Source organism: Prionailurus viverrinus, chromosome F1 (assembly GCF_022837055.1).
Source record: "Prionailurus viverrinus isolate Anna chromosome F1, UM_Priviv_1.0, whole genome shotgun sequence".
In the NCBI taxonomy this organism is placed as follows: domain Eukaryota; kingdom Metazoa; phylum Chordata; class Mammalia; order Carnivora; family Felidae; genus Prionailurus; species Prionailurus viverrinus.
In genome coordinates this window covers 35,027,546-35,315,903 of record NC_062577.1, presented here as the reverse complement: position 1 = coordinate 35,315,903, position 288,358 = coordinate 35,027,546, and the positions used below count along the sequence as shown (strand labels likewise).

Genomic DNA, 288,358 nt, shown 5'->3' with positions numbered 1-288,358 from the left:
TGTATCACTGTCAAAACTTCTGAGATGCATAAAAAAAGTAAATTCAAAGCAGAAGCTAATAATATTACTTCTGAGTTCCTTTAGCATGAAAAAACAGCACTTGTTCTTACAGTTCTGAATTAAGATGTTCATAATAGAAAAATAAAAGGGGAACATATCTTAATTCTTCTTTACTAAGGTCTTTTGAGTGAGGTCAAAGAAATATCCGATTTAAATTTATGCTCTTTTCAAATGTAATTTTCAGGATGATAAGAATGTGAAGAAAGCAATGAATGATAAGAATGGAGAAGAAAGTATAGTTTGGAAAAAATGACTATTGTTCATTGGACTTTTCAGCTCAAAGACTAGCTTATTAGTTCTGTTAAAATACAACTTGAGTTTTAAAAATTCCCCAATTGTATGTCATTGTACAAGATAGGTTTTTTATTTGCTTGGGCCAAAAGGGGACTCTGGAGGCCTGGATTAGAGGCTGGCTCTGTTTCTAACAGAATAGGCAAGTCAAGGATGCACCATATCTTCGGTTTCCATAGGATTCAGCAGTAGGGTGTTTAACAAAAGTTAAAGTTAAACTTTACAAATGGAGGAGAACATATTTTTTAATGTTTAACCTTTAAATCTAATTACATAATTTCTTTCAAAAGCAGTAAGTCAATTTAGGTCTCAGACTTTATGATTTGAAAATCTTGATCAAATAACTCCGTTACCTTCCCACTTCTACATAAATGAAATCCATAGGTAGTTTCTAAGCCATCAAATTGTTTCTTTTTAAAAAAATTTTTTTGACGTTTATTTATTTTTGAGACAGAGAGAGACAGAGCATGAATGGGGGAAGGTCAGAGAGAGAGGGAGACCCAGAATCTGAAACAGCTCCATCTCTGAGCTGTCAGCGCAGAGTCGACACAGGGCTTAAACTCACGGACCACGAGATCATGACCAGAGCCCTAGTCGGGCGCTCAACCGACTGAGCCACCCAGGCGCCCCTAGCATTGAATTATTTCTTAGAGAATCAGAGAAGTTAATTTTTTTCCAAGCATATAACAGCTTCTGGTTATGGTTAAAAACAAATGTGATATCATTTTCTCTGTGAGCACACATACCCACAAGCAATGGGCATCTTCACGAACTAAGAGCAATTCATTTAACAATTCGCTAGATGTATTATTGAAGACTTATGAAAGTGAAGAATGAAGACATGCAAGGCGTCTTAAAAACCTAGTTTTATGAGTCCACAGCCGAGTAGGTAGTAGCAAGCAAGAAAGGCAGAAAAGCATAAAAGGAGGATGTTGGGTGCAGGTGGGTGGGTGTGAGCGCCAGAAAAAGCTGGCAGGCAGCCAATGCGAGCATGACCCGTCAGAGATAAAGAACCTTACATAGGAATCTGGCGGCAGAGGAAACAACGCTAAGAATTAGTCATTTCCAAACATACTCTAAAATCTACCACAATTTGAATTCTGAAAATAAGCATGTTCATTTTGTGCGTGTGTGTGGTTACTATGCAAACACTTAGCTATTTCTTTGTAATTTTTCCCAATGTGATAGTTGTGGGTACTATTTCAACCATGTTATTTGTACAGAAGTCATTCCTTTGAAACTATTCCCATTAGGCTGAACCATATAAAATGGTTTCTTTGTAGGTCACCAACAATGACCACACATCATCATTTCCACATGTTTCAGACTCTGTCACATGTCACCCAATGAACATTTGAAAATACCTTCTAGCTAAATGTTTCATAGCCTTCCTGTGGTCTTGTTGCCACTCTCATTCTGAATGAATGGCAGGGTTTTGTTAAGTTCTCTTCATCTCCCTTCAGTATAAATCTGTTCACCATAAGGCTCCAATTCTTCCATTAGGAGAAATGGATTCCTCAGTTCTGAAAGGCTAGGACACCTACCTTTGCCCTTTGGACCCTGATATCTCTATGACTCCATGTGTATCCAATTTACAGTCTTAGTTTTCTCTGCTCCTCTACTTCTGCTCTTAAATGTATACTTCCCACCTAATCTGGAAGAATCTTTGATTTTTCCTAGAGTACATTTTAGTGCTGCTATGGTGCTCTTTCTTCCCTTTGAGAATCACTTTTCCTGTTACAGAATCTGCCTAATGCCTTCTCACCCATTCTCATCTTAACCTTGATCATTTGTCTTTCCTCCAAACCATGCAATTGGGATTATTATCCTCACTTGGTACTTGCTTACCAAAAGCAAGGGCCCTTTTCTAAGTCCTTAGGTCCCCTTACTTCCTTTTTTCTAAATACTGCCCATTCTTAGTAGTGGTATGGAAGGTGCTTGGCAAAATTGAAGCACTCAGTTTGTATACAAGTTCATACTTCAGATGCCTCAATGACTTCTATTTCTTCAGTGTGTTATGTCCTCCCTCGTCTTCTTTATCTAGCTAACTCCTATATGGTCTTTAAGTTCCTAAGTAAAATAAAATAAATAAAATAAAATAAAATAAAATAAAATAAAATAAAATAAAATCCAAAGTTAGATGACACTGTATTATGCTACCACGTCACTCTATGGATATGTTTATATAAAACTCATCACATTGTGTTTTTACATTTGATTTGGGTACCGGGAATGCTCTTCCCCCAGGTAGTCATATGGCTGCACTCTCTCCATTTCTGTTCTTTGTCCTGTGTCTGCTTCTGTAAGGCCGTGCTGACCATGCCACAATTAATATTTCACTGTTATGAGAGCCCATTTTAATTCTGTTGTCCGGGTCTAGAGTTATCTCCAAGCTAAATCCCTGAGTAATCTTCTAACATTTCTTCCTTTACTCTGCAAGCAAATATAGTACCAGCTCACTCACTCTGCCTTGTGTTTGTTTTTATTACCATATTTTCTTATCCTGTGTACTGCCTAGAATTCTTGTGACACAGCGACTATTTATCCAAATCTTAGGATTTAAATTCCATCAATTACTTGAATATTTCTCTGAACATTCCAGTTTTCATTGATATCTTTCTTCTGTATTTCTATGGCATGTTGTGAATTGTTGGTTGGCATACCTGCTGTGTGTGTGTGTGTGTGTGTGTGTGTGTGTTGTCCAACAAATAGAGGAAACATACTTTCAAGGCAGATACTGTGACTTTTCTTCTCTGTCCTCTTCCCAGTGTCGAGCTAACTGCTTTGCGATTAGTAAGAATTCAATACCACATCCGGAATGACTGAATGAATGGATAAATGCCCCCACCTTCTGTTGTGCATCCGTTATTATTGACGGACTCAGTAATGACTGATGACTGACAGAGTCATTACAAGCAAACCAAAATCTTGGCTTTCCAAATTCATTTGGCCGAAGAAGTTGGGATCTTACCTCACCACTAATTGTAAGATAGAACTGTTCCCATCTGAGGCAAGCTTACTGTTGTTCTTTGATCTTTGGGCATTACGAAGCTTGCCTAATAAAATGGCCCTACTATAGATTCAATCACATGCAGTGACCACTAGCTGTGGCAACTAACAGACAACGAGAAATACTCAAAAGCTATTCATAAGCCCATTCTTTTTTGTCTAGTTCTACAACAGAGTCTGGGAAGCTAACATTTTCTTTCTCAATGCTTTGTTCTCACCCTTTATAGCAACGGATGGCCAAAAGATGTATTTCTGGCCAATAAGAGTACACAAAGTCTCTGGAAGAAGGTTTTCATCCCTGAATAAAGAGGCAGAAGCTCATTAGGAAAGATCTCTTGCCACCTAGTCCTTCTCTTTCTTCTTGCCTGGAATGTAGATGAAAGGTGTGGATGCACAGCAGCCATCAAGAGACACGAGATGGCAAGCATGAGGACAAAAGCCTATACAACAGGATGGTAGAAAAGAAACACGGCGAGAGATGGGGTTGCTTAAGTCTTCCTAATACCTTTCTGCCAGCCAGGGATTAAATTCTTCTAGGTCTCTAGTTGTGTATCTCCTCTTTGTTTAAACCACTAGTAATTATATTTTATTCTGTTTGTAAAATGAATACAAAGTTGACTGATGCAGTAACCTACAAGATTATGAATGAGTTTTCTTGTAGTCATCTGTTTTTGAGCAACACTGTATTTAACTTTTAAGATAAATAAAAATAAATCTACTATTTTTAAAAGTAGAAATGTTTAGAGTCTACCTTGAAAATAGTATTATGTTAATTGAGATCACTTTTGCTCTTAGAATTTATCATGGTGTTAACTTCTGTGTCTGATCTTGCTAAGACTGGATAAAATCTGTCCACTCCCATCTCTGGTACAGACCTCTGCATATGTAAAACCTGCTCTTATATCATCTCTCAAACTAAGTTTCTTAGATTAGAATAACTTTTACTTTTACATTTACTTCAGCATCTAGACATGTTTAGCAAATGCTTTAATTATTTCCTTTTCTTTATAAGATAGAACAGTCTTACTAACAGTTTTGTTAAAAAAATTGGCTCTGAAAAGATCTGCTACATCCAAAGAATCTGTTTTGGGGCCACCATGATCACCAAAAGAGTCTTTTCCCTGTTCCTGACCTCCCCTTCTTACTCAAGCGAAAAAACATACTACTCCAAACACACGTTTGCCTCCTATTGTTCAAACGTCTGTGAGTAGATGTCCACAACTCTCCCTACATCTTTCAGTGTGAATATTTGAACAGACTGAGGGATAAGGAGCTGCCCTTTGTAGATAAACTAATGGCGATAGAAACAGTGCATGTACTGGAGCTTTCTTCCCAGGGCTAGGAAGAGATTCACTCATATGTCTCCATATTCTCACTTTATCCTTCATGTGCCAATCAGAATGCATTTTCCAACACTTCAACACTTTGCCAAATAGGCTTCTCAGTCTGTGCCATGGTATTTATTGCCATGCACTATATTGAACATACTTGAACGTTTCTACTGTGTTTATTGATCAGAGGATAAGGAACCAAGGAAGAGGGACACATGAACCAGGTTCAGAGTTTTCTTTTTCTTGGAGACACATAAGTTCTCAGAGAGATGATGAAAGTATCTTGGAAACTTTGTTTTGCATTTGTCTTTATCGATATAAGGACTTTTAAAAAATATTGTAAATTTTCAATCATTTGTGCCATTTGTTCAATTGAAACATGGAGGACAAAGTATTTGCTGGTTTGCAGCAATAAGCAGATTGATCACTTATAAATATATAGATGAGATTTTTCAAAAAACAAAAACTTCAAAAAAATCAAATAGAAAATACATATTGAGGCAGGGCAAATATAAGGAAATATGAAAACAATGACAATGACAATCCCAAAGTCTCCATTTTGGGATCCATTTCATTTCAACACTGAGGAAGTCCATAGCAGGGTATAGGTTTTTGTTTTCTTCACACTTGTAATTCCCAATGTGGTTGAAATCTCATTCCAGACTAATTGAGAAAAGAGGAATGATTCAGATTCCTGATTTCAAACACAGGCATCCAATCTGGCTTACAATCCTTTTATTACTAACTAATATCCTACCAAGGGCACCCCCAATGCAATTAAACATGCCAAATAATTATACATGTAAACTATCGAGAAGCACATTTCTTTGTTAAATATTTATTTGATCTTGTATGGTATTTGCATGGGTACCCAAGCTCTCCCTGGGTAATAGAAACACTACGGGTCTTCTATTCTATTTGACTCAGGGCCATCAAAAGGAAATGTCAGGCACTGGGGAAAAAATTGGCCTTTGATTCCAAAAGAATAACTTGCTCCCCTTGCAAATCTTTACTGAAATGTCCAAAAGAAACTAAGAGTAGAGCACAATTGAAAAAAGAGGAAATAGGAAATTTTCATACTCCAAAATTTTTGAAAAATTCTTTCATTAAATTAGTAATATAGGCCAATGAGTTTAGACTGACAGAAAGATTGACACCCTCATGTTTTACAGATGGGAGGGAATGCAAAATACTGCAACCCCAATGAAACAATTTGCCAACGCCTAATAGAATGATATATGCATTAAATATAATTAAAATATTTAAGAAAGTTTATAAAATTAAAAGTGAACTGAAATGGATGAAGCTAACTGCATATCCAATTGGTATAAAAATAATTATTTCTTACTGACTTTACATAATGCATGATACTTGGATGGTACCACCTTTGTGGAATATGTTCCATACAGAGTTACAGAGCTCTAAAAAGGTGTTAAATTTCACCCAATAGTTTAATTTTTTTATTATTTCATATTAGAAAACTATTTTATATAAATTATAGAATAATATAAGTAATTTACAATAATACATAATGTTATTACAACCAAGATTTCCAGTGTAAAAGGAAAGAGATACAAATATAAAATCAAAGAATTTAATTAAAATTATTTAATGCTATATTTTAATTGGAACTATTGATATAAAAAAGTCTTAAGAGCCAAACATATTCTTTCAAATTTTATCCACAGCAAAACCTAGAAGCAACAACAATCTTGATAAATTGCATTATTCGTTCAAACCGTTATCTGTCCTTTTCTACTAAATCTATTCCCGCAGGACACCCTCAGGCACCCCTTCCTATTGGAGAAGCAGACTTTCAAGGAAGAGCACAACCACAGCTTGGAGAAATGCCTACATAATGTGCAAGGTATTCAACTGAAAAGCAGTAGGCAAAGTCAGTAGACTACCCCCAACAAATTAGGGACCTAATTTACATGTGAAGGGATAGTTTGGGGTTCAAATATGTAAAGGAGAAAAGAAGAACTAGGAAAGACATTTTAAATTTTTCAAGGAAAAACTGTTTTTTTTTTTTTCTCTATAGTTTCCGAGGAAAGAGTGCGTACGTAGAACGGGCTTGCTCTCAAGGTGTGGGAAAGATGAGAATCATCTCATCATCATCCCTTGATCAGAGTTTTTCTGGCTGAGTTTATGATTGTAGCTGGTAAACTCTGATCAAAAGACATTGATTTTCTCTTTTCTCAGTTTCCTCTTCCTTCCCATTTATTTGTATATAACACTAGTTCTCCTCAGGGACTATGACTAGATTTAAGTTGTACTGAATTGTGTACTGGTATGTGTAGCATAACAAAGCATATTCACTTGATCCGTGGGCATATAGCATGTTTACTTGATAAATATTACTGAGGGAATTGGTAGTTAAATTTTCGATAGTTGCCATGGCATCTTTGTTACAAAGATTTGAATGTGTTTTCTAAATGTTGGGCAAACAGGAAGGGTTCCATGGATCTTTGGAGGCTCTGGAGCACAAGGGATACCTGAGAGATGAAAAGATGCTGAAGGAACAACTCCTATCCCAGTGGAAGGTAATTGTGGCTGTAGCTGCTGAAGAAGATACCAGAAATCACTTAGGCACCTCAAATAAGATTTTTTTGATGAAGACAAAGTGACAGTAAGAATAAATTAATGAGAGATGATTTTACACATATTATTGTATTTTCACATCTTGGCTATAAAAATAAAGATAAATTAGTTTATTCAGATATTTAGACTTTATTAAAATAAGAAATACATCCCCAATATAAGTTGATCCTGAACTCCTTTTTGTCAGCAAAACAATCCTCAAGATGTCTTTGAACTACATTAAATATTAAAAGAATTTTTAAGTGACTAAAAAAAATGTCACTATGTCACCTATGAAAAATATGTAAGTTATTTTTTTAATCGCATATCCTATGTTTTCGCAAAACATTTATTGACATTCTAAGACACAGGTGTCCTGAAGACAAGTTTAGGAAATGTCTTTCTAGAGGAATTTCTTCTGCCTGGGGTGGACTATGGGTCTCTAGTGAGCTGTTAGCATTCAAAGACACACCAGCCTGGCACCTTCGCATGTCATGTTATTAAACTTCATAATTTGCAAACTAAAGGATGATCATGGTGAAGGCTTGCAAGAAGACAATCCCTGCTTGGTAATTATTTTTAACTATATTGAAACATTCCATATTTTAAATTAGGGTAAGATTTCGATAAAGTAGACTGAGCACAGACCTTAAATGGTATTGAAACAACCAGAGCCACATGCAAAGCAGTGAATCCAGACATAGACCTGACATCCTTCACAAAAATTAACTTAAAATGCAACACAGGTCTAAATGTAAAATGAAAAACTATTACACTCCTAGCAGATAACATGGGAGATAATCTGATGATCTGATAATCTTGGGTAATCTGATAATCTTGGATAATGACCTTGGGTTTGGTAATGACATTTGAGATACAACACCAAAAGCATGATCCATGAAAGAAACAATTAATAAGCTGCACTTCGTGACAATTAAAAATTTCATAAAAATTAAAGATTTCTGCTTTGCAAAATTTGCTGTCAAGGAATGGAAAGATAAGCCACAGGCTGGGAGAAAATAGTTGCAAAAAAAACCCATATCTGATAAGAACTGTTATCCAAAATAAAGAACTTAAAACTCAATTGTAAGAAAAAAGACAGACATTAAAAAATAGGCCTCACCGAAGACACATATGGGTAACAAATAAGCATTTGGAAAGATGCTCCACGACATATGTCATCAGGAAAATGTAAATTAAAACAATAATGACATGTCACATCATACCTATCAGAACGGCAGAAGTCCAGAACACTGACAGTACCAAATGCTGGCAAGGATATGGAGCAGTAGGAACTCTAACTTACTGCTGATGGAAATGCAAACTGGTGCAGCTACTTTGGAAGACAATTTGGCAGTTTCTTATCGTAACATACTTTTCCCATACAATCCAGCAATCAAGCTCCTTGGTATCACCCAAAGAAGATAAAACTGTATAACCACACAAAACCCTACACATGGACGTTCATTTATGTGAATGAAGTTTGGCACATGCAGACAATGGAATATTAGAACTGAAAATGAATGAGCTATCAAGCCATGAAAATCCATATAAGTAAAAGAAACCAATCTGAAAGGCCGGCATACCATACGATCCAACTATATGACATTCTGGAAAAGGCAAAACTATGGACACAGTAAAAAGTTCAGTGAAGAGGGCATCTTTTGGGATGAGCACTGGGTGTTGTATGGAAACCAATTTGACAATAAATTTCATATATTAAAAAAAAAGTTCATTGATAGCCAGGGGTTAGGGGTTGAAAGGGTGAATAGGTAGAGCACGGAGGATTTTTAGGGCAGTGAAAATGCTCTGTATTATAATTATGGATACGTATCATTACACATTTGTCCAAACCTATAGAATGTATAACACCAAGAGTGAACTGTAATGTAAACTATGGTCTTTGGGTGGTAATGATTATCAACGTACGTTCATCAATTGAACAACTGCACTATTCTGGTGGAGGATGTTGGTAATGAGGGAGGCTGTGCATGTGTGTGAGCAGGGATTACATGGGATAGCTCTGTGCCTACCTTTCATTTTTGCTTTGAACATAAAACTTATCTAAAAAAAAATCTTAAAGAAAAAGCATAATAATCTATCATTCAATTTCTTATCAATACAAGATCCTAAAAAAGAATGGGAACAAAACTTCCATGACATGAGAGGGAAAATACAATTTTCAGTCTTACTCTCCAAGCCCAGACAAATATATCAACAATAATTTAATTATGAGACTACATAAAAGACATTTTCAAAATCTGAGGACCAGAAAGCTACCTCCCACATATTTTCTAAAATGATCTACAGAAATCATGTAATCCAAAACAGAACAACTATTCTCGATGGAGAAGGCAGATAGGGACTATAGGGAGAAGGAGGATCTGAAGAATAACAACAAAAATGTGTTGTTGGAGAGAATTCTGAGTCTTATACTTTTTTTATTGAAATCTGAGGGTACAATCTGAATTTGTAAAAACACAGAATACAGAAAAGAAAGACATTATAAAGGAGAAACTCAAGTGAGGTTTTTTAAAATTATTTTCTTAAAGTGTTTATTTTTGAGAGTCAGAGAGACAGAGCACAAGCGGGGGAGGGGCAGAAAGAGAAGGAGACACAGAATCTGAAGCAGGCTCCAGGCTCTGAGCTGTCAGCACAGAGCCTGACGTGGGGCTCGAATTCATGAGCCACAAGATCATGACCTGAGCTGAAGTCGGACACTCAACTGTCTGAACTACCCAGGAGCCCCTCAAGTGAGTTTTTTTTATGTTTATTTATTTACTTTTGAGAGCATGAGAGAGTTTGCATGCACGCACAAGAGTGTGTTTGAGCTGGGAAGGGGAGAGAGAGAATCTCAAGCATGCCCTGTGCTGTCAGTGCAGAGCCTGATGTGGGACTTGATTCCACAAACCTTGAGATCATAACCTGAGTTGAAACCAAGAATCAGACTGAGCCAAACCAACTGATTGAGCCACCGAGGTGCCCCACCAAGTGAATTTTTTTTGATGCTCTAAATATGATATAAACAGCTCAGGATGGAGCAAGCATTCAAAGGTCTTCAGAACAAGAATGGAAAGCATCCCATTAAGTAGGTCGAATTAGCAAGATACTGGAAAATAATAGGGATGTGATAAAATGTATAAACTCATACAAACTCTTCCAGCCTAAGAAGAAACAAGAAGACAAAGAAGGATGGTGATCAGATTTTGTAGGAATAACAGAACCTGCAAAAGAAAGATCTGCTGAAAAATTAAGCATTCATCATGGTTTTGAGCAATCGGTAGACTGCAAGAGTAGAGAACCCATATGGTTGTTTTCCTTAAAGAACACGTTAGGGCAGTAATGAAGGATCCTTACAGTCTATTATACTACTGTCTCCCAACACACATAATACTAATAGATTCATAGTAAGGTGAAAGTTATTTTCAGCTTTGAGACGATGCACGAAAGATTCAGTTTGGGTTTCCAGAGCTTTCAAAGATGTGTGTTACCATCCTTGATGATTTGAAAGTAGCAGTGAACCTGCCAGAATGTGGGAGGCATAAGAAAAGTTAGAGAATAGAAGTTTGGAGGCATTTATATCTTCATTTGAAGAAGTAGAATGTTACAATACTCTGTCAGTGATGATGGAAAAAAGAAACAGCAGTTTAAGCATATTATTTAAAGCCATAAAATTACCAGTCGAGGAGCCATATACTAAAAGGGTGGAGAGGAAGGAGTTAGAATCACAGCACGGAATCAATAAATTATGCTAACAGTAGACAAATCAATAAGTAGTTGCATAAAGATATCATTTAAAAATATAGGAAAGGCAATAGAAACTCAAAAAACAATTATTTCTGAGAAGTGAAACTTGGGAAATTTAATTTTGTTTTCTTTATGAACCCTTCTATACAAGTCAACTTTTTAAAACCATGATTTATATCATTTGATGAAAAAATATTTTTAAAAATATAAAATGAAATTATACTGGTATAATCTGTGTTTTACTGTTCTCAGTGAAAACAAATGTGTCATATTAATTTTAATAACTCATGTTTGCATGACATTGTTCACATTAACTAAAGGAGCTCTTCCACACCCCTCCCCCATTACCCTCCTTTCCAAAACTTCACAAAATTATTTCTGGGAACCTCTAAGATATTTCACATGATTCCAATAACAATTACGTTCTCATTCTTTCTGACCCCCGCTGTCAATATCAACTATGAAGGTTCTGGTGTCCTTTCCAATGGTGCTATTGCCAAAGCCACTAATGACTTGACCCTGACTTGACAAATTAGTGCTAAACAGACACCATATGGTCCTCAGGAGTAACTGGGGTGGCCACCCCTCTTTCCTACCTCCTCACACTCATACCTCAAGGTTTCAGAATTTTCCTTGTAAAAAGGAACTTCTTTCAGCTTCTGGCTGCAGCTTTTCTCCACATAAAACTCAGGGAGAGACAGATCTAAGGGGTCCAGCAGGGGACTCTGCTGGGCAGGCATCGTTTTGGCTGCCCTGCTTCTTGCTTTCAACTTGCAGGATGACAAGGGTGTAGCTGGCCTCAGTCCTTTGGAAGATGCCAGAATCTACCAGGTCCTTCATTTCAGATTCTCTTTTCAGATTGGCTTTATTTTTTCAGACACAAGTTCTCTACACAGTAGGTGTTATGACCTCATAGTTACCAAAACATACCTCTCCCAGCTTTGCAAACAGAATGGGCCTAAGAGTGACTCATAATATAGTTAAATTCAAAAATCTTAGGATGGGATTCTTGCTGAATCAGGCAATCTAGGCCAATCAATGATCACAATCTACATGACTGAGAAGGCAGTCATGTAAATCCATTAGAGTTCCAACTGTAATCAACAGTGGGGAAGAGATCATTTTCCAGAAGAATGGCAGGGAAGGGGCCATGTTACTTCTCTGCAGAAGAGAAGATATACCCAGGTACAGGAAACATCCCAATTGCAAGGTCTTGGAATGAAAAATTAAGGAATATAAGTTGAGTGGTTTATACATTGAGTGCTTTTAGGATACAAGATTCCTCATAGATAGCAGATATGTGTGTTCAGATGGTATAATTTGAGATAAGCAAAGTCAGAACGATACTTATTTTCGATCTTATTCTGGAGCCTAAATTTTCCACAGCTATTTAGTGTTTGGTTTAAGTAAAGGTTCTTTTCAAATGTAATAAAGGGCAAGTACAAAGTAGAAGGATATTACATTATTCTGTTATAAATATTAATAACGTTCCTCATATTGGTTTCTTAGATTAGCTATATAGTCAAGGAAAGGCTTGGATGGAACGTGTATAAAACTCTTGCTATATAAGCAAGATTTTTAATGCCTATTTTTGTGATGCAATGCTTAGAGAAAATATCAAAGTATTAAGTCTTATAAAAAATAAAAATTTAGCCTTAGAAAGAAGCAACTCAGAAAACATGAAGCATGTGGTAGGGCTCAGGAGGAACAGGACTGCTCCCATATGCACATACTGGTTAAATGTCAGTCTTTGGAATTAGAATATCAGATTTGAATTCCAGTGACGTAAGCCTGAGCAAGTTCCTTCACAATCTGCTTCAGTTTCCTCACTTCTAAGCTACAAGGGCTTTTAAAAGTAACCTCATGAGGCTATGGTGAATTTAAATAAGGAATATATATAAAACACAAAGTGGTGCCTAGCATATGAGACTTAAAAAAGTATTAGCTATTACTATTAGCAGGAATCAGGTCCTCTAAAGTGCAGTGGAGAAACTAAAAGGGAAGGGAAGAATTCAAGAGTCTGAGAGGCACCCATGGTGATGTTTTCTTACAGTATTCCATTTCTGCGGGGGCTCAAGTGACTATAGAATTGGCCTGGGTTCTATGGTGCCCAGAGCTTCCCATACAGATTGTGAGATGGACTTTGGAGGTTTTTGCCATGCTGAGGGAGTAATGCCTTATTAGACAGTTTATTGCAGAAGTCATACTTTCATGTAAACTGGATACTTTCTCTCCTGAATTTACTCAATAGCTGCTTTTAACTAAAATCTAAACATGGATGTTATTTAGCCAATCAGTGAGAATTTTGCAAATGTCTTTTAAAAGAAAAAAAAGTGTAGGGTAGGGTTTCCCCACTTCTCCACGTGATAAGAAAGCACACACACACACACACTGCATTTGGGATCCTAAGATTGAGCTGAATTTCAGCTGAACTATTAGTAGCCATGATATTGCACAAGTCACAGGCCTTTTGGGCCCCCTGTTTTATTTTGTTGGGAAAATAACAAATTGTATTAGTAAAAATTGTTTGTAAGCATCTTTAGAGGGAAAAAAATCTTTCCAGGAGGCCCTGTGTATAAAACAGATATGAGTGATGCTTCTTTGGTTACAATGGGAAAGGTCATGGAGGCCTGAAAATTCAGATCTCTTCAAGCCCTTTCTGTTTCTAGTCAAGTATTTCAACTAGAGTGCCCACTTCTCTGAAGTCGAGTTCAATTAAGGTGCTATAGAAGTTCCTTACCACATCTTGCCTTTTCTGTTCTAGTCTGTATATTTTGTCTCTTCTGCACTTTAAGCCTTCTTAAAATATATTTTTAAATGTGTCTTAGTCAATTTTAAATAGAATAGTCAGTAAACCATGATAAGAAACCATTTTAAAATATGATAAAAATACAAAAATGTTCATATTAAGCAATCTTAAGTGGGTCACTCTCAATAATCGGATTGTTCTCAGTTTTCTGGCCGAAGGTGGCTTGATTTTCTTTTTGCAGATAAGAAAACACTTTTCTCTTGTAACTCATGTTTGTAGCTTTTTTTAAAACTTTTATAACAAGTATGGCTTATCCTCTAGGCTTCTAGAGTTTGGAAGAGACCATTTGGATTTAAAATCAAAGAGCTAATTTTAAATCCAATTTATATTAGCTATTAGTTCTACAAAATTTAATACAATTGTTAAACTTAAAAAAAGTTTATTTATTTTTTAATGTTTATTTTTGAGAGAGAGAGCGAGAGAGCATGAGGGGGAGGGGGTGGCAGAGAGAGAGACACACACAGAATCTGAAGCAGGCTCCAGACTCTGAGTTGTCAGCACAGAACCCAATGAGATCATGACTTGAGCCAAGGCAGACGCTTAACAAACTGAGCCACCCAGGAGCCCCATAATTGTTAAACTTTTTGAGCCACATCTATCCATAGTGTTCTTCTCTGCATTCAGGTTCCTTTGAGAACACCATACTCCTGGTCATTCTCATGATTTATCCTCCTACCTGCTTTGTCACTCCCTCTAGCCCTCTTTAATGGTTCTTCTTTTTCCTCACCTCTTGTCCTTGCATGTCCTGGGTGGGGTGGGGGAGTAGATCTTGGCCATATGCTTTATTTGTGGGAATCACTTGATGATCTCAATCAGACTGAAGGCTTTGAATAATATTTATATCTTGGCAATTCCCAGAGTTCACCCCTAGCCCAGTCCTTTTCCTCACTCCAGACTTGTATATCCAACTGCTTCCATGGAACTTGCAATGAATACCATATTTTTGCCATGTTCAAAACAAAAGCCCTTGATTTTCACCTCTAAATCTTTTCCTTGTACAACCTTTCCCATCTTAATTCAAACAACTATGCCGTGATAGTGGTTTAGGTCAAAACATTACAATCAGTCTTAATGCCACTTTTTCACCCTTGAAATCAACTCAGTCATGGAATTCTACTGGCTATTCCTTACAAAGGCTACCACTGTAGTCAGGGCCACCCTCAGCTCTGCATGAATTGTTGTGACAGCTTCTTTTTTTAAAAAAATTAATTTTTATATATTTTTGAGAGACAGAGTGCAAATGGGGCAGGGACAGAGAGAGAGAGAGAGACAAAGAATCTGAAGCAGGCTCCAGGCCCTGAGCTGTCAGCACAGAGCCTGATGCGGGACTCCAACTCAGGAACCGTGAGATCATGACCTGAGCCGAAGTCGGATGCCTAACAGACAGCCACCCAGGTGCCCCTATTGTGATAGTTTCCAACCTCTTCTTTCTGTCTCTGTTTCCTTTGGCTACCTATCTATAGTCTCCTCTTCATAAGGCAAAGAGAAAAATATTTTTGAAATGTAAATTATTATGTCACTCCTCTCCTTAAAAGCCAGCAACAGTGCCTTATTTTAGCCAGAGAAAAAGTCCCTCTAATGGCTGACAAGACCCTACATGGCATTCTGACTTCTATTGCTCTACACCTTGTTTCACCTCCAACCACACTGGCCATCTTGCTGTTAGGCTTACAGGACAGTTATCCTTTTGATTTAAGATCTTTTGTGAGCTATGCCTTGTACCTGTAGCACCTTCCCACAGATACTCTTATAGCCCATTTCCTTGTCTTTTTCAAAATACCACCTTGTGGGGGCGCCTAGGTGGCTGCGTCGGTTAAGCGTCCGACTTCGCCTCAGGTCATGATCTCACAGTTCGTGAGTTCAAGCCCCGCATCGGGCTCTGTGCTGACAGCTCAGAGCCCAGAGACTGCTTCACATTCTGTGTCTCCCTCTCTCTTTGCCCCTTCCCTGCTCATGCCCTGTCTCTCTCTGTCTCCAAAATAAATAAACATTAAAAAAAATTAAAAAAACAAAACAAAACAAAATACCACCTTGTCAATGAGACCTATTCTGATCATGCTATTTTATTGGGCAGGCTATTCCCCACTCTACCCTCCAAATCCCCCTTACTTATATTTATTGTTCTTTGTTTCATATATTTAGCCATCCTTAATATATTCCATAATTTATGTGTTTATTAGACATACTTATGAATATTTTCTCTTCCACCGCTAGAATGTAAGCTCCTTGAGTGCAGAGATGTTTGCTTTATTCACTGATACATACTAACTTGAGTAGTGTCTGGTCCATAGTAGGAAATGAATAAAATCTTGGTTGACTGACTGAACAAATGAATGAATCATTAAATAAATATATTCTTTGAGTTGATTTTGTGAGGCTTAAATAAATTAATGTCTCTTACAGTATCTACCACAGTGCCTGGCACAAAGAAAACACTAACAAATATTTTTGTTCTTAAGCAATTTCCTCAGAATAAGTTCTGGGGTCATTGAAATTACCATCTTCATCGTGTAGAATACTTCCCCTCTATAAAGCTTTATACAAATCCTGAAAATGATTGGCTTTCTTTTTTAAATTTTTTTCAACGTTTATTTATTTTTTGGGGGGACAGAGAGAGACAAGCATGAACGGGGGAGGGGCAGAGAGAGAGGGAGACACAGAATCAGAAACAGGCTCCAGGCTCTGAGCCATCAGCCCAGAGCCCGACGCGGGGCTCGAACTCACGGACTTCGAGATCGTGACCTGGCTGAAGTCGTACGCTTAACCGACTGGGCCACCCAGGCGCCCCAAAATGATTGGCTTTCAATGGAGAAATTCTCTTTTTAATTTTTTTTAATGTTTATTTATTTTTGAGACAGAGAGAGACAGAGCATGAACGGGGGAGGGTCAGAGAGAGAGGGAGACACTGAATCCGAAGCAGGCTCCAGGCTCTGAGTGGTCAGCACAGAGCCCGACGCCGGGCTCGAACGCAGGGGCAGTGAGATCGTGACCTGAGCCAAAGTCGGACGCTCAACCAACTGAGCCACCCAGGCGCCCCTCAATGGAGAAATTTAATTTGAGGGATTTTTGTTTATCAAATCTTGTTTGATACCACCATGCTTGTTTACGTGACGATAAAACTTTTGTTGTAAAAAAGATTTTTCATGAGCATTTTCTCAGAGCAAGATTGGTTGTACTATAATTTTTCTGCCTGGGAGTGAATAGTACATCATTTTGGCTATCTTGCAGGCTGTCTTTATCTGAACTTATGTAAAAGACAATGTCTCAAAAAAAATTACCACATTTTATTTTGAAGATTTTGAAGAAGTAACTGTCAATATTTTGAAGATTTTGAAGAAGTAACTGTCAACATTTCTTACACGTACTTCATGAGGAGACTAACAAAGGAAAGAATTTCACATTTTCCTGATTTGAAAAAGAAAAGGTTTTCTTGGGTCGCCTGGGTGGCTCAGTCGGTTAAGCGTCCGACTTCGGCTCAGGTCATCATCTCACCGTTTGTGGGTTCGAGCCCTGCATCGGGCTCTGTGCTGACAGCTAAGCCTGGAGCCTGCTTCTGATTCTGTGTCTCCCTCTCTCTCTACCTTTCCCCCACTCATGCTCTGTCTTTCTTTCTCTCTTTCAAAAAGAAAATTTAAAAAAATTTTAAAAAAAAGAAAATATTTTCTTAACGTCAAGCCACCTATTCAATTCCTCACTGCTTGTGACAGGCAATGCTTGTCAGATCATAGGAATCACAATCGTCAGCACTTTTGGGGTTTGCAGGCCTTTGGTCTCTCACTTGGAAACCAAAGTCTAGGTACATAGGATAAAGAACAATTTGGAAACTCCCCTGTGGAGGTGATCCTAGGAAGCGTGCTGTTGGTATTACTTGCAACATTTCAGGCGTGTTTGTAAGTATTTGGCAGGCTGCCAGGTGCCCCTCCGCCAAGAGCTGGTTTCCAAGAGGGACTCGGGGAACCTCATGGGTAGAAAAATTTGGTAAGGGAAAGACCACTCTACCAGAGCCTCTGTTGTGGGAGGAGGGTAAAATCTCACATCTGTCAGTTTCCTTCTCTTCCCTGGCATATGCTAGACTTTTAAGAACGAATCAAATTCCCATGTTTATTCTAGGTATTAACATAATATGGACAGGGAAGATAAAAGATGTGGATCTTTGCAGCTACAATAAAAAGACACATGCAAAAGGCAACTCACTGTCACTTTTTCTATTGTTATAGATACTTAGAGCAGATAGCACAGATGGAATCAACATGTGGACAAGAAGATTCTGATCTAAAACACCTTATGAAAAAAAAGAGCATTTATCATCAGTTTAAAGGGTAGTGAGTTAACAAGGCTCTAGTGTGAACACCACCTGACCGTGGGGTGGAAGGTTTATGGCAGTGTCACTTCCAGCTGCCACCAGGTGCTGCTCTGGATGTCAGTCTCAAGACCTGATTCATTAAGTTCTGCCACTCCAGTACTGTACTCTTTATGACAAGAAAAACAAGAAGGAACAGTGAGTCTCTTATATTTAACCCATAAAACTTAACACTCTGACCTCAACCATATAAACCAGAAGTGAAAGAGGCAATTGCAAATCTGACCAATAAAACTGGTAAAGCACTTACATGCTGGGATTAAAAGACTGTATGTCTAGGTACATGGGGAAAAGAACAATTTGCAAATTCCTCTGTGTAGGTGATCCCAGAACCAACATAGTCTGTATTCTTTACAGCATTTCAGGCATGTTTGTGAATTCTTGGTTGGCTGCCATGTGGCACCCCCAGGAACTGGTTTACATGAGGGACAGGGGAAACCTCTTGGATAGAGACATGGTAAGGGAGAGGCCAGCCCACCAAGCTTCTGTTGTAGGGAGAAGGTAAGACACCAAGTCTGTCGGTTTCTTTCTCCACGTCAGGAGACCCCTGTGTGTTCTAGAAAGAGGAAATCCTCCAAGTAGAAATGAGAGAACTATTGTATAGTAAAATGCCGACACAGGTTACATGGCAATACTACAGGGGACATGACAGAGCACAAGGGTATAGAGAGGAATTTTCCAGGCCTCTCACAAACATGAAGTTTTGGTGCACGAGAGCTTTAGCTTGCACTATTCCACTTGAACACCGGTAGGGCTGATCATGAGTCTCTTTACCTGGAAGAAAACTAGCAAACAAAGAAAACTTACTGTTCCTAGTGCTTTGCTGTATACAGGGCTAAAATAAATATTTTTGAAAAACCCCTTTCCATAGTCTACTGGAGGTGAGGGAAGTGAAAGAGACCATTGCTGAGAATGAGGACCTGGCTGATGCCTCTTTTGCTCAAGAAAATTCCAGAATGTGTGCTTGGGTAACTGGATAATTTGGGTGGGTGGTAAACTGTGACCTGGTCTTCTAAAGAAGTCATAGATAGCTAGAGCATGGAAGAAGGAAGAAAAAGTCTCTAAGAAGAAGAACTTACCCTGAGAAGATGGTCATGAAACAAGTACTAGGATCTGACCAGGAAGAAAGTTCAGTAATTTCTTATGTTTATTTCATTTTTGGGTATTTATTATGCTCTGATATAATCTCATACTAATACCCCAACTGATCGTAAAGTGCAAAACATGTAATAGGGTTTTGTTGGCTATAATACTGATGAATTTAGAAAAAAGGGACAAAGCAATGTGAGGAAGAGGGGAGTGGAGCCCCTAGGCTCCTAAGAGAAGCAGGCAGTGAGAGCTGAAGTAAGCCTCCTCAAAATACCTGTGTACTAAAGTAAGCAGCATTTTAAAATGACTCCCTATGGATTTAATACAGTGTCACTGTCATGATTATGTTACATGGCAAAGTAATTTTAACAATATAAACAAGGTTATTAATAAGTTGATCTTAAGATAGGGAGATTCTCCAGGTTGGCCCAGTACATGAGCCTTTTAAAAATAGAAAGTTTTCTCCAGCTGATGGTAAAAGAGGGAGTCAGAGAGATTTGAAGTTTAAGAGATTGGATTTGACGTAAGGTTGATTCATTGCTGAGCTGGGTTGGTGGGGAGACTGATGGAAGGATCTAAATCTAGACTTTAAGGAGTTAAAGTGACTCGTAGCTGACAGGTAGAAAAAAGCCTGGAATCTCAGTCCTACAGCCACAAGGAACTAAATTCTGCCAACAACCTGAAAGAACTTGGAAGTGGATTCTTCTCCAGAGCTTCCAAATAAGAGTCTAATCTGGCCAATATTTTGATTTCAACACTGTGGGACTGAGAGCCCCATTGAGCCTTCCTAGGCATCTGACCTACAAAACTGTGAACAATAAATGGATATTGTTTTAATGTGTTAAGGTGGTAGTAATTTGTTATGCAGCAGTAGAAAACTAACACACCTGAGTAGACTTGAGGGTGGAAGTGCTGGTTTCCTTTAACAAGCGGCAGATTTTACCACTGCAATGGTAGGACAGGTCGAATCAAAGCATCCCCACTAATACTAGAAGAGCAGGAGTCAAAGAGAAAGACCAAAAGCAAGTATCTGCCCTCCCGCCTAGAGCTCAGTTGGTAGTAACTCTGCTCTGGATGCCAAATGGGTTAAAATGGCAGCGTCTTGGGAGAGAGAGAATGACTGACTCTTTGTCTAGGCTACCTCAGCTAGTCTGGTTGGATGGAAAGAGGAAAGAAATTATGATGAGGAGGAGGGTTTATATTTTTATTTTCTTTAAAATATCATCCCATAGAAAATGTAACCCAATTCATGGGTTGAAACTGACCAATCTATCAAGATTTCTCCTTGGGGAGGAAGTCAGTAGAGACAGGAGCATAGAAAAGTCTTGAGATCTTTTCCCCTGGGAGTCATTGTGTAGCTTGAGACTTCCAATGCATCAGCAGTGCCAGCATGGGTATTTCTGGTAGTGACATCAGAAGACAAGTCTCTTTGAGAAAACTCAGTCTTTTATCCTCTGACCAACAGTAGTATTAGGGTGAGAAGTTCTCACCCTAGCAAGCATTAGGGTGTTAAGAAGATACCTCCCCATCTCAGGGACCCTGGTCAGGAGAGGAAGAAATTGGTAAATATGTGAGGATAAGGTAGAATTGTACACACGCATCTCACCCTAGGAACACTTCAACAAAATCGAATGACAAATTAAAGGAAAACCAACATCCTGAAGCAGCAGACATGGGTTGAAACCAGAGTTACATGAATTATACTTATTTTGAATAATCCTTGGTAGACATAAATGTATTTATCTGCTCATAAATATATTTGAATTTCATGAATCTCACACTTTAAAACAAACTCAGTAAATACACTTTCAAGTACCCACCCCTCAGTTCAACATAGGCGTATTAATCAAGACATTATCCTTGGATGAGAAATGCAGCACAAACTGGATGCTTCCTTCATCCCTCAGACTTAGTTGGGATTCAGTCCTCCTCCCTAAGATGGTAATTCCTATGTTTTCCAATAATATATATGCATTCAAAACTCATTTGGCAACTGCTTTCATTTTATCAGTCCCAACTACATTTTATACAAATATTTCCAAATGGTAAATGTTTTTGAAAGATGAGATTTTTAACTGAAATTGATGCCCAAGTTTGAGACAAATGTGCCACACTGAACCTTTTTATTTAGTAGGATTTTTCTCTCTTGGCCACTGGCCCTAATTTCCTTGTCTTGAGGAAAGAGTAAGAGTCAGAGAGATATAGTAGAGAGGAACCTATGCCAAGATACAGAATTGAGAACTGGTACCATCCATTATGTGCTCTGTGAACTTAGAGTTTTATAATCCTTCTCAGCTTCATTTTCCCCATTTGTAATTATGAAGATTAAATATTATAATTTAAATGATAGCTTACTACTACACAAATGCTAATTTCTATTATCTGAAAAAACAAAACAAACCTCTAGGGGCACCTGGTGGCTCGGTCAGGTAAGTTTCTGACTCTTGATTTCGACTCCGGTCATGATCTAATGGTTGGGGATTGAGCCCTGTTTTGGATTGTGCTCCATGCTGGGTGTGGAGCCTGCTTAAGATTCTCTCTCTCTCTCTCTCTCTCTCTCTCTCCCTCTCCCTCCTCTGCTTGCACAAATGCATGTGCACATGTTCATGCTCTCTCAACAAAAATAAATAAATAAAAATTTAAAAAAAACCACAGCTCTATAGTTAAATGATTATTTCATTATTCAACTACTATTTTCTGGGAACCTACAATATTCTATTTAATTCTTTTCATAAAAAAATAGTATTATTTGAATTCACAATCTATAAAAGACTTTAATCAAAGGAAATACGAATATGTCAACTTTATCCTATAATTCATTTCTGAATATCACTTGCCTGAAAACTATGGACATCTCTAAAAATGTCTTAATTTTAACTTTAAAACAATAAATGATGTTGACATGTCATTATAAAAAAAAGTCAAATTTTAGTAAGTGTCAACCAACTTTTAGCATCGTGTCTTTGTATAAAAATGCGATTTCTCTTTATTCCAGGGGAAGGGAGGGGGGTTCACATAGTACAGTTGGAAAAATAGTAAATTATAAATTAATAGGAGAACTATTGAAAATATACTTTTGATGAGAGACCCAAATTCACCCTTTAAACTCAAGCTAGAAGGCACCTCATCTTTCAGAAACTCTTCTGCATATTATCTGAGTAAGCCCACTGAGGGGAAGTATATTATTTGGACAATAAGAGTTCACTATCAAAGACTGTTTTCTAGTATATTCTTATCAACATTCATTTTAAACAATATATGAAAACACAATTATAACAATGGGGAAAAATAAACTTTGATTCAGAGACTAGATCAAGGCTTCAGAATCTGAAAGATCAACAAAACCAACTTGATATAAATAGACACCTTCAGATGAATTGTTAAACCTGACTTAATATTTACTGCTACTGTTGTTCATTCTCGCAAGGAATCAGCCTAGAGGCAAGGAAAGGATGCAGGCTTGCAATAGGGTACAAATCACAAGTCTGCCATTTTCCTTGGCTTCCCCTCTGGAATTTGGTGTTGCTATGTTTCACTTTGGAAGCAAAGGACGTAACACATATGAGGACGTCTGACATAGAATTAAGGGTAACTAGTCCCATGTTTCAAGTAATGCTATTTTTTCTGATGCTATTTCTCCAGTTCCTCAGTCAACTCTCATTCATAGCAATGGGGCTAGTTTTGGAGGCCAAGAATGTGGAGGGAAGTCGGAAAACCTGAGTAACTGATGGAAACGTCAAGATTCTTAGAGCCTGTTTTAACCTAGACTTTAATAATAATAATAAAAAAACTACCAAAATCTGTTTTGTGTTTTATTTGTTTTGGTTTCAAGTTTATTTATTGAGAAAGAGAGAGAGAGAGAGAGAGAGAGAGAATAGGGGAAGGACAGAGAGGGAGAGAGAGAATCCCAAGCAGGCTCCACACTGACAGTGCAGCTTAAACTCATGAACCGATCATGACCTGAGCAGAAATCAGAAGTCAGAGGCTTAACTGACTGAGCCACCCCATCGTATTTGTTTTCACTCCATTTCTGGAGACACCAAAGCACAGTCAAGCCAACAAACAAAAACAGAAACAAAACAACAAAAATTAAGAGACAGGGATGGTATGAAAGGAAAAAAAGCAAACTGCAGTGTATATAATTCACAAACTGATTATCAATATTAGACATTTGACAGTTGACTACATTTATGTGATTAAAAGTTGCCAGAAGGCTAAGAGAGTCCCCTTAGTGTAAAGCAAGTTGTATACATTTTGCCAATTTTTATGGTGACCCAAGAGAGATAATTCAACTAAATTTCCCTCCATAGGCATGTGATTGAATTGTTTAATCATAAAACGATAAAATCATTTTATGAGGTTCAACTTCATGTTTGCAGAAAAGCCAGTGTGCTAAGTAGCAGTGGCCAGGTATTATATATTCTATTACAGAAGACACTATAAAGAATTTAATCTCTTCTTATTATTTCTTTCTGAAGCATGAAAAGATATTTACTTTGAACTGAATGTGTTTTTGTTTTAGGTTTTTCTAATAGAGTTATGATAAAAGACGCCTTGTTCCTTCCTTTCAGGTATTTGTAAATGTTTTTATTTACTGTCTGAGCAATTCCAGGAACTATTCACCTGTGGTTCATGGTATTGGCAGGGCTTTATAACACAGCACAATTTTCAGGACAATTCTGAAGCTTTTGTAATTTTCTGAAAAATCTGTGCTCTTGTGGTAGGAATAGGAAGTTGCCCTGCTCTGTTTGATACTCATAAAAGGAACCTGCCAATTGCAATATAACAGCAAGTACTCAAAAAGTCCTGTGCAAATAGGAAGGAAAATATTCAAGCTAATGGGTTTTGCATGGAGATGATGTATACGACAGTTTAATGGGATGAGTGGTTAGGTGCTGCCTGCCCTGAGGCTGCTTTTGATCCAGGCTGAGCCTGTATGGCTCAGCTCAGAGGAGGAACATCTTTGCACAAGAGAGGTCTTTCTCCCTCGCACAACTGTGGGAGACCTGATAATCATTGAACTCACTACTTTTGTCAGTGAACTCAAACGAGGATTAACGAAATTTTCTTCAAATGGAGTTCTAGCAAACCACTATCAATCAATGACAATTGGAACTTTCAATAAATGAAGATTCAATGTCCTTCTGAGATTAGGATAATCTTTATAATACAATAATATTTGGGGAATTAAAAGCAGATTTGGAGCTAATTTGGGGACTAGATTTTGAAAAGAACAGTGGTAGGTCTTTCTCCCACAGTTTACCTTATATCTGCCCAAGCCATCAGGCAGACTGAAACTGGTATTGTTGAATCTTAATTTGCTGATTTGTTAGGGTGTGAACTATACATGTGCTGATTTATCTGCATCCATCTACTTGGTCTCTCTGGGCTTCCAAAATTCACAAAACTCATTGGGTGCTGTCAGGGAATCAATGGACTGTGATTTTTTAAATTGAAGTATAATCGACATATAACATTATATTAGTTCCAGATATACAATACAGTGATACAATATTTGTATGTAGTACAAAATGATCGCCACCAGAGACCTCGTTTCCCCTGTCATAATTCCTCTGTATCATTAACTAGAGTCACCATGCTCTATATTACCTCCCCATGACTTCTCTACTTTATGACTTGGAATTTGTACATCTTGACCACCTTCTCCCATTTCGCCTGCTCACAACATTCTTCCCCTCTGGCAACCACTAATCTGTTTTCTGCATTTGTAAGTTTTGCCTGTTTTGCTTTGTTTTTTAGATTCCACATATAAGTGAAATCATACGGTATTTGTCTTTTCTCTGTCTGATTTACTTAGCATAATACTATCTATGCTATCGCATATGCCAAGATTTCATTCTTTTTTTAAATTTTTTTTAACATTTATTCATTTTGTTCATTCAGCTCATGAACCATGAGATCATGACCTGAGCCAAAGTCAGGTGCTTAACAGACTGAGCCACCCAGACACCCAAAGATTTAATTCTTTTTTGTGACTGAGTAGTATTCTAATTTACACACACACACACACACGACATTCATTCCTGCATTGATGGACACATTAGTTATTTCCATATCTTGGTTATTGTAAGTAATACTGCAATGAACATAAGAGTGCACATATCTTTTCAAATCAATGTTTTTATGGTTTTTTTGGATAAATACCCAGAAGTAGAGTTGCTGGATCATACAATAGTTCCATTTTTAGCTTTTGGGGAACCTTCATGCTGCTTTCCATGGTGAGGCATCTAGTATAAAAACCTCAGGGTTGTCTCTGACACTCTTTTTCCTCTTTTTTTTTAATGTTTATTTGTTCTTAGAGAGAGACAGAGAGAGAGAATGGGGGAGGGACAGATGGGGGGAGAGAGAGAATCCCAAGTAGGTTCCACACAGAGCCTGACATAGGGTTCAATCCCACAAACTGTGAGATCATGACCTAAGCTGAAATCAAGAGTCAGATGCTTATCCAACTGAGCCACCCAGGCAAGCCAGGTGACAGAATAAATGATAATAAGTACTAGTTTTTGAATGCCAACATTGTACCAGGTTTTGTAAGATCAGTTTCACATCTTATTAGTCACATTTCCAGATTACTAAATAAAAACCCAAAGAGATTAAGAAACTGTCTAAATCCATCCACTCCAGAACCTTTATATGCCTACAGACAAGTACTACGGAAGGAAGGAGAAGGTGCCATAAATAAAAAAGTAAGAAAGTCTTGATGATAAGCTTCGTTTGCTTTAAGTTTTGCCCAGACACCCAATCTGTCCACTACACTCCATAAGGTACACTATGAAAACTCATTTTTAACATAAGAATTATATTTGGGTGAGCAATAAAAGAGTGCCAAGTAAGACTCTCCCTAGATATTTACATATAAAATTACTTTCTTTTTGTATTTAAAAAAAATTAATGTTCATTTATTTTTGAGAGAGAGAAAGAGTGTGAGTGGGGGAGGGGCAGAGAGACAGGGAGACACAGACTCTGAAACAGGTTCCAGGCTCTAAGCTGTCAGCACAGAGCCCAACATGGGGCTTGAACTCGTGGAGTACAAGATCATGACCTGAGCTGAAGTTGGATGCTTAACCAACTGAGCCACCCAGGTTCACCATATCAAATCACTTTCTGATTGTAGAGCTGCCATTTCAGTTTGGATGTACATAAGTGTGTGTGCGAGCATGTGCGTGTGTTTTAATGTTTGGAGACCCCACATTTGGACTTCTTCAACTGATTTTAAAAAATTAACATTTATTTATTATTGAGAGACAGAGAGATACAGAGCATGAGCAGGGAGGGGGTAGAGAGAGGGGGAGACACAGAATCCAAAGCAGGATCCAGGCTCTGAGCTGTCAGCACAGAGGCCAACGCGGGGCTCAAACTCACAAACTGTGAGATCATGACCTGAGCTGAAGTTGGACACTTAACCAACTGAGCCACCCAGGCGCCCCTTCTTCAACTGATTTAACTGAAAAGTCCCTTGACAGAGAAAAAGCAGTACTATACATATGAGAATAACTAAAACTTAGTGCAGTTTGCTTATTGCATTTTGAGAATGCTGTGAATTCTTTCTTTCTACTCTTGACTTGATCCATGACACGGGTGCCTAAAGTTGATTACATGGTACATTCTAAAATATTTAAAATAACTTATTTGTATCTCATCGGGTGTGGTAAATGTTGAAAGTGACAATTTGAGATTCTTTCTCAGTTTGGGAATTCCTTTCATAATCAAATCATAAACTCTCAGACACAACATGTGCTTGAAGAAGTTTTGATCAAGTTGTATTGTATCACTATCACATATTTTGGAAAAGTGTTAATGGCTATAATATTTGCTCTGTTAGAATTTATTTTAAAAACAGAGTTTAATTCAGTAGGCATCCCCTTGTTGTATATTGGTGGTTCTGTTTTTACTTGCTTGGCTAACAAGAAAAAAATCCTAACACAATCAACTTGACAACACTAGTTGGGGTAGAATCACCCCATTTCCACAGAGGAGTTTGCTATAATTCATCCAACACTCCTTAAGAGCTTTCAGTATAGTAGGAACTGTTTGGTATGTTTTTATCTCATCTAATCCCCAACAATCCCGTAAGTTGAGTATCATTATTTCTATTTTATAGGTAAGGAAGCTGAGACCCAGGAAACTTAAGGGATCGGACAAGGTCGAGCATTTAGTAATGATATGAATCCTACCCTAGGCTTTTGAGAACAAAACAGAATTGTATAGATTGTTTCCATAAACCTCAGGGCCTATTAGCTGTTACATATCTATTTTAGCAGTTTCTTGTGGTCTCTGAAGTGTAAAGGACATAATATCCAAAACACTTTGGGACCTAATCCAAACCAGATTCCTAGCCAGCTAAATAGACCAGAAATTTGAAAAACATAGCATTGTAAGTACAGATTCAGGAACCTGAAGAAATACAAAGCATGTTTAATATGCTTCCTCAATCAGTGATTAATATTAAACCTTATCTTCCAGTAATATAAAAGAAATATTTTGGGACGCCTGGGTGGCTCAATCGGTTGAATGTCTGACTTCGGCTCATGTCATGATCTCGCGGTCCGTGAATTCGAGCCCCGCGTCGGACTCAGTGCTGACAGCTCAGAGCCTGGAGCCTGCTTCAGATTCTGTGTCTCCCTCTCTCTGACCCTTCCCTATTCACGCTCTGTCTTTCTCTGTCTCAAAAATAAATTTAAAAAAATTAAAAAAAAAGAAATATTTTAACTGTGTAGTTCTCACTGATAAAAAGCTCGAGCTGTAGGGCTAGAAGTTTAAGAGATCATCTTGCCTTCCATACTTTTTAGCTTTGTGACTTTATGCAAGTTTCTTAACCTCTCTGTTTCAATTTCCTTTTGTGTAATATGAAGATAATAACAGTGCTTATGCCATAGAATTGCTATAATTATTAACTAAATCATCACTGAGAATTCTTTATGATGGTTATTAACATTCCTTTAAAAGTTGGAAAACATAAGTTAGGTGATAAAGTTTTTCCAATGGCTATTGTTATATTTCAATATACATGGCAGTAACTGAAGTATAAATAGTCTATGCAATGTATTACTTTCCCCCCTGCAATTTACATTGCCTAAGAGATTGAATTACTCCTTTACTTTCTGTTTCTAACAATAAAACATTTATGGGGACGTTAATGCAAAGTACTCTTCTTATCTCTAAGAAGCATTTCATAAACTATTCTGAGAGGTCAATAAGTTCCAATAATTTACATAGACTTTAAAATTTCTTGATGTGTTTTTACGCACTTTACCTTATAATTACAACTCAGTGATGTCGGAAAGCTAAATATTATGTCTTATTTACAAAAGTAGAAAGCGAGTTTAAAAGAGAAGTTTCAGCAGAAGGAAGGATACTCTGTCTTCTGATTCCTAGTCCTTGGCGTCTCCTTCTGAGAGGAGAAACAAAATGACAATGCTTTGTTTATCAGTAAACTGGAGTATCCTCTCTTAGCCCATCTCAGTGAAACATTTCTCCTAATGAGGAAAAGAGGACACCGGAAGAAAAGACCTTAAAATCACCTAGAATCACCTTTAAAAGTAGTGGAATTTTTTTTTCTCTTTGATGTTAAAGCCTTCTGAAAGCTTCTCAAGGAAACACAGAATTAATTATAAGGGTGAGGACCCAATTCATTAACTATAGATAAATTCTTTTCTCCTCAAAATCATCATTCATAATTCCTTCTCTTACTGACTAAAGATCACAGGAGAAACCAAGCTTACAAAGGAATTCTATAATAATTCTTCCCAAGGAACATCATTCTAGAGTTATCTTAACTCGCATTTTATATCTTTGCATTATGCTTCAGTGTCAAAATAAAAAGGTAAAATACTATAGAGTAAAGCAATTTTGCAGATGGCTAGCTTGAGAGATTGCTACATTCTCCTGTGGAGACTGAATGCTTCAGGGTAATGTGTTCAACTTCAAGCGTACAAATTAATGTACAGATTTTAAGAAAGTAAATAATGTAAACATTGAATATAATAAGTCATGGGGATTAAGGAGTGTACTTGCCGTGATGAGCACCAGGTGTTGCATGGATATGTTGAATCACTATATTGATTCTATATTGATAGACTATATTGTCTATCTGAAATTCATATGACACTATATGTTAACTAACTGAATTAAAAAAAAGACTTAAAGAAAAAATGTAAAATAAAAAAAAAATAAACACACAACCAAAAAGAAAAAAAAACATTAACAGAAACAATTCACAAAATGTTTCTTGCTTCCTTTGAAGCTAAAGGAAGCCATTATAGTCTCACCAATAAGATATAAACGGAAGAATCTGGATAGGTGTGCCAAGATATTTTCTTATTTATTTATGGCAAGAAACATTTTAAAAGAGATCCAACTGATGTCTTTTGTTTTCCCTTTCTATTTGTCTGAAATTTTGACAGGATGAGGTGCAGCAGAAACGAGGGAGAAGTCAATAGAATACAAACATGTTCAGTCAGGATATCACTATGCTACTGCCAAAGCCTTGAATTGCCTGCCTCTCAGTTTCTTATTATCACAAAATGAATGAATTAATGCGTAAATGAGTGGGAGAATACATAAATTCTGATTTTTATTAAGGTCATTATCACCTGGGATTTCCATTCTATAAGGCCACGCCATTTTTAAGTGATATTACACCCCTAGACGAAAGTGAGCTCTAACAGTAGCTTAAAGTCAGTGAGTCTATCCCCCCAACACACACTCACCATCTGTGCAAAGACACAACGCAAATCAAGCTCTCTCATCTGCGGGCAATTCTCAAAGACTTGCACAAATGTAGTTTCCCATTTAAGAAAAAAAAAGATCTTTTTAAACATGTGTTTTCTATTCTTAAGAAAATTAGCTCTGTAATGACTGTTCGGACTAAAACATAGCAATTAATATTTGTTTTTGTTGACTTTAAATAGGATATGGCAGGAAAATGGTACAAAAAGCCTTTTTATTATATTAAAGTGGTACAAAGACAGTATGTTTGAGAAACTCAGCCCAGAAGCCTGGATTCACTTTTAGTGTTTGGTAAAAGCAAAGGCTGGCTGGGCCTGTGAGTGGTGAACACTTTGTTGGGGACCCAGATGCTGACATCTCTCAGGCCAGCCCTTGTTCAGTGCGCTACTCCACAACCCATTCTGTAACTGGAGGTCCATCTCATTTCCCTCGGAGATAGAAAAACTTAAAAGCCTTCCTTAATTTTATGATAGCAAACCCTGGGTATTTTTTTGTCTCTTTTGAAATATTTCTTTAGAAACAGATTCTATCCTCAAGATTTTAAAATAATATTAAGCTGTATCATAGATAAATAAACTCTGTAATTAATGAAACAGACTGAATTCCCTGTCATGATTTCAGTTTAAATGGATGTTACAAACGACCTATTCTTCATATATGATAGTTGTAGAGTATAGGTCTGTAGGTGTCAAATTATAAAATGAATTTTGGGAGCTGCTTGATAATGAAGAAGAGGATAGGAAGATTAGCTGGGTGGATCCAATGTAACCCCAAGGATTCTAATAAGTAGAATACGGAGGTCAGAGTTAGAGAGTTTTGAAGATGTCATGCTTCTGGCTTTGAAGATGGAAAAAGGAATTCATCTACTCCACGAGTCAAGGAACGCAAGTGACCTCTAGAAGCCGGAAAAGCAAAGGAAATACATTTTTCTCCTGGGGCCTTCAGAAGGAAGATAGCCCAATCGATACCTTGATTTCAGCTCAGTAAATCCATTTCCCACTTCTTTCAGAATTCTAAGATAATACATTGGTATTGTTTAATAAAACTAATTTAAGGAATTTTGTTACGGCAAAAATAGGAAATGAATATAGGGCTTATGTTTGATTTGAATTTTGAAGTTTGAATTCAGTATTAAGACCAGAGAGCATGTAATCCCATCCAATGGAGCAATAAGTTTTAAAGCATTGAAGCTAAGTTTACTGGAATGAAATGGAGATACACATGAAAAAGAAATATATATGTGCAGGAGGTTAAATTAGGCTACAGGAGGTGCTCACATCTCCTAAGAATTTATCTGACATTATAAGGAGTTTGAACAATAGGGAACCATGGAGAATGACTTAATTAGGTTTACATTTGGGCAGATCTACAAAAATAGCAGTCAAATGAAGTGAAACTAAAAGCAATAATACCAGTTAAAACCCAAGGTGCATCATACCTAATGAAAACCATGCATAGGAACCCCAGGATACACCAAGGGTAGAGCTAAGGTGATGGTTAGGCACTAAAGGAAAACTCGCTTCTAGCTCTTATTTGTATCCATAATAAATGAGAAGAACTGGCAAGATCAAAAGAACATCTGTGTCCAAGGACCTTAAGAAGCAATCTCATCACTCCACCACTGCCAAAGAGGACACACAAGAAGAATGTTCAATAAGCTGGAGACTTAGCTTTGCAAAATCAGTCTTAAAAGTACACAGTTTGGGGACACCTGGGTGGCTTGGCTGAACATCCAACTCTTGGTTTCGGCTCAGGTTGTGATCTCACAGGTTTGTGAGACTGAGCCCTGCATTGGGCTCTGCACTGTCCGTTCAGAGCCTGCTTGAGAGTCTCTCCCCACACAAACCCCTCCTCCCATAGTCTGTCCCCCTCTCTCTATTTCTCTCTGTATCAAAATAAATGAATAAACATTTTTTTAAAAAGTTTAAAGTTACACAGTTTAATTACAATGTACCAAGAAAAACAGTAGTATTTGTGATTAGAATTCATGAACATCTACAGGCAAAACTTTAATTTTCTAATTATCCTAAACTTTTAACTTGTTGAAATGGATAGGTGGTGAATTGTATCAATTTTTTAACTAACATCAATAAATAAAATGTAATTTTGACAAGTTTTTAAGTACTAAGTAGTCAACATAGCCACCACAACAACCCACCCCAGGAGAGCTTTCTGTCTTATGTACATCACATACATGATAATGGTAAGTCATTTATTTTGACATACAACAGAAGGTGAATCTTGATTTTCTTCAGTTGAAGAAATTCACATGAACACATGACACTAAACCATGCCTTATATTTATTCTTTGTTAAAAGAGAATTTCAAAATATTTTACCAACCTTTCTTTTCCTGCAACTGAAGCCAAATCCTTATTTTCAGGCTTTTGCTAATTTCCAAAAATGTCTTTACATAGAGCAAACATGTACTCAACTTCCCCCTCAGGACACATCTTCATGAGTATATGTATTTGTGACAATCTATGTGAATCTTTAACCTGCATTTCAAAAATTACTTATCAAAGCAACATATTATCTGAATAATTTTAACCTTCTGTCCTCTCTACCTCACTCATCAACCTATCTTTTCACTCAGTAAAAGTGTGGGGCAGTAATTTGATAGACCTCAGTTGGTTTGACATGCTTCTAATACTTATGAAGAATGTGTCAGTGAAAATGCTGTTTACTATATTGAAAATTTTTTTTCTTCTCCACAGATTTCTGTAAACTATCAATAAAGTTAATCCTTTAAGCATACTCATTTACTAAAAGAAATTGCCATTATGTCCACTTTGCATAATGACAGAACTATAATAAGATGAATTAAGACTTATTATGATGATTTTAACCTCATGATAATGATATAAAAATGATTAGACAGAACAGAAAATTGAAATTAGAAACATGTGGAGACCATCTTTCTGGTCCTTGGATTAACTTCAAATTTTCTAGGAGTATTACTCAGCTGGTTGCCCTAGTTTCTACCGTCCTATTAAATTGTTAAAATCAACAAACACATTTCCCCAAGGAATCAGGCCAGGCTTAATTCAGTCCTCCACTCAGAGGATTTGCAGAATGGAAAAGAGCAGAGATATGCTTGAATTTGACATATCAGAGCTTTCTATGTGGTTTTAATAAAAATGAGCAGCTGGACTAGGCAGTGAGTTAAGGCAGGATATGATGTAATACATGATGATGATTATAGATAGATAGATCGATAGATAGATAGATAATAGTAGACAGATAGATGATTGATCGATCAGTAGTAGATAGATGATAGGTAGATAGACAAATATATAGATGATAGATGATAGATAGATAGATAATACATATGTAACTGATAGGTGATAGATATGTAGACAAATCTAACAATAATCAGTCAGGGCCTGGATAATGCTCTGAGTTGATAAGGATAGGAGAACCCACAAAGAATGAAGGCAAGCTGAGGTCACCAATTCCACTATGATGAGAGATATGACCTTGGAGTTATTATGGCTCTCATTACTGTCCTGTCTGTATTATTCTGTTTGTCCCTCTCACTAGACAATGATCTCTTAAGATAATATATAAGAAAACAGATTTTAAAGTCTAACTTACCTGACTTTGAGTCCTGACCCCACCTCTTTTTAGCTCAGCAACTTTGGCCAGATTATTCTGCATTTTTACATCTCATTTTTCTCATCTGTACTGGAATGGAATAATACCCTCCTCAGGACTCACTGTGAGCTAAAATTAGAGGACATGTTGAACAAGAGAATTTGGGGCCCAAATTTCCATTCAGCTTCAGCCTCAGTCTGTGGAGGACTTCATAGCCCAAGAACATGTACAGTTTTCTCATTGGAGGCTCATTGCTGTGCTTGTGTATGATCAAGGATTGTGTGATCACAGAGGCTGCCATAATAACTGCTAGTCATCTCAACAGCAGTAAGATGAGGCATGCCTTACGATTTGTCACTAATATCTACTCTCTTTCAAATGTAAATAGATGAGGAATCTATAAAGCTATAAATCTAAAAATCTATTTCTTTGAATTGACAAAAAAATCTCTTTATGCATTAAATACATTGAAATTCTATTGATCGATAGAAAAATATATACTATTGATTAGTAGAATGATGTAGAAATTAATAATGGTGAAAGCTATTAATCTCATATGCAAAACAATTAAAGACTTCTGATTGGTTTAATAAACAGAGAATAAACCAATGGTTAATACAAATCTTAAGAAATTTGTTGGTAGATAACTTTATAAGGTACATTATATTCTTTAAGCCAAAAATTGTTGTAAATATTCTTTTTTTTAAATCTTTTTTTTTAACGTTTATTTATTTTTGAGACAGAGAGAGACAGAGCATGAATGGGGGAGGAGCAGAGAGAGAGAGGGAGACACAGAATCCAAAGCAGGCTCCAGGCTCTAAGCTGTCAGCACAGAGCCTGACGCGGGGCTCGAACTCATGGACCATGAGATCGTGACCTGAGCCAAAGTCAGACGCTTAACCGACTGAGCCACTCAGGCGCCCCTGTAAAGATTCTTATAAAATAATAATCAAAGCAGAATAATAGAGAGCAGATTATATTAAATTCTAAATATTGTAGAATTTTCTGATGTAATAGCATTCATAAATAAAGCAAAATGCTTTGAAGAACTCTATTTAATTTTATTAAAATCAACTTAGGCCCTGCCTCCTTTAAAGGAAAAAAAAGTGGGGGTGCCTGGGTGGCTCACCCACCCAGGTGAGTTAACCCACTGACTCTTGATTTCTACTCAGGTCATGATCTCACAGTTCCATGAGATCAAGCCCCACATTGGGCTCCATGCTGACAGTGCAGAACCTACTTGGGATTCTCTCTACCTCTCTTTCTCTCCCCCTCCCCCGCATTCTCTCTTTTTCTCTCTCTCTCTCTGTGTCTCTCAAAATAAATAAACATACATTTAACACAAATTAAAAAAAAACTATTTGGGAATTTTACACATCTAAGGATCTATAAAAGAAAAATATGTGCTTTGCTATTTCAAAACTTCATAAAGAACAAAGTTCCAAATTTGTTCAACATCTATGATAAATAATCTTTACTGAAGCATAAAGCAGAATATAAAGAAATATAATACCAAGTAGTTATTATAAATAATACTTTATTAATTATATTAATCTATTATTTTATACTCATTAATATAATAAATTAAAAGCAGAATGTATGCTTTGCTATTTTAGAATTTTATAAGGAGAAGAAAGATTTCAAAATTATGTAACATCTATAATACATAATCCTTTATTGAAACAAACACAAAATACAGAATATGAAGAAAAGGGAAAAGGTGGGTTTATGACTCTAGAGAGCATGAGAAGTTGACATAGTAAAGGATATAGAAGCTGGATGTGGAAGGGACAGGAGAAAGGTGACATCTATATCTGTGGCTTAAAGAGTTGAAGACATGGTGGTGTCATCCATAGAGAGAGTGCTAGAAGGACATCAAATTCAATGGGAAAGATCATGAGTATAGCTTGGGTCAAGCTAAGATAAATGCACCTGTAACGTACTAAGATGGCTGGAATGGATGTATGTATTTTGCATTTCTGTGTAGACATAATGAATTAAGCCATGAGTATACATGACATTACTGAGAAGATTAGGCAGAGCCTGGAGGAACTGCAACATTTTCAGAGGGTGCCCATGGGTTGTGTCTACACCTGCACAAAATATTAATAAGCCATAAACTCTCAGATGATTTGAGGTGCCTTTCAGCTCTCCCTAGGAGCTGCCTAAAAGCCCCAGCTGCTACAACCTAAATCTCTTGAGTATAACAGCTTTATCAGTCCATGCTTTTGCCTGAAGTTTCCATCAATTCATTCATTCATTTGTTCGTTCATTCATTCATTCATTCAGCAATACTATTTTTTGAGTACTTGTTATGTACCAGGTAATCTTCTAGCATTAGAGCTATAACAATTAAAAAAAATACATTATTACCACACTCAAGGAGCTTACTTTTTTTTAGAAGGGGTTGTGCTATAAAAATAAACAAATAAATATATAATGTATCAGGTAAGTCCAAAGGAAAAGACAGTAGGATTGGAGGTATAGGCTATGATGGGGATGATATTTTATGTAGGGTCAGAGAAGGTATCTCTGAAAAAGTGATTTTTTAATAGAAACCTGAAGTGAGACAATGAACCACCTGGGGGAAAAACATTCTGAACAGAAGACATCTCAAGCACGAAGCAGCTGAGGTGAAATCTTAGCCTATTCTATTCAGGGAAAGGCACAGAGACTGGCATGATAGTGGGACAGCAAACAAGGATGAGAAAAATGGGAGAGGACCTCAGAGAGAAGAGAGAGGGCCAGACTTGTAGGACTTGTAGGCAACTGTAGACAACTTGATTTCACTGTGCCTAGAATGAAAGATTTATTTCAAAATTTTAATCTGGTCAGTGGTATGATCTGACTTCATATTCAGATTTGAAAAACATGATCTGACCAATGCAGGAAGAGTAGATAATAGAAAGTCAAGGGCAAAAGAAAGTGACTTGAGTGTAAGTAGTAAAGGGAGTGAACGGTGAGAAGTGAATGGATTCCAGTTATATTTTGAAGGAAGAGTCAATAGGATCTTCCCATTGGGATTTGTATATGGAATTCAGAGGAAATGAGGAGAGTTGTGGTAAACTGGTCGCAAAATTGACCAAAATTCTTTGCCTATGACTTTATATGTGCCTGTAGCAATACTGTTGTGGTCTATTTCCTCTTCAATCTGGGCTAGCCTTATGACTTTATTGGGCAGATAGAGTGAGGCAAAATTGACAGTTCGTAGCTTGGCCTCAAAAGGACATGTGTACTTCCATTCAATCTTTTTGAACTCAAAGAGTGCCATGGAACCAGCCAAGGATAACCTGCTGAAGGATGAGAGTCCCAAGTGGATCAGCTTGCTGACCATAGATACATAAGTGGCTTATCAGACAAGACCAGCCCAGAGAAGTAGACTTCTGAATCAAATAAATTCTTGGCAGCTAGGCCATTGTGCTTGGGATCTTACTGTGGCTTATTGTGGCAATAATTAATTTATACAGAAAATTTTACCTGAAAGGAATGATGCCGTAACAAAAACTTAAAATATATGGCACTGGCTATGGAACAGGTGGCAGGAAAAAGCTGGCAAAATGAAAAAACAAAAAAAAAGTTAGCAAAACCTAGGGGGGGGAAGGTAAGAAACAGTGTTACAAAGCTGGGGCACCTGGGTGGCTCAGTCATTGAAACATCTGACTCGATATTATCTCTGGTTGTGATCTCTCAGTCATGGGATTGAGCTCCATGTCAGGTTCTGTGCTGACAGTTCAGAGCCTGCCTGGGATTCTCTCTCTCCCTCTCTCTCTCTGCACCTCCCCATCTGTGCACTCTCTCTCTCTCTCAAAATAAATAAGCTGGAAAAAAAGCAAAAAACTTTATAAAAATGTATTATAAACCTGGGAGGAAAAGGAGACCTAGGTTTTATAGTGGTAGCAGAAAAATCTGTGTTCACTTGGCAAAAAAAAAATAAAATAAAATAAAATAAAATAAAATAAAATAGAAACCTAATGAACTTTCAGATGTAGTTAAGAAGACCTTCTGGTAGAATATTGAAAGTGTCAACTTGTTTCAGATATCCAGTAGTGAGTTGTAATCTGAATATACAATACCCAGTGTGTAGTTAAAAATAGAATCAATATCTAATCAAAGATATGTAATTCACATTGGGAAAAATAGTACTTGATACTTTCTCTGTAAATATGACAATGCTTAGCACACTGACAGTTACATAATATTCATATAATAAATGTCAACTCCCATTTAATTGTACTTTCTTTTCACACACAAGATAATATTCTATAGTATAGGACAGATTTTGGCAGCTATTGAATATTTTGTGTGTATAGACTTTAGATGATGAGATTTTCTATCTTCCAATGCAGTAAATAGGTATAACAGTTAATGAAAGATTCGAGATCACAAAGTTAAAACATGAGAATCTTAGCAATACATGGTGAGAACTTAAATCATCTGGTCTGGATGGACGGTACCCCATGGAATAGTGCAAGGGCCAGATATCCACAGTGCTGACTGAGCTAGGAATGATAATATCTGACAAGCTGGACGGCTTTGCTTGTTGATATGAAGATCCCAAGAGAGCTGTCAGGCATTTTATGCCTGATGAACTGTAGAGCAGCCTGTGTTCCTCTGACTGTGTTTTTCCAGTCTGGGATGTGGGGAAATAACAGACACATAAACCCTGGAAGCTCTGTTTAGTGGCCTGGAACATGGAGTTTCTTTCTAGGCTGATTTCTGGGTATTGCTCAAATTTCTTAGAGAAAGTAGGAACCACTAAAATCAATTAACTCTGTCTAAGGGCTTTTCTTGTTCTTCACAGTCCTTTTTTTATCCCCGCTTTGTTGGTTCATATCCATCCCTGATTTGTATTTTCTTCTTTTTCTTTAAGGTTTACTTACCATAAGTACATCTTTCATTGGACTTTGTTGTGTTCCTCCTCTCGATCTTTATCACTACAAATACCCTGGCCCTCCATTTTTCCTTCCCATTTCCACCCCACCCCAGCTAAATGTCTTCTTTTTGCAAAGGCTTCCTGAAAAAGAATATTTATAATGAAACCTGAGGAAGATGGTGACAATTTTATAAAATAGCCACACATAAAATGTGCTTTTAAGTAGCTATTCTAGGCATTTTGCTAGCTGTTGGAGACACATCTACAGACAGGATGGATACCTCCCTTTCTGCACTATTAAACATATATATACATGTAATAAATACTGTGAAATGTATAGGATTCTACTGGGTGAAGCACTTGGCCAGAGATGCCTAGAGGAAATTGAGACCTGAAGGACAAATAAGGGGAAGATGATGGAAGAAACACTCCAGCCAAAGAAAATAATGTATGAAAACCCTGGAGTGAGAGAAAACACAGTCTGTTTGAAGACCTGAGAGAAATCCAGTATGGCTGGAACTTTGAAGAGAGAAGGAAGATGAAGCTGTGTTTTGGGAAGGAGTTACATGAAATCAGTACTTGGAGACCACTTGTAGGATTTTACCCTAATGTCTAGGGGATGAATGGCAGTTTATCCAGAAGGCTGACATGACAGGAGTTATATTTTCAAAAGATGAGTCTATGGCTTGTGGATGGATTGGAAAGGGGCAAGATTTGGTGTGGTTGGGAGGCTATTTCTCAAGTCTAGAGGAGAAATGACATAATGTGTATGTGTCATGCAAGTGAATATAAAGGAAAAGGAATACATTCCTTAACTCCAGAGATCGCAACGGCTAATATAGGGGTTGTGGGAGGAGAAGGTGTGTGGGTGTGGGAGAATAACACATCAATTCTAGTCTGAGAAAGTAGGAGCATATAAAAATCAGATATGCCATGCTCTGGAGATTCCAGAATGCCAGAATAAGAAGGGTGTGCTTATTAGCATAGGCAGTTGGGGTCATTAACAGTTTGGGGTATGTGAAATGGCATGACTGGAATAATACTTTATAAAAGGAAAGCACACACTTTAAAACATTCTTGAATATTAAAGTCTGTTGCGTTTAAGCTTTTGCTCACTTAGAAATATTTTTTCCTGCCTTACCTCATCTTATACTGGACTTCAATAAAATGGACCTTTCATTTGGGTAATAAAACTCAGTCTGCGTTACTTGTAAAATTTGAGGATGTATCCCCACAAAGCATAGACTGAGGAAGGAGACAGCATGAGCCAGGGTCCTTGAAGAGAATCAGAAGATTGGGCAGCCTCTGAAAAATACATTAATTTCTATTTTTACTCCAACGGGACCTTGGAAGAGACGGCAATGAGACCAGGGATGAGCCAGAGCAGTGCCCTTTACTGGCAGAACTTGGAAGTCCTGGCCATGGACTCCCAATAAACCTGTCATGGTGATTCTCATATTTGATTCTCTGGAAGAAGGCACAAAATTTAAGGGCAGGTCCATGTCATTTCATATAAAATAGTATAAAAGAAATGAGGGAGAAGAGAAGGATAGAAAAATAATGGTGCCAACACATTTATTGTCACAATCAGAGAAAGAAGTTTAATTTTCCCAAGCAAAGTGAAACTAGCAAATGGGTCGTCGTTGTCCATTTGTGTTGCCTCCTTCCTCGTTTGCGGTACAGAAATAACCGTAGAGGGAGATTCATACGTTCGTGTGATCTACAGAGTTTGTTTTGATGAGCTCTACTATTTGATCCAGTAAGGGTAGGTAGCCAATAATGCTGGCCTTCCTGCCTCTCCAGTGTCTCCTCTCAATTCCTGGAAACAGACTGAGAAGTTATAATTTTGTTCCCTAAATCCTTCATGTCTGTTTTCCTGCTGTGTCTGTTATATATATGAGTCATTTTCCAAATGTTTAAAAGACAAAAATATTGTGTCAGAGCTCATTGCAGCATCTTGAAATTCCTTGAGGAGGCTGAAGCCTCTAATGGAAACAGTCCTGGACCAGGAGCCTTGATATTAGCCTTCTAGTTTACTTTGTCACTCCCTTGCTGCAGGAACTTGGACAAACCAATGTGTCTCTGGGCTTCAGCTTACAGTTCTATGTGCAGTGAGGGCGTCAAATCGAATTAACGCTGGTCATGTTTTTATAGTGGTTTGTGTGTGTGCGCATGTGTGAAGGCCCCTCTGAATTCCACTAGATGTACTCAGGGACTATAAACATACTAACACAGAGGTTATCACTCCAGAACTATTCATAGAAAGCAATTGAGAGGGAAAGAAAGAAGGAAAAGAGGAGGGACAGAAAGAGCTGGACTTCAGGTCATGTGACTCATTTCAGTATCTGAACTATATTTAGACTAAATTAGATACTTCATTTGGGAAGTTGTATCGATCAGCTTAAATCTGATTATGCTCAGTAATAAATGACCTCCAAATTACCAGTGGCATATAATAGCAACAAAAAGTTTTCTTCAAATTTACATTACACAGCCAGCAGATTTGGTTGTGTCTGCTTCAAATTTTCTTCATTCCTGGGCCCAGACTGAAGGAACAGTCTCTATCAATGACATGCCATCCCCCCCCCTCTTTTAAAGAATAAAACTCATTTTATTTTTTAAGTGTTTATTTCTGAGAGAGAGAGTGCACATGTGCAGGGAAGGGACAGAGAGAAAGGGAGACAAAGAATGCCAAGTAGGCTCCATGTTATCAGTGCAGTGGACACAGGTCTCGAACTCACTAACTGTGAGATCATGACACGAGCCCATGACCTGTGCCGAAATCAAGAGTCTGAGGCTTAGCCCACTGAGCCACACAGGCTCCACAAGGATATGCCATTCTTAAAGGAAAAGAGCAAATGGTGATACCACGTGAAAGTTCTTTAAGCTGAAAGGAGAGCTCTTTCCTTCCACTCCCATTTTATTTGCCAAGTCTGAATTTGATGGGACAAGAATCCCCTCACAGGGAAAGCATCAGATAATTAGTCACAAAAATGCAATAAACTACAGTAACATTTTTATGAACACCAAACAAAATGTAGCGGTACCACAAGAAAAGTTAGGGCCACTGACCATTGACATTTGATAAAAGTCAGGTTGTGTCCTACACAAGTGTCATTGACTGTCTTTATATTGAGTGAAGAAAGTAATGTTAAAGGTCTTTCTAGTCCATGGGGCTCCTGGGTGGCTCAGTTGGTTAAGCTTCTGACTTTGGCTCAGGTCATCATCTCGCGGTTCGTGGGTTCGAGCCCCACGTCGGGCTCTGTGCTGACCGCTCGGAGCCTGGAGCCTGCTTCAGATTCTGTTTCACCCTCTCTCTTCTCTGCCTTTCCTCATTCTCTTTCTCTCAAAAATAAATAAACATTAAAAATAAAGTCTTCCTTGGGTGCCTGGGTGGCCCAGTCGGTTAAGCGTCCGACTTCGGCTCAGGTCATGATCTCGCGGTCTGTGAGTTCGAGCCCCGCGTCGGGCTCTGTGCTGACAGCTCAGAGCCTGGAGCCTGTTTTGGATTCTGTGTCTCCCTCTCTCTCTGACCCTCCCCCATTCATGCTCTGTCTCTGTCTCAAAAATAAATAAACGTTAAAAAAAATTTAAAAAAAAATAAATAAAGTCTTCCTAGTCCAGCTTTCTCACAAACTCTGGCTAAATTATACACCAATCAAAGCAACAAATGAAAATGGAAACAACATACCAGAATTTGAGCCGCAGCAAAAGCAGTTCTAAGAAGAAAGTTTATAGCAATAAACACACTAAGAAACAAAAAAGATCTCAAATAAACAGCCTAACTGTTCATTGGATTGTTCTCAACTGTTCAAAAACCCCTGCCATGGCTGTCCCTCATTTCTTCCCAATACACATGGCAACTATTCTTACTTCTTTCTTATCTGTAGTACCTATTTGGATTATATGTACAATTTTTTAACATGCTTTTATTTTCTTTTGAGACAGAGAGAGACAGAGCATGAGCAGGGGAGGGGCAGAGAGAGAGAGCGAGACACAGAATCCGAAGCAGGCTCCAGGCTCCGAACCGTCAGCACAGAGCCCAACACAGGGCTCAAACTCACGGACCGTGAGGTCACGACCTGAGCTGAAGTCGGACGCTCAACCAACTGAGCCACCCAGGCGCCCCGTGTGTACAATTTTTAGACTCGATGTTTCACAGTTTTTCAGAGGTTGATAAAGCACGGTACGTGTTCAATACATGTGCATAGACTTGGCTTCCTGCAAACTAATAACAAACCAGCCTTCATAGGAAAGCTAGCACGTCCATAAATGGAAAATGTGGAATTTATTTTGCATATCATTATTTTAGTTTTGCAATATTTGAGTCTTTTAATCATTGATATCATAGCTACACTACTTAAAAGATTAAAATAATTTAGGACCGGGGCGCCTGGGTGGCGCAGTCGGTTAAGCGTCCGACTTCAGCCAGGTCACGATCTCACAGTCCGTGAGTTCGAGCCCCGCGTCGGGCTCTGGGCTGATGGCTCAGAGCCTGGAGCCTGTTTCCGATTCTGTGTCTCCCTCTCTCTCTGCCCCTCCCCCGTTCATGCTCTGTCTCTCTCTGTCCCAAAAATAAATAAACGTTGAAAAAAAAAAAAAAGAAAAAATTAAAATAATTTAGGGCCCTTTAGCTTTATAGCCTTCAAAGCCAGTCAATAATGGTCTTTCAGTGTTTGCTGTTGTTTTGTTCTGTTTTTTAAACAGGAAGGAACTTATACATAAACACACACAAATGTACTCCAGAAAACATTCTTAGCAGGGCTGTTTAATATCGTCTTACTTAGAGACGTAAACTCTAAATCTTCTACTTAATCCATATTAAACTATGATATACTTTCATTAGCCAATTTAAAACTGAGAATGATCAGAAATTAGCCATTTTTACAAAACAGTTCTCTAGAAGAAGCAGGATTGGAGACCATTAGATATTCTTGCTCCTTCCTCTCTGTCACCTGATATTAAAAAAGCCCCATTAACAAGGTTCTGGGAGTGGGTGGGTATATGCCCCAGTGTGCTAAACTTTCTGATGATTAGATGACTATATTGTAATCTTTCCTTTACTCCCTCATTTCTTATCCTCTTTATGCTTCAACTCCTGCAGATGTATTTGAAATTTGAAAAATTATCAGCAGACAAACTATATCTCACCCTTTCCCCACTTTTGTCATATTCTTTTCATTTACCATGTTTTTGGTATTTGAAGTATGCTGCCCATGGGGCCAAGGTCAGAGATTGGCTCATTGGAAGACTTCCTCCAGTGAAACATTTCCAACTGTTATTTCCAACAACTCTGTATTACTTGCTGGCTTTATTGTGTTACGATTTTGTTTTCAGCTTCCACATATTGATTTGTTACTTGCTGCTATTTTTAGCTGTGTGATCTTGGGCCAGCTATTTAAATTCCCTTTGTCCCACTCTTCCTATCTGTATAATGAGGGAAGTATGAGTATCTACCCATTTGTGTTGTTATGAAAATAAAAAATAAACACTAAGAAAGTATTTGAAGTAGTAAGTGCTCAATAAATGCTACTACTGTGCAGACAAGTAGATGTAATAATCTCAAGTTTTAACATTTGACAGCCCTTTCCATTAATGATTTTGAAAATAAGAATATTTTCAATAATATAATAAATGTTTTTAGCAATTTTATTTATAAAGTACTTTGCATGTGATATTTGGGCAAGCTCTATGAGGATAGGAATCCCTGGCTTCTTGTCTTGGTTACTGTGATAAGATGTACCTTGGTATCTGTTTGTTGACTGCATGAATAATAGCATAATATTATTTTATCCTTGCGATTCTGAGTCTTGTTAAAACAATGATGATACATTAAGCCAGTTATGATTAATTTATATAATTTGGTAGGGCTGCTTAACCGAGTATACCTACTGGATGGTTAAGACAAGAGAAATTTATTTTCTCACAATTCCAGAGGCTGAAAGTCAAGATCAAGGTGTGAGAAGTGTTGGTTTCTTTTGATGCCTTTCTCCTTGGCTTAGAGATGGCTGCCTTCTCCCTGTGTCTGTATATAGTCTTTCCTCTGTGCACGTCTGTGTCCTAATCTCTTCTTACAAGGACACCAGTCATGTTGGATTAGGGTCCACACTAAACACCTCATTTTTAATTTAATCACCACTTAGAAGTCCTTATCTCCAAATACAGTTACACTTTGAGGTACTGGAGTAGGGGATAAGGGTTAGGACTTCAGTGAATGAATTTGGGGAGAGAGGACAGCTTTCAGCCCATAATAACCATGTGACTCTCTCATTAAAGTCTCATGTGGAACCAGATCTCTTTAGTCAACAGGTTTATTTTTTCCTCCATCCAAATGTGCTTTATCCTGGTAGCAGGGGGCATGGGTGGGCAGACAATTAGCAAAATAAGGCACAGGAATAGAGATAAAGAAATCAAAATCACAATAAAGACACACAGGAAGAAAGATAATAGAAAAAGCATAAAGTGAAAGGAAGGAAGTAAAGGAAAAAGGAAGGGAAAAAAAGAAAAAGACTGGCTAGAAAAGTAACTTATCTTATGTTTTAAGAGTATTCTTTTTCTTTTTTTTTCCTAAAGGCTAGCATGATGCAACATGAAAAGGAAGATTATTTATTATGTGCCAGTAATCTGAGAATCAGGGGAAAAGGTAACTTTGGCCATGAATGTTCCCCATCTCTCCCCATGATTAATTCAAAACCTCGCTTGCTACTTTAGAATCCCATTTATACCATTTTTGTCGTTATTGCAGATCTTAGCCTGAAAGAATTGAAGAAATTCATTTAGAAAATCTTATGTACAGCAAACTATTAACAAGCAAGCAAAACTAGTTTGTAGGGTTTCTGTTAGCTGCTCTGCAACGGGCTCTGTTCCCTTCGGCCGGCACCCTGTCACAACCGCCACCACGACGATGTTCAAATCGTCCAGCTGAAAGCCTCAGCCCATGAACCAGCGGTCTACACACGGTTTCTGCATTAATCCGTGAACTTAATAAGCATGTGTCTCCCCGGTGGTGCCTCGCTGTCTAACTGAACTACTTATATCCTGTAAATTTGCAGTCTGTTTGACTTCTAGAAAACAAAGCAGTCAGGCTTGCCTGATCTCATCAGTTTAATCTCAGAATATCTAAGCTATTCAACAACCCGTGTATCTTTATGTAAAAAAAGAAAGAAAGAAAGAAAAATTGGCACAATGAGAGCTGTTATTAGAGACATGTGTTCCAGGCTGTGATCAGAAACTGTTAGTCTTTCTTGATGAACGCGAAAATACGAAATTAATATATTAAAAATGAACGTGGCTGGCAAATTACTGTGTGCTGAAATTACCACAGTCATCTACAGTGTGACATTATTGTTGGGGTCTTGAGGATCGGGCAGAAAATGCATTTTGCAAGGAAAATGGTTAGCCAGGAGGTCTGCCAGGTAAGCCGAGAGAATGAGTACACGTGAGTGCTTCTGATATATTAATTATACTTCCATCTGAAAGTGTCTTAGCCTTGGTAAGTTCAGTCCGAGAAGGCAAGAAATAGTATACACTAAGCAAGGAGGCTTGCTCCCAGAGATATCTGTGAACTAACTTGTACCTTTTCCTGAACTGCGTCCTTAGCGGCTTGTACCTTCTTGGTACCAAGCTAATGGTACGGCTGTCATATAACATTACAGGAAAGTAGAACACTGCAAAGAAGGAGTATCATTCATTATAAAAAGGAAAACCTTATAAGTAGGCCATCTTCCTGTTTTACCATTTGGGAAGTACATCACAGAACCTTTCCCTGTGTTGTGCTTGATGCAGGGACATACTAAAAATGGCTAGCATTGATCAAAAATTCTGTTCCAATCACTTCCAGTCACAGGAATCATCAAATTGAATAGTACCACCCTCGCTTAAAATCAGAAAAGGGGAGATTAAGTAACTTTCCAAAGGTGGCATACTCAGTGAGTGATAGATCCTGGACTTGAACTCAGGCATTGAATACAAGAGCATTGTCTTAACCACCATGCTGGGTAGCAGTTTGGGGCATAAACTTCCGGTTAATGAAGACTTGGCTTAAGACAGAAAAATGCTGAAATGGGAATTTGAAATGTCCTGCCTATACCACTTTCCATATACAGTAAGACATGTGTGAAGCGATCTGAATAAGAGAGAGGTCAGTTTCTTTCAGAGAAATAACAGTAGGGTTCACTCCATATGGGTCACTTCTGGGAACACTCCAAATACCTTTTATTTTATTATATTAAAAATGTTTTTAATGTTTATCTATTTTGAGAGTGAGAGCATGGGCACCCATGGGCGCACATGGAAAAGGGGCAGAGAAAGAGGAAAGAGAATCCCAAGCAGGATCCACACTCAGTGCAGAGCCGGATGCAGGGCTCTGTGAGATCATGACCTGAGCTGAAATCAAGAGTCAGACACTTAACTGACTGAGCCACCAAGGCATCCCTCCAAGTACCTTTTAAACATCCATGATAGTAAGGGCTCAGGGGATCACAGGATAACAGCTCTGCCTCTCTACCTGTGGGACACTGAGCAATTCTTTTACCTCCTCTGAACTTCATTTTCTTCACTGGTTTCTAAAAATAGTATTTCTCTGCTACATTTGAAAAAGTAATAAAAACTTCCTCATTTCATCTTCTCATAAATAGTGCAGATAATATCAAGAGGCACACTTTGTAAAATTTGTTTGACTGGTGAGAAAACTAGGAAGTAACGAAATTTAAATTAAACTCTGTAATTTCTATATTTCATGCTTTTCCTCCAAAATCATGTAGCCTACCATAAGGCACTTTTTTTTCCTAAATTTCTAAAAACTTCAATGGGCTGGGAACCATCTGGCAAGAAGCTAGCATTTAGTTGAAACAGGAGATATGTGAATCTCTTCTGAACCTGAGATGACTTGATTTTATGACCACCCAAGGTCTGACCATCTATGGTCCTGACTTCTTGGAAATTTCCTGATTCTACTGTCAAAGTTCTTTCATGTAAGCAGAAACCGGTTGTTACAGTGTCTCTCTGTAGCTGGTTAACTGGTTATTTCATGCTTCTAATTATACTGAATTATTGAGTCCAGGAAAATATATTTATTGTACTAGGATCCAGGAAGTTTTGTATTCCATGACTCTAGGTGAAATCCTTAAACTCATCAGGAATCCTTGAAACACAAGTGTGAATGGATTAACTCCAATCCATTTCAAATTCTGGGAAACAAGCAAAGATATATGCACTACTAAAGGCAACTTGGGAGCCTTATATGATTTCCTTATACAAAGGATGTTATTAACCCTTGAGTAGAAACAACTCACTGTCAAAAAGCTACATTTTATGGAAAGTTGTTTCAGTTTTATCAGTCCCAATGTGGGATTCGCTTTCCTAAAATCTGAAATACACCTGCACGCCTATGAGTTTATACTCAAGCTACACCTACCATCCTAAGGGAGTTTATTTTTAAATAGAACTTGTGACTAAATAAATAAACATGATACTCACATCGGAACACAAATTTTAATGTAATTTACCATTCTAATACCATCTGTTACCTTTTGCGGGCATTGTGAACATGTCAGGCTGAAGGTTAATTCAAGAAGAAACCAGAATTCTCTCTGAACTATTTTATTGCAAGTATGTCTTCTGCTTCCTTTATGTACAGTTTATATAATTTTGTTTTTGAAGAGTCAAGCCTTTCACGAGAGCTCTATTTTCTTTAATTAGTATTTATTTTTATGCCTTGTCCTTGCCATTCTTATGCTCGGAGGCCATACTCCATTACCGTCTCAAATAAACAAGAAAAGATCAACTTGTGTGAATTGGAGCAAAGAAGAAATGCGTGCATACATAGCACTCGCCACTTGCCAAGATATGGTGGCATCAATTTTGCTCTAATTTTTAAGAGATGAAAGTAAAAGTCTTACCTAAAAAGAGAAGCAGATTCTTTAAACTCCAACAAGGTACATGTTCGACTTCCACTTCCAGACATGATGGAGGGCTGCTACTGGACTTGACCACCCACTTACTCCTAGTCACAGAAAACAATTTTGGGACTGAATACAATGTGCAAAGCAACACTGTAAACTATTGGACAACAGAAAACAGAAGGATGTGATCCTTGAGAGAAGAAAATACACAAAAGAAACTCCATGCTCCACTCAGGTTTTGCATGGAGGACCTTACCAGACGGCAGTGCAGGAAGGTGGAAACATGGTTCTGTTCTAGTAAAGTGGCTGGGGTTGGAATTTGTGGGGTAAGGTATCAGAAAGGAGGAAATTATCCAGAGTGAGAGGTCCCTGAAGTTTTAATGCGATTCCTTCTCAGGCTCTCAAGTGAGAGCCAGTTTATGCCCTCACAAGCAAGACTCCACAGGCTTAGCAGAGTGTGGTGCTGACTGGAGACACCAGATGTTGTGCAGTGTTGAGAGATGCCAGATTTCTGGCCCAGCCATGGAGAATAAGGCTTGCTGAGCACATGGGCATTGAGGTGAGACTCTGGAAAGATCACACCTTAAAAATAAAGACCTGTCTCTGGAGTAAGGGATGAAACCCAGAACCAAAGTCAAAACCAAGATTCTGATTTTTTTTAATTAATTTATTTTGAGAGAAACAGAGAGAGAGAGAGAGAACAACAGAGTGCACCTGCAAGTTGAGGATGGGGGGCCGGGCAGATAGAGGGAGAGACAGAGAATCCCAAGCAGGCTCCACACCGTCAGTGAGGAGCCCAATGTGGGGCTCGAACTCACAGACTATGAGATCATGACCTGAGCTGAAGTGGACGCTTAACAGACTGAGCCACTCAGGGGCCCCAAGATTCTGAGTTTTACCATAACCTATCACTTACTTATATTTCTACAGTTCTGGTCATTTTGCATACATATTCTTTACTTTTGATTCATTTGATAAATCAACAAATATTCACTAAGCTCCTATTACATACACCAAGGCACCACCATAAGTGTGTTTCTTTTTAGCACTATATGTAAGACATATAAACAGATATATAAATATAGTATATATATATACAGCATGTATTATTTATATGTTATATATTTATATATGCATTTATACAAATATAATTTTAATGTAAAATCTGCATAAATATAAACTATACTTTATATAAATATATATAATATTAAGTGTATAAAATATCTCCCTAGTATTGCCTTCTTCTCATCCATTTATTCACTATCTGCCCACAAAAACCCAAAAGAATTCATCTGAACCTTTTCACATTCCAATTTGAACGTGATTAGTCCGAGAGTACTTTTCCCAAACTGGAATGATGGAACCATCGCAAAGGCAAGAGGGAAGCAGTCATCATAAGTGAGCATATCATGCATTGTTTATTACGCAAATATAACCTGTACCTGATTTCACTGTTACTGTTCCAGACCACAAAAAAAAAAAAAAAAGCAAGCCTTTCCACCCAATCTGAAATTACAAAATGGGAAATATAAACTTGTATTTTAACATGCCGGCTTCATAGTAACCCAAATGTGATAACATTTTTAATTAATTAATATTCTCACAGTCATTATAAGACATTTATTAAGCAGATAATTCAGCAGTTTAAAATTACTTGGTATGTTCTCTCTCTGTGTACAAACATTAAAAGGATACAATGACTATTGCTTCTTTTTGGGAGAGTTGAAAGCAAAGCTCACACATCATAATGATCACATTATGCTCCTTTAACATTTTCAAAGCAGATATTTTTACCATTTTACAGAAGGAAAAACTGAGATTAATTTTGCATTAAGTAATAAAATCCAGATTTCTCAAATCCTGCTCAGAATGCACTGGCTTCCAGCAAAACAGCTGCTTGACTTTAGACTTTCAAAAGAACTGTTTTTCATTCGAGGCTTATATGCATCTGTTGTTGGAGAAATTCAAAAAGGCAAAAGGCTCTTTGTGTACAAGCTCCATTCTGGCAAATGTATCCAGTGGATTTTGCCTTAATGTGAGATGTAACCAGAGAAATATTGGGGTTTATTGATTTTTTATTTAATGCAATGATAAGACTTGGGTGAGTCACCTCTTACAATCCTATAAACTGTAGTGATATATTTTGATAGAAATAATAAAACTAAAACTGCGTAGAAAACAAATGAATTAGAAGTCATTGGCTATCAGGAAAAAATGTTGGTCTACTTTATTATAAAATTTCCCTGAATTTACCAAACTTTTATAATTTGGTGTTTTTAACTGAGATTTGCAAATTATAAGGTTTCCAGTATATACACATGTTAAATCACAAGAAATCCTAACTTCTGGAAGCTATTGTGTATTACTTTAGCATTCAGCTCTATAATTTAACAAACAAACAAGAATCCCTGAGGCTTAAGCCTGATTGCCTAAAACCAATCAGTGTTTGTTTCTAGAGCAATTTATCTACGATGACATTTGGGAACAACTGTTGCTTGGGATTAGTGTTATAAGGACTGAGACTAAAGTCTTATATTTCACTTTGGAAAACCATGCACCCATTGAACCAGTGGTCACGAAGCACCCTGACAATGTAGATGCCATATATTAAGGGAGGATACCAACAATGAGCACTGAAAACAGAAATTTACATATTAGACCAGTGATTATCAGCCTGGGGTGAATCTGTTCCAGTGGGACTTTTGGCAAAGTCTTGAGACAGTTCTGATGCTGCAACTTGGGAGTTGTTAAACAAACAAACAAACAAAACCCACAAAACAACTGTCCCAAAAGGGAGTCACTTATGCTAAACTCTACCTCACCAGTGATTTAATCTAATTGCAGTTCTGACTTTCCGAGAAATGGAGTCTTAAACCAGGAATCACCTGATGGGTACTGCAGGGTAATCTACCTGATACCCTTGCCAACCCCTAAAGGAAACTAACCTTGCAATAACCAACTCAATTTTTTTTTTTTTTGCCTCATACAACTTTCTTGTTCCTGCTCCCTTGTGCTTATGAAAATATTTCACTTTGTACTTGGAACTCTTGCCTGTTAGCTTGGATGTTGCCAAATTTCAATTAATTTTTGCTCAAATAAACTCGTACAATTTTGAACATGCCTATTTATCTTTTAACCATGTGTACCTAGCATCTAGTGGATAGAGAGAGTTCAGGGAAGCTGTTAAGTAACCTTTCTTGTTCTTTCTTTTCTTTCTTACTTTCTTTCTTTGGAGAGAGAACTCAGGTGAGCAGGCTCTTCTCTCCAGTGAGCCAAGAGGAGGAGGAAGAGGAGGAGGAGAGACAGAGAGAGAGAGAGAGAGAGAATCTGAAGCAGGCTCCATGTTGAGTGTGGAGCCCAACTCAGAACTCATCTCACCACCCTGGGATTATAACCTGAACCAAAATCAAGAGTTGAATGTTCAACTGACTTTGAGTCATATTATCAAAGGCACCACATTTTTTAGAAACTTCTATAAACAGGAAAAAACTCCACAACCAATTCAGCCCTGAGTGTCAATATTGCTGAAGTGGACAAGTTCTGAATTAAACTAGTTTTAGTACCAGTCACAAGTTTTAGCTTTAGCATTGAAATAAACCTATTAAATGTAAATAGAGTTGTTTGTGGAAAAAGGGGATTTGCAAAAAGGCTTCTTTGCTGGTAATTAAAACCATTATCAGCTATGGTGCAGAGGTGAATTAATTTGGATTCTTCCTTGATTGAAATCAAAGGAGTCTTAGAATAGGAACAATGAAATAGTGGATCAGCTAGAGTCAAAGTGTTGCAGTTTAGGATTGTATTTAAATTAAATTCAGTGAAAATTGCAGAAGAAAAATCAAATGTTGGTACTCTTTAGTACGATCTTTAAATATAAATCATATTCTTAAGCATTTGATTTCCCAGCTAACATGCTTTAAGAGGCCACAACCTCACTAAAAGTGCCAGGAAATTGATGCAGATTAACCAATGCTCAAAATAATGTATACTCATTGATCAGGTTGGAAATGGTTTCTTGCAAAATGCAGACTTGGCTTAGATGCCCCTCTGAGCACATTCTTTGATAATACAACTCGAATAGCGTCTTACTCCATCAACGTTTGTTGGTGAAAGTGGTGTTATTGACGATTACTGGTCCTTCTATTCTTGAGAGCAACAATAAGTTATTAGTCCCAGACCAAATATTGCAATTGTCAAAACAAAACCAGTAGACATAAAAAGGTTGTGGAAATTTTTGAAAACTGCTCTAAATTCATGCAGACTGAATGAAAACTAATTTTGATGCTGAGGATAATAGTAATGACATGAGTAGAGACGTGAAATCCGTGTAAATTACACACAGCTTATGAATGCTGATGAGGAAGAAGAAAGAAGTGCTGATTTTCCCCCACAGTTGAATGTGTACATTTTTGCTTTTCCTTTGAGAAGTTGCTTTTTAAGGACTGAGATACATTGATAACTTGCTTTTCAATAATATATTTTTATTCACAGTAAACTTAAATTATTCAGTCACTTTGATAAATTACTGTTTCACTCTCTGTATATGAAGTAGGAATGATATTGTGACTTTCCCCAGATAATTCAAGGGTGAAGGGTACTACATAAATGCACAGTATTTATCGTGAGACTAGGCCTTATAGCTTTCATGGTGATTTCATCTGGGTTTAGCTAATGGCTTTTCCATTCTGGTTGGCTAACCAGTAGAAGGTAGCAGCATACCATAGGCCCACCCAAACTGAAATAATCTAAGGTTGCAACCACCACGGTAAATGTGCTGTCTTAGAATCGTGTGGGCCCTGTGGTTTATGTTGATTAATCACCTTTCACTCCTAAGCCTTTACATTTAATATCAAGTGTTTTAAATATTCTTTCTGAAGTCATTTCCAAAGCTCTTTGCAGTTCTGACATGCTGTGATTCCCTATACGTAAAATTGTTTCTGTTTCTCCCTGGCATAATTTCTTCCCTCTAGTAGGTATTGCCAGATGAATCAGTTCCTGAGATATCATCAACATCATGTTAGAAGTCACCCTGCTGTCATAAATTCAGGCACAAGAACTTCAGGATAGAATCCACAAGATCAGGATTAGGGTTAACAAAGTCTGAATGTGTGAAAGCCATTAAAACACAGTGGTGTTGAATGTTCAAAAAGTATTCAGTGTGATGCATTTGTCATGCCTTTTAAATATTTCTCTAAGATGAGGCTTCATTTGTGAAAGAGTATGTTAAGGAAACCATAACAGGGAAAACTGGTGTTATTTAGACCTATGGTTTCTAATTAACATATATTCTATTCAAGGGCAATTTAGGCCATCTAGAAACTCCCCAGCTGGAGCCATACATGGTTGCTGGATTCCACTGGATCTGTGTTCTTAGTCAGAACCTAAACACATTGTCTTAAAAAGGAATTTATAAAACTCTTCATCACCAAAAATGGATTTTATTCCAGTACTTGTTTGGGATGATGAAGGGCATTGCATATATTTCTAAATAACTCGCTGTATTAAAACTATTTCTGCTTGACAATACAAAGAAAAAGAAGGATAAGACAAGAAGAAGAGAGACGAAAAAGAAGAAAAAGTTGAGTGGAGAAGAGAGAACGAAAGCAGCAGCCATTCAAAAATATTCATGGACTACAGAGAAATCTGAAGGGCTCTGCTTTTAATACTCCACATCTGTCTTTAAAAACATATCAATCACATGATCACTAGCAGCTGTTGCATTAGACTTCTAATCAGCCATGATTTTCAAAAGGGAGAAAGAATGCCGTTGGATCAGTTGATGGAAAGTTATTGCTTCGAATGTATCAGCTTGGTACCAGCAACCAATGCAAAATTAAAAAGATAAAACTTTACTAAGCACCGTAAACACTATTCATGTGTAAAGTGCTATGCTATGAACAGCATAAACGGTCCCACATGTTTGGAAGCCTGAAGAAAACAATGCAGGTTGCACCATGTATTCAAACTGATACATTTAATGGGATACGAAGTGTGTTAAAAAAGGGGGAGTGGGGAGAAAACAGTCTCTACATTCATAAGTCAGGAAAACACAAAAGCACCACATATTTTAATCACTGAACAGAATGGGCCCCCCATGTTTGGGGACCCTATTCCCTCCTAGGTCTGTGTGACTAGCACCCGTGCTGTTGGAAATTAATAATCCATGTGGGAGTGAGAACATCAGGGATTTCGGCAATTTCACATTTAGTGGGGAAGAGATTACTCCTGTTTTGAATTAACTTCAAGCTTTCTTGGAGACAACTTGTCAGGTCTATAACATTTACCTTTTCATGCTAAGATATAATGGCAACACGCGAAAAATTCTTGCACTGAAGTAGGGCATGTTGTTCCAAATTAAGGGGAAAAAAGTATTCACTTCCAGCACAGGATATTTCTTAATTCATCAATCATTTGCTGCTAGAGCTGGTCACAGTGGAATCACTGGTGTCCAGTAAGTTGGAAAGAGAATTAAATGGACATGTGACTCTCTCTGGAAAAATAACTCTATTTATCACACCCCAGGAATATGTAGAATGGACCGTTTTCCTCCACTGTCATATTCATTGAGACCGTGGCGGTGATAATGTTTCACGTGTGATGGCTAAAATAAGTTGCAACCGATATCCCTTTAAAGATAGATTTCCAGTCAGAAAGAATTTCCTTTCAATGGCCAAAAGTACTAATTTATCTTTCCCCTTATTTATTATAAATAAGAGGCTTAGAATAATTATAGACATGAATATTGCATGGTACTTAATTTCTTTGTTATAATACAAAATTATTTATTGTAATGACTAAATTATCCTACAATATTTATGAGGATAATCATGATTGTTAACCATCATATTCTGCTCTAGAGCACAGCAAATATTTATTGCTGTTGGATGTGCCTGTGTTCTATATTCAAAAATGATGATAGACAAAAGTATGCAAGGACATGGGCTTCGCTTTTCTGGAGTTCAGGCATAAAACAAACCAACAATTGCAACCAGGCTGCCAATGGAAATGAAGAGAAAATAAGAGCTTCTGCCTTGGAGTGGCGGGAAAATAGTGGGATAAGAACCTGAAAGAGTTTTACTAGATATTTGTGCTAGACTCAGTGCTGGGTGCATGAGGGTGCCCTAGAGATAGGAGAGCGTGCAACCAGTGGCAAGGTAGACAACTGTGAGCATCCAGCGTGGCTCCAGTGTGGCATTCATATCCACAGAAGGAAAGAGAAAGGACATGAAGGTGAACACCTACATTGGAGATGGATTATATACAGTCATCAGTGTCATGCTCTCATAGTTTAACTTTTTTAAACAGATACTAAGACTCCATCTGAACAAATCGTTTTCAAACTCTGCTTTGAGTTTGAGAGTTCGTAGGATTTATCAGGGGACTCACCCAAGACTCCGAAGTAGGTGAGATAAGAAGAGAAATGAGGTCTGAGGATCCCAATCCCCATTCAAGTTTCAGCCAGAGACAGATGAGCCACATTCACCCACAAAATGTTATTGAAGAAAGGGTTCGGCTGTGTAAGAAAAGTAAGTAAGAGAAGGAAGAAGTTGAGAAATCATTATATTCAATATTTTGAAGTGGGAAAACCACAAATATACAAAGTTTCGGTTTGTGGTCAGGTTAGTTGGTTAGTCTTTAAAGCCATTCTGACAGCTGTGTGAACAATGGATTTGAGGAAGACAGACCACTTGTGAAGTCAAGGCAACAATTAATGTGAGAGGTAACAGAAGCTGAAAATAGGCCAAGTGAAAATGGATAGAAGACAGATTTTAGGGATAAATCAGAGACACACTACTTAGCACTCAGCAAATTGGAAGGTGAGATGGTTTGGTGTTACATGTAGGGCTATTCAAAGTGTGGTCTGTGGGCTCAGTGAGCTCACTGAGTCTCAATCCCCACCCCAGACTCTGAACCAGAATCACTGGGGCCGGGGAGGGGTTGGGAGAGCCCTAAACCGGTGTTAGAGTAAGCCTGCCAGCTGATTTGTATGCGTGCTACAGTTGCAGAAGCACTGGGAGAGAGGGTGAGCCAAAATTCCTAGGTTGGTATGCGGAGCGAAGAGTGATTGAAAATGAGAAGGATATGTTTGGAGACCAAGATGATTGTTTCAGTTTGGGATATGTTGTACTTGACTTAGTAAAGAGTAGCCAAGTAAATATTTAGAACTATGGGTCTGGAGCTCAAGACAGGAGTTGGGATGGACAATTGGTTAAGGTAGTGCGTGTTATTTTAAGAGATAAACTCTAAAATTTCAGTGACTTCACTTTCAGGCATTTTTTTTTTCCTCAGGTAAAGTCCAAACAGATATTCCTGATGAATAGGTCACTGAAAGTTTCTCTGACTGGTGGCCTCACCAATGTCAACACTGACTCCTCAGCCTCAGGCTGCAGCGGAGGAAGGACTTGGGAGACCAGGCATGGCCAGCCTGAAAGAATGTCATGTCACTTGCATTCCTGTTCAGATAGGAGAATACAATCACTTGATCACATTTTGCTGCAAGGAAGATGGGGAAATCTATATTCTAGCTGGGACTTCCGGAAACAGAATTGATGAGAAATTGGCCAGTCTTGGTCACTCTTAAAGATAGCAGTTTGGGAATCAGAAGTACACAAAGCACCTTCTGACACCATGGAAGAAGACAAGATTGCCCATGTAACATATATCTTGCCAATAAGTGACATAAATAACACAACAAGACATATTGATAGGCTCATCAATGACGAGCCATATCGCATACTTCTGAGAGATAAAATCACAATACTCAAAAAACGAATGTACAAAGTTAGGAAAATAAGGTAAGGTCAGCAATATTTGGATTAAGAGATCTGTTTTTGTACTCTTTAGGAAAGCAGCTTGTTAGGTATACATTTGTTATAGTTTGTGGAGATTGAAGAAAATACATGTAGTCTTTAGTGTTATCCTAAAATTGATTATTGTAAAATAAATATGTATTGTTTTCTTGAATAGATACAATATTTATTTGAGATATGCTTTTCCATAGTATTATTTATGTTTTAACACCCTTGAAGTGCTTGGAGAGTTTTTTTTTCTTATATTATCTCATTCTTTTTTTTTTTTTTCAATCATGATATCTGATGGCTAGGATGGCCGATGATTTGAAAGATGATAGAATAAGGGCTTAACTGGAAAAGATTTTTATCCAAGGCACAAGGTAAGTGCAAACCAGTCTTCATACGAAAGTGACCGAGAGTTCCAGTGGTGATCTAATTTTAATTTGATAGTTGGAAATGATCCATGGAGCATTATGGTTTCTTCTTCAGAAAACATTCTGCTTAGCAGTGAACAGGGAGCTAAGGAAGCTAAAATAATTCCTTTATAGGGTATGCAGAGCATTTTCTCCAGTTCATTTTCATCTGTCTCTGCAGACTTACTCGTTTTCACAATTGCTGGCTCACTTGTTTCCTACTGGCATTCTCTGACCCCTCTCACCTGCCCCCAGCAGGCTTGAGCTGGGGCTTCACTAAACGCAGACGGTTTTCCACAACACCTTCAAAACAATCCAGTAAGAGAGGAAAACCAGCAGAGACACGTGCAGACAAGACTTGCAATATGTGTTTGAAAGATTTTCTCTGTGACTTTTCCTTGTAAGCTAAATATCCCAGAGTTCACTCTCCTTACACGCTGAATATTTATATTCGTATATATTTTATTTACAATAGAATTTCACTTGATTTTAAGTCCTTTCCTGTCCATGGGATGATAGGGCTTTTCAGATGTGTTGTAAAGTATGATAGAGAGATAACAACTGACGGAGACAAAATGAGAACTCAGTGAAGACCAAAAGCTACGTCTATTATTTAGCCCCCACGGCATCACTAGATGAAATCTCGCAGGAGAGGGCGCTAAGGTTGACTGGAGGGCTGTCCTGTCCTTCTCTGCAGAGACGGGCCACACTGCTCACGGTGGGAGAAGAGTTGCTATGGTTATCTTGGGGGGCTGCTGAACTGGGAAGGAATTGTGGCAGCTGTTGCAATGCGGAGGAGCCCTTAACCTCTATAAACTTTTGTAAAAGTGGTTTCCTTTGTGATGAGCTTGAGATGTTACACCACTTAATTTCATGTTGCCAGTGTATATCATGAGGTCAATAAAGTTTCCTTAGACAGCGTGAGGCAGGCTGGCGGGTGCCGTCAATGCATTGCCCAGGCAACCGGAGAGAAGCTGCGGCTACTGAGAGGGGGAGGGGCGTCCTAGTGACCTTTTGTCTAGAGTGTGCTTTTCTCTCTTGCTGAGAAAGTTCTAATCATATATCAAATATTGCTTCCTTCCCCCAGTTAGCACTACTCCTTCACTCTTACCATCCTTACTCCCCCCACCTCACCAAAAAAATACTTCCCACTCATGATTCCAATTGCACTTTATTGCAAATTGCAAACAGGAAACAACTTTGTTAAGCCACTGGGGTAGAAAGGGCTGCTTAAGAGTGCTACAGGTTTAGTGTCATCTCGTCTTGGTGTCTCTAATGCAAGCAGTCATCTATTCTTCCTGAAAAAGCTGGGACAGAATAAAACTCATTTCAACTAAAATGCAGGCCAGAGTGAGTGCATGATGTGGGGCAGGGTGGGGGGATACAAAGCGGAGAGGAGGGCCACACAAATAGAAAGGCCACTCCAGTGTTGATAATTAACCAGAGGCAGCCTTTCAAAGATTTACTGGAAGAAGGCAACTCAGTTACCAACAAAGAAGAAATAGATGGAATGGGTATTTTTTTTTTCAAATAACCATAAGGGCCCTAAAATAAGGAACTAGTGTTCCAGTCTAGATTAATATCTATCCAGGAAACTTTGGGTTCTGGCAGGCCAAAGAAAAGGAAAAATCTTGATTGTACCAGAAAATGAACAGTATCTTTACCTGCAAGGCTAAGTGGGTTTTTCTGTTCTTGTTTGTTTTAGTTGTGTCATTATTGGTTTATTTTTTCATCAATGTTGAATAAGGAAAACAAGAGTAACAGCTAACATTTATTAAGAGTTTACAATGTGTCAGATACTATGGTAGGGGCTTTATATATATATATACACATATATATACATACATATATATACATATACATACATATATATACATATACATACATATATATACATATACATACATATATATATGTATACATGTATATATAATACATATATAATAAATATATGTATTATACATATATATATATACACACACACTCACACGCACATGTATATACACATTTAGTCCTCACATCAAGCATAAAACTAAGTCTTTTTATTATCAATATTTTACTAATGGGAAAACTGAGGCCTAGAAAGGCTACACTACTGGCTGAATGTTACCAAGTGATTGTTACCAGGGGCAAGAGCGGGGATTTAAATCCAGACAGTTTGGGTGCATGGTGTGCTCCCTTCACCTCACCGCCATGTTTGATTTTAAAGGATTGTTGAGAATTCCATTTGCCATCACTGTATCATGGGTGGAGGAGAAGATGCTAGGAGCAAGAAGCAGAGCTAAAGGTACCACAAAGCAGTGGAATCACTGATGGGGCCAGGTCTCCAAAGGGAGAGAAATGGATGGGAACAGGATGATGAGTTGATCTTCTAATCCAAAGAGAGAAGTGGATGAGTGGGTGTGTAAATTAGTGCCTTCTGACGGGCAGCAGGTTAGGCCCCGAAGCTGGTTCAGGCATGCTACTCCAGAGTCAGAGCCCTTTCTCTCCAGGCTCATGGTTGAAAGAGTGAATGTGGAGGAGGTGTTCCCTTTGTTACTTAAGTCAGTCAGAAGGACTCTGCTCACAGTCTACTGGTAAGAATTACTCATATGAACTTCAGTTATATGTATGTGGAAGAAGAACACAAAAAAATTTGGAGAGAGCTGATGGTCTCTAACAAACTCGTTAATGTTTTATAATCCAGAATTAGATTTATTTTTTTTTACCAATTTTCCAGCCTCAATTCAGCCAAAGTGGACTTCTTTTATTCTCTTATATAACGCCAGGATTCCACTCTACAGAGGGCCTTGTCACATACTGTAGCTAATTCTTCAGTATTCTTCAGAGTGACATTTAATCCTATCTTCAGGAAAGCTTTCTTGAGCTTCCTTTGCTAGATCAAATCCTAGGACAAGTTCACATAGCATCAGTTACTATTTTTGTTACAGACCAGCTTTGTAATTGACCAATTTTTATTCCTCCCTTCTCTCAACTGTGTTTTGAATGAAGGCTCTCTTTTGGTTCATTGTTTTAAGTCCCAAGGTTCACAATAACAGGATTTACATTAAATGCTAGTTAGTGGAATGACTGGCTGACCAACTGACTGATTGGCTGAATAAATAAATAGACAATATCTTTAAGACCAATTCTCTGCCACTGGAAGTGTTCAGAGACTGGAAACTCACCTGTTGGGAATACTGAGAGGTGTTGGTATTTTAACTCAATGGATTATTCATTTGTTCATTCCATACATGTACTGGAATCCCATACATATGTCTGATATGTACCAGGGATTATTAGGCATGAGAGCTATCTAGGACTCAGTGAAAATTTCCATGAGTTGATATACTTGCACTCATGTCTTGATCTTTGCATACTCTTCCTTTTGACTAGAAAACACCTTTGCTTTACCTTTTCATCTGATAATTCTTAAACATCCTAAGAATCCTGGCTTATTTTTTTATTTTTATTTTTTAAGCTTACCTACTTGCTTTGAGAGAAAGAGGCAGAGACAGAGGGGGAGAGAGAGAGAGAGAGAGAGAGAGAATCCCAAGCAGTCTCTGCTGTTAGTGCAAGAGCCCAGTGCAGGGCTGGAACACACGAACTGTGAAATCATGACCTGATCCAAAACCAAGAGTCAGATGCTTAACTGACTGAGCCACCCAGGTGCCCCAGAATCCGTTCAAATGAGTTTCATTCAGGTAAACTTCCATTGTCCTCAAAGAGTGTGTTAAAGGCATAGATTGCTATACGTCACCTATTATTGTAGTTCTCATGGAGTTTATACGATGACTCACATGAGGTGTAGCAGAGTACTATTGATCACCCAATCTCCATTCTTTTCCACTCACATACAATAGACTTTTAGCTGCCCCAGAGCCAGAAGGTTATAGATTACATTTGCCAGCCCTCTTGCAGCCAGGTGAGACTATGTGGCTACATTCTCATCATTCTCATCAAAGCCATATGAGTAGATGTATGTATGATCCTTTCAGGTCTTTTCCACATACATGATTGTCCACATGGTCTCTCGTCATGAATTCTCCCTTTACATTAACTGAAATATGGCAAAAACTTGGGGCAAACTTCTTGCATCTGTAAGTGTTGAGGGTGTTAATACCAGTCTATGAATAGAAATAAACACTTTCTGATTCATTTCTCTATACTTTGTCTCTTTGTTACAGAAGCTTAGCCTGCATCCTGACAAGTACAAGAGATCATATTTATATAGTTAACCTTTGTATCAGCTTTTTGCACTGGATCTGGCATATAGCAGGCACTCAATTATTTACTAAATAAATGAATGAGTGAATTGCTATTATCAAAATGAGTGGTATAGTAATTCTGGCTAGGGAATGGCCAGTGACTTGGTGAATGTCTGAACCAAGAAATAATGATTGGGCTTGTTTATTCCCTAAAGACATATCACCTGGCCATTATATACATAAATATAGATAAATAGATAAATAGATAGGTAGTGATGTATAGACATAACTTGCATAGATCTGTATCTATATTTTCCCCCTAGAGGAAATCAGTTAATTACTTAAGGGCTGAGAGATAAATGGGAATAATTGGAATGAATAGGTCCAAAGTGGGAGCAAGAAACAGAGTTTAAAAAGTCATTGAAGTTTTACTGTTTGGTTATTTTTTGAATATACATAAGCTCGTATTTGGATAAGCTCAATCTGTGAGACTCTTGAGGGTAAACATTGTGGTTTCTTTCTTCTATAGATAATTTGTGTTTTCTTTGCCCCATTTGAGGTTCTTGCCGTAATTTTGGAATCCTGTATTTACTTCCCTAACTTGGCAGCTATACCTTGTATGTTCTTAGACACCCTAGCCTTGAGCCACAATCGGGTATTATCATGTGCACCAAAACAATGCCAATGTCTTTCATTCAGTTTTCTTGTATTCGTATTTACACTTCATTTTCCACTGGTCTCTATTACTTCCTTCTGAGTCAAGTAATATTTTTAAGCATATGCCTGTGTAACCAAGATCTAGTTAATTGTAGTAGAAAGGACCTCCAGAGTTGTCTTACTCTTCAGGCTACTTTTTATCCTCTAAATACAGTTTATTCATTCTTCATAATCTATCTTTAGTGGTGGCGTTCTCTCCAATGTTGGTCACTACTACTTCTGTGCAATTACTTGCTTTATCAATCAATGCACTTGCTCATTTGACAAAAACCTTAGAATGATTATTCACATCTAGGCAGGGGATCACTGCAATGTAGTGAATACGAAAATAGAAATATGCACAATTCACTGTAGCTGCTGAGCATTAGGGAAATCCTTACTCTTCCCTGTGAGGTCAGGAAAGGAAGTCTTCCCTGAGGTGGTATTCTTTGAACAGAAGTGAAAGTTGTGAGGTCTCTTGACACCTGGGCTTGGAAATTCCAGAACATGATTTCTACCATGGGTTATTGGTAGAACCCAGTCACAAGGTAAGTCTTGATTCCAGTGGATAGGAAATGCCCCCACCTCTTGACGTGAGCAGTGGCACGTGCACAGGGAGGGGGTGTGTGGTCGGCATCCATCATCACTATTTACCATGTACCTGTATCCTACAAATCCCAAAATTGATCTCCCCGTATGTCAGAACTGTGTTTCAATATTCACTCTCTTCCATTTCCCTCTTTATTAACCAAGTTTTTTTTTATATTGGGCTGCATTATTTTCTGTAAATGTTATGTTTCCCTATTACTTAAATTATTTTAAAATACATATTGTTTTAACTTTTATTTATTCTCTTAAAATTTCCCCATGTTCTTAATGAGATTTTCAACTTATTTTCCATATTGGTTCTTGATGTCTTTATTTTCCTCCTTTAATACTTTCTGGCATCTGTCCCTTCACCATTTTAAATGACATTTTTTTTCTTAAAGCTCTACTTTATTTTTTTAATTTTTTTAAAAATTTATTTTCAGAGAGAGTGCATATGCAAGAGGGACAGAGAGAGAGAGAGAGAGAAAGAGAGAGAGAGAGAGAGAAAGAGAGAGAGAGAGAATCCCAAGCAGGCTCTGCACTGTCAGTGACAGGAGCCTGACACAGGGACTCAAACTCACAAACCTGTGAGATCATGACCTGAGCTGAAATCAAGAGTCAGATTCTTAACTGACTAAGCAACCCACGTGCCCCTTCAAGCCCTACTGTAAATAAAAGTCTTCCTTGGCTTATGATGGGGCTATGTCCTAATAAACATATTGTAACTTGAAAATATCATAACTCAAAAATACATTTAATACACCTACTTAGTGAACATTATAGCTTAGTCTAGGATACCTTAAATGTGTTCAAAACACATTAACCTGTAGTTGGGCGAAATCATCTAATGCAAAGCCTATTTTATAATAAAGTGTTGAATATCTCGTGTAATTTATTGAATAACGTACTGAAAGGGGAAAACAGCATGACTGTATTGGGACAGAACAGTGTTAAGTGTATCAATTGTTTACCTCCCTGATCACATGTCTAACAGAGCTGCGGCTGGCCGTCACTGCCCAGCATGAGAGAGCATCAGATAGCATATTGTGAGCCCTGGGAAAAGATCCAGATTCAAAATTCAACGTGTGATTTGTATTGAATGAGTATCACTTTCACACCATGGTAAAGTTGAAAAGTCATAAGTTGAACAGTCATAAATCAGGGGCCACTAGACACTTTACAAATCTCTTTGAGTTACTAGGAAATGTGTTGAAGCTTCATATCCAATTCTTCCTTAGTGGTGATATTTTTTCACATCTGTTTTCTTCAATGATTGCTTTCTTTTGCCATTCCTTCAGCTCTTTCTGAGTAATATTTGTGTATGCATACTACATTCCTTCTTTCTGAGTATTTGAAGGCACCATCACTTTTTGGAAGAATATTCTGAGGGCTGCCTGGGTGGGTCAGGTGGTTAAGCATCCAACTTCAGCTCAGGTCATGAGCTCGAGGTTCATGAGTTTGAGCCCCAAAAATAAATAAATTTTTTCTGTTTCTCAAAAATAAATAAAAATATTAAAAAAGAAGAAAAATATTCTGGGAGAAGAATCGGAGTATCAGGAAATTTATTTGCCCTCTGGAATGTTCTTCAGTGCAAGCTTTTATGTCTATGTATATAAAAAGTCACTTAAACTTTTCTTATATTGTCAGCTGACAAACATCAGCAGCTGCTCGTAGCTTATAAACCCCATCTTCTCCATGCTGCTTCTCAGTTGCACAGATGAGACACCTGCACTCCTCCTCTGTCCTCCTAGATGTGTGCTTTCTTTTTTTTAATTTTTTAAATGTTTATTTTTGAGATAGGGTGAGAGAGAGAGAGAGAGACAGAGAGACAGAGGATGAGTGGGGCTGGAGGACAGAGAGAGAGGGAGACACAGAAACCAGAGCAGATTCAAGGCTCCGAGCTGTCAGCGCAGATCCGGACACGGGACTCAAACCCACAAACCGAGCGTGAGATCATGACCCGAACTGAAGTCCAACGCTTAACTGACTGGGCCACCAGGCACCTTAGATATGCGCTTTCTGCACACACTCCGCTGCAGTCCTTGGTCTCTTTCTCTCTCCTGTCTTCCTCCTCCTCCTCTTTCTCATCTCCCTTCTTTCCCTCAGGCAGAAACATGCTCCAATATCATTTTTCCAAACAGTAAGTCAGTAGTTATATCCCTGAGGACATGCAATACACTCGGTGAAATCTGTGCTTTTCCACTGTTTTCCTGAGTGGTCTATCTTGTTTTTACTTACCCTTGTTTTCTTATATACTGAAGTTCAAGTTTCTTTCAGAATCAGTATATCAATACTTTTTAAGAGCTCCAATTACTTCTTGAAATATTGTAGATTACAGCTTCAAAATAATTCTTCTACGCTCATATGTGTTTATGTATTTACATATATATTACATTTACATATAACATATACACATATTACATATAGCATAGTATATATATTATATATAGTATCTTATTTAATATATGTGTATGCACACACACACACACACACATTAAATACATAATGTAAATAAGGGCACCTGGGTGGCTCAGTCGGTTAAGTGTCTGACTCTTCGTTTCAGCTCAGGTCATGAGCTCACAGTTTCGTGAGTTCGAGCTCTGCATTGGGCTCTGCGCTGAGATCATGGAGCCCGCTTGGGATTCTCTCTCTCTTCCTCTCTCTTTGCCCCTCCCCCACTATTTCTGTCTCTCTCAAAATAAATACATATACCTTAAAGTTTTTTAAATAAATAAATATATAACATAAAAGAAAGAGGGCACAAAATGCGTGAGTTCAACTCCAAGAATCATAAAATAAACACTCAGCACCAACAACCACCTTAGGAAATACAGTATCAGCAGTACTGTTGAGACCACTGTGTGTTTTCATTGACTGCTTGCTCCTCTCCCCTTTCCAAATATAAGTGTGCCCTGAAGTCTGTATCATGTGTTTGTTTTTATTTAGATACTACATGTCTGTAGACATGAAGAGCCCCCCACACAGATATATAATCCATAAACTGTTTGTTTTTGACTTTTATTTGTTTCTGGCCTGTGCAAAAATTAAATGATTCAGTAAGCACTCTTCTCTAGTTGGTTTTTCTTTCCTTCTTTTTTAGACCTGCAGCTGCCCTTCACTCGTTCGTATTCATTCTATTATTATGCAAGAACTTTTCAAGTATCTATAAAATCACTGGGTTATAGAGCATGCATGTCTTCCAATTTACACATTTAAAACTAAGCATTTGCCACAGTGGTTGTAGCAAGGTACATCATAGCAGTGGATGAGAGTCCTCCTTGTTCCTCACCAGTGTTTCGGTCATACCTTTAATTTTTGTTTTCCTTATTACTAATAAGGTTAAATATTCTCTCATATGTTTAGAAGCCATGTATTTTCCACTCACTGCTATATAAAACCTTCTCAATTTGTTTTTCATTATTTTTTCTGCTTTTCACGGGACTTATAAATATGTGTATGTTTATATATGTGGGCATGTGTGTGTGTATTTACATATTAATTCTGCAATTGTCATATATGTTACAAATCTATACTCCGAGTTTGTGACTTTTCTTTTCACTCTTAACACAGTATGTTTCAGTGAACAGAAATTCCACTTCTGATTTGTTTTTTTAGTTTTATTTATTTATTTTGAGAGAAAGAGAGAGAGAGAGCACACACATGAGCCGGGGGGAGGGGGGTGGGTAGAGAGAGAAGAAGAAAGAGGATCCCAAGCAAGTTCCACACTGTCAGCGCAAAGCCCAACACAGGGCTTGACCTCACAAACCTTAAGATCATGACTTGGGCTGAAATCGAGAGGCGCTTAACTGACTGAGCCACCCAGGCACCTCTAAAAGTTCATACCTCTAATGCAATGAAAATCCTTCTCTATGTTACCCAAGGAAGTTATGCCTCTATTTGTTTGCCTAAAAGTTTAAATTTCTTCCTTTTGCATTTCAATCCATATGCTAAATGGAATTAATATTTGTGTATGATCTGATATGAGATAGGAATACAATTTCTTCGTCGATGGCTAATTAGTTACCTCGTTAGTTTCCCCCATTGATCTGCTTTGCCAGGTCTACCATGAATTATGTCTCCTACATATCCACATATCTGTTCTATTGGTCTAACCTAGTTCACTGCCACACTTTATTAACTGAATGACTCTAGCATATATGTTTCTATTTGGTGACACAGGTTCTTTTTTGGTCTTTCTGACGATCACCTGTCTCCTTCATCTTTGTGGTCCACCTCCTATTCTACCCCTTTTCCCCAACTTATTCTTCTCTCATCTATTTACCTTTCTCTTCTCTTCTCCTCTCCCCCGTATCCCACCTTTCCCCCTTTCTTCTCTTCCTAGCGTTCATTCTCTTTCCTTTCTCGCTCTCCCTTTTATCCTCCTTCCCTCTTTATTCCCAGATGTCCATTCCATTAATTTATTCTTGAAGTCAGTAAGAATTGGCTCACCACTCAAATAAATTTCAACTGAGTGGGAGATAAAAACGTGAGCGAGATTTGAGTTGAGGGAGAAATTACTTCCAAGATGGATAAATCCAAAAGGAAAGGGAAACAGGATCCAGACACAATTCTCATAGTAGAAAGCATTTGAGTTACAGCTTAAAAAGACAGGTCACTTTTCGAGTGTACATCTCCAGGGTCAAAGCCTTCCAAGCATGGGAATGCACTGAAACAAGTTCTATGAACATAAGGGGTAGGTGAGAGTATGCAGTGAGTAGACAGTTCAGCTAATACATAGGATGCAGATGGTAGGAGGTCAAGTCAGCAAAAGAGAGTGACCTTAGTGACCTTCCCTTGTGAGCCATTGGAGAACCACAAAACATAACTATAACGTTATGATCAGAGATGTATTATAGGAGTGTTATTGGACAGCCAAGTGTTAGATAAACCAAAGACGAGAGCAAATGGCATCAAGGAGACCATGAAGTGGTATTGAAATATTCTATTCAAAGGGTAGTAAGGGCTTCTATGGGGCTTTGGCAGCAAATAACAAAGTGATGGACACCTGCCAGTTCCTTTGCAAAAGGAGAATCAACTAGTTTTGGTGATCATGGGCAGTGAGGGAGAGGAATAAGTCAAAGAAGACACTGAAGCCTTAATTCTGAAACTGGGAAATTTTCAAGTTCATTTCCAAGGCTAAATGGAAATACCCAGTAGTGAATTGAAAATGTAAGTTTGGTCCCTCAGAGCAGTAGTTGATATCATACATTTTGGTTTAGAGGCTATATGTGTAAACAAGATACAAATAGCACCATGCACAAAGGAAAAAAATAATATATTTCACTATATTAAAAGGAAGAATTTTTGTCCACTGAAATATACCAAGTTAAAAGTAACACTATATTGTATAGGACACTAAGGAAAAATTCACCTCCTCATTGAATGTGGTCAAAACTGGTGTCCTCATCCTACAATTAGGAATATGCCAGCAAGACCTACTGTCTCTGGAGAAATCAATGTCCTTCTTCTATGTCCAATGCTCAATGCCAGGCCATGACATTGAAGAAGGAGCATTGGGTTGCTGGTGTCTCTAGGACTAAGTGGGTGGGCACCTGGGGTGGAGGAATCAGTATGTATGGCATCATCTACTATAGGAGTCATGTAGCATAAAGAGTAAAAGGAATCATTAAATTTGATAATCATAAGGTTATCATTAAATTTGGAAAGGCTGGTTTCAGGAGTGGATTTCAGGATAGACGTCAGATTTCAGAGATTTGAAAAGTAGATAACAAACGAAGAAATGTACATAGTTGATTTATGCCGCTATTTTCAGAATTTGGATTTGATCAAGAGGAGGCTACAATGGGCGGAGCTAGAGGGCATGGCAAAATAGACAATCGTTCTTAGAATGGGGGAAAACTTGTTTGTGGTTCAGCAAAAGCAAGGAAGGAAACATCTCTGAAGAAGTAGAGGCTGATGAAGCTGTTGAGGGGCTGTGAGGGCCTGGAACCAAGGACACAGATAAAGGGGCGTCATGTGAAAAAGGACAGAGAAGTAATATCTACTGGAAGAAGGAGGCCGAAGACATTAAGACAGATGGATTCTGTCTTACTTCAGAGGGATCTGTCTTGGATTCAGAGGGATTCTGAATTAGGAAAAGGCTTGCCAGGGAGACACATGGAATCATCCTGCTCTCAGTGAAGCACAAGGAAGAGTCATCTGCTTCAAGTGGTAAGGAGGCGTGTGGACTTGATCCCGGAGAATCACAAAGGATTGCAAACAATAGCTTTGCAAACTGTGGTAGAGATTTAATCACCAATCTGTGGTGAATCGACAAGAACACATCTATTTTTTTTTATTACTGCTGTTGATTTGCTGTTATATTTTTTCGTAATTTCAGAGATTTACATCCCTAATAATACCAACACTGAGTAGTGGACGGAGAGTTCAGTTTTCTGCCTCACTGCTTATACAATGTGCTAATAGGCAAAAATAGAAATCAAAGCCATCTCTCTCTCTCTTTCTTTTTTCAAATGTGAAATTACAGAGTCCACGTTTAAAAAACAAGTTTTTCTTTAACTCTAGAAGCAGACCTACATCTTGAGGGGTATAAAAAAAAAGGTTTCACATGGGAAGCTGGATTTTTAGGCTAATGAATACAACTCTATTTTTGATACTATGCTGTGTGTTTATATAAAATCGAGGAGCATTTTAGGCCAATTAGTGGCTTGCAAACCCTATACTTTTTCCAGCAAGGGCTAAGCTTGACGAACTTGAGAAGTTAATACAGAAAAGTGTTGGCAGTGAATAATGTGGTTGGCTTGATTCAAGGCAACAAAGCTTTAGCATAAATTAGCTTTTATTTGTTAAAAGAAAAACAAATTCTGTTTGTTTTTGTAATACAGTTTGTTAGTTCTTTTAATTTGGGGGAAAATTTGGGGAATTCCAGTTCTCACAGAAGTGAGAGGCTCAGGCCAGCGTGAGCCAGGCCCCGGCGCACAGGCCCTGTGTAAACACCCACACGCGTCTCCCTCAATACACCTCGGTCAGAGGCAGCAGGGCGGGCCTGTTATGCCTGGACCTCAGCTGAACCGAGAGTGCCAGCCAGGCGATGACTGCTGTGTGATCCACACTAGATTATTCAGACCACCAAAAGGGAGCTTCTGGCACTTTCCCCCTCCCCACCCTTTCGTCTTGACTTTTATGTAGTGGCCATTGAAACCAAGATTTATGGATAGCTATTGCTTCGGTGGAATTTAAAGGGTGAGTCAACCTTCTCTTAGTTTTGGAGATAAGACGCGTGAAGATCAGACACACAGTTCGGTGTAGTCAAAGCAGAGTAGTGTAATACTCGACAAAGTCAGTTCCCAAGTGGAAGGCTCTCTGGCATAGACTGTGGCGGCAGCAGCCTCCTTTGTTTAGCTGGCCACGTGAAGAGAACAACAGGAAATGAGAGGCTTTTTTAGCTTCAACCCAGAGAAGATGACATACGTGCAAATCAGATGAGTTGCAGCACAGCTAATGGTAAAAACTTCTAAATTCTGAAGGCCCGGGATCATTTTGCACTTTGCTCGGCAGCGTAGATCTGGGCTTCGGCTACAATTCCTAGCTGAAGTGAAGTTTGGCGCTCCTGGGGGCAGGCTTGATGGGACTGTTGCTACATTTTACTTATTTTGTTATGAGTCGGTAAAATTTCAAGATATGTGGCGCAAGCGTGTCTTTAGAAGAAGCCTGAGATTGGGGCGCCTGGGTGGCTCAGTCGCTTGAGTGTCCAACTTTGGCTCAGGTCGTGATCTCATGATTTGTGAGATCGAGCCCCACATTGGGCTCTGTGCTGACAATTCAGATCCTGGAGGCTGCTTTGGATTCCGTGTCTTCTTCTCTCTCTGCTCCTCCCCAACGCATACTCTTTCTCTCTCAAGAATAAACATTACAAAAAAAATTTCGAAGAAGTCTGCAACTATACTTAGTTCAGTGCCTTTGCTTAAGGGCCACTAAGCACTCTCACATTTATAATGCACTTGCTGGTCATGGCAACACTGAAGTGCTGTGGCAGAAATTGCTAGTTGTCTCCAATTTCTGGGTTTTCTTCCCCCATGGCAATAGAATTTCTATATTTGTCAGGGTTCACAAGAAAAACAGAACCAAGGGGTTATAGGTAGGGATAAGTACCAGTTTAGATATAGTTATAGGTATAGAAAGATATAGATACAATTATAGATATATGGATAAGAGAATTGTAGAAATTGGTTCACAAAGTTATGGAAGCAATAAAGTCCCACAGTCTGCCCCCTTCAGGCTGGAGAACTAGAAAGTCAGTGTTATAATCCAGTCTGACTCCAAAGGAGCTAGGAGTTCTGATGTCTGAGGGCAGGAAAAGACAAATATTTTTGTTCCATTTGGGACCTCAAAGGACAGCATGATATCTGCCTACACTGGTGAGAATGGACCTCTTAACTTGGTCAACTGAATCAAATGCTAGTCTCTTCCAGAAACTTCCACAGATGACCCCTCTTAGCTCAGAGAATTTGACACATAAAATTAACAATTCCAATCCCTAATTTTGATATGGACACAGATAAAGACCCCATGTGCTAACCTTTTCTGCAGCTGGGTGTGACCATATAGCTAAGTTCTGACTTGATGGGATAAGAGTGGAGGCAATGAAATGTGGGCATAATTCATGTGTTCTACTTCCTCATTATGCCATGAAAAGGCACACTCTCCTCCCCTTCTCACTTGCACACGAATAGCACCCAGCTTGAGAAACTTTGTTCTAGGTGATTTAGATACATCAGTGAATAATAAACGCAAAAGATTGCTCTAAACGTTAATAATTGTGTGACTTTGGGAACAATTATTTAATCATTCTAAGTTTATTTCTTCGGTTTAAATTTGAGGTACTAATTGTTACCGTGAGGGATATAATTCATATGGGAGGGGTTGCATACAAAGTGCCGATCACAGTCAGACTCTTGTTAACAGCAAGCTGAGCCCCTTGTTGTGAGCTGTGCAGTGGGAAGGACTGGATGGGAAAGGTGGAGAGGCTACCGGCGGGTGGGAACAGGCGCCGTGGCCAGGGCAGGAGGGTTTTCCTCTCTTCCGTTGAGACCACTGTGGGGGTTTCCTCAGTGAACAAGACAGGACTCTGTGGTCAGTGCTGGAACTCTTTGTCCTGATTTCACAGTAACAGGAAGAGTGACTCAATATCCAGCCTCAAAGGATGGAGAAGCTGAGTCTGGTTTGGAACTTCCTCCCTCAAGTCAGGATAGGTCTGGAAACCAGAAGGGTATAGCGGAATGTTAGCATGATTCATACAGAGTAGTGGGCCTTGCTAAAGTAGTGGGGGATGGGAAATAAGGCAAAGGGAGCGAGCAGGTTCTGGCAACAGGGATTTATTAGCCTGGTGGTTTGAGCAAAGTTTTAATAGCCAATGGACCTTAGTTTAAATCCCAGATCTATACTTAATAACTGTTATTGACACCAACTTCCACATCTTTAAAATGAAGACAATAGCTACCTTTTGAGGACTATTAATAATAACTATTATGTACTGGGTTCTCATTATGAGTCAATCACTCTTATAAACATTTTTGGACAATTTATCAGGTAATCTTCACAGCAACCGTGGGAGGTAAGATCTCTCGAGATTTCCAGGTTACAGATGAGAAAACGGGCTTGGAGAGTCAAAGAATAGGACCATCACCAAATTCTACTGCCTGGTTGCCTTTCCCATTTAGGATTAAGCATGAAAATAAAGCGCTTAGCATACAGCTTAGGTAATTGCCTTGAATAAATGATAATTTTTTTTATCATTGTCCCAATTTCAAACGATGAAACGTGTTGTCCCAATTTCAAAGATGAATAACCCGAAGTTAAGAACAGTTAAGTAACTTTCTCCAAATAGTATACTGGGTTGGTAGAATAAAGCTCAAGCTTTCAGCTGCAAAGACTTAACCTGCCCCCACATTCTGCCTTGCACCTCAAGAGTGTCAAGTTGCCTCGAAAGAAGCCACCTCACCCAGGACTGAGTAGCCATGTTCAAGCAGCTCTCAGAGGTGAAACAGATGCCCGAATTCTTAAGGACACGACCTTACCCTTCTTAGAGAGGATGTTTTTGTTGTTTGATGCACCTCAAACAGCAGCCAAAAGCCCTCTCCATCCCACTGCCCATGATGCTCCCCCCCCCCTCCACAGATCCAAGCTGCCTGGAGTGCTCCAGTCACATGATCTCTCCTCACTTCTGTTTATGGAGTTTCTCAGCCAAGAGGAAAACCATTAGGTGTCAAATTGCAAGTAGAAAGCATCCAAGAAGCTGCCTATTCCAGCACAAGTTCCTGCCAAAGAACCTTAAATAAACTTGGTGGAGGGAAGATGTCTAAACCTATCCTGTATGCTGTATCTTTAGTTCGTGAGATTAATACATAGAACTTGATTTCACTGAATTCATTAATTTGCATTCTAAAAAAGCAGATAAAAACTCTAGGCTTTTTTTTTCTTTCTTTCTTTCTGATTCTCTTTGTGGGTTTCTTTTGGGTAAAAAGCTGGTCAATACACTACTTAGGGTAAAAGAAAAATCTATGTAAAGAGTTAAGCAACTCTTTATTTATTTGTATTTTTAGCCAAAGGTGAGAGGTAAAGTTGAGCAATTTCTCTAAGAATCAATGGCTGTATACAGCAGTAATACAGAGAGAAAAGAAGATTTGAACACATAAGAGGAAAAATCAATATAGTTAAAAAGTAGAATTAAACACTTAAGATGCTTTGCATTAAAAAAAGTCTATTGTTTCTACACAAAGCTTTATGAAGGAATCTGAACAGTTACCCTCTTAAAATATATATATATATTTAAAAAATATATATGTTTAAAATAATATATATATTTATATTTAAAATATATATATATGTTTAAAATATATATATTTTTTCAGAGGGTAACATATATTATATATATTTTATATATATATAATATATGTGTATATATATAATATATACATTAAGGTCAAATTCCCTTATGTTTTATGTGATTTAATGAATTTCATGCTACCTGACTGCTTTCCCTACCCAAAGGTATAATAATGGAAATGACTCTCACTAAGCTGTGGAAGCTAGAGGTAGACACTCCCCTGTCCTCCCGAGCTCCCCATTAGGAAGAAAGGGTGAGCAGGAGCCAGGCAAGTGAGTCCTGGTTCCTAAAGCTTAAATGAGGGAGATCTGGCAAGGAAATGGAAGAAAACAGGATATGACATTTTACCTTTAAGCAAAATTTATTTTCTCAGAAGAGAATTCACATGGGAGAGAGAGCAGATTCCCTCTGTACTCATTTATCTAAATAATCCAGGAATCATTTTTGGAGGAACCTGGGTAGAGTTCAAGATAGATGCTTAGACTTTGTGGAAAACCAGAAAGTAATAAGAGATTATTCAGTAAGGAAGAATCAGAGAGACTAAGAGGAGATGCTCCAAGAAAAGAAGGCAAGAGTTCAAAGTTGCAAGAATCAAGTGCAAAAGAAGTAGAAACTTGGATACCTAAACAGTAAGACGTTAGGGTATATAGTCAAGAGTGAAGCAGTGGACAACTACTTGAGTATAGAGCAGGCAAGGTGTCAGAAGGTCAAAGAAAACCCTAAAATAATGGAGTGGGAAAGTTATAAACACAAAATCAGTGAAAAGTCTAGAATCCAAGCTGAACCAAGTGAAATCAGTTGGTTCAAAGTGCCAGTCATGAATAGTGCATTAAGGAAAACTGAAAGTACTCACAACTGATAAAAAGAATATCCCTCTCCTGAGACAGCAGCATATGAAAAGGAGAAAATGCATTTGTATAAAAAGCAGGTCATTTTGCCTTTGGGCTCGAAACCGTGGAAAAAGGCAGAATGTTTGTGAAAGAAGAAAAGAAAAACACCTTAAAGAAAATGGTCTCTCTCCCCAAGGCATGCTCCTCCGGGTGGCAGTCTTCCTCCTCCCCTGGTCTGAGGGCAGTAGGCACAAATAGTCCTCAGCACAGAGAGGAGAGGCCCGAGGCTCTCAAACACAGAGTCTGCATCACTAGGATCTATAAATCGAAAAGGCCACATATATGCAAAAGTGAGTCCAAAATCAATACACTTCCTAAGGACAGACGGATTGATCCTAAGATGCTGGGCCAACCGCAAACACTTGACCCAAAGGATAACTGACCATGTAGCCGAAGAACCACACTCTCTCATAAGGTATTGCTTCCCAAACTTGGCCATCTCATGAGCATAGAGTTAATGGAAGTAGTTAAAAGGCACACCGGAGAAAATAGCAAACTGAAAAAGCCGTAGTTTTTAAATGAGGATTCTTATCCTTGCAGATGACCAGCCTCCAGATTCTCGCATTTTCCGAACCCTGTGAAAATGATGGAGATCAATATCAAGGTATACTAAGGTGCCCAGCTCTTTTGTTTGGGAAGCTTTGCCTTAGGGGAAAGTTTGAGATCTCCAGAGATAATTACCCTTACAGGCAGATGTCTACACATTAAAAGAAATGGGTAGACACAAACATCAAAGTTAAATAGCAAGCCTTGAAAACTTGTATAGAGCAACTGAGCCCAGTACAGCTTAAAGTGATGTCTCAAGTACAAAATATAGCAAAAGAAGTCACTGTTTCTTTGAATGGAAAGGGAGACCCTCTTCTCTGCCTCTTCTCTTCCTCTTCCTCTTCCTGTTCTGGCTCTTCTTCAGTGCATGGAACTTACAAAGTATACAAATGCACAGAGGTAGATGAGAAGAACAATCCGGCAGACCAACAAGCAGCAGTTTCATACAATGGAAATGGCATTTGTAAAATGTAATGCCGAGATGGCACGTGTTCAGGCTGCCGGTGTGTTTTCTCGTGCCAGAGGCATGTTCTTAAAATAATAGAATTTGAGTGCTTTTAGGGAGGGTATGTGGTTTTTGTTTATGTTTTTGAAGCTGCCACCACTTAATATTTTATCAACCTTTTTCATTCAGCTTTAAAAACTTTTTTTTCTAACCTTTGAAGATATCTGAGCTTGCACACACCAGCTCTTAACCAGTTCTGAGAAGATCTTGAAGCCAGCATTTTTAGAGGAATGACCTCTAAAGATGGTCAGCCCAGCAGAGATAAGTCTGGAACCCAAGGAAAGGAATGTACAAAAATAAGGCGGCAGCTAGCATGAAGACAGAAATGATTTCTAGTAAGGAAATACTGTTATTAAGAGTTATCATAACAGTTTCAATTTTTTTAATAATAAATCACACAGGTTTATACATGCATATTTTTTCTAAAACCTATACTCCTAAAATATATCTAATTTATCATATTTTATTTAATTCTCTTTAATGCTTCTGTTTTAAAAGGTATCCAAAGAGGATGTTGAAGTGTCTATACTTACTTGAATTTGATCTACCATCTAATAAATGTCTAATTGTCTTGGCAGAAATGATCCTTGAGTGAGTCTTCCAAGTAGCCCAAAACACACAGTACAAATGGGCTTCGGGGGGTATATTTTTATATGTGTTAGATACACGGGCTGTTCCGATTTGGGGAAAAGTAAAGTATGAGTCAACCTGGAGCTCCTTATGTTTTTTGATAGAAAGAAGGTAACATGTGGGGTAGCTAAAGGGATATGCTTATAAAGAGTAGAGAGAGGTATGAGGTCTACACATGGAGGCTCTGGCCTTAAAAGGCACTCACTTCCCAGTGGCTCCCACTGTTAAAGCAGTGAGATAGGATTGGATTTATATAATGGGTAAGTGGAGATATCATACCTGGCCCACGTTGGAATGATTGTATGGAATAAGATCTAGAGAAAAATAATTTTCCACAGAAAAGTACATGATTGATTTATCCCAATAGTACCATTCTTAAGTAAGTGTGAATAAGCTTGATGTTATAAAATTCCAGCATGCACATGGAAACCTGTAATGCAAACATGTATGAACATAGCATATAGTTTATTGACGTAACACATACATAAGTTGTAGCATTTAGAAGCACCCCTCCCGCCTCCAGCTGAATAAAACCATCGCAATGGTTTTAGCACAACCTGGTGGTCATTCTACATTCTACAATAAGGTGATGAAAAGCATTCAAGTATATCTATGTAAAAACACTTCAGCTTAAGGAAATTACACCAGAAAAAATGCAAATTGTTCCCACGAAATTTACTATTTAGACTAATAAAAAAGTATAAAGTAATTCTATAATTTCTTTGTCTTGTTTTCTTGCCCTAGCATACAAATCCCACTGAATTTATTTGTGTTGTATGTGAAGTTCATTAACCTAAAAAAAAAAAGTTTTCTATTTCTCATAAAGCAAGGGATAGAATAGCCAATATGGTTGAAATAAGGATCAGGCTGCCAACGTACAGAAGATTTACTTTCCACAGAGCATTCAGGGACTTATTTACTCTGACATTTTGTATTATGAAATATTGAGGTCTGAACTGTTTAAGTCTAAGAATTTTGAATCTGCTTTTAAGATGTTTTTTAATAATTTTTGAAAAAATATGTTATTAAGCAAATGTATAAATAAAGCCCAGAATTTCCTCATTGCATTACGAATCCACAACTATACCTCCTTGATGATCTTCACATCTTCTTCAAAGATGGCATGATGTTTAAAGGATTAAATACCGGTTTATTTCCAAATGAGTGAATTCATGTTAAGAATTACTAGTGAAATATGACTGTTTCAATAATTGAAATACGACTATTTTACTAAAATTGGAGTGGAATATTCTGTATAATGGGCTTGCCCAGTGAAAAAGAATAAAAGTTTATTTTTTTAATACCATAAAGAAATTATACTTTCCCTTGGTTAAATTCACTTATTTTGGAACTTATTTCTATAAAAGTCAGATATTTCAAACTTATAAATGCTTTATTTATTAAAAATACTTATGAAAAATCACCAATATTTTAAATGCCTATTCAGTAATAAAATCACTTCACCGAGACTCTGTAAAATTCATGAAACATTATGTTATTTGTACTCTATGTTTACTGAAATGGTATTATCTGTGTTTTTGGGTAAAGTGGGATTGTTAAGTATGCATCCAAATGGAAGTTAACCACGTATTTATTTTTGCATATGTCTGATAAAAAAAACATGCCAATCGTGACATCTGAGGCATTATATTTTAGTAGTTGCTTCCAAACAATCCTCATTTCTATTAATTAATTAATTTATGCATTTATTTATTTATGAGAGAGCACATGCGAGAGCGTGCACACACATGAGTGGATGAAGGGTAGCGGGGGTAGAGAGAGAATCTTAAGCAGACTCCATGCTCAGCACAGAGCTTGACATGGGGCTCAATCCCAAGGACCCTGGAATCATGACCTGAGCCAAAATCAAGAGTCCAACACTCACTGAACCACCCAGGTGCCTCCTTCCGGCCCATTTCTTTTCTTAAAATTTGGTAAGTAGAAGGTGAAATTATTTGTGAGGTAAGAAAAGTAGGCAGAAAGGACCTAGAACCAGATGCTTCCCTGGAGGCACAGAAGGACTAAACTCCTAAAAGAGGCCTCAGAAGGGCAATTCTAAGTGTATTTAGCAGCTTTCAGTCACTCCTTCAGGTTCCTTTCTGAGTTCCCCTCACTGAACCCTCCCCTTCCTGTCTGAAGGCAGGAAGATGGCCTGAGGCTGCATGCCACAGTGTGTCCTGAGCAGTTAAACTCTGCTCTCTGGATGGGGTTTGTGGCAGACCACAGAGGCCCCCACAAACGTGCTTCCTTCCACTGTATAAACTTTTCTTTAAAATGTCCCTGGAGCCTACCATGTGACAAGTACTTGAAATACAAGTGACAAGCCCACTGAGGCTTGAGCTCTGTTAAGATAAATCATGATGAAGAAAAGGCCCAGGGGCTGAAGGAGGTGTTGGAAATGATCAGAGGTGGGGAAAAACTAAAGCAGCCAAGAATTCTAGAAGATGGGAGAACACTACAACTTTTGTTTTAAAACACACTTGTTTTAAAGCACTTTTGTTTTAAATGGGGGGGTACTTGGTTAAAAACACATGGTGATCAAGTTGAGGATCATCTGTAGTAAATATTTCACTTGAAGTTGATATATATTTATACTTTAAAAAAGAAGTAATGCAGTGACTGAAATGTAAGGCAACATACAGCTTTTAAAACATGCCTATGGACCATTCCAGTGTTCCTGATACTGCAAGTTGCTACAGAAAGGATACACAGATAGGTTCAGGTATAGTTCCTAGTCTTGAGGAGGTATTTCCTGAGAGAGACACCTGTACAAAAGTTACAGTGGAATGTGACCTGCACTATGGTAGAGTTATAATCACTGTAGTGTGAGAATCAGATGAAGGGAGCAATAAATTCTGACTTGGGTAGTAAGGAGATATTTACAAGTTTAGTGATATTTGGAATGTGTCTGAACATAAATATTTACCAATCAGTGGAAAGAGCTCAAGTTATCTCACCAAGAAAGAACAAAATTCAGGAGTGGAATAAAGGTAACATAGATGAAAACAAAGCCAATATCTGGAATAGGAAAAAAAATGTGATACATATGCCTAGAGAACTATTCCCATCATAAAGTATAAACATGATTTGATTAAAAATAAAGATTCTGGGAATAAACAAGAATCCTTGTAAGTAAAATTATATTTTAGAGGGAATAAGTCAATAAAAGCTAGAATAATAAGGTTGAAGACCCTCAGAGAGGTATCAAAAGGACACTGAGATTAGAAAAATAACACAGTAGGGGCACCTGGGTGGCTCAGTCAGTAGGGCATTGGACTCCATTTCAGCTCAGGTCATGATCCCAGGGCCCTGGGATCAAGCCCCACATCAGGCTCCATGCTGAGTGTGGAGCCTGCTTAAGATTGTCTCTCTCTCTTCCCCTGCCCCTCTTCTCCACTCCTGCTCTCTCTCTCTCTCTCTCTCTCTAAAAGAAAAAAGAAAAATAGCAAAGTAAATGCAAGAAAGTTAGAAAATTTGGAGGTTCTATTTAAGAAGGAAGGTAATCCTCACCCACCCCAACACGCACAAAACAAAAAAGGACCAGAAGAGAGTAGGGAAGAGGAGAGAGAGATCGAGAGTTAGAGAATGGGAAGGAGGAAGGGAAGAAAATAATTTAGGGAAATTTGTCCAAGCTGAATGGGCCTGCCAAGTGAGCAAAACCATGAAATGAAACATAAAGCAACAAAATCTTCTCACATCAGATCACCTTGTGAAAATTTAGTTGATGGCGGAGAATGATCACCAAGATTTTAGGAAAAAAATAAGACAACAGCAAAATCAGAAATCAGACTCAGGAACTTAGTCTCAGAAGCAAAATTCAATGCTAGAGAAAAAGAGAGGTGCCTTTAAGAAACTGAAAGAATCCAATGGGTGTAGAAGGTTGAACAAGATTCCCTGAAGGAAACCAACTATATGGAAAAGAAATTTGAAGATACATTTAAAAAATCGTGAAAACATTAAAATCTGCATGTAAAGAATGAAAGTATACAGTGTGTCGCAGGAAGATGTCATAGAGTAGATCAAAGCCAAGATTGGGCTGAATGAGTTTCTGAAATTCAAAGATCAAGAAAGAATCATGAAATTATCCAAGAAGGCACAAGTTAATGCTTAAAAGAAGAAACATCTGTGTGGGCACCAACTTTCCACTGCATCAAAGACAGAATTCAGTGAAACACAGTCTATAAAATTCTTTGGAATCAAATACCTAATTCCTAAATTTTATACCTCCTGCCCACTGCCCTCCCAGTATAAAGACAGCTTTTACCAGACCAGAAGGAAACTGCATCATAAAGAATATCTGATAAGACTCGTTTTACAAGAAAATGAAGATAATTTAGAGATGAATCAAATAAGAAATTCAGGAATTTCAAAGTCCTAGCAAGGCCTCTAGCCTCCGGCTCAGTTTAAATGTAAGTCTAATTCAGTACCAGTCAACTTGTATTGTGAAATTAGCAATACAAATAGGATGAATATCAAGAGGTGGAGAGAGACAATGTGGATATGACAATTCTTTGTCTTTAATAGCAGAGAGAGAAATAATGACAAGTAAAGTTAAAACACTTTGAAATTTTTATAAACTCTGCCTCATGTTCAATGTAAAGTCATTTAAATTTAATATATGCTAAATATACGTAAAAAAAGAAAATTTAAATATAGGTTAAAATTTACTTTCAACTCATTAAAATCCCATTTTCAATAAGGTCAATTGAATTAAACATAATCCTTTTTTAAAAAATAAGAGGGAAATCTGTGTTGTCAAATTTTTGTTATCCCAATTTTTTACACATTTTTCTAATCTAAAAAATTCTTATTTATTTTGACCTTCTTCCCCCCCTCTTTGCCTCCTTTTGTCCTTCTTTCTTAACTTCTATATATATGGGGAAATGACTACAGTAATATTCACCAAATTGTAATGATGTTTATATCTGAAAGTACATTTGCAAATTTTAAAATTAAAATGTATTGTTTTCAAATGGGTAATAAATTCACAGTTTAAAATTCAAAACAACATGCTAAGATGTACAAGCTCCTACCCACATCAGCACTCCCCACAAGCCCCTACAAGTAAATATATAATATTTCACTGAAAGGTAGGTACCTGAGTTTATTTATCCAGATGTCTATAGATGGATGCTTGGGTTGTTTCCAATAATTTCTGATTTCCAAGAAAGAAATATATAATAACGTGTACATGTGACATTTTATAACTCTATAAATATTTTTGAATGGTAAATTACAAGATGTGGGGTTTCTAGGTAAAAGTAGAAATACATCTGTAAATTTGATAGCTATTGCCACGTTGCCCGCTATTGGGTTGTTCCTTTGTACTGGTAAAATCATGAGTCCTTATTTCTCACACAACCCTGACAACAGGGTACGGACAAGTCTGTATATTGTTCATTATGAACTGGTTACCTCAATGTAGTTTTAATTTGCATTTCTCTTATATGAGTGAGATTGAGCATATGTTTAGCGATTTTTGTCGTTTTTTTGAACTCTCTAGGATCCTATGATTAATTTTCAATTGGATTTGAATAATTTTTTACACATTATTATTGGTGCTTTTCTGATTGCTTGCTTTTATACAAGAATGTATCAGTTTTACAAAACAACGATTATTCTAAAAAACATAAAGACTCATTGATGAAAAATTTGGTCTGATAAAGTGTAGGAAAACCGAAGAAAGGACAGGGAAAGTGAGTATGGTAAGGATAAGAATATATATTTTAAAATGAATAAGAAGAAAATCAGGTGAGTGGCTTCTATTTTTTTTCTTTTTGTTTTCCTTCTCTTTTTTTTTTTTTTTCCAGAAAAAGAGTCCATGGAATTTGATGAAAGTAATAGCCTTGGAGAGGGTTCAAGCATGGAAAAACACCAAGGAAGAGAGTAGAGGAAATCAATTTTGAACTGAAAATAATCCATACACCACACTGTGGTCCTGAATGAGATTTGGAATCACCCATGTTTGATGATACCAGTAGGAAATTGAAGTGTTTGGTGTCTTTTTGTTTTTTTTTAATAACAGTAGTTTCAGGCAGGGAAGCTGCAGGAATGGAGGAGAGAATAGAATGGGGGAAACAGGACTAATGCCCCCTCAGTTGTCAGTTGGGCAGGAGTGCTTGTGGGCCAAGATGGTTTGTGTAAGTATTTGAAGTTAAGGTACAGAAAGGAAAGACTCAGGATGGGAAGAAGGACTAGAGTTCTCCGTGGAGTAACTAGAAATCCCAGACCATACCCAATTCTTACTTCTTTTGTTTTTGTTTTCTTTTGTGGAAATTAATACTAAAACATGTCTTGCACTTGTAATAATTTCAGTGGCTACATAAAATCACCAAACATAAATCTCAGAGGATATTCCCAGAGAGATATCTTCTATGTAAATCTCCATAGAATTCTGTTAGCTAATGAATAGCCTACAAAGTGTATCATCTTGCAGTGCTACATAAAATTAATCTCTCCCTTTAACATTGTATAAATGTAGGGTTGCTATTATTTCTGAAATTCATATGGGCTCTGAATCACTACAGGACAGTGAATTGAAACATATTATAAAAATCTGTAGAAATTCAGTGGGTTTTAGTAACATGACTAAACTTGTCATTGATTTGACTGATTTTTGACCTTTTCTAACTTCCTGCAGTTAAATTGTGAATAAATATTTTGTGACCTCTTGAAAGAACAAATAGAGTTTATTTCCTACTGATTCTCACCAAAGAGAAATTTGACTTCCATGATTTAATGCTACTTTAAACAAAGGGAAAACTGTCAAAGCATGTTTTATTTACAAAAATAACTTGTTTCATTTAAAAAGTCATTTTAGGGGCGCCTGGGTGGCGCAGTCGGTTAAGCGTCCGACTTCAGCCAGGTCACGATCTCGCGGTCCGGGAGTTCGAGCCCCGCGTCAGGCTCTGGGCTGATGGCTCAGAGCCTGGAGCCTCTTTCCGATTCTGTGTCTCCCTCTCTCTCTGCCCCTCCCCCGTTCATGCTCTGTCTCTCTCTGTCCCAAAAATAAATAAACGTTGAAAAAAAAAATTTAAAATACCAGGCATGTATTATGCGTCAATAAACATTAGTTATTACAATAATTTATTTTTTTGGTTAAAAGTAATGACATAGCATGAATATCCTTTGGGCTAGTAGTGAGCCAACCAACCAACCAAACAAAAAAAGAAAAAACAAAAACAAAACAAACAAACAAACAAAAAAGCCAATGTATTTGCCAAGAAAATGTAGGGAGAAATGTTAAGAAGTTTACTGAAGAATGATTACAGAAAATGGACCCTTAGCAAAATTAATCTTTTCACCTGAAATTTGAAATGAAAGAGCTGAGTTCTGAATGTGTCTTCTGGAAGAACCTTTCAGATTGTTCCAGTTGTAAAATTTGTATAAGGGAATGAAAGCACAGCCTTTTCTACTTATTTCAACAAATATACTTTTCCTTTGAAGTTGTACATGTGGAAGTCTTCATATCAAGGAATATGTTACAATTAAGCAGGGGCAATTACCACCCATTTATTTTGACCTAATATAGTTCAATGAGAACATTTTATAACAAATCTCCAGTGTAAAGTAAAAATTAAGATCAGTCCTAGTTAGTTAAAAGAAATAATAAACTTTATATTTTGTGGTTTTTTAGCAAAATTAGATATGAAAATTTCACTGTACATGTATTGGAGTTTTGGGTAGAAGCTTACACTTCTAAAATTACCATTGCAAAGACATTCAGCTAATCACTACACACAGTTTTACAATTTCAAGGGACTATTAAAACGTACACCTCTTTGCTGAAAATATTTATCACTGTAAAATGTTCATGACTTGGGAGCTCAATTTTTTAAAAGATTTTATTTTTTAATGTTTATTTAATTTAAGAGAAAGAGAGAGAGCACAAGCTGGTAAGAGGCAGAGAGGAAGAGAGAAAATACCAAGCAGGCTCCACGCTGTCAACACAGAGCCTGACACAGGACTCGATATTACGAATGGTGAGATCGTGACCTGGGCTCAAATTAAGAGTCGAACACTTAATAGCTGAGCCACCCAAGTGCACCTTGGGAACTGAATTTTTTTTTTAATATATGAAATGTATTGTCAAATTGGTTTCCATACAACACCCAGTGCTCATCCCAAAAGGTGCCCTCCTCAATACCCATCACCCACCCTCCCCTCCCTCCCACCCCCCATCAATCTGAATTTTAAGAACAGTAGACGTATCTTTTATTTCCAATGATTCCTGGTACCAGAAATAAAATAAACTTTAAAAGAAATATAACCTAGTCTCTTTTAGCCCAATAAATATAAAACGGGATACACAGCCCTGTCCCTAAAATGGACCAGATTTTATTAAACTGGAACTTTGCACTCAATTTTTCTAACTAGATCTTGGAATTACTAATGGCAGTACCAAACTTTAGAAAGTGAGTCTTTTCTATCTCATGGTAGATTCTCTAGGAACGCAACCGGTAGTCATAGACATGAGTCTATACTTCACACATTATTTTTTTTCAAATAAAAATCATAGACATATAATTCTATGTTCTAATGCAGTGAGCCCTACCTTCTGGCTGGTATATATTCTCAAAGATTAGTGGGCCTTCTGACCTCCTAGTCTATCTCTCCCTTTACCACAACTTCTCACTTGAAGAAGAAAACAAAAAAGTTTCCAACTTGCTTCTTAAACTAACAGAAACTACCATGGATCTATTTTCTAACTATTTATTTTGTTATCTTCTCAAAAGGATGGACTCAAGTGGAAAATACACATTAAAAATACACAGCATCTACATTTGGAAGATGTCACTTGCAGCTGAAACCTCAGAGGAAAACTTTACCTGTAGACTATTTAAAATTCAGAACTTTTGCTGTTTGTATTTTGAAGCAGCTCACAGATAAATAATCACAGTTAACACCAGTCTACCGCATATTAAAACTGTGAATTTTAACATTATCTAGTAAATGGCGACTGATCACATTTCAGTTGGAGAAACCAAGGTATAAAAGTCTGGGTGATTAATTAAAGAAGTGAAAGCAAGCTTTATTTCTTTCTGTTGCCCATAATGGATGCTTCTCAACCCCCTTTTCTTATTAATAAGTAAGGAGACAGTAAATAAACTCAGTATAAATTAGAAACTATTGTTTCATTCTAAAATTCACCTCTTCTCATAGTTAACAAGGTACTATCCAATAATGTAAGAATTGATTCCTAATTTCACATGTCCAAGAAAAGAATTAGAAAGATGAACATAAGATAAATTGAGTCGAATGGAAAGCAACTGATGATGTATAGTTAAGACACTTAAAATCAGTCAGGAGAGAGAAGATACAGAAAACCGAGCCAAACTAAAGGTAGTGGAATTAATGTAATATGCTGATGCAGAATTCACCAAAAGAGTGTTCTTCATTACTTTTTGAAAAATACCATTTTTCTTAATTTTTTTTATAGATCCTAAGCAATTGTTAGACCATGGATCTTTTAAAGCAATTGAGACCTGTGACATTGCTGTACAAATGTTCATTGCATTAAGCTTATATTTTAGTATGTGCTTACATGGTTCATATATGAACATGTAACACAATATGTTACATATAAGAAAATATAATGATTGGATTTTATTTTGATTATTGATGTCAATCTCTGGTAAAAGCAGTCTAAGAATTTTTTTAATTTTTATTTACATTCCAGTTAGTTAATATACAGTGTAATATTCGTTTCAGGTGTACAATATAGTGATTCACTTCCATACATCACCCTGTGCTCATCATGACAAGTGCCCTCTTTAATACCCATCACCTATTTAACCCATGCCCACACCCACCTCCCCTCTAGTAACCGTTAGTTTGGTCTCTGTAGCTAAGAGTCTGTTTCTTGCTTTGTCTCTCTCTTTCTCTTTCTCTTTTTTTTCCCTCTGCTCATTTGTTTTGCTTCCTAAATTCCACATATGAGTGAAATCATGGTATTTGTCCTTCTCTGATTGACTTATTTTGCTTAGCATAATACTCTCTAGCTCCACCCAAGTCATTGCAAATGGCAAGATTTCATTCTTTTTTAATGCTGAGTAATACTCCATTGTGTATATGTATCACATATTCTTTATCCATTCATCAATCAATGGACACTTGGGCTCTTTCCATAATTTGGCTATTGTAGTCTAAGCATTTGAGAAATTCAAAGCAAATGCACTTTCGTTGTGATGAGCACTGGGTGATGTATGGGATTGTTGAATCACTATATTGTACACCTGAAACTAATACAAGACTATATGTTAACTATACTGGAATTAAAATAAAGTAAAATAGAATGGGTAAAAACAAAGTAAATGTACTTGGGTGAAAGTCAAGGATAAATTTTAGCATGGAAAATATGCATGTGCAATATTACATTTCTCATATCGGGATTGCATTCCAAAAAATAGCTAGATTAGGTTTCAAATGTAAATATTTCACACAAATACATTTGCATAATTCTATTTTTATCCTATGAATATTAATATCTATTGCATTTGTTTAAAGATGTTTATTTAAATTCAACTGCAACACACATAATTTTTGGTCAAAAGTATCAAGCAATGAATTTCACATATTATACAGAGATTACTGCAAAATTATAAACACCATGTGAGTATAACAAGATAGGCTTGCTTGAAAATTTTAAATTAGATTAAATGAGCTTGAAAGATAGGGACTAAATGCTAACATATGGAATGTAAGATTTCCAAATGTTAATATAGTTAACTTTCTTGTAGTAACTACACAAACACACACACACGCACACACACACACACACACACTACTTTTATGTCTATTTCTAGAAGTAAAATAGTAAACTATAAGATTTATATGAGTAGAACAAGGAGGACATCTTGAGGTCGTTTCAGAAATGTACATTTTATTCTTAGATCCCACACACAATTTATGATTTAAAAAATAGGTCCTTTAAGCTAAGTTAATATGTTCAACATAAAATGGGTTTTTTCTACAAAAAAAGGCAAGGTTTCTCAAAAGCACTTAAATTCACTTAAAAGCATCCTCTCTCCCTTTCCTGTTGCCATCTCTGTTTCTCTCTGTCTCTGTCTCTGTCTCTCTCTCTCTCTCTCACACACACACACACACACACACAATCTAAGTCTACAAAGATGTTATTTTTTGCTCAATGGTAGGTAAAATTTTAACATATGCAAAAGACTGTACAAAACATTTTAGCAAAACTATCTTAAATATGTTTCTACTGTAGCAAAATAGAAACTTCTCACAAATATTGGTCCAATGCACTTCATTAATCCACTGTTTATCTATTTTGCCATCCTACTCCTAGAAAAATAGAAATAACACAACACAATGAGTCCTGTATACATCTTTTCCTATGCACTTTGAGTTAAACCTGGACTCGCAGGACCATTGGCGGAATGTTCTGCCTCCTCAGGGCTACTTGTGACTTTAGCACCTTCATCTTCTTTATTTCCTTCATTGGCCTTATCAAGGGCATCAGGTGAACTAACACAATTAGCATCCTGTTTTGCTTTGTCCAATTCATTATCAAATTCAATTTTATCTTCTTGATTGTTGCTTTTCTTTATTTGTCCATTCTGGGCAGGATAGGCACTAGCAACGATATCGTATAGGAATTGGTATTGCTCCTAGTAAAAGAAAGAAGCAAGAAAGATTATGTAATTATTATAAAGGAGGTTTCTGTAATTATTTGTATATCAGATGAAAATTAGCAAGAACTATCAATTTACTTGGAAGTCTTGGTCATTCTTGCTTGTTCATTCCCCTCACAGGCCACGAGGTGTCTCACTTCCATGACATGGCCCAAGATGCCACTTTTTGAGGTTAATGCTTCAGGAAGCCTATCTTGATCTCCATAGGTTAAATTAAGTGCCCTCATTTGTGTCCTTCTTATAATCTCTGTCATTTCAACTACTACACTGTTTAATAAATACCTGCCTTTTCCTCATGCTAAATGGTGAGTCTTTTAATGGCAAGAGCACATAACAGGCACTCAGCACACTTTTAAAATCAATATATGCAAGTTTAGTGTCATACATAATTAAAAGCTGCATATATTTGAGTGAGTAGCTAAGTTTATATGGCGACTGGTTATTAATTTCCAGATTGCCCTCTGCCAGCTGCAGAAGATCCATGCTTGATTGATTACAAAACTGCCACACTTATTATCCTCTCTGAATCCACACTTCTTTGCAATGTGACTTTGCAGACCCTTTCGAAAAGAGGCGGGGTCGATCTCCACATTCTTAAAGCTGAGCTGCCCCTGTGACTTGCTTAGATAAGAAAATGCAGAGGAGGGCAGATTGTGCCAGTTTCAAGCCTAAACCTCAAGGGGTCGTGCGCCCTGCCACCCTACTCCTTGGAGCTCTACCGCTTTCACGTGCATATGCGTGGGCTTGTCTTTTGGAGACAGAGACCTGCATTCTACTCATCCCTGTTGCCAGAGCTAAGTGCCAGCGACTGCCAATCTGCTGGTCGTAGAGATCATTTTGGACAAGCCACGCTTAGTGGACATATCAACAGCAGCAAACCTATGAGTGAGCTTGGTCTAGATTGGCTGAACCTGATGTCATTGGCAGAAAGATTTCATTGTTCCAATATACTATTGAACTATAATAAATGTTTTTTTTTTTCTGCCACTAATTTTGGAGTGCTTTGTTACAAAGCAATACACATTAATACAGGAGTAAAGATGGGGGAAATTAGGGAATTCATGAGCGCTTGAAGAAATGTCTGACGTGAATTGCCATAACAAATTGCTGGCAAGCTCCAGTTAGGTCTCTTATTTATATTAATGATAATTTCATGTGAATCGTCATGTAAAAAAGGAATATAAAAAAGAATAGAACAGTGAATAGAAGACAAGAAAAGGAAAAGAAAGGAGAGGATTGGAGAAGAGGGAGAGAGAAGAAAGCGTCAAAATAAAAATGCAAAACACATCAAAAACAGCTCTAAGGTCTACTTACAAATGTGGGAACCATTCCTGGTCTAGCTCTGCGCAGAGATTTTACTACTTGAAAAACATCTATCACTTCTTCTGTTTCTGCACTTTCCAAGAGATTTAACAAAGCACAAAACAGTCCTGTTTGCTGAGATCCATCTCTGTAAGAGGAAAAAAAGATTTAAAAAGAAAATAATTCTACATTGTATGGAAAAAGTTATATTAGAATAAAAACTGAAAGGGAGAGATAGAATGCATTCTTCACTTCATGTTTATTGTAATTACAGTATTCCAATCTTGTAAGAGCAAAACATTTCTGCTAAATCCATTTTTCGGACAAACTTTTTTCAGTTTGAGATTATAATAATCTTATACTTAAAAAATAATTGTCTTAGGCTTTAAGCATATTTTTTCCTCTGTTTAACACCTTATAGATCATAATGCATTTTTATTTACATCTGAAGTTATTAGGACAACTTTCATAATTCCAATTTGCAGATGAGGACATCGAGATTTAGGAAAAAGAAAGACATGACTAGAAATCAATGAAACCAGAAATCCTGGACCCAATATTTTGTATATTATTAGACTGCATGCTTTTTCTCCTCCCTTCTGTTTTTCTAATGCTTTTACAAATGTCCACATTTCTGGATCAATAGAAAACTGATGCTTGGTGAAATTTTTCATTAAAAAGAGGACAACTCGATAATTTACCTGTGAGAAGCATGTTACATTATAATAAATATTCAATTTAAAGAATATGTTATTAGCAGGATTATATTTATTCAAGTCTTTTCAATTAATATACAATTTATAATATGTTTGCTGATGGCAAAGCATTCATTCCTCTGGATTCTGTTAACACCTAATAAAGTGGATCAGTGCATAGAAGCATAAATAAAATGTAATATCCATCCATCTGTCTGTTCATGCATCCTTCCATTCATTCATTAACTCATCCAGGACATATGACATTCCAGATTCAATGTTAGGCACTGGGACTGAAAGATGATATGACACTGGTAGTAAGAAATTTACAGACTAAAATGATTACACTATAATCATTTCTATCATATTTCTGTAAGAGCTATGCTGTGGGAGCAAACCTGAGAGAGTGACTGATTCCACAAGAGGCTTTCAGTGTGGGCCTGCATTTTATGTATTAGCATAAATAATCTAACGGGAAGTGTGGACCATGAAGTCAAGCATTATGAAGATTTTTTAGAGAATATGCTATCAAATCCCACCCACCCGCAGTGAATGAGGAGAGGCACATTCTTGTGATGCTTAGTTCCTTCAGTGGAATTCTTCTTGGGAAGTTTTTCTTTGAGAATCTGAATCATAGAGATTAATTCTTTGGGTTCTGGAGGAAGCTCATCCACATTCCAGTTATTATACTGGTACTGGTACACAGTCCGAAAATCTTTCCTCTAAAACCAGAAAAGAAGAGAACATTAACTCACGTAAGGTTCGGTCCCTCTAATAACTTGATAGTCACATTTTCTTCACAATTACTTTCATTTAACTCATCTTAAAGTTATAATAAAACATTATATACCTTTTGCTTTACTTTTATAGAGTAATGTTTATTAGTTCTTCTACCAGACCAATAACCAGATCAAAAATATATACTCCTGAAATTATTTATGTACCTTGGAATGTCTCAGTTCAAATACACGGAGGGTATAAGCTGAAGATTGGTTGGTGTCTTTCATATCAACTTGTATATCTCCATATGTCTGCTTTCCTTCTCCCCAGTACTGAGCACAGACTTCCTAGATAAGAAAGAACATGATTCAACACCTTCTTCACAAGTGTTCTGTTTGCTTTTTAACACATTGAGATCACCTCTTACTGTCTCCGTCTCTCTCCTCTCTCTCTTTCCTCCCATTCTATTAAGTTGAAATTACTAATTGTGTTCTAAAATTAAAAGTTGTCCATAAAACTCTACAATCTATCTTAAGTATCTTGGACATCCATTCTACAATACCTGGTGTTTGCTTGTGCAAATCAAGGGAACTGAGAAATACCCAAAGTGGCCAGGACATCACTGGAGTGGCTCTGTCACTGCTAGTGTAGGTCTTTGAGATTTGTTTCTCCCTTCCATACCCTTATTATCACCTCTTCAAAATTTATAGATTGAGCTGGTGTTGATCATGACCCCTGCCATAACAAGTCTCACTGTCCCTCCAGTGGTCTTTGAGGAAGGAGATTTCATCCTTTAGTGCTTTGTCACTGTATCTTGATGACCAACACCATGAGCAGTTTTTTATAAGTTAACTGCAAATCTAAGTAAAGGGTCAGATTGAAGAGTAGGTGGGTCACAAAAGTGTGTTCTCTCTCTGCAAATGGCTCTGTACCAACTACAGTCCCACAACTTCTGACAACAACAGGCAGATGCCTAAACTACCATTTCATTTTCCAGTTTTCACAGTTTGATGAAAAAAATAATTGCTAGAATACCATGCTGGAATTCCTAACAAGTTATTTAAAAAAAAAAAAGTAGGGTGCCTAGGTGGCTCGGTTGGTTGAGCGTCAGATTGTGGCCTGGGTCATTATCTCGTGGTCCATGAGTTTGAGCCCCATGTGGGGCTCTGTGCTGACAGCTTGGAGCCTGTAGCCTGCTTCGGACTCTGTGTCTCCCTCTCTCTCTGCCCCTCCCCTACTTGCACTCATGTGTGCTCTCCTCTCTCTCTCTCTCTGTCTTTCTCAAAAATAAATAAAAGAACATTTAAAAAAATAAAAAGGAAAAGAAAAAAAAACCATAAAATAAAAACAGCATTCCATGTCAGGGATAGGGAAACAAAGAGAAGACAGAGAGAAAGAGAAGGCATATAACTGCATGCTTATGAGAGTGTTCATTAAATAGGCTTTAACATAGGGGCGCCTGGGTGGCTCAGTCGGTTAAGCGTCCAACTTCAGCTCAGGTCATGATCTCTCGGTTTGTGGGTTCGAGCCCCACGTAGGGCTCTGTACTGACAGCTCGGAGCCTGGAGGCTGCTTTGGATTCTGTGTCTTCCCATCTCTCGGCCCCTCCCATGCTCATGCTCTGTCTCTCTCTGTCTCTCGATAATAAATAAATGTAAAAAAAATTAAATAAGCTTTAACATATGCCATATAATGTGTTAGGTGCTAAAACTAAGTAAAATCTACTACCAGAGAAATTTAGATAACTCAAAGTATTAAGCGGAAGATCAAATACATGTCATAGGCATTAAGCAGATCAAAATGGACCTTAGGTTCACCTCCAACTATAGAATTTTATAATGCTGAATATTACATGAACGTAAAGAAGGCAGGATTTAGATAAATTTTTAAGGAGTTCTATCTAAACTCCTAAATATAAGGAGTTCATATATCTAAATGTGCCTTCTATTCCCATTTTGATCCTTTTCTAGAAGGATCTAGAAGGATCCTTTTCTAGAAGAAAAGGATCAAAATGGGAATAGAGGGCACATTTAGATATATGAAATGCCAGTAAATTAAGTCTCAGTGATGAAAATGTAGATTGTGTGTTAAGATTCAGTCAGAAAACCTTCTTGTCCAGAATAGAAATTATGGAAAACATAAAAATATGAAGAAAATGGAAAGATATATGAGGGTCTGGTTATTGAGGGACTTCAATATCAAACTGAGGAGTCTGGTTCTCATCTTGAAGAAAATAGGAGGAAAACGTGTCAGTTGCTACTTGTTTGTATCAAGGAGCGACACAGAGACAGCTGTGCATTAGATGATCCACAGTTGGGGGTGGCTGGGTGGCTCAGTTGGTTAAGCGTCCGACTTTAGCTCAGGTCATAATCTCACGGTCTATGAGTTCAAGCCCCACATGGAGCCACTTCAGATCCTCTGCCCTCCTCCCCCCACCCCTCCCCCAACCCCTCTCTCCCTCTCTCTCAAATAAATAAATAAAACAAGAAAACAAACAGACAAGCAAAGTTGATCCACAGATGGTGTGCAGTACCAGACAAGGGCCACATGAGAGATGGTCAGAAACCAGACATGAGTTGCTAGAGGCCAACACTGGGATGGAAGATGGTAAGGATGAACAAAGGCAACTGTGTGACAGAAGGGTCAAAAACACTTGGGTATATCCAGCAAGTAATCCAAGAATGGCAAATGATATTTTATGACAGAAAAACAAAAAATATTCTTAAAAGTACAAACCTGGTCTCCATTCTTCAGCCCTGTCAGCATAACAATAACTTTGACTTTTCTTTGGAATATCATCTGCCAAAAGTCGCCAATGGTCTCTTTTAGTGGTCCCTGAGCAGCAATCATCACTTCAGGTTTCCAGTAACTCTTTAAAAGAGAGAGAGAGAGAGAGAGAGGGGAAGAGAGAGAGAGAATCTGTTACTCTCGCTCACTGGTGAGAGAGCGGTGGATTCTTAACATAACTATTTGGAAATATTGTCACTTAATTTGATATCCATGCTTTTATATAAAAACATTAAGATTCTTAGGTCCTAGAAACAATGTGGTATCTTTATGTAAAATACTTATTTGGTTTATGACAATACTTAGCTAATAGTATGAAATCAAGTTTAGAACATACACTATCCTAACAAACCTAACAAGTTTTCCCTTCCAAAAAGTTTTAAAAAGTTAATGTGGTTGAAAAAGAAAATACATAAGCATTTCAAATTATCTTCATCATGTCTGTACCTAATTGATGTATTTTCTCAAACTGTATTATTTTTCAAACTAATATGAAGAGTCATGTTTGTCATAAATTGTAACCAATAAGCATTGTTTTATTTTGTATCAACCCATTAGGTTTGGATATCTTTAAGTCTTTCAGTAAGTTAAAATATAGTATTAAAAATTAACACTTTTTTATCAATCAATATATAGTTATGGCTAAGCTCATAATTCTTTTATAAATTCACTTAATGAATGGCCATAGTAATATAGTAGATTTTTCAAAGGGTTAGATCCTGGGCTTTGGAAATTTAAGTACCTACCATTATAAATGACGCATTGATGTATTTACTTGTTTCTTCTGAGTCACTGTCATCATCAGAAGATTCATCTGAATCATGCTCACTCTCTTTGCTCATCTCTAGTTCATGTTTAAGTGCCACTCTGTTAAAGTCATCTATGTAAAATAAATTAGTAGTAAGTCTTTCTTTAAAAAATCAAATCTCTGCTTGATTGTCAGGTAGAAATTAGAGAAGTGACAGATTGCATCATGGAAATTTACTAATCTATATGAAATGAGACCCTACATAAAATTCAGTTCTTAGTGATTAACAGATTATAAAAACGCAATCTAAGAAAAAGAAGGTCACAAAAAGTTTCTTGGAAAAACATGGGATATACCTCTGTGTTAAACAACAGATAGATACCATAATATTCCAATATATCATTTGATCTTTGACACATATACTTTAGTTTCCCATGAAATATCATCATTCTGCTAGATATAAGCTTAAATTCATAAAGAAATTAAAGAAATGCATAGTTTAGGTAAAAACCTAATTTCTTAATTATGTCAATTAACATCAAATTAATAATCTAACAAGTATCTCAGATGACTTATTATTTAATCAAGAAAATTATTTAGTCCCATAATTTCTCACTTTCTCAATCTCTTTAATCTATAATTTCCTAATCAAATGATCTGATTAGCTATATAACCATCAACTGCAGATTTTGAACTAATATTTATAAGGACTTCAGAAATTAACTAGGTCAACCACATATTGATATGATTTACCCAGCTGTCTAGTTTATTAGCTTGGGTTATATTTTCTCCATGCTAATTTTACTTTACACCAATGAATAAAATTATAGTTTTATCAGACATTACCTACCGATTCTTAAATAACAGAATTCAAGTATGGAAACTGTACATGCATTGATCTGTTAAATTTGATGATTAACAGTTTATAAGCTAGTTTCTACCTACTGTCAATCTCCCAGATAGAAGGAAGGGATGAAGAGAACACAGAAAGAAAAAAAGAAGTAATTTTTGCTACTGGCAATTACCCTGAAACAAACAACTGAAATTAACTAAAGATGAGAGAGAACTAGTAAAGAAGACTAGGCCTTTTTTTCTCCCACTGCAGAGGATACGTCTTTCTGACAACGCATTTCAGAAATAATTGGTAGAATGAAAATACTGAATACAGTCTATCCTCCAAAGTCCAAAATTCTTTGGACTTGGACTTTCAAAGAATTTGTTATAATTAAATATAAACAGACTCTTAGCTATTCTCTACTGTCAATCCAATGTTGAAAATTTGCTTCAACGAAATTTGTGTGTGTGCATCTACATTAAGCAAGTCCAAAAGAGAGTTTAATTCTAATACCAAAAAAAAATAAAAAATAAAAATAACATAAAATGAACTACATACATGGAATGATGTTAGAATTCCTGTTTTTACTTTTATTTTGTTCTTGATTTCCAATGTGCTGTGTCCTCCAGCTCCTATATGAGGGAAGTCTCTGAGGGTAAAAAATAGAATGGAACACTCCTTTTAAGATGTAAATATTGCTTTTGTTTATTATTGTGACATAAGATGCTCCCTAAAGTATTTCATCAAGTTTTGTGAAATTTACATGCATTTCCCATAGTTCACAATTTTTACATTTGCCTCTGAATTTTTCCTTTTAATTGTTCAAGCATTTAATATGTATTTTTTTTTAATTTTTTAATGTTTTATTTATTTTTTTTGTGAGAGAGACACAGAGTGTGAGCAAGGGAGGGGCAGAGTGTGAGGGAGACACAGAATTCGAAGAAGGATCCAGGGTCTGAGCTGTTAGCACAGAGCCCGACATGGGGCTCGAACCCACGAACTGTGAGATCATGACCTGAGCCGAAGTCAGTCGCTTAACCGATTGAGCCACCCAGGCGCCCCAGCATTTAATATTTTTGACATGGAAATTTTGAACTAAATATATACAATTATATAACAAAATATGTTTCCTACTAAAGAGCTGATGAAAAGCAAAATAGCATGGTTTGTTCTTGTATAAGTTGAAGCACTATGCAGATGTTGATTATTATCCATATTGCAAGGGGTAACGGTAAATTATTTTTAAACGATCATAAATAAACTCTCCAGATACGGCATTCACAGGAGATTTGACCCATGCTTCAAATAATTGATAATTGATTTGTTAATGCCTTCCCTACTGCTTTTCCTCTCACTCACAGTTGCTAATCAGTCAGCAAGACCTATCATTTCTGCTGGTGAAGCTCTCAAATCATTTTGCTTTTCTCTCTTTCTACTTAGTACAGTCCACTTTGATTTCTCACTTGAAAATGTCAACAGTTTCTTAACTGGCCTCTTTATCTTCAATCTCCCTTGCTCTAATCCTCTTAAAACTTGAAACAGAGTCCACTGAGGCTCCTCAGAGGTCTCCCATCATTGGTAGGAAGTATTCGACCAATCCCTTTACTACTGCACAAAAACCTTAGGGAATGCACTCTTGATTGTCTGTCCCGCCTCACCCTCTGATAGGCCCCTTCCACTACAGCCAAACCAACGTCCTCAACTCCCCCTGGGAAGGGGTTGAATTGTCCTGAATCTTAGCAGATTCGCACGTGTGTTTTCTGCTTGGACTGCCCTTTCCCTTGTCACTCTAACACTTACTTGCCCTTTAGCTATCAGTTTAAGTGTCCTTTCTTCTGAAAGGTCTTTTTGCTTTCAGCCCTTTCTCCCCATTGGTCCTTAAATAAATATTTGTCAACTGGATGAATAATCTAAACCAAGAGAGCTCATCATGTACAGTTTAGCAGGATTTTATACACATACAAACATATGTGCATGTGGATGTACATGTGAGTGTGTATATATATGTATATGTATATATACATATATATACACATATATATATTTTTTAAATATGGTTTGCTCTTTCAAACTAAATATGGCACCCTGTTTCAAACCCCATTTATTGCTGTGTAACTGAATGAATGAAAACCTCATCAGTGAATACTAGGCCACTTGAACACTTCCATGAACTGCTTGAAAGCTGATGCCTTGGAAAGTATTACAACACTTTTTTTGCTCTTGTCTGAACAGTCACCCAGTGGTCTCTTCCCTCTAGTCAATACCCAGTATTATAGATAAAACTAATGGTTCGCCTTCCTTGAAGACATGGAGGGGTTTTCACACCTCAGTCTGTGCTTGTTTCAGTTGCTACGAGTCTAAGCCTCCCAGGGCATCCATATTCTCTAGAGCTCTACTACTAAATAATTACCTAAATGATTATCCTAGAATACAACAAACTCAATGTCTTATATCCCATCAACCAATGTCTTCCTCTCTGCCCTCTGGTGCTCATGGTCTGTTGTCAACAAACTGCCATCCATCTTAATGCTTTTCTTTCAATAGTCCCTTCACCTTTTTTCTGGGGAGGGGGCAGGTGTACCAAGTGAAACTTGAGTGTCCCTTGAGAACATCGCCAAAAATGCAGTAGTTCTTTAAAAAAAACCAAACAAATTGAATTCTCCCCTCATACCCCATATACATCACAGCGTGAAAAGATATGTGCTGTCGGTTTCTACTTGTAAACCATTTCTACTCATTTCTCCTTCCAAATACCCAACTACTTTGATTTTCCTGAAATCACGTCACCTTCCTTTAACCTTTTTTAGAGGCTTCAGGTACTAATTACTGGATCACCCCACCTCCTTTAGTTTCAGACTTGTTTAATTTTTCTCCCCAGGTCTGTCATCATTCTTGTTTACTTCTACATTGACAAGCATGATCTAGCCAACACTCTAGTCTCTTCACTTCTCAGCTTCGTTACCTCCTATGACCTTTCCCTCCACTCCTCTGCCGTCCACTTTCTCCATTCTACCTTTTTAAGTTTCATTTCAAATGTTCATTTAAAAATTGCAATTTCAACCATCCCATTATTGAAGATTACCTCTTTTCTTCCCTGTCATTTGTTCTAGTATCTTCAGTTTAGCAACGTGCAAGTCTATCAAAACTTCCCATATACTGTCCTTAACATTTTCTCTATGTGCCCAAGGTCCTTCTGTGGCCAGTTTGCTCTTTATCATCCACCACTGTATCATTCATTTGCAAACACCCTCAATTTCTTCACCTGGGACTTTCAAACTGTCACTTTAAGAAATCCTCTGTGGGAGTGGGGGATGGGCTGGGTGGCCCAGTCGGTTGAGCATCTGACTTCAGCTCAGGTCATGACCTCGCAGTTTGTGGGTTCAAGCCCAGCATCAGGTTCTGTGCTGACAGCTCAGACCCTGGAGCCTGCTTCAGATTCTGTGTCTCCTTCTCTCTCTGACCCTCTCCCACTTGCCCCCTGTCTCTCTCAAAAATAAATAATAATAAACAATTCAAAAAAGAAAAAAGAAATCCTAGATGGGTTTAACTCAACTATCCGCATGCACAGCCCCTGTTTTCAATGTTTCTGTAGAAAACAATGAAACCAGATGACTCTCTTTAAATTCATGACCATAAATTTCAACTTTCTACCTTGATATAACTATTTCATATACTTTCCCCTTTCTGAAGCATAAGCTTTGCTTTGCTCTTCTTATCTGTGTACCCCTAAAAGTTTAACTGATGATCTCTTGCTTCATACCCTCTTTAGAAAAAGCAGGCAATTGGATGAGAAATGCCTCAACTTCCTATCACCAATTCTACGAACTGACCAACATCTCTACTCTCATCTTCTTTCTACCTTTATGCTTAGATGGAATAATTTCACTGCTCCCATCAGTTATAGTCTCTGGGTTACACTCTCTCACTATGTCTATCTGCAAATCACTTTGACTCTTATGCCCAAAATTGTACAAAGGGAGCAAAATTGTACACAGAGCAAAAACCCAATCATATTTGTTCAGTGAAAGAAGTTACTCTTTCAGTGGCTTTACGTAAGAATGTTTAAATGGCATTCATAAGTGTTTCCAAATGGCATATAGGGGGGCAAGCAGAGTTAGTGTACTGAATACGCTTGGTTTATCAGCTGAAAGAGCAAGAAAATAGCAATTAAACATCCTTCCCCTCAAGACTACTCTGGTAGACTGCTAGTTCTTACACGATAGTACAGGTCTTCTGGTGGATTGTGTTACGTGGTGATTATTATATGCTTCACCTCCACCCCCCACCTCATCCTTACTTTGAGCCAAGACATTAAACAATTCTGCATCCGATTAAAAGCATGTTCCCTGGTCTTGTGAAACTCTCCAATTTGACCAGTTTGGCAGTTCACAGACAGTTTCAGTAAACTTGATATCAGTAGTGAAAGAGAAAAGGTACAAAACATTTTGTTTGGACAACTGAGCAATCTGGAGATAGCTCCACAAATTCTTGGAACGAGTGAACTACATCCTAGGCTGGCTTTCAGAGTAATTGCCTAATAAATAGGTTAGGACACATGTATTTATCCTTTAGTTTCTGTCTACCAGCTCCAGCCAGTTAAACTTCCTAAGTAGTCATAAACTCCTCTAATTATTTCCTTTACAAACCCAAACCAGATGTAGTTTTAAAAGGTGAGATGCTACATTGCCTTTGGCAGACCAATTTTGTGGGTATTACTATTATTTTGACACTTTATTTTATACCAGCTTAATGAGAAATAGTTAAGAGGGGAGGGCTGGGGACGCATTTCTAAGCTTAAACAAGTCTCCTGCATAACAGCTGTTATGTTTTAGGTATTTCTCTTGAACTCCCTTTGTCTTAGTTTCCTCATCTGTACTCCATTGGTTATGGTGAGGCCCAAATTCAGGAATCATGCCGAATGCACAGCCCCAGAAAATAGCCCTCGTGAAAGTTAACGTTAGTAACTATTATTATTGCTATCACATCATTACCTGGAATTCAGCCTCTAGGGGAGATGGCTCACTGGGGGGATCTCTTTTCTTCATGTTAAGTAGATATGGATGTAATTCAGACAAACTCACTTCTGTTTCCCCAAATTGGTTGTATTCCACCAAGGCCTGGTGGATCAAGATATACTGTGCCTACAATTTCAAAGAAAAATATGGATAATTAATTGATAACTTCTAGTCTTATGAATCATATTGAAATAAATTATGCATCTCTATAATTGTGCTCAGATTGGGACAATGTTTGTAAAAGAAAACCAATGCCCATAACATTTGAATAGTATGGAATTTGGCTCTCACAATTCTCTGGAATGTGAGCAAATTCCACTTCAGATCATTTTTTCAGAAAAAAAAATAGCTTGGTACATAGATTAAACATATACTATGTAGTGCATAACTTTTATTTGATTCCTAAAAATTAGAAAACATTACCTGTTACTTCCTTCAGTGACCATTATTGAGCCAGTGAGTCAAATTACTAATATATAAAACTATAATAAATATCTAAGAGGAAAAAAATCAAATTGATACTCCATACAACACATTAGAAAAAAAAAGCTTCCTAGAATCTTTTAAAATAGAGAAAATTATCAAAAAAACACAATACACCAAATCCACATTTAACAACTCCCAACATTTTTATCATATTTGAATCCACTATTTTTAAATAAGTGACAAATTTGTGATAACATTCAAGCCTCTTCACCTACTAATGTTAGTTTCCTGAGTTTGACTATATCCTTTTAGCCCATTTACTTTTTCCACAGGAAATAATTTTTCCTTTTGTTCCTGGTTGACAATCTATTTTTATTCTTCTATAGTGACACCCATGTATCTGTAAGCAGTGTACAAATTTGTGTGCTTTTTTTTTTTTTTTTTAATTTTTTTTTTTTCAACGTTTATTTATTTTTGGGACAGAGAGAGACAGAGCATGAACGGGGGAGGGGCAGAGAGAGAGGGAGTCACAGAATCGGAAACAGGCTCCAGGCTCTGAGCCATCAGCCCAGAGCCCGACGCGGGGCTCGAACTCACGGACCGCGAGATCGTGACCTGGCTGAAGTCGGACGCTTAACCGACTGCGCCACCCAGGCGCCCCATAAATTTGTGTGCTTTTTAAAAATTGTGTAAATTGGGGCGCCTGGGTGGCTCAGTGGGTTAGGCATCGACTTCAGCTCAGGTCATGATCTCACGGTTCGTGAGTTCAAACCCCGCATCAGGTTCTTTGCTGTTAGTGTAGAGCCCACTTCGGATCCTCTGCCTTCCTCTCTCTCTGCTTCTCCTCTGCTTTTGTTCTCTCTGTCTCTTTTTCTCTCTCTGTCTCTTGAAAATGAATAAACATTTAAAAAAATAATAATAAATAAATTAAATTAAATGGCATAAATAATATCTTACATGTTTCATTTGGTGACTTTATTCACTCTTTGTTTTCATCTGAACATGTAACCAGATAGATAGGTACAGACTAAGATTATTCCTTTCACTGTAGCATAGCATGCAATTGTGTGTCCACGTATTGTTTGCCCTTTATCCCATAAAGTGCTTCCTTTTTTTCCCTTTTGCTAGTCTATCAATGCTGAATTTAACATTCTTTTTTTTTAAAGTTTATTTATGTATTTTGAGAGAGACAGAGTGTGCGTGTGAGCAGGGGAGGGACAGAGGGAGAAAGGGAGAGAGAATCCCAAGCAGGATCCTAGCTCTGAGCCCAGTGCAGGGCTCAAATTCACAAACCGTGACATGAGCCAAAACCAAAGTTAACCGACTGAGCCACCCGGGTGCCCCTAATGAACACTCTTGCACGTGTTTTTAGTTATGCACATTTATAAGTGCTTCCCTTGGGTATATACATACATGTGGAATTGCTGGGTCAAGTGCAGGTATTTTCAATAATAACCATCCCTTACAATTACTGGTTACATACTTGTGCCAGAGACTCGCCTATGCATTTTCCTTGGATTACCTTTTTGTCATAACTCTATAGGGTAAATATATCACTGTGTCCATTTTACAGATGACTTAACTGAGGCACAGAAACATTAGAAACTTGTGAAACTGTACATACCATTAAGAATTAACAGCAAGATAGGAACCTTGGAAGTCTACTTCAAAATCTGGGCTATTATTCACTCTACTACTCCGTGTCCCTAGCTCTAATTTTATGAGATGCTGTCAAATTAGTTATCAGTGTTTTTGTTTATTTTTTTCCTAACATGTGTAAATGGTATCTTATTATTAATTTGTGTGCTTGTTTGTTCACATATATTTATAATCATCCTTCTTCTGCAGGACTTTCAGCCACTAACACGAAATGTTCCTAACTATAATTGGTGCTTATCAATTGATTTAGTTTTCATGAAATAAAAAGAAAACTATTTTCACTCAGTTGAGAAGAATTTGGATTTCTTTTAAGATCACCATTCCCGCCACAAAAAGACTTCAGTCAAAAAGCAAAAGGGATAACAGTGATTGAAGGGGAGCACGTACCTCCACTTGAACCATCAGGCACCTCTGTCGCCTTAGCTTGACGACATAACCATAAACGTCCACTTTGTTCTCTGCCTCCAGGCCTTCTAGCATGGCGTCAATTCCAATATAAGTGCCTGTGCGTCCAACACCAGCACTGACAAAACAACAAGCGAACAAACAAACAAATAAACAAAGTGAAGGCATGATCATGGTGGGGAAATGAAAAGACAACAGGGGTGAAGCAGAGGAAAGGATAAAAGTCTCTCCTCACAGACTGTTTTCCAAAACAGCAATCGCCAAAGGGAAGGGTGTTCTCTAACAGCCCAAGAGGAAGAGTTGGGACAGCCCTGGTGCCGGCCTTGGGAGTTCTCCATGTACCTGCAGTGCACCACAATGGGGCCACTGAAGAAGTTGCTGAAAGCGTTCACTCTCCTTCTCAGCTTGAGGAGCAGGTGAGGATCCTCAGGAACCCCGTGGTCAGGCCAGCTGGTGAACTGAATGTGAGTCACCTCTCTTCCGGTTGCTTTTTCTTTTTTCTAGGGGAGAGATAATTTTTTCTCTGAGATGATTTTCTTGCAAGCAAATTATCTGACATAAATAAGTGGGGGCAGGGGGGAATCCAGTATCAAAAACTCCTCATGCAAAGGTTTTCAGCCATTATTACATTTTTTTCTTTCCAGTTAATCACCAGGAGTTGAGATGTCATGCAGGGGTGGCATGCACTAACCAGCAAGCAATAACTTACCAGCAAGGTAAGCAAGGTGTGGTAAGTTCGTGGAAACTGCTGGGAACTTTCATGCTGCCATGCCAAAACCAAACAGCAAAAACAAACACACACACCAAAAAATGGGAGTGTGGGTAGGTGGAAAAAGATGTGAAGTAAAGACCATTCTCACAGTTCTTTGAGATATTTCCACTTGGTAGGTCAGCAAATTTTCTTCATGTGAAGAAAGTCTGATTAATTGTTCTGTTAATGCTATACTTCTTAGCATTAGAAAGGTCAGCTCAGACTGTAGAGAGACAACTGAGGAAACTCAGCCCCAGACTACAGCTCGTATTTGTCCCAACTTCAAGATAATTACTACAAGATGAGTAATTCATAGTTCTCTGACCTGGTGTGAAGAAGAACCACCTACATTTAGGTAACAGAAGAAACAACAAGACTTGGGTGGTTGTAATTGTCTGATGGGAAATGATTATGTTAATTAAGAATAATGATGAGACTAATCAATACAACCAGATCTACATATTACCCATAAGTATGGATGGGGTGGGGGTCTCATGCCTAAGTCCATCATGTATTTAACCACAAACTATTGGTGGTGGAACCACTGTTCCATAGCCCTCTGTGGCCCATAGTAGTTAGTAATGCCATGGGAGCCTTAGAAGGCTTTGGAAGAAATATATAATTGAAAGGGGTTGTTTTTGCATCTTTAAACAGCTTTAAGATATATTCACATAGCATAAAATTCATTCATTTAAAGTATAATTTTTTTTATTATATTCCCAGACTTGTACAATCATCACCACTATCTGATTACAGGACGTTTTCATTACCCACTCCCAAAAGAAACTCTTACTGATTACAGCCATCCCTCTTCCTGCTTCACCTCCCTCAGTTCCAAGCAATCCTAACCAGCTTTCTGACTCCATAAATTTGCCTATTCTGGGGACGCCTGAGTGGCTCAGGCGGTTAAGTTATCTGACTCTTGATGTCGGTTCATGTCATGATCTCACAATTTGTGGGTTCGATTCCGACATTAAGCTTTGTGCTGACAGTGCAGAGACTGCTTGGAATTTTCTCTCTCTCTCTGTCTGTCTCTCTCTCTCTCTCTGCCCGCCCCACTCTATCTCTCTCAAAATAAATAAACTTTTAAAAAATTTGCCTATTCTGGATTTTTCATAAAAACAGTATCCTAGAACATGTGAGGACCTCTGTTTTAACTATTATCTAAAGCCCTACCGACTGTTTTTTTCCAAACTAACATTTTATCTTTACTACATAGTTAGTGCTTTGTATTTCTTACAGTAGTCTTTAATTGTGCCATGTGTATATTCTTTCCATAATGGTAATTAATAGACCCATAGAGAATAAGGGCCATTTTACCATTCATTCAATAATTCAGTCATTTATTCAACACACTTAAAGAGCTCTTTTCTTTATATGTCAAGAGTCATAGAATTATAAATACTTTTGATGGGACTTGGACAGACAGATCCCACTTTCACCAGTGATTTAACTTGACCTGCTGGCTTGTGTTCTAACCCAACTCCTCCTCCTGTAGGTTGTTAAAAATAATTTTTCTTAGATATAATTTCTCACATTTAATTCCATAATTGTATTTTTAGACAAACCGTATGAAAATAAAAATATGTGATAAAACAAACTCACGTTTGTAATGTTCAACTTCTGAATGATATAATCTGGACACCTTTTGTGCTCGGTGATCTTTACCACAACATCTCCAAAAGTCCGTGTGCCCTCTTCCATTGACGGCCAGTATTCTGCACACTTGTTCTATATTTTAAAAAATATTAATAATTTTTGTTTTTCATTTAAACAAATGTATGTATAAAGGCTCTTTAAAAAACAAAACAAAAATTATTCATCTGAAATTCTCAAAATATTCATGTATTCTCCTTTAAGTACATATACACCTTAAGCTGTGATGGTTGAAATGTATTCCATTTCCCATTAATGGCCCTGATAGATTTCCTTCATACTACGTAGCCAGAGGATGATCTTCCCAAGCTTAGCTGCATATTAAAAGGAGATGTGCTCAGTTGTCAGCAGAAATGATGTGGTTGCATGTGGTTAATTTCAGGCTGGAGGATAGGGAGGCTTTCACGCTTCCTAAAGTCCCATTACATGAATTACCACGTATCTGCCCAAGGACAGTTTTCTTTCAAGTATTCTCAAGTACTTGTGAAATCATTTCACAGAAATGCACTAAACTTGTAACAATAGTGCAAAGAAATAGGAGTCAAATGTAAGTCCAGCAATTAAGCAGAAGCACTTAAATTTTATTCATATATACATATATTTAGGTATGGACACTATTTTTCTACATGTGTAAAAAGTTCAAATCAAGTGTCATACTGATTAAAATAAAGAACTGTCTGTTTTTGTCATCCATCCAGCACGTGTGTGTGTGTGTGTGTGTGTTTTGAAATACGATTCAACACTCTCTTTTTCTAAACCCAACCTTTACCCTATGAATCCTACCCTGTTTCCTTCTTCACATCGAGTGACCATGACAATGACTGTGGCTTTCTGTTCCCAGATCATCCTCCAGAAATCATCAACAGTTTCATCCCTGGGACCTAGGAAGTAAATAAACACAAACTGATAAGAAATATCTTCTTAACTGCGCTATGAAACAATTTTCAAAAAGAGTGTTAAACTGTCAGATAAATTACCTTGTGCAGCAATGTATTTCCTGGGTTCTTTGAAACCCTGTTCAAAAAACACACAAAGGCATATCATTTACTGAACACTCAATTATTTCTTTATGTGCAAAATCATGAGTTAGAGGAAGTTAATTTAGATCCCCCGTCTCTTGGTTGTGGATTTCTCAGGACATTTTCAAATCATAAGGGGGATTTTATTAACTCATGGTCACCCTTTAAACTGCACCAAACATGTTAGCACTTACAAACACCATTCTTGACCTTTATGTATCTTTGCTATATATCCAAAACAATTTTGAAAACTGGACTTCATCCTCATCCTGTAAATTCATGCAGCAATTTACAAAAATAATCCAGACATTCTTATATTTTATGTCCTGACAACTCAGAGCACCGTCTGTTACAGTTTAAACCTTCTTACAAGCCATATTGTTGCTTTGGGGATTTTTACTCAATTTCTTTCAATAAATCATTGTGAGATATCCCCACACATCTACCTTTTAACTAGCGCTGGGATAGACCACCGATTCCCTAGACTCCTTTTCTGCCATTGTAGATAAGAGACAGAGTGACTTTAATTTCATTACCTACAATGTTTGCTTTTTCCACTCCTATTACCAAGGCAAAGAAGGATGACAGAGGCAAATAAGATATTGTGCTAGTTTCTTCCAAATTATCTCATATTCCTTAAATTCACCTGAGCAATCAGAGAAGCCCTTCAGAGAGATAACCTTCGCCCATTAGATGAAATATTGTTACATGGGCTAACCTTCTCCCATTAGGTGAAATATTGTTACATGGGCCACAAGAATTCAGGATTAATATTAGTAACTTCTTGAAACTTCTATCTCATGACATAGTATTATTTATACATTAGCTCATTCAACACTTATTTATTAACGGGCTACAATATGTCAAGTACCTATCTAAAAGCTGAGACACATTTTTCAGGAACTCCTAGTTCTGCTGGAGCAGAACTTATTTACTTATTTACAAATAAGTAAAAGTCAATACCATAATTCCCACATATATTTGAATAGGAAATATAAGGGGTTTTTCTCAGAGATTATCTAAATCCTTATAAAATCTTCTGTCAATTACTTTACTTTGAAAAACAACGTTTGGAAGAAACCCTATATACTAAAATAAAGTTTATCAATGCTAATTGTGAAAGCCTACAGAAGTCACCTGCAGAATCGGTTAAAATAGAGGTCAAAATTATGGCACAGTGCTAGTAATTATCTTTAGACAATGACCTCACATTTGTAACTGTTGCTTGTGATTATAAACAAGCCTTTGAGGATAATATTAAAAAGGAATGAAATAAGAAATGGTATAAGAATATCATAAGCACATGTCATTTGTTGCGTGGGATAGAGCTTACAAGGAGAACAGCAAGCAAGGATACAAAATTGTCATGTATCAAAGTTGATGGGAGGCAGGACATTAGTACAGGTTAAAGTGATGTCTTTAGGGACAGAATACTTGAGAAGAAAAGTCCCAGCCCTGCTTCTACTTGTAAAAATGTTTCATAAATGATCTGAGTAAAAAATATTCTTAAATATTTTTTTTTCATTTTACAGAATATGTGTGTAGAGGATTCAATAGCATTTTTCAAAACTCATATCTACTCAGAACGTCAGGGTGTGAGTTCATTTGCAAGTAAGGTCTTTGTGGAAGATAAGGCTATAGCCCTCTGAGGCTGGGCTCTAAATCTAATGACTGGTATCTTCTTTTTTTTTATGTATTTTTTTTTTTTTTACTTATTTTTGAGAGACAGAGAGAGAGAGAGAGAGGGAGGGAGGGAGAGAGTAGGAGCGGGGAAGGAGCAGGGAGAGAGGGAGACACAGAATCTGAAGCAGGCTCCAGGCTCTAAGCTGTTAGGACAGAGCTTGACAGGGGGTTTGAACTCACGAACTGTGAGATCATGACCTGAGCCGAAGTTGGATGCTTAACCAACTGAGCCACCCAGGAGCCCCAAATGGCTGTTGTCTTTATAAGAGAAAGGAGACACAGCGCTGTAGAATCACACAGGGAAGATCATGTGATCATAGAAGCACATTTGAAGGTGATACAGGCACAAGACTAGGAAGGCCAACGATTGCCAGGAACCACTAGAAGCTAGGAGAGGCAAAGAGCAATTTCCCCCAGACCCTTCAGAGGCAGCATGTCTCTGCTGACACCTTGATTTTGGATTTCTTGTCTCCAGAACTTTGAGAGAATACTTTTATGTTGTTTTAAGCCATCTTGTTTGTAATACTTTGCTATGTCGGCCCTAGGAAACTAAGATACCATGTGAATAAATAAATATATAAACAAACAAACAAACAAATTTAATTTGACCATTTTACCTACTCCACTAAAAATTTATATATTCATGTACATCGAAATAAGCAAACCTCAGTTTCAATATCTTTCTGCAAGAAAAGCTGGTGAATTGCCTTATAGCATAGTATACAATTTGTCTACTATTTGACTGTCAAAAAAAAATTTTTGGCATTCTTCATATATTGCTGGTGGAATGTAAATCGGTATGACCCAGTGGAAGACCATTTGGAAATACCTTTTAAAATTGCAAATGCATATTCTCTTTGGCCTAGAAATTCTTCTTTTAGTATTTTATCCTAGATACACTAAAACTCATTGTAAAATAGTAAGTCAAGATTTTCCATTGAACCATTGTTTATAACAGAAGATTCTAAACACATTTAATGTCCATTAATATAGGCACTTATTAACTAAATCACAATACAGCTATACCATGAATGACTAATAAAATATAAAAAATGCAGAAATTTTCTATGTCCAGGGTCAGCAAACTACAACTTATGTCTGATTTTGTTTAAAAAAAAAGTTTGGAATGCATTCACATTGTGTATGGAATTGTGGCCACTAAACTTCAGAGCTAAGTAGTTGTGACAAAAATGTTATGTCCTGGAAAATCCAAAATATTTGTTGCCTGGACTCTTACAGAAAAGATTTGCCAAACCCCGTTCCTGTAATGATATTATTGTAATGTATTGTAATTATTATAAGGATATATCCATATATATTTTTATTGTATCATTACTATATATATATATATACATATATATGTGTATATGTGTATATATACATATATGTGTATATATGTGATATACATATCACATAACTTTACAGGTTTATAAAGCATGGCACAGAAAAATGTGAATATTATGTTAACACTTTTGGATAAAGAGAAGATAACAAATGTTAGTGCCTTCGGACTGGATCAATAAGAAACAATATAGAGGTTACCTTGTGTAGTAGGTGGGAGCATTGCACAAATGGTAGATTGGGTGGAAAGAAGCTATTTTTCAGTCTCCCTGTTTTTACACTGCTGCTTATTCTTTTTTAAATGTGTGATGCATTACTTATTCAGCAATTATATAATAAATAACATTTTAAAATATTTTGGATAAATTAACCATATGCAACATTTATTTTTGGATAAATATGATGAACAAATGATCTGGGTCAATGAAGCATATCTCTGCTGAAATGCAATGTTATGTAATTGAAGAACAACAGGCTGGAGTCAGGCAGACCCGGGTTTGAATCCCAACTCAACTTTTTACTGATTGAATGAGGATAAGGATAACTAATTAACCAGAGTCTCCCAGTCTTCACCTCTACAGTGAGTATGGTGCACGTGGTCAGGGCAAATGTGGGGCTCTTATGAGAAATACATATACAGATCATTAAGACTAATATCCAGCACAATAGTAGGCACCAGAGTATTTTAATTATTAGTATCACTTTTGGTAGAGAAAAATTTTATAATATACCTAGCATGAATAACAAATAATAAATAACTATTCCTGTAGATATTAATGATTTTGTTGTTTATGTAAGTGACATGAGGAGTTTACTTCAAACTATTTCTAATAATATTTCTAAACTTTTGACATGACAAAGAAAGAACTGAATGGAATGTATAGATACAATGACAAAACAACAAAGACATAAAATAATCTAGCAGTTATGCGTTTTTACTCACGTCAATATAGCTGGCATTTATATAATTTGACCCTGCATCTCCACTTATATCAGAGAGTTCAACACGGTTGTAATCATCTGTTCAAAGAAAAGAAATATAAATAAGTGAAATAATGAATAACCAAGGAGCCTAAACATATAGAAATTCAATTCTCCATGAGTACTTACAAGGAAGGATGTCAACATAACGATTTTTGTTCTGGTTAAAGGGTTTTCGAGCATCCTTGATGGAAAACTTGCTAAATACCCGTGGAATGCTCTGAAAGACATAATGGTCCTTTGGGTCATGGCAGATTCAAGAAAAATAATTTCCCCCTTGTCACTTACCATTTTGAGCAAATGAGACATCCTGGAACGTATTTCTTTTTTGCTGATGAACAAGTTGCATGGAGTAATTGAAATTAACATTATTAGGAATTATGCAAAAAATACTAAAAATGAATGATGGGCTACTTTGAGAATAAAGTTGTGACACAACTTTATAACTAATAATGATACAATAAAGAATTATTTTGAAATATTTGCCAGTTTCATGACTATGACGATCTCTTCTGGTCTATAAATATCTGCTGATAATATCTGCTTTGACTATGTTGCTAGATTACGTAGAATAAATTATAAAGACAAAGCATTATATAATACATTTAAAATGGAATTATCCTGATAATTGAGTAAATTTCTCATCACGTATCAAGAAGAGCACACACCTGAAATTCAGCCAGAAACAGTCTTCCTTCATCAGCAATCTTCCTCTTATAAGTTTCCAACAAAATATCTGCATGGATTGGCTCCACACTCATCAGTTGCTTTTCATCATCTTTAAACATATTAAGGATTCATGACTAGGGTTATGTCCATCTTTCAAGTCTTCATACAAATTTCATTAAATTTATCGCTTGGATTAATCCTTTGCTTCTTCCCTTCTCACACATACTACCTGGAAAGTCTCAGTCACATACAAAGATTCACCTATGACTTCTAAATGTTGTACTCCAGCCTTCTTCTGGGCTTTATTTTAACCTTTCAATCTCCCAGATTTTCCAAAGGGTTATCCCACATGTACATCAAAGTCAAAATGCCCAAAGTAAAAATCATTTTTCCTTTACTCCAGTATTTCAAATCTCAGTAAACAAGATGACCATTCACAAACTAATTTAAGATGGAAACTTCCACAGTTATAGATTTCTCCCTCCCTCTCCATATCCAGTAGGTGACTGGGTACTTTCCATCCCTCTGCCAGTGGTCAGGTGCAGGCAGGCCTCCTCATCCATGTAACTACATCTTCCCAAGTCCTCTCCTTGTCTCTAGTTTTTCCCCATACTGATTTGTCTTTTAAACTGCTGCAAATTAGTCTTCCGAAATAAAATAAAAGCATGCAACTTTACTTGTTAAAAAAAAAAATCTGACACTCTTATTAGTGTTTCATTGACTAAATGCTAAGGTTTGAACACATAACGTAATATAACAATTACCATACTTATTTATCTATATCATAGTTATTATTTTTTCCTTTCATTATTTCCATGTTTAAGTTATCATGAAATTTTGTAAACAGACAAGTAAGAGAATATGATTAATATCCTTATACTCAAGACTCAGCTTAATTTGCTAATCCCTTTATACTAGGCTATGAACAAGTTGTGTTCATGTGTTAGGCCTCCAGAGTACGAAGCACTTTATATGGTATGCTTGCTTAATAACTTACTAAGGAGTAAGAATACATATTAACCATAAAGAGCTACAATTGTATATGGCTCCTGAAAAGCAAAGTTTCAGAAAATTAAGCGAATATAAACTGCCACTCATGTAAAAAATGTGTTTCTCCTATTCACGTCAATGTTCTCTATCAGATGATGCAAGACGATGTCCATTAAGGTTGCACATTTGTCTTAGTGTCTGCAGAAATTTCCGTCCAAATACAGCTATCAAATTGGCCATGTACAGTCACTTCTTTGGGTTGTTGGGAACCTCTGGTATTCATTCGTTCTGAACTCAAGGCCACCTTTGAGGTTTTAGAGGGTTTGGGTAAGTTCTAATGCATGCCAATGGACAATTAGTATGAACTTTGAGATAAAATGCTTCTTTGACCCTCCCTAGTCTGCCCTGACACCTTGAAATTGACTCCCCTTCTCTGCTCAGGTACTTGTTACTCTTGTGCTCTTCATTCTTCCCTCAGGCTTTCAAAACTAATCCTCAGAACATTTCATCTCATTCATCTATGCATTCATTGACATTTATTGAATTCCATATACTCACATAGATACTCGGGATAGAGCAGTGAAATGAGGGGGGAAAAAATCTCCTTACTTTCGCATCCCTAGCTTACATTCTAGTCATGGGAGGATAGTTAACAAATAAAATAGATAATGCAATATCAAGTAGTGATAGATTTTGCAATGGAAAATAAAGTCAATGAGAGGTTCCAAAGAACCAACACTAAAGCTTTTGTTTACTGATTTGGTACCTGCTCTTGCAGAGGGAAAGCTTTCAGAGATAAGTTAAAACAAGACAGAAGAGTTCTTAAATTTCTCCTGTCTTGACTATGAGGAGACAGATCATTTTATTTATTGTAAACAGTTTCAATCTTTACCTCTATCCCCTTTAATGGATCAAAATCACATTTAAAAAATGAAAGAAACAATGTACAGGCTAAAAAGAAGGGGAAAAATGGAATTTCTTTTCCTCTCTTAAGTCAAATTGCATTTTTTGTCATGTCCTTAAATGGGCCTTATGTGGAAACAGCCACCATCCCACCTTTTAACCTTTGCAGAGACTTGAGCACACTTACTAGCTCTATCTCTATGTGACTTTTTGTTTACTCTTGTACTCCCTTATTTGTTGGTCTAATGTCTCCCCACAATCTTAGGTGACTCAGATGCCTGCCTTTCCCACTCACAAGCTTCTATCTTCTATCTTTCTCTAGAAGCATACACATTCAACCACTATGGCATTTACCAAGTCGTTGTCATATTTGCTGATACTTCTGCCTTCCTCTATTAGATTTTCAACCCTTTAAGAGCAGGGTCTGTGGCCTATCACTACCATATATTCAGCTCTGGCACAATACTTGCCATATACTTGGAAATTCATAGTACTTACTAATTGAATAAATAGATAAGTGAATCTAAGGTTCTTCATTGTATCAACAGAGGAAGTCTAGGTTAGATAAAAAATGTTGAATTCTTATTTAAAACGAATAGATTCAAATATGAGGAGGATATTCATCAGTAAAAAACTGGTATACTTACCCCTTTCAACAAGTTCCTGCTGTTCATCTATATCACTGTGAAAATAAGAAACGTAAGTGTCTATATTTTTTAAGAAACATAGAATTCAATTGGGATTCGATTTATATTTAATGAATGTATTGAAGGAAGGAAGGAATGGAAGAAACATAGAATTCAATTGGGATTTTTTTTAAGAAACATAGAATTCAATTGGGATTCGATTTATATTTAATGAATGTATTGAAGGAAGGAAGGAATGGAAGCAGGAAGGATAAAGAAAGAAGAAAGGACAAGAGAAGGGGAGACAGGAGAAGGAAGGGAAGGGAGGGGGAAGGGGATGAGGAAGGGGAGGAGAGGAGATGGAGGAGAATGGAGGGAAAGAAAGAAAAAGGAAGGAAGGAAGAAACCAACCAAGGGTTGTCTGCTAAACTCAGGTAAGTGACTAAATTATTTTATTTTAAAATTCTTGTTTTTCATAAAATATGGTTGTTCCTGGCCCAAAGAAATACATATACTTCCCTAGATACTTCTTTCTTTTCTTTTTGCCTCTATCATTTCTACATCCCTTTGACCCACTTTTAACTAAAAGAATAAATACCTATTCTCTTCCTTTGTTATTATTAAAAAAAATCTATAACAGTATTACTGTAGAAAATGTTACTATTTACTACAAACCAACAAGACGTTGCGAAGTTTTTGATCAAAAGTTCACTGATGAACTGGACTTAATGCTACTTCTCATTCTATACGTAACTGGTTCTAAACTTGCCTCATAGATAGATGTTTTCATCATTATTACTACTATTTTTCATTTTGAAATCAACTCTTACCTGGATCTTCTGTTGCGCAGGTCATAGATTTTGTAGAGAACGAAAAGCAGGGCTAAGAATGTCACAATGATCAGAAATACCAGAAATGCAATCAATGCTTTAGAATTATCTAGAAATGAAACATAACACATGAAAGGAGATTATTATGTCAAATACATTGCTGGGTTCTTTGAGTAATCACCTTTAACATACTTTCATTTTTATTATGTCCATGTCTTTTGAGGCTTTCAAACAAACACATTTTTTAGAATGAGACCAAACACAATAAATTCCTGATATTGTGTATTTTGCCCATATTATTCAAAACAAATAAAAACATCTTATATTTTAAGAAAGCAATTAGAATACAGAAGAGAAACTCTCCTTCCACAAAACACTATTCTTTTATGCGATACTATCATTTAGACTTAATTCTCTTTCTTTCAGTCACTCCATTTGGAAGGGATTAGAGAGGGAGTCTAGTTATTATAGATCTCAGAGAGAAACTCATTTGGTGTAACTTTATGTGCATAAGTAGATAGCCTCCCACAAAGATCACAAAGGCTTCTGTCCCACACAGATAAACTTTCTTACCATTGAGGTATAAAATCAATTAACCGAGGGACAAAATTGTTTCGTTCTACCGTTAGGATTACTTATCCTGATGTAAATGTTCACCAGGGTTTAATGGGAAATCATACCCTCTTCTGGAGAAGGACAGAGAAAAGACAGTGTACTGGAAACATCCTTTGCCCTGGGGGAGTATTTCCTACTTTTCATACACAATGAAAGGGCAGAGAGGAATGCAGTGAAACCAGGGCCTCACTTGGGAGCTAGACTGCTTCGGTTCCAACCTAGCCGTACCACTTCCTAGGTGGGGCCTTGGCTAGAATCTTCATTATGTTTGTGACTCCATTCCCTAATTCCAAAAATGAGGTTAAATGAATTGATTTACAATAAACACTTGGCACGCTGTCTTGGACATACAAGGACTAATTACTCACTATTCGGAAAAAAAAAAAGTTTTGAGTCCTACTGTGTGCCAAACACTGATTTAGTTACATAAGATATCTCGGAGAACAAAACAAGGATCCGTGTCCTCATGGAAATGACCTACTGACACGACAGACACTTAACAGTGCACATAATAAATAAGCAGATGGTAACGTAGGCTAGAAGATGATAAAGACTGTGAGCAGGTGAGAGAGTTAGCTAAGCAGATATCTGGAGGCTGCCTGTTTGAGGCAAAGGAAGGATAGGGCAAGAACCCACAGGTAGGAGCATGGCCGGCATGTCCAAGGAATAGCCAGAATGCCAATGTGGCTGGAGTGGAGCCAGTGAAGGGTAGCAACAGGAGTTGTCACGTAAGAGTATGACGCAGAGAGGGGAGAGGCAAGGGCCAGATTTGTAGGGCCTGGAAGCCATTTTAATGATACATCAGCTTTTTTGTTACACAGGCAGCACCTGCAGGATTTTGAACAGAGAAGTGATATACTCTGACTACACATTTTACAGGTTTTTAGGACTACTCGTTGAGAATGCCATAATCCAGCCAAAATATGACAGTGGTTCATACCAGTTTGGTGGCTCTAGAGTGAGTAGAAATAGTTACATGAAGTTATAATTAATGGACATCAGGAAGACTGTGGGTGCAGCGGAGAGCAGGAGCTCACTTTTGGATTTGTGAATTTGAAAAATAATTAGACAGCCAAGTGGAGATGCCAAATAGGAAGCCTGAACATGCAAATGTGGAACTCTTGTACCATAAATCTTGCAAGAAAGGGTCTGGGACTGGACATAAATTTGAAAGCTTTCATCATGGAGCTGTTATTTAAAGGTAGAAGATTGAATAATTCACCAGGAAATTAAAATTAGATAGAAAGGAAAGAAATCCCAAGACTAAGTCCTCGGACACTCTAATATTAAAAGTTTGGAGAGGAAAGATAGAACCAGGAAAGGAGACTAACAAGTGAAATAGAAGAAAATTTAAGAGCGTGTCCAGGAAGCCAATTTAAAAGGAAATCTTTCAAGGAGGAGGGGGTAATCAACTATGATGAATGGTGTTGATAAGTCAAATTCAATGAGGACTGAGAATTGACCTTTTGATGTACTATCAGAGAGGGCATTGTTGGATTTGACAAGAGCGATTCAGTGGAATAGGCAGGCCCAAGAGAAAAATAGGAAAAGAACCAGAGACAGTCAAAATACAAATCTCTTTCATAGAAGCTTTACTGTTGGGAGGTGGGGGGGTGTGGAGATGAAATAAAGGGGTGGCTGAAGAGGAAATAGTGTCAAAAGAAATATTGTGGTTGCTGTTTGTTTTCAACAATTGCATACCGATTAGACTTATCTAGCACAGAAGGGAAATAATGATGCAGGAGAGAGAAAAGAAAGCTGTTGGATGTGGGAATTGGGCGATTGATGGGATCAAGGGATTCAAGAATAATTTCAAGGGTGATCATAATGATTGATTATGAGTTTACATTGTATATGGAGGGATTGGAGGATACCAAAGGGATGTGGAGTGGTGCACCAGTGTTATATATTGCTACTATGGTTTGCTCTGGCTAATGCAGATAGGAAAGGAAATGATGTTCTTACTATTTTAGATGAGGAAATTGAAATTCAGTCATCCTAAATCATGGTTTTTTTTTAACTTTTTAACGTTTATTTATTTTTGAGAGACAGAGAAAGAGCACGAGCATGGGAGGGCAGAGAGAGAGAGGGAGACACAGAATCTGAAGCAGGCTCCAGGCTCTGAGCTGTCAGCACAGAGATCAACGGGGGGCTTGAACTCACAAACTGTGAGATCACGACCTGAGCCGAAGCCAGACACTCAACCGACTGAGCCACCCAGGTGCCCCCTAAATCATGTTTTTAAAACAATATAGGAATAATACATTTGAAGCAGTTTGGTAAGACTGAGAAGACTGGGTATGCTGGGTATTTAATCAGTCCTCCTTTCTTTCTTGTGGCAGAGATTGGCTAATGCTGAATCCACCTGTTTTCTTTTCCTTCTGAATCAGCTTTACTTGCTGTTCAGTGTTGCCATGTGACTGAGATAAAGGTAGAAGTGAGATATGTTAGTTCCAGGCCTGGTGCTTAAACCCTCTGGAGAGATGTTACACACTCTCTTCTCCGGGTTGCCGGATGGATGTTGGCAACCATAGCAAAATTAGAAGCTATATATGAAAAATGGAAACCCTATGTCAGCCTAGAGTTTTGAATGAATATGTAGAACAGAACTCCACCACCTACACACACACAAACACTTACCAATTGGTGTAGGGTAAGAAATAAATTTCAATTCTGTTAAGTCACTGGGATTTGGAGGTTTATCTGTTAAAGCATCTGTCGTTACATTAATTCATTGGTACCCCTCATTCACCCCATACTTACTGAGAAGTGCTGCACTGGGATAGTCTCTAAGGATACAGCAGAATATAAGGCATGAGAAGTTACCAGTTCTAAGGAAATTTTCATTCTTTGGGGGGGAAACAAATGCTAAACAGGTAAACCAACAAATAAAATAATAATGTATTTTCCTTAGATTTATGAAAGAGTGAGTAAGTGGAAAAAAAGTAAGGGGAACCTATTTTCTACACGTTCAGGAGTGGCCTTGAGCATGAGACTTTCTATAACCTGAAAGATGGGAATGACCCAGCTAAACAGATAGCTGCCAGAGACCGTGTGTCTCATGTTCAAAATGTCTGTAACTGGAAATTCTTAATAGTAAGAATAAATTAATTTCAAATAGAGACTGGCAGATGTTGGACCTGTGTTTGAATTCTGGCTCCACCACTTCTTTACTGGAAACAAAAAATAAATTGATTGAATTATCTAAGTTAAAATTTCCTCGTCTATAAAATGGGAATGATTTTATTTTATTTAAAAGGATCTTGTGAGGATACATGGGTTGTATTGAATATTTTAGAGAAGTTCTTATTGCAATAGACTCCCAAAATGACCCAACGTGTTTCTCTCAAATTCTTTTCACTAAAATTATCAATAAACCTGTGATTACTGGTATATATATTGATCGACATGATTGTTTCCAAAATTTGTGGATAAAAACCTCATCAGAGGAACAATCATCTAAACTCATCCACCTCAAGGAAATTACTAAAATGAAAGCATGTTACTAGAAAAATAGGACACCTTGAACTGAGATTTTGCGAGAAACTGCCCCAAATGACTATGAGTAAGCGTTTCATTCCACAGCAATTAATTAGGGTCCATTCTACAGAAACATTAAGTAGCTTCAGACTTGCCTTGATAAAATTATTAATGATAAAACAACCAAGACTTCAGATATATATCATGACCTAAGAACACGTCTCTCTCCCTTCTTTCCAGGAATTCTGCTACTATTAAAGACCTGACAGTGGCATAGATCCATAATGCCAGAAAGAATGGGAGAAGGGAAATTAGAGTTAGAGAGATTTCAGCAAGTTTTGGAAGGTAGAAAACAAAGGAGAGAAAGCCAGCACCAAAATAGCACACTGCATAAGATCCATACCAGTTACCCAGAATGCCTGAGTCTCAAATTTGGAGGCACATAGACAGTGGAAATGAATCATAGGACCAAAAATGGTACAGTTGAATGTCTATTTACAGAGAAACCAAACACCCTTTGAAAAGACACTCCAGGGAGGAGAAAGAAGTTTATTCTCTGAGAAAATTGAAAGGAAAAGGTTAAGAGACTCAAGGTAAAATCAGGCTCAGAACAGAGCAGGGATGTGGCCCAGGACTGAGATTAGGAGGGCAAAGTCAATGTCTGCCTATGAAATGGTTGAACACCTGTCCCTCTGCCCTACTATGGGAAGAACCATTCCCCTACATTCCCCTACACTACCACAAGAAGTATTACATTGATTAATTTCCAGAGATAATAAATGGCACCGGAGAAAACAAATCATAAATATTACAAGGAATCTCCTCAGTCAACAGTCCCTGTAAGGGCTACAGAACTTTTTTTTAATAATTTATTATTTATTTTTTAAATTTACATTCAAGTTAGTTAGCATATAGTGCAACAATGATTTCAGGGGTAGATTCCTTAATGAACCTTACCCATTTAGCCCATCCCCCCCTCCCACAACCTCTCCAGTGTTTGTTCTCCATACTTAAGAGTCTCTTATGTTTTTGTCCCTCTCCCTGTTTTTATATGATTTTTGTTTCCCTTCCCTTATGTTCATCTGTTTTGTCTCTTAAAGTCCTCACATGAGTGAAGCCATATGATTTTTGTGTTTCTCTGACTGACCAATTTCACTTAGCATAATACCCTCCAGGTCCATCCACATAGTTGCAAATGGCAAGATGTCATTCTTTTTGATTAGGGCCATAGAACTTCTAATCACCCTTTTCTATGGTCTCCCTGTAACTTTGATCAAACTGCTGATAAGAACCGAATTGTCAAAGAAATCCTCAACAATAAAGGGGGGTTCCAAAATAATAATTTGACTTAGGAGTTCCAAAATGGGACTAACAGGAGCTCCAGAAGGGCTACAGGAAAAAAAAAAAAAGTGGAATGAAAAAAAATTTCTCAGAGATATGTTTCCAGGTCACAAAAGCCAATAGTATACAAGAAAAGACTCGTGCAAGACAAAGAATAAAGAGGAAAGCCTAAAAGTCCCAAAGAGAAAAAAGATATGAGAATACAGACAAAGAACGAAAAACAGGATGGCATTAGAAAGTAATACTGGATGCAGGAGAACGAAACAGAAATACTTTTTCAATACTAAGTTTTTAAACACAGAATTCTATGCCAGGTCAACCTATGGATCAAGTGACAGAGTAGAATTAAAGCATTGCATTTTTATGTGTGCCAGAATTAGAATATTTTCTTCTTACACTAGAGAATATATACCAGTAATTTTTTTTTAACAAATGAGATTCAGATGTAGCAATTCTGAAACAGGAAGCTAATGAAGGAAAATTTTACCACAGTAGCTAAGCTGTACACCTAGGTAGTCCAAATCAGTACAGGAAGAAAGGGCCCCAGGAGCTCTTTCGGGAACATTGTCAACGTGTGGCTAATGAAGTCTTATGCCAGGGAAGCTCAGCAAAACTTTTCTAGGAGGTGCATTCTTGGCAAGTCACAACCCAAGACTTCTCCTGGTGAAGACATTACTATTAAAACCTCATTCTGTCATTTATCTATTACAAAAATGCCATCGTGAGTGAAGAGTCAATAAAACTTTTTCTGCTTGGTGAGGAAGGGACCGTGGGATAACACTCTAGCTCCACGGACATGGAAATCTGATAAAAGCGGAATGTTAGCTGCCTTTCTAGGCAATGTTGCCAATGACGAAAATGATCCCTGGTTGCTCAACTGTGCCTGGACAGGAAGATTTATGTGTGAACCACACTGTCCTGGTGCAAGCCCCAGTTTTCGGTCTCCCTGAGTGGAGTAACCCAGGGCACATCTCATTTTTGGGCACAATCCCTGTGGCATGTCTGGAAGCTACTCCCAAGGAACTATTCTAAGAGATACCGATTCCTTTCTTAACGGGGGGCTTCTAAGCAAGGGCAGCTAGCACACCCACACATGTGACCCGATTCTCTCACATCTCACTTGCCTCTGGGAGGGTCAAAGAACAGTTCCAGGGTTGCCATGGGCACTGTGACCACTATCGCTACGCCCCCTTGCTGGCGCACTGTGTTTTCTGTTCTGTGTCTCCTTGAGTGAAATGGTATCACATCTGGCCTAGTAAAATGTGAGTGAGTGTGAAACGTCCAGTTGAGTCTATGACTCCCAAGAGTAGGTGCTGCAGCTAGAAGTTATCTGCATAGGCAGAAAAAAAACAATTCAATGGAGTTGTTTTTATTGTAAGAAATTATAAAAGAAAAGTATTTATATGTAAATAAAATCAAAGCTATCTGGTTGAATTTGGTGGGCATTTAGTATTAGAAGCTTTTATTTAATAAATCAGAGCAGGAAGAGTGGAAACTTTACATGGGACCTGGGACAACAGTTTGGAACATGAATTTTTATATCTTTCCTCTTTTCAGAGACTTTGGGAAATAAGGCATTAGTGCTTGCACACTTGCATGTGTGTGTAAGAGAGTAAGACTGAGACATTGCAATGATAGCATCAGAAACTGTCTAGAGTTGGGGCGCCTGGGTGGCTCCGTCAGTTAAGCGCTTGACTTCAGCTCCGGTCATGATTTCACGGTTCATGGGTTCAAGCCCTGCATTGGGCTCTGTACTGATAGCTCAAGCCTGGAGCCTGCTTCAGATTCTGTGTCTCCCTCTCTCTCTGCCCCTCCCGGCTCCCTCTCTCTCTCTCTCTCTCAAAAATAAATAAACATTAAAAAAAAGTAAAAGAAACTGTCTACAGTTGATAACACAACACAGAAATTTACATCATTTAATTTAATTTACAAACATACAAATGGTGAACAAGCTGAGAAACTTAAAACAGTGTACTGCCTTCTCCCTCTGTAGGATGAAATCCATGGGCAATGTTACTAACTCTAGAAAGAGGAGCAGCTAATATTCTTTACCCCTATAGAGATAACCATAAGAAGAACTGAAAACAGAAATGGTGAAAAGTGGCTGTCTTGGTGAGCAGGACAATGAGTGGGGAGTGGTGACACAAAGCTGTTAATGTCATTGTTATAATGACATTTAAGTTTAAGTGGTTTTTTTCTATCTGCAACTTTATTTTGATCAAAATATTTAAAATAGCAATGATAAAAAATTAAATAGCCATGTTGTAATTAAGCGATTTTTATCTTAGCTGTAATTAGGTAAATCAGGACAGATTTGTATCTAATGCCTGCCTCTACCAAGCTCAACTTTGAGGGACAGAATAAGACAAAATAGGTAAGTCTCCAAAACGGTACACAAAACAAACATGTTTTGTTAACAGTCATGAAAAATGTCATAAACATACTCATAATTTAAGTCTATACAGATATATCCTCTTACAAATTGTTTTATGAAATCTACCTCCTTTAATAATGGAATCTTTTAATTGAATTTAAAATACTGTATTTTACAGGGGACGGATTAATGATTGCCAGAGAGAAGAGAGGTGGGGTGGGGGGACAAAATGGGTGAAGAGGAGTGGGAGATACAAGCTGCCAGTTATGGGATGAGTAAGTCACAGGAATAAAAGGCACAGCAGAAAGAATATAGCCAACAATATTGTAATAGTGTTATATGGTCACAGATGGTAGGAACACTTGTGGTGAGCATAGGATAAATGAAGAGAAGCCAAATCACTCCATTGTACAGCTGAAACTAATGTAGTATTTGTGTCAACTACATTCAAATAAAAAATTAAAAATAAAACAATATTGTTTTATTCACCTACACATGTTTTTTTTCAGAAAACATAAAATATTACCTTGATAGGAAATATATAAACATTTAATAATTAAATATAAGCACGAATGTAAAATAATAAAGGTTTGTAATGTTAATATATATTTTAATATAATATAATAAAGAGCCAAAAAATGACTTACAAGATGTTGAATGAAAAACAGATTCTGGAGTTCCATTATGGTGTCTGTTGTTGTAATAGACCTGAATTCCAGTAATAAAACAAAATAGTTTTCTAACGTGAATTTATCTATCATAATGCAACACATACATTATTTCTCATACAGTGGTGTCTATTTTAATTTAAAATATACAGGTTAACGTTAATTTAAAAATAGAAACCTCAAGATTATGTCAATGTCTTATTATCAAATAGTTTTTCAAAGAAAATATTTAACAGTGAAAAAGACATAAAGAAATCTTAGCTTATTTGGCAACAACAACAACAACAACAATAATAATAGTATAATCGGCAAGAGTAAGTGAAACTGAAGGAATAAACTCCAACACATCAAATTCTTCAAAGCTTAAAGTTAAAATTCCCTATTGATAGGTTAATATCTATACATTTTATTTAAAAGGGAAACTACCATGTACTGTTTGTAAAAGTTACACACAAAATGAACATACAATTGGTAAAAGCAAATAGAAACAATATGACAATCACAGTGTTTATAATAAATTGATATTTAGTTCACAAGGGTTAAAGTTATAAGGATTGATACCCCCAAGTGATACAGGGTAAAATCTACAGTATTAACCTAACTAGCAAAACTCCCTGTGTCTCATAATATTGAATACAAATAAAGCCAAAACAATTTAGTTATATAAGGGAAACTGAAAAGAATAAGAGAGCAGTAAGAGGCTTTGGAAAAAAAAAAAGGTAAAAACAAATCTGAATAATATCATTAAAAGATAAACATGATACATTTGGACAATATATATCTAAGTTTTTACCCTTTGGAAGATATATAATTTCCTCAGTACTCACAGAATATTTGTAAATATTCATTATACATTTAACTGTAAAAAATACTCTATTAATTCCAAAAAATAGAAATTGTAGGACTTCTGGGTGGTTCAGTTGGTTAAGCGTCTGACTTTGGCTCAGGTCATGATCTCGTGGTTTGTGAGTTCGAGCCCGCATCAGGCTCTCTTTTGAGAGCTTAGCATCCTCTGTCCCCCTCTCTCTGTCCCTCCCCTGCTTGCACACATTCTCTTTCTCACTCTCAAAAATAAATAAACGTTTAAAAATAGTAGAAATTATAAAAGCTAATTATCTTTTAAAAGCTAGAAACACTATCTCTTTAAAAAACAGATAAATTAGAAATTCTTTCCAACTGCAATATAAATTCTTGGGAAATATAATCAGAACATTCTACTCTAAAAATCCACTTGTTAAATTTTATGTCAGTCATTGAAAAATTAATAATAATAGGGGCTCCTGGGTGGCTCAGTCGGTTAAGCATCCAACTTTGGCTCAGGTCATAATCTCACAGTTTGTGGGTTCAAGCCCCGTGTCAGGCTCTGTGCTGACAGCTCAGAGTCTGGAGCCTGCTTCAGATTCTCTGTCTCCCTCTCTCTCTGCCTCTCCCCCACTCTCACTTTGTCTCACTCTGTCTCTCAAAAATAAATAAATGTAAAAAAAAATTTAATAAATAAAAAAAAGAAAAATTAATAATAACACAGGCATGGGATACAGTCAAAATTTTACCAAAAGACAATTCATAGTTTAATTTTTTCTTTTTTTGTTGTTTTTTTTAATAATAAAAAAATAAAGAAATGGACCAAAAATGCTTTCAATCCCAAATTAGCAGAAGAACATAAAAACAAATCTACAAAAAGAAAAGTAATAAATGGAGCAATGATAAAAATTACTTTATGAATCTGTTAACCAGAGATCACAATGATGAATAAAGCTAAAATTATTGATCCCTCGTGATGGCATAAATGTGGTAGTGGAGACAGAAAGAAACATGAAAATGAATTATGGTACATGCAATGAAGAAAACAAGAGACAATCTTTTGAAGGCTGGGGAAAAGAATGAATAACTAAGTAATAATCTACTACTTTGAATTTGAATGTTGTATTTTTAAAATTTTTTTTAACGTTTATTTATTTTTGAGACAGAGAGAGACAGAGCATGAACGGGGAACGGGCAGAGAGAGAGAGGGAGACACAGAATCGGAAGCAGGCTCCAGGCTCTGAGCCATCAGCCCAGAGCCCGATGCGGGGCTAGAACTCACGGACCGCGAGATCGTGACCTGAGCTGAAGTCGGACGCTTAACCGACTGAGCCACCCAGGTGCCCCTGAATGTTGTATTTTAATATGATGTTTACCTATATTTTTTCCAGAATAACTTACATTGATGAATGGGAGAAGAAAATTCTAGAAAGAGAGAAGAACATAAGGTAAAGTACCTATGGAGAGCAAATTCTAGGTGCATTTGAGAAACTGAAAATAAATGGAGCTTAATGGGTGCTGGAAAAGTAATGGGAGATGAAGTATAATGTACATGATATGTAATAACAAAATATTTCTTTTATATGGATTATGGGAAAAATATAAATCCACAAAGTGTAAAATTTCTGAAAAGAACAATAATATTGAAAAAAAATGGCTCTGAGAGGATTCCTCTGTGTCAAGAGGATTAAAAAAAAATTTTCAGAGAACAAATCATTCCTATACTATTTAAGGTTATAAAAAGGCAAAGAAACAAGAAAATGTGCTATTTATCAGGTTAGCACAACTTTTATAGCAAAGTATACTAAGAATGATTCATGCCCACACCTATACAAATGCCTGTGCCCGTCATCTCTACCCACTTATTGAAGGGTTTCATTTATGAATGTCTATTCATAAAGACTTAAAAAAAGCCTTTGAATTCAATAATGCTTTCAAAGAATAATACACAGTGACAGAGCAAGACTTTTTTTCTTGGAACGTGACATGGTTTATCCTTACAAAACCTATCACTATAATTCACCATATGAACAAATCATATCATGTCATCACAACCATGGCATCATCTAATATAGTACAATAAAAACACAGGAAGAAGTCCAAACTATGTCTGATTAAACAAACAAGATAGGTTATATATTTATAAATACATATGTTTTTGTATATAAACATATGTATATATAAACATTTCTTTAAGTTATAAAGGGTATAAGGTCAATTGTCAACATTATTTTGAATAGTCAACTATTGACTGTTGAAATTTCCATTAAATCAGAAATAAAACTGATAGATCTGACTGAATAAAAATAAAAGGAAAAATTGTGTATGATTTAAAGTGTTATAAATAAAGTTAAAAAGCAAACTACAAGCTGGAAACAAAACTTGCAACTTATATGACAAAGAGTTTAATATCATTAATATCCAAAAACTTCCCCCAATAAAACTGGACAAGGGAGCGGCAACAACAAAAACTGTAGTTATCTTCGACAGTTTGTTCTTCAAACAAAAAGAGATGTCAATACCATATCTCACCTACTCAACATCAAAGAAAAAGAAGGCCATGCCCAATGTTGGTGAGATTCTCAAGAGCAATTATTTAATAGACTGTATGGGAAGGGTAATTTGGTAACTTACAGGGAAAAAAAAATTATCACAAAAATTCTTAAAATACAAGTAAATTCCTTTTGACCCAATACCTTTATTTCCAGGAATTTATTTAAATAGAAATCATTAAAGACACATTCAAAAATTGTGCTATTTACCAGTAAGTGTGTTAATTGATTGTTGTTTGTAACAGATGAAAACTATAGTTAGTAGAATGTTAAAAAGCCAGATAATAGAATCTTAGGCGACCATTAAAAATTGCATTGTAGTGAAATATTTAACATGGAAAAAGTTCATGTTGTAGTGATATATGAAAAATGTAGGTTACTAAACTATGTGTTCAGAATGTTGATAATATGTATGATGAATATATATAAATGCACATTACAATATTATGAAAGTTGTGAGATAATGGAAAATATATATTGGTTTCTGCCCTTGGTTCCTGGCACAGAACTCCTGAAGTCCTTATAATTTCCCTGGTAATAGGAGTGTTTTTCATTCTAATCAGGTGACTGGGTGGGCTCCTGGATGGCTCCTGGATGAGGACTAGTCATTAGAAAGCCAAAGCTATGATTAGAAGCTTGGAATTTTCACCCCAGCCCCCATTCTCTTGAGAAGGTAGAAGGGCTGAAAATGAAATTAATGATTGGTCACACCTACATGATGAAGCCTCCTTAAAATACCCCAAAGAAGGTGGCTTGGGGGCTATCAGGTTGGTGAACACATCCATATCATGAAGGTGATGTATCCCAACTTGATGGGGACAGAAGCTCCTGTACTTGGGACCTTCTCAGACATCACCCTATGTATCTCTTCATCTGACTGTTCCTCTGTATCCTTTATCACATATTTCAATAAACTGGTAAACGTAAATAAGTGTTTCCCAGAGTTCTGTGAGCCACACTAACAAGCAACTAAGCCTGAGGAGAGGGCCATAGGAACCCCTGATTTATAGCCAAGTCAGACAGAAGTTGAGAGTAACCTAGGGACCAACTACTGGCAGTTAGAGCTGAAGTGGGGTGGAACAGTCTTGTGGGACTGAGTCCCTAACCTGTGGAATCTGCCACTATCTCCAGGTAGATAGTGTCAGATTTGAATTAAATTGCAGGATAGCCAGCTGGTGCCACAAAGACTTGCTTGATGTGGAGGAAAACCTCCACACAAATTTGGCGACCAGAAGCATCAGAAGGGTGGCGCTGCACATGAATTGTACAGGAGACTCACAGAAAAGAACACACAAGAAAAGACGGAACTACGGTTTTTCCCTACAACCAGGGCCAAGACTGAGTTTTTTCATTTCAGAAACACATTCATAAAATATGATCAGTAGACAGTAAGCTTGTAGATGAGTTTTTTTTTAATTCTCCATGTTCACTGGTATTTCCTAATATTTATTTCTACTATTTTCTAACCTCAGTGCACCTGTAAAATATTTTGCAATTTAAAAAGTCATGTTAGTAAAGATTAAAAGTCAAGGTAAATAAAACATTTTGCAAAGTAATAATCTATTGTGCATAAATTTAAATTAATTTACTGTGTATAAAATGTTGTGCTTCTTGACACAGGCACAATAATTTTGCTATGAGCAAATTACATTAAAGGTGAAAAACACTCCAACAAAATATTTGCTTGAAACCATTGTTCTTAGAGCTGGGGATAAGAAGTTTGGAGTCAACCATTTAAGACTTTAAAGTATGATTTCATTAGACGAAGAGTTTCTAAAGCTCATGTGAGCATCAATTGGTCTTAGTATTATTGAAGTATGGTGTAATAATCAGTATAATGTACATTAGTACTACAGTTGAGGATAGAAATTATCTTACCTTAAATTCGTATTTTGTTGAATATTGAAGATATAGTACAGAGAAGTGGCAAATTATTTGTGACTCATTTTTAACAAAGGCATCTCCAATTTTGATTTCCAGATGGTAGGATCCATTACTGGGGCCTTTAAAGTCTGAAGGAGGATCACACTTCACAAGAATACTATTATCTGATATCCGAGAAGCAAGTAAGTTCCTGACTTTGGTTGGCTCTATCAAAACGAAGGAATATTTGTTACTTTAATCACTTTGTACATGCATATTTAAATCAGTTGGCAATATTTGTGTACATTATTAATTATTTTTAAAAATTTTTAATGTTTATTCATTTTTGAGAGACAGAAACAGAGCATGAGTAGGGGTGGGCAGAGAGAGAGGGAGACACAGAATCTGAAGCAGGGTCCAGGCTCTGAGCTGTCAGCACAGAGAATAACGTGGGTCTCAAACTCATAAACCGGGAGATCATGACCTGAGCTGAAGTCGGTCGCCCAACGAACTGAGCCACCCAGGCACCACCAATATAAATTATTTTCAGCATTAATTTGGAGATTATGGATGAAGAAGCTATAATAGTACATGCATCAAGACGCTGTACCAAAACATCTAAAAATAAACCCCCCAGTCTTTCAATGAATATTAGCATATGTGTTATACTTGAAGTCATGGGACTTCGTGCCATCCCCTAAGGAGAGTATACACAATTAGAAAATAGAAGGAAAGAGGGGGTAGAGAAGAGGGGAAGAAAGGTGCAGGGGGAGAAGAGTGGATGATAGAGCGATTCTGAAGGCCTACATACAGTAGAGCTCTTCGGCTCTTTTTTTTTTTAAGATTTTATTTGTAAATAATCTCTACATCCAACATGAGGCTTGAACTTGTAACCCTGAGATCAAGAGTTGTATGCTCTACTGTCTGAGCCAGCCAGGCGCCCCAGCTCCTCCGTTCTTGAGGTGCTTACATTATCCTAGTAACTACCTACCTGGCTGCATTCTTTAGGAGGAGCAACAAATTATCTTTGTTTGCTATGACTTCACAGAAATTTAGGAAAATAGCAAAACCATAAAGCTCAAGGATCTGGACTTTTAAAACCGGAATCTAAATTACATTAAATTTCATGAAGAGCATTCCACATCCATCCCTGAATAAGACAATTTTTCTTCATGAACTTGGTGCCAGCTAAGGTCTCTGGAGCTACAGATACTGCCTTACACAGGGGTGTTTCTTCTTTCCTGACTTAATGGAGTTAACATTCACCACGGAGATAGATCTAGCTTTAGGCCTGGAAACTATGGAGACATCATACAGGTAGCAACAGGAAAATGACTTTGAAAGGAAACTTCAAAGGACAAAATGTGCCATAAAATAAAACAAGTAGTTCGCTGTAACAAAGAGAAGACAATGCCAATAAGTTACTGTATTTTATAAGGTAAGCGGGTAAGTAGAGGTTAGCAAGTGAATGCTTTGTGGGTGAGATGTTATTAGGTGTCTCATTGGCAGTTACTAGTTCTAGATAATAAAGAAAACAATAGACAATGCATTTTTATCTATGTTGGTTAGGTACTTAAATTGCCTGAAATCTTAAAATTGTTCCAGTTAATATGGCCTCAAGCTTCATTCTTACAAATCTGTGATGGTCTATGAAGAATACAGAGAACCCAGGATAACAGTTTAGAACATTATTGTATTTTAAATTATTATAAACCCTAGATGTTAATAAATGTGCCAGGTCAATGTGTTTCCCCAATGAAGCATAAAGAAAGACGGATTGTATACTAAAAAGTTCATACTGGGGTGCCTGGGTGGCTCAGTTGGTTGAACGTCTGACTTCAGCTCAGGTCATAATCTCGCAGCTTGTGAGTTCGAGCCCCGCATGGGGGCTCTGTGCTGACAGCTCAGAGCCTGGGGCCTGCTTCGAACTCTGTGTCTCCCTCTCTCTCTGCCCCTAACCCACTAACCCACTCACATTCTGTCTCTGTCTCTCTCAAAAATAAACATTAAAAAAAAAAAAGAATGGAAAAAGAAAAGAAAGTTCATACCTTGTTTCTTGCCATTCACAGAAAGAAGTATTAAGGCTTATAACTTACTATCTGCAAGTGTGTCAAATTCACATGTCACAGCAGGTCCATCACGTCGTACTTTTCCCATGGTGGAAGCCTTTAATGACACACTGTACTTTGTATAAGGTTTCAAATTTTGCAGACGTTTGGTCTTCTCTTTACCCAGAACTGTGCAGTTTTCTTCTCAAGAAAAAAAAAAAAAGGAAACATTTAAGTCATTAAAACTCAAGATTGCCACATATTTAACTTGCTGTCTACATTAAATCATTTTGAGCTGACTCTGAGGGATTAGGCATTTTTTTGCTTCTTTGTGGGCCTGAATAAGGAGTTCAAACTGTGCAACTCATATAATATTTGGAGGACAATAATGAGGATTATCTTCCTGAGGGTTTCTTTCTCCAGGCTTTAGAGAATAAAGATTGAATTTAGAGTGTAAAGATTGTACCAAATAACAAGGCATCGTATTTCTGTTGTTGCTCACTAGTTCAATCCACATTGCTAGTGCTTCCCACTTCTTGATTCATCTTTCCTGACATGGAATTAAATCTTACACAAATTACCTGAAGCATGCAGCAAACAAAGAACATAATTATCAAAATAATCTTCAGGGCTTTCCCAGGTGATCATTCCTTCTGTTGAGCTTGTAGGCTTGCATGTAATATTTGGAGGTGCTTTTGGACCTGTTAAAAAATAAGAATGAAATATGAAATATGAAAAATAATACGTGGAAAAACATCCTTTGTATAATTATGATTATTAACAGTCACATTTTAATTATGAGTTAATTATGCAATTAAAAGAAAGACATCTAGTCTCATTAAATTTGCTTTAGAGGTCGCTTAACATAGGAAATGTCACTCTACAGTGGCACTATGGAGCCCAAGTATTCCACTGACCTAAAATATCTGCGAATATCCTCTTCCTCTCAGATATAGTATTATTGTTCATCTACCTTGGAATTCCTAGATTTCACTGTGCTGAAAATCTGTCATTGGTAGTACTGATAAACTTAACTGTCATTATTTGGAAACTTCCAACTTGAGATGAAGAACGTAATAAATGCTTAAATCAATTTATGAGGTGTAATTTACATTAAAACACACCAATTTGAGGTAAAATTATCACTTCTGACAAGCATATGCATCTACATAACCACCACCACAATCAAGCTCTAGAACATCTCTATCATCCCCCCAAATTTCTTCTGTGTCACTTCCCAGGCAACTCAGCCTCTTTGCCCAACCCCAAGCCCCCTCTGAACTTTTCTCTGTTACTATAGATTCAATTTGTTTCTTCATCCACTTCACATAGATAAAATCAAATAGTACTTTTGTATGTCTATCATACTGCACTCAATATAATGTTCTAGATATTCAATTACGTTGTTGCATGTGTCAGTAGTTAGTTCTTTTACTTCATGAGTAGTATTCCATTGTAAGGATCCACCACATTTTATCTATTCGTTTAAGTGTTGATGGGACATTGGGACTGTTTCCAGACTTTCGGCTACTAGGAGTGAATCTGCTATGAATCTTTGTGTAGGAGTCTTTCTGTAGAGATTTTTTTTTTTCTCTCTCTTTGATAAATACTGAGAGTAAAATTTCTGAGTTATTACTTTACATTCACAAATAGTATTGTTGGTTATTTTGACGTTAGCCATTTTAGCGGGTGTGTAATGTCATCATCCTCTCATAGTTGTTTGTTTAATTTTTTTTAATGTTTATTTATTTTTGAGAGAGAGAGACAGAGTGTGAGCAGGGAAGGGGCAGAGAGAGACAGAGACACAGAATCAGAAGCAAGCTCCAGGCTCCCAGCTGTCAGCACAAGAGCCCGACGTGCCGGGGGGCTCGAACTCACAAGCCGGAGATCATGACCTGAGCCAAAGTCAGACACTTAACCTACAGAACCACCCAGGCGCCACTCATAGTTGTTTAAATTTTCATTTCCTGGTTGGCTAATGACATTGAGCATCTTTATATATGCTTATTGACCATTTGCATATCTTCTTTTTTGAAGCAAATGTTCAAAATATTTGCCTATTTTTAATTTGGTTACTTGATTTCTTATTTTGTATTTGGGAGAGTTCCCGATACATTCTGGAGAAACTTCTTTTGTTGAAAATTAATTGTGGATATTTTCCTTAATGTATGGCTTGATTTTTTTTTATTTCCTTAATGGCTTTATTTGAAGAGAACAGTCAATTTTGATGAAGTCTAATTTATAAAATTTACAAAATTCTTGTTTTATGTGTCTTAAGAAACCTTTTCCTACACCAAAGTAGCAAAGACTTTCTAATGTCTTTGTCTAGACATTTTATAGTTCTAATCTCAGTGTTTAGGCCTGTAAATCACTGAATTAATTTTTATTTTTATTGAGAGGTAAAGACTGAACGTTCATCTTTTCTTCTATAGGGATACCTGGATCATTTATTGAAAAACAAAATAGCCTTTCCCCCACTGAATTGCCTTTATACTTTTACAAAAATATATGTATCCCCCCCCCCCCAGGATTTCTATTTTGTTACATTGATTTATAAGAATTGCAAAGATTTTAGTACTTAATATTCAAAAAGTATTAAATTTTTCTAGGTATGCTGGGGACATAGTTTTTTTTTGTTTTTTTTTTTTTTTTTTTTTAATTTTTTTTCAACGTTTATTTATTTTTGGGACAGAGAGAGACAGAGCATGAACGGGGGAAGGGCAGAGAGAGAGGGAGACACAGAATCGGAAACAGGCTCCAGGCTCTGAGCCATCAGCCCAGAGCCCGACGCGGGGCTCGAACTCACGGACCGCGAGATCGTGACCTGGCTGAAGTCGGACGCTTAACCGACTGCGCCACCCAGGCGCCCCATCTGGGGACATAGTTTTAATGTAATTTTATTTTTCTTCTTGTGATTTTGTTTTGGAGGGTTTTTGGAAGGCAGTTTTAGGCAGTTCCCTTAGTCCTTAGCTAACTCCTTCCATATGAAATTTAGAATAACTTTAGTATATTCTATCAAAAATTCTATAAGATTGTCATTAACAAACAAGTTCAGTAATATGGCTGACTACAAGATCAATACAGAGAATTAATTGTATGCCTGTATACTGGCAATAACCAATCTGAAAATGAAATTAAGAAAATACTACCATAGAATCGGGAATAAATTTAAAACTGAAAATAAATTTAATAAAAGAAGTACAAAACTTGTTGACTAAAAACTACAAAAAAAATTTGTTTAATAAATTAAGGAAAACAAATAAATGGGAAGACATCCCGTATTCATGGACTGGAAGGCTAACATTGTTGAGATGATATTACTCCCCAAAGTGATTTTTTACAGGTTCATTGCAACCCCTATCAGAATCCTAACTGGCTTCAGCCTGGGTGGCTCTGTCGTTTGAGTATCCAACTCTTGATTTTAGCTCAGGTCACTATCTCAGGGATGTGGGGCCTGCATCAGGCTCCATGCTGAGTGTGGAGCCTGCTTAAGTCTCTCTATCTCTCCTCCATTCCACTTCCCCAGTCACGTGTTCTTTCTCTCTCTCTTTAAAAAAAAAAAAAAAATCCAGTTAGGCTTCTTTGTAGAAATTGACAAGTTGTTCCTAAAATTCATATGGAATTCCATGGACAGTTGAATACTCAAAATAATTTTGAAGAACAAAGTTGAAGGAATCATACTTTCTGATTTCAAAACCTATCAAGCAGCAGTAACCAACAGTGATCCTAGCATAAAAATAGATATGTAGATCAACAGAATAGAGCTGAGAGGCCAGAAATAAGCTCATTATTATTAATTAATTTTTGACGATGTGGCAAGACTTTTAACGGGGGAAAAGATGGTCTTTCTAGAAAATGGTGCTAGAACAAGAGAATGACTGCATCAAAAGAATTAAATCAAACTCTGACCTCACATCATATACAAATATTAACTCAAAATGGATCGATAGTGTAAAATTTAGTAGGGAAAATTATCAAATTATTAGAAGAGAACATAGGAATAATTCTTTATGGCTTTGGATTTGGCAATGGGTTTTTTTTAATAAATATTTTTAATGTTTATTTATTTTTGAGACAGAGAGAGACAGAGCATGAACGGGGGAGGGGCAGAGAGAGAGGGAGACACAGAATCAGAAACAGGCTCCAGGCTCTGAGCCATCAGCCCAGAGTCTGACGCGGGGCTCGAACTCACGGACCGCGAGATCGTGACCTGGCTGAAGTCGGACGCTTAACCGACTGAGCCACCCAGGTGCCCCATGGCAATGGGTTTTTAATGTGACACCAAAAGCATAAGCAAAGGAGTAAAAATTGATAAGTTTGACTTCATCAAAATTAAAGTATTATCAATTTCAAAAGTTATCAACAAAGTAAAATGACAATTCACAGGATGGAAACAGATATTTGCAAATGATATATCTGACAAGACACTTGGGTCTAGAATATATAAAAAAACTCTTCTAACTCAATAAAAATTTTTCTAAGTGGGCAAAGGCTTTGAATAGATAAAATATATACAAATGGCCAATAAACACCTGAAAGCCATGTTCAAAATTATTAGTCATCATCCAAATCACAATGAGGTACTACTTCACACGCATTGAGATGACTATAATAAAAAACACAGACAATAACAAGTGTTGGTGAAGATGTAGTAAGTTAGAACCCCCATGCATTCTGTACGGGGAATGTAAAGTGATGCAGCCACTTTGAGGGAAATACAAACCAAAACCACACTGAGATACCACCTCACGCCAGAGTGGCTAAAATGAACAAATCAGGAGACTATAGATGCTGGCGAGGGTGTGGAGAAATGGAAACCCTCTTGTGCTGCTGGTGGGAATGCAAACTGGTGCAGCCGCTCTGGAAAACAGTGTGGAGGTTCCTCAAAAAATTAAAAATAGAGCTACCCTATGACCCAGCAATAGTACTGCTAAGAATTTACCCAAGGGATACAGGAGTACTGATGCATAGGGGCACTTGTACCCCAATGTTTATAGCAGCACTTTCAACAATAGCCAAATTATGGAAAGAGCCTAAATGTCCATCAACTGATGAATGGATAAAGAGATTGTAGTTTATATACGCAATGTAATACTACGTGGCAATGAGAAAGAATGAAATGTGGCCTTTTGTAGCAGTGTGGATGGAACTGGAGAGTGTGATGCTAAGTGAAATAAGTCATACAAAGACAGATACCATATGTTTCCACTCTTATGTGGATCCTGAGAAACTTAACAGAAGATATGGGGGAGGGGAAGGGGAAAAAAAAAAAAACAACAGAGAGGGAGGGAGCCAAACCACAAGAGGCTCTTAAAAACTGAGAATAAACTGAGGGTTGATGGGGGGTGGGAGGGAAGGAAGGGTGGTTGATGGGCACGGAGGAGGGCACCTTTGGGAGGAGCACTGGGTGTTGTATGGAAACCAATTTGACAATCAATTTCATATTAATATAAACAAACAAACAAATAAAGTGATGCAGCCAGTTTGGAAAACAGATTGGCTGTTCTTCAAAATGCAAAACATGATCCCCACATTCTAATCCTAGGTATGAACACAAGAGTAATGAAAACATATGTATACACAAAACTCGTAAATGAATGTTCATAGCAGCATTATTCATAATGGCCAAAAAAGTGGAAAAAACTAATCAACGGATGAACAAACAAAATAAGGTATATCCATACGATGGACTATTATCAGGCAATAAAAAAATAAACTGAAACATTGATACATTTTGCAACATGGAAGCACCCTGAAAACATTATGCTAAGTGAAAGAAGCCAGTCACTAAAGACAGTGTATTATACAATTCCATTTATATGAAATATCCAGAATAGGAAAATCCATTGAAGCAGAAAGTTGATTGGTAACTGCGTAGGTGTGGAAAGCAGGAGAGAAATGAGAACAGCCTGCTAATAGATATGGGGTTTCTTTTTGGTGTGATGAAAATGTCCTAAAGTTGATTCTGGTGATGATTGCACAACTCTTGATATATTAAAAAAAACACTGAATTATATACTTTAAGTGGGTGGGTCATGTAGTAGGTGAATTAACAAAGTCTTTTGTCTTGTTTTTAAGAATGTAGCTTCTTGAGGCACCTGGGTGGCTCAGCTGTTTTGAGCGTCCGACTTCAGTTCATGTCATGATCTCACGGTTCGTGGGTTCAAGCCCCGTGTCAGGCTCTGTGCTGACAGCTCAGAGTCTGGAGCCTGTTTCAGATTCTGTGTCTCCCTGTCTTTCTGCGCCCCCCCCACCCCCCCCCCCTGCTCATGCCCTGTCTCTGTCTCTCTCTCAAAAATAAATAAACATTAAACAAAAAAAAGAATGTAACTTCTGTTGCAATGGTCTTGCAAAAATCCCCCCTTTCCTGAAGTAAATGGTATGTAAAATGGTTTAATTGCTATTTTCTAAGGTTGACGGATTCTTACATTATTGGGATAAATCTTATTTCATGATTTATGATTATGATTATTAAAGACTTACTTTTTTAGAGCATTTTTAGGTTCACAGCAAAATTGAGGGGAAGGTAGAGAGATTTCTCATATTCCCCTGCCTTTGCCCATGCATAGCACCATCATTACCAGCGTCCCCCACCAGGGTTTACAAGTGATGAACCTACACTGACACATCATTATCTGCTAGAGTCTATAGTTCATATTAGGGCTCACTCTTTATGTCATGTATTCTACAGGTTTGAGAAAATGTATCTTATGACATGTAGCCATAATTATGGTACCATACAGAGTGTTTTTATTGTCCCCCAGATCCTCTGTGCTCTATTTATTTCACTCTCCCCACCTCGTCCTGGCACCCACCGATCTTTTAAATGCTTCCATAGTTTGGCTTTTTCAGAATATCATATAGTTGGAAGCATACAGTATGTAGCTTTTCCAGATTGTCTTCCTTTCACTTAGTAATTAGCATTTAAAGTTCCTTCGTGTCTTTTCATGGCTTGATAGCTCATTTCTTTTCAGTGCTCAATAATATTCCAGTTGTCTGGTTGTACTGTCCATCCACCTACTGAAGGGCATCTTGGTTGCCTCCAAGTTTGGGAAAAATTATGAAAAAAGGTGCCATAAACATGCCTGTGCAGGTTTTTGTGTGGACATAAGTACCAAGTAAGTATTTGACATAAGTATTTGAGTAAGTACCAAGGAGTGTGATGGCTAGATTGTAAGGTAAGAGTATGTTTCGTTCTGTCGAAACCACCAAAACATCTTCCAAAGTGGCTGTACTGCCTTGCATTCCTCCTCTCTCTGCCCTTCTTTCTTTGGTGGTTACTCATAAATTGTCATACACATAATTAACATACTTTTCCTAGCAGACTCTAGACTGGAATCTCCCTCCTTCCACTGAATAAAAGTGGAATTTTAGGACTTCCTTTCCGCCCCCGCCCCCCATCTCCCAAAAGCTATTATTTTCCAAAATGGATCTTTCTAATTGTCATTGGCTATTATAGCCTTGTTATTATTCATATTGCTTGCATTTTAGTAACACTAATTATCATATCGCCACCAATCCTTAGATGCGCCACTGTGTTTTCATAGCCATGTGCCCACTTCTATCAAAGGTAGGGTTTACTAGAGGGGTAGAGGGTGCAGGACGCGCCAAGAAAGGAACTTGGCTACAGGAAGAAATGGGAAGTAAGTGAACAAACCATTTCATGTACCTCAGTTTTGTGTCCACCATAAGCTCATGATGGCCAAGAATTTGCAGTTTAAAAAAACAAAACAACCAAACCAAACAAACGAACAAAAAAACTTGTCAAAGGTTTGGATCTTCGATCATCCATTTTTGAAATTCTACTTTAAAAATTGATACATATCCATTTTCTGAAACCCTTTCTCCAAATCTACAACATCATTTTCTTTGGTTCTCAAAGAATTGTAAGACCATAGGAAGAAATTTTACATATAGATGTAAGTGATATACTCACTTCCAACATCTGTTTCAAAGGTTTCATTTTTGTTCAAAAACTCATTGGCACCATACAATACTTTTAAATTACAGGAATAATTTTGTTTAGGTGAAAGGGGTTCCAAATAAGTTTCGGTCTTATTAGATGAAGAAAAGTTAGCTGAAAGAAATAAGTATCATGTATCAGTACATGTACGAATACAATAATCATATTTAACTCTCTCTTTAGATTTCATATCTGTAATAAATATCTATTAGATTGAAAACTTTAGCAAATAGGAAATAAGTAAAAGATACTAAAAACTACTATAATAATGCATGATTTTGCCACACTCAATTTTTTTTTCCAGAGGAAAGCGCAAACTCAGTCCCCCACTACCACCAATTATGCATTCGAGTTACCCACATTTGAGGAAGACGCAGGGGTCAGTGCATCTGGAGTGCAATGCATAAAACTCACCCTGGGAAAACCACCTTCATGATCGTCGTATCTCCCCTGCCAGATAAGTACACCATACTCGATTTTAAAGAAAATATTAAAAAGTCTAACTGAATTTGAGAGTGTCTCTAATTTCACTGATGGAATGAGTTCTCTGTTCAGAAACTAAGAATCCACCTGAGTTAGCCTTTGCCTAATAGATATTTTAAGTACACCATTACTTTATCATCATTTCATTGTAAATCTGTTCTTGCTTTCCTCATACTGCTTGTATCATAGCTATGAAGCTTCGTTACAACATGATGATTGCAATCAGTGTCACACTTCATCCTTTGTGTAGTGTGTGTGTGTGCGTGTGTGTGTCTGTTTGCCTTGCCAAATACGGCTTAGCAAATGGCTTTACATCAAAGGAGAGTTTCTACTTTAACAAATTCAAATAAAAAGAAAAAAACATTAATTCATTAATTATTAAAAAGAACTGGTATCTCAATTATTGTCCTCCATATGAGCCCAAACCCATATTCCTAGAGGCACTGATTGTGTTTTTCCCACTTTTCTTTCATGTAAATGTTCTTGAGATTGTCCATGAATTTTGTTGATGGAGGGTTGACCACATACATAAACTCTTGAGTCGCATGATCTTACGTTTGCTTTTCTTTTTATTCTAACGGTATGTGTGTCATATGTTTTCTATGGCACCCTTCCCTGATAACCTTTTCAACAATGCCTTGTGTATAACAGTTGCCAAGAAAATTCTTATAAATTAATTGACTTTTGCTATTTCAAAGATTATTTTGGGGGAAAGTATTTGTCTATTTTGTGAATTTGAGTGGTATAGACAATACAATGTTTTGCCTCCATAAAACCATAGACCAAAAGGGGGTGAAGGAAGGTAGAGGAAGGGGAAGAGTGGGGGGAAGAGGAGAGAGAGAGGGAGAGAAAGAAGGAAGGAAAGCAAGAGGAAGGGAGGGAGGGAAGGAAGGAAGGAAGGAAGGAAAGAATAGATAATATCTAGAACAACTTTCTACCATAAAAATATTCCAATCAAAGCTAAATTCTTACCACAATTAAGTACGTGTGTAATCTTTTTTTCATCACAAGTAAAGTTTTCCTTTTTTTCCAGTCTTAAACAAATAGAAATATTTGCTTTTGTTGGCTCTGTACAAGTTTTCAAATAGAAACTTTCAGGATCTGTCAAAAAGATGATATAGAAACAGATGATTAATGATTCATAATGTGTGCCATATATTCAATTAAAGTCTCTGAAACTATATTCGTGATATAGTCTTTGAGAGCATTTAGTTTGGAAAGTTTTGAAAAACTCCAATAACTCGGGGTTTAACATGCCTCAATTATATAGCTTATTCTTTTTTTAACATCACACATTTTGGAAAGCATTTAATTGGCAGCATTTTATTTAGAATTTATCTTACCTTTAAAAAATGGGACCCAAGCAAATTTCTAGATGAAATTGCATTTTTTTGCACATTTTAAAACACTCACTTCATTTGTTCTTACTTATATCTTCAACTTTTTAATTTACTCTGTGATTTTTTTTAATTAAATGATTATTAGAGTATGGGGGTCCTGTCTTGGAGAATACGTTTTTTAAATTGTCATTTTCTGTTTCTAAATGATAATTTATTTCAGTAATATTTGGAGAAAATGAATAAGTTACATGACATTTTTCTGAAAATACCAAAATTTAACCTACTTTTTAAACTTTTCATTCCAGTTAGTTAACGTACAGTGTAATATTAGTTTCAAGTGTATAATATAGTAGTTCAGCACTTCCATACATCACCCTGTGCTCAACACAAGTGAAGTCCTTAATCCCTAACCACCTCTTCAACCCATCTCCCCATCCCCTTCCATTCTGGTAGCCATTAGTTTGTTCTTTATCGCTAAGAGTCTGTTTCTTGTTCTCTCCCTCTCTCTCTTATTTTTCCCTTTGTTCATTTTGTTTCTCAAATTCCACATGTGAGTGAAGTCATATGGTATTTAACTGTTTCATTTCACTTTATACCCTCTAGCTGTATCCATGCCGTTGCAAATGACATATCTGATGAAGGGTTAGTATCCAAAATATATAGAGAACTTATACAAATGAACACCCCAAACACAAATAATTCAGTTTAAAAAGGGGCAGAACACTTTAACAGACATTTGTCCAAAGAAAACAGGCAGATGGCCAACAGACACATGAAAAGATGCTCATCATCACTTATCATCAGGGAAATGTGAATCAAAACTACAAGAGCTATCATCTCACACCATCAGAATGGCTAAAATCAACAACCCAAAAAACAACAGGTGTTGGTGGAGAAAAAGAATCCCTCACGCACTGTTGGTAGGGATGCAGACATTGTGGAAAACAGTATGACCCTTCCTCAAAAAGTTAATGATAAAACTACTTTATAATCCAGCAATCTCGCGGATGGATATTTCCCCAAACAGTACAAGAACATTAATTCAAAGGGATACATGCATCCCTATGTTTAAAGCAGAATTATTTGCAATAGCCAAGATATGGATGCAAACTTCAACCTATTTAAATGTGTTCTTGAATTATTATGTGATGTGAAAGAGTAGACAAATGTACACAGTTCCTGAATCCCTTTTCCAAAATGCATTTTGTTATATTCTTCGGTGTAGGGGGCTTGATACCCTTACCCCCTTCCCCTTCTCAGCAGTAGGTGAGCCGGCAGAAGTGGCTTGATCACCTTAACATGATTATAACTCTCTTTTTGTGTGTGTGAACGGAGTTTTGTTCTTTCCACAAACATCAAATCCTTGACTTTGGGGTTTACCCCAATATACTCCAGACACACTTGTATCTAGAAGAATAAATATGTGCACATCTATATTTAATGACTTGAACTAAGTACGGAGGGGGAAGAAAGCTTATAGGTAATCACTTATCCACAGTGGGATAAGTCATACCTAATCTACTTGAAACACTCTGTAAAAGGAGTATAGGGAGGAAGTAAGGGGTAAAGAAGGCTTATGAACACCTAATTTCACTGGGTTAGAAGAACAGAAGGTTCGCCCACTAGCGTCCAGCTGACATCTTTCCCCTCACCCCTGTTCATTTACCAGACAGATTCCTTCACCCACTAGAATGAAAAACACGTGGATTTGTATTCTTTTGTAAATATACAAATAGAAACCAATTTATACTTACCTGGTGGTACGTCCAATTCTATAATTTTATTTGGAAGATCACAAGAAGTATGACTGATAGTAACATTCTTATTTTCACATGCTGGTAGGTTACGGATCTCATTCATTTTACATATGGCATTTTCACACTCCACATCATCGCTAACATTTAGTTTTGCTATAAATGAATTATTTCCATAGTCATAACGATATTTCACACTGATAACTTTATATTTCTCATCTGAAAGAAAATAAAAATGTGGATTCCCTTTTTTAAAATTTTTCAGAATAAGCTTACATCAAATGCAGGCGCTTTAACATAGATTTTCAAAAGTATCAAATATCTAACAAAATGTCCCCAGAAACATAAAAAAAAAAAAGAAACACATCAGGTGTGTCCATGATTATTTTTTCAAAATTCCCTTTACATCAACTGCCTATCAAGGACCTCAGCTTTTAAGTTTATACTTGGATGATTAATAGATTAATGTCTTATCTCCCTAACTCGACTATATGTTCTATGACAGCAAAGGCCAGTGTATTTTGAACACCACCATAAACCCAAGTCATTACATAAAACCTGTCATTAGCAGGGGCACACTTGCTTGAATTACTTGCTGAAATGATACACGAATGAAACATCTGATGAATTTCTTCTTGCTTTATCATTTCCCTTATCTTCCTAAAATGCAGTTGTTGATTACCTGTTTCTCCAAATTTGTGGAACATTAATTCAGGGGCCACAGGCCTCATTATTCCTTTACTTAGGTAGAATTATTGATAACGAACCCTCCTAAGTACCTCTCCTTAGCGCTATGTTGCATTCCCTTCTTTATTTAAAAAACATTGTTGAATGGTAAAAAATATCTTTTCAACAAATACTAATTTGTCCCTCACTTTCAATCCAATGAACATTATTAAGCCCTTATTATGTTTGAGACACTGTCCCAAGCACTAAGAATACACACCATCGGCTTTTAGAAATGTAGAGTCTAATGTGGAGACCGACATAGACGGGTGGCTGCAGACGAGCAAACCCCTAAAATAAGAATGTGTACAAAATAATAAGGGAGGAAAGTAGGGAGAAATCTAGTCAGAGTGTAGGGATAGGAGAGGCTCTCAGAGGAGGTGGGTGACTCAGTTTGTATTTTGAAATATGAGCAGGACATAGAAAAATAGATGGTGGGAATGGGGGTGCTGGATGAGGATAGAGAGGAATTCTAAGTGGAGAGGAAGAGCAGGAAAGAACACGGATGCATGACGTAAACATTATGTGTTTAGGAAACTGTAAGTAGTTTCATATTAGTTAAGTGAAGAGCGTCAAGAGGCAATAACACAAGAAGAATATGATCATAAAAGACCATATTAATTAAGCAAACATATGAAGGCTGATCTTTACATTATAACGTATGGACAGCTACTGAAGGCAGAGACTTCGGTGGTGAGATTTAGCAATGTCCGGAGGGTTAAGCCCTGACCATGAATGACTACTTTCACTGGGAAGAGAGTAGGAAGGTGCAAAGAGGGTTGTACAAGCAGTTCTCAAACATCTGCTTTGAGCCAAACCCTGGCAAGACAGAAGGACAGAGAGACAGAGACAAAAACAGATTCTTTTACTTGATAAGCCTTGAAGACATTCTCCACATTTCACATTTATTGTTACAACGCATCCTGAACTCCTGCCACCCCAAAGCAAGTTTGGTATTTTCCACTTCACACACACTCAATCTGAAGTTAAGTGGCTTCACCAAAGTTGTTTAGCTAGTAATTATTAATTCTGGTGCTCGAAACTTATGTCTGAATATGACATCAAAGTTTCTTGCCTCTGAAGGACACAGGCTCCTAAGATTTGGAGCTAATCATTGTGGGGAAATGGGAGCCAGTGAGTCTAGCTTGTCAGTGGCTCCGGGAGGTTGGAATGAAGAAGCAGATAAGGAAAATGCTATTCTAAAGTGATATATGCTGCCTCCAAATTAACAAACTTACCACATGATTGCTTAGGTGTAGTAGTAACTGTAATAGAAAAAAAAGAGAGAAAGCAAATTATTAAAATTTCATTTACAACATCTCTGCTATGGTCGTTTGGGGTGAGGAGGTTTACAATGTTTTCAACTTCATAAATTGGAAAGTCTGTGGGTTTTAACATACAACACAAGGTTTTGTACAATGTACAACACAGTGCTTGGTATAATGCTTTAATCTCAAAACTTCAAATGTTATAAACTAATGAGCTAGTTCTGTAAGACATTTTCATGAGTTTAACCCAATAAACGTGATGGTAATAATGATAATAATAATAATGTTGAGGTTTTTTCCAGCACACATTTGATTATGGCGTGGTGACTTGGCTAACCATTCACGTACCTAAAAACATGTAAAGGTCCTCCTCCCCTTGATTACTCTCAAAATAGATTTATATCATTATAACCCCTACAGAGTTCAGTTGACACATTTGTTGAAAAAAAAAAAATCAGAAAATAGGCAAAGGCGGCTTCACTCTCTAGTTTAACTTGTGTAAGTTCTTTGCACCTGTAGTGGATCCAGGGTAGTGAATGGCTCTTTCAACAAATTGAAACATATCCTGGGGGAAGCATATTTGTATTTAACTGAAGAATGGGTGGAAATGTGCCAAGAGATCTTGCCAATCTGGTCTTTGAGTTGGAAGAATTTGGGAGAGGACCATGGGCTTGCCCGCTCTGCCACGGCCAGCCCACTGACTGCCACCGCCAATTGCTGGGTCCGTTCAGGTCTCTTGCCTTTGCTTGCATGGTCCATGCCACATGACTGGAGCTCTGCACTCAATCCTCTGCCTTTCGCCACTTGGAACAGGGGGTCCCGTGGATAGACTTGTTCTTTTTCATGCTAATACCTAAGCCCACTCTTAGAGAAAGAAGTCATAGTATTTTTGATCGTTTTTCTATGCCTTTGCATAAAGCACACAACCCTTGGGGGATGTCATAATGATATGAAAAGATATCACAGTAACATTATGCCCTGATCTCACCAGCTATTGCACAGCTAAAATATGTGTGTTAAGACTAACTGCCATTCCACAGCCCCCATCATTCGAATACTCAATTGAACTTCTCAAAAAAAGGGCCCCCCGAGAGAGCAAATGGAAGACCCTTCTACGAGCACATCCCAGGTACATGCTAGTAATATGACTGCGTGGCTGAGGGTTAGATTGTCACCTGTTGCGGAAGCAGTCATAATGCTTGTTGCGGGTGACGTGGACGTAAGACTCTGATCTGCAAGGAAATGAACAGAGAATAAAAGTTAGTGAGTTTGTCATAATGAAGGGCAAGGGAAAAACTCTTCAGCAACGATACTTTCTTTCTCTCCTAACTGAATCACTGGACTTGACACTTGCTCCTTGTCAAAACAGGAAAGTGAGCCAAAACCTTATCTACCTACCAATGGCCCTTTAAGATAACCAATAGTTCCAATAATTAGAGCTTGACATTCAGTAAGTTGAGAGAAACTGTTCTTTCTTTGGTGTAATTCTTACCTGATGTGCAATCTTCCTCAAACTACTCCTTTCTCCTTCAATAACTTCCTTATTTTAATTACTGATAAGGATCCCACTTATTCTTTTTAAATACTGCTTCCCAGGCATTTTACATATTTGGTCCTCACATCCATCCCCTAAAATGAATATTACAATATCTATTTTTACAGAAGGGAAAAACATCACCCCAAAACTATTAGTAGCTTGTGCTAAAGTCAGCCAGAAAGTTAACTGGACTGGATTGGACCCCAGAGCTATATCCTGAACTTTCATGATATGAATAACAAAATGAAGCATGCCCAGAAACAAAGCTTACTGGCAACTTTATTTTGGCTCATTTGATATCAGTATGTGAAACGTCGCTGCAAATAATATTTGGTATGAAATACGTAAAAGAACTGCATTCAAGTCTCAAATTTCCAGTTCAGTACCCACAACTCAAAACCCCTAGAGCACCGCGGGCAAACCTGAGGAGTTATCTTTGGTGGTGATGCTGGAGATGAGTGAGGGTAGGGCAGCAGAGCTGCTGAGTGCGGGGCTGAGGGTCGCTACTGGTGTGAAAGCTGTGTCTGCAGGGAAGGTGCTGGGTGGAATCGTCTCTCCTGGAAAACCTGCAATCAGAAAGGCCATCATCACGGTCATCCATTTTTGCCACAGAAGGGCAATGGCCAGACATTCAGCGTAAACAGAGCATCGAGGCTTGAGCCAAGCAACGATTGAGCACGTAGCTGTCTGTGTTCTGCAAAACTGAATGAAAACCAGCCAGGCCTGCAGAAGTTTCACATCGTGCAACTCAGCGCCTAGGCAGCTTTGTAATCAGAGCACCACTTGTAAAATATTTGGCACCTGAGGAGACAGCTGGTTTGCACAAGCCAGGGAGGCCAAGCTTTCCAACCAAGGGATGCCTTAGGTGATGGCGAAAATGCACCCGAGCGACAGAGTGGGGTGCTGGCTTGCGGAGCTCTGGGTGGCAAAGGGTGTGTGAAGGTTGGAAGAAGAGGAAGCACAACGTGCCATGGGCTGGAAACCTTGCCTGGGGGGCACCTCCCTGGGGAGGCCTTTCTGGGTGCAGATGCCTAGCTCTAATTTTCTTACATGAGAGCTGAATGGGCTTCTGCCTTTGCAGCTGCTGAGCTCAGGGTGTTTTCCTTTCCAGGTGGAGGTTACAATTCTACTTTCACTATGTTGATTGCCCTCGCCAGGAAAAAATCAAATTGGTTTAGAACCAAAGAACTTCTGCATCATCCAGACACCATTTCCTTATTTTCCAAGCAAACCTAAGCAAATACGTATAGAATTAGGTGTCGTAGCTGAAGAAACTGCACAGTGTATTTGGTTAGGACTTGTCGTTGCCAAGCTTCAAAGCACCCAAGGCATGCTACATCTTCCTGCAGACATCACACCCAGAATTCTGACACAAGCAATCAGTACGTATTCACTGGATGCCTACTAGGGGACTGGCACTCCGGTAGTTGTCGCGGCAAAAACAAAGGACATGCTAACCAGCCTTTATTTGAGCTTGTTTGGTTATTTCCCTGTCATGGTCCCTGGGGTCATCAGTTCAATGATACAAGATTAGTCTTGCATTTGTAAGATTCTCAGGGTTTCGGAAGAATGAAACAGGTATGCACATTCTGGAAACGGTTTCAGGACAAGCATGCAGGCATCGTCCAATTACAAACAGAGCACAGTCCGTAACTTCACATCTACAGCCATTAGCAATGAAAAGGCATCTTCCAAAAATTTGAGTTTAGGTTCTCAGCTCAGTCTTCAAAAGCCACTACCTCCCCTGCATGTAAGTAAACCATAGAGTAGAATGAATAACATAAATATCAGTTCTGCAGTTCTGGATCCCCAGAGAAAGTCTCCAACACAACACAGAGAAGGGTAGGAAGGTTTAATTTTTCTTCTTAAAAAAAAAAAATAGACTCAGAAATGACCCTCTGCTGAGCTTGAAAAATCAGTGGGTTTGGGGCGCCTGGGTGGCTCAGTTGGTTAATAGTCCAACTTCAGCTCAGGTTGTGCTCTCGGGGTTCCTGAGTTCAGCCCAAAGTCAGGCTCTGTGCTGACAGCTCAGAGCCTGGAGCCTGGATTCTGGTCTCCCTCTCTGTCTCTGCTCCTCCCCCACCTCAAATAAAATTTAAAAACATTAAATTTTTTTTAAAAAAATCAGCGGGTTTGTCTTTCTCCTTCTTCCACATTCTTTCCTTCTCTTTCACAGGCTTGTTCTCTTTGCCTCCCCTAAGAGTCCCTTGTCCTCATGCTGTTCTAAAGCCCCTGCTTTTACAATTTTCATCAGGTTAATGAATCCTAATCAGTTTTTAATTAGTGGAATTAGCCACCGTGAGAGGAAGAATTTCTTCATGAGGACACAGAGTGGTTTTTGCAACAACCAGCCCCTACAGGCCAGCCCTCTTCAGTTATTTTATAGCTCCTTCTCATCTGTAACTTCTGAATCTGTGGCTTTGCTAAAAGTTCCAGATTGTCTTACTGTAGTTCTCGTGGTAGCTGGAGTGGCCAGAACAAGGCAGGGAAGGGAGGGCAACTCTTTCCCAGGTCACTTTAAGTTTGTGCATTGCCTGTAATGATTTTTGTGCCAACGGAAGACTTTTAATACCTCAGAATTATTCTATTTGATAGGTTGGACTTCCATATTTGATTCATGTTCCAAGAAAGGCCACTTTAGTGCCTGCTCCATGGGCTTTCCCATTTATATCTTTTTATTTTCAGGCATTGAAGCCATCACATTTTTATATATGTCTGTGTGGATTTTTGTCTTTCAGGATAAAAAAAAAAGTCGACATGAAGTGACTTAGACCCTGATTTGGAAAGATAAAGGAGGGGGTATTTTGCTTTGTTTTATATACATACAGAGATGCTAAGCTGAATCTTAATGTTTGGATGGGGGAAATGAAGCATCTATTTCCTTTTTCCCATTCTTTTAAAAAAACAAACTGTGGTTACAATTTCTTAGTGGCTTTCACTGAAAATGGAAGTCATCTACTCTTCAGGATTTTGTTTATTGGTTGGAAGTCTATTGGCAACATTTCATACATACTATTCTTTATTATTAGCGAAAGTTTTCACTGTGCAGTGGGTCTTGCCCCAATATGAAGAAACGTATAGAACACCCTGAGTAACCATTTATTCCGGAACAGGTTTTTCCTTTATTCTGCGAGGTCTCATTCTTTATTATTTCATCTGTACTAGAAGGACCTTAGGTAGGTGTCCTCATAAACTAAGGATAAACATGAAAGTATGAAATACCGAATTCACCAACTAGCGAGTGCTATACGTTTAACAAGTGGTTGGATTCCCTGACACCACTCTTAACCACAGGCAGCTGTCAGGCTTTCTCCACAGTTGCATAAATCTAAAAGCCCGGCAAACCTGATGTGTCATTCTTCCCCGGAGCAGGGGTGAGTGCGGGAGGGGTAGCAGTGCTGCTAGGTGTCTGCGTGTCAGATCCGGCAGAGGGCGCCTGCGAGTCTGCGTGCGTGGGGAAGGTAGGCGGCTGTGTAACTCCTAGGGTAAGAAAGTGAAATCGTTTCAGTATTTCCCTACTGCAGATGAAACATTTAAATACTAGGACGTTATCAGCATCTTTGTTTACCAAACCGTGAAATGACCCTATCTATTAAAATGTGTGTCTGCCTCTATTTAAGTTCGCCTGGCAGGAAGGTGGCACCAGAGTTCTTCATTTACATATTCCCAGAGGCTTCCTGGGGTCCTGTTGAAGTCATAGATGACTCAGGTTTCCAAGTGGCTTTTTTTTTTTTAACCTCCAAGTCTCTGTGAGCTTTTTGGATTCTCCTTCAACTTTACAAACTGAAAGTTGGGGTGTTTCTTCGTAGGCAGAATCAGTAAAGAATCCCTCAGTGTACAATATGCAAATCGTAAAAAAAAGAAAAATAGAAAAATGGACAAGACATGTAATATACGCAATGGCTAAAGAGTGTAGGCAAAAGTGCTCATCACTATGAAATTTTTTGATGTTAAAATAAAATATCTTAACTCTCATACTGGCAGAGTTTTTGAAAGATTAATAATACCTAGTGTTGGAAAAGATGTGGGGAAACAGTTGCTCACACCCCCACATTCTCTCAGAGAATCACATGTCTAGAGTCTGGAGGATATACCGCCATGGATAAAATGGTATGGTATCTTTAAGGATCAGGATTTGGGAAAATAGTATTCTCAATGTGTATGTGTGTAAATACTTTATATATATATATGTATATATATATATGCATAAAGTATGTACTTTATATATACTTCTATATTGATATTTTGCAACTGCATAAATGCAAACAGATGCTTATTATAATGATTTTTGAACAATTTTGAAAACACTTGAAAATATTATACTGTTAGAAGCATGGATTAAGGGATTTTTTTTTTACTAATGTATATCGGTAAGCAGGAAAATTGGATTGTATTCCACAATACGAATCAATTGCGAACATAAATTAAATAACACATACGATTTTATCCCAGTAGAGAATTGAAATATCACCGGAGAGCAAAGTTATTTTGTAGGGAGCTCAAATGTCTTATTTTATTTGAAAGTGTAAGAAACCTTCCAAGCTAATTTCACCATCAAGTTAGTATTTTAGTATTATTCATCCTTATTTCCAATCCTTTCCATTTTAAACATTTTCTCTTCACATTTTGCTTCATAGAGAATATTATATGTGTGTGTGTTTGTGTACATGAAGCTAAATGTGAAAACTTTAAAATAGAAAACTGTGTGACATCACTCAGTCAGTAAAAAAGTTTACCCTGGAATGTTCTACCTAACCATTAACACCCTCATCCTCACATTCTTTTTGTTAAAATTTTGGGCAATGAATTCAAATGCCTGCAATGTGTAGATAGATCCTAGCCACTACTCTGCTAAGGTGGAAGGAGAAAATGGAGGAAAGATTGAATTTACAGTTCTGTAATCAACATAAGGAGGCATTTATCATTTAATTAACTGCTTATTATGGCCAATAAACTTCATCAATATGGTATTCAAAACACGACAATGTACCCCTCCACCAAATTTCTGAGACAGTGTTGAACATACTTGTTTTTCACACTAAGATTAATGGCACTGTTAAGCAAGTAGCTTAGTCTCTAATGTCTATAAACCTGTTTGCCTCAGAAAATGACAACATAGCACATTATTTCAGAAAAGGCATGAACAACCCTCATGATGGTGGATTTATGTGCCAAATACACTGGCAGACCTAACATCAAATATAGAATGAGCAAACCACAGATTTATTGGGATTCTGAAAAGCATCAGTGGTCTTCACTGGTAAAAAATACCTCCCACATCACTGTTATGAATGTGGCCACATTCCCTTCAATTCCGCCCTAAGACCCACAACCTTGATTAATTTTTTTAATGCCAATATCTCTGGAGGAAATTCAAACAGCAAAGCTGGATTATTGATCCTCGGTGTGGTTTTTCAAAAATAAATTGTTTATCTCCAGTAATTTCTGGTATTGAGATTGTGGAGTTCAACAAAGAAAAATCCTACTTTGGAATTACAGCCAGGGAGGGCAAGACTGACAAAGCGCTGAAATGCTGAGTTCTGACCCGGCTGGCACTGCAGAAAACCCAAGTGAGCAGAACAGTGGCGATGACACAGCACATGCAGTTCAGTGGCTACTGGAGAAACTCCCCTCCCCCTCCCCACCAGCCTTACTTGCTGGGGGCTTCCCTGCCTCCCTGTCCATCGGCTCCTCAACAACTTGCCTTCACTACTTTGGTCAGTCAAAATTGCATGAACGCCTGGATGTTCTACACTTTACATGCTTGAATAAAACCACATTTGTAGAAACTGCACACGTATTTTAAAGAAAAACAGTTCTGATAACTTTCAGATTCAAAAAGGAAGACAAGTTCTCCTAAACTCATTTCAGTTAATTAACACCTCTGTGCCGACCTGTCACATTAAGAGTATTAGCATTATCCAAAGAGTTCAGGAAGTCTTCAGGTGAAGGATTGTCTGGACTAAGAGTAGGCGTGGTCTCTGAGGAGTTATATTCTCTTTCAGAGATGCTTGTAAGTGAGAATGCAGTGGTGCGGGCAGGTAAGGGGTCGCTTGGAGCCAGAACACTGGGCTTTTCTGTTGAGTTCAGTCCTATTGTATTCATGGGAGATGGAAAAAGGAAAACAAAATAAATACATGAATCATATCCTGCAACATATACTCATCTGAGTTAACTAACTCCTCAGTCCATTACAGTGTGTATATAAATATATATACATATATGTGTGAATGCACACACAACATACAGAGATGATATACAGCATGTGGTAGTATGTATATTTTACCAAATACATATACATATATACACATAGATAGATAGATAGATAGATGCACACAGAGGTATATAGACTTAGATATAGTGGCTAAAGATATAAATGGGGAAATGAAGTTGAAAGCAGCTATTCCCTGCCTTCTTCCCTTTGGATTGCTGGTTTCTTTACTGTCCAAAGCAGTTGGGTTCAGAAGGACGGAGCACACACATAAAGAAAGTCAACTAACAGAAATTATAAAAAAAAAAAAAAGAGGGGCGCCTGGGTGGCGCAGTCGGTTAAGCGTCCGACTTCAGCCAGGTCACGATCTCGCGGCCCGTGAGTTCGAGCCCCGCGTCGGGCTCTGGGCTGATGGCTCAGAGCCTGGAGCCTGTTTCCGATTCTGTGTCTCCCTCTCTCTCTGCCCCTCCCCCGTTCATGCTCTGTCTCTCTCTGTCCCAAAAATAAATAAATGTTGAAAAAATACTTCTCTCTTTAAAAAAAAAAAAAAAAAAAAAAAGAAAAGAAAAGAAAAGAAAAAGACTTATCAATGAGCACTAGAGAAAGATAAAGTTTAAAGGGGATTATTAAGAGGACTAGTGTTTCTAGGAAAACAAAAAATGAAAAATAAAAGTTCTAGGTACACACTGATTTTTTTTTTTTACAATTTTATTTTTAAGTGATCTCTGTACCCAACGTGAGTGAGGCTTGAACTTACAACCCCGAGATCAAGAGTTGTAGGCTTTACTGACTGAGGCAACCAGGCACCCCTGCACTGATTACTTTTTAGCAAATCAAAAACAAAGCAAAGATTGGACAAAAGACAGGGAAACAAAATTCTCAAACAGGTACACAATGCCCAAGTCTACAAAATAGTTTCAACTTTGTGATAATATAAGAAACACAATTTGAGATATTGCAACAACATTTTCCATGGTTTCAATTCACTTCAGAAGAAAAAATAACAGTGTGACAAGTAGTGCTGAATTAGGGAACACGTAGCTGATAGAGGCGTACAACTGATAAAAGCTTCCGCAGGGCACGTTAGCACTGTGTATTAAAGGCCTTTAAATTTTTTGTGTTCTCTTACTCAGAAGGTGTATTTCTTTATAGAAGAATGGGGAGAAATACACCAAAATTGTTAAAAAAATAATAAACCAACACATTGTGATCTCTGGATATTGAGGTTATAAAGATGTGGGTTTTTTTTTCTGGATTTTCTATGTTTAACATATATTCATTTCTACGAATAGTCAAATGTTATGTTTTTCAGTGTTTAATTAACAACAACAACAAATGATAGCACACAAGTACTTTAACAATTCAGTTCAACAAGAGTGAGTAAGAGAAAATGGCCCAAGAGTGAGTAAGAGAAAATGGGAAGAGAATGAGAATGGGAGAAACTGGAAAAGATTAGAAGTGATAAGATTTAAGAACTGAAATTAAAAGATTACTGAATGGGGAATTAAGAAAATGGAAGTAGAAAGGGCACAGAGAAGTCCTAGCTTCATTCATTATTGTTGAAGGTAAAATGAAATCAGCGTTTACTAAATACAAATAAAATACATCCAAGCCTTATTGAACTGCCCCAATGACAAGAACATAAAATAATGTAGAACTCTTCTGTGGTTACTGAAATCCAAAGTAATTTCAGTACATTTGTTACAGTTGTTATTTTCCAACAAAAATTTTCAATCTCTAGAATTTCGTAACCTAATAACACACAAAGCAACATATTTACTAACAAACCTCTACCCGAGATACACGTCAACATATTTAGCACAGTGATAGGCAAGTCACCCCTTCCTGTCTTCAGTGTAAAATCCTAAATCCTACTTGACTTATTCTCTCACCTGCTCTTTGTTGAATAAAAGAAGGGACAAGGGTGGAGGCAAAGACAGGAAGAAGAAAGATAGGGACAGAGATTGAGAAGATGAGAGGGAGAGGGGGAGGGAGCTTAAAATTATGTGCAATAACATTAATATACTTCCATCATTATAGACGTGAACAATTATTAGTTTGTTGTTTTTAGGTTAACCTATCTCTGGTTTTGGCAGGATTCCAATGATCCCCTGTGCTCTGAGAGAAATGTGACATTTTCCCTTTATCACCCACTCCCACTTATCTTTTACATTTGAATTACAAAAAAACTAGAAGGAAAACCACTCCAAATACCACGCATAATAGTGTTATGCTTTGTTGAAGAGTAGCATTCCTAAAGATTATATATCATCAAGTAAATTCAGTCCTAGGTCTATGAAAAAACGGTATTCAGAAAACTACCCTCCTACCTAGAAGCCTTAATATTCTTGCGCACATCTTAAGCTCACTGCACATCCCCTGGTTCAATAAATAAGACTTTAATTCAGGATGAGAAAAAATGCTCCAATTGCCAATTCTACATTGGCCTTCATCTTCACTTTGGAGATACTACTGGTTTCCACTGATCACATTCTTGTTGATATTTGCAGGAAGCCATTCTCATTAGCATTTGGGGTCACTATTTTGACTTACCTGATGTCATCATTTGGATGTGTCATCCATCATTTTATAACAGTGCAAGGATAATGGAAACTCTCTCAAGAAGGTGGTAAGTCGTCTAGCATTTTAAACATTCACCCCCTATTCTACCCCATTCCCAATCCCCTCCTGCAACAATAACCAGTTTATATGGTTGGAATGAACTTAATCATTTGTAAAAGGTGGAAATGCTAAAATGCATGAGAGTAGCTGGCATAAACCAATCACAGTTGCTATACCTTAATGACTTCCATGTATTTATAAAGCTTCTCTACCATACTATCCAACCGTAAAATTCCAATATTACATGTTTTAAAAAATAAGAGAATGTGATTCTTATGCAGATTCAAAAGCATTTTGTTAGTATTCACATGCTTCCTTGTTTCCATAGTTTGGAATGAATTTTCATTTATTTACAAAAATAATTCCTTTAATAACTCAATTTGCAGAACATTTTGAATGTACCTAACTAGAACTGTGCATTAAAATGATTAAGTCAGAATTGTCTTAGTGGCTTTACTTACCTTCTCAATGCATACTTCAACTGTATGATGAATCAGGAAATCAGTAATACATTTTACATAACACTAACATTTAAGTGATATAACTTATTTTTAACCACATGAAATGTACGTTTCTCTCTTATTTTTGCATATAATATGTAAGAATTTATTTTTAACATCTTCATTGTTTAAATGTAATTGGTCTCAGGATTAGAATACTCATTAAGACTATTAATTCCATTGTGACAATAGAATTTGAACATGATTATAAAATATCTTACTACTCTCAAAGCTTTTCTTTTATACATATATGTATATACATATATGTATTTGTATATATACATATATAATATGTTTAGAATTCTAATTTCTCAGATAATTCTTTAACCAATTTTTGACTATAAAGTTTTGCGACCTAACTTGAATTATTTGCAATGTTAAAATTTAAAAAGAGATTGGAATCCTGCTATGCAATTTATTGTCAAGTTTAAGAAAAGCTATAACTTATACACAATAATATATTCAAGTAGTTAACAAAATTTATATGTTATAAGCAGGAATATTAAGAACAAGAAAGTGTCAAAAACATTTTCACAATTCAAGAAATAATTCATAATTATAACATTTGTCCTTGTAAAATGATTTTACTAGACAATAATAGAAAACTCTATCAACATTAAATATATAAACTTTGCAACAAAATAATAAAATAAGTAAAATGAAAATATTAATTCTTACCAGGACTGGAAAGAGTATTGTCTTCTCCTGAAAAAAGGAAAACAAACATCTATTAGAAAACTTCAAATTTCATAATACATATGTAAATATAAGTTAAATTTCCATATATACATCATCTCTGTGTTAGCTAACATTCACAGAGGGGCAATTTTCAGTACCTTTTACCACTGAAACTACATTTCTTCTCTTAAGGTCATGTTTACAATGTCCAAGTATGTTAAAACTATGGTATTAGTTTTTGACTTCTCAGGTAAAATAAAAAAGTAACAGATTAAAGGAGAGCTATTAGAATTAATCTCAAGCCTATAAAAGACTTTGGACTTTTTCCCCATATGCATTCATTTATTTAGATAATGATTATTTATTGAGTGCCTACTGTGTGCTATATGCCACATACTAGCGATATAATATGACCAAGGTAGAGACATTTCCTGCTCCCAAGGAGCTCAGTTCAGTGTAAGATACAGACCCCCCGAAAGAAAGAAAGAAAGAAAGAAAGAAAGAAAGAAAGAAAAAGTCTTACAGTGTAATGACCAATGAGATAGAATGTGCTGTAGCAGCACAGTTTGGATTGGGGCACCTGGGTGGCTTAGTCAGTCAGTTAAGCATTCGACTCCTGATTTTAGCTCAGGTCATGATTCCAGGATTCTGGGATTGAGCCCAACATCGGGGTCTGCACTGAGCATGGAGCCTACTTAAGATTCTCTCTGTCTCTCCCTCTGCCCCTCTCCCCAACTTTCACTCACTGTCTCTCAAATAAATTTTTAAAAATTAAAAAGAAAAAGCTTATAGAGGCATCACCCAATTTAGACTTCCAGGGTTGGTGTCCAACTGGTAGAGAAGGTGACAGAGAGGGTTTCTTGGATACATTTAAGGTGTGACCTAAAGGATTATGGACAGCTAGCTCAGTCCTAGAGGAATAAGAAGTTGAGATTCGTCCTACAGGCTTTAGACAGCCATCAGAAGAAGGTGTTTAAGGGGAGGACTATTGAAGAAGCATTTCAATTTTCGATTGACCGTGTTGTAAAATGGAAAATAGATTATCAGAAGGCAAAGTTGGGGACAGGAACATCAGGAGACTAAAATAAAAGCGTATGAGAAAGATGATGTTCTACATGAGGAAAATGGTACCAAAAAAAAAAAAAAGCAAGAAAAAAATCTGTGAAACACTTTGGAAGTAGTCATCAAGACTTTGTAAATCGTTAGAAGTAAGAAAGGCAGAGAATGAGTAACACGGAAAGCATTCAGGTTGATAGTTTAACATACTAGGCAAGTGTAGTAGGTAGATTGTGGAAGCTTTCACTAAGCTAAAGAAGAAAAGCAGAAGAGACGGGAAAATTTGATATTCTTGAAACTTCTACGTAAAAATGTTTAGTAATATTTGGAGGTGGAGGTTAGCAGCTCAGGATATCTCTCTGGGTTGAGGCTTTGGATCAACATATAGATGGGTATTGTAGCTATGACGGTGAAGGAGGTCCCCCAGTTATACAAAAGGAGCGTTCGGGGTAGAATTCTGAAGTTGAGTAAGCATTCAAGGAGAGGGCCTAAGATTAGGTGACCTAATCTATGTAGGAGGGAAAATGAAGTCAACAAGAGTTACCAATAAAGGGTGTTTCAAGAAGGAAATTAATGAAATCAAATAAAATGAGATTTATCACCTGAGCTTGTGGGAATGTTGGAAAGGTCGGTTTTATTGCCATGATGGGAACTAGATTCAGTCTGCAGTGAGTGAGACACGTTTCACTCTTAGTAAATGACCGTGAAAAAGATCATAAAATCCTTTCCCAAATGACAGTCAACTGATGTGAAAAAGAATGAAGAATCAGATAAAAGAAAGGGTTGGTTGATATTTACGACAGCTTCCTGCTTTGAGATTTTATTTTTTGAGGATAAACTGATCTGAAAAACTTGTCTCCCCTCAGAAGGGCCATCAGATGGGTAGGACCCAGTTTCTTCAGTGACATTCTCTGGTTTATTCCTTGATATAAATAGTATTTTTGTATTTTATATTATATTGTATGTATTATATATAAATATGTAATTATTAAAATATATATTATTAAAACATATACTGCATCAAATATTTTCTTATTTTCTCATTATAGTTCTCCACTTTTTCTTAATCATTCATACTTAAGTATTGTTTTTAATGTACATGATTTGGATTTTTGTCCCTCCTCTTGTTTAATCAGCTTTTATCTTTCTATCCCATATAAAATCATGTTTTGATTTTTTAATATTATTTTTATTTTCCTATTAGTAGCTTTCTCTCTCTTCTCATTTATTTTTATTTCCTTCTAAATTAAGTTCCTAGAATTGTGTCAATTTGCAAAAGAAGCAATAGGTAAAATAAAAAACATTACTATAGGAGGGATTAACAGCTCTTGCGTTTTAAGTGAAAGAAGAAATAACTGTCATGATAATTGTAAAGAATTTAGCATATTGCCACATTCAAAATATTCGAGTTAGTTCGAGTGTATAAACACATTTCATATAATACACCTCTTTTCTTTATCTAAGAAGTATATAAGTTTTTAAATACCTAAAACTATTTTGGGGGCGCCTGGGTGGCTCAGTCGGTTGAGCGCCTGACTTTGGCTCACTTCATGATCTCGCAGTTCGTGAGGTCAAGCCCTGCGTGGGGCTCTGTGCTGACAGGTCAGAGCCTGGAGCCTGCTTTGGAGTCTGTGTCTCCCTCTCTCTCTCTGCCCCTCCCCCACTCACAGTCTGTCTCTCTCTGTCTCTGAAAAATAAATAAACGTTAAAAAAAATGTAAAACTATTTTGATATGTCCCTTCTCAATATAAACACCTAATTCCTTGGAACTTCAAGCAAATTAACTTGATTTAGTTAAGTTTAAACCCATTTATTGTTTTGCTAACTTGATATTAGGTGCTGGGTTTGAACATGTAACAGGTATGGTCCTTTGCCCTAGGATAAATTACAAACTGTAAGATGTATAGATACAGATAGATATCTACATATATATATAGCTCCAATGGTTTGCAAGATAAAGAGAGAGAGAGAGAGAAAGAGAGAGAGAGAGAGTGAGAGAGATCCAGTAGTCTGCAAAGACATTTAAGTCATAGGTGAACCTGATTAGGACTAATAATTAAAATTCTTTCCATTGGAGATCAGCAAGAATTACGCAATATGAGGAGGAAGCGAAGCAGCTGAAGCTGTGTAGCTAAGAGCCTTGCATATAGTAAGTGGTAGATAAGTAATTGTTGAATGGTTTTAAGCATGTGTAAATACAAGGGAGAAATCAAACAGATCTGATGAAAACACCTTTGGGAGAAGAGCCAAGAGCAAGCCTTATAGGCCACGAAAAGAGATTGAATTTTTTCCTGAGAGTGATGGAAGTCATCAGATCAATAAATATAGAAGAGAAATCAAATAGATTTGATGACAGAAAAAAGAGGAATCTTAATGTTGCCTTTACTAGACCCATCACTAACTCCACAGACCATTATACTCTGTTGTTCTCATTTATTAGTTTGTTACCGCCCAAACATGTAGCATAAATGGTATAGAATATGTTATAAAAAGGAATTGCGATTTGTCACATATTCATTATGGAAATGGAAAAGGAATATTGGGATAATAAGGAAGCTTTCTTTTTTTAACATAAGAACCATGAATACTAGAGTAAATATGCTAGAAATGTTCCAAACAGTAGACTCTTCATCAGGCCACATGCATGTTAAATGCCCCAGAGATATTAATTTAATTCTAACTGGTGCAAAAGCAATGAATGTTTTGAAGACAATACGTGGTGTATAGTATTTTAATTCAAGTTTAGAAAATGGTAAATTACCAAAATGGAAAAGACAATTTCTACAGATGTGTCTTTTTAAGAGAATAATTCAGAAATGATACTTTATTGTTATTAATTGCTAATATGTATTGAGTGTTCATGGTGTATGAGGCACTATAGGAAGCCTGTTGCTTGTATTTTCTCTCTTAAGGATCACAACACCCTAAGAAATTAGAAAAGTCAAGTGTCTTGGCTAAGTTCGCAAGGCTGGTATATGCTAGCCCAGACTTGAACCTGAGCCTGTCTGACTCTGCAGACATTGCTGTCAATCCTCAGGCTTCCAGCTTTCCTCATTAATTTATCCTTATCGCTTTTCCTCTACACCTGACCTTTCAACATGAAAATTCTTTTAGCCAATGCTTTAGGCTATGCAGAGATTGATATTTATTAAAAGTCCATAGGCTAAATAAAAAAACCCTCTTAATCAGTATTGGACTACAGAATACATGACTAATAATGTTACAAATGCTAAAACAAACTTGACCCTAAATATAGACATTTGCAGTAAATTATAGTTTTCTGGATAAATGCTCTATGTATGGTATAGACAAATATTGGAGAAAAATCAGAAGTGTGCCGGTTTAATTTACTAAAGAATATTATTTTGACAGGGAAGTCAACCAAACTACAGTAACAGCAAACAAAAGTACTATAACGCACAGACCCCGTGTTTATCTGTGAAGAGACTTCCATAGCTTGGAAACAGAAAAACAACTTATTTCTATATGTGTATCTCCATCTATGTATTTCTGTTCTAATCACGGCCCCATTCAACATTTCCCCAAATCCGTTAATCTTCAATGCAACAAAATTTAACATCCATGGCAAATAACATATATCTAAAAATGGATCACAGTTTCCTTTCATGCTTACTTCCCATAAAGGCTTCTCAGATTGAACGTACGTTTTCCATTATACCCCTTTAGCTCAGAATCTGATTCTGAAGTCCTCCACTGAGTGATTTTCAGGCTATTTTGAAATCTTGTAGCTTATTTTAAGGTTTATCTCATTTTCTTTATAGAGTATCACACACACATACACAGTCTTTTATCTCTTTGAAAGAAAATTCCAAGTCCAGCATCACAGTTTAGATTCAATAGAAGACTAAATTTATTCTCATAGTCACAAAATCCCTATAAACAGATTTTCAGTCTCTGTAACACTTTCAGTTAACATGATAAATCATATGAAAATTACTTAGGCACTCAATAAATCTTACAGAAGCTCACTAAAATAAAATTTCAAAGATGAAAACCACTTCCAAATTTGAGCTAATGTCCTTAAGAAAATATTCAGGAACTACAGCAGTGCGATTGACATTAATTTCAACAAGCCATATCTACTAGATTACATAAAATAAAAAATTTTTTCAATTATTTTTATTTATTTATTAATTTTTTAATGTTTATTTATTTCTCTGTGTGTGAGAGAGACACAGAGAAAGAGAGCGCACAAGTGGACGTGCGCTGAGGGAGGGACAGAGAGGGGGACAGAAGATCTGAAGCAGGCACCGCGCTGACAGCAGACATCCTGATGTGGGGCTCAAACCCACCAACAGTGAGATCATTACCTGAGCTGAAGTCGGACACAACTGACTGAACCACCTAGGGGCCCCAATTTTTAAATTTTTTTAAAAATTTTATTTATTTTTGAGAAACAGAGAAAGAGAGAGAGAGCATTAGCAGGGGAAGGGCAGAGAAAGAGGGAGACACAGAAACCAAAGCAGGTTCCAGGCTCTGAGCTGTCAGCACAGAGCCCAACGCGGGCCTGGAACCCACCAACTGTGAGATCATAATCTGAGCAGAAGTCAGACCCTCAACTGACTGAACCACCCAGGTGCCCCTCAATTACTTTTAAAATATCAAAAAACTTAAGTACAAATCTCAAAGTAGGAACATATATAAAGACAACCTACATGAAAGAGCCTAGTTAAAAATCTAATATCTGAAGGACATATCCCCTCCAAAAACCATCTAATGACTTCCATAAATGTAAGCATGCAGTAACAAATACTTCCATGGAGACTGTTTCTACATATCAGATAGGATAAATAGGTGAAGTTACTTAAATATTTAGAGGAGACTGCACTATCAAAGATATCTCTATCACATTTTGCAATTCTTCCTAAATTATATGAAAATGACTTCAATTGTCTATTATATTTCCATATGCAGACATTATCAGAACATTACTGAAACACAGGAAGAAGCAACTGTGCTGAAACCTCATGATTAAACAGTCCAACCCTATCAGACTGGTTATATGAAATCTTTAGTTATTTCATGAGCTACTCATTCTACTGCAGGTCAAAGACGGATCTGCTTGGCCAATGCGAAGCGAAAGAACTAATGTAGTTATCTCAGCTGTTTGGCATAGGCAAACATCCCCATACTCTTTATGCTCTAGTTCACATATAACTTAAAAGCAACCATACACTGTTAGTGGAGTCAGACTTGGAAAAAGCAAATAAACGTCTGCATAAAGTACTTAATAACTAGTGCATAACAAATACCTATTTAATATTAGGAAAATGCATTAATATAAGTAGCATTAAAATACATGCAAACATTCTATATGAACAATGCTGGGACGGTGTGGAAAACAGGTAAAGAAAATAGCAGTGGGGATTAAGAGGGCGTGTGTGACAATAAAGAGAAAGCACTGGTACTTCTAAAAGTATAAACTGCATTGAGCACTTTTAAATTCTATAAACACAGGGGATAAATATAATAAAATAGACGATAGTAATAGACTTAGTATTTCCATATATTATCTTTTGACTTCACTCTTCTGGGATAATTTTCTGCATTTTTTTTTTTAAAGGGAAGTGCCTGTTTTCATTATTTAGACAAGGGAATATTTAGAAATATTCCAGTAGGTGGCACCATAGCTCCAAAAATCTGTAAATCATGGTACACCCGCTCTTTTCCATGTTAATCCTGTGTGAATTACCAGTGGAATTGACTAAGTACATTAAACAGCTGAACATGCAGATAACAGAGCACTCGATCTTCAAAGCTGTGTTATTCTAACACGTGTATTGTTGCTGAATTTACCTTTCCCAATATGTTTCCTTTACAACTCAAAATGTTTAAGTGATCACAAATCAAAGTTACCTTGAAGTCATGCCCCTAAGTCCCTGTTCAGAAATTTCATCAAAAACCGGGAATCAGTCGAGTGAAAATGACATTTCAAAAGACGTACTTGGGCTTTAAATACCATCCGTTCCCAACCCCACCGCTGCCCCCACCCCACACACACAAAAAAAGGAAATGGAATGCCATTTCCAAAGGGATTTAAACATGTCTAATTCAGCAAATCTAAGTACAAGGACAGAAGGGTGAAACAGGATAGATGAAATAAATATGTATTCTCAGCATCTGCCCTAAAAGAACAGTGGCATGTTTTGAAGGCTGAGAATGCATATCTGACCCCTAGAAATATAAAGGCCATACAAAAGTGAAATAAGAACACCAAGACAAAAATTAAGGGTCAGCGAAAACAGATATGCCTGGTTTTCCTTGTTTGGTAAGGCGTGATAATAATAAAGCACATAAATAAAAAATGAAAGGATTCTACTTTTAGTTACTCTATAAACCTGGTATATGGTTCACAGACAGCAAATCCCACAAATTACATCCAATTAATAAGTTCTATGGAGTAAGCACTCTGAGCAAGGGACAGACAAGGTTTTATCTAGATTTCATAGAAACATAGGAAATAGTCTATCCTCCATTAGCTTATCAGTAAATATAATAATCACAGCAGCAGTTTTACTGAAATGTTATGTATCAGACACCATGTTAACATCTTTGCGTGTTTTTCTATTTACTCATCCAAGCAAAGCCAGTGGGTTAGCAAGTATTTTTCCTATTTTGTAGAGAATGAAACTAAGACTTGGCGTTTAGTAAATTTCTCATAGTCATACACCCAGGAAGTGTTGACTTTGAAGGAGTGTCTGTCTAATCACAATTTTCTTCTGCTTCACTCAGACTTTATGTTAAAACGTTGGTTGTATTGTGAAAATGCCTGGAATCTCATGAATGAAACAGGTACTGCCTACCACCAGAAAATAATTTCAGAGATTTCAACTTCTACCGAAACATAGGATGTTAATATCTATTGACATGTAGTTCATTTGATAAGGAAACTAAAACTCGGGAAGCTTAAATGCCTTTCTGATTTCGTGCAATTTAGTAAGACTCGTGATTTCCAAGCTCCACCAACTACCACAGAATTTCAACATACTTTAAATAGAAATGGACCTTCAAGGGTTGCCTGGGTGGCTCTGTCGGTTTGGCATCCGACTTCAGCTCAGGTCATGATCTTGCGGTTTGTGGGTTCCAGCCTGCATTGGGCTCTGTGCTGACAGCTCAGAGTGAGTCGGGAGTCTCCTTCAGATTCTATGCCTCCCTCTCTCTGCCCTCCTTCTCTCTCTCTCTCTCTCTCTCAAATAAATAAACATTACTAAAAAAAAAAAAAAAAAAAAAAAGAAACGGACATTCAAGAAACAACTAGACCAAAGCCTCTAAGAAGGAAGATAGAAGGCCAAATAAACAGGAGACTTGGGAGAAACAGAGACAATGCAAGGAGCAGCAGAAACCCTGAAGCCAACAGTAGTAGTTCATATTGTCAGAAATGAGACAACATGGCATCCATGAACAAAGAACAAGGAGTTATAAAAAGCAACATTTCAAGATCAAGAAAGGAAGCCAATAGATACTGGATAAAACATTTGAAACGAAAAAGAAAAAAGAAACAGCAGTACAACAGAAAATATCATTTAAATGCCAAAATATCTTGAAGTATTTATGTTTGCTTCTGGAAAGCAGGAATTGAGGATGGGAAGTGGGATGGAGACAAAGGACTGACCTTATTTACTATAAACCTTATAGTACTATCCAGACTTTCAAACTACACATACACACATGCACACACACTTGAATAAAAATACGAATAAAGTTATCAGTATGTAAAATTGAGGATAAAGAGGGCAAATGCCTAAGGCCTGGGGTAGAGGAAAATCAGGGAATACATTACTTTAAATATAGCAATCATATCTAGGTGTTTCCTAAAGAACTTGTGTGTGAAACATCACAGATATTCTTGTTTAATTTTTTTTTTAATTTTTTTTCAACGTTTATTTATTTTTGGGACAGAGAGAGACAGAGCATGAACGGGGAACGGGCAGAGAGAGAGAGGGAGACACAGAATCGGAAGCAGGCTCCAGGCTCTGAGCCATCAGCCCAGAGCCCGACGCCAGGCTCGAACTCACGGACCGCGAGATCGTGACATGGCTGAGGTCGGACGCTTAACTGACTGCGTCACCCAGGCGCCCCTATTCTTGTTTAATTGTGAGCACATACGAGTTTTCAAACACATTCACCTCTAAAACCAGGCATGCATTTATATGTCTTTTATATTTGGCTTAAAACATCATATTATCAATTTTAGCCATGTTGATTAAATAAATAACAATATTAATAAATCCAAGATGATCATCTGTAAAAGATTGGTTACTTTGCCTTATTTTTTATCTTAAAATATTTATCTCTATGTCACTGCGGGGCGGGGGGGGGGTGGTGGTGTGGGGGCATTTTAGGAATAGCCAGATTATCACTTCCTGTCTAATGATAGTCAACCTGAGATCTTTGATTTAGATTCACAAGTCTTAAAATGTCCCATAGTCAAATTTGTTTCAGAAATATTTTATGCTACATGTCCCTCAGAGACATTTATTAAGTGTTAACATATTAAGGGCAAAGAGAAATTTATGTAGCTTTGTTTAATCAGAATCTCCCAGAGGTATTTGCCACCGATCCATTTTTTTCCAAGGACATAATATACACACTATCATGAAACAAAAGCACTTTGGAACCTCAATGGAACACAGCTTATGATTCTGGTTTGGATTAGTTATATATAACTTCATGTATATAAAGAGAAAGAATAAGCCTTGTTATAATCCTGATAAATATAAAATCAGGATTTGTATTTGCACCAGATTAAAAATTCAGATTAAATTCAGTGAAAAATTCTGAGCTCCACCTCTCCACATGCCGATTCAGTAGGTTTGAGGTATGATTGGGGCTCTAGTAATTTCTCAAAGTTCTGATGGCCATTATGGTGGGGAACATGGCTTAAGAATGATTCATAAAGCTACTTCCCTTATGCACGTATAGTTAACCCTTGAACCATACGGGTTTGAACTACACGGGTCCGCTGACCCGCAGATTTTTTACAGTGCGGTACTGTAAATGTATTTTCTTTAAAATTTTCTTAAAAGCATTTTCTTTTCTCTAGCTTACTTTATTGTAATAATACAGTACTACATATAAACATACACACTATGGGCCAATAGACTGTTTTTGTTACCAGTAAGGCTTCCAGTCAAGAGATGGCTACGTAGTAGTTAAGTTTTGGGAGAGTTGAAAGTTGTACTCTGATTTTCAACTGCAGGGCGGCTGGCACCCCCTCACCCTCCCGTCAGATTTACAGGGCATACCTCAGAGATACTGCAGATTCAACTCTAGACTACCGCAATAAAGCAAATAGCGCCATAAGAGAGTCAAATGAATTTTTTGGTTTTTTTAGTGCATATGTTATGTTTATACTACACTGTAGTCTATTAAGTGTGCAATACCTTGGGTCTAAAAAATGTACATACTTTAAAAATACCTTAGTGCTAAAAAATTCTAGTCATCTGAGCTTTCAGCGAGTTATAATCACTAATCAAAGTCACCATAACAAATACACTAATAATGAAAAAGTTTGAAATATTGCAAAAACTATCAAAATGTGACACAGGGCCATGAATTGAGCAAATGCTGTGAGAAAAATGATGCCAACAGACTTGCTGGAAGCAAGATTGTCACAAACCTTCAATTTGTAAAAAAAATCCAGTATCTGCAAAGTACAGTAAGACAGTGCAATAAAAGAAGTACACCTGTATTCTCCTGTTAAATGTCTTTTTGTTTCTTATGAAAATGTCTGTTTTTATTTCTCTAAATCCAGGCATAAGTATCTAATTTATAAAAAATACCTCAGATAGCAAAAACTTTTTAATTATATTAACAGGGGCACTTGGGTGGCTCAGTCAGTTAAGCATCTGATATCAGCTCAGGTCATGATCTCAGGTCTTGTGGGTTCGAGCCCCATGTCAGGCTTCATGCTGACAGCTCAGAGCCTGGAACCTGTATCAGATTCTGTGTCTCCCTCTCTCTCTGCCCCTCCCCCGCTCACACTCATACTCTGTCTCTCTCTCTCTATCTCTCTCAAAAATAAACAAACATTAAAAGAAATTGATTATATTAACTCCTTAATGTATGTTTTTGTAGCTTTTGGCTTTCTCTAGGATAGAGTAAGATTGTACGCAAAGATACACAAAGAATCATCAAAGGATGTTTGTACAAGTGGTGAAATTGATTAGTGTCCTTAGTAGTATTGATAATACCATTTAATAATCAGCTACTATGTTGATGACATTACTCTTTTTGCAGATGAAGTCTCAAAAAATAAATTTGTGCAATGCTAGAGAACTAAGACCAGAAAAGTTTGATTTCAAATGTACATCTGACACTAAAAGCCTCATGCTTATTCAACCATACTGTGCTCGAAGGGAGAAATATTTATGCTAAATCCAATAATTGTGCGAAAGACCCATCAGAGACCCAAGCATGAGTAAAATATCATGGATGAAGCATTAAAATGGGATTCAGAGTTAAGTCCCACATTAAAATGTATTTTTAAAAAGTGCAAATTGCTGAATAATGACCTTAAAAGAGTTAGAAAAAACATCTCTTTAGGGAAAAAAAAGTGAGGCGGGAGGGTGTGGACAGGCATATGACCAAGTAAAACTGGGGTATGGACTTAGCCTTCATTATTTTTACCCACATCTTCAAGAAAGGAAAAATAGGACATACTTGAACATGCTTTACTCGTATTACATCTGTGCTTTAAAACAACACAACACAACACAACAAGCTTGTGCAGATCAAACCTATATCTTGTGGAAGTGGGTGCAGGAGTGAATGGGTGGGCGAATGAATGGGGGGTGAATGAGTGGGGGGTTGAGTGCATGGAGGGGTGAGGCCCCACATGGGGAAGAAGTCTGCCAAGAAGAGTGAGCACTGTGTGTTTACTCCAGGTCTGGGGTCAGTGACTTACAGCACCACCCACGAACCTCTCTAAATGAACCAGGACTGAACTGTAAATGATAGTATTTTTGGTGTGTGTGTGTGTGCGTGTGTGTGTGTGAACTAAATACCAGATAATAAGAAATAAACAGAAAATAAATACGAGGCTATGGGGAGTCCACCTACCAAACTAGAGTCTTATCTCACAAACAGAATCGCATGTCCGCTGAAGCTGCACAAAAGCCTTCTCTCCCGAAAGAAAAGGCAATAAAAGCAAAGGCTGATAAATGCACCGCTACCTTCTCATTTCCCCTTAATGAAAACTCTGAACAGAAACCTTTGATTTACTTTCAGAATCATTAAAGGAATCCCAGGCATAACGGGAAAAGCTACACTTTCAAATAGAAAAGGTTTTCAAAATGTTGTTCTCACAAGTGTGCTGTTTGCACAGCTAAAAGCCAACAGCAGTGTCTTGACTGCTCTTGTGGTTTCTTCTCTTCGGTGTACTTCTGTTTTTCTGATTCGAAGTCTTTATAGGAAAGGAAGAGGCACATCTCCTGCGGTTAAGCACACAGCGCTTCCAAATGGTGAAATGGGTTGCCATAGCACCAGCATAATCAGCCCTATCTCAGGGTTAAACCACAACTTCTCTAGTTGATGTTGAAGCTGTCTGATTATACATTTAACTGCTACCAAAAAAAAAAACAAAACAAAAAAAACAAAAAAAAAACCAAAAAAAAAAACAAACAAAAAACAAAACAAAAAAACCCTGAATTTCAGGTTGATTTGCTTTTGTTTCACTGAAAAGGTATTTCACAGGTAGGCTGATTATTATGATAGTGATGTTTCACTGAGCAAGCACTCCATTTTGAAAAGCATTTGCAAGTGATATTTTAATGAGGAAAAAAATGGTAGATCCGATCGTATCTTTCATAACATACAAAGTGACCATCTCTTTGGCCAGCAATTAATGTTGATTAATCAGTCACATAATGAAACTTGAGGAAAACAGATTACAAAAAAAAAAAAAAAGAGAGAAGAAGACACAGGTGTTTGTTTATTTGTAAATAGAGTTCACATTCCTTTTACTTCAAGATTATGAGAGGACCAGAGAAAAGGCAAGGATATTTCCCATATCATCACATAGGAGGACAGCTCTCCCACGATGACAGTCTACCTCACATCCCGTGCAGACAAAGGTAAATGAGTCGAGCGACTTCCCTAATGTCGCACTTGAAGCCTTATGAGAGGTGATGCCCAAAAACACAGAAATGGAGAGGAGCATTTTCCTCCCTTGCTGCGTTACCTGGCATACTTCAGCCCTGAGTGGTTAAGTGGTAATATCAAGCTGAGTATTTCTACCAAGTATCTCACAATCTGACTAAAAACAATTGTTTCGTGGTGCAGGAAGTATTAAAAAAATATAGTAACAGCTCCTGCATTTGCTACTAACTGCATAATGCCACCTCCTAGGAGGAGAGAATTTAGAGCATTCATTTCACGTCATTCTCTGAACTTTAGAACCTAGTCCTTGACACCTGCAGTCTGTGCTTCCTTTTCTTTTCCACTGTTTGACCCTAGTCCAAGTAGTTCTATTTCACTGATTTTGTGTGTGTGTGTGTGTGCGTGTGTGTGCGTGCGCGTGCACGTGTGTGTGAGCACTATGCCCATTCTGGGGCTCGAACTCACCACCGGAGATCAGTAGTCTCAAGCTCCACCAACTGAGCCAGCCAAGTGCCCCTGTCTCATTGACTTTTACACTCAGTTTCCAAGCTGCAACTTCCTCCCTCCCTTCCCCGTGCATGTTAGAGATTGCCACATCAGTCTACTTTTTAAATGTACTGATATGTTTCCTGTTAAAATATGCTTAATTCCAAAATTTTTACTATCATTATGGAAAGCCCTTCACACTCCATCTCCAACCTGCGTCTCCAATGATGTTATCGATGTGCTTAAATGAAGTCACTTTTTTCATGTGAAATTTAGTTCAGAGGCAACTTATTGTAACCCAACAAGTTTCAGCACATGGCCCGTCTCTCCCTTTCAGTTTAACATTTCGCCCAGAATACCATTCCTTCTTTTACTGACTCGAAGTCGTAGCCCTTTCAAGACACTGTTCAAATTCCAACTTCATGACCATTGTCCTGGTCTTCTCAGGCTACCGAAGTCTCCTAATATTTACAGTAATAATCACATGTGCCACTCACAGGGATGCATATCATAAATTGACTTATGTGTTTAGCTATCTTTCATTGAGCGTTCCAGTTAAGATCATAGACTTTGGAAACCACACACAGAGGTTTGAATCTCTCGGTTGCAGCTCCCTCACTATGTGACCTGGGGAAAAATGACCTACTGTCTCCGAGCATCAGTTCCTCATCAGTTAATCTATAATATCTACTCATAGGGTTGTTATAGCTTTTAAATAAGACAAGACAATGTTTGTGAAGTCCCTACTAAGGAAGTAAGCCCTGAGCACTTCCTCACTTAGGAGCTCAACAACCGGTAGTGATCATTGTTATTCATCATCATGATTACCACCTGGAGGCATTTGACTTAACTCTGTTTGGGTTTCTTAAGGGCACTGCTGAAATCAGCATCTCTCGTATCCTACACAATAACTAGTTTGTGAAGATGCATAATACATATTCTTGGTTTTAATCTTAATATTGTTTGGGCCTATTGGTCCCATGTTAACAAAACTTTGAGCAATATAATTTTGAAACATTGTAAGATGTGGCATGTGTAATTTCTCATTTCATAAGATGGTATTGCATTTCCTCTTGGCATTTTCATATACTTTCAGATTTTCATATATGTCTATATTTATGTCACACAAGGAAGAACAAAATGTAAAACTATACCCGGAAAGAGCTGGGCTTTGCACTGTACTCAAACTGAGGTGGGTTTGGATCCTAGCCCAGCCACTTAGGGCCTTGTGTGGGATAAAAGACGTTTGGGAGTTTTATCCTCCTTGTATGTAGAGATAGGATCATTATACTTAGTGGATGTGTAGTTTGATAAGAGGATTCGACGGAGTAATACTTGCAGGGGACTTTACAAAATGGAGAGCAGGCACACAGGTGGTGTTAAATAAATAAATAAACAGTTAACACCAGTCTCTCCCTCTGCCTTCTCCATTGAATGGCCATCAATGGACACTTTTCAAATGACAGTCGGGAATCCAATGATATCTAAAACTATATTAAGAAGGTGTCCGGACTGAGCCATCTATTTGCATAAGTGGTACAGGAAACTTCATTTTATTTTTAATTATGAGTCAGATAAGAATCTATATGTGCCTACTATCTTGAATTCTAGATTTTTGCATAATGTCTCTATTATTATGCAATTTTTGCTCATCAAGGAAGAAAAGAAAGTGAGTTATATTCCCAGATTATAGTATTTAGTGTGCCCCTTTGCTTGAATATGCTTATTACATTCAATTGCTGTATTTTATCATATTCCTTTTCCACTCTCCCTCACCCTTTGGAAGCCTTCGAAGAAGTTTTATCAAAACCAAGGCTCACTCAGCGATCAAACAGAATGAAATCTTGCCATTTGCAACAACGTGGATGGAACTAGAATGTATTACGCTAAGCGAAATAAGTCAGAGAAAGACAGATATCATATGATTTCACTTATTTGTGGAATTTAAGAAACAAAACAGATGAACATAAGGGAAAGGAAGGGAAAATAAGATACAACAGAGAGGGCAAAATACCATAAGAGACTCTTAAATAAAGAGAACAAACCGAGGGTTACTGGAGGGTGTGAGGTGGGGGGATGGGCTAAATGGGTGATGGACATTAAGAAGCACATTTGTTGGAATGAGCACTGGGTGTTATATGTGAATGATGAATCACTAAATTCTACTCCTGAAACCATTATTACACTGTATGTTAACTGACTTGGATTTAAATAATCATAATAAAAAGGCTTTTGAGTCACAATAAAGATCTTAACTTTCAAAAACACATAATTTTCCAATGACCTATCATCTATGATTCTATTTTCATGCCAATAATGGAAATGGCTGTATCCCCCAAGTTCTGAATCCTAGGGTTTCCCTTACAAAGGTGCTCAGGCGATGTCTGTGCCTCGATGTAATCTCGAGGGCCAGCTTCCTGCAACCATCCCCAAAATCACCTCAGAACCCTTTCACGGACTGATAGAGATCAACCATCTGTTTCTTACACTTGACAACTATACACAAAAAGTATTTCGCAGGTGGATGGAAAAGGATGTGGCCCCTTTTCAGACTCCTACTGAGTTTACTTTTTCTCCTTATTGATGCCCAAAAGTCAAAAGGACACCTTAGGCTTATGGTACACCTATGTTAAAAGAGTCACCATTTAAAATCTGAGGACATGACTCCTCTGGGCTTGGGTCCTCCATAGTGTGCAGTGTTAACTTGAGCTTCATACAGCACGTCAGTGCTCTGCGTATTAAATTAAAACCGGTTGGACTAAATCAAGTGGTTTAAAAACAACCAGAACAATCATAAGTCCCTCAACAACATTTGGAGAATGGGCCTATACTGGCCTAAATCAAATGACTTATTACTGGTCTATCTCTTATTCCAACCATTTCTTTTACTTATTTGTATACTTCGGGTGAAATTTTAATCTCATATGGCATCCATAGCCTCAGTACTGTGAGGTACAGTCCATGATTTTGAGGCAGGAATAGGATGCTGGTCATTGGCACAGTTCTGGAATAATGCTTCTAGTATTCTCTAGTTCTCCTTTTAAATGGAATCAGCAGTAACAACAGAAATCACTCCACTCATTTCAGATCCAGGAATGTAGCCACTGGTGGATAAAGCTAGACATGAAGGAAGCTGCCTTCCTTTCATAGTATTAAAACCTCCCAAGAAAAAAGGACCCCATATTTTTGAATTGTCAATTCATTAGCATATTTTCATAACTTATATGTAATTTACAGAGATAGAAAAATATGTTTATGCCTGGTCTATGACAAAGATATCTGGTTCTTGATACAATATGTCATTTCATGTCATAAAACAAAGACTAATTTGGACTGAAATAATTTTTATGGGAAATCTGACAAAAAGTTCATAGATTTAGTTTCTTTTTCTCTTTTGCTGTGTGTTATTTTGTCTCTTTATGAGGATCTCTCCCAGTGGATCCTAATGAAGGGGGAGGTGAGGCTAAAACTAAGCAGGTCCTCATTGTTAGTGGATATTATCAATGACATATACTTTTTTAAAAGAATAAAAGCTAAATGTTGATAATGAAGTAAAGGTATTTGAGGCAAATTTATTGAGAAAGCTTTGGGATTTTTTTGTGCTAAAAATACTTTTTTCATAGTCTATTACCTACTTCAACAAAATTATGTTCTCTTGAAATTAAAAAAAAAATGTTTATTTAACTTTGAGAGAGAGAGAAAGAGAGACAGACAGAGAGAGAGAGAACAGGTGAGGGGCAGAGAAAGAGGGAGACACAGAATCAGAAACAGTCTCCAGGTTCTGAGTTGTCAGCATAGAGCCCCACGTGGGGCTCAAAGCCACAGACCATGAGATCATGACCTGAGCCGAAGTCTGACGTAAAACTGACTGAGCCACCCAGGCACCCCCATTCTCTTGAAAATTTAGATGTTTGTGACTCACAAAAATTAATTCCATGTCAAAAACTACAATTACTATATTCATAAAGTGAGTAGAACTGAGAGATATTCAGAATTTTCCAAGGATGACTACTTTCTTAAGAGTCATTTTTTCCTTTAAGCCCTTGAAATCAGGCCTTCAGATCAAAAATAGGTGAGATTCACATGGTGTATGACCATTCATTACTTGTTTAAAGGGTTGTGCCAACTAATGGTGGCAATGCTCAGTCTCTGTAAGTAGAGTGTGGATTCTAGTGGAGTAGTTTTAGAATATATGGTATAATTAATTTTTTGGTAAGCAAAACAGAGACACTTTGATGCATGCATGGGGAACAAAGTCTAGGAGCATATACATCATTATATTAGCATTAACTATGAAATATTATTAACTATCAACATTATTATCCATGTAACTGACATATTTCTGTGTTTAAATTGTTAATATGAACCGATTGTGTTGGTAATTAGAAAACTAATCCTGATTGTAGGTGTCCAAGAGAAATTTCTTTAAAATTATATTTAATTGATTTTGATAAAATGATTGAAAGAAAATAAAAAGAAGGGCACCTGGGTCACCCTGTCAGTCAAGCGTTCAACTTTTGATTTCAGCTCAGGTCATGATCTCAAGAGCCATGAGACTGAGCCCCACATGGGGCTCTGTCCTGGCAGTTCCAGATGGAGCCTGCTTGGGATTCTCTCTCTTCCTCTCTCTCTGTCCCTCCTCTGCTCATGCTCATGCCCTCTCTCTCTCTCTCTCAAAATATATACATAAACATTAAAAAAAAAAGAAAATACAAAGAAACAATTTCTTTTATAAGGTAAGGATCATGTTATTGAGTATCTTTAATTTGTGGATGCTTCAATAATTTGCTGACACATTTGTAATAAGTCAGAACAGTTGCCCTATTGAGTATCAGAACACAGAGCAACATCCTTTTAAAATGAAGCATATAAGGGCCCCTGGGTGGCTCAGTCAAGTAAGCATTTGACTTCAGCTCAGGTCATGATCTCACGGTTTGTGAGTTTGAGCCCCACGTCAGGCTCTGTGCTGACAGCTCAGAGCCTGGGGCCTGCTTCAGATTCTATGTCTTCCTCTCTGCCTCTCTCCCACTTGTGCTCTGTCTCTTTCTCTCTCAAAAATAAATAAAAATGTAAAACAAAATTTTTAATGAAGCATATAAAATAGCAGGATTGGGAAAATGAGAGAATACTTAAAATCACCTGGAGCTCCACCCTAGTAGTAGAAATAGTGGCAGTAATAATAATGATGACGATGGTGATAATAGCTAATATGGAGCCCTCACTCTGTGCTAATATTACACTGACGTGCTTAAACACACTATCCCTTCATGAAGCATCATGCCACTCTCTGCACGTTCTTTGACCAATATTGATAATCTCTCCCACATATGTCCCAACCCTCTCGCTTCAAGATCACTATTTCTTTAATATATGTCCTGGGAGAGGCAAGGCAGTATATTAAAATTGCCATGGACTAGAGGGCCACACAGACAAAGTGCATGGTCTCCTGGTCCATGGTAATGTGGTAAAAGGTCCTACTTCTTACTACTGCTAGAATGAGTCACGGAGAGTAAGCTTTGCCTTCTTATCTGAAAACTAGGTAGATAATCCCTATCTTGCAGTGGTGTGGTAAAGATTAGAGATATGTAAAGCATTAGATATGTAGTAAGCATTCCCAGTAATAGGTAGAGGTGTTCATTGCCAGGGTTGCAGAAAAGCTATAGCAAATTTGGGTTGGAAGTTTCTGTAAGGAAATAAGAATTCACTAATATCTGTGGAAGGGGATCTACGATGTATGCTCAATCGCATGAATTTCACAGAGGGGCAGTGACTGGAATGTCAGTGAGAAAAAACAACTATGCTACTGATACAGCTGAGTAGAAAACATGGGGCCAGGAGTAACCGATCTCCGAGTCAGTGTCATTGTGAAACTCAAATGATATACTGTTAGTGATAATACTATAAATTACCCAGTCATAAAAAAATGATAGTTTAATAAAATTCTCTTGAAAATTACTTAAGATTAGCATCTCTGTTGAAGAAAGAACCTCACAATTCATTTCAATTTGGACATCAGAAAAACTCAGATTCAAAGATGTTCTACAAAATATCTGACTAGTAACTCTTCGCAAGTTTTCATGAATAACAGGGGAAGACTAGAAAGTTGTCACAAATCAGAGAAGGCCAAAGAGACAGGAGGAAGAAATCCAAAGTGGAGCTCTAGATTGGCTGAAACAGCATAAAAATGACATTGATGGAAAACTGGGTGAAATCTGAATGATTATTTCTTAGTTTTAACAAATGTTTTGTGAAATTTTTACATTAGAGAAAGTTGAGTAAAAAGTAAATGAGAAGTTTCTATGCAAGTTTTCAGTAAATCTGATATTATTCTTAAACTAAAGGTTATGTTTTGTTTCTATAGTTCAGACAAAGATGAAGCAACTTTCATTTCATTTAAAATAGAATATTTTTGAGATTGGGCATTTTCATTGCGCATCTGATAAATGTTTGCAATAGTGACTCCAGACTTACACAGTCATAATGTAGATGCTATAAGTAACGATCCTAAAAAGACAATGTTATATATCAATGCATTGTTTAAGGAATCAAAATTCATGACTGAGAGATATAATAAAACTGACCTAACCACCTACCGTGAAACTACTTTCTAAAATCCCTACAGAGGGAGTTGGGTGGGGGCATGTGTGAGAAAGATAAAGGGCATTAAGAGGTGCAAACTTCTAGTTATAAAATAAATAAGAGATGAAAAAGTACAGGGTAAGGAATATAGTCAGTAATATTGAAGTAAAGCTGTTTGGTGACAGGTGGTGACTATACCTATGGTGGAGAGTACTGAGGAATGTATAGAACTTTTGAATCAGCATATTGTACACCTGAAACTAATGTAACATTGGGTGTTAGTTATCCTTCAATACAAAAAAAAAAAAAAAAACAAGAAAGAAAAAATCCCTATTCACTAATTTTGAGTTCATTCTTAAACTTCTTTATTGAAAATTCTCTCACAACTTTCTGTGGATGTCTGTAGGATTTCATTATCTAAATCCGAAATGGCAATAAACATGAGATGCTGCTCCAGTGCCCGTAAAAAAAAGGATATGGTCTTTAGGCCAAAGAGGCAGTGTCATTTCTACTGTCCAGAAGGAATAAACAATAGCAGGGGGAAAAGGGTCTTTGGTTTAAGAAGATAAATCCAGATTAGGTTGAAAGTGTTTAAACAAAATTGGTTTCTCAAAAAAAAATTTGTTTGCTACCTTGTGGTGTACCAAATGAAAACACAGAAGTTTACTGATCTATGAAAGAAGCTTGTTTTTAGGGGTTTTGCCCCCATGTTAATACATGATTTACCCAGAGCATAAAAGTCATTTAATTAAGACAATATGTGGACAGAAGTATATTGTGGGCATCTCATGACTTCAGAATCCTTAATTTGAGTTTGCCCTTTAAAAAGTACCAGCAAGTAGGGGTGTCTGGCTGGCTTAGTTGGTAGAGAATCCTACTCTTGATGAGTTCAAGCCTCATGTGTGTGAGGCTTCAGAAAGAGAGAAAGAGATAAAGGAGAAAGAAAGAAAGAAAGAAAGAGAAAGAACGAAAGAAAAAATACTAGCAAGTATGTATGTATGTATGTATGTATTTTACAGTATTCCTGGGGAAATATTTTTTCACTCTGAGAGTATATTATTTGGTAGTCATTCATCATACTTTGTTTATTTTCCCAAAAGATTGCTTGCCTTAATAACAATACTGCAAGAGTGATAAAAATTAACTCTTTCATTTTTGTGAACAACAAGCTAAGGGTGTGAAAAGGGGTTTTGCCTCCCTCATGGAAACAATAAAAAATAATGTCTTTTCATTTATTTAAAACAAACACTTTACTCTTTATTCACTCAATAAATATTTTCAAATCTCTATTACATATAATATACCATTGTTGAAGCTACTAGACAGATAATCCTTGGCCTCAAACAACTCACAGCCTCACTCACCTCACATTTGGTACACCTAATCCTTGGCCTCAAACAACTCACTTGCTAATAAAAATAGCAAGTTATATAGATACAGTCATAATAACAACTAATGTACACATAGTACTTATTATGCATCAAACACTATACTAAGTTATCTATAATATCTGTAAATATGTACTACATATATTAGCTTCTTAATCATTGTAATCATATGAGATATGGATAATGACCATCCTGATTTAAGAGATGAGGAAAGCACAATAAGGCATACCGAATAACTTGTCCAAAATCATTCAGCTTGTGAGTAGCAGAGACAATATGGATCAAAGTCAATTCTTTCAACCACTGGGCTATAACCAACCACACTGTGAGAGGCTAAGTGCTATGGGGGAGTAAGCACAGTGTGCGATGAAAGCCAAGAGAAAGTGCCCAACCCATTCTTGGGGTAAAAATGGAAGACTCCCTGAAAAAAAAAAAAGGAATGTCTAATTTGAAAAGGAATTAGGCAGGAAGGAAAGATGAATCCTTCAGAGAAAGAGAACAGTGTGGTCCAGAGCTGAAAACCTCATACATTTCAGAAAGTAAAAGTTCTTGGCTAGAAAGCAAGATGCAAGGTAGAAAGGGGCTAGAAGTGTTTCTGGAAGGGAAACATGATGCTGCTGATGAAGGACATCCTATTATATACTAAGAAGTTTGAACATTATCCACAGGCAACAGAAATTACTGTAGAGCAAGGAATAATCCAACTCATGCATGGTATTCAGGGTAGAGTTTAGACATGCCACATGAAGATATGGGTTAGGAGGCTGTAAGATGTTTTTAAAATGCTGTTGACATACTTTTGGCCACAATTAACAGAAAAAAAAAGATACTTCAAACAGAATACACACTAAGGAGTTTATTATTTCACAAAAAGGAATGAATTCAGTGGTTCAATAATGGTTATCAGAGCCTGGGTTTCTTCCATATTTTTCCTCTGACATTCACAGAGTATGGGGCCTAACTGCCCCGAAGATCTCAAAATGACTAGGTGTCACATTTTCATAAAATAACAACCAGAGACAGGAAAGGAACTGTTTTTCCTTTTGTTTCCTTTTAAGACTAAGGGGGGGCGCCTGGGTGGCGCAGTCGGTTAAGCGTCCGACTTCAGCCAGCTCACGATCTCGCAGTCCGTGAGTTCGAGCCCCGCGTCAGGCTCTGGGCTGATGGCTCAGAGCCTGAAGCCTGTTTCCGATTCTGTGTCTCCCTCTCTCTCTGCCCCTCCCCGTTCATGCTCTGTCTCTCTCTGTCCCAAAAATAAACGTTGAAAAAAAAATTAAAAAAAAAAAGACTAAGGAGGGCACTTGGGTGACTCAGGGGGCACCTGGGTGACTCAGTCGGGTTGAGTCTGACTCCCGATTTTGGTCCAGCTCATGATCTCACAGTTCATGAGTTGGAGTCCTGCACTGGGTTCTGCTTGGGATTCTCTGTCTCCCTCTTTCTCTGCCTCTCTCTCTTTCTCTTTCTCAAAAATAAATAAACATTTTTTTAAAATCAACTAAGGACAGTTTCCCCCAACCCCCTTTTTGTTTTACTGGTCTAAATTGCATCACTGTCAAAGAGAATATAGTCACCATGATTCATGCTGACCAATCAAGACCTAAGTCGAGGTCACACAGAAATAGCAAAATCTGATTGAACTTCAAGTCACATAGAAAGGCATAAGTAGCTAAGTAATTAAATAAACACAAAACAAGTTTATTTTAAAAAATGAAGCTTCCATTAGTTAGAAAACACAGAGGTGTGAGGGATAGCAATCTCAGAGGCTACTGTAGGAAGCAAAGTGCTCTGGAGCAAGGAGGTGGCAAAGGAGGTGGACAGAAGTGAATATTTCAAGAGATATGAAGAAATTCAGAATAGGTCCTAAGTTTCTGGCTTGGGCAATAGTGTAGAAGCTGATAGAATTCACTGGTATAGGAAAAATGAGAATAAAGCAGGTTAATGGAAAAATATTTTGAGTTCAGTTTTGTTAATGTTGTCTTTGAAATACCAATGAGATACCATTGAAAATGCCTAGTACCCAGTTGGACAAATGGGCCTTCAATACAAAAGAGACAGCAAAGCTAAAGATACCCATGTGGAAGTCACCACTTATCAGAAGACAAATTAAGCAATGGGAGTGAGTGGTATCACCCAGGAGATACAAATACCAACATTTAAGGAGCTATCAGAGAGAGAGGAGCCAGAGTACCGAGATGAATAAAAAAACCCAGAAAAGGTGGTTTTAAGTTTTATAGAAACCAGGGGAGGAAAGAGTTTCAAAAAGAAAGAAATTGTCAATAATTTCCAATGTCCCTGAGAGGTGAAGCAAGTAAACACTCAAGCTTGGCCCATTGGATTTAATGTTTTAGAACCTTGGGAACAGGGACAGTGATACTAGTGTATGCATGTATGTACTTTCAGTGGCATGCTGGGAGAAAAAGCCAGAAAGTAATAGGTTGGTAAGTGAATGGGAAGTGAGAGAGTGTAGACTGTGAGGCTGGAAGAAAAAAAAAGAAAGAAGGAAAGAAAGAAGGAAGGAAAGAGAAAGAAAGAAAGAAAGAAAGAAAAGAAGAAAGAAAGAAAGAAAGAAAAAGAAAGAAAAGAACAAAGGAAGAAAGAAAGAAAGAAAGAAAAAGAGAAACTTTAAAAGCTCTGTGAAGGAGGGGTGCCAGCTGGCTGGCTCAGTTGGCAGGGCACGTGCGACTCTTGATCTCAGGGCCATAAGTTCAAGCCCCATGTTGGGTGAACTTGTACTCATTGCAATTCTCTCAAAATTGTGTTTTGATGATTCTATTTGTAAATTGTTTTGGAGTCTAAGGAAGTTAAGCTTTAGATCTAACAAATGTAATGTAAAATTAAAACACTTAAAAAAAACTTTAAGGAAATTCCCTAATGTTTTTAGTATGTAATAAATTCATCAGGAAGTTTCTTTACAGTTTTTTTTAAGTCTTTGTTTTAATGTTAAGTACTGGATGGGTCCAAAATTATCTTGCATCCTGTTTTCTATGTATTCCTTCAGTGTTGTTTCTTTTTATTGCCAATCTTTCAACTCCAATCTGATCAGGTTTCATATTTAAGAAGCTTTATACCTAGTAGGGTTGTATAACAATAATAAATTATTATAAAAATGTTGTCATGGAGATTTTGTCTTCCACTGTCTTTCCTTTAAAATGCTAAAGAAAATCAACAATGGAAACATTCCTATTTAGTATTTAAGGCTGAGTCTGTCATGTGGACTCTAGCTGAGCTATGCCAGGGGTGTATTTCACTCATGACCTAATTTATAAAATGTCTGTATCACTGTCAAAACTTCTGAGATGCATAAAAAAGTAAATTCAAAGCAGAAGCTAATAATATTACTTCTGAGTTCCTTTAGCATGAAAAAACAGCACTTGTTCTTACAGTTCTGAATTAAGATGCTCATAATAGAAAAATAAAAGGGGAACATATCTTAATTCTTCTTTACTAAGGTCTTTTGAGTGAGGTCAAAGAAATATCCGATTTAAATTTATGCTCTTTTCAAATGTAATTTTCAGGATGATAAGAATGTGAAGAAAGCAATGAATGATAAGAATGGAGAAGAAAGTATAGTTTGGAAAAAAATGACTCTATTGTTCATTGGACTTTTCAGCTCAAAGACTAGCTTATTAGTTCGGTTAAAATACAACTTGAGTTTTAAAAATTCCCCAATTGTATGTCATTGTACAAGATAGGTTTTTTATTTGCTTGGGCCAAAAGGGGACTCTGGAGGCCTGGATTAGAGGCTGGCTCTGTTTCTAACAGAATAGGCAAGTCAAGGATGCACCATATCTTCGGTTTCCATAGGATTCAGCAGTAGGGTGTTTAACAAAAGTTAAAGTTAAACTTTACAAATGGAGGAGAACATATTTTTTAATGTTTAACCTTTAAATCTAATTACATAATTTCTTTCAAAAGCAGTAAGTCAATTTATGTCTCAGACTTTATGATTTGAAAATCTTGATCAAATAACTCCGTTACCTTCCCACTTCTACATAAATGAAATCCATAGGTATTTTCTAAGCCATCAAATTGTTTCTTTTTAAAAAAATTTTTTTGACGTTTATTTATTTTTGAGACAGAGAGAGACAGAGCATGAATGGGGGAAGGTCAGAGAGAGAGGGAGACCCAGAATCTGAAACAGCTCCATCTCTGAGCTGTCAGCACAGAGTCGACACAGGGCTTAAACTCACGGACCACGAGATCATGACCAGAGCCCTAGTCGGGCGCTCAACCGACTGAGCCACCCAGGCGCCCCTAGCATTGAATTATTTCTTAGAGAATCAGAGAAGTTAATTTTTTTCCAAGCATATAACAGCTTCTGGTTATGGTTAAAAACAAATGTGATATCATTTTCTCTGTGAGCACACACATACCCACAAGCAATGGGCATCTTCACGAACTAAGAGCAATTCATTTAACAATTCGCTAGATGTATTATTGAAGACTTATGAAAGTGAAGAATGAAGACATGCAAGGCGTCTTAAAAACCTAGTTTTATGAGTCCACAGCCGAGTAGGTAGTAGCAAGCAAGAAAGGCAGAAAAGCATAAAAGGAGGATGTTGGGTGCAGGTGGGTGGGTGTGAGCGCCAGAAAAAGCTGGCAGGCAGCCAATGCGAGCATGACCCGTCAGAGATAAAGAACCTTACATAGGAATCTGGCGGCAGAGGAAACAACGCTAAGAATTAGTCATTTCCAAACATACTCTAAAATCTACCACAATTTGAATTCTGAAAATAAGCATGTTCATTTTGTGCGTGTGTGTGGTTACTATGCAAACACTTAGCTATTTCTTTGTAATTTTTCCCAATGTGATAGTTGTGGGTACTATTTCAACCATGTTATTTGTACAGAAGTCATTCCTTTGAAACTATTCCCATTAGGCTGAACCATATAAAATGGTTTCTTTGTAGGTCACCAACAATGACCACACATCATCATTTCCACATGTTTCAGACTCTGTCACATGTCACCCAATGAACATTTGAAAATACCTTCTAGCTAAATGTTTCATAGCCTTCCTGTGGTCTTGTTGCCACTCTCATTCTGAATGAATGGCAGGGTTTTGTTAAGTTCTCTTCATCTCCCTTCAGTATAAATCTGTTCACCATAAGGCTCCAATTCTTCCATTAGGAGAAATGGATTCCTCAGTTCTGAAAGGCTAGGACACCTACCTTTGCCCTTTGGACCCTGATATCTCTATGACTCCATGTGTATCCAATTTACAGTCTTAGTTTTCTCTGCTCCTCTACTTCTGCTCTTAAATGCTTCTTCCCACCTAATCTGGAAGAATCTTTGATTTTTCCTAGAGTACATTTTAGTGCTGCTATGGTGCTCTTTCTTCCCTTTGAGAATCACTTTTCCTGTTACAGAATCTGCCTAATGCCTTCTCACCCATTCTCATCTTAACCTTGATCATTTGTCTTTCCTCCAAACCATGCAATTGGGATTATTATCCTCACTTGGTACTTGCTTACCAAAAGCAAGGGCCCTTTTCTAAGTCCTTAGGTCCCCTTACTTCCTTTTTTCTAAATACTGCCCATTCTTAGTAGTGGTATGGAAGGTGCTTGGCAAAATTGAAGCACTCAGTTTGTATACAAGTTCATACTTCAGATGCCTCAATGACTTCTATTTCTTCAGTGTGTTATGTCCTCCCTCGTCTTCTTTATCTAGCTAACTCCTATATGGTCTTTAAGTTCCTAAGTAAAATAAAATAAATAAAATAAAATAAAATAAAATAAAATAAAATAAAATCCAAAGTTAGATGACACTGTATTATGCTACCATGTCACTCTATGGATATGTTTATATAAAACTCATCACATTGTGTTTTTACATTTGATTTGGGTACCGGGAATGCTCTTCCCCCAGGTAGTCATATGGCTGCACTCTCTCCATTTCTGTTCTTTGTCCTGTGTCTGCTTCTGTAAGGCCGTGCTGACCATGCCACAATTAATATTTCACTGTTATGAGAGCCCAGTCTAGAGTTATCTCCAAGCTAAATCCCTGAGTAATCTTCTAACATTTCTTCCTTTACTCTGCAAGCAAATATAGTACCAGCTCACTCACTCTGCCTTGTGTTTGTTTTTATTACCATATTTTCTTATCCTGTGTACTGCCTAGAATTCTTGTGACACAGCGACTCTTTATCCAAATCTTAGGATTTAAATTCCATCAATTACTTGAATATTTCTCTGAACATTCCAGTTTTCATTGATATCTTTCTTCTGTATTTCTATGGCATGTTGTGAATTGTTGGTTGGCATACCTGCTGTGTGTGTGTGTGTGCTGTCCAACAAATAGAAGAAACATACTTTCAAGGCAGATACTGTGACTTTTCTTCTCTGTCCTCTTCCCAGTGTCGAGCTAACTGCTTTGCGATTAGTAAGAATTCAATACCACATCCGGAATGACTGAATGAATGGATAAATGCCCCCACCTTCTGTTGTGCATCCGTTATTATTGACGGACTCAGTAATGACTGATGACTGACAGAGTCATTACAAGCAAACCAAAATCTTGGCTTTCCAAATTCATTTGGCCGAAGAAGTTGGGATCTTACCTCACCACTAATTGTAAGATAGAACTGTTCCCATCTGAGGCAAGCTTACTGTTGTTCTTTGATCTTTGGGCATTACGAAGCTTGCCTAATAAAATGGCCCTACTATAGATTCAATCACATGCAGTGACCACTAGCTGTGGCAACTAACAGACAACGAGAAATACTCAAAAGCTATTCATAAGCCCATTCTTTTTTGTCTAGTTCTACAACAGAGTCTGGGAAGCTAACATTTTCTTTCTCAATGCTTTGTTCTCACCCTTTATAGCAACGGATGGCCAAAAGATGTATTTCTGGCCAATAAGAGTACACAAAGTCTCTGGAAGAAGGTTTTCATCCCTGAATAAAGAGGCAGAAGCTCATTAGGAAAGATCTCTTGCCACCTAGTCCTTCTCTTTCTTCTTGCCTGGAATGTAGATGAAAGGTGTGGATGCACAGCAGCCATCAAGAGACACGAGATGGCAAGCATGAGGACAAAAGCCTATACAACAGGATGGTAGAAAAGAAACACGGCGAGAGATGGGGTTGCTTAAGTCTTCCTAATACCTTTCTGCCAGCCAGGGATTAAATTCTTCTAGGTCTCTAGTTGTGTATCTCCTCTTTGTTTAAACCACTAGTAATTATATTTTATTCTGTTTGTAAAATGAATACAAAGTTGACTGATGCAGTAACCTACAAGATTATGAATGAGTTTTCTTGTAGTCATCTGTTTTTGAGCAACACTGTATTTAACTTTTAAGATAAATAAAAATAAATCTACTATTTTTAAAAGTAGAAATGTTTAGAGTCTACCTTGAAAATAGTATTATGTTAATTGAGATCACTTTTGCTCTTAGAATTTATCATGGTGTTAACTTCTGTGTCTGATCTTGCTAAGACTGGATAAAATCTGTCCACTCCCATCTCTGGTACAGACCTCTGCATATGTAAAACCTGCTCTTATATCATCTCTCAAACTAAGTTTCTTAGATTAGAATAACTTTTACTTTTACATTTACTTCAGCATCTAGACATGTTTAGCAAATGCTTTAATTATTTCCTTTTCTTTATAAGATAGAACAGTCTTACTAACAGTTTTGTTAAAAAAATTGGCTCTGAAAAGATCTGCTACATCCAAAGAATCTGTTTTGGGGCCACCATGATCACCAAAAGAGTCTTTTCCCTGTTCCTGACCTCCCCTTCTTACTCAAGCGAAAAAACATACTACTCCAAACACACGTTTGCCTCCTATTGTTCAAACGTCTGTGAGTAGATGTCCACAACTCTCCCTACATCTTTCAGTGTGAATATTTGAACAGACTGAGGGATAAGGAGCTGCCCTTTGTAGATAAACTAATGGCGATAGAAACAGTGCATGTACTGGAGCTTTCTTCCCAGGGCTAGGAAGAGATTCACTCATATGTCTCCATATTCTCACTTTATCCTTCATGTGCCAATCAGAATGCATTTTCCAACACTTCAACACTTTGCCAAATAGGCTTCTCAGTCTGTGCCATGGTATTTATTGCCATGCACTATATTGAACATACTTGAACGTTTCTACTGTGTTTATTGATCAGAGGGTAAGGAACCAAGGAAGAGGGACACATGAACCAGGTTCAGAGTTTTCTTTTTCTTGGAGACACATAAGTTCTCGGAGAGATGGTGAAAATATCATTACAGTCACCCTAGTTACCTTGAGGTGGGAATCTGGGTCAAACTGTCATGAGAGACAGCCACTGCAGAATGTCTCTGCATGTACTTTGGGGACTTGGCTGCTCGTTGAACGGCTTACTGTCTTTGCCTCCACCTGGCTCTGACTCTACTCATGACTTATTTGACTACTTGGGCCTATTCTGATGTCAAAACATACCCATCCAAATTATAATAAATAATAGAATGTATTTCCTTATGAAATACATTCAAGTGATTTATTAAACTGCTATGAAAGGCTACAGGAATACTCCAAAATGGTGCCCCTTGTACTGGCTCCAATTCCATTCAGATTTAAAAGATTCTTTTCCAAATGGGGAGACGTGAATTTTTCATGATAGATCTCCCAGAACATCAGCCTTGAGAGGGTAAAGATCATACATTTCTTTTAGTTATCATAAACCACTGTTGATAGGTGAGTATCACAAGGTCAAAAAAAAAGAGCTACTCAACCATCTCATCAAGTGTTCGAAATAGAAGGAACATGAAGAGAGGGGGCCAGGGTGGTGGGACAGTAAGTCCTTGACTTGTAATCTGGCAACCCTCAGGGTCAAGTTAGCCTCAGAAGGGAGATTTTGTGTTCTTTTCTGAACAGCCTGTTCCAGAGCTTCACACACACAAGCCTGAAATAAACTCCTGAGACAAAGATAGAAAATAGCTCATGGCTTTTCTGAGTTGGAATTTTCTAAACTTTCAAAAAGCATTCACTTAAATATCATTAAAGCCATTCTACTTGATGTTGTCATCGAGTAACATGACTATTAAAAATTATTCGTTGACAAAGAGAAAAAAAGCAGTTGTTTTCTGTAGGGAAATTGTTTCTACAATGAGATAGTCATACGGGTACAAGGAAAGATCATGTGCTCTGAAACCAGTTCTCAGAAATACAGATAGGCACTTGGTTTTTCTACGCACATAGCAACTTTAAGTCTTTTCTTGCCAGCCAAAGAATTTTTATTTACTTATTTTATTTTTTTTGCTGTCAAAACACTTCATAGCTACAGCAGAATGCATGTCAAACAGCCGCTTTGAACAAGCATTTTCCCATCTTTATACATTTCCCTTTAAAATGTGGGAAGATGGCCTGTTCCTTATTTCTCACAGAGGCCACAAGCACTGTCGGAGAGAAACAGAATGAACACCCACACTCGCACTTCAATTTTTCACAGAACAATTTTCTTAAAACATATAAGTTTATCTGGAAGTATGAAAGAGTAGACACTGCCTTACATAATATTATTTCCTTCTTTTTCACCCCCACATAATCTTACTATTTTATATACCACTCTTTAGGTGATCTTAAAGGCATGTGGTGAGGGGGGGGGAGGGGAGGGAGGTTTAGTTCCAAAGCATTGGAAGTGTTTATTGCTGTTATTAACGTTGGAAAGTTATTTTGTTTGTGTTCTCCTATTCTGTTGTAGACATGTAACATGGTGTCATGCAAAAAGGAATAATAATGAAAAGAATGATAGCATAATAATGCTCATAATAGTTACTGACATGTATTTAATACTTTCTATGTGCCGATCATTTCTTCTTTAATACCTGTAAAGTAGGTGCTCAAATTACCACCATTTACTGATAAGAAACTGAAGCATAGAGGTTAAACAACTTTCCCAAAGAAATATAGTAAGTGGTGGAGCGACAAGTTAACTCCAAGAAGTCTAGTTATTAAAATCCACAATCTTAAAAAAAGTAAAAAATAAAAAATAATATACGAAGACCCACCAGGTCAGCTCTGCATTTGGAGGAAGGCTACAGGTCTCCAGTGTCCAGGGCTGGGCATTATCTGTTAGACTAAGTAGGCTTCTCTATTGTTTTAATTTTTTTTTAATTTTTCAAAATGTTTTTATTTGTTTTTGAGAGAGACAGAGCACAAGAGGGGGAGGGACAGAGAGAGAGGGAGACACAGAAGCTGAAGCAGACTCCAGGCTCTGAGCTGTCAGCACAGAGACAGACGCGGGGCTCGACCCCATGAACAGCAAGATCATGAGCTGAGCCGAAGTTAAGCTGGATGCTTAACTGACTGAGCCACCCAGGTGCCCCTATTTTTTAAAAAAATTTAATGTTTGATTTGCTTATGAGAGAGAGAATGCTGGCAGAGGACAGAGAGAAATGGAGACAGAAGATAAGGAGCGGGGTCCACGCTGACAGCAGCAAACCCTATGTGGGGCTCCAACCCAAGAACCCCGAGACCATGACCTGAGCCGAAATCTGACGCTCAATCTACTGAGTTACCCAGGTGCCCCAGACTAAGTAAGCTTCTAAGTGAAGTTTCCATTGACTGATTCCGGAAGGTTGCCAGTACCTCAGATCGTTCCGACCCGGGATTGTTTCCTTCGACTTCCACAAACCTACCTGTGCCCTTTTACACTTCACAAGAAGTTTAAGCTTATTTAATTGGATAGAAGAGCCTTATGGCTAAAAGCGTTCTCAGAATTCTATTTTTTAAAGAAAGATAAAAAGTTAAAGACCATTATTATTCAAATTGTTACCACTCCCAGCTTGGGTTTGCTCCGTTAATGGGCTGAAAAGAATGAAATTCAGCAAGGTGTAGAGGAGAGCAGGTGTACTCAGCAGGGCTCAGGTCTAGGGAATTCAGAATTACATAGAAGAAATAGTCGTAAATTCCATCCTGCCTGCAGTGCAATTGTGTTGGGAGAATGTCTTCATTCAACAATAGACTGATCACAGACTCAGGAGTCTGTTGCATTTCCTAGGTGCAGAGACCTGGGAAGTAAAACACAGCTGCTTCATTTCTCCTAAGGCAAAGGGGTTCCTGTTCTGGCTAGGACCGTGGTAATTCTGCGCCCCTCTCTCACATTTGCACAATGGACACAGGGCGTAGTTACAGCAACTGCACAAAGGGAATGTGTAGTCCAGAACGGGGGCCTGCTATATAAAGTCCTCAAAGTTAAGGGAGAAACCACAATTTTCATAATTCCTGTGAAAACATCTAGATGAGACAGTTGCAGAGGTAGGTATGTTAAAAGAACACAAATGTAGCTGTCAAATAGCTAAGAATGCCTGTAGTATCTGGAAGGCTGTCCTCAAAAAAGACAGAGTAAAACTGGTCAGTGTGTGGAAAGTCACTGTGGATTTAAAGCTGAAAAAAAAGACAAGAGTATCCGGAATAAAGAGAGAATTAGTTTGGGTTTTTTTCAATCCTCATAATTACTTTTTTCTTTCTTCTCTGTCTCTCCATTCTTTTCCATTTCTCTCATTGCTACCAAATAAACCGCTCCTACGTATGACATCCTAGTTTTAGAATAAATATCGATATTTCTGTTTATACTAACCTAGGCTTATGTTTATATTTTTATATACTTATCTAAACACACAGCTCCCAGAAAATTCCTAATCAAAATGACTCTGGGATTGAGCTGTTTGGGATCAAATCCTGGCTCTGTGTCCTATTAGCTATGTAATCGTAAACAATTTATCTAATTTATCTGTACCTCACATTCTTTATCTGTAAAATGTGGGTAATAAATATATGTACACACAGGATTATTGTAAGATTTAGGTGAGTGATTGAATATATTGCCTTAATCACATCTAGCACTTTCCAAATACTGACTATTGTCTGTCTATAATTTTAATTTTTTTTAACGTTCATTTATTTTTGAGACAGAGACAGAGCACGAGCAGGGGAGGGGCAGAGAGAGAGGGAGACACAGAATCTGAAACAGGTCCCAAGCTCTGAACTGTCAGCACAAGAGCCCGACGCAGGCCTCGAACCCACCAACCGCGAGATCATGACCTGAGCCAAAGTCAGACGCCTAACCGACTCAGCCACCCAGGTACCCCTGTGTGTCTGCAACTTTAATGACTACACTTACTGATATTATTATTAAAATAACCAGTACAGTATGGAGGAAACTTTGCTTGAACCTGGTTAGGTTTGACTCTGAGATTGCTAGTGTTTTGTAAGATATAAAAAGTTGGCTAACCCGATGGACATGGTAGCCTCTCCATAGCCATTTTTTGGAATATGTATGTTTGTTGAGTCAAGGTCCCAGGTTCCTGAATTTCTGTGCTCACTCTAGGATAACACGCATTAAGAATGCAGCTGAATTCCAGAAGTATTCAGAAGAGGTTAACCCGAGGGCAGGAGGTAGGGAGGGACGTCATATAGCATGCCAAATATAGAAAACTGAAATGAAAATGCAGGCTATCTTTTTCTAAGAGGAAATGTGTTAGAATACAAGCAATCCATTTGAATACTGAAAATATTATTATATGGAAGAAAGTATATGCAGCTGTGAGGGAAAGAATTTAATCTAGTTGGTTTAAGTCACTGGTTCTCAAAGCGTGTTCCGGAGACACAAGGGGGTCCCCAAGAACCTTTCAAGGCGCCTTCAGAGTCAAATTATTTTTATAATAATACTAAGATACTATTTGCCTATTTTTTTCTCTTGCTAGTAGAAATAGATGCTTTCAGAGTTTATATGGCATATAACATTTCGACAGATAGAGAGTAAAAGCAGATATGGAAATCTGGATAGCTTCTACTAAGGCAGACATTAAAGAGATTTGTAAAAAATGTATAACAGTGCCACTATTCTTATTAAATCTTTGTTCTGTAATATGTCATTATCTTTTATAAAAATATGCTATTTATATCAACATGCATTGGCTTTATAAGTATTATTAAATTAGCAGTAAATAAATATCTTAAAATTTTCAGTTTTAATATTCATTGTGGCAAATATACATATAATCCAAATCAAGAAAATATATTTCTTCACGGCATATAATTATGTTTAAAAATGGAGTTTATTTTCTTCCTAAGACCGTTTAAAGCATACTGAGGTTAAAATGTCTGAGAACCACCAGTATCAGCTATAGGGTAGGAGATTTAGAAAGCACCAATTTCAAATAATTTGAGTGATTCACCATTAAACTAGGCTTTTCATTTTAAAAAAGAGGCTTTAGAATATGTTCAAACACTGAGGGTTTGTGGTAAAATGGATTACATACATTGACCTTAATGGCCTCTAACATTTCTTTCGACTTAGATTGTACAATGCCCCTCCAAAAGGAATTGAGAAAGGAGCTTACTGAGAACATTGTTCTCATAAGGCTGCTGTGAAAGTTGGTAGATAGGCATGTGGTTAGGGGTGGAAGTTTTGGGGTGAAGCAAAAAAGTGAAGAGTGCAAGATACTGTTCACTTTGAATCGCTGTGCTGCTGGTAGGTTCTTTGAAGAAAATAATGCGGTTCAAAGTCACCCAGAATTTATAACGGGGATCTCCTCCTGGGAGGATGAACACTGATTTCCATGATGGCCCCCCAAGCATACCTTAAACATTCCAGAAACTAATAGTTAAGTGTTTTTCAGGATGGAAAACAGACAGAAGCACATCCTCCTCTAGACTATGTCACAGCCGACAACCTATTAACTTCTACTTATGGTCCTGGTTCTAACATTTGCATCAACTCGGAATACATCTATTCCTCTCCTCTTCCATATAAATTGGGATACAAATTTAAACACAGCTGCGTGAAAGATAAGCATGCAAACCATATGAATGCAAGTCACAGAAGATGATATACAGACGAAAAAAATAAGAGAAATCAAATTAAATGCAAAATAGAAATTTTAAGAATCACCAGTTGTACTTATAAAATTAACATATGTTTTCAAATGAGGAAATTAACTCCAGCAAATGTGTGCAAAAGGAAACTCATACGTTGCCGGGGAGAGCTGGGCAAGAAATTTTTTCTGAAGAGCTGTTTATAAAAATGCACAAAGAGACTTCACATGTTCCTGGTCTTTGACACAGAAATTCCAGGTCTAGGACCTGATCTTAACCAAATGGTCATATAGCTATAGATAAAGGTTTCTGTATAATCATATGCATTTTCAGGAAAAACTGCTGAAACAGTCTTCTTTGACTACAAACTAATGAACTAGTTGCACAGAAAAATTAAGTAGAGTATCCTTGAGACCCAATTTGGTTCGGTTATCAAATATACATTGTCCATTTTTTTCAGATAATCCCCACTTATGGTGGCCTCAGAGGAAGCAAGGGCCCCCTCCATTTCTCCACAATGGAACACCTCTTTCCTCACGGAGAAGGGCACACGTCTTAACCACCTCTTTATATTCTGTGCCCTGGCGTAGAGTGATACGTGTGTCGAATACTTGTAGGACAGGTGTCTGTCTTTTCTACAAAATAAGCAAATGATTATGATGGCACAGTACGTATCCAGAGAAAGATAGGGAACAAGAAAGAGAACAAGGCAGAGGGCAGAATAGGAAGAAGCTGCTACCATCTTAGAAACTGAGGCCTCAATGTGGATATGACCCTATGCCCAGGGGTCACGGGGCCATCTTAAGCAGCTTCTGAGTTTCTAACCTTAATGAAATATAATGTCACATCTCCAAAAGTGTTTATTTTCCGTGAAATAACTTGCTCCTTCATTTTAAGTTCATCATCAAGATTTTTTAAAAATGTTCATTTTGACACATCTTGTCTGGAAGGAAATTGTTTCTGTCATCTACCACGAAGGCCGAATGCTGCCTGCCAGTGCAGGCATTTGCTACATGCTTCTGTCAGGGACGACTGTGTCATGTACTCGACTTACCACTCTCCAATGGTTGGACAAAAAGTACTTTTTCTTCTAGAGACGTTTACTCCAAAGGGAAGGGAGAATTGGGTTTCTTTTCTGATTATTATGTAAAACAGCCAGAAAACTGTGCTTGTCTCTCTAAAGTCTTCACAGGGGGCCCTGATTATCATAATTTTCTGGAAACTGGTATAAGTACAGAAGATAAATTCCATTAAGTCTAGTCGTGTACATATTTGTGTGTGTGTGTGTGTGTGTGTGTGTCACAGAGAGACAGAGAGATATGTTCCATTTAGTATTCCAAATACTGAAGTGTTAACCACCTTTTTGGGGGTGAGAGGGACAGGAAAGGGTGGAAGACACATAGAAAATGTGTTACCTTCATCCGTAAAAGGTCAAGCAAAAAGTTTCATGACATATACCACTTCACACAGAAGAAATTTTTTTTCATATACTAGAGATTCTGTCTCAAAGAAGGAAAGTATTTATGTATTGTATTTCTTTCATGAGTACAGCTATCCACATATTGCCTTATTTTATACCCTCCTTATGTAAGAAAGTAACATAGGGGCACCTGGGTGGCTCTGTCATGTCTCAGGTCATGATCTCATGGGGATTGAGCCCCATGTCAGGCTCTGTCCTGACAGTGTGCAGTCTGCTTGGGATTCTCTCTCTCTCTCTCTCTCTCTCTCTCTCTCTCTCTCCCTTTATGCCCCTCCCCTGCTGATGTGTGTGCTTATTCCCTCTCTCTCTCAAAATAAATGAACTTTATAAAAAGAAAGTAACATGATAAAATAATACCCAAATTCAGTAGTTTGCTATTATTCTATCAGAATATCAGTCATCAGTATCAGTCTATCTATTCAAAACAGTCTAAAATATTCCCATGATACTGAGTTATCTCAAAGACTTATAGGGGTCCAACCATTCATTCATTTTTTTATTAATTAATCAAGTCTATGTTTAAAAGCTACTGTGTAATGTCAGGCACTGATGATATAGAAGCAAATAAGGAAAAGTTCCTGCTCAGCGGAGCTTGCAACATTGTACAGAGAAACTGAAAGGTAAATAAGAAAGGGCTTTCCAGTGAGACAGGGATCTGAAAAATACCCCTGTGGGCATGTGGGATGGCAATCTACGTGACTTCACACCTCTTCTCTGGGAAAGTTAAAAAAAACCCAAAAAACAAACAAACAAGCAAACAAACAAAACACAACTGTGCTGTTCCACAAAGCTGGCTATGTGGCTACAGCTCAATTTACCACATTCATGGATAACCATAATTAGACTATTTCTGTATAATCATGGAAGAGATGCCACCAATGTATATTTTATGGGGTACAGAGGTAACCAATGGCAACAAGAAACCTAAAACAATTCACTCAGGATGAGGACAGGGATGTTAAAACATGAGCAACAATTCTGAATGGATAGAGGGCAGCTGAAAAGAGGGAACTGAAGAAACGCAGTAAAGATACAACACTGACTTGGGCATTTAGCAAAAATGGACTTTCCTCTCAGACTTCTGTTATTTCTATGTGGGTGGAGATTGAAAAAAAAATAAAGCAAAAATTTTCTCACAATGTTTTGCAACTTCTGCTTCCGGACTCAGAATCCAGAAGTAGCAGCAGAGGTAAAAATGAAAACATTTTTTTTATATTTTTAAATGAGAATTGATTTTATCCACAAAACTGACTGTACTTTATTCAGGAATGTTTGAGATTTTAGATGAATATCTATAATGAATCTATTTTGTTTAAAATGAAGTAATAGTTTTTTCGTGACATCCTTTATCTTAGCTTGGGGAAAAAGACACAATCGCCACTGTTTGGCTCCAATAAAAACAGAAAGTGGTAAAGTTTACAAGAGCTGAATTTCTTTAATGGAAAATCATCTAAAGCACCAGTAATCTGGTGACAGTATTCCGTATCAGAAAAATATTTTTTCCTATTAATCTTTTATCAACTAGTAAAATTGGAAAAATTAAATTTCTGAAATATTAATTATCAACACTGTGATTAGGAAACAAACCCAGCTAATTTCCTCTGCTTTAATAATCAAATATTTGGGGTCTCAGTCTAAATTATGCTTTACTGGAGACAGATAAATCATAATACTTATTTTAGATAATAATGCACATATATACGGTAAGTGTCAAATGATCTTCATTCCCTCATATGCTGGTATTAAAATATTCAATAAAATGAAGAAAAAGATCTTCCAATTTAAACAAAGTTGATTTTCCCTCTTTAACTTAATCTCCCTTTCTTGTGCATTTTACTGTTACTTCCGTATAGAAGTCTACCTACTTTATTTCTAGTCACAGGATGTGGCTGCCTCGAGTTTTATCTCCATCTGGCAAAACATAACCAATCTATTTGAGCTCTCAGCTCCCACTTTATAGCACCCAAACTTTCCTTGGGCACTCACCTCCCCAGACCACCTCCATGACCTGTGTTTCTCCTAAAACCATAAATCAGTAAACTTCCTTGGGGAATTTGTAGCAATGTATGAAAAGTAACTCTGTGGTGTGCCGAGTGTGGAGGTCATTAGATTAGCTCTCTGGGCTGCTATCAATCGCTAAACACAAATTTCCAGTGTCCCTTTGCAGCTCCTGTGCATGCACTGTCTCTAGAGGAGGCTCTCATCCTCTATGGGCAGGTATCTAGATCCACTTTGGGGGGGGGCGGGGAGTGTGAATGGAAGAGGGAAGGAAAGGCAAGCAGCAAAATCTTTTCATTGAAAATTGAGGGTAATAAGAGTCAGTCTATTTCTTCTCTGTGCAAAGGATGAAAATATACCTGTGACCCTTTCACTATGAAATACTTAACATTTCTTCTAGAAAACATTACCAGAAATAACTGTCCTTTACAGTTGAAGTGGTCTTAGACAGAAACATAAATAGTAGACACCTATGATTTGAGGTGAGTCTCTACTAATCTATGAAACAATGACTAAAGTGTTGCTGTGCCTTTTGGTACAACTGGCAAATACGTAGGTAAATCTTACATGAAAACATTGCTAATTACAATTAATAGTCTTACTATCATTTTGTTAAGTCTTCCTAAACCTTTCTAATATTTACTATTTCATTGATACTATAAATATCTTACTTGTGAATATTTCTGATCCTTTAAGTTTCCAAAAATTATATGATGTCCCCTTTGGTCACTATACCAAGTACACAACAAACTTCATGGAATAATGCTTAGCAAGTGCTTTCTAATGAAGCATCTAAGAGTTGACCATGTATTCTAGAATAGCACAATGTTATTGCTGGATAAGTCCCAAAGAAACTATTTCAAATAAATTAGTGGTTCTAAAGGAAGGTGGCAATTTTGCCTGCAAGGGACATTGATTGCCTGGAGACATTTTTGTGGATTGCCTTGACTGTTGGGCAGGGACGGGGTGGGGGTGGGGGGAGGTGAGCTACTGTATCTAGTTTGTAAAGGCTAGAGATGCTGAGACATATCCTTAATACACAAGACAGCTCATTTATCCAAGCCAAAATATCAATCAAGTCGAGGCTGAGAAATTGAACTAAGCAATTCATTTCACTGAAAAGGGAACTGAGGCTTAAATAAGTTAGATAATTTAGCCAACACCACATATCAGAGTGTAAGTCTAGCGAAAAGGAATTAGTGCTAGACTTAGGATTCAAAGTTTGTCCCTGAATATCTACTCTGATATTCATTTCACTATAGTGGGCAAACCTGATAAATGGGAAAAACTTTATGATACATTAGAGGAAGGCTGGACCAAGTTCCTTCATTTTTGGTATAACATGGACAAATCATTAAATGTTTTTGAGTTTCAGTTTTCCCATTTGTAAAAGAGATGAGTTAAACCAGATGATTTCTAGTCTCCTTTTCTCTAAAATTGTACTGTTGTGTAAATAATGAGGGCTCATATTATTGCAATATCCAAATTTCCAAATTCCCTTCCTCTTTCTTTAAAATTTCTTCTCTAGGAATCTGAACTCAAATAAAGGCAGGAAATATTGCTGCCACTTCAATAGAATCCTGTGTCTTGAACAATACTTGACTCTCCGTAAGTAGTGAAGAACATGATAAAATTTAAACTCATTATCTAGGGGCACCTGGTGACAAGGTCAGTTAAGTGTCCAGCTTCAGCTCAGGTCATGATCTCATGGCTTGTGGGTTCAACTCCGGCGTTGGGCTCTGTGCTGACAGCTCAGAGCCTGGAGCCTGCTTTGGACTCTCTGTCTCCCTCTCTCTCTGCCCCTACCCCCAACCCCCTCAGACTCTCTCAAAAATAAATAAACGTAAAAAAAAATTTTTTTTAGTAAACTCATTATCTAAAAATAAAAGGCATCTTCACTGTCTACTGTTTTAACGTGAAGACAAGTTCTTCTGGTCCTTTTATATCCTGTGCATGTATTAACTTATTTTGACTATATACCTGGAATACAAAGACCATAAAAATAAAAGAAAATCAGCCATGTGAATAGCAAACTGTTGTTAATTAATTCATTGAATTGGTTTGACAGATACAACCCATTGATATATTTCCGGAGGTAAAAGTTCCCAAAGTGTTTATGGATCTGTAAATTCATTCTTAGCAATTTAAATATTGTAGACAATAGACAAGAAACATTGATCACTTTTTAAATTTTTCATTCTAATACTCATGTATTTAGAGCAAAAGAAAGACCAAAGTTGCTTGTCATATGTTACATTTTGCAGACTGAAGAGTTCAGTAGATCAATTGCTACGATTGTAAAATAGAACAATAGATAAAAAGAGCAAATGTATACTTGTCCTCTCTCACTGAAAACAAAACAAGAATTTGTAATCTGTGTGAATAAATTTTGGGCATGCCATATAGGCCCTCAGTCCTAATTATTTCAAATCTCCTTTCATTATAAAATAAGAGAGTGAAATTTTAGATGTCAGATTGCTTTGTTCTGCTAGCTAGTTTTTTTTTTCAATTGGAAGAAAATAAGGTATCATTTAATTTTTTTTTACAAAAAAGAATTTTAATCTCCCCCGTGTGCCATCATTATTGTTAACCTCTGAACATTTTAACAACATGTTTATGGATCTTAAATCAATGAACATTACGGAGGAAAACATCTGTGGTTCTAATACTTTCTAGAGTGGCTCTTAATATCATTTTCATACAAATTTTAAAGTGATTTTAAAAACTAGCCATTGAAAATTTTCTAATTCATTGTTAAAACATTAAACACGAAAACTATGTCAATTTTACAGACAAACATGAAAGATGTGTATCTGTTAGAAATGATTATTAGAAAGGCCAGTGGAAGGAAATGCTTGCTTGCCCATCAAATCCAGATGTTTAGCCCATAAAGTGGAGGCTTAGAGTGAAGGACAAGTTACGGTATCTGATATCCTTCAGAAGTGTTGCCTCAGGGAAAATTCATGGATGAGGAAAGCCAAAATAGATTTTAAAATGAATTATGCTTTACTTTTGTTTTACAGGAATTATAGAAATATATTTTCAATTAAATAAGGAATAGACTAATGGATGAATTAAAATAAAAAGCACATGATTTTTTTCCAGAAACACCATTAGTTACATATTTTTATTTAAAATCTAAAGGTCATAGTTTAGTAAAAAAAAAATGGGTCTATGGTAAGCATTTTCTTTCATAAATTGACAAAACATATACCAGAGCAAAGAGTCTACAAAATCATGGCATTGTGTGTGCACTGATTCCTTCTTCTCCTTCATCTATTAGCTCTTTAACAAATACAGACATTTGTAGGATAGCTTACTTACAAACGAGGAATCCACATGGACAGTGGTTGGAACATTTCATATTCCTATACTTTGACTTAGAGATTCATATGCAAACCATTTCTTATTTTTTAAATCAAGATTTCAACTTGTGTTCCAAGTCTTAAAGTGAGAAAGCAAGAGAAGCTAATTATAATAGCAATCACAGAACTTCTGCACTCCTTTATAGTTTTGCAAACACTTAAAGCATGTAACATTTCATTTCATTCTACTCTATGCAGTGATTTCCCACTCATTTGTTAAAGCCACCCTATACTTAGAAACGTAAATATTAAAATTTAGTTTAAGAGAAGGTATTCTATTAAGGACAACAACAAAAAAGACATTTCAGACTCTGAGCATAATACATTTTTTTTCTTTTGGAAAATTGACTAATTAAGATAGATGAGAAAAATATGTACAGTTAGATTGATGTTAACAGAAAATGTCTGGTTTTACAGTGCTCTCGAAAAATAAAATGCGACAAAACTGGCACAAATTTTACATTTGACAACTAAAGATATTTTTATTATTTTTGTTTCCTTGTCTTTGAAGTACTCCTTATATTGTATCTGACTTGTTCCACTTCCAGAATTTTGAGGTTCCACTTGTCTTTGATCTCCCCCAAGCCATTCTCAACAGCTCTTTCATCATGCCTCTAGCTGCCCTCAACATAAAACCAACTTCTTTTCTTAGAACAGGGATAATCTTTTATTTCAAAGGCTTTGGTATTTTCTGTTGCAGATCACCCTGAAAATACCTTTAATCCTCCTCTGTTGGGAGCACCTCTCTTTCCTGAACCTGTAGATGGACTGGTGGGTTCCATTTGTTCTAAAGTCACCAGGGGAGACCACAGCTCTTCACACTGAAATGATACTGACTCCTTTTTTGCTTTGTTTTGTTTTTAGATGGACAGTTATTTCCATCATTCAAACTTTTATCCTTGAAACAGTGGGCAAAAAGAGTATTTTCTTGCATAAATGAGGTGACACATCTTAAAATGGATTACTTAAGTTCTAGGAAGTACTAGGCTTCCCCCCCCCCCCCCCCCGCTCACTACTTACATACAACTAAATTTTTCTGCTTTACAGTAAATTATGCTTTCTGACTCACTGATGATAGTGCCTACATGTGTGATTATGTTTTTTCCACACACTAAAATATTGTTTGCAAAACACTGATTTGCTTTTTCTCATTCCCTCCCTCTCCCCCATCTCTCTCTCTCTCTCTCTCTCTCTCTCTTTCTTTCTCCATCACTCTGTCTCACACACACTATGAAGCAGATGTGCTTAACTACTGCTTTATATCCCTATGAAAATGAAGCAGGGCAGGAAGAGAAAGCTGCACAACTTTCTCCCATGATGAGCCTTTTCAATATGATTTCATTTTTGAGATCATAGCAACATCCAACCCACCCATTTTTCAACTTAAGCAAAATACTCTAATACAAGAACAAATATCAATAGTATTTAGATTACTTATTCTTTTGGCTTAGCCACAATTCTGTTCCCCTCTATTCACACTCATGACCAAGGGTTTATCTGAATGTTTATTTAATACACTGAACAATTAGAAACAAAATGTAGAGATATAAGGCTGAATAGCACAGTGCTAGCATCTGCTAGAATGCCAGGCACAGGGAAGGAGCTGATTATTACTTCCCTTTCTTCACTCCTTTCTCAATTTTAGTGTTTAAAATTAGAATAAGAAAAATTAAAAATAGTGATTCCCTTTTAGGATATGATAATCAGTAAATTTTATAAATATTGGGAAAGAAATTAACAAATTTACTGATGTTAAAGACTAGTATAAGCTAGACTCCATAATGATTTGTATACTTAAGTTAAATGAGATCACATTTATAAAATGTTGAGAACAGTGCCTGGGACATGGTAGCACTAGTTTCTTATTAAGGAACAATTTATCTTATTAACTACCTACACCTGTTAGTATAAAAATAAGTTGCTATAAAGCTATATCTCTTTTAAGAAAAACTTCCAAGCCTGAAATTAAAATATTATATATATAATTATATATATATACATATACATATGTATATAATCTATCAACCTGCGTAAAAATATGCCATGCAAGAGATTCAACACAGCATTACCTTTTCAAGACACTTTCAGTTAAATTTCTAATTTATTATGAAGTCTCGATGTATTTTACATAGTTTTTATTTAAAAAGTTATTTTAAGTCATAGCTTTCTTTTTTCTAATAGTTAAGCTACCAAGGAAGATATATCTATCTATACACACACATACATATGAATACATACATGTATACATATACATATATATTTAATTCTTATGAACATTGTGATGAATTATTTTCATACTGTTGCGACAATATTGAAGTCAAATAAGGAAATTCGACAATAATTAGTATGTTCCCAATCACTGTTCAACCAACCTTTCAAAGGACATGATTTTGAAGTTTTATGTGAAATTAACTGGATTCTCATTATATGCCAGCAAGCACGCTCAGCCCTTTACAACCATTAGCTCTGTTTCTCAACATCCAAGTCAAAATATTTTTGTTTTCCTTTTCCACTTTGGCTACCCCTTCTCACTTTCTTTTTCTAGGTCCTCCTACTAATCCCTCCAAAATATGGAGTGTTCCAGAGCTCAGAATTAGGTCCTCTGTACTCCATCTAAACACTCTTCTTACACTATCACATTCAGTCTCTTCGCTTTAAATTCCATCTGTATACAGTGACCTTCAAAGGTATTACTCCAATCAAGAGCTGATGAACCCCACACTCTTAACTCCAGTTGAAATCTAGATACCTCTAATTGGGTGTCTACTGAGAATTAAAGCATTAATATATATTAATATAGATAAGACAGAACCCTTGATTGCCTACCCCAGCTGGGGTGTTTTGCATCCTAATTGCTCATGAGAAAAAAATGAGTCGTTCTGTATAACTTTATGTTTTTCTTCTGCCCAGCAACTTCTCTTGATCCTATATACACCTGTTCTTTATTCCCCCTTCCACTGACAACACTTGGTCCAGATACCATCCCCTTTCTCTTTTCCACCAATCCAAATGACTCCTAATGGGTCTTTAGGCTTTAATTCACTTCTAATCTATTCCCACAGCGGCAAGCGTAGTCCCTTTAATATCGAAATAAGATTAGCTCATTCTCTGCTTAAAACGTCCAAATAGCTTCTTCTGTTTACACTTAAGGTAAAAATCCAAAGTCTTTCTATTTGCAACAAGGTCCCCTAGGAGCTTCCCCTGTGTGTATCTCTCCAACTTCACCATGAACCACTCAGCCTTTATCCACCATACTGCAAGCACCTGACCTCCTTTCCTTGCCTTGAACCCACCATTTTTTTTTGCTTTTTCTGAAGGACCTTTGTACCTGCCAGTTCCTCTTCATATAAATCTTCACATTCTTGTCCGCCAACATTAGTAGCCTAATGACACTACTTCAAAGAGGCCTTCTTTAATCACTGTCTAAAAGGCCATTTTGCCCCCTGATCTGGCCTTCTCTGCTATCACATCACACGCACTGTTTTATTTCACACACTTATCAATATCTGAAATGTCCTCAATTATTTACTTGGTTTTTGTTACCTCTTTTACTAAGATGTTAGTTTCATGAAATTTGGTACCTTTTCTGTTTCATTTACCACTGTGTCAGCACTTAGAATAGTTCCTACCACATAGTCAGGGTTCTATTTAAAAAATGGCTACATCAGTAAGTTATCTCGCTTAATAGCTACTGCTATTATTATTATTATTATTATATAGATACAGAAACTGAGGATTTGAAAGGTAATTTCCCTAATGTTTCAAATTGGAAAGGTCAGGATGGAATACAGGCAGCATTTCAAAAACTGAATTCTTAGCACATTGAAGGTAGGGCTTGTTTGAATCCAACATTTCTAGCTGGATCTCTTTAAGTTATTTTCATCAGCTTCCTGACCCTTTTCTTTTGCTTGTCTGCCTCCCACATAGCATCACTCCTTCTCATACTCAATGCTCTGAACTAATATCTTCTGTTTATTTTTTTCTTAGCCATTATATATCTTGAACATACTTAAAGTTTCAATAAGTAAACTCAGGAAAAAATAAAAACATGGTCACTCAAAAATAGAAAGATTTAGGGCTTATTAGTAAAAATCTTAGTTTAAAAACTAAAACAGGGATTTGGAGACCTAAGTCTAGAATTCAAAGTAGAATACTTGACCTAAATTATTTGATTGACAGCCCACATTTATCATAGTAACCAACATTTTTTCTTTGTTTTCCCTGGAGTTTTAACCGACTTGTCCATGGAGTAGAAAGCTGTAAGGTAGCTCTACCCAATTCATTTCATATACCTCTTGGATAAGTATAAAAAGCTAATCTTGTGTCTGCACTTCCTGGAATAAGATGAGAACCTTATGTGTTTTCCATGATCAAAGTGCTTAACAAAGGTCATGTTACTTCCCTTGCACTTCAAAACCAGAAAAAAATCTAGATACTTTGGCAAATTATTCAATGGCTTTCACTTTATGTAATATCAAAAACAAATTAGGTTGGGGAAAAGCCATTCATTCCATCATATCACTCACCTCCAGATAGACTCAGTGGTGTACCTTGTAAAGCTCCTTTTCGAGATGATAGTAGCACATTACTTTTGCATTACCAATGTAGCATCAACATTCATAGTAAATACAAGTCCATTAAAGGTGCTTTTCCTTTTTATAAAAGACAAAATCTTAGATGATTTAGGTCTTGTTAAATATATGGAGTTTACTGGGTTCACAACGTTTCACCTTTGTAGCTAAATTAGCTGGATGGGGCTGAAACGCATGTTTTACACACATGACCTCTGAGAAACTACCAAGCACCTTTCAGTCTTGGTGTGATTTGCCTACCATCAAGTATTCATGTCTTCAATTACCTGGTTATTAGGCTGACCACGAAGAAGCCTGAATAACCCAGTGGAAAAAGAATAGACCTAGAGTCAGACCAACCCAGGATGAAATATCAGCCCTTACTAGCTGATGACCTTGGAAAATTACAATTAAAGCTCACCAAAAAAACTTAAGGGTTTGTTTGTGTGGTGTGTATGTATGTAGGTTTTAACATATCTTTTCAAATGAAGCCTTTATTTTCAGTTCAAATCACAGAACAAACAAACCAAAGATAACTGGGACTTTTTGGCTAATTCCTCTTTGCATCTACCACCTTTATTTATTAAGTATCTGATAATAATCTACACAACTCAGGGGCAGCTTCAGAACTTCTATAACTGAAAGCCTACAGAAGCCCAGTTGGAGCAGAGGCCTAGATGTTGTCTGGCAAGAACAAAGCTTTTTCCTTAGTGTATTATATGTAGATTTAAAAATAATAATTTTTAATCTGTAATTTATGAAAGATTGAGAACACAAATAATTATCTCTTGCGATGTATATTGTTACTTTGAGGAGAAAGCTTATGGAGAAATTGGAAAATTTTAAACCCCAAGCAGCCACTGCCACAGTAAGATTATAGACTTCCCAAGAATAGGCATAGAATATGGTATTCCCAACTGAAGATACTGGGAAAGCACTCATAAAATATTTGTTCACGAAATGAATTAATGCACAAGTAAACAGATTTCACTAGACTAGAGAAATAAAATATTCAGAAAGTTTTCGGTGTTGATTATTGAGAATTCATGAGATTTTTATTTGCCTATTTATTCATCTCCATGTTTCTCAGCTGCCTAAGATAATCATGGTTTACTTAGGAAAAAATGGGATATGCAGCTTTAGACATAGCACATAATCAAAACTGAGATAAAGAACAAGAGAGAAAGAAAAAGTGTAAGCAAGGGTTTTAAGTAACTTCTACTTCCTGAACATTTCATGTAGACACTTTATCATAAATAATTCACTAAAATAACAACAACAAAACGACAGACTTAAAATGGTTTTTATGAGTTGTTAAGCACTTTCTGCATATGGGGTTAGATTCCACTGGCAAAATATCCATTCACTTGACAAGTTCTGAGGACCTACAGGCACTCTCTGGTAAATAAGTAGAAACCCAATGATAATCTACATGAGCTCACCAGCTGCTATGGGAGACAGCCAAATAAAGAAATCTCCAAGAGGATTATTCACAGATCATCGCAGCCAACGATGATCAGGAGCAGAGCAGGGTGTGCACGAGGGCTGCCCAGAGGAAATGACCGTTGAACTCAATCTTGAAGAGCAGTTATAATTTTCCCAGTTAAAAATATATATATAGAGAGAGGGAAGAAGAAACAGCATGGCCAACTTTGGACACAAGAAAACATCTTTTTAGGAAAATGCAAGTTACAACAGGAGTATACAGTGGACCCCTGAACAGCACGGGTTTGAACTACGCAGGTCCACTTGTATGTGGATTGTTCTGATAAATACAGAATAGTACTGTAGATGTTTTTCTCTTCTTTATGATTTTCTTAATAACATTTTTTCTCTAGCTTATTCAAAAGAATACAGTATATAATACATATGACATACAACATATGCATTAATCAACTGTTTATGTTATCAGTAAGTCAACAGTAGGCTATAAGTAGTTAAGTTTTGAGGGAGTCAAAAGTTATACATAGATTTTTGGCTGTGTAAGGAAGGCATCAGTGACCCTAATCCCTATTGTTCAAGGGTCAACTATAGAGTATATGTCACTAAGTAGTGACAGATAAAGTTGGAAAAATATGCAGGGATCCAGTTAAAGCTGTATATACCATGCTAATAGTCTTTATTTTTCCTAAATGTAGAGACAAAAGTAGAATGATTTGACACTTTAAAGTGATCCCACCCACTGATGTACACTGGGGACATTAAACTTATCATCTTGATTCTTCTTTTTAATTTTTGCTGTACCAAGTAGTAAGAAGTTGGCACAAGGTGTATACGCTACTAAGAATGCCACAGAGGAGCGCCTGGTGGCTCAGTCAGTTAAGCATCTGACTTCAGCTCAGGTCATGATCTCATGGTTCATGGGTCTGAGCCCCACATCAGGCTCTGTGCTGACAGCTCAGAGCCTAGAGCCTGCTTTGGATTCTGTCTCTCCCTCTCTTTCTTCCCCTCCCCTGCTTGTTCTCTCTCTCTCTTTCTCTCTCTCTCTCAAAAATAAACATTAAAAAGAATGCTACACAAATGAACAAGATTTAAAATATAATTCTAAACTATACAGCAGTCTTACAAGTATTTCTAAAGTTTCCACTGGCTACTTGAGGAGTAACCAAAACTTGTAAAATCTCAAAATGAATCTTGCTGAAAGAGCTCTCAATCACAAAATGATTATTACGATAGAAATAGCAGCACAATATAAGTTTGAAAATGTCTAATACTTCCCAATTTAAAATTTGACAAAGGTTAAATAATTGCATTAAATCAATTACATTTTGTACAACATTGAAAGGGAAAAAGAAGGAAAGGAAAGGAAAGGAAAGGAGAAAGAAAGAAAGAAAGAAAGAAAAAGAAAGAAAGAAAAAGAGAAAGAAAGAAAAAAGAAAAGAAAGAAAAGCAATGGTATAAACTGAACATAAGTAATGTTGTTTCTGGCTAAAATGGAAGAATTAAGACTTTTGGGAAATTTAGATCCGTCTTATTTGACCAAAAAAAAAAAAAAAATAACACTTAGAAATGTGATAACCATAAAGGAAAATTCTTAGAGGCATAAGTTTATAATCAGTACAGTTGGATGTGACTAAAAATTGATTCATGAACTTAACAGTAACTGGAAAAATTGAATGAAAAATAACACTATTTAACACTAGTTCAGTAAAATTCTTTAATGAAAACATTGGTAATGATTTAACCAGACTCTTTAAAAAATACTCAGGGAATTAACTTGGCTTAATAAAGATTTTTTTCCGTGAAAGTTGTTTTCAAGGAAAACTCATAAGTGTAGGTATATTCTAATTAAATTCTTATTTTCTTAAATGTCTTTAGGATCACATCATGGGTCAGTATGTTCTCTATCCAATAGAGAGCCACCAAAGAAAGGATGTACAAAGGTGAGTTTTGCCTTTTACAGGGATTATCCCAGTAGAGGTAGGTATGAGGACACTACGGACTGAAGAGAGGCAAGATTGCAGGCTATTGTTACAATAAGAAATAATAATAATCTCTAGCAAAGAGTTGGATTTGCAAACTATTTAGGAGGTAGAATCCAGAGTAGCCTGAAAATCGCTAAAACAGGGGATGCAAAGTTAAAAGAACTGAAAGATCTCTAAGGGTTTATAGTTCTGCCACATAGCCTAAACTATATCTCCTCTGAGTCTCTCAAAGGAAGAGATGTGATTTGGAATCAGATGTCAATGATAAAGAACTGAGTGCTGTGATTTTATGGGATCACATGAATAAAACATACAACTTTGCAGGGTATCTCATAGTTTCAAAGCATTTTCACAAATATTATCATTTTTAATCCTTATAACATTTTATAGATGACAAAACTGCGTATCATAGATGGAAAGCCATTTGAATTGAGATCATAAAATTCGTAGAATTAGATTTCTAAAATGCTTCTCAATCCAGATGCCATCTCCAGCTCAGACTGGCACCTGCTTCATTTCCTATGATGCTTAGTATTTCTTTTATCAATAAGCAAATTACTGTTTGTTTGTTTGTTTGTTTCTTTAAGTGGAGATATTTAAAATATGGTGACCACACTTTATTGCCATGATATAGTACCTTTGCTTTCATCTCTTAACATCACTGTTATTTATATAGGATTCTCTGTTCTATTTTCATGCCTAGCAGGACAATTTATTATTATTATTATTATTATTATTTACAATGCAGAGAGTTTCTTCTTGTATATCAGTGCTCTTTTACATTCACCAGAGTAACTGTTCATTTACTAATACATATGAGTGTGATGCTGAATTGCCCTTAGCTCTTGATTTGTGCTCTGGTATCAACAGATTACCTTTTTGGAGGGCTAATGATATTCTTGTAGTTGTTCATATTTTGGTTGGAAGCAGTTTTTTCTAATATACAAACGACGATCATTTTCATTTGAATATCATTGCATGCAGTTATAATTTTATCACATAGTATATATTAGGAGAAATTGAAGTTTTGGAAAAATAACTTTCAGATATTTGTGTCTCATTTTTAGTAGGAAATAAATGTTTATTTTTTTGTTTTTATTTTTTTAGGAAATAAATGTTTGATCTTTAAACACTGTATAGCTAAGTACCACAGAAGAATTTCAAGTTTGAGTTGGGTCTTCAGTAAAGAATCTAATAAAAGCATTGATAATCTTGCTCATTACCTTTTCAGAGGTGAATCAATTGAAGATACTATAAATGCACATAGAGAGTGCTTATATATTTCCCTAACATTGACTTTATATGTATTTATGCTGCAGTTTTCTTTCTTTATCTTTTCTTGTTTTGTTATTATTCCTGAACATTCAATACTCTCTTATAATAGTCATTCCACAGACTCTTGACATATTGGGTTTGAAGTAGCACATTGACATATAAAAATGAATGCATATTAAAAACTTTAGGCAATAATTAGGTAATTTTTCATCTAAATATTGGTTATAGCCATGTATACAATATAGGTCTATATATTTCAGTATTATGCAGAAATAGATATCACATCATATGGCTAAACAAATCGAATGCAATATTCCATTTTTTTCTTCATCCTTTTTTAAAGTATTACGTTTACGTATATAAAAGTTATAGCATTGTCCTTTAGTAATCAGTAAATAGTATGTGGTTGGGTATCTAGTACCAAGAAAGCTATTTAGAATAGACTGAAATTAAGTTTAAACTGAGATTTAGCTCCATTTCCATTCCAATTTTATCCTGTGTAAATACTCCCATAAATTTATAAGATGACTGAAAAAAGATCAAAGGTCTGTGGGGATAACAAATTCCTTTCTCTGCACCAAAGTGACTTACATTACATGATCTGAACAGAAAACCTTGTCTGTGTTCACACTGTGCTTTCACCAACGAAATGGACCAACCTGACCATAAATCTCTGCTTCGTGCCTATCCAAATTGAGATGTGTTATCACATTATTGAGGAAGAAATGATGCCCAGACTCTCTACAAATTTTCTGTGCGCACACAATGCGATGCCATCTTCCACCTGCCCTTGAAAATAGTCCCCCAGCCCTACCAGTGTCCATGCCTGAATTTGCAAGGACTGGATCTGATTCCATTTGTCTTGTCCCCATTATATGCGTACGCCCCCGCCCCTGTCTCATTCCTTACTTTTCTTCCTATAGGCATCTGTATCTGAAAAACAAAACTAACCCTCCAAATGAAATGCCACTAGCCAAAAATGTCCAAAGAGTAGGCCAGGGAAAATTTAGGAATAACATTCTTGAACTACAGATTTTTAAGAAGTTAGGATGGTATTTCCAAATAAGAAGGAAAAGAAGAAAATAGCAAAATAATAATCATGAATTAAATTCTTAAGAAGGCAAAGCCTATAAAGATCCAGATCCAAAATCATTTTATTTAATCTTGACGACATTGTCTATCTTTCCACTTTGTCGTTGGCTAATTTTTTCATCTCAAGCTTTGTCTCTTCTTCTGTCCTCTCTTTCTGAAATTCTTTGTACTCATCCTCTCTCACCTCCGTCATTATAATCTTCAGTTTTGTCAAAAAACGCCCATTGCTTTGTCAGTATCTGGTAAATCAGTTACAGATGAGAGTTTCCGCTTTCACACAGGTTACAATAGAAGTAAATGCACTCATTGGTAGATAATAATATTAACACTACCACCAACAACAAATTGAATTAGTATGTGGAAAGTGTCACGGAAAGGTGGTAACAAGTGTCCAGTTTCAGTGGAGATATTTTGTGGTATGAGCGACGGAAGAGAAATAGAACTATCGTGGAGCCTTAGAGGTCCAGAGGAAGTGTAGACGAGCCAAGCGGTGTTGCAACTGGCTACTGCAAGTTCTAGTTTAATGAATCATACAAGAAAAAAATACAAAACAATCCCTGCCCAGCTCCAGGCCCAGCTCCTAGCTCAGTGGTGGACTCGGTTGTTCTGGCAAGGAGTTGAGCACGTATACCGAAGACAATGAGAAGATACCAGAAGGTTTTTTGTTTTGTTTTGTTTTGTTTCCCCCTTTTCTTTTTAAGGTGTAGAATAAGGAAAGAAATGAATGAGACTGCAGGTAGATTAGGAAACTATAATAATATTCTAGGTAAAACATGATAAAGGCATAAATTCAATGTCGATGGAATTGAAGAAGGGGAAAATATTTTAGAGACTTAAAAACTAAAATTACAAGACTAGAGGAGGAATTAAACACTTAGGGGAATGAGTCTGGAGATGAGGAATCAGGATCGTCAACACATAGCAGGTCTTTATAAGGAACTCTAATGATAGAAAATAAGAATAAAACTGACCAAAGGTTAAAGCCATAGAACCCCAATATTTAAAAGCAGACAAATACGAAGAACCAGAAGATAGATAAGTAGATATATGTGTGTGTATATTATAAACTCACATATAAAAACTAGAATATATATGTGTGTGTATCTGGATATGTGTATTTATAGGAAGAGTGTAGAAATATCTATATTCCTACACTAGCTAATTGTCACTGGTTGACATCTATGAAATAGCCCAGAATAGAGAAAAGATTTAGCTCAAGCTAACCACTCTGACCCTCTCCTTAGCTACAGAGAGCAAGAGAGAAAAAGGAAAGACAGATTCCTAAGTCCACCTTACCTTTTCCCTTACAAAATGCCTTTCAAGTTCTGGCAATGATAAGGATCACAGGCAGATTTTTTTTTTTTTAAAAATCTATAAAAAGTTCATAAAAGATAAATTGTGGAATATTCAGAACTTAATGATTGCTAATCAAATGTCAATTCATACTTTGTATTGAAAACCTGTGTGATGTTCAAGGCATAGTACATGCTTGCAACATGAAATATTTCTTTAAATGTAGATGGAAAAATGAAGAATTATGACCAGGAAATGACTCTAAAGTGATATGACTCATAACTCACATACCATAACCCATGTACCCTAGCTGGTATGGTATAGAGTGATAGATTTGCCTGCCATAGCACCTGGTTTAGAGTCAAAGAACATTCATCATTATCTGCATTCTCAAAACCATCATCGTCTCCTAGAATTATTTAGAAATGTTCAACAGAGTTTTGGTTTCCGGCTATCATGGCAAAGAGGCACAGAGCAAAGAGATTGCAAACTTTTGTGTAAAACTCACCCCAGCATGATTGCCATGGCAAAGTTTAACTTTGCCTTTCTGTATTTGTATTTTAGGGATTAAATAACATATCTGAATTGTGCATATATTTGTCCATTAATTGATGTCTGTCTACATTTGGCTCTACTTTTTTATTCCATTAGAGTACACAATATAAATGTGATGCCTAAAAGCCTAATATTTCCTATGATCCCTAAACTCAATTTTAACACAGTAGAATCAAAGATAATGATCAAACTTATTTGTTGATAATAAAGAAAAATATGTAATTTAAAGCATTAATAACTTCCCAAATCCTACATTGAATCACAAAATGACTCTCAGAACTTTAAAGGATGATAAATGAGATATGCAGACGCAGATGATTATATCTACTTTTTCCAAAAAAAAGTATTGATTCCAGGAAGACTATCAATGCCTTTTAGAAAAATGTTTGCTCTCAATATTTACATAAACAATTGAAGTTAAGCTTGATCCTTCAAAATAAATCTATGTGTATCTCTCCATTTATTTAAGTACAAATTGTTTAGCAAAATAGATTCAAAAGTTTCTAGATAATTTTATACTTTCTTATTTTGACCATAAGTTCGAAGATATTTCTCATGGTAAAAATCCTTAATTGACTGAGTTGAAAGTTCATAGTGGTTTCCTCTGTGTCCTACAAAATATTTCAGTGTTTCTTTGTGCTCATTTAGAAATGCTTTGCTACCATTCTTGAATGAGGATTTTTAATGAATATTCATTCTGATTTATGATAATCCACATATTATTACCACCCTGCTAAAATCATTATTCATTACAGTTTGCTTTTAATCATGATAGCTAACTTCACAGGGAAGTTCCCTTGATAGACATTTTCTGTACTAAAACAAAACGCTGTATCCATACAAAAAATTTTAGACCACCTTTGCAGTTAAAAACACAACGGTATCTTCCACTGCTTTCCACTCTCCCTGATTACACAAAATACCAACTGACCACATAACAAGCTCAGGAGGTAGCTACCTCCCTGCCTTTTAGAAGAAGGAAGAATGGTGGAAAGTTGAAAACAGATTTCAATGAATTCCAGTAAGCGAGACTTTTAATTTTCTTTTTTTTAAACTTCTTTGGAATTTCTGCAAAAATGCCACTTTCACTGTCCTTTCCATAGTGAGAAACAACTTTTAGATACTACATCATATGGAGTATATTTAACATAATTTATTAGTTACGTTTAACAATCAACTGAAATGCACTCATGATCCAAACTGAAACTATTCAAGAAATGTCCATTAAATGGATAGCATGTAGCCAAAGATCTCCAGCTTAAATGAGTACTTGAGATCCCCATTACATTTTCCTACAGAAGACAGCATTTGCATGATTCCTGTGAGTTTAAGTATTTTTACTGCATCAAGGCTCTAATATTTACCCATCACCCAGGAAGGGCGGTGGCCCCGTAAGAATTTCCAAGGCAAATAATCATTAAAACTACTGAGAAGAAACCAAAAACTTGATTTAAAATACATTCTGTGCTAAGAATATGCATAAAATGAATATTTTATTAAATTCCCAAATGGATTATTTAAACTATCCTATAGATAAGTATTCAATAAAATATTTTAGTAGTAATCAAAATTTGAGGAAGCAGACTCCAGTTCAAAAAGAAAGAGTGGCTTACATGCTACCGAAGCCATATTATGACTCAAAAAAGGCATTTTCTGTTAAAAGGATGAAAATTCACTTATTTTGTCATTAAGATCTCCTCAGGTTTTCATAAACTTATGTTTACGCGTTTGAAGGTTAAGTAACAGCATTACTTTTGTAATATCCTTGAACACTTTGCAAACAAAGATACAGTCAGACAAGTTTCTTTTAAATTGTGATTTTTTCCCCCAAACATTTATGCCTTTTTAAACAGAAACAATGTATTCTCTCACATAGCAAGCCAGGTCTCTCTGAGCTCCAATAGCCTTGACCATTTTCTAGTGAGCTTCCTCATTTCCAGTCACCAACACTTAACTTATTTTTATGTCTATTTCAAACCAATATCCCTCCACAAGGAAAAAAATAACTAAGGACATATTAATATACTTGTACTTACCTGTAACAAACACGCCTGTATCCAGAAAGGCAAAGCCAAATGCCAAAAGTTTAAGCCACAAATACATGGTCATATCTGGAAATCAGCTGTATTCCTATGAAACAGCATGCGTCCTTCTGAAAGGCAAAATAATAGTTATCTTTGCAAAAGTTTTTCTTTGCGAAACAGAATAAAAAATAAAAGAAATGAGTGCATACTCTTTGCTGTTGTCTTATCAGACAGGGAGCAATTTCCTCCTCTGCTACCCCAAGAACAAACCACTTTGCTAGCTACACAAACTGCTAGGTAGTGATGTCAGATTCGGTTTTACTAACTTCTCCAAAAATACTGTAAAGGATCTTCTTTGCAGGAAGTCAAGAAAGTTGTTCAAAGTCAGTGCAAAAGCATCTTACTTCCTTAATTCAAGTAACTAATTACTTGAATAAGTTTCTAGGCCTTTTAAAAGATTTTTCTCCTTCAAGCAAGATGTTTTTTAAGTATCCGAATAATACTCCCTTACAATATTCATTACAACTTAAAAAAATAACATCCCCACCCCAAAATAATCAATAATTCTCTTACCTAAGAGGGAATAAAATAGATTCAGGATGGTATAACAAAATGGGGGTTGGCAAGATGACACAGTGATTGAATTAATAGAAAATACCTGTATTTGACTCAAAATGACCAGATGAGTGACCTACCTGGGTTTTTTTTGTTTTTTGTGTTTTTTTTGTGTTTTCTTTTTGTTTTTGGTTTTTGTTTTTTGGGTTTTTTTTTTTTTTGTTGTTGTTGTTTTTTGTTTTTTTTGCAACCAGGGTCGTTTACCAGGCAGGCATTCAAACTTCACCAATAGGACAGTTTTAGAGGTCAAACCCATTTTCTATGCAAACGCACTCTCTCAGAAAGCTGAACAGGTTTGCCCCAAGTCTTTCACAGAGCTCCTCGTGGTGCTAGGAATGGAATCAGAAGGTCACTTCCACAGCAACAAATCCTGCTTCGAAAAAGGAATGCTGTTCCTGGCTTGAGAGATTCTTGGTGCTGTTGATGAGGGAATCAAGGGCAATGAAATTGAGAGCTGGGCTTTTTTTGCTCTTTTTTTTTTTAACAGAAGTGAACCTTTTTCCCCTGCCCCCCTTCAGCAATACTTTCACAATTTTTTTTTATTAAAAGACAGCAAATTAACATAGAGCATTTTCCCTGATACTGATGGTGTTTTTAGTAAGTCCATTGATTAGGAAAACACATACTGGCAAAAAGCTGCTATGAATCCTGTGATACAATTAAACTGGTATCATTATCACAATATCTGATTCATCTACAAAGACTAGTGCACATGTACACAAGGATTATTATTGGAGCCACACAGGATACCTAAGGGACTTACAGACAAACAGAACCCTTGTGGTAACTGCAGTCCTTGGTCAGAAAGCCCTATTGCAGGCTTCTTGTGTTTAAGTAAATAAAACTTTTTGTATTTACCAACTTATTTGTTTTACTCTTATGTTGACTGCTACTTATGTTGGAACTACAGAGCCAAATTTGCACACCTCCTCTTTGAGCAAATAAAAATAATCCCACATGTGAAATTCTGAGTAATAACATCTCATTATAATCTCATTTTTTAAAAAAGTCTCATTAAAATGAGATTTTTTGGTATGATTTTGATTTTATTATTAAGTTCATAGCTAACTTTCGGGGGTGTTGCCCGGGCCAGGAATATGCGTAGCACTTTAACTGCATAATCTAATTTGTACAACACTTCAGACAGATAATGTTATTATTCCCCATTTGACCCATAAAGTTCAGAGAGGCTAGGTAATTTTCAGGTTCTCACAGCTAAGAAGTAGACAAAGTAAGTTTTGAACCATCCCCAAATTTCATGTTCTTTTTCTTTCTTGTTTTACTACCCTTCCTTTTTCTCACTTCCTTCCCCAATCTTTTTAACTATGTATTTTTATCATTTTTAACCTCTAAAAAGTAGAACATTGATTTGATAAAAATGATGTTGCCCTCTTTTTGCAAATGTCTTCCTAAATAAAATAGTTGTGACTGTGGGGACTACTCTTTGGTAGGTAAGCCTAATGAAAACTGTGTGCCAGGGGTCACAAACGTAAGTACTCAGCTACAGAGTCTATTTCTTCAAATACATTTGCAATGGAAAACTATCTGGGGATTAGCTTTAAATATCTTTAAGCAAATACTTGTGTTCTGTTAGCTTGTTATTATGGCCGAATATTTGCCAAAACTAGAGGCCAGGAAGAAAGTGCATGACATTCAAGGGAGTTAAGTATAAGAAATATACTCTATAACAAGCTAAAGATAGGAGGGGTTTAGAAGCCTTAAAGAGGTATTTTTAAAAGGGCTTTGCAGATCATGGATTTGAAGAAACAGTAAGAACTTAGGAGATTCAGCTCCGTTTTAGACAAGTGGCCAGAGAGATTCTACCCAAGATATACTGAAATTAATTAACACTACATGAATGGAATTGTATGTGCTTGTTTTAATGTGTTAAAGTTGAGTTTAGTATCTATAGGAAGTATGACTTGGGGTAGCCAAATTTATATTGTATGCTACAAAGTCATAAAGAAATAGAGCCTAGGGGCGCCCGGGTGGCTCAGTCGGTTGAGTTTCCAAGATCAGCTCAGGTCATGATCTCACAGTTGACGAGTTCGAGCCCTGCATCAGGCTCTGTGCTGACAGCTCAGAGCCTGGAGCCTGCTTCAGATCTGTGTCTCCCTCTCTCTCTGCCTTCCCCCGCTCATGCTCTGTCTCTCTCTGTCTCAAAAATAAAGATAAACATGAAAAAAATTTTTTTTAAAGAAATAGAGCCTAATGTAGACAGATAGCAAAAAATAAATATGCGCTCAATTCAGATGTTTTCAGAATGGAGGCAACGGTGAGCCAGAAGGTTGATATCCTTGAGACACAAACTGTCAGGATGGAGACAAGAAGGAAGACCCTAACAGTTTGCTGGGGGAAAGATCATAGTTCCCCTGTGACAGTGGACGGTACTAAACTGGATGACCTAGTCAGGAGTTTGGTTAGTAGCTGGCCTTTCCACAGGTCATCTGAAGAAATCCCTGCTTTATCATATATGGACTTAGCATCCAGGCCCTAGGCAGGCAGCACCAAACTCTCATAGAAATAGGACTATTTGTGACAAACTGATGTGATCCACTGTCTTGATTCTGAGAGAGAAAGTAGGCAGGCTGCTGATAAATTTATACACACACACACACACACACACACACATATAGATATATGGAAGCAACATCAGAACATATATGTAATAAAGAGGGGCACTTGGGTGGCTCAGTCAGTTAAGCATCTAACTCTTGGTTTTGGCTCAGGTCATGATCTCATGGTCTCATGAGTTCAAGCCCTGTGTCAGGCTCTGTGCCAGCAGCACAAAGCTTGTTTGGGATTCTCTGCCTCCTTCCCTCTCTCTCCTTGCGCTGTCTCTGTCTCTTTCAAAATAAATGAATAAAGTTAAAAAAATGTATATGTTGTAAAGAGTATGGTACTTTCTGAGTGGTTGAAATAGGATGTATCCAGAACAATCTCAAAGTTTGGTCAGTTAAATTTCAAAATAATCACAGCTGATTCATTTGTAACAGATTTTTAAAGCTGTCATATTAAATAAGTAGATAATATCTTATTTAAATTAATCATCACTTTCCAGATATTTTAGTCATATAATAATGTTATGTAAGGATAGAAACAGATTACATGAGATTGAGTCCAGAAGCAGACATTATCCATTCATGCATTCAACAAATACATAGTTATTTCCTAACCTATAAGACAGTTATTTTTTGTAATGTGAAGAAAGAATGGTGAACAAGAACAGACACGTTCCCTGCCCTGATGGAATCTACACTCCAGTGAAAGGGACAATAATTAATTAAATAATCACTGTGACAACTTTAGCACACAGGGAGTACTTGATGTTATGATTTAAGGATGTAACAGGGTATTTGGTCTAGTAGTGAGGTGAGGTTTGCCTGAAATAAAAATCAATGAAGGTATACCTGAAAAAATAATGGAAGTTAAGTGGGGCTATGGAGAAAAAAAAAGAGCATTCTGGGCAGAAAGAATCATGTATTTAAAGGATAGTGTGTTCAAGAAACAGAAAAAGACATGTGTGGCTGGCATAAACGGAAGCTGAAGCCTGGAACGTTGCAATATATTAAAGTATCAAATCCACACATTTGCACACCTTAAATTTACACAATGTTGTGTAACAATTATATCTCAATTTAAATAAAAAGAAGTAGACATGAAAAAGAAAGAAAACAACAACAATGACGACGACAACAACAACAAAACATGAATTGTCAGAGGGAGATGATACCAAACTCTGCTAGGCTTTGTGGTTCTAAGAGATTTAACTTTATCTTAAGAGATATGGAGAGCTATTGAAACTTTTTAAGCATTATTCTTGAATCTTCTTGCCACTGATATCCAATTTGCCAGATCTCATACCATCACTTATTTCTCATCTAATGCGATTTTTCATCAGCATTAAATATGGTTAGCCTCTCCTCCAATCCTTATATTTTGCCAGTTTCAAAACACCATTACCTACTGTTCTTTCTTGACCTTCATTGTCTTATCCTCAGCAGCTGCCATGTTGAGTTCTATTCCTCTATCCGATTTCTAAGTATTGTGATACATTAAAGTTCAGCCCTGGGTCCACTTCTCTCTTTCCGAGTGAACTCTTTCATGCTGATGACTTACAAAACACATACCTCCAGTCAGATCTGCAGTTCAGATCTCGGGATTCACATTTGGTAGTGCATTCTTGACAGGTACATTAGATTACCTCACAACCAACTCGGTGGAATGTGAAAGTTTTCTTTAAACCTGCCCTAACTCTCAATCCGTATCTGCAAATGCACCAACAAACACCATATAACTTACAATGGAAGCCTTAGTGTTATTTTTTATTTCTCCTGTTCTGTCATAACTGCATTCAATTTATTACCAAGTCCCATTTATTCTGTCTCCACCACCTTTGTTAAAAATGTATTTATATATTTTGAGGGGCAGAGGGTAGGGGCAGAGAGAGACAGAGAGGGAGAGACAGAATCCCAAGCAGGCTCCATGCTCGATGCGGGGCTCGAAATCATGAACGTGAAGTCATGACCTGAGCTGCAATCAAGAGTCAGACACTTAACCCACTGAGCCACCCAGGCGCCCCTCTATCCCCACCATCTTAACTGTGCTGCATTTCCAATTATATCACTTAAGACCAAGCCATCATCACTGCTCACACAGCCTTTTAACTGAACTTTAAGCTTCTATCTTATTTTCCTGCAGTATTTACTCCATGGAGCAACAGATTTGAACTTTTCTAAGTACAAATAAAGTTGTGAGAGATCCTTAAAACCTCAGTGGTTTTTTCCACTTTGCATATTGAATAAATATCCAACTTTGGCTCACATTTCTCAACTCGTTTAATGCCACTTTCCACCTTGTTCACTATATATGCCAGCCACCCTGGTCTTTTTGTTCTTTGAAATGCCAAGTTCTTTGCCGTTTCAGGGCCCATGCCCTTCATTCTGCCAAGAATGCCCTTCCCCCTCCACTCCCACCATGCACTCTTCACGTAGCTTTCTTTAAGGAACAGCTTAAATGTCCCTTTCTCAGTCAAATTTCCTTGACCATCCATTGTAAAAGAAGCCCTTCTATGTTCTTTTCTGTTTCTTTTTTTTTTTAATTTTTTTTTCAAGGTTTATTTATTTATTTTGGGACAGAGAGAGACAGAGCATGAACGGGGGGAGGGGGGGGCAGAGAGAGAGAGGGAGACACAGAATCGGAAACAGGCTCCAGGCTCTGAGCCATCAGCCCAGAGCCCGACGCGGGGCTCGAACTCACGGACTGCGAGATCGTGACCTGGCTGAAGTCGGACGCTTAACCGACTGCGCCACCCAGGCGCCCCTCTTTTCTGTTTCAAAATCATGTTTGTTTCCTCCAAATCTAGGGATATATTTATTTATTCATATCCACCTTCCCCCTAGAACATTAACCTATGTTCTGGATGGTAAACCATGAGGTCTAAGGGATGCTTAGTACAGTGGTTGCCATAAATGATATTTGTTGAATGAATGAATGGAAAGACATACATATGAAGCCATGGTGTGGCCAACATATTGGGAGTTGGCAAGAGTAGAGCCAGCAATAAGCTTGGGAAGGTTTGCTATAGTACAGACAAAGGGTGATAGCAGTAGAAATGTTTACCAGTTAAATGAGTGACCAAATTAGTTAACAGCAGCAGTTATAAAATTTGATACATACTGTTATCAATTAACAAAATGTTCTAAGAGCACAAAGAAGGGAATACTTTTACATCTTTATGATGTATACATATCATATATATATAAATGCATATGTTCTTACATATATATAAGTTCTTGCAAGTATTGAATCTCTCTTATATGGAGCTAATCATACTATCTCAGTGTTGTTTTCAGAATGAAATTAATTAATGTGGCAAATATCCAGTTAATAATGTAAACACACTGAATCAGAATTAAAAACATATATAATAGGATATACATTGTATTACTCCTTCCAGCCCCAACCAAAAACAAAGGGAATAACGAAGGGACAGAGAGGAGCTCCCCTCGAACCCTACTGTACCATTTCCCTTCTGCAAATCACATGGGCAAAGGCCCTGTGATGTGAACATGAAGTTGAGAAGTGAAGAAGTTAAGCTGAACATGAGGTGGAAAGGTTTGATTTGCTGGAGCAAACCTTTTTTTTTTTTTTTTGCACTCAAAAAATAACTAGGAAGTTATGACACCTGCCCTATATATTGTTAAGACATGGAAAAAGGAAATTCTCTATTCAGTTTTCTTTAATGGGCTTAAAGGCACTGTCAATTGCAAGATGCATCCTGATTTCAGCGATGTTAAAATATGTTTTATAAGATGCGTATCTTCAAATCAATGAGACGTAGCACTATAGCTGACCAGTGGCAAGGAAAACATACAATTATTATATGTTTATATCCCAGTGAGTTCAGACTGTTTAATAAACTGGTAATATATACAAAGAACTATAGGCAATGAATTCTGATACCAGTTTCCAAATCTGCCTAAGAAAGTCTTGTAGCTTTTAACAAACTAAGAGACTATTCCATTCTGGCCTTATCTTCCACGGATTCCATGTTATTCTTGTTCCAAAAGCTCTAAGCTGAGGTGTGTATGTTTCACTTCAGGCCCCACATTACTGATAACAAACCATGTTTAACATTTGTTGATTCCTTTGAAGGCTACAGGAAGCTGAATTCTCTCTTTGGATTTCTTTCGACACTGCCTCCTGGCAACGAATGACTTTCTGGACTGTGATAGTTGCATAGCTAGATGCATGTACAGGATATGTAGCAAATACAGCACTGTAGATGTATTAGCTTCCAAATTTATGTTGAAATATAATATTGGAAAATACAATGGCATATGATAGAAGTCATGACTCCATTTATAATCTATTGTGTATGCTTTAACTATAACATGTTCACTCTAAATCATTTATTGCATGCTTGTTTAATTAGTTAACTTAGTTTCACAACTGCACCCACATAGTATTATTACTTTTTCAACAAGATAGAAAATAAAAAACAAAATATGATGCACGCTTTGCTATAATCTCAACTGTCACGGAGGCCTCCCCCACACCCTGTCTACCCAGATGCTTGGATGTGTGTGCACCTGCGTGCAGTTTTCTGTCACTTGAACAACTCTCAAATTTTTCATCAATTTAGTGTGGAAGCAGTGATTGGTGGTTGCTGCTTTCTTGGTAGCTCTGATTATTTCAAAGTAATGTTAAATGGTTGTCTGTGTTTTACATATTTTTTTCATAGAACATTTCTAAAGGCCCATCTTTGAATCACACAGTGGTCTGGACAGCACAGTGAAATAGCAGCATAACATCAAAAAATAAGCAGTGGGCAATGCTGTAAACTAAACAAAGTTGCAAAGTATGCAGTTTTAAGTTAAAATTTTTGAATCCAGCTTGAACTTAGTCCAAAAGGACAATGGAAAAAAAAACTTTTTCAAAAAAGCTAACAGCAGATCTCAAAATTTCAAAGAACATAGGTGTGCAGATGTTCCCAGATTGTAATACAGAATCACAAAGTAAAGAGTGTTAGATGAGCTATGGATTGGACTCTGGTAAATTAAATAAAACTAAATTAAATAAAACAAGGGCCAAACACAGGAGAGTATGTATAAATTTGATGTCATGTGTTCCTAGAACTTCAATCTGTTGCAATTCTTAACAGTCAAGTTCTTGGCATCTTAAAGCCACTGCGCATTGTGTTGGCCAATCACTGCAACACATTGAAAAGACTCATTCTCTACTCTGACTTGTCCCAAGTCTTTAACACATAAGCCCTGGTTATGCTGGTTTCAGTGAGAGACAATCTTGAGTTTCTCTTTAGGTTGACAACATGGAATACAGCACGCTATTTCGGGGTGAAAAGTCCTGTATTATTAAAAATCAATTTGGAAAACATAAATTTCTCATTGTGTTTGTTTACGTAAGGCTCACTTGGGGGCCTGGTCATCTGGCCCCTCTCCCGAAAGCCCCTGTGTGCAGAATTGTAGTCCTTTTATGCTTGCTGCCACACCAAGATCAAGTGCTTCATGACAAATACTGTGTGGGTTACATTGCCCATGAGGAACAAGGCCAATGCCATGGACGTCTAAGTTCTACATATTCTTTTACAAACCAATGAATGGAGAGTTGCAATTGCTGCAAAACCCTGCCTAACTAAGCATCATAGCTGCTGCTTCTGAGAATAAAAAGGTGAGAAAACCTGCTGCCTGGGCCACTGAGTTGGGCAAAAGTACTTCTTAGTGTGGTTTCTGAGAAGCTGAACTCCTTTGGAGAGTGAGAAGAGACGTGTGGTGTATAACTTTGTGAGTCACGTGTGTAGGAGACCCACACTCAGCTTTCCCTATGGTCTAGTCTTCTGTGCTTTTTATCTCCTACTCTGACTTTTGTATATTTTACTCTGTCCACTGTACTTAAGAGTGTCCCAAGATGTCATGAGAGCATCCAGGAAAATAATTAGAACTCTAGCAGTGTAGCTAGGATTCAAGGGATCTTACTGGCTTAGAAAATGGACCCAGTGGACACACTGGGGCAGGGATTCATTTAGTAATCGTTGTCCCCCAAATATGACTTTATTCTAGTGTTGTCTACCTCAATCTGGGTCACCACCAGCGATCCCATTGTGAAAATAGAAACCTCGGGACTACTCTCAAAACTTAGTTCCTCCAGTCCATCACCAGCTTCTCTCCATATTTCTTTCTAACTGTATCACAAATTGAGCAGCTTCTCTCCCTCTACACCACCACCACCATCTTAGTCCAAATTATTAATATTGCTTGAATAAATAGCTAAAATGGCCTTCTAACACTTTGGCCTATATCTGCCCCCAAATGATTTCTCACTCGCCAATCCATTTTCCACCCTTTACTCAGAGAGGTCTCAGTCGGTTGACCTCAGCTCAGCTCATAATCTCACAGTTCAGGAGATTGAGCCCTGCGTCAGGCTCTGTGCTGACAGTGTGGAATCTGCTTGAGATTCTCTCTCTCCCTCTCTCTGCCCCTCCCCCACCCCTCAAAATAAATAAAACTTTTTAAAAAATTAAAAATAAATTAAAAAAATAATAAAACTCTCCTATGTAGCAATATTCTTCCAACCCTGTAGATAGGATCTATCATCCTTGTCCATAAGAAGTCTTTCTTTACTTCTGTGATTAGACTAGATAACCTCCCATTCTTCTCCTAGTATTTTTTTCTCGTCTTCTTCATGGGACTTGCCATATTGTTTAGGTGATTATTTCGTTTCTGTCTTTCTGTTCCACCAAAGCATTTGTTTCATGAGGACTGCTACTCTAGCCCACGGGCAGAGGTGGACTATAATTAGTCATTAAATGCATAAATAACTACAGCATCCTTCTTAATGTATCTGGGAAGTCCAAGGTTTACAGAACCACTTTTTGCAACCCCGCCATAGTCCTTCCCTTTCTGGTATAAAATTGACAGAGGTTTAGACCTAGATTGAGTTACAGAAAATGAAGAAGTGGGATGATTTTTGGACACCTGAATTAAGGTTACAAAATTATGTCTTATGTCTGCTATACTTGCTAAGTTGGGTGCCTTTATTCCTCCCGTTTACAAAGACAAATCCATTTTCTGTGCTGTATACAAAAGGAAACAGAATGAACATATCTTCCGAAGATTTAGCTCTGTTTTAATGTAAGTCTCTTTCACTCTAATGAGCTCTCTGTTCATCAGGGCTAATGCTACCTGCTGGAATAAATAGCCCCTCATGTCTATAGAGGCTCCAACACAGAAGGAGCTTATTTCTCAGTTGCAAAACAGACCAAACTGCAGTTCCAAGGTTGTCCGTTGACCTACTCCACACAGTGATTCAGGGACCAGTTCCTTTCCACTTGGGTACTTCATGGTTCCCTGGCCTTGCTATTGTGTGTGTTTAGTGGCAGGAGGGGAAAGAAAGCTTGGATAAATTACATACAATTCTTAAAAACCTTGGCCTGGAAATGACACACAATACTTTGCCACCCACTCTGTGGACAATAACTTGTCATATTGTCAGATCCAGATACCAGGGAAGGGGAGTAATGGGAAAATATAGTCTCCAGTTGGGCATCTACTAGCCAGCATACTATGGAAAAGGGGAATAAATATAAGTTTCAGGGGATGGCTAGACATTTCTCCCAAAAATACCCTGACTTTGGATAAGAAAAAAATTTCCAAGGAAACTTAGTAGAAACGAGAGAGTGCCAAAACATTCTACTATGTGTAGAGACAATGCATATAAAGTGCATATAAAAATAAGTGAAAATTATCCATGCCTCCTAGGAGTTCAGGTCAGGGAGAAAAATAACAATTGCACAAATATAATATATGATATGATATGGTATGATATGATATAATATATAATATAATATAATATAATATAATATAATATAATATAAATGTAGGTGATGTATGTATGAACAAATATATGTTCATGTATGTGTGTATTTGTGTGTGTGTTCAATTTTTTGATGAATATAAGATGGTTCAAATCTTCAGGATACACTTAGGTCTTAAGAATCATTTTAGTTTAGGGGCACCTGGGTGGCTCAGTCGGTTAGACATCCGACTGCAGGTCAGGTCATGATCTCATGGCGGGTGAGTTTGAGCTCCGCTTCAGGTTCTGTGCTGACAGCTCAGAGCCTGCAGCCTGCTTTGGATTCTGTTTCCCTCTCTCTCTGCCCCTCCCTAGGTCATGCTCTCTGAAAAATAAATAAACATTTCAAAAATTAAAAAAAAAATTATTTTAGTTTAGGTTTAGTTTTAGTTTAGTTAGTGGGTGGCCTGTTGGTCAAGTGGCCAACTCTTGATTTCAGCTCAGGTCATAATCTCACAGTTGGTGAGTTTGAGACCTATGTTGGGTTCTGTGCTCACCAAGCAAAGCCTGCTTGAGATCCTCTGTCTCCCTCTTTTCGACCCTCTCCTGCTTTCTCACTCTCAAAAATAAATAAATGGTAAAAAAAAAACTTTAAAGAATTATTTTAGTTTTCTTTCAGATGATTGGCAAACATTGAAATTTTTTGGTACTGAAGGAGTATTATCTTTAAAAATTTACTTGTTTTGGGGTGCCTGAATGGCTCAGTTAGCTAAGCATCCCACTTTAGCTCAAGTCACGATCTCACAGTCTGTGAGTTTGAGCCCCGCATGGGGCTCTGTGCTGACAGCTCAGAGCTTGGAGCCTGCTTCAGATTCTGTGTCTCCCTCTCTCTCTGCCCCTCCCCTGCTCATGCTCTGTCTCCCTCTGTCTCAAAAATAAATAAAAACATTAAAAAAAAATTTTTTAAGTTACTTGTTTTACAGGAGAAGCATAGTGTTTGTGATACCTTATTACTTGTCAAGTAGTCCTGACACTTTAGTTTTTATGGATTGCTGATAAATTTAATATGTAAAGTAATCAATTTTCATGGTAAAAAAAAGTAAATAAGCACTCTAACAAGGATACCATAGTGGGTAGTGAACAAAAGTAAAAGGGAAAAATATCATGTTCCTGTACAATTCTATAGGACAAGATTATTATTTAAAGTACCAAAGAGGAAGTTTCAGCTTTAATTAGTTATGTTTTCTCAGATCCTGCTGCTACTAACCACAGCATCCTTCTTGGCTGTAGGAGGGGTGGTAGGGTAGAAGTTGTATATTCAGCTTTACTATGTACCAAGCACTATACTAAACACTAAAGTGAATTTACCCTCTTCAACATAGCACCTGTATGAAGGAGTAGTACTGTGTCATCATTTTTTCAGATGAGTCAACAGACCCGGATTAGTGAAGAAACTTTCCCTAGTTCGTTTATGAGAGACAGAACTTAAATTTGAATCCAAGTTCCGAGTTTAAGAATCTGAACCCGACCCCCCTCCCCAAAATTCTGCATTAAGGAACTTTCGCTTACAAACAAGTGTAAAGCTAAGTAACTCAAATGGAAACAGAGCTAACACAGAATCAAGTAACATTTTAACATCAAACATTTTAATCAAACATTACCAGTCCTTTAGAAGTAATCAACAGCCCTATCAGCAGCCCAAAAATTGAAAGCAATTTTTTAGGGGCTTAATTCTTAAGCTCGACTCTCCGGCTTTTAAATTTTATAATTCGAGGCCCTCTTTTTCTTCCACACTTTCTCCCAGGATTATTGTATTGACTCTGATGAACTTAAAGACCATAGATTTCCATGGATTCATATATGCATTCATATTTTCTATGCTCAGCCTAAACCTTACCTCTCTGCCTCTGTTTCCTATTGCATAAAATGTCAGGGCACTTTGGTGTTCCACGGGCAACCGTGTCGAATCTGAACTCTTGACTTCGCAGCTCACCACACCTGCTCTGCCCCAAGCGTACTCCCCTACCTTGATGTAGGGTACGGACACCTACCCAGTTACTCTCAAGTCAGATACCTGTAAGTCACCTTGCATCCCCATTTTCTCATCCTTCATCTCTATGTAGAGCTACCGAGCCCATCCAGAAACACGTTTTTTTCAGTTCTGTGTCCAAGATGGCAACCATGTTATTTTCTTCTTCCTGCTTCTGCTAGTGCCATGTCTATAGAACACGACTTCTCTCCTAGAGGACTGGTACAGCATCCTAACCGGTCTGTTATCTTCCTCTCTTCCTCTCCGCCAGGCCATTCTCCACACTGCAGCTAGGGAATCCCTTACAATGTAAATAAGTCTGCACTGTGTCCTTGCTTAAAGTCTGTTAATGGATCTCTCTGCAATTCAAATAAAATCCAAACCCCTTATCAGAACCCACAGGGCCCTGTAAATGGCAGCCGAAGCCTGATTCTCACACTTGACCCTACAGACTTTTGCTCTGTGGTTCTCCCATGTTTGTTTTGGTTCCACTTGGGTCGTTACATATGCTGTTTACTTGAATAATGCTCTTTTCTTCCCACCTCCTAGTATGTCCTTCTCATTTTTATATCATGGCTTAACTATGAGAAAGGTTTTCCCTGACCAGGTTCTAAAGAAGATGACCGATTTTCATTCACTCCTTCATCTCAACCTCTTAATCTTTCCCTTTGTAACATTTTTTTCAATAATTGTGATATTTTATTTGTGCATTTATTTACTAGCCTTCCATCTGTCCATTCCACTTAAATATAAGCTCCATGACAGAAAGGGGTCTGCTTGTTTTGCCCACCATTGAGTCACTGGTGTCAGAAACAGTGCCTGTCTTCTAGAAGGTGCCCAGTACATGTCTGTTAGTAAAAGAGAGAGTGATGGCATAAATGAACAATAGGTTAATACATGAATACATGAAAAATGTGTGTTTCTTTTTCCCAGATGAGGAAACGTTAACATACAAATAACTTTGTTAGATAGAGATACAGCTTACACTTTCAAGTCAGTTTTCCTTCCTAAAAATTGAAACGCTGCCACTAAGTTTTGAGACCTTATAAGAAGTTATTTTGTTTCTGCATTTAGTGGCACCTTTTTTCTTAGCCCAGTTTTTTCAATATAGAATAGTATAAAGATAGCATTAGAATGTGAACTAAATGAAATGTCAAGCAACTAACACAATGTCTTATACGTGGAAGGCGTTCAAGAAATGTTAGCTCCTTGGAGAACACACTTGTGATCTAGACATTGATCCAGGAACCAGAAGACCTTCCTTCTATTCTTGGGTTTCCCACTTACTTGCTCCCTGACCACTTAGCCCTTTTTTATCTTATTTCTCTATTTATGGGAAACTATTCACCTCTTCCTACTATAAAATATCCCTCAGACTTTAGCGTCCTCAGCTAATGATTGGACAATCCATTATTGTCTCAATTGGAAAAGTTTAGGAGAGTTTCTGAGTGAACCTTAATGTTGGCAAAAGGGACAAAATTAAAATGTTAACTTTTTCCAAATAAGATTCTAGTCAATTTTCCAAAATATTCCAACCCATAATTTGTAACCATCTTTAAACATGAGTTCCAAAAATCTACAAGTCCACCCTTTCCAGCCTCTTCCTTAACAATTTAATAACTGAATACAAGCTCTTTAGAATCACTAACCTGAGGGAATCTGCCCCCCAGGTCTTCGGATGACACCTGTGATTTGGTTTCATATATAATCAGTTGCCTCAGATGGACTGTTAGGGGTTTTTTGACCTTTGTTCCTAATTGCTTCATTATGTTTTGGGGAACCGGTCAAAGGAAGCTATCCGCCCACCTTGTAGTCAGCAGACTGGCCAAGAATCATAGATTTCATTGTTCAGTCTGAACACATGAAAGTATTTGTTAATACGTAATAAAATCATATTTCATTGTGATTTGGCATAAACTAGAAAATTCAGGGGATTGCTATTTAATAATCAATAACTTCTTTATTAAAAAGGAATCGGTTATCCTACTTTGGAAACATCTGGATATATTATGGATATATTCTATGGTAAGATCAGAAACAAAATGTTTTAAAGTCTATTAAAATGAGGTCAGAACACTGAGAGAGCCATTAAAATTCTAAAATCTTCAGTTCAACATTTGATCTTCATTTCCAAATTAAAAGTAAAAACAAGATAAAACTAGCTTTTTTGTTTCAAGGCAAAGAACTTTCATCAAGGCAAAAGGATTTCATCACTTTAATAACCAAACAGTAATTACAAAACATTCACTTACTTGGGAAAAAAATAAGTCAACAAATGCCCTCTGCCGTCCCAAATGTTCTTCTTTGGAAAGAGATTATAGGTCAAGTGTAAGAGGTTAAAGATGGACACACATTCTTTGATATTACTTGAAAAATAGAAAAGGCTTTAAGAAAATGGCAGCTTCCATTTCCTGTCTCTTGAAACTGACTCTCAAAGCCTTAAGATTAGCAGAGCCAGATATAGAAGTCATTTAAAGTAGAAGTCAGGAAATTTTTTTGTTAAGGGTCAGATTATAAATTTTTTAGGTTTTAAGGGATATATGGTTGCATACAGTAGACAATATTTAAACATATATATGTCTGGCTGTATCCCAATAAAACTTTATTTTTGGACACAAAATGCTCCATACCTCATGGTGCATTATTCTTCTTTAGATTTTGTTAGCATTAAATAATGTTTAAATCTTATCTCATGATTGTACAACAATAGGCTGCAGACTGGGTTTGGCTGAGTGAGATCTTGAGAGAAAAAGAGATTTTCAGCCAGGCTTCTATTCTAGCCCTCAGACATTTGAGTGATCCCAGCTGAGGCCCCAGATAGCAGAGCGAGATAAGTCAGCTGCACTATACTCTATCCAAATTCTTGGTCCCCTGAATCATGAGATACGACAATAATAAATTGTTTTAAACCCTAATTTTTGGAATAGTTTGTTAACCAATAATAGACAACTAGAATAACTCTTATCACAAACACGATAATTAAAAGCTACATTTAACTTGGTTTTTTTTTTTTTTTTGACAACTGTGTCTATTTCACTAGTCTTATCCCTTACAAACGCCCTCCCCCATGGGCTACATGAATCAACTATCTTGACTGTATTGATCAAAATATTCGGTTTTCCTGGTACCACAAATACAACTCCATTATCAAAATGAACAAAGTTTCCATTTAAAAGATGGACACTGAGTGGTTAAGAGTTACACTAAAATCAAATAGGAGGTGACTTTTAGGATTTTGCCTTTAGCAATTAGGCAACAAATGAAGCTTCCAACTTCCCAAATCTTAGTTTAAAGGAACAAAGTATTTCCTTCATTACTCCATAATTGACCTATTGTTTTTGCCACCCAGCTTTCAAGCTTCCTCCTGCTGGTGACTCTGTGAGTTTGTCCTCCTCTCCACTGTCAGCCCCTGTGGCCCCAGAGAAGCAGCCTTCATAGGGAGAGCACATGGCTTGGCCCTAACTCCGTCAGAGTAGAACACTCTTCTGGCCAGAGAAGGTGGCTCCACAATGAGCACATAATCCAACCAGGCACATTTAACTGGTATTTCTGGGAAAGAACTTTTACTTTTTTTTTTTTTGTCTGCTGGACTGGACTGAAAATTGAAAAAACAAAACAAAACAAAACAAAAAAGTTGGAGTTTGGACATTCTCTTGCTACCATACCATTTCTAAAGCTAAAGCCAAAACATCAAAAATGCAACTATGGGTGTGAGAACTAAGAGATGTGTGGGAAAATGTGATATTTTCATATGTTCAATCTAGTGGTTTCTAATCTAGTGATATTCCTAAGTGTTTTACCTTATGTTAGCCAATAATTTACCTCTTTGCCTAAATTAGATTAAGTCAAATTTTGTGACAGTTGCAACAAAAAGTGCTCTGGGTAACCACATGGGGCAAGGCTTTCTTACAGTGGAGTGTTCATTTATTTACTCTTTAACAAATACCTCTGGAATTATATCTAGTACATTCTAGGCATTGGTAATAGGACACAAGAACACAAAAATAAGTAGGAACAAAGTTTATACCCACCAGCAGCTTACTATCCAGTAAGGAAGCAGATTTATAAGCAAATAATTAAAATTCAATGTGATAAAAGTATAATAACATTGTGGCATAAAGGAGGAAGTGATCAACTATGCTTGAATGGTCAGTAGAAGGTGCACAGAGGAGATTGTTGAGCTGGAGTGGGGGGTTGGGGGAACAGTAGGTACAAATGCACTGCACAGAGGTTTTCAACAAAACACTTCAATTTCAAAGAATCATGGTGTGCAAAGTTGGGTATTTGGACGGACAGGTCATTCTTGGACCAGGAAAGGCCTTGGATATGATACTAGCAGTTCAGATTTCAGCCTGTGGGTAATGAAGAATCAGCAAAGCAGCCAAAGTAGGGAAGGAATATAATAAAATGTATTACTAAATCTTTTTGTCAATAGCATAGGGTAGATTTGACTGAACGGAGGGACAATAATCATGACACCATGATGAAGAGCAGAACCAAAGAAACAGCCATAGGGCTGATGGTAGAAACCAGAAGTAAAATATATTAAAGATGTCTCATCAATGCATTTGACATTGCCAATTTCAGTGAAATTGAGAACTCTTGAGTATTCACCAGTATTTATACTAGTCAGACTGGTCAGGTAAGGTAGGGTAAATGTGGGTAAAAGTAAAGATCTCACTATTTTCAGGATGCCTGGGAGGCTCAGTTGGTTAAGCATCCAACTCTGGATTTCCACTCAGGTCATAATATCATGGTTCATGGGACCAAGTCCTACATTGAGCCCCAAATCAGGCTCCACATTGACAACAAGGAGCCTGCTTGGGATTCTCTCTCCCCCCCCCCCCCCTCTGCTCCACCCTACTTGCCTCTCAAAATAAATAAAAATAAACTTAAAAATGAAAGACCTCCCTATTCTCACTCAATCCCAACTTCTCCTGTTTTGTATAGTTTAAACACTTCCTTTTTTTTTGTCTTCACTGCTACGAACTCATTTTCATTTTCTTTCAAAAATGAATGTACAAGTTGGTAACATCCTTTTTTTTAAATGTCATGGCCCTTTTAATAAACTTTTGGTTGATTCTTTCTCCCTTTCCTTTCTTTCTTTCTTCTTTCTTTCTTTCTTTCTTTCTTTCTTTCTTTCTTTCTTTTCCTCAAGCACTCAACATGTGTCTAGTGACATAAAATCCCAAGACGGAGAGTTTATTTGTGAAGAATGTTACAGGGAAGCAAATGTGAATAAGGAAAGACTTCTCAAAGCCTCAGAACATTTAGAGCTAGGTCCCCCTACGACACTGTGTCCACGTGGTCACCCACTAACACATGGTGTAGGAAGTGGCATCTTGGTCTATAAGATGTAAAACAGCTAATGGAGGGCTCAAATGCTGCTCTCCACAAACTCCTCTGTTGCTTCTGATGTGGGCGGAAATGAGCTCAGCCTAAAATGCTCCACTGGTTTCACTCCTCCTAGCTGGGTGCTGCAGCTGCAAAGTGTGTGCTGTGAAGCTTGTGAGCAAACCCCTGAGAGCTGCAGATCCATGACTTGTGGCCCTAAGTTACAGACAGAAAACCAGAGGCGTGGTGACTTTAACAATGGGAAGGCGGGCTTTTGTCTCACTACAGAATGCCTTCCTCACCCACAACTCAAAGCTCCTTGGAGCAGCACCTACAGGGTGCTGAGAGCACTTCCTTTGTGATGAGCTAAACAGCCTCTACTTTACAGCAGAACGAGGGTAAGACAGGACGGCGTGTTCACAGGAAGTCAGTGGTTCCCTTTTTAACCATACCTGCTCATGGTTTAGTCTTCAGTAACTGCCTTCTAAAACTTCTCTGTGTTGGACGGGCAAGAGGAGCTGTACTCTTTGCCCTGCCTTCCTGGGGGACTTCTTTTCAATAGCTGATTGGAGGGGAAGTTGTGGGGCAGGAGGCAACCACCTGAGTGTCACCACACAGGTTTTCGAAAGGGTGAGGCAGGGCTCCAGGCTCACAGCTGCAGGAGCTGAGTTCCATGCCCAGGTTAGAGTCCCCTGTGGGGGCGGTAGAGGAGAGCAGCATGAGTGTTCTTCCTTTCTTGTGACAGCAGATCAACACTCCCATGTCTATTACGTGCACAGTAGGGACGGCAGCTCCTCCTCATCAAGAGAGAGCTCCTTTCCTCCCACCTAGAGAACTAACATTTACATCCTAACTCAACACAGGATCCTTCCTTTAAGTAATGTCTGATTGGAGAATAGGTGGAAAATGTCTGCTGTGCCTAGAAACGTATAAGTGAGCAAAGACCTCTTTCCTTGTTACCATGTTGTTGACTGTCTCTGCAATGGACTGAAGAGAAAATAAAAGGATGGGGGTGAATAGGACCACATCAATGACCCAATTGACTTTGTCTCCTCAAGTATATTATGAAGGAAAGTATCCATTTTGGTCCCAGTCTGCTGACGAATAACTGCTGAAGGAAACCCGTTCTATTAAATTTATCCCTATGATCCCCAGTGGTTCCGTTGAGTAAAATTCTCAGAAGCCAGCTTGTACTTGTTGTCTGTTGCTTCTACCTATGTTTCCCTGCAATATCAGACCCAGGTCCATGTTTTACTGTGTTCGAAGAGGGGTGACCCACTGCCTGATGTTCTGTGGTAATCGTTTTAAAGGGATGCAAGTGAATCTAGGTTTTCTGAATAGAAGACGGGCTAATTGCACAAACAGGTAGTGCTTAACACCCGGTGGATTCTCTGTCTGTACAAAAAATGAAGTGCCAAGTAAATTGGGTGCAAAATTCACACCCCCAAATATTCACTTGAAAAATTGTCATCATGAAATAAAAAATATCTTAATAGTCCACATGGGTACACACTGTTATAATATTTGTATTTGTGTTCACTGGGAAATTATATAACACCAAGATAAAATCCATGAGTCAATCATGGTTTAGAGTCAGCTTTTAAAAAACTATTTGTGGGGCCCCTGGGTGGTTCAGTCGGTTGAGCTGCTGACTTCGGCTCAGGTCATGATCTCACAGTCCGTGAGTTTGAGTCCCGCATCGGGCTCTGTGCAGACAGCTCAGAGCCTAGAGCCTGCTTCGGATTCTGTGTCTCCCTCTCTCTGCCCCTCCCCTGCTCATGCTCTGTCTCTCTCTGTCTCAAAAATAAATAAAAACATTTAAAAAAATTTTTTTAAACTATTTGTATGAAAAGAATCAACCTGGCCAATTGGAATGAAAACGAAATTTTTTTTCTAACGTTTAGAAGTTGGCTTTCAGACCAAGTCAATTCTCAATATTCAAGAATATTAAAGAATTTGTGGTAATTTTGTTAAATATGTGATATTGGTATGATAATATGAATGCGAATGAAGATAATGTTCACAATTTTTTGTTGACTCCGGCTGAGATCATTAAAAGCAAAGTGTCATGATGTTTCTCTAATACTTCAGAAAAAAAGTCAAGGAGATTAAATCAAGAGTTTGATAAGCAGACAAAGAAAATACAGTGAAATGCTAACAATTGGTGATTCTAAATGCAGGGATGTGGATGGTCACTGCACAATTCTTTTTCTTTTCCTTTTTGCCTAAATTTTCATAATACAAATCTTAAAAAGGGATAAGAGTAAGAAACATGCAAATTTACCTCACAGGTGGGGCTTCCAGTTAACGGTATCTTATTATAACTATTTGATTTTCACCCTCTGCAATATTATTATTCAGTGTTATATTATTCAGTAGTACTCATTTTGTTACTGTGTTAAAAGCATGTAAAACTGAAGCTCAGTTAAGAAGGAGGTCACTTTCAAGTGCACATTTATGATGAATTTATCCATCTTCCTGTGAAATGGGCAAGTTTATTAATGGATGGAAAAAAAGATTCTGCAAAGCACATTTTGTGGGATTCCATTTATGTAAAAGTGTGTGTGTGTGTGTGTGTGAGAGAGAGAGAGAGAGAGAGCACAAATGTGTGCATAGAGAGATGTCCAGAAGTATGTATCACAAGAGGGAAACACTGATTGTCTCTGAGCATCAGATTGTTGAGTGATATTATTCTCTTCTTTGTATGTTTTAGTCTCATTTAGTTTTTTGGTATGAGTGTAATATCCTTTTAAAACACAAAAGTTTTAAAAAAATTTTTGGCATATAAATGGCACATTAACTTTAATCCTATCCTACTTGGAAAATACATAAACTTATTGAACAGCAACATATTCTATGTACATAGCACACATGCATGCTGTTGACTTCTTCAAGAAAAACGCAATGACATTAAGCTCTTTTTAAGGCTGTGTTTACACAAACATTTTTTTTTCCTTTTTCACTTATGATGGAATTTAAGTGTGTGGTTTGTAGTTCAAAGAATTTGAAATTCTAAATAAATAACTACCTTAAAACTGTATTTTCTCCATATCTAAGGAAAGACTTATTCATACACTGTAAGCAGGCTTAATCATAAGAGAAGTTAAATCAAAGTGACTGTTACACTCAGTGAAAATCTCTTTCTACTCTTTTAAAATATTACTAGCGAGGCAAGCCCATATATAACCATAGAGCTGACACTTGACTTTCACTCCCACCTCATGACATAGCTTACAAATGAATTGCCCATATATTGTTTTCATGTAGGTATGCCTAATTATGAGATAGAATAAACTCAAAATCACATTATTGTATAGTTTATACTTTCCTTCACCATGTTTATTAAAGTGATGGAATTTGTTCTTAATTTTTAACATCTACAGTCACGTATTTATTAAATGTTCACCATGGCTAGACATGGATCCCACTTACAAAGTAGCACACTTAAATATTTAAAAAATTAGCAACATGCAATGAACAGAATAAGATACCAGTTATTGCTTGAAAAGGACAGAGATAACTTTCTCTACTTTCTTCCTTACTGGATTAGAATGTGTTCGATGTTGCTCATGCAAATGTAGTCAGGGTAGTTCAATTTCTTCCTTACCGGATTAGAACGTATTCAATGTTGCTCATGTGAATATAGTCAGGGTAGTTCAAACAAAAAACTGTGAGATGACACAGTTACTAGTCCCTTTCTTTCTGGTTTGTTCCACTCACCTTTCTGAGTAAACCCGTTCTCAAGAAAGGATCAGAAAAATTCTTGAATAGTGATATAGTGGATGGAATCCTCAACTGAAAATCAAAGATCTGGAATCCAGTTTTATTCCTCCTATAATTAGCTGACTGAATGACTTCTGCAAACTGGTTATCTTATCTGATTGAGTGCCAACTTCATAACTGGCAAAACAAATGCTTTGGATACGCTAATGTTCAAATCTGGAAAACACTGTAAAAGTGGAAGGGCTGATTTCCCCCTGAATAGAGGAACATGATGCACAAGGACAATTTGGCACGACCAGGTTCTGAAGCCATGTCCAGCCCTGATGGATAAATCAATTTCCTCTGATGCTGGCAGATCTCTTCAGTATCAGTTCAAGACAACTGAGTTCTAAGCCCCTAACTCAAGGGTCCCCTCTCTTGGTTGGTTGCATCAGATATAGTAGGTAACCTGGCTGAAATCAGAAAGTTAGAATATGACTTCAGTTCCCTTTTGAAGCCATTTTCCTCCCTCCAGCTAAAGAGATTTTTCCATCCTTCTTTGTTTCTGGGGCTCTTGTATTTTCTAACTCGACATCTCCCTCCGGCCATTCCCTCTTCCCTGTGTAACATCGAATATTGTTTGCTAAGATCTAGCACCAGTTCAACTCTCTTGGGTTCCTGCAATGAAAAGAAGATCACAATGAAACATGGAACTGAAATCTAAAAGTGTTATATATTGGGGGGCCTGGGTGGCTCCATCGGTTAAGTGACCTACTCTTGATCTCGGCTCAGGTTATGATCTCACAGTTAGTGGATTCAGACCCCATGTTGGGCCTTGCGCTGAAAGTGAGGAGCCTGTTTGAGATTTTCTCTCTCCCTCTCTCTCTCTCTCTGTCCCTGCCTCACTCATGCTCTTTCTCTCTGTCTCTCTCAAAATAAATAAATAAACTTACAAAAAAATAAAAGTGCTATGGTACAAGGTGTCAGAGCAAAGCTGCTGACTGCTTCTAGAGCAATAGGGTATGGAGCCAATAGTTTCTACTGTCGTTAAGACTCGTGGCCCTTGGCATAGACATTGACAGCCTCAGTAGTCAGCTGCCTTGATGTGTGTGTCCGTGGATTTCAGCAGCAGTGGCAGGTGTCAGTAGCACAGGCACTGTCATCAAGGATTGGAGTAAAGGAGACATGTCATCAGAACCTAAAATAAGGAAGACCAAAGATGGGGAGGACTGGCATAAGTGGATGAGTAAATGGTGGCACATGTGAGATTACCTTCTCCTGCCCTACAGGTGATGCTCATAACTGTTTGAATGGAATATGAAGAAAGCAAGATGGAGTTCACAAACAGTAAAAGGGATATTGTGAACCTATTCTAACCCTCTGCCCAGAATGGAGTGGAAAACACATTTACATGTCTAACAACACACTTATTTAACTCCAGCTGCCAGAAAATGATCTAGAACTAGTCTAAGTCATCTATAATTAGCCTCTAAATTTTCCATGATCTCCAGAATCCTAACATTTTAAAATGTTTATTTATTTATTTATTTGTTTATTTATTTGTTTGTTTATTTATTTATTGAGAGGGAGACAGCAGGGGAAGGGCAGAGAGAAAGAGAGAGAGAGAGAGAGAGAGAGGGAGAATCCAAAGCAGGCTCCAGGCTCTGAGCTGTCAGCATGGAGCCTGACGTGGGGCTCCAACCCATGAACCACCAGATCATGACCTGAGCCAAGGTGGGACACTTAACTAACTGAGGCACCCAGGTGCCTCTCCAGAACCCTAATGTTTTAAAATTTTTTTAATGTTTATTTATTTTTAGAGACAGTATGAGCAGAGGAGAGGCACAGAGAGAGGGAGACACAGAATCCGAAGCAGGCTCCAGGCTCTGAGCTGTCAGCACAGAGCCTGACGCAGGGCTCGAACTCACTGACCGCGAGATCACGACCTGAGCCTAAGTCAGACGCTTAACCGACTGAGCCACCCAGGGGCCCCAGAATCCTAATGTTAGTACAATATTCCTTGATATAGTATATGCCATCAAAATATTGTCAAATATGCTGAGGTGAGTGTATAAACATAGGGCATTATTAATCAATCAATTCATGTATATTTAAGCCACAAATTTGTATTAAATATCTACTCTATGGTAGATGTGATGCCAACATAGTAATGGTGTGCAATTTCAGTGGAAATATCCACCAAAATAAAAGATCGTTCAGATAAATTTTAAGAAACAGATTATGATTCCAAACAGCACCATATTAATAGCCACCATTTATTAAGCACTTGCTGTACAACAGGCATTTTAATAAACCCCTCAATACATTTCTTCATTTAAGTGTTAAAATCAGTATTGTATAGTGTAGTACTATCCGTGTTATAAAACTGAGAGATGAATTTCCGGGCAAGCACTATAAACTTGTGGCTATTATTATTTCGACCCACGTTGTTGTTTTTGTGGTTGTTTTGCTCTGAGTTGCTAGCATTTAAAAGTAAGGAGTATTGGGGCCCCTGCCTGCTTTAGTTGGCAGAACACTCAACTCTTTATCTCAGGGTCGTGAGTTCAAGCCTCACGTTGGGTGTGGAGCCTGCTTAATAAAAATTAAATAACTGATTAATTAATCTAAAAAATAAAAGGTAAAGTAAGAAGGATTTACTTTAAAAATTTGTATTTTTATTTTCTCTTGAAAAACTAAAAGACTGTGGTATACTAGGGCTTACATTTTTGCCTAACAATAATATGCTAAAGCTGAGTAACTGATGCCTGCTCTAAACAAAGCATCCAACTGCCCACTAATGCAATTCTTAGAAAAATGCAAAAAAAATCACAATCAACTTGATGAATTTCACAGTTAACACAAAATTAATTTTCAGAAAGGTAAGAAAAGATAAACAGATCATTAACAACATTTGCAACCCCCTTGTGCTTATTCCTGCTAATCCCCATCCAAAGGTCACTGCTATCTTAATTTTAACACAATATTTTCGCTTGTCTTTAAATGTTTTCAATGCCCATTTATTTATGAGAGAGAGACAGAGTGCAATCAGGGAGGGGCAAAGGGAGAGAGGAAGACACTCAATCCAAAGCAGGCTTCAGGCTCTGAGCTGTCAGCACAGAGCTCGACAGGGGCTCGAACTTATGGACCTGCAAGATAATGACCTGGGGCAAAGTTGGACACTTAACCAACTGAGGCACCCAAGCGCTCCCACTCGTTTTAAATTTTTGCATAAATAATATACAATTTATTTTGTGTGTGTGGCTTCCATCACTCATCATTGTATTTTTGAGATTCACTCACATTCTATTGTGTCTTTGTGTTCTAGAATTCCATTCATGAGTATATCAGCTGTGTCTCTCCATTCAATTGTTGGTAGACACCTGGCTCTTTTCTACATTTTGGCTACTGCAGATCATGCTGCTGTAATATTCTGGTGCATACGTTTTGGTGAACATACACACAGTTTCTTATGAAAATTAGCCTCAGACCAGAATTTCTGGGCCATATGCTGTGCATATATTAAGAGTTAGATACTGCCAAAACTATTTCCAAAGTGACCATACCAATTCACTCTCTCATCAGAAGGGTGTGAGCATTGCAACTGCTCCCAGATCTCAACAACACTTGGTGTTGTCTTCCTTTCTTTTTTTTCCCTTCCCTTCCTTTCCCTTCCTTTTAGTTATTCCAACAGGAGTGTATAGTGTCACATCATACTTTCAATCTGCACTCACCTGTTGAATAAAACTGAGTACTTTTTTTTTTTTAACCTTTATTTATTTTTGAGACAGAGAGAGACAGAGCACGAGCAGGGGCGGGGCAGAGAGAGAGGGAGACACAGAATCCGAAACAGGTCCCAAGCTCTGAACTGTCAGCACAAGAGCCCGACGCAGGCCTCGAACCCACCAACCGCGAGATCATGACCTGAGCCGAAGTCGGACACTTAACTGACTGAGCCACCCAGGCACCCCAAAACTGAGTAATTTTTATATATCTATTGGCTATTTGCATACTCTTTTTTGTGAGGTGCATTTCAAAGTCTTGTACCTAATTTTTTAAGTGGTCTTTCCCTTCCTAGTTGGTTTGTAAAAATTATTTATATATCCTAAATTTAAGGCTTTGTCAAACATATGATTGCTTCTCGGCCCTTTGGCTAAGACCAAGTGAAGACATTGTCGGGCATATGTATTGCAAATCATTTTCTCCCACTATAAGGCTTGACTTCTTATCCCTTAACAGCGTTTTTTAATGAACCAAATTTTTCCTTCTAATGTAAGCCAATTTGCCATTTTTCATTTCATTCCTTTTTCAATCATTTCATTCATTCATTCATTCATTTCATTTATTTTTCCTTCGATTAATTTTTCTGTCCTCTTTATAAAGTTGCCTATCAGAACTTCACAAAGATAGTCTGTTATGTTTTCTTTCTGAATATTCATTACTTAACTTTGACATTCAGATCTACGATGCCTCTGAAGTTGACATTTACCCATGGTTTTGAGGTATGGGTCAGGATATATTTTTTTTATATGGATGTACAATTGACCCAGCACCATTTATTAAAAAGAATCATTTCTCCCTCCAGTACAAAGGAGTGGCAACTTTGTCATAAATAGTTACATAATAAACCAATGTTTGGGTTTTTTTCTGAATTCTGTTCAGTTCTTTGCATGGTTTATTCTTATACCAATACTACAGTGTCTTAATTACTGTAATTTCATCTGAATAAAATTGATATATGAAAATATCAACCCTCCAGTGTTATTGTATAAGATTGCCTTGACTAACTTTGGTCCTTTGCATTTCCTCATAAATTTTAGAAATAGCTTAGAAATATTTCTCAAGATATATTGTGGGTTTTTGACTTAGATTATATTACCTAGATCAATTTTGAGATAATTTATATCTTTATGTGTCTTCCAAATTATAAATAATATGATATATGACTCCATTTATTTAGATTTTCTTTAATTTTCTCAGGAATGTTCTGTTGTTTTCATTGTAGATGACTTGTACATTTTTGTTAGATGTCTTCCTAAAGATTTAATGTTATTTGATACTATTGTAAATTGCATTGTGTTTTTACTTTAAATCTCTATTTGTTTGCTCCTGACATATATAGAAATGTAATTGTTTTTTTTTATAATGACCTCTTATTCAGCAATTGTGGTTTCCATATTGTTAAATTCACTTGTGAATTTTAGTAATTTGTGGGTTCGTCTGGATTTTCCATATACTTGACCATATTTCTTGCATTCTTAGCCTTATGTCTTTTATTATTTTATTTTATTTTATTTTATTTTATTTTATTTTATTTTATTATTTTTTTGCCTTATTATACTAGGTTGGATCTCCAGTACCTTGTTGAAAAGCAGTGATGATACTGGGCAAGAGTTTCTCAGCTCCAAACTCAGAAGAAAAGCTTTCAATAATGTACAATTAACTAAGATATCTGGTGTAGGTTTTTTATAGAAGTTCTATATTTAGATTAAGGAAGTGCTTCTCTCTTCACAGTTCACTGAGTTTTTTGTGTCACAGTGAATTTATTTTTCCTGCATCTGCAGAGATGATTATGGGATCACTCTCTCTCTTTCTCTCTTAATTATGTGGTAAAATATACTGATTGTTTTTTGAGTGCTAACCTTCCCTTGCATTCTTAGACTACAGTGTACATAGTTTGGATGTATATTGGCCTGTTTATACTTCTTTGTGTTTGCGTGCTAATATTTTATTTAGCATTTTTACATTCTTTTGTGCTTTTCCTTTCTTGCAATGCTGGTATAAGCTTTTGATAACAAGATTTTGCTACTGTCTTAAAATTAAATAGAAATAGTTTCCTTTTTTCTGTTTTCTGGTAGAGTTTGTGGAAGATTGATATCACAAAAAACATTTGGCTGGAGGGTATTTGAAGAAAGAGGAGAGTATTTTATTTTATTTTTTTAAAATTTTTTTTCAACGTTTATTTATTTTTGGGACAGAGAGAGACAGAGCATGAAAGGGGGAGGGGCAGAGAGAGAGGGAGACACAGAATCGGAAACAGGCTCCAGGCTCTGAGCCATCATCAGCCCAGAGCCCGACGCGGGGCTCGAACTCCCGGACCGCGAGATCGTGACCTGGCTGAAGTCGGACGCTCAACCGACTGCGCCACCCAGGCGCCCCGAGAGTATTTTAATAATGGAATCAACTTGGTTAAAAAAAAACTTTTAGATTTTCTAATTTTTGTTGAGAAGGTTTTGATAAATTGTGTTTTCAAGATATTGTTTATTTAATGTAAATTGACAACTTTCTTGATACAAAATTGCACTTAATATTCTTTTACTATCTTTTTAAAGTTGATAAGATCTAATTGGTACAGGCACGATGAAAACCACTAGAAAGTTTCCACAAAAAAATTAAAAATAGAGCTACTATATAATCCAGCAATTCTACTTGTGGAAATATATCTGAAAGAAAAAAAAATCACTATCTTTAAGAGGTATCTACACCTCATGTCTATTGCAGCATTATTTACAATAGCCAAGACATGGAAAGAACCTAAGTGTCCATCAATGGATGAATGGATAAAGAATATGTGGTGTCTATACATACAATGGAATGTTATTCAGCTATAAAAGAAGGAAATCCAGCCATTTGCAATATCATGAATGAATCTTGAGGGCATTATGATAAGTGAAATAAGCCAGACAGAAAAAGACAAATACCAAATGTGTTATCCAAACACACACACACACCGTTGAACTCATAGATATAGAAAAGAGATGGGTGGTTGTCAGAGGTAGGAAGGTGTGGGATCAGGGAGTGGGTCAAAGGGGTGAAGGTGGTCAAAAGGTACAAACTTTTGGGGAGCCTGGGTGGCTCCATTGGTTAAGCATCCTTCTTCGGCTCAGGTCATGATCTTGCGGGTTGGTGGCTTCAAGCCTCACGACGGGCTCTGTGCTGACAGCTCAGAGCCCGAAGCCTGCTTTGGATTCTGTGTCTCCCTCTCTCTCTGCCCCTGCCTTGCTCCTGCTCTGTCTCTTTCTCTCAAAAATAAATAATAAACATTAAAAACAAGTTTTAAGAAAGGTACAAACTTTCTGTTATAAGGTAAAAAATTACAGAGCTGTAATGTACAGAATGGTGACTATAGTTAACAATCAGTACTGCATATTTAAAAGTTGCTACAAGAGTAGATCTTAACAATTTTCCACAAGAAAACCAAATTGTAACTATGTGAGATGATGTACCTTAACTAAACTTGCTGTGGCAATTATTTCACAACATATATATCTATCAAATCATCATGTTGTACACTTTAATAAGATGTTATATGTCAAATTATATCTCAGTGAAACTGGAAAAAATTTAAATTTTATAAGATCTGTGGTGATACTGTTTTTTATATTACTGGTTAATATTTTAATTATTGTCTTTTTTCTTGATCAGTTTTACTAAATACATACTAATCTTTTCAAAGAACCAATTTTAGGGGTTTTGTTGATTTTCTCATGTATATTTATTTTATATTTAATTGAGGGTTTTTTGTTCACATATATATTTAAAAATGTCAATATATATGTATAGTATATATATAGTACTTTCAACATCTAATATTATCTTATACTGCCAATTTAACTCATTTATATTACCTCCATCTCTGACAGCATTTGAGTTTATAAATCCTTTAAATGTCTCTTAAGGGATGCCTGGGTGGCTCAGCCGGTTAAACATCTGTCTTTTGGTTTCGGCTCAGGTCACAATCTCATAGTTTTCATGAGTTCAAACCCCACGTCAGGCTCTGCACTAGCAGCACGGAACCTGCTTATGTCTCTCTCTGTCTCTCTCTCTCTCTTTCCCCCTCCCTCCCTGTCTTTCTGCCCCTCCCCACTCACGCTGTCTCTTAAAAAAATAAATAAACTTAAAAAAACTTAAATCGCTCTTAACTTGTTGAAGCCAGTGTGACATGTTTTTAAGTTAATAAGTAACAGAACAAAGATTCAAATCCAGGCTGCCTTACTCCTAAGTCCATGGTCTTTCATACTCATATAGGGCTGATCATATAAGCTATTTGGTAAAACAAAATAATAAAAAAGCAAAAGTAAAAGAAAGAACCTTGACTGACACTTCTTGCTAAGTAAAAATCAGCTTCTGGAGGAGATAAAGAAGAGAGGAGAACTGGGCAAGTTGTGTCTAGATACTTTCTTTCTTTCTTTTTTAATGTTTATTTTTGAGAGAAAGGAAGAGAGGCAGAGTGGGGGCGGGGGAAGGGGCAGAGAGAGAGGGAGACACAGAATCTGAAGCAGGCTCCAGGCTCTGAGCTGTCAGCACAGAGCCCAACAGGGACTTGAACTCATGAACCGTGGGATCGTGACCTGAGCCCAAGTCAGATGCTTAATCAACTGAGCCACCCAGATAGGCGCCCCTAAGATACTTTCTTTTTTTTTTTTTTTAATATATGAAATTTATTGTCAAATTGGTTTCCATACAACACCCAGTGCTCTTCCCAACAGGTGCCCTCCTCAATACCCATGACCCACCCTCCCTTCCCTCCCAACCCCATCAGCCCTTAGTTTGTTCTCAGTTTTTAAGAGTCTCTTATGCTTTGGCTTTCTCCCACTCTAACCTCTTTTTTTTTCCCCTTCCCCTCCCCCATGGGTTCTTGTTAAGTTTCTCAGGATCCACATAAGATTGAAAACATATGGTATCTGTCTTTCTCTGTATGGCTTATTTCACTTAGCATCACACTCTCCAGTTCCATCCACGTTGCTACAAAGGGCCATATTTCATTCTTTCTCACTGCTACATAGTACTCCATTGTGTATATAAACCACAATTTCTTTATCCATTCATTAGTTGATGGACATTTAGGCTCTTTCCACAATTTGGCTATTGTTGAGACTGCTGCTATAAACATTGGGGTACAAGTGCCCCTATGCATCAGTACTCCTGTATCTCTTGGGTAAATTCCTAGCAGTGCTACTGCTGGGTCATAGGGTAGGTCTATTTTTAATTTTCTGAGGAACCTCCACACTGTTTTCCAGAGCTGCTGCACCAATTTGCATTCCCACCAACAGTGCAAGAGGGTTCCCATTTCTCCACATTCTCTCCAGCATCTGTAGTCTCCTGATTTGTTCATTTTGGCCACTCTGACTGGCATGAGGTGATATCTGAGTGTGGTTTTGATTTGTATTTCCCTGATGAGGAGCGACGTTGAGCATCTTTTCATGTGCCTGTTGGCCATCCGGATGTCTTCTTTAGAGAAGTGTCTATTCATGTTTTCTGCCCATTTCTTTACTGGATTATTTGTTTTTCAGGTGTGGAGTTTGGTGAGCTCTTTATAGATTTTGGATACTAGCCCTTTGTCTGATATGTCATTTGCAAATATCTTTTCCCATTCCGTTGGTTGCCTTTTACTTTTGTTGATTGTTTCCTTTGCTGTGCAGAAGCTTTTTATCTTCATGAGGTCCCAATAGTTCATTTTTTCTTTTAATTCCCTTGTCTTTGGGGATAAGATACTTTCTAAGTATGTGAACTTGGATATGACTTTCCATCTTCTCTGGCCACTATTTCCTCATCTCTAACACAAGAAATGGGACTAATTATTTCCAAGGTTCCTCTCCATTCTAACAGCAACATTTCAAAGAGGAAATCATAATATGAAATGTTATAGAAAGGTAAAAAATATATAGTTTAAGAAAAGAGTGATGCATGTTTTAACCAAGGAGTCATTATATTACTGAAGGTGGGACCCAAATTACAGCAGTTTTTAGATTAAATTGATGTTATGCCTTTCTCAAGTAGATAGGGAACTCTGTGCAGCAAGATATCTGCAACAACATTGTATTGTTGGGGAATGTCAGAGCAGAGGTAGGAACTATAAACTTCGTCAGCCAGAGAGTGACACTTGGTTTACTGAGTCCTCTTTTTTCACAGTTACAGAACTACAGAACCACACAACTATAAACACCGTCCCTGGAAAGAATTGGTATTAAAAAAAAAAATCTAAGAAACACAACATCTAGATAAGACAAGCTTCAATAGGACAAGTTTTTGCACAAAGATGATTCCTGAGACACTTGTGACAAAATCCTCTCTCACTGACCTAGATTTTTCGTCTATGACATTGTAAGAGCAAATACATATTAAATATAATGGGCTTAATCTTCCCTGTTGAAACTGAAGACGATGATTTTCTCTCCTTTTTCCTAGAACATTTACCTTGGAAAACTTGTAATTTTAAGTACTTCTTCCTTAAAATGTATAGACATATCCTTTTGACAACTAAATGAGCCTTTGTTAGCTTTATGACCGGAATCTCTGAGGGACCTGGGAGACATCACTTGGAAGTGTGAACATCAAGGGATATTTCACTTTTATCTTTCAGTTTTTATGGGAGGGTAAGAGCTTAACTGTGATGGGTGCCTTGTTCCAAGTTGCAAAACTACTTCCTGTCATCAAGACATAGAAGTTTGTTTCTCCTCTGAACAAACCATTCAGTTAATATAGATAGTGACTCCAATGAACAAACCAATCAGTTAATATAGATAGTGACTCCAATTATGCTAAACTTAGGATGAACTCTGCGTGACTATCAAATTTCTCTTACTTGAGGACTGGTTATTTTTTATCTTGAATCCTGAAAACACGTATGTAATGGATTGTATCTACAAGGTTATATTAGGGGATGAGATTTCTTTCTATCTTTGCAATCTCTTAGCGGATTGTTTGTGATACACATCACATTCTGGTTTAATGCTTATTCAATTATAAAAGTGTTACTTTTTTTTTCCTTTTATTAAAGAGACTTCCCACCCAGCTAGATTCCTTTGATATCTGTTCTTAACAAAATAAGCCAAGATCACTTGGCTAGATGTGGATTGTCCTGAGAGGGAAAAGGGGGAACAGAAGAGTCATATACAGCCTAGACATCAGGAAGAGAATTTCTTATATCAGAATCCTTTTGTTTATCTCCCAGTAATTTTGTGGAACCAGGTCAGTATACCATACATGAGCATTCTCCCACATGAAAGAAATATAGGCAAGTATTAACTCCAGTGTCCATGAGTTGAGAAATAAAGCAGAAGTGAAATCACATTGAAACCACTGAAGAGGGTTTCAGGGATCCTGGCCTTTCAATGCCCTAGGAAGGTGTTTGCACGGTTGTATGCTTTAGTAAAATTTGCAAACATAAAATCTTCTGTATTCCTTTTGATAAAGAAGACCCATTAAATCAAAGAAGTTTTAGGCTTCTACTGGGAAAGGCAAAAGAGAAATAAGAAGGGATCAAGAAAAGGTGAGAGGGTAACACCGAATTTATGTATGTTACAAAGACAAGACTTTTGTGAGAAAGTGGGCACTTTCCCAAAATAGCTACTATAATTTTTTAGGGAAAAAAATATTTTTTTAAATTGCTGCCAAATGATAAGATATTCAGTTACCCAAATGACCTGAATTCATCACATCCATCTGAAAAGCCTGTCAGAAAACCATTGACCAACACATCTGCTTTTCTTCCATGTAATTTATGTCGTGCATTTAAATAGTGCCAGCTAGGGGCACTTGGGTGGCTCAGTCTGTTGGACATCCGACTTTAGCGCAAGTCATGATCTCACGGTTCATGAGTTCAAGCCCCACATCAGGGTCTCCTCTCTCAGCACAGAGCCTGCTTCAGATCCTCTGTCTGCCTCTCTCTCTGCCCCTCTGCAGTTCACTCTCTCCTTCTCTCTCTCTGTCAAAAATAAATAAACATTAAAAAAATTTAAGTAGTTCCAGCCAAACATAAAATACTATGAATGTTACAGCAGTACAGTCCTTTGAAAATAGAATGTTTTTTTAAATGGCAAATTTTAGGAGTTTTAATTATGAAAAGACAAGTGAATATTCTTTTTGTTTTCATACACCAAAAGTCAGCAAAAATGCACCAATCAATATTTACATGCAATTTGTTCATATTATTATAAATATATTAGCTACTTGCAGAAGGCATTGACAACTCTTCCCCAAACACCCTTATTTTTAAAAGACTCTGAATTAAAAAAGACAACATTCATTAAGCACAGCACCAAGTGGGTCCAAGTATAGGGGATGTACAGAAAGAGCAGCCAGCAAAAGCTAATTTACTTGTCTTGTAACGGCACAAATCTCTAATATGAAAAGAACATAAAGGAAATTCTCTGCTGCTGGAATCATGAAGGATCCTGAGATTGAGATCTCTTCCTTTGTGCAGACGTACAGTTTTGCTGAAGGTGGAGGAGGGAGTAGAATTCAGACCCAGAGACTGGAAAGGAATAGATCTGGGAGTTCACAAACATGAACGAGAGACCATGGGCTAGCTAGCTTTCACCCCCACCCCACTCCTCCTCCGCAGGCCTTAAGCTTTTCAAAGACTTACTCTGTGAGACCTATGGGGTTGTTGATGTTGGCTAGAGCTTTAACCTCTGTCTTTCCTTGATTCCGAATTCCCTCTAGATTTCTTTTGCCCTTTACAAAATAAGTGTGCTGCAGAGGCTGGAAAGATCTCTTCCACCCCGTTAGTTTTCAGGCTCACGTTGAGAAGGAACTTTGGCCTACCCCCAGTCTGCCACCCGGAATTCCAATGAGTGGTGAGAACAGGTAACAGCGGACACTAAAGGTAGATAGAGGTGGGATTCCCTGGAGTACAGACAGCATTCAGACACGGTGTGTGGCTTCACAGTGAGGCAATTCAGGTTAGCTAACGATTCCTCTTGGGCGCGTGTTTGCTGGGGGAGAGGCACAGGGAGTTATAAGATGGAGGGAAGGGACTTCAAGCCATGTGTTCAATTTTTTATGTCCTTCTGTAAATAAAACAAACCTTAGTGATTAAACACATTTCAATATTTGTTGCAATAGGAGCTTTTTCCAGCCAGAATGATAGATCCTGACAGTCTTTTCCTTTTGATTTGTTTTCCTTTTTGTTTTTGGCTCTTTCTTTCTGTATGACAGTGCTGTACAATAGCAGTGTTGTGTTTTATAATAACAAGTAATTCATTGTAAATTAATAATATTATAATAATCATAAGAACTCTTGTTCAAAATCACAAGTGGAGAAAAAGTTCTGTTATGTGCACATTTAATTATGAAGTTATTTTAGGAACCTCAAGTTTAAATACCAAACACATAAATGAGTTGCTTATATTTTATGATTAAAGAAATCCATGTGCTTTTCCTTTACAGAAATGAATGCAAATAATGTCTACACTGACACATAGAAAATATTTTCTTGATCTCCTAAAAATGTAACAGAAGCCCTGAAATTTCAAATAGTAACTTAAAATAAAAAACACTAATGAATTTAAGAGCTTTAAGTGTTGAGATGATCTGTTCGTCATCCACTGTGCATAGATATATGACATCAAGAATGGCAATAGTTCACCAAATTTAAAGTAACTCTTCCCAAAACTCAACTATTTTGAAAGGATAAGATTTTCTAAGGCATATGCTTAATGAGATGAGTGTACAGCTTCATGAAGCTCTTCTACTTTACATGGGAGGCAACTGAGGCCCAATGATCATATCCCCCACAGGCCAACAGATACTGGATAATTATTGTCAGATGTGGAAGTTGAATCAGATTTCTAAAATGCCATTTCTAGGTGCTATTCAAAAGAAAGGTTTTATAATTGTCCTTTTTATTTAATCTGACTTAATTGTAGTGGCCCTTGGCTCTTTAGGGATAATAAGAACACTTAGTGTGGAGATGGTTATAATATTAACCTAGCGGTAAATAGAGACATCCCGTTATCAAAGCTCAGAGGTTGCTCCTAAATTCATTTAATAAAATAATGCATCTTAAAAGAGTTTAATGACAAGATCTATCATAGTGAGAACAATATTAAAAGTAGCCCTTCAGTTTTCACAACAAGTACTGCTGTGTATTTTACATGACATGGCATGTGTTGATTTGACAGACATGAGGATTTCAAATGTTAAGTCATGTGCTTCTACCTGTAGAAATCTGCAAGTTGCTAAGTACATCTCCCATTAGCACAAAGACTTTATTTATACCGTGTAAAAGAAGCCGTTATTTGGGAGCCTGCTAAATTTGGCAGAAAATGTGCCTCGTTTATTTTAGCACTTCCAAATATAAAAGAAAATATAAACATTTAAAGGTAAGAAAACGCCAAGAGCGTGATGAATTACAAAAAGTACATATTTTGAACACTGTGTCGTGTAACCTGGGCTGACCACCTAAGTGATTGCAACAATAGAACACTTACATAATTCATAACAAATCCAGCCATGTAGGCTGAGTTTTATATTTTACAGGATCAAGACCAACAATTTGGCCCAAGAAAAGCGTGCGTGGACCATGACTCAACATGATTTAGAGTGAGTATTTTCCTGAATGATTTTCATCTCAAGATTTTTGCTTCTCTGTACTCAATCTTGCAATATGAAAAATGCAGGCAGATAATTAAAAAATAAACAACAAACTTGTGATATTCCCTTGTATTTTTAAGTTAGCGTTTATTTTTTTTTGATGCTTGACTTAGGTGTCTTGAAATTATAATAGTCTGGGTCTATTTGGAACATGTGAGACTTTTAAGTTTAATATGATAATTATTACATAAAGGGATTTAAATGGGGGACTGCTGACATTATAGTTAAAATGGTCATATCTGATTTACAGGAGCTAACTCATTCATGTATGAACTCCTGTAATCACTTTATATATCAAGTTTATTATTCTAGGGCTTTATTACTCATAACTTATTTATAATAAGACATCTTTTTTGGACAGAGAGGTGTTCTTGAAGTGGTGTGTCTGAGTATGTGTGAGTTGAAAATGTTTTTCAGTTTATTCGTACTCAAAATCTGCAACGTGATTATCTTTGAAAGGTCCAGAAAGTTTGAAGGAAATCTTTTGACTCCCAGCATTATTATTGAGTTTCTTTAATAAGTAGATGGAATATTCAGCACTGAGTTCCATTTATGTCCTTGACATTGGACTAGTTCAGGCTTTCTTAGCCTTGGCACTATGAACACTGTGGCCAGACAATTCTTTGTTGTGAGAGTCTGTTCTGAGCATTGCGCATGTCCAACAGCATTCCTGGCTGCTTCCCCCTAGATGCCAGTAAGACCCCAACTGCAACAACCAAAAATGTCTTCTGGACAATGTCAATTGTCCTGGAGTGGGGTGGAAGGATCAGGGAGGAGGTAAAACTGCCCCCAGTTGAAACCAATGAATTGGGCTAGGAATTTTTTTAAATAAATTAAATATAATAGAAAGATAACACTATCTTAGCTGGTGCTGCTTTCAAACGATTTTCAATTCACATAGGTAAATGATGTCATTCTTTGTCCTTTTTTTTCCCCCATAGCTGTGAAGCGTAGTCATAAGAGAAATGAAGAAGGATGTTGGGTTATCAGGGAAAAGGGGAATGGGACGCTGCTGAATCACACCAGCTAAACCAGGTAGAGAAAACATGCACAGGAATTGTCACTGGGTAGTTCTGTGGCCCAACGAAAATCATCTCCTGCACATATGAATGCAGAAATTGGTAGCTTTTCAAGTGAAAAAGAATAGGCTTTGTATAATCCAAAGTGATTTTCAATGAAACAGAACATTTACATTTGTCCTTGCTACTCTCCCGGGGTGTGCCAGGACAGAATCCTCACACAGGGTGAACCTCCCACTGAGGCCCCATCACACTGGCCCGCCTGTTGTCATTTTTGATGTGGGTTTCCAGAGTCCTGCTCAGAGCTGACTTAGCCCTGGGCTGCTCCTTACAGAAAATGTTAACAAGCGTCGGCATTGAGGAAAGGGCTCTCCTGCAGGGATTCTGACCCGAGGCCACCGTTTTCGGTAGTGAGTTTATAGCTTCATAGCATGTTTTTAATTTAGTCACCTCAAAGATTTGTATTCCTCAGACTTGCAAACTGCCCACCCCCTCCCCTCCCTTGCGTGCCCCCCTCCCCCCATTCCCAACCCCAGAGGAAGTTTCTCTTAAAAAGAACAGAGAGTCCAGTTAGGTAACTAATGAGCTACGTACACTCTGCTTGAGATACAGTTTTTTCCTTCTTCAAAAGGCAACTCTTAGGGGTGCTTTGTATTTGTGCACTGCCAAAGTCACCACAAATACCCCCTACTCGGTCACCGCCACCAAATTATTCCCTATTTATCAGAGTTGGCCACTCCGAGTAGCTTTAATCTGGATTTTGACAATTGAAAATTTAGATTTCTGTAAAAAAAGAAAAGATTTACTCTTGGAATTAACTTCTTCCACAGAAATTTCACATTCTGATGACTTAAAATGATAGATTTTTCTTCGATCTAATCAGGTCTTCTCCTTATTTACATTTTGGTTGGCTATTCTTTGTTGTGGAGTCTTTCCTGGGCAGAAAGAATGTTCAGCAGGATTCCTGGCCTCTCCCCACTAGGTTCCAGTAGCACCTCCTCCCCTCTGCCTCGAATGTGACAACCAGAATTTTCTCCAGACATTGCCAGATGTTCCCATTGCCAAATGGGGGTGAGATTGCCCCTGGTGGAGAACGAATACAGCACACAGTGAGTACTTGTCATTTGATTACGTGCTGGAACTTTAGGACTGTTACGCATTTACTACGATGAACAATAATAGGCACAAAATCAGATTTTTTTTCCCAAAAGGAAAATTCTTATAGACTTCATTTTTAAATTTTGCCAAATATCTTGATGCGTATGAAATGGAGAGAAACCCATTCAGTAGGAAACCATAGATTTTCATTTTTTGTCTTTAAAGGGTCTTTGGAATATCTTTTCCATAGAAAAGAAGAACTTGTTCAAAGAGGTACGACTATAAATCTTTTATATACTATGATAATAGTAACTTACAATGATTTAAGCGATAAGCAGATTTTTTCACAGCCAAGAGAAATATGACAGTTCTCTCTGGTTTTCACATACTCTATACATATGGTCCTCCCATTTTCCCTGACCAGGTCCAGGACCTCTGTGTTGCAGAGAGTTCTAGGGAAAGCGGGGCCATGAGATAAGGTGAACCTGTTGTCAATCACACGTTTGTGATTGGATAATAGGGACCAAGTGACTTAAGATTTTTTAATAAAAAATATTGCCAAGACAACTGTCAAATTATGCCACATAAAACTCTTCAAATTAAATTAATTAATGTGGTGCTTACATTGCTAGAAAAGATGATACATTAAAAACATTTTTAACTAAGGGGTGCCTGGGTGGCTCAGTCGGTTGAGCATCCAATTTTGGCTCAGGTCATGATCTTACAGTTTGTGGGTTCAAGCCCCGCATCAGGCTCTGTGCTGACAGCTTGCTCAGAGCCTGCAGCCTGCTTCAGATTCTGTGTCTCCTCTTTCTCTCTCTCTGCCCCTCCCCCGCTCATGCTCTGTCTCTCTCTGTCTCTCAAAAATAAATAAATGTTAAAAAAATTTAAGAAAAACCATTTTTACCTAAGTGCATTTTGATGTTATAAAATGGAATAAATATCAGTGCAACTGAGTAATTTCTGCTTTAATTCAAGGCAAGGATTAAAATAGAGCTTACCAGGGCGCCTGGGTGGCGCAGTCGGTTAAGCGTCCGACTTCAGCCAGGTCACGATCTTGCGGTCCGTGAGTTCGAGCCCCGCGACGGGCTCTGGGCTGATGGCTCAGAGCCTGGAGCCTGCTTCCGATTCTGTGTCTCCCTCTCTCTCTGCCCCTCCCCCGTTCATTCTCTGTCTCTCTCTGTCCCAAAAGTAAATAAACGTTGAAAAAATAAAGTAAAATAGAGCTTACCTATTGCACTATAACAATGATTCTTGACACCTAAACTTTAAATAAGGGCCATTTGCTATAATTCATAAGAAAAACTATGGTAGAGAGAATAGGGGTTAATATGTAACAAGTAAAATAATCACAAAAATTTTAAAAAGACAGAATCAAAAGAAATAGTGACACTTAAAAATATAATATTTTATATTTAATAGCTTTGTATTTTAGAGGACACTAGTTTTTACACATTATAAAAAATTAAATAGTAAGATCCCAGTGACCAAAAAGCAGGTAGTTTTTAATTATTGCTACTGTTTCTAGGAGCAGGGTGGGATATAGAGTATAAACTTTGTCATGCAATAGTTGAAATCAAGTAGGAGGAAGGGCTTCTGAGTAACATTGCAGAGTGTTCCAGGTAAAATCAAAAAAGAATGTCAGTCTATGTAAAACTTCTTTTACTGTGCAGCTTTTATATAACAAGGAAAGCAAGCTTGCTTGTAAGCATTATGTAGCTAGCACCTACAATTGGAAGGATTCTATTGCCTGGATCTGTGAGGTGCCAAACATGAACAGAAATGGCGGAACTATAACAGTAGAGTTCAAGGTTAATGAAGGCACTGTACTTTAGATGACTGACTTCGGAGTCAGTGTGGAGAGACAAGGGATCATCTTTAATTAGTGTATGACTTCTGAGGTAAATTACCATCCATGTGAACTGTTTTGGCTTAACACGGGACATAGATCAGAGTAAGGCACAAATGATGAACAGAGATGTCAAGAGAAGAAAATCATCATACAAGGCCAGAAAATTTTTTTTAAATGCATTAATTTCTTCTAAATTTCTCATTAATAGTTTAATGAGAATAAATGGAAACTAATACAAAAACATTGTTGTTAAGCTTTTAGATTACTTATAGATCATAGATATGTTTATGGTTAAATTAAACTGTTTAATATGCTAGTCATATTATCTCGTAGAAGAGGGTATTTTGCTGCCAGGCTAGTTATCTTATTTGCTTTATATAGTCTAATGTAAAAAGAATAGCTTTGAAGTATCAGTTTAAGACAGTGAAATGGTGAATCCAACTATTTTTAGACAAAATCTGACACTTAAAGTAAGAAGATCTTATAAAATAACAGAATTGAAAGTACCCTAAGATATAGTATGCCTTCAAATACATTATTTCAGTGTTAACACAGTTTAAGTAATCAATACTATTTTGTCTCATTGGCTATATGATCCCATTATCCAAATGGTAGTGTAAAGGGGTCTTTGGAATATCTTTGCCACAAAAAGGAAGAACTTTTTCAAAGAGTTACTACTATAAATCATTGATATACTATGATAACAGTAACTTACAATTCTATCATTCACTCATTCTTTCATCGAATATACACCTGCGTATATAGTAAGCACTGACTTATTTGCCAAATGTAGAACATGAACAAAACAGCAACAGTACCTCTCCTCAAGAAGGTTCTCAGTCTAGTGGGGTATGGTCCATATTACAGAGTATGAAAGTTACACAATAGGAAGATCATGAAGAGTTTTAAGCAAGGAGCAACACAATTTGACTTACATTTCTAAATCTTCTTTAACTACTCTGCAGAGAATGTCTTATAGAGAACCTAGAACATAAGTAAGGAAATCGACCTGGATGCTATTGCAGTGGTTAAAATGAGAAATGATGATGCCTGGAAATGAGGATGAAAAGAATGGAAGGAAATGGACAGGTTGCAAATATAATTTTGTAAAATTGCCAGGACTTGACAGCACCATTTTGAACATGACAGGGGGGATGGGGCGGGGATGAAATTTGAAGGTAGAAAATTTCAAAATTGGAATGCTCTTTGCAGTGAAATTAAATGTTAATTTCATTTAAATATTAATATAATATGTATTTCATATATATGTGTATGTATACAGAATACAGGCATCAAAAGAAAATATTACAACTGCAAGAAATTTTTGGTAAATTGAATGATATATTTTTTTGAATTTTTAATTGAAGGATAGTTATAATATTGAAAATGGGTAATGAGGTGAACTTCAAAACTGAACAAATAAACTATTTTTGAATCATTTAATACTGGACTGGAGACATGTGGCAGTCATAGTTGGCTAAAGTATCTAATGTTGGGGCGCCTGGGTGGCGCAGTCGGTTAAGCGTCCGACTTCAGCCAGGTCACGATCTCGCGGTCCGTGAGTTCGAGCCCCGCGTCAGGCTCTGGGCTGATGGCTCAGAGCCTGGAACCTGTTTCTGATTCTGTGTCTCCCTCTCTCTCTGCCCCTCCCCCGTTCGTGCTCTGTCTCTCTCTGTCCCAAAAATAAATAAATGTTGAAAAAAAAATTAAAAAAAAAAAATAAAGTATCTAATGTTGGTTTCCTAACTCTTCTCCCATTTTCACCACGTGCAAAAAATTTTGGAAAAGTACCACCCACCACAGACATGCTTCGGTGGTTCAGTCCAACTTTGGCCCAGGTCATGATCTCACAGTTTGTGGATTTGAGCCCTGCCTCAGGCTCTGCTCTGATAGCCTGGAGCCTGCTTTGGATTCTGTGTCTCTCTCTCCCTCTCTGCCCTTCCCCCACTTGGGTTCTCCTGCTCTCTCTCTCTCAAAAATAAATAAATAAACAAACTTAACACCACCCACAACAAATTTTGAAAAAGTCCATACTTCCTTGTTCACCTCCCTTGTAGATAAGGATTGCAATGTAGACTTGTTATCATCAATAAGAGGTAAGTGAAAGCATGCTCCTGCTGCATGAAAAAGATGTTTCTTGCTTGAGAAAAGAAAGTCTGAAAAAATCTCTTTCCTCTTCCTCTTCTTTCCCTTGCTCTTCCTTAGATGTCCCTTTGCTTTCTACCCATGTCCTCTGATGTTTGAGCTGTGAACCACTGTCTTTTCAATGATGTGGTTCAGTTGTCTCTACTCAAGCAGTTGCCCTGCCATTACCCTTGCTTGGATCAATGCTTTGTAATTGGAAATGCTGTATTATTTCTAGGTGTTAGCATTAAGAAATCCTGAAGAATTACAAAATACCACCTCAGGATTCTGATGAATTAACATTGATATCACCTACTCCAGACTTCTTGTTAGGAAAACAATAAATATCTTTATGCCTGAAACTATCGTTAGTAGAATTTTCAGTTATGAATTAATTCTTGCTGATAGCAAAATATCCATGAGGCAATTTAGGCAGGAAAATAAGTGGAGAGCAGATAATTCATGATATGCTTCTAGGAATTCAAATTACCTGAAGTTTTAATTGATACATTGTGATGGAATAAACTAGACTTTTTGAAGTTATTCTTAGTTTAGAATCTTTTCTCAATAGACAAGGCAGCTTGCCAAACAAACCTTTTTTTTTACATCTTTTTTTTTTCAAGTTTTTATTTAAATTCTAGTTAGTTAACATATAGTCTAATATTGGTTTCAGGAGTAGAATTTACTGACTCATCACTTATATATAATACCCAGTGCTCATCACAGCAAGTGCCCCCCTTAATACCATCACCCATTTAGCCCTTCCCCTGACTACCTCCCCTCCAACAACCCTCTGTTTCTTCTCTGTACTTAAGAATCTCTTATGGTTTGCCTCCCTCTCTTTTCCCCCCTTCCTCTATGTTCATCTGCTTTGTTTCTTAAATTACACATATGAGTGAAATCATATGGCATTTGTCTTTCTCTGACTGACTTATTTCACTTAGCATAATACACTCTAGCTCCATCCACGTTGTTGCAAATGGCAAGATTTCATTCTTTTTGATGGCTGAGTAATATTCCGTTGTATAATACATATACGTACTGCTTCTTTATCCATTCATCAGTCGATGGACATTTGGGTTCTTTCCATAATTTGGTTATTGTTGATAATGCTTCTATAAATATAGGGGTGCATGTGCCCCTTCACATCATTGTTTTTACATCCTTTGGGTAAATACCTAGTAGTGCAATTGCTGGGTCATGGGATAGTTCTATTTTTAACTTTTTGAGGAATCTCTGTACTGTTTTCCAGAATGGCTGCACCAGTTTGCATCCCTACCAACAGTATAAGAGGGTTGCCCTTCTCTGCATCCTCACCAACATCTGTTGTTTCCTGTGTTGTTAATTTTAGCCATTCTGACAGGTGTGGGGTGGTATCTCATCATGGTTTTGATTTATATTTTCCTGATGATGAGTGATGTTAAACATCTTTTCATTTGTCTGTTAGCCATTTGGATGTCTTCTTTGGAAAAATGTCTGTTCATGTCTTCTACTCATTTCTTAACTGGATAATTTGGCTTTTGAGTGTTGAGTTTGATAACTTCTTTATAGATTTTGGATACTAACCCTTTATCAGATATGTCATTTGCAAATATCTTCTCCAATTCTGTGGGCTATCTTTTAGTTTTGTTGACTGTTTCTTTCACTGCACAGAAGATCTTTATCTTGATTAAGTCCCAGTAGTTCATTTTTGCTTTTGCTTTCCTTGCCGCCAGAGACAGGTCTTTAAGAAGTTGCTATGGCCAATGTTAACAAGGTTGCTGCCTGAGTTCTTCTTTAGGATTTTAATGGCCTTGTCTCACATATAGGTCTTTCATCTATTTTGAATTTATTTTTGTATATGATGTAAGAAAGTGATCCAGTTTTATTCTTTTGCATATAGCTGTCCAGTTTCCCCAACACCATTTGTTGAAGAGACTATATATTTTTTCCATTGGATATTCTTTCCTGCTTTATTGAAGATTAATTGACCATATAGTTGTAGGTCCATTCTGGGTATTCTATTCTGTTCCATTGATCTGTGTGTCTGTTTTTGTGCCAGTACCATACTGTCTTGATGACTATGGCTGTGTAATATAGCTTGAAGTCTGGAATCATAATGCCTCAAGCTTTGCTTTTCTGTTTCAGGATTGCTTTGGTTTGGGATCTTTTGTGGTTCCCTACAAATTTTAAGATTGTTTCTTCCAGTTCTGTGGAAAATTATGGTTGTATATGGATAGGGATTACATTAAATGTGTAGATTGATTTTGATAGTATAGGCATTTTAACAATATTTGTTCTTTACCTTTAAGTTTATTTATTTATTTTTAGAGAGAGAGAGGGAGTGAGAGTGTATCTGTGTGCACGTGTGTGCACAAGCGGGGTAGGGGTAGACAGAAAAAGAGAGAGAGAGACAGAGAGAGAATCTCAAGCAGGCTCCACGCTGTCAGCACAGAGCTCAATATGGGGCTCAATCCCACAAACCATGAGATCATGACCTGAGCCAAAACCAAAAGTCAGATGCTCAACCAACTGAGCCACTCTGACACCCCAACAATATTTGTACTTCCAATCCATGAGCATGGAATGTTTTTCCATTTCTTTGTGTCCTCTTCGGTTACTTTCTTAAGTGTTCTATAGTTTTCAGAGTACAGATATTTTACCTCTTTGGTTAGGTTCATTCCTAGGTATCTTATGTTTTTTGGAGCATAAATGGGATCAATTCCTTGATTTCTCTTTCTCTTTATTCACTATTAGTGTATAGAAATGCAACCGATTTCTGTGTGTTGATTTTATATCCAGCAACTTTGCTGAATTTGTGTACCATTTCCAGCAATTTTTTGGTGGAGCCTTTCAGGTTTTCCACATACAGTGTCGTCTTGTCTGCGAATAGTGAAAGTTTGACATCTTCCTTGCCAATTTGGATGCCTTTTATATCTTTTTATTCACTGATTGCTGAGACTAGGACTTCCAGTACTATGCTAAATAACACTGGTGAGAATGGACATCCCTGTGTGATTCTTGACTATAGAGGAAAAGCTCTCAGTTTTTGCACATTGAGAATACTATTAGTTGTGGGTCTTTCATATATGGCTTTTATGATGTTGAGGTATGTTCTCTCTATCCCTACTTTGTTGAGAGAAACAAAAAAACTTAATATGAAAATCCAGTCCTCTATATTTTAACTTTGAGATTTTGATAAAGTTACCTAACAGTTTTGTGCCTCTGTTTCCTCATCTGTGAATAGTTATCAGATTAACCAAGGTTGCTGTGAGAATTAAATGAGATAATCAGTTTAAATATATGTAATGCACAGGGCCTAGAATATGGTAAGCACTTGGTAAACAGTCATGATGTATTCACAGGCTTGATGCAAGAATCACGTGATATAATGCATACCAAATGTCTAGCAGAAAGTTCTCAATAAATATTCATCATTCCATTTCTAGAACAATAGCCACAGCAGCTTTATTAGGGGAGTGTCTGTAGATGATATATATTTTCTTATATAATAAAGTATCTAGTAAAATAAAATGTTTTTGCAATATGGTGAAGTACTTTGAAAAGTGTCAGAATCTACTTAGTTTGAAGTTCTTTGAAGTCAAGATTTGAACCTAAGTATGTGGAGGCTATAAAGAACCAGAAATTCTATGTCCATTGGAATTAACATACGAATAGGTATCAGGTGGAAGAGGAGATGAACAAAGAAAGCTTCCAGATATCCATTCTAGATACTCTATAGAGATCCTGCTATCTGCCTCTTCAACCTATTTGTTAAAGCTCAGAAGTTTGAATTTATCCCAGCTAAGTCTCACTTTGGGTTCTCCTTGTCTTTGGAATGCTTTCCTGACCTGTGTTCCTAGCCTTGGATCATTAAACTTGCAGCTATTATAGCCCCAGATATTGGCAGCTGTGTTTCTAACCACGGCCTGGTAACCCTGCCATGAACCCTGAGAACCACCATCTAGTTTAATGATGTGGTTTTGTTGTTCTCTACTCAAGCCTGAATAGTTTCACCATCATATTTGCTTGGGCCAATAAAATGTGAGTGCAAGTGATGTGACATGTGACTTCTGGGTAGCAGCATTAAGAGCCAGCCATATATGATTCACTGAGCTACCTATTTCCTGCTACATGATTGATGCAGATCCATAGCTGACCTCTGAATGACTACAATGGGCAGAGAGAAAAATCCCCTGCCATTCCACATAGTATGAGCAAGAAACAGAACTTTGTTCTATTAAGTCCCTGTAATGCTGAGGTTGTTGGCTTTCACTATCTAGACAAACCTACCCTATCTAGACAAAAATCCTCATTAAAAGAAGTTCTTTTCTCTTAATTTAAGAACTCAGATATACAGATCAGGACTAGCCATCCTGGAAGTGCTCAAGATCCCCTAAGACTTCCAATAACAAGATATGTTTTTTCAGAGGCCATGTTTTAGCCTCATTATTTTATTTGTTAAGCTCAAGAACAAAATGGAGGATATATTAGTCAGGGAAACAGGGAAACAGAACCCAATAGAAACAGAACCCAGGGAAACAGAACCAATAGAAAATATATCTACATATCTATATACTTATATCTATATCTATACATATATATGCATACATACATATATATGTATGTGTATATATTCATATTTATATTCATTTCTCTATATATCTGTCTGCAAACTGAAGACACAGGAATGTCAGTGGTATAATTCAGTTTGAGTCCAAAGGCCTGAAAACCAGGGAAGCCAATGATGTAAATCCCAGTCTAAGGTAAAACATCAATTCAACAGTGGAGCAAAAAGGGAGGAATTTCCTCTTCCTCTTTGTTGTTCTTTTCAGTCTCCCAACAGATTGGATGATGCCCACCCACACTGGGGAGGACAATCGACTGTATTGAATCCACTGATTCAAATGATAATCTCAGCGACAAACATCCTCCCAGACACCCAGAAATAATGTTCAATGTGAGCACACTATGGCCAGTGAATTTGACAAATACAATTAACAATCACAGAGTGTGAGATTTAAAAAAAAAAAATTGCTATGGCTCAGAGTACTAACAAAGCAGAGTAGAGGTTTTCTACTTGACTTATTTGTTTCACTCTTGTCTGAAAGAAGCTATGTAGCTTCTGGCTCCTATCACACTTCAGTACAATTTATTTCTATAAAGTTATATGGTTGCAAGTAGGAGTTTTGTCCCCATTTTCTTCTTGCAATCAGATAACTAGAGTGTTTCCTTTTCAACGTTGGAGGAAGGGCCATCAAGTGGGCGTGATAGCTTCTTGCACCTCCATGAAAGAGCCGCTCTCCTTGGTGAAGAGTGTCACGGGCAAGACCCTCCTCATGGGGGGAAGAGTGCACATTTACAGCAAACACCCACGTCTACTCTGTTTCTAACCCTTAAAAACTCTCACAATATGTTTTCCCCAAGGCTACCACCATTTCTGATAAAGTGTTTGCTTTATTTAGAAATATATTACTTATGGATTATTTAAACGTCCCCAAATGGCATCTAGATAATTAAGTAAACAAAACATGTATTGTGCAGAGTAGAGTCAACTCAGATATAAAGAATGTAGTAGATTAAATGAGGGAACTGCATTTGTAAAGTTAAAATTAAACCAACATGTTGAATCATGCACATAAAATATTGAGAAAATTAATGAGCTTATTAATAGACATTTATTTTAAAATTCCTTTTTTAGTGTTTAAATAAAACATTATCGAAGGTAAAAAACACAAACAGGGTATTAGGTTTTATAGTTAATTATTTTATTTTGAAATTTCATTCTTATATTTTTATTCACAGATGGAGCGAAGTATTTTTAATAGAGTGAAAAGTAGAGTGTATTCTTTATCAAATTATACCTTTGGATTCTTATGGATTACAAGTATCTTTGGGGGTACATATATAGTATGATAATATTCAAAAATAAACAGAAAAATAAACTTTAAATGGAATACCGGCTTCTTACATTAGGTCCTGGTCAAGAGAAGTTAACTCTTCCCTAGGCACAAGGTGACCTCATCCCCTACTATGTTACTGCTCATGCTGTTACAAAGAGTTGCACTAAGCAGTCCTTCCAGCAACATATCATCCCTCAGACGGTGTGGCTCTGAATTCCATATTGAGCTTCAACAACCTAGTGAGTGAAAAGTGGAAAACATGGAGTATCTTAATTTAAACACGGATAATTAAGAAAGGCAAAATTTTCATCCAAACTCAGGAGTAAAAAAAGTGGGTACATCATGAATATTAATTTAATTAAATAAATGGAATGCCTCCAGTATTTGAGGCTTTGTGGAATAATAAAAAATGAACGATTAGTGAAAACCTGTTCGTTGAATAATCCAAAGTCAATTCTCAGTTTTTAACTTCTTTGACCTCTTAGTAACAGTTGATATGGTTGATTCCTCCCTATTTCTTGAAACACTTTCTGCGCTTGGCTTCCAGGATGCCACACTTTCTCGCTTTTTTTTCCCCCAATTTACTGGCACTTCTTGGTCTTTTGGTCTCTTGCTGATTCAGCCTCAATTTTCCAGGCACTACATTAAAAAAATTTTTTTTTAATGTTTATTTATTATTGAGAGACAGAGAGAGACAGAGAGTGAGCATGGGAGGGGCAGAGAGAGGAGAAGACACAGAATCCAAAGCAGGCTCCAGGCTCTGAGCTGTCAGCACAGAGCCCAAAGCAGGGCTCAAACTCACAAACCGCCAGATCATGACCTGAGCTGAGGTCAGATGCACAATCAACTGAGCCGCCCAGGCGCCCTGTCCAGCCACTACATTTTAAAATGCACCAGAATGGAGAATTAGGGAAGATGGCGGCGTAGGAGGACGCTGGGCTCACCTCGCGTCCTGCTGATCACTTAGATTCCACCTACACCTGCCTAAATAACCCAGAAAACCGCCAGAGGATTAGCAGAACGCAGTCGCTGGAGCCAAACGCGGACGAGAGGCCCACGGAAGAGGGTAGGAAGGGCTGCGAGGCGGTGCACGCTCCACGGACTGGCAGGAGGGACCCGGGGCGGAGGGGCGGCTCGCCGGCCAAGCAGAGCCCCCGAGTCTGGCTGGCAAAAGCGGAGGGGCCGGGCGGACTGTGTTCTGACAGCAAGCGCGACTTAGCGTCTGGGAGGTCATAAGTTAACAGCTCTGCTCGGAAAGCGGGAAGGCTGGAAGACAAAGGGAGGGAGAGCTGCTGAGCCCCCGGACAACAGAGCTCAGTTTGGTGGGGGAACAAAGGCGCTCGCCAGCGCCATCTCCCCCGCCCATCCCCCAGCCAAAATCCCAAAGGGAACCGGTTCCTGCCAGGGAAACTGCTCACTCGACGCAAACACCCATCTCTGTGCTTCTGCGGAGCCAAACCTCCGGCAGCGGATCTGACTCCCTCCCACTGCCACAGGGACCCTCCTGAAGTGGATCACCTAAGGAGAAGCGATCTAAGCCTGCCCCTCCTGCCCCCGAGCACCTTGCCTACCCACCTCAGCTAATACGCCAGACCCCCAGCATCACAAGCCTGGCAGTGTGCAAGTAGCCCAGACGGGCCACGCCACCCACAGTGAATCCTGCCCCTAGGAGAGGGGAAGAGAAGGCACATACCAGTCTGACTGTGGCCCCAGCGGTGCGCTGGGGGCAGACATCAGGTTGGACTGCGGCCCCGCCCACCAACTCCAGTTATACACCACAGCACAGGGGAAGTGCCCTGCAGGTCCTCACCACGCCAGGGACTATCCAAAATGACCAAGCGGAAGAATTCCCCTCAGAAGAATCTCCAGGAAATAACAGCAGCTAATGAGCTGATCAAAAAGGATTTAAATAATATAACAGAAAGTGAATTTACAATACTAATCATAAAATTAATCGCTGGGCTTGAAAACAGTATACAGGACAGCAGAGAATCTCTTGCTACAGAGATCAAGGGACTAAGGAACAGTCACGAGGAGCTGAAAAACTCTTTAAATGAAATGCAAAACAAAATGGAAACCACCACGGCTCGGATGGAAGAGGCAGAGGAGAGAATAGGTGAACTAGAAGATAAAGTTATGGAAAAAGAGGAAGCTGAGAAAAAGAGAGATAAAAAAATCCAGGAGTATGAGGGGAAAATTAGAGAACTAAGTGATACACTAAAAAGAAATAATATACGCATAATTGGTATCCCAGAGGAGGAAGAGAGAGGGAAAGGTGCTGAAGGGGTACTTGAAGAAATAATAGCTGAGAACTTCCCTGAACTGGGGAAGGAAAAAAGCTTTGAAATCCAAGAGGCACAGAGAACTCCCTTCAGACGTAACTTGAATCGATCTTCTGCATGACATATCATAGTGAAACTGGCAAAATACAAGGATAAAGAGAATATTCTGAAAGCAGCAAGGGGTAAACGTGCCCTCACATATAAAGGGAGACCTATAAGACTCGTGACTGATCTCTCTTCTGAAACTTGGCAGGCCAGAAAGAATTGGCATGAGATTTTCAGGGTGCTAGACAGAAAAAATATGCAGCCAAGAACCCTTTTTCCAGCAAGTCTGTCATTTAGAATAGAAGGAGAGATAAAGGTCTTCCCAAACAAACAAAAACTGAAGGAATTTGTCACCACTAAACCAGCCCTACAAGAGATCCTAAGGGGGACCCTGTGAGACAAAGTCCCAGAGACATCACTACAAGCATAAAACATACAGACATCACAATGACTCTAAACCTGTATCTTTCTATAATAACACTGAATGTAAATGGATTAAATGTGCCAACCAAAAGACATAGGGTATCAGAATGGATAAAAAAACAAGACCCATCTATTTGCTGTCTACAAGAGACTCATTTGAGACCTGAGGACACCTTTAGATTGAGAGTGAGGGGATGGAGAACTATTTATCATGCTACTGGAAGCCAAAAGAAAGCTGGAGTAGCCATACTTATATCAGACAAACTAGACTTTAAATTAAAGGCTGTAACAAGAGATGAAGAAGGACATTACATAATAGTTACAGGGTCTATCCATCAGGAAGAGCTAACAATTATAAATGTCTATGCGCCGAACACCGGAGCCCCCAAATATATAAAACAATTACTCATAAACGTAAGCAACCTTATTGATAAGAATGTAGTAATTGCAGGGGACTTTAACACCCCACTTACAGAAATGGATAGATCATCTAGACACACGGTCAATAAAGAAACAAGGGCCCTGAATGAGACATTGGATCAGATGGACTTGACAGATATATTTAGAACTCTGCATCCCAAAGCAACAGAATATACTTTCTTCTCGAGTGCACATGGAACATTCTCCAAGATAGATCATATACTGGGTCACAAAACAGCCCTTCATAAGTTTACAAGAATTGAAATTATACCATGCATACTTTCAGACCACAATGCTATGAAGCTTGAAATCAACCACAGAAAAAAGTCTGGAAAACCTCCAAAAGCATAGAGGTTAAAGAACACCCTACTAACGAATGAGTGGGTCAACCAGGCAATTAGAGAGGAAATTAAAAAATATATGGAAACAAATGAAAATGAAAATACAACAATCCAAACGCTTTGGGACGCAGCGAAGGCAGTCCTGAGAGGAAAATACATTGCAATCCAGGCCTATCTCAAGAAACAAGAAAAATCCCAAATAGAAAATCTAACAGCACACCTAAAGGAACTAGAAGCAGAACAGCAAAGGCAGCCTAAACCCAGCAGAAGAAGAGAAATAATAAAGATCAGAGCAGAAATAAACAATATAGAATCTAAAAAAACTGTAGAGCAGATCAACGAAACCAAGAGTTGGTTTTTTGAAAAAATAAACAAAATTGACAAACCTCTAGCCAGGCTTCTCAAAAAGAAAAGGGAGATGACCCAAATAGATAAAATCATGAATGAAAATGGAATTATTACAACCAATCCCTCAGAGATACAAACAATTATCAGGGAATACTATGAAAAATTATATGCCAACAAATTGGACAACCTGGAAGAAATGGACAAATTCCTGAACACCCACACTCTTCCAAAACTCAATCAGGAGGAAAGAGAAAGCTTGAACAGACCCATAACCAGCGAAGAAATTGAATCGGTTATCAAAAATCTCCCAAGAAATAAGAGTCCAGGACCAGATGGCTTCCCAGGGGAGTTCTACCAGACGTTTAAAGCAGAGATAATACCTATCCTTCTCAAGCTATTCCAAGAAATAGAAAGGGAAGGAAAACTTCCAGACTCATTCTATGAAGCCAGTATTACTTTGATTCCTAAACCAGACAGAGACCCAGTAAAAAAAGAGAACTACAGGCCAGTATCCCTGATGAATATGGATGCAAAAATTCTCAATAAGATACTAGCAAATCGAATTCAACAGCATATAAAAAGAATTATTCACCATGATCAAGTGGGATTCATTCCTGGGATGCAGGGCTGGTTCAACATTCGCAAATCAATCAACGTGATACATCACATTAACAAAAAAAAAAAGAGAAGAACCATATGATCCTGTCAATCGATGCAGAAAAGGCCTTTGACAAAATTCAGCACCCTTTCTTAATAAAAACCCTTGAGAAAGTCGGGATAGAAGGAACATACTTAAAGATCATAAAAGCCATTTATGAAAAGCCCACAGCTAACATCATCCTCAACGGGGAAAAACTGAGAGCTTTTTCCCTGAGATCAGGAACACAACAAGGATGCCCACTCTCACCGCTGTTGTTTAACATAGTGCTGGAAGTTCTAGCATCAGCAATCAGACAACAAAAGGAAATCAAAGGCATCAAAATTGGCAAAGATGAAGTCAATCTTTCGCTTTTTGCAGATGACATGATATTATACATGGAAAATCCGATAGACTCTACCAAAAGTCTGCTAGAACTGATACATGAATTCAGCAAAGTTGCAGGATACAAAATCAATGTACAGAAATCAGTTGCATTCTTATACACTAACAATGAAGCAACAGAAAGACAAATAAAGAAACTGATCCCATTCACAATTGCACCAAGAAGCATAAAATACCTAGGAATAAATCTAACCAAAGATGTAAAAGATCTGTATGCTGAAAACTATAGAAAGCTTATGAAGGTAATTGAAGAAGATTTAAAGAAATGGAAAGATATTCCCTGCTAATGGATTGGAAAAATAAATATTGTCAAAATGTCAATACTACCCAAAGCTATCTACACATTCAATGCAATCCCAATCAAAATTGCACCAGCATTCTTCTCGAAACTAGAACAAGCAATCCTAAAATTCGTATGGAACCACAAAAGGCCCCGAATAGCCAAAGGAATTTTGAAGAAGAAGACCAAAGCAGGAGGCATCACAATCCCAGACTTTAGCCTCTACTACAAAGCTGTCATCATCAAGACAGCATGGTATTGGCACAAAAACAGACACACAGACCAATGGAATAGAATAGAAACCCCAGAACTAGACCCACAAATGTATGGCCAACTCATCTCTGACAAAGCAGGAAAGAACATCCAATGGAAAAAAGACAGCCTCTTTAACAAATGGTGCTGGGAGAACTGGACAGCAACATGCAGAAGGTTGAAACTAGACCACTTTCTCACACCATTCACAAAAATAAACTCAAAATGGATAAAGGACCTAAATGTGAGACAGGAAACCATCAAAACCTTAGAAGAGAAAGCAGGAAAAGACCTCTCTGACCTCAGCCGTAGCAATCTCTTACTCGACACATCCCCAAAGGCAAGGGAATTAAAAGCAAAAGTGAATTACTGGGACCTTATGAAAATAAAAAGCTTCTGCACAGCAAAGGAAACGATCAACAAAACTAAAAGGCAACCAACCGAATGGGAAAAGATATTTGTAAATGACATATCGGACAAAGGGCTAGTATCTAAAATCTATAAAGAGCTCACCAAACTCCACACCCGAGAAACAAATAACCCAGTGAAGAAATGGGCAGAAAACATGAATAGACACTTCTCTAAAGAAGACATCCAGATGGCCAACAGGCACATGAAAAGATGTTCAGCGTCGCTCCTTATCAGGGAAATACAAATCAAAACCACACTCAGGTATCACCTCACGCCAGTCAGAGTGGCCAAAATGAACAAATCAGGAGACTATAGATGCTGGAGAGGATGTGGAGAAACGGGAACCCTCTTGCACTGTTGGTGGGAATGCAAATTGGTGCAGCCGCTCTGGAAAGCAGTGTGGAGGTTCCTCAGAAAATTAAAAATAGACCTACCCTATGACCCAGCAATAGCACTGCTAGGAATTTATCCAAGGGATACAGGAGTACTGATGCATAGGGCCACTTGTACCCCAATGTTCATAGCAGCACTCTCAACAATAGCCAAATTATGGAAAGAGCCTAAATGTCCATCAACTGATGAATGGATCAAGAAATTGTGGTTTATATACACAATGGAGTACTACGTGGCAATGAGAAAAAATGAAATATGGCCTTTTGTACCAACGTGGATGGAACTGGAGAGTGTGATGCTAAGTGAAATAAGCCATATAGAGAAAGACAGATACCATATGTTTTCAGTCTTATGTGGATCCTGAGAAACTTAACAGGAACCCATGGGGGAGGGGAAGGAAAAAAAAAAAAGAGGTTAGAGTGGGAGAGAGCCAAAGCATAAGAGACTCTTAAAAACTGAGAACAAACTGAGGGTTGATGGGGGGTGGGAGGGAGGGGAAGGTGGGTGATGGGTATTGAGGAGGGCACCTTTTGGGATGAGCACTGGGTGTTGTATGGAAACCAATTTGTCAATAAATTTCATATAAAAAAAAAATAAATAAAATGCACCAGAATTCAGTCTTTAGACTTCTTTAAGCCTCACACTTCCTAGTGATCTTCATTCATTATAAGTATGCTAATGACTAGAATATGTCTAGAATAGTGAATATAGAAGAGTTGAATATCCAACTGCCTACTTGACTTTTCCACTTACATCTCAAACTCAACTTAATTCTTCCCACTAAAACTTTTCTCTTCATTGTTATCTGTAGTAGTAGATGAGACCACAATTTAGGTCAAAATATTGGAACTATATTGTTACACCTTTCTTTTTTTCATACCCCATATTCATACCCTTTTCATTTCATACCCCCTAATCCATTTCATATTCAGCATCTCTTTTAAAGTATTTTAGAATTGAATCAGTTGTTACCACCTCAAATGTTAGTACCCTTGTCTAAATCAGATCATACTCTTGAGCCTTTATAATCTATTTTCTACATACTATCTAGTGTTACCCTTTAAAATGTTGAATCCCTTCCTTTTAAACATACACCCTTGCTAAAAATCCTACAATAGTTTCTCATAGTACTTAGTATGAAATCTGAAGTCCTTCCTTCCTATGAGCCTTGTATTATTTGAATACCTGGCTCTCTCTCCTATCTCATCTTCTCAGTCCTGTTTACTGTCTCAAGCCACATTGATCTCCACGGTGTTCTTTGACAAGTTAGTAATACTCTCATCAGTGTTCTTAAATTTTCTGATCTCTCTGCCTCAAATGTTCTTTCCAAGGTAGCCTCATGGCTCACTGCTTCAATTCCTTCTGTGTGTCTTCAGATTAACCACTCATGGAGGGTCCTGAGCAGCCCATCCAAATATATTCCATGATGATCTCTACCTCCTACCTTGTTCTATATTTCTTCATAGTCACCAAAACCAAGATTAAGAATATGAAGCAAAGATCTTCAAGATGTTGGACACGAGGCAATAAAGATGAGTAATCCCTGAAAGATTAGAGACAAAGAAAGGAAGCTGTACAATTGCCTTGGATTACCACTTGAATGATACTGCTGGCCATGACCATGGAGCAAGAAAATCCCAAGTTAAGGAGATGGAACTAAGAGCCTTGGAAGACTGACACAGCTAGAGTTTGTGGAACAGAGTACAGAAAAGTAGAAAGCTACACAGAAAAACTCCAAAAGGTCCTCATGAGTATTCCTCAGAATACTGATCAGCACATGCATGTGAGTAAATAACAGAGGACCAGAGAAAGGACTACTCAAGAGGATTAGAAAACACAGTATCTGTTATTCACACATGCTGAGAATAGTGCTTGCTCACATCAATCAGAATGGACAATATTGTAATTCATAGGACTTTGATAGGGTACTCAGAAGGAACTTGCCTCAGAATCAATGGATACTTGAGTTTTTCTATGTCTTGGATATTATGAATAATGCTGCAAGAACATGGGAGTGCAGATACCTCTTTGGTATAGTGATTTCATTACCTTTGTATATATAACCAGAAGTGGAATTGTATGATTATATGATAGTTCTATTTTTAATTTTTAAAAGAATCTCCATACTGTTTTCCATCATGGCTATACCAATTTACATTCCCATTAACAGTGCACAAGGGTTCCCTTTTCTCTACCTCCTCACCAATACTTACCTTTTATCTTTTTGTTAATAGTCATTCTAATAGTTGTAAGGTGATATCCCATTGTGGTTTTGATTTGCATTTTCATAATAATTAATGATGCTGAACAACTTTTCATGTACTTTGGCTATTTGTATGTCTTTTTTTTTTTTTTTAATGGGGATGATGGTGACACCTGCCTGTTGTGCAGATGCTATGCGCCGTGCGTAATGAATTCCGCGTGATGCCCGGGGAAATGCCCAGTGCTCACTCCATTTCAGCGCTGATCTCATTTTTTTTTAATTTTTTTTTCAATGTTTATTTATTTATTTTTGGGACAGAGAGAGACAGAGAATGAACGGGGGAGGGGCAGAGAGAGAGAGGGAGACACAGAATCGGAAACAGGCTCCAGGCTCTGAGCCATTAGCCCAGAGCCTGACGCGGGGCTCGAACTCACGGACCGTGAGATCGTGACCTGGCTGAAGTCGGACGCTTAACTGACTGCGCCACCCAGGCGCCCCCATTTGTATGTCTTTTTTTGAAAAATATTTATTCAAATTCTTTATTCATTTTTTAATCTGATTATTTATGGTTTTGCTCTTGAATCATATGAGTTGCTTACATAGTTTGGATATTAACCCCTTATCAGATATATGAATAGCAAATGTATTCTTGAAGAACTCCTTTTAACATTTCTTGTTAGCCGGTCTAGTGATGATTAACTCTCAACTTTTGTCTGGTAAAGTCTTATCTCACCTTCATTTCTGAAGATTAACTTTACCAAATAAAATACTCTTGATTGATCTTTTTTCTTTCAGCATGTTTAATATGTCATCCCATTCTCCTACTCTTTATGGTTTCTGTTGAGAAATTTGCTGATGGACTTACAGCAGTCCTTTTATAAGTTACAAGATTCTTTTCTCTTGCTGTTTTCAAGATTATTTTGTCTCTGATTTTTGACAGCTTATCATAATATATCTCAAAAAAATGTCTTTGAGTTAAACTTTTTTGTGGACCTATGAGCTTCATGAACTTGGATTCCAAATATTTCCCTAGTTTGGGGAAGTTCTCAGACATTATTTCTTTAAATAAGTTATCTGCCCGTCTCTCCTTCTTGGGACTCTAAGAATGCATAGATTATTTCTTTTGTTTTTAATGTTTATTGACTTATTTTGAGGGGGGGAGGGGCAGGGAGAGAGGAAGAAACAGAATCTCAAGCAAGCCCCTGCTGTCAGCACAGAACCTGACCCAGGGCTTGATCTCACAACCATGAGCTCGTGACCTGAGCCAAAATCAAGAGTTGGATGCTTAACCAACTGAGCCACCCAGGCACCCCAGATTGTTTCTTTTAATAACACCATTTAAGTCCTGTAGGCTTTCTTCATTCCTTTTCATTCTTTTTCTTTTGGTCTTCTAACTGGATAATTTCAAAGGATTCATCTTCAAGTTTCACTGATTCTTTCTTCTGGTTGGTCCAGTCTGCTGTTGAAACCATCTGTAGAATTCTTTGGTTCAGCCACTGTATTCTCCAGCTCCTTCTTCATTCCTATCTGTTTTGAACTTCTCATTTTGTTCTTCTATTGTTTTCTTAATTTTGTTAAATTGTTTTTCTGTTTTCACTTGCATGTCTCTGAGCATTTTTAGGACAATTAGTTTGAACATTCTGTCCAGCAATTCATGTATCTCTGTTCTGGGGGATCAGTTTCTAAAGGCTTACTGTAATTAAATGGTGATGTCATGGTTCCTTGATTCTTCACAATTTTTTGTAGCCCTGTGCAAGTATTTGCATATTTGAAGAAGCGGTTTCCTCTGCCAGTCTTTATAGAATAACTTCAGTAAGGAAAGACCTTCATCTGTGGGTAGGGGTACGCTAGAGCATGCTGTGGTCCTAGGTCTAATGTTGCAAGGTGCTAAGTGCAGAGCATGTGGTATGTATGGTGGCTCTGGGTTCAAGCTGTGTGATATCTTGGTGACTCAGGCCACCAGGATCAACAACTGCATGGTTCTTGGCAAGCACTGTAGGGTGGGTCTTCAGGGGCTGCGAGGGTTTCTGGAATCTTCAGGAACACCTCCATGTCCATCAGCTAGGACCAGAGAAAGCAGCGGTGGTGGTCTGAGTAGTGGTGTGTACAAACTCAGCTGCAGGGCTGGTTGCAGATCCTGTGTGGTGACAAAGGCCGATTGCAGACATATGTAGTGCTAAGGGCATGGCCAAAAGCAAGGGCAGTGGTCAACTTCTGCGGCACAACATCTGTGGGGACCCTGGCTGCCAATGTCTGCTCCCATGGCTGCAGGCTACTGCCGGGGTACATGCATAACTGAGATTCAGTAACAGTGAGGTCAGGGGCATGCAGGTGCACAGATGGTTGGGTTAGCTGCAGATGAGCCCAATGGTGCATGCCTGTGACAAGAGACAGGACTGAATCTGTGCCCACAAACAGCTGTGGGAGCTCTGGCTGTTGGTGTTGGTTGCAGGATCTTGCCATGAGTACACACATGACAGTGGAGGCCTGGGATGGGAACCAGGACAGTAGAATGCAGGCATACACCTGGAGAGGTTAGCCCAGACTGTACACACAGCAGTGGCAGTCAGTTGTGAGGTTCCAGGCTGGTATCTTGTACTTGTGCACCAGCAGAGTCCACAGCTGGCTGCCAGTGTGCATCCTGGCCTCCAGATGGGGATGGGAATAGTAAGAGGGAGTGGGGAGGTATTCAAGCATCTGTGAACATGAAACCTATAGGGGAAAAACATCAGCACTAAAATCTGTAGGGTCCAAAGTGGCGGTGCTGGCTTTGGTTTCTTCAGTGGCACAAGCTCCTAGAATCCCCTGAAAAGCAGGGGATCCCATGGCCACTTCCACTATGTGGCTGATACTGGTTGCCTTTGCCCTCTTCCATGTTCCAAGCTGTCTCAATTTGTCTCAGTTTTGCTGACCTTTGGGTGAGGTGAATCTAAAATGGGTCTTTCATGCAATACCCCCACAAGTTTCAGGAAGCTGATCACCCGCCCCATTCTCTCTTTCCTGTCTAGGGAAATTCTTTTGAGCTAGGGAGTTCCCTCTTGGCACTGAACAGTTTCAGCCTGGGGGATGGGATAATGCAAGCAAAATGAAGTTGTTCTTCCTTCCTTCTTTGTGTGGTTATTCTTAGGTTTGTTTTTTTTTTTTTTTTTTTGCACCACTATGTTGCCTAAGTGTCTTAAGTGAACTCCTGAATTCTCCCAGAGCTATTTTTGTTCAAGAGAACTGTATAATTATTTACTTTTGTGAGGGAACAGAGGCTAGGTTCTTCTGCTCTGCATTGTGGTGATGTTACTCCCTAATAGGCACTTAATTGGAGTCCTCAGAAAGGCACAGATAGAAAAAACTTTTGAAAAAAAAAGGATAAAAATTTTCCAAACTTAATGAAAACTATAAGCCCACATGTGTTCAAGAAGTTTGATGAAACATAAGCAAAAATAAGTAAATAAATTGAAGAAAACTATAGCAAGGCACATCATAGTCAAATTTCTCAAGATCAATGCTACAAAGAAAATATTGAAAACATTCAAAGAAAAACAAAACTTTACATACGTAAGACCAAAGATAATGACCACAAATTTCTCATTGGAAACACTACATATGAGAAAATAGCATTGTTGAAATACTGACATTTAAAGAATAAAACTATTGAGAATGCTCTAGGTAAAGAAAACACCAGTCAAAAATGAAGGCAAAGACTTTTTCAGAAATAGAAGTTGAGGAATTCATTCATCACCAGCAGATCTACACTACAAAATAACAAAAAAATATTAGAGGAAGTACTTCAGCAGAAAAAAAAATGGTACTGCATAAAAATAGTAATGTATACAAAGGAATGAAGATCTTCAACAATGGTAATTAGAAGGATAAATGTTTTCCCTTATTATTTAAACATATCTAGAAGGGAATTGATTATTTGAACAAAAACCAACAAGGTAGTATGGATTTTATGACATACGTAAAACTAAAATGTATGTAACAATATCATGAAGGACAGGAAAGATAAATGAAATATACTACTGTAAAGTTCTTATACTATACACAAGGTGATATAATATCACTAAACGTTCACTAATAAGTTAACTAGGTATACAACCAACTCTAGTCAATCACTAATAAAAGTTAGGATAGCTAATAAGTCAACAAAGATATAATAGAAACAAAAAAATTAATTCATTCAAAAGAAGATAGATAAAAGAAGAAAAAGGAACAAAGAAGAAATTAGACAAATACAAAGCAAAGAGCAAAATAATGTATTTAAATCTATTAACAGCCATACTGAATGTGAAGTCTAAACACACCACCTAAAAGGCAAAGAATGTCATATTGGATATAAAAACGAAACTTAACTATATACTGCTTATAAGAAATGATGTTTAAATACACACAAAGAGTCTAAAAATAATAGAATGGAAAAAGATATGCCATGATGACACTAATTGAAAGAAAGCTGGAGTGGTTATATTAAGATCAGAAAAATTTGATTTCAGAGTAAGAAATACTACCAATGATAAATGTGCTCATTTCATGTTGAAGGAGTGGATTATTCAAGAAATCATAGCAATACTGGGGCGCCTGGGTGGCGCAGTCGGTTAAGCGTCTGACTTCAGCCAGGTCACGATCTCGCGGTCCGTGAGTTCGAGCCCCGCGTCAGGCTCTGGGCTGATGGCTCAGAGCCTGGAGCCTGTTTCCGATTCTGTGTCTCCCTCTCTCTCTGCCCCTCCCCCGTTCATTCTCTGTCTCTCTCTGTCCCAAAAATAAATAAAAAACGTTGAAAAAAAATTAAAAAAAAAAAGAAATCATAGCAATATTAACTATTTATGCATATGATTACAGAGTTTCGAAATATAGGTAGCAAAAACTGATGTAATTGCAACAAGAAAGAGACCAGTCTACAGTTATACTTACAGAGTTCAATACTCCTCTGTCAATGATTGATAAAACAAGTGCCTGGGTGGCTCAGTCGGTTGAGCGACCGACTTCAGCTTAGGTCATGATCTCTCTGTCTGTGAGTTCGAGCCCCGCGTCAGGCTCTATGCTGACTGCTCGGAGCTTGGAGCCTGCTTTGGATTCTGTGTCTCCCTCTCTCTCTACCCTTCCTCTGCTCTTGTTCTCTCTCTCTCTCTCTCTCTCTCTCTCTGTCAAAAATAAACATTAAAAAAATTAAAAAAAAACCAAACAAGTAGACATCATGAAGTACATAGAATACTTGAACAACACTATCAATCAAATTGACCTAATTGACATTTGTAGCATACTACTTCCAACAATAGGAATGATCTTCTCAACTGATGCAGAGAATGCATTTGACAAAATTTGATATCCATTCCTGATAAAAATTTTCAGCAACATGAGGAATAAAAGGATAACCTAATAAGGTGCATCTATGAAAATTCTACACCTAATGTATGCTTAATGTGAAAACTAAATGCTTTTCCCTAAGGATCAGGAATGTGATAGAATGTCCACTTTCGCCACATCCTTTTCTTGTGTGAAAGATTCTAGCCATTAAGGCAAGATTAGCTACACAGAAGTAAGCCTTACTGTAAGAAAGAAATACGATTGTCTTTAGGTGAAGACAAGATGATCATCTTCATAAAAAAATCTCATGGACAATATGTTACTGGGGGGGAAAAAGCGAATTTAGAGAGGTTGTAGAATTAAAGATCTCTATATAAAGATCAAAATTGTATTTCTATATTAGCAATGAACAATCAGAAATCGACATTTTAAAAAATATTTACAGTATAGCATAAAAAATGACTTCGAAGTGAATCTGACAAAAGATGTTCATTCCATGTAAACTGAAAAGGGTAAAACATTGCTAAGAGAAATTCAAGAAAATCTAGGGGTGCCTGGGTGGCTCAGTTGGTTAAGTATCTGACTTTTGATTTTAGCTCAGGTCACAATCTCACAGTGTGAATCTCACTGACAATGTGAAGCTTGCTTGGGATTCTCTCTCTCCCTCTCTGTCTGCCCTCCCCCATTGCACTCTCTATCTCTCAAAATAAATAAATAAACTTAAAAAAAGAAAATCTAAATACATGGAGAAATGTTCTTTATGCAGGCCTCAGAAGACTCCATTTATTTTATATTGATTCTCCTCAAATTGATCTATAGATTCAATGTTGCTCCATTCAAAATTCTAATGGGCTTCTCTGTATAAATTGATAAGTTGATTCTGAGGCCCCTGGGTGGCTCAGTTGGTTAGTCATCCGACTTTGGCCCAGGTCATGAACTCATGGTTTCTGGGTTCAAGCCCCACATGAGGCTCTGTGCTGACAGCTCAGAGCCTGGAGCCTGCTTCAGATTCTGTGTCTCCCTCTGTCTATGCCCCTCCCCTCCTTGTACTTTGTCTCTCTCTGTCTCTCAAAAATAAATAAATGTTCATTTAAAAAAATTGATAAGCTGATTCTAACATTTGGTTCTAAAATTCTCATTAAAATTCAAGAAACCTAGAAAAGCTAAAAAAAATTTTGAAACAGATCAAAAGAGGATTAACCCTACCTTACTTCAAGACAAATTATAAGGCTAAAGTAATCAAGACTGTGGTGTTTGTATACAGATAGACAATAGATCAATAGAGCAAAATAGTCAAGAAACAGGCCCATACATAGATAGACAGCTGATTTTTGGCAAAGGTGAAAAGACAATTCTGTGGAGAAAAGATAGTCTTTTCATCTATTAGTGCTTGAACAACTAGAAAATAATATGCAAAATATAAACTTTGATCCACACCTCACACTACATATACTAGTTAACTAAAAAGGATTCTAGACCTAAATGGTAAGCTGAAAACTCTAACATTTCTAGAAGAAAATGGGAGAAAATCTTTGTAATCTTGTGTTAGGCAAAGATTTCTTTGATATGACATTAAGAACATACTTATAAAAGATAAAAATTGACAAAATATGTTTCACCAAAATTTAAAACTTCAGTTCATCACAAATTACTATCAAATTAATGAAAAGTTGGGGCGCCTGGGTGTCTCATTCGGTTAAGCGCCCGACTTCGGCTCAGGTCATGATCTCAAGGTTCGTGGGTTTGAGCCCCGCTTCGGGCTCTGTGCTGGCAGCTCAGAGCCTGGAGCCTGTTTCGGATTCCGTGTCTCCCTCTCTCTCTGACCCTCCCCTGTTCATGCTCTGTCTCTCTCTGTCTCAAAAATAAATAAACGTTAAAATAATAATAATAACAAAAAAAGTCAAATTGAAAGAAAATATGATAGGTATAATAAGGAATTTGTATTCAGAATATATAAAGAACTCTCAAGACTCAAATATAAGGGGAGAAAAGCTCAATTTTTTAAATGGAAAAATATTTGAAGAGTCATTTCAACAAAGAATATATGTGATGACAATGAAGGCCATGAATACATGCTTATTCTATCAGTCATTTGGAAAATTCAAACTAAAGCTCAAGATACCAGCAAACTCCTTTTAGAACAGCTAAAATTAAAAATATTAATCACAGTAAGTATTAGCAAGTATGTGAAAACACTGAAATTCTCATACATCAAGGATGGAAATGTAAAATGGTGCAGTCACTTTGCAAAATTCTTTGACATTTTTAAAAAGAATTAAATGTATGTATATTGTATGTTCTAACCAGTCCACTCTGAACAAAGACTTGTGCAAAAGTGCTCATAGAAGCTTTTTATTTTTTCTTTTTGTGATGGCCCCCAATGGCAAACAATCCAAACATCCATCACAGATGAATAAACAAATAAATTTTGGTCTATCCATTTGATGGAATACTACTCAGTAATAAATATGAATAAACTGCTGTTACATGTAACATGAATGGATCTCAAAGTATGTACACTGTGTGAATGAAGTCACGCAGTAAAAGAGCACACACTGTGGGATTTTATTAATATAAAACTAGAAGGCACAAACTGTAGTATCAGGAAGTAGATAGCTGGTTGCCTCTGAGCAGAACTGGGTGGAAAGGGGCAGGATGGAGTGGTACAAAGGGCGCTCAGGAAACTCTTGGAGGTGGCGGATATGTTTATTGTCTTGAATGTGGTGATAGTTTCACAGATATATACACATGCCAGACTTATCAACTCGTGCACTAAATAAATATGTGCAGTTTATTGCATGGCAATTATTCCTCAATAAAACCTGCTGTAAAAAAGACAAGTATATATAGAATTCAGACTGTAGCTAGGGAGAGAAGTTTTGTGGCCATCATCTTGACGGCAATAGTTCAGGCGTCCCTTAAAAGAGATTTAGGAGGCCATGATTCTGCTAACAATGTGTGCAGAATTTGCATGCCACTGTATGTTTATAGTCAAACTGCTTGGGTTTAAAACCTAGCCAAGTTCCTTACCCAACCTCATGAGATCGTTGTAAGGATTTAATAGACACATAGCAAGTATTCTGCAAATGTTAGCTCAACAAATGTTATCTTCTCACGTGAAAATTTGGGTGAGGGGGTCATAGCCTTGGTCAGCTGCTCAAAGAGTCCCTTGACTCAGAAAGTCAGCAACTGTGATCACTAAAGCTGTGAAAGGCAGGAGAGATGACTCAAGAAGATTGTGCAGAAGCAGATGAGAAAAAATGATTGCAGGGTCTTTTGGAGGACTATCTGAGCTTAATGGGCAAGTGATAGAGGGGAAACCAGACAAGAAAACTGAGAAGTAATACAAAGGTAAGCGGAAATCAGGAAATGGCAGGTCACAGAAGCTAAAAGAGGAAATATTTTCAAGAAAAAAATAGCAAATACTGCAGCCATATGAAAGAAGGTCAAATTTATGAAACATCTACTGGATTTGACAATAATGAGTTTGTGGTGACTTTTTTTTTACTGAGATATAATTGACATATAACATTATATTAGTTTCAGGTGCACAAATAATGACCTGATATTTGTATATATTGCAAAATGGTCACCACAGTAAGTCCAGTTAACATGTTGACCTTTGAGAGAGCAATTTCACCACAGAGGTGGGGAAACAAGGCATACAATAGGGGGATATAAATGAATGCTAGAAAGGTAGGCAATGAATCCAGAGAACTTTTCAAGAAATTTAGAAATTAATTTAAAAACAAACAAACAAACAATAAGGTTATAGCTGTAGTTAGTGTTAGGGCAAAGAGAGTATTTCCCATGGTAAGGAGTACCTGAGCATGTTTTCAAGACAACAGGAAGAAACAGGTGATTGGGAATGAAAAAAGACAAACTTAACCCTTTCAAAACCAGGTTTGGGAAGCAATAAAAGAGGACAGGAAATGGGGTATAGAAGGATGTTTTAGAAATACCGGAGACCTTACATTTTATGGGAACTAGAAAGAAGAAAGGAAGAGTGAAGACCAGAGACATTTTGAGTTGAAGGGGAGCAAAATTGAGGTCTCTGGTATCGTATGGCTGCAACTTCATTACAATAATTACCAAGGTCATCATCAAAAAAAGATCAAGTGGCATTGCCAACACAAGCATAGTAAGGATAAGTGACTTGAATCACCTAGAGTTTCCTATTACCACATACGTGATGTGCCCGATGCATATTTGTTGAAAAATTTAAAGAGGTAAAGAGTTTTGCAACCTCATATACCTGACAACAGATTCTATCACATATGCAAAGTTTTGTTTTGTTTTTAGTAACTAATTATATTGAGGCCAGAAGCCACAAGCAATAAGCCACAGTATATATACAAGCATGAAATGAAGGACTTGGTTATTAAGTACATCGGTTCATGAACCTATTAAGACCTTGGTTCTAGTTCTGATTCTGCCCCATGACCTTGAATAAGAATCTTTGCCTTGCTGAGCATCAGTGTCCAACTATAAAGTTTGATCCAGGTCACACATGGTAAAATGAAATATTTTTATTTCAATTCCAGAGATGATATCATTTTTGGTGTAATGTGGCTTGACAAGTTGGGTTTTTTTTCTTTCAATCCAAAACAAAATATGTTATTTTCATCATTAGATGAGAATAAATAAATAAGAAAACCCAAAGTCAACTGTCAAGCCCTGGTACCATGGGAGCTCAAACTTGTTGTAAAGTCATGAAGTCACCCTTAATGTCCAACAGATAAAACAAGAAAAGGCCATTTGTCTGGCTACATAGGCCTCCTCAATCACAGAGGCAGCCGTTGTCCTTCTGGCTTCATATGGGTCGTTCTAAACAGAATGCAGAGTTTCACTTTAGGAATAAAATTTTAAGCTATTTATCTTTATGTTTTCCAGAGAACTTGATCTCACATCAAGGAAAAGCAGTACTTTATTTCAGAAGGACAAGAATATCATAACTAAATATGAACTCTCAGGAATGAGAACACCTGAGTTTTAAGTTCTGGCCCCACTGCCTACTAGTAATAGCTTAACCCTTCCAAGTAAAAAAAATTCAGTAAGTGCATGCTTAGGATAATATCTGGCACATAGTAAGCAATAAATGTTAATTGTTCTTAATGGAAAGGCACTGCATTGTGGGGAAAATATTTTTTTTTCTCAGTGAATATTTCTTCTGTTTGGATAATATTCAATTGGATAAGTTATATCTTTAGCCTGAATATAAATTGGTTTTAATAATCTTGAGGAAGGTGTGGTCCAGGGGTGCCTGGGTGTCTCAGTCAATTAAGCATCTGACCCTTGGTTTCAGCACAGGTCCTGATCTCACAGTTCTTGAGTTTGGGCCCTGCATCGGGCTCCACACTAACCTTGGGGAACCTGCTTGGAATTATCTGTCTCTCCTTCTCTCTCTGCTCCTCCCCTGCTTGCAAGCCTGCTCTCTCTCTCTCTCTCTCTGTCTCTCAAAACAAAAATTTAAATAAATTTAAATTTAAAAAGAGTGTGCAGATGTGGCATTGAATAGAGGGTGGCATTTAGAATATCTTCTGAAGTAAATCTGATTAAATCTTTTCCTCCTTCTTTCTCCTACACACTTGTCTCCACTCTCATGGGAACCAGTCAATGGTCCAGATATTGTTAGCAGAGAAAAATAGAAAGGGGCCTATCAAAAACTGGATATGGCAAGTTGAATAGCTTAGAATTCATGTTTCAAACAATGGAGTGCCAATTCAGAGTTAAACAGAGAGATAAAAAGGTTAAATATGCATGTTAGACGATGATTTGGGGATAACTATAAAACGCAGACTGGCAAACTTTTTCTGTAAATGGTCACCTAGTATTTTTTAACTTTTACCAGCCTTTGTTAAAATGATTCAATTTTGCTGCTATAGGACAAAAGCAGCCATAGGTAAGATGTAAATTAATGGGTGTGGCTGTATTCTAATAAAACTTTATTTATAAAAGCAAGCAGTGTTAGCAAGCAATATTTGACCTTTCTATAGAAGATGAATTGGACAGTATAAGACTAAACCAGAGTCAGATATTCCAATGAGATACTTAGCATAATTGGCCAAGCAAGACATGAAAAGAATTGAAGAAAGCCATGAGCAGAGGAGGCAGAGAGGAGGGAATATATTTTAAATATACGTAAGAGATAGAAACCACAGTTTCCAATTAGATATAGGTATAAGTGATAATGAAGATCCAAAGTTTAGATAGGATTTGGATGATAGTGTGCAAGGGGTATTCCCCACTCAGTCCCCTTATGGGCACGGAGCTATCACTGAAGAGAGCACAGCACGTGGGAAAACTCTGCTCTCTGGCCACAAACCACAGCCCTGACCAACATTCTCACCTCAATGAAGGACCAGCTACACAATTTCCATGACCCATTATAAAATAAATGAACATGTGGGAGCCCTTATTCAAAATGGTTAAGGCTTTCAAAACAATGACAACAGAGCATTAAACCAAGCATGGAGCCTTTCTAAGTCCTGGGCTTTGTGCACACAAGGATTCATAGGACCATGAATCTGACCTTGCCCCCGTCTCCAGCCTGGCATCCTTCAGGAGTGGGTTAGCTACTGCAATTCCAGAAGCATGCTACATTTACAAAATTGAGCCTCTAGTCATGTGTCTTTTGACTAGTGGATTTCAAGAATGTTTTCCCATAGTGTATGGATTTACTATGCCAGTAACTGAGGAACTTTTATTGGGGTCATAACATTTTAGCATGCCAGCACAGCCCATTTTTGTTAGCTTCCCAATCCGTCACATAGAATAAATAACTGTACTTCAATGGTGGCTTCAAGTTAAAGGAGCTTTTAATTTTTTCTTCCCTCAACTCACAGTCAAGAGTATACCAGGATGGCAGTATGCATTCTCCATGACTGACCGAGAGTCTTTTTGAAGATGAGTTTCTCTCTGTGAATCAAATTGATGAGTGTATTTGGGAATCTTCATTGAAAAGGAATACAAGTTCCAAAGTCCTAGGCAGCTTTCCACTTTCCAGCGCAGCTATTTCCTTGAGGGGTCTATATATGTCTATGAAGGCTAAACCCATTAGGAAGCTTGGAGAATAATCTGTGGTCAGTAAAGAAGACTTTCTCTGATCAGAAGTCTAGAAATACATGCTGTCTATCCAACTTAGCCCCCATTGTTTTGTACTCTTAATCAACTCACTTGACATTACTTAGTACATCTTCCTTATGGTACCACATGAGGTGTGGATTTTCAAGACCTAAAATTCATTTTTTATGTTATCTTTGCTCTGATTCCACAAAGTTTTTGAAGACCTACCATGTCAGGAAATTAGTTTATGATTCATAACAAAGGGAAAGAAAAAATTAAAACAGCATCTTAGTTGATTTTGATGTTTATATACACATAGACTTTGTAATCAATTACTTCCCTATTTAACAAGAATCTTTTCTTTCTATTTGGAGAAGGGGAAGCTGGATATCCACATGCTAGAATTCCTGCAGAGTGGTCACCAATGGAGGATTGACAGATAAAATATAGGACACTAAGTATTTGCAAATAGTGTTAAAATGTGTTGTTTATTTGAAATTACTGGTAAATCTGGCAACTTTACACTTAAACTGAGTGGGAAATAGAAATACATGACTTCTAAAGTCCTGTCTGGCCCTGAGATACTGAATCTAGACATGATTTTACCATTTCCAGTAAACCAAACTAAGACCAAACAGTAGAATTTAAGAGAGGTAAGATAGTAATTCAATAGAAGATGAATCTGTTAATCAAGCAGAACTGTACCCCCAAATGTAATCCATTTAATCCTAACTCTAATCCTAACGCTAACCCTAACCTAGCCTGATGGTCTATAAAGTGGGATGTGCCCACCCCACCGCAGGAGACATTCAAGGCAGTCCACTTCAGTGAAGGAAGAAAAAATGAGAACATCCAATTTTTAAATAAGAAAGAAGTTAATGGAAGAATTGAGCCTGGCCCTCTGTCTCCATCAGGACTCGAAGGTATCATGACGGATATGTGACAGTTTCACAACACAGGTGGTCAACAGAGAAATACATATATTAGTGACAGATAAAAACGTTTCCAATTTTTGTGCTCTGTTTTGCCACAAAGGACAGGGCATCTTTAAAAATGTATGAGCATGTGGGACACTTGGGTGGCTCAATCAGTTGAGCATCTGACTTAGGCTCAGGTCATGATCTCATGGTTCGTAAGTTCAAGCCCCACATCAGGCTCTGTGCTGACAGCTCAGAGCTTGAAGGCTGCTTCAGATTCTGTGTCTCCCTCTTTCCTTGCTTCCCCACCCTGCTTGCATTCTCCCTCCAAAAAATAAATACAAATATTTAAAACATAAAAATAAATGCAAATAAGAATGTATGAGCATAATTTTTGAAACTTAAATTTTCTTATACAATTTCTGCAGTTTAATTAATTTCAAAAACATAAATTGCAAATTTATTGTGCACCAATATCTCATGGACATCAAAGATGACAGGAACTTAATGGATGAATTTCAACAAAAGATTTTGTTTAGTTAGTGGATGAAATTTAGTACCATAATTTAAAACTCACAGTTAATAATGCATTCCTTTGTATTTATATATCAATATGACATATTTTTCAATTATGACAACCATTATAACCAAGGATCAGAATTGCTTTATCATAAATTTTTATAATAATAAAGTGTTCCCATATTTTTCATGTATGAAAATATTCTTACATGTATACAAAACAATTTAGGGGCGCCTGGGTGGCGCAGTCGGTTAAGCGTCCGACTTCAGCCAGGTCACGATCTCGCAGTCCGTGAGTTCGAGCCCCGCGTCGGGCTCTGGGCTGATGGCTCGGAGCCTGGAGCCTGTTTCCGATTCTGTGTCTCCCTCTCTCTCTGCCCCTCCCCCGTTCATGCTCTGTCTCTCTCTGTCCCAAAAATAAACATTGAAAAAAAAATTAAAAAAAAACAAAACAATTTAGACATTTTCTTTTACATGTTAAAACATTTTGGGGAAATTTAAATGTGTTGAATCATTCATATTCATAAATAAAATAAAATATAGCTTATTATATTTTTGATCTTTACCTCATCCACTTATTTTTTTAAATTTTGAGGATATTTTGCTATAACAGAGTACATTGGAAATTCATATAATTTTTAAATAGGTAATATTCAGAAATCAGAGATAAATGTTTAAAATTTCTATATTTCATAGCTTCGTATTAAAATATATATTTAGCATCTGCACAAATTATCTATAAGAGATATTTAGGAGACATTCCAAAATGAGCTGGGGATTTGCTCTAAACTCTAAGTTTTGTTATTTTTTTTCCACTCTGAGTTTATTATTTTTGACAATTCTAGTTATCCCAGGTAAAACTGGTCTTTATCTTGGAGGGGTATGCAGTCTCCTGTTTTGGCAAAAGAAGAGTGAACTTTGGAGACCCAATTCAGAACTGTTCTTAAACTGCCTTTGCCTCAAAATTTAGAGGAACAAGGATAACTCTTCATCTTTGCATATCATACATAGTTCAGCAGTGCTGTATAATAGCTATTTTAATAATTTCTACTCCACATGAAACCTATTTCTTCTGACAACAATCCAAAAAAATTACTTGTAACTCTGAACTTGAAGATGATTGTCAGGTTCTTTTCTTTAAAAACTGTTTTTGTCATTTCTAATTTGGTAAAGGAGAGTGCAATCCATTCTTTTCTCTCCCTCATTTTGTTAATTGGCCTACTTTTAAAAAATCCATGCACTTGTAAAGAAATTGAATTTAAAAAAAAAACAATGATTTTATTTTGTATTTAGGAATAAAGAGTTAACCAACAAATTCAGAAAATATTAGATAGAGCAAAGAATGGATAACTTAGGTCTCCTTAAAATTGCTTTGAATTCTTGGAGAGCTAAAAAGAAATAATGACTAGACTAGAAACTGCAAGAAATTAGATAAAGGTTGGTAATATACATAAATGTGGCATTTTATTTTATTTTATTTTATAAGCTCTAGGCCCATTGTGGAGCTTGAACTAATGACACCAAGATCAAGAGGCACATGCTCTACTGACTGACCCAGCCATTCACCCATTAGTGTAAATTTTTATTAGTGGCAACTCAGTCTCAATAATTTAAAGTTAAAAGTTATCTTTAACTTAGGAATGATATAAACTAACAACTTTAAGACAAATGAAAAATACTTTTAATATTTTGACTAGGTCATATTTTATAGGCAAACTAAGTATAATTGAGGAAAATATTTTAGGAGTCTAAATATATTGTTGCATGCCATTCTTTTATGTAAAAATATGCAGTATAAATGATATGTGTATATATATGTGTGTATATATATACACATATATATATATATATATTTAAAAACAATACACATACTGATTTTTTTCAGCCTGGTTAAAGTAATTGAGTTTTCTAAAATAATGTTTTGGTGACTTATCAAGAAAACTCCCTAGAAAGTGAAAAGAGAAAAAAACATTACAAATTGCTCACTAGGTTACATTACACTCACAGCAAATTATGCAAGTAAAACGGGCCATGGACCTGAGTGCTCAGATCTTGTGGGGGAACATTGTGGCTTCTTAGGGTTTCACTTGACTATGGACCTTTATAATATGCTATATTTGAAATATGAGTGTAGTGATAAAGTGTCACCAGCTTTGTGGTTACCAAAACCACCCTGAGAAATACAAAAAAGAATAGGAGGGAAAGAATAAAGAAAGTAAGGGCCCAAATGAACAATTTTAACATAGTAAAAATCCTATTTTTGTGCTTTTTCTGAGATCATAAACCCCTTTGCCAGAATCATCTAAGTTCTTTCCCTCAGGCTAATTCTTACTCATTTTAAAGGAATATTTGGAAATCTGGCATCTTAATTGAAGCACTGGTTCCCAGCACCTCTTCCCCATCCATCTGAAAAGCTTATCATTGAAGTCTCAGCTCATTTGCTGCCTCTTTTGTGAAAACATCCGTGATGAATTCAGAATATTTAATGCAATGCTGTTTCACTGATTATCATCAATATTTGTTAAATCCTGTCTTCTCTGTTGGAATATGAGCTCTACCCGGTAAGGCACACACTTTATTCATCCCCATATACCCAATGCTTACAATAGACCAGCTTAACATCGTCTGACAAATCCAAGGATAGAAAGAAGGAAGAGAGGGAGGGAGGGAGGAAGGGAAGGAGGGATGATGGAAGGAAGGAAGAAAGAAAGATTAAATACATGGATAAATGAATGAAGAATGGTTTTTAGAGGAGGTATCGGGTATGTCACAAGTTATTAAAGTTATAGGAGTAGTATAGCATATTTCTTATTTAATATCCTCTGTTAGGCCAGCGTTAGACTCAGCCCTGAGCAATGGATCCAGTGAAAACCCAAGAGTTTGAAGTTAGAGCCAAATGTAGTAGGTAGCAATAAAAAGTTAGTACTAAATCAAAGCTAGGCAGATCATTAAAACAGAGCTGTCAATTTAAAAAGCCTAAGTAAAAAGTCAGAATTCAAATCAAAAGCAAAAGACTAGAAACAAGGAACACTAGATGAAAGAAGAAGAGAAGCAGAACCAAGAGAAATCCCAAAGGCCAAGAAAGTAATTATTACAATTCCTTGTGTACTAGTAATGACCTTCACATTCCATAGTGACTAACAGTCAGATCCTGCATAGGCTGCTTGAATTCAGCAGAATTCTGTTGCTTACCAGATCCCTTGCTTTTAACATGACACTGTCCTTGTCGTAATTAGAAATGGTAATAATACCTATCCATAGGTTTGGTGTGAGAACTAAATACAACATGTCTGTAAAGCATTTAGTGTAGTTCCTAACACATAATCAATAATAAATGTTAGCTATTGTTATTAGGAGGTTTTAATTAGAGTTGGACAGATATGTTAGGGTAGATTTTTTAAGGTGTGGGGGTGCACCTGGATGGTTCAGTCGGTTAGGTGACAGACTCTTGATTTCGGTTCACGTCATGATCTCATGGTTTGTGAGTTTGAGCCCCACGTCCAGCTCTGTGCTGTGTGGAGCCTGCTTGGGATTCTTCCTCTCTCCTTCTCTCTCTGCCCCTCACTTACTCTTGCTTTCTCTCTCTCTCTCTCTCTCTCTCTCAACAATAAAAATAAATAAAATTTTTTTGAAAAGGTGGAGAGAGTTGGTCCTGGATAGAGTGACAGTATTTAACAATTTGTTTAGACCAAGCCTGATTTAGGTATGTTGTCTTGGTATCTTATATGGCTAGTATGTTCTTTCACTATCATAGAAACTTTAAAAAATAAAATGTGTTAGAATATCTTTTGGATGTCAAGATAGGGAATAATTTTCTGAAACATGAAATAAAAGATACAAATTACGAATAAGTTAAATCAGACTGTCAAAATTTAAAATTTCTGAAAAAAAGACAAAAAAAATTGCACTAGTAATCAAGAAAATGTAGATAAAATACAATGATGACTTCACTTCTATAATAACACAGAGAGAGCTGTAAAGCAAACCTCCCATAGGGACCAAGAGAAGCTGAACAAACCGCAAAGGATTTAAATCAGACAGATATATTCTTTGATTGCATTGCCAGACTAGAGGCCAATAGCAAAAAGATCACTAGAAAATACCTAACTGTTTAGAAATTAAATGATGTATTTCTAAATGACACATTAATCAAATCATTAAATAAAATGTAAAGGATATCTATAAGAATTAAAATATGGCATACAAAAACATTGGGAAGTAGCTAAAGCCGTGCTTAGAGGAAAATTTATAGCATTGATGAATATATTAGAAAAGAAGAAAGGCTGAAAATTAGTGAATAATTTTCATTGATCTAAGTATTCATTTTAAGACACTTGAAAAAAAGAGAAAACTAAAACTAGAGCAAGTGGAAAAAAGGAAACATAAAAACAGAAAGAAATGAAAGGGAAGATGTTTTTTAGAGCAAATTAACAAATCCAAGTGTTGTCTCTTTGCAAAGACTTATAAAGGTGGTCTGTCTGGGTGATTCTGTCGGTGGTTGTCTGACTCCACTGTTGGTTTTGGCTCAGATCATGATCTCACGGTTTCTGAGTTCAAGTACCTGCTTGGGTTCCTCTCTCTCCTTCTCTCTGCCCCTCCCCTGCTCACAGGTTCTCTCTCTCTCAAAATAAATAAATAAACTTAAAAAATATATATTGATAAATCCACGCCCACCGACAATTTTTTCAAAGGTAAAGATATGTAATACCAGGAATAAAAAAGAAGTCATCACTACAGATAGGCATTTATATTCAAAGACCAAAGTAATTTATCACATTAATGTAATAAAAGGAAACAAGATATGGTATTTTCAATAGATACAGAAAAGGTATTTGATAAAATTCAACATTTATTCAGAACTACATTTACTAAACTGGAAATACAAGGAATTTCACTAATCTGAAATTAAACACATACACACACACACACACACACGGGGGCCTGGGTGGCTCAGGTGGTTACGCATCTGACTTCTGCTCAGGTCATGATCTTGCGGTTTGTGAGTTTGAGCATGCTTTGGGTGAGCCCCACTTCTTTCACTGTCCCACTCTCTGCCCCTCACTCAGTTGCGCCCTCCCCCTCTGTCTCAAAAAAATTAATTAATTAAAATATATTTTAAAAATAAAAAACACACAGTAACTATTCCATTTCATGGAGAGATATTAAAAACTTTTCTCCTTGGATCTCAAGTGAGACAAGGATGTTATATCATTTTCCCAAATGAAAGCAGAAAAATCTGAATCACATCAGTGTTAAAAATCCATGCAAATCTTATGCATCTGAACCTGTTTTCTCCCCAGAGCTCTAGAGGAGGCAAGGAGAGGAGGATAAAAAAGGCAGAAGGTAATTAGATCTCTCAGCCTTTTTTCCTTCCTCCCTCCCTTCCTCCCTCCCTTCCTTCCTTCCTTCCCTCCTTCCTTCCTTCCTCTTTCTTTCTTTCTTTCTTTCTTTCTTCACCTTTCTTCCTTCCTTCCTTCCTTCCTTCCTTCCTCCCTTCTTTCTTTCTTCTTCTTCTTCTTCTTCTTCTTCTTCTTCTTCTTCTTCTTCATATGAAAAGGCACTTAAAAGACAGAAAAATGGGGCCTCCTGGGTGGCTAAGTCAGTTAAGTGTCCAACTTCAGCTCAGGTCATAATCTCATGGCTCCTGGTTCGAGCCCCGCCCGTGTTGGGCTCTGTGCTGACAGCTCAGAGCCTGGAGCCTGCTTTGGATTCTGTGTTTTCCTCTCTCTGCCCCTCCCCCGCTCACTCTCTGTCTCTCTCAAAAATAAATAAACATTAAATTTTTTTTTAAAAAGACAGAAAAATGTAAGTAGTCCCAGAGGCTAGTATTAACATGTAGATGTTGATGGTGTACAGGAAAGAAGGAAAACATGGCAGAAAGCCAGACTACTCAAGTGATTTACAGAAGCACAGAGGGAAAGAAAGGCTGGGGCCTGGGAAATGAAACACATGAGAGACTGAGGGAGCAGGTTTTTGAATGTCCCTATGTTTTATGTTTTGTTTCTTTTTCACTATTTTATTATGGTGTAATAAGTACTCTTAAATCCTGGTACAAATTAGATTATTTACTTTTCCCTGAGTTGGAAATAGTTGTCTCTTTTTACTAGGAGAAGAAATTATCAAAACAAAGAAAATAAAATGGCTTAAGATGATCCTAATTCCTTTCAACCCGCCCCCAAAATAAAACCAACTATTTCTATCATCACCCTAAGAAAAGACAGTCAACCACACCCTAAATTTAATAGAAGTAGTTGAACACAAACAATAATAACCCA

The 288,358-nt window shown here is 37.3% G+C and overlaps 1 protein-coding gene and 1 non-coding gene across 6 annotated transcripts; both read right to left on the bottom strand.

Annotated features, from left to right (window-relative positions):
* Positions 1-86,981: 86,981 nt before the first annotated feature.
* Positions 86,982-211,825, bottom strand: PTPRC (protein tyrosine phosphatase receptor type C). Of its 5 annotated transcripts, none has more exons than XM_047839959.1 (33): positions 211,709-211,825; positions 211,512-211,627; positions 155,006-155,032; positions 150,889-151,086; positions 148,340-148,474; positions 145,417-145,560; positions 144,633-144,689; positions 143,428-143,454; positions 141,464-141,682; positions 139,342-139,470; positions 137,860-138,000; positions 130,505-130,624; positions 129,972-130,124; positions 127,891-128,102; positions 122,639-122,699; positions 114,182-114,290; positions 113,373-113,407; positions 110,832-110,941; positions 110,293-110,383; positions 110,126-110,202; positions 106,117-106,153; positions 105,923-106,020; positions 105,089-105,214; positions 103,075-103,232; positions 102,715-102,850; positions 100,219-100,368; positions 95,786-95,876; positions 94,391-94,524; positions 93,594-93,728; positions 91,082-91,204; positions 90,681-90,859; positions 89,455-89,590; positions 86,982-88,116 (listed from the first exon to the last, which is right to left on the bottom strand). In XM_047839959.1, exons 2-33 carry the CDS (start codon positions 211,582-211,584, stop codon positions 87,841-87,843), a joined length of 3,897 nt encoding a protein of 1,298 aa, XP_047695915.1. In that variant the 5' UTR covers positions 211,585-211,627; positions 211,709-211,825; the 3' UTR covers positions 86,982-87,840. The 5 variants fall into 5 exon arrangements, with proteins under 5 accessions (XP_047695915.1, XP_047695916.1, XP_047695917.1 ...); XM_047839960.1 differs by having other exon boundaries at positions 211,512-211,624; positions 211,709-211,726; XM_047839961.1 differs by lacking the exon at positions 145,417-145,560.
* On the bottom strand, positions 138,188-138,351 carry LOC125155900 (U1 spliceosomal RNA). The gene has a single exon (XR_007148416.1). It is a non-coding gene; the product is annotated as a U1 spliceosomal RNA (small nuclear RNA).
* Positions 211,826-288,358: the final 76,533 nt, after the last annotated feature.

Coding starts and splice junctions, on each gene's coding strand:
- PTPRC (XM_047839959.1), bottom strand. CDS start 211,584: ATGACCATGTATTTGTGGCTTAAACTTTTGGCATTTGGCTTTGCCTTT. Junction 130,625..137,859: donor CTTTGAAACAGATGTTGGAA/GTGAGTATATCA, acceptor ATTTTTTAACAG/GTCCAAAAGCACCTCCAAAT. Junction 114,291..122,638: donor TGTTTTTCATTCAACATCTT/GTAAGTCATTTT, acceptor TTTCATTTCTAG/ATAATTCTAAAGCATTGATT.